This window comes from Lutra lutra, chromosome X, assembly GCF_902655055.1.
Source record: "Lutra lutra chromosome X, mLutLut1.2, whole genome shotgun sequence".
In the NCBI taxonomy this organism is placed as follows: domain Eukaryota; kingdom Metazoa; phylum Chordata; class Mammalia; order Carnivora; family Mustelidae; genus Lutra; species Lutra lutra.
Genome location: NC_062296.1, coordinates 42,310,009 through 42,582,072, shown reverse-complemented (window position 1 = coordinate 42,582,072; position 272,064 = coordinate 42,310,009). Strand labels below are relative to the sequence as shown.

At 39.6% G+C, this 272,064-nt stretch overlaps 7 protein-coding genes and 1 pseudogene across 29 annotated transcripts; 7 read left to right on the top strand and 1 right to left on the bottom strand.

Moving 5' to 3' along the window:
* Nucleotides 1-29,800: 29,800 nt before the first annotated feature.
* TMSB15A (thymosin beta 15A) lies at nt 29,801-32,547 on the bottom strand. Its single transcript, XM_047716498.1, has 3 exons — nt 32,424-32,547; nt 30,900-31,016; nt 29,801-29,932 (listed from the first exon to the last, which is right to left on the bottom strand). The coding sequence occupies exons 2-3, from the start codon at nt 30,997-30,999 to the stop codon at nt 29,826-29,828; spliced, it is 207 nt and encodes a 68-aa protein (XP_047572454.1). The 5' UTR covers nt 31,000-31,016; nt 32,424-32,547; the 3' UTR covers nt 29,801-29,825.
* A 24,942-nt stretch (nt 32,548-57,489) lies between these two features.
* LOC125091464 (nuclear RNA export factor 1-like) lies at nt 57,490-64,596 on the top strand. Its single transcript, XM_047715108.1, is given in 15 exon segments — nt 57,490-57,494; nt 58,029-58,128; nt 58,717-58,800; nt 58,908-59,012; nt 59,125-59,233; nt 59,347-59,396; nt 59,532-59,616; nt 59,734-59,880; nt 60,007-60,098; nt 62,082-62,137; nt 62,658-62,713; nt 62,813-62,931; nt 63,032-63,074; nt 63,840-63,912; nt 64,443-64,596. Coding segments are annotated over 15 exon segments (1,278 nt in total).
* A 618-nt stretch (nt 64,597-65,214) lies between these two features.
* LOC125091463 (aspartate aminotransferase, mitochondrial-like) lies at nt 65,215-77,081 on the top strand (annotated as a pseudogene).
* On the top strand, nt 76,974-213,968 carry GPRASP2 (G protein-coupled receptor associated sorting protein 2). 17 transcript variants are annotated; one of them, XM_047715355.1, is made up of 9 exons: nt 76,979-77,066; nt 77,287-77,345; nt 79,321-79,420; nt 81,197-81,253; nt 87,700-87,740; nt 209,131-209,195; nt 209,762-209,829; nt 210,171-210,242; nt 210,760-213,968. In XM_047715355.1, the coding sequence occupies exon 9, from the start codon at nt 211,050-211,052 to the stop codon at nt 213,624-213,626; it is 2,577 nt and encodes an 858-aa protein (XP_047571311.1). In that variant the 5' UTR covers nt 76,979-77,066; nt 77,287-77,345; nt 79,321-79,420; nt 81,197-81,253; nt 87,700-87,740; nt 209,131-209,195; nt 209,762-209,829; nt 210,171-210,242; nt 210,760-211,049; the 3' UTR covers nt 213,627-213,968. The 17 variants fall into 17 exon arrangements, with proteins under 17 accessions (XP_047571323.1, XP_047571329.1, XP_047571311.1 ...); XM_047715357.1 differs by lacking the exon at nt 209,131-209,195 and adding an exon at nt 114,277-114,341; XM_047715360.1 differs by lacking the exons at nt 79,321-79,420; nt 209,131-209,195 and adding an exon at nt 114,277-114,341.
* Nucleotides 79,607-81,660, top strand: ARMCX5 (armadillo repeat containing X-linked 5; the record flags this gene model as incomplete). The annotated part of the gene is given in 3 exon segments (XM_047715374.1): nt 79,607-79,766; nt 79,769-79,835; nt 79,837-81,660. Coding segments are annotated over 3 exon segments (1,683 nt in total), but the record flags the coding sequence as incomplete, so codon positions are not given.
* Nucleotides 115,850-120,555, top strand: GPRASP1 (G protein-coupled receptor associated sorting protein 1). The gene has a single exon (XM_047715354.1). It carries the CDS (start codon nt 116,028-116,030, stop codon nt 120,210-120,212), a length of 4,185 nt encoding a protein of 1,394 aa, XP_047571310.1. The 5' UTR covers nt 115,850-116,027; the 3' UTR covers nt 120,213-120,555.
* LOC125091645 (nucleoplasmin-2-like) lies at nt 172,699-173,721 on the top strand. Its single transcript, XM_047715375.1, has one exon. The coding sequence runs from the start codon at nt 172,777-172,779 to the stop codon at nt 173,266-173,268; it is 492 nt and encodes a 163-aa protein (XP_047571331.1). The 5' UTR covers nt 172,699-172,776; the 3' UTR covers nt 173,269-173,721.
* An 11,099-nt stretch (nt 213,969-225,067) lies between the features above and the next one.
* GPRASP3 (G protein-coupled receptor associated sorting protein family member 3) lies at nt 225,068-230,844 on the top strand. 7 transcript variants are annotated; one of them, XM_047716681.1, is made up of 5 exons: nt 225,068-225,692; nt 225,772-225,827; nt 226,740-226,839; nt 227,236-227,311; nt 228,017-230,844. In XM_047716681.1, the coding sequence occupies exon 5, from the start codon at nt 228,350-228,352 to the stop codon at nt 230,003-230,005; it is 1,656 nt and encodes a 551-aa protein (XP_047572637.1). In that variant the 5' UTR covers nt 225,068-225,692; nt 225,772-225,827; nt 226,740-226,839; nt 227,236-227,311; nt 228,017-228,349; the 3' UTR covers nt 230,006-230,844. The 7 variants fall into 7 exon arrangements, with proteins under 7 accessions (XP_047572637.1, XP_047572635.1, XP_047572638.1 ...); XM_047716679.1 differs by lacking the exon at nt 225,772-225,827; XM_047716682.1 differs by lacking the exon at nt 225,772-225,827 and having other exon boundaries at nt 227,221-227,311.
* Nucleotides 230,845-272,064: the final 41,220 nt, after the last annotated feature.

Sequence of the window (272,064 nt, the reverse complement as noted above, 5' to 3'; positions counted from 1 at the left end):
TGCTTGAATGACAAATGGAATTAAATTTGTTGGACATGTAGGTCTTACCCAAATGGGATAAAATGCTAGAGCGTTGGCTGCTGGAACTGGGTTTGTGCTTTTGAAATCTGCTGGTGAACACGTTTTGTGCTTAACTGATTGATAAATTTGCCATCTAAAGAATTCTGTTGTAACAACTCACAATTGGTTTATATTTAGTCTTCAGTAGAGGTTAAGGTATTTCTAAGAGTACAAGATTCTGTTAAGTGTAATTAAGACTGATGGAAAGGAGAAAAGCAACTCTGTATGTAAAAAGTAGGAGATATGTAAAAAGAGAGAAAAACAGACCCAAGGCCACTGTCGGAGCTAAATCCATTCGTAAAAGAATGGAAGGGGAGACTGATCACCTCCCATTAGCCAGGGATACCCAAAGGGGAGGATGTCCAACCTGTTTGAATCTGAAGAGTGCCTGACTGTGTGAATGTGTCTGTATGGCTCCACCACTTCCGCTACAGAGTCTGAGTGGGCTGCACCCTGAGTCTCTCGGGGCATCATATGGCATATCGGTTATCTACTCCATGGAGTAGCATGGTCCAGAGTTTATACGGACAGACCTTAGCTAAGACGCTCCTAAGTTCCCGCGAGGACAGCATCTGAAAGATCCCCCTCCCTTTGTCTGCGACATCATTCACAATGGGAGGGAAACTTAGTAAACTCATTATCTGCATACTTAAAAAATAAGACACTGGTATAGAAAAGCTGGTTTTCTCTCTGTTTAAAAAGACAAAGTTTTCTTAAGTTAATTGATCTGTTCTGGTTTTCTCTTTGCCTGCCCAGAAAATTCAGTTTCTATGTTTTGTTTTATCAGGTGTTTAACATCCCTAATTATATTTAGGCATGTGTTTTAAAACTTTCTAAGGTTTTAGCAATTGTTGACAAGATTTAAACCAATGATAAACCTTGGGTTACATTTGGGAAAATGCTATGCATTTCCTAAAGTTTTAATATGTTGATAGATCATCACTTGATATTGTGATTATGGAAATGTTACGTGTCACAGAAGTAACCTGATTTTCTTGCCAGTTACATTGTAAATTCTCATCTCACCAGCTCTTTTATCTATTGTCTATTCTGACGTCTATTCTGAGTTTTTGTCATTTGTAATTGTTTTAATTCTCTTGTAAGATAAATTCCGTCTTAAAGAAAATTCATATGGGAGACTTTCAGGACAAATACAGGTCTTTGATATGTTGAAATCCTGGAACTGAAATGGGTAAGAATTTACAGAAGTAAAAGCTGCATTCGGACTAAACCAGAATTATTAACATGGGACTAGGTGAACTGAAAGATTGTAATGTTGTATCTCTTGATGTTTTGTCTTATTTTAAACATTAATGGTTCTTTAATGTTTGCTCTTTCAGACTAGGGAAACTTTTTCTTAAGTTATCTGTAACTTACAGAGATAAAAATGTAGTCATTTGTAAACAAATCAAGGTTTTCAACTCTTTCTCTCTATCTGAACCCTCTGAAACCAAAAGGTCTCAGCAAGTATTCTTTCTTCCATGGCAATCAGTCATTTGCATAAGTTCAATAAGAATCTGTTCTCCTTGTAACAGGACACCATTGGAAACACTGGTTACTTTACCATGGCTTTGACTGGAATGTCATATTTGAAAAGACTCAGATATGACTAGACAGCTTAAAGGAACTAAGGTGGACTTTATAAAACCTTTGTAAAGCCCTTTGGAACTGTTGGCCTGATACCTTGCTTACAGTGTTCCCAGCAGCCTCACCAGGTGAGTAAAGGATGTTACTTCTTGGCAGGTGCAGGAACCTCAAGATTCTTTGGGGGGCTCAGGAAGAGGAATTCACCCAAATCGACAGGTATTGCAGGCATGTCTGATGGGAAGTATGTAGCTTGGCTTCTGACCTGGAGAGGCTATCATAAGTTCAACCTAGAGATTCCTTATGAGAAGTTCCAGCAAAACAGATTCTAAAAGATTTATATGATCCCTCACTGTTCTTGCTGAGCTTATGTAAATAATTAGGCCAAGCTTGTTAAAACTGGACTTGTTTTTCAAATAAATTAGTCCTGATTTGGCTATCTCTGAAAATGAGGGTTATTTTAGAGAGAAAAATTATGTTTTAATAACACACCTTTATGGATGTTAAATTCTAGATTTGATTGTCTTTAAATGTTTGTTTACTTAAGCTAGACAACTTGAGGTAAACTTCAGGGAAGTTGCACGATGGCTCATTTAGAAGATCTTACTTTGCCAGCCAGTCAGCCCCAGATATAGGAAAATTCAGAAAGTTGAAGGATTTGAAGGGAAGAATCTGAATGAGTTAGTGGGAATAGCAGAAAAGGTGTTTAACAACAGGGATGCACAAGAGGATGAGAAACAGACAAAAAACTGGTTAAGGTTTTGGCATTACATGAGGTGGGGAGGAGACGGGTAGGGGATAGTAAATGGAAGGAAAAGCCTAAGCACAGAGAAGGTAGGCAAGAAGACTTAGATTCAGATCAGTGTGCTTACTGTAAGTAAGGAAAAAGAACATTGGGCCAGGGAGTGCCCTAAAAGGAAGACAGCAATGCTTGCCACCAGAGACTGAAGGGGCCATGGTACAGAGCCCCTCCCCAAACCTTGGGTAAAAATTGAAGTGGAGGAGAAATCAGTTGATTTTTTTGGTGGACACGGGAGCCCAATTTTCATCATTACTTAAACCTATGGGAAAACTATCTGGAGAGGAAGTTTGGGTACAAGGAGCAAAAGGCACAGAGAGACATAAATGGACAACAGAAAGGACTTTAAATTTGGCCTCAGGAGTAGTTAAACATTGATTTTAGGTCCTCTCTAATGCCCCATATAACTCAATGGGAAGAGATCTCCTCCACAAGTTAAGAGCTGGCATTCAGTTCTCAGAAGAAGGCATGACTGTAACCTTGAGACAACCCACTATACAAGTGCTTATGGCAGCAGTAGATGAATACCTCCTTTATGAGCCAGTCTCAAAACCAGAGGAGACAAAGGGGGGGAGCCTTCTCCAAATCCTACAGGATGAGTTTCCCGAGGTCTGGGCAGAAGGGAAGCCCCCTGGCTTGGCCAAGGAACAACCTCCAGTGGTGGTACAATTAAAGGCAACAGCTACGGCTGTTTACATTCGGCAGTACCCCCTTCCCTGGGAAGCAAAAGGAAGGGATCAGAAAACACATTAACCTCCTCCGAGGAGACGGGATCCTAGTTCCTTGCAAATCTCTATGGAACACACCTTTGCTGCCCATCAAAAAGGCTGAGACTGGGGAGTACTGACCTGTCTAGGACTTGTGGGAAGTTAATAAACGGGTTGAAGATATCCACCTGATGGTGCCTAACCCCTATACCCTACTCTCCCTCCTGGGCCCCAGAAGAACTGTGTATACCATCTTAGATCTCAAGGATGCATTTTTTCTGCATGTCTTTAGCAAAGGAATTCTCAGCACCTTTTGCTTTTGAGTGGTCCGACCCACAAGAAGGATTCCAAGGCCAGCTCACCTGGACAAGACTTCCCCAAGGGTTCAAGAATTCGCCCACTATCTTCGACGAGGCCCTACATGAGGATTTGCGTGAGTACAGAACCTCCAACCCAGGAGTCACTCTGTTACAGTACGTTGATGACTTGCTAGTAGCCGCTGAGGACTATGAGTTATGTTTGCAGGGGACGAGAGGTCTCTTACAGACTCTGCAAGAAAAAGGGTATCGGGTGTCAGCGAAGAAAGCACAGCTCTGTCAGAGCCATGCCACTTATCTAGGCTTTGATCTCCACGAGGGAGTGCGTTCACTGTCTGAGTCCAGGAAACAGGTGATCACCCGATACCCCCGACCCACCACATCCCGACAAGTGAGGGAGTTTCTTGGGACGGTGGGCTACTGTAGGCTGTGGATACCGCAATTTGCGGAGATTGTCCGACCTCTCTACGAACTGGCAAAAGGAGGGCTCACTATGATAGAGTGGACAGCTGAGGCAGAAGGAGCATTTCGGGAATTACAAACAGCCTTACTGAGTGCACCAGCATTGGCCATCCCAGATGTTACCAAGCCCTTCCACTTCTATGTGGATGAAAAAACAGGGGTGGCCAAAGGAGTTTTAACTCAGACTCTGGGGCCTTGGCGAAGGCCAGTGGCCTATATTGGCAAGAAACTAGATCCAGTAGCGGCTGGGTTCCCCCCATGCCTTTGCATAATTACTGCCATGGCCCTCCTGGTCAAGGATGCAAGTAAATTGACTTTGGGTCAAAATCTCATCTTGACCACCACCCACGCTATCGAGGACCTTCTCCAGACTCCACCCAACTGATGGATGATGAACACCCGAGTGACAGGGTATCAGGCCCTTATCCTCAACGAACCAAGAGTGACCTTCCAGCCCCCAGTGGTGCTAAATCCAGCCACACTGCTGCCAGAGGAGCTGGCTGACCATCCACACGACTGTGGAGAGGTCCTAACCCAAGTCACAGGAATAAGGTCGGATCTCAGAGACATTCCCCTCCTGGATGCCAAGATGACTCTGTTCACAGATGGGAGTAGCTACATGGTCAATGGAAAGAGGTATGCAGGGGCTGTGGTGGTTTCTCCTGAGCAGAACCTCTGGACAGCAGCCCTGCCACATGGAACTTTGGCACAAAAAGCGGAACTGATTGCACTCACTAAGGCACTGCAGATGGCCAAAGGTAAAACCGCCAACATCTATACGGACAGCAGGTATGCCTTTGCTATTCTCCATATACATGGGGCTATTTATAAAGAAAGGGGCCTATTAGCAGCAAAAGGAAAAGGAATTAAAACAGAGGAGAAATATTGGCTCTCCTCCAGGCTATTTGGGACCCAAAAGAGGTGGCTGTTATGCATTGCACGGACGCCAAAAGCGGACTGATCTGATTTCAAAAGGAAACCAATTAGCAGATCGAGCCACAAAGCAAGCAGCCCGAGAAACAGTGCAAGAGCTGGTTACACTCCCGGCTCTAGCCCTACCAGAAAAACTGGACTATTCAGAGGAAGCTTAAAGTATTTACAAAAATGGTCTAAATTAGACTATGAAGGGACTGGGCTAAGACTAAAAGAGGAAAGTTAATTCTTCCTCGAAGACTAGGTAAGAAGTTAGTAGACCAGATACATCAGGGTACTCATTTGGGGTCACACAAACTCAAGGAACTTAAAGGCAAGCAGTTCCAGCTTTCTAAATTAGGGCGTATTGTTCAGGATATAGTTGATAGATGTGCTCAATGCCAGGCAGTTAATGTGGGAGGAACTAGAATGGGAAGAGGGAAAAGAGAAAGAGGTAAGGAACCAGGAATTTATTGGGAAATAGATTTTACAGAAATGAAACCCGTAAAATATGGGCACAAGTATATGTTAGTTTTTGTAGATACCTTTTCAGGCTGGGTAGAGGCTTTTTCCACCAAACATGAGACAGCAGGAGTGGTAGGCAAAAAAAGCTACTAGAAGAAATAATTCCTAGGTTTGAGCTGCCTCTTGCGATTGGGTCAGACAATGGCCCTGCATTTGTGAGTTCTGTCTCACAGGCATTGGCCAAGGTCGTGGGCACTAATTGGAAACTATATCGTGCCTATCGGCCCTAGAGTTCCGGACAAGAAGAGAGAATGAACCGGACTCTTAAAGAGACCTTGACAAAACTAATTCTGGAGACTGGCGGTGGATGGGTGGATCTCCTTCCTTTCACCCTCCTCAGGGCATGATGTACACCCTATTTAAACAAGGTAACCCCATTTGAAATAATGTTTGGAAGACACCCCCCACCCCCGTCCTTGGCTACAAGAGGTTGTTCTAGCAGAAATGACTGATCAGTCTGTACTCCAGTCACTGCAGGCATTACAGTCTGTCTTAAAAAAAGCCCATGCAGGGATCCGGACTGCCCACACTGGGACGGAGACGGAGGTGGAACCACATCCTTACCAACCTGGGGACTTGGTTTGGATACGTCGCTATCAAGTGGGGAACTTGGAGCCTCACTGGAAGGGACCGTTTACTGTTATCCTGACCACCCCCACAGCAGTAAAAGTAGAAGGCATCAGGGCCTGGATTCACGTGGGTCACGTCAAATGAGCCGAGGACGAAGACGCCCCCCAGAGGTGGAAGCCACAGCCAATGGACCCCGCTGACCATGGACTAAAGCTAAGACTCAAAAGACTATGAGTTTATTGTTGCTCCTATTGTTACCTGTTTATGTAAAGTATAGGTAGGAAATTAGATGAAGGAAATTAGGAAAAAATGGAAAAGGTTCTATGAAGCGGTAAATGGCTAACTCATCAGCCGACTGTGCACTAGTGTCATTTGTACAAAAGAAAACTAGAGCGATAAAAATGTTAGCCTTACAGGCTCAATATAACCCCTTACAACCAGAGAACATAGAACTGGCTGAAAAGTCAAGGATTTGACTAATCTCCAAAGAAAAGGGGGGAGTGTAAGGGCCTGGTTGGCCAGAGGGAGTCATTTTGTCTTTATGTAGTGAGCTTAGATTGACCCTATGCAGTAAACTTAGTTTGACCCTGCCCCTCCCAGAGGAACTTACTTGCAAAGCCTAGATACAAGGGCGGGTCAGGCCAGGTGAAGACATCCAATCAGTTGGGCATGCATATATCTACTAGGGTAAATTGAAATTCAATTGGCCACCCGTGTGTTACCTAGCAGTTTTTTTTTTTTTCCTGTGTGTGGCAGACTTAGCATGACTGTGCAGTTTTCTCTGTGTATTGCAATCTCATTGGCCACCTGTGTATAGCCCGGTTAAACTACCTCTATAAAAGTTAGTCTGTGAGGCTGGGAGGGGTCGCCTCTTTGCAAGAGATGGCCCTGACCAGTCAGTTTGATTCTCGATGCTTGGTGCGAAATAAAGCTTTGCTTGACCTTCACTTTGTATCAGTCTCACTCCTTTGATTACGGACCCTAACACAGATAACTCTAAGAGCACTCATGTTGCTCACTCTTTACTCATTGTTTACTCTTTCACTCTACTGGCCAGTTGCCAAAGTGATATGCAGACCCCTGAGTTGACCCCTTTTTAAATTTTGGAAAAATACATATATTTTTAAAAAGATATGTATACATTACGGTATTCCATCCCACTCTTTTATCCTGACTTAATTTTTAATACATTAACCTTTTTTTCCATAAAACAAGACTATAATTTGGCCAAATTCTCATCCAAATCCTTGGCTTGTTAGTGCCTATAGTGAAGTGGGGATATTTTGCACAGCATGTGGATTTTGAGAAAGGAAGTTATAGAAGGAAGCTTTCTGGCTGAGGGAAACTCCACTCCACTCTCCAGGTCCAAAAGGATATGAGGGATCTTGGCCAAAACAACAAAAATCAACTTGATTTCTCTTCTTAAAAATCAGATTTCTACTTGGTTTGTTTCTAAGAAAAAGAATACCTATAATGACACCAATTTACTTCCTCACAAAAAATGCATTGTTTTAAAAGACTTCCCCTAATGATGCCTGAAATTCTATTAGTATTAAAATCATATAAGTTGAGGACAAGGGGAGATGGAGAGGAGAAGGGAGTTGAGGGAAATTGGAAGGGGAGGTGAACCATGAGAGACTATGGACTCTGAAAAACGATCTGAGAATTTTGAAGGGGTGGGGGATGGGAGGTTGGGGGCACCAGGTGGTGGGTATTGTAGAGGGCACGTATTGCATGGAGCACTGGGTGTGGTGCAAAAATAATGAATATTGTTATGCTGAAAAAATAAAAAAATTAAAAAAAAAATTTAAAAATTAAAAAAAAACCTTGAAAAAAAATCATATAAGTTGAACTTTCTTTTCTAAATAGACTATATTTTATAGAGAGGTTCCAGGTTCACAGCAAAACTAAGCAGAAAGTACAGTAATTTTCCATATGGCCTGGGCCCCACATATGCATAGCTTCCCCCATTATCAACATTCCCCATCAGAGTGGTACATTTGTTACAACTGATAAACCTGCATGGGTACATTATCACCCAGAGTCCACAGTTTACATTAGGGTTTAGTCTTAGTGTTGTACACTGTTTCTGGACAAATGTACAACATGTATCCACCAGTATAATATCATACAGAATAGTTTTACAACCCTAAAAATTTTCTGTGCTCTGCCCATGTATTTTCCCCTTCTGCCTAGCCCCAGACAGCCATTTATCTTTTAATAGTTTTGCCTTTTCCAGAAGATCATATAGTTGGAATTACCCAGTAAGTTATCTTTTCAGAGTGCTTTCATTCACTTAATAATAGGCATTTAAGTTTTCTCTATTTCTTTTCATAGCTGGATAGCTCATTACTTTTTAGCTCTGAATAATATGCCCTTGTCCAGGTACATTACAGTTTATTTATCCATTCATCTACTGAAGGACATCATGGTTGCTTTCAAGTCTTGGCTTTATGAATAAAGCTTCTAGAAATATTTTTGTGCAGCTTTTTGTGTAGCATTAACTTTGGGTAAATACGATGGAGGGTGACTCCTGGATCATATGGCAAGAAACTGCCAAATTGTCATCCCAAATGGCTCTGCTATTTTAATTTTTTTTTTAATTTTTTAATTTCAAATTTCACTTCTTTATTTCTGGTATATAAGAAAGGAATTCACTTTTGTATATTAACTTTATCCTATAGCCTTGCTATAATCACTTATAAATTGCAGGAATTTATTGACTCTTTCAGATTTTCTACATAGAATATCATGTTATCTGCAAACAAAGACAGTTTTATGTCTTCATTCCCAATTTATATACTCTATTTCCTTCTCCTGGTGCATTAGCTGGAGGCTCCAGTACAATAATAAGAGTGGGTAACCTTGTCTTGTTCTTTGTCTTAGATGAAAAATACTTAGCTTTTCACTGTTGAATATGATGTTAGCTGGGGATGTGTCAGACGTGACTTTTATTATGTTGAGGTTCAATCCTTCTTTACCTAATTTGTTGAGAATTTTTATCTTGAAAATATTTTAATTTTGTCTTTTTCCGCATTTACTGAGATGATTGTGGTTTTTATTCCTTCATTTTGTTAATACGGTATATCACATATTGATTTTTGTGTATTTTGACCCATGCTTGCATTACAGGGATAAATCCTACTTTATCATGTCGTATTATACTTTTAAAGTGCTGTTGAATATTTTGTTGAGGATTTTTGCATCTAGGCTTACCACAAATATTGGCCTGTAATTTTCTTTTACTACAGTGTCCTTCCATATCTTTGATATCAGGGTAATGTTGACCTTGTAAAATGATTCTATATTTCTTCAAGTTTTTGGAAGAATTTGAGAAAGATTGGCATTAATTTTTCTTCAATTGTTTGGTACAGTTATCTGTAAAGCCAGCTGGTTCTGGGTTTTTCTTGGTTGGGAGATTTTTTAAAAAATATTTTATTTATTTATTTGACAGAGAGACACAGCGAGAGAGGAAACACAAGCAGGGGGAGTGGGAGAGGGAGAGAAGCAGGCTTCCCACTGAGCAGGGAGCCCTGATGTGGGGCTCGATCCCAGGACCCTGGGGCTGTGACCTGAGCCAAAGGCAGATGCTTAATGACTGAGCCACCCAGGCACAATTTGGTTGGGGGATTTTTAAAAATTCTTTATTTAAATTCAACTTAATTAACATATACTTTTTTATTAGTTTCAGGGATAGAATTTTGATTACTGATTCAATCACTTTATTCATTATTGACCTGTTCAGATTTTCTATTTCTTCATGGTTCAGTCTTGGTAGGTTTTAGGTTTCTAGGAATTTTTCAATTTCTAGATTATACAATTTGTTGACATATAATTATTCATAAAATCCTTTGGATTTCTGCAATATTAATTTTATAGTCTCATCTTTTGTTGCTGATTTTATGAGTCTTCTTTTTTCTAAGTCTAGCTAAATATTTGTCAATTTTGTTTATCTTTTCAAAAAATCAGCTCTTAGTTTTAGTGATCTTTTCTATTGTTTTTCTTTTTATATACTACTCTATTTTGTTTACATTTTTAGAGAGAGAGTGAGTGGCAGAGGGGCAGAGAAAGAGAATCTTAAGCAGGCTGTAAGTGTGATACAGAGCTAAATCTCACAACCATGAGATTTTGACCTGAACCAAAACATCGAATCAGATGTTTAAATGACTAAGGCACCTAGGTGCCCCTCTATTGTTTTTCTATTGTCTATTTCATTTATTTCTGCTCTTATCTGTTATTTTCCTTCCCTCTACTAACTATGGGTTCAGTTTGTCCTTTTTCTAGTTCCTTGAGGTGTAAAATAAGGGTTTATTTATTAGTAAGAAAGGATCATGTTTTGAAGCAGAAGATCCAGGTCACTTTGTACATAGAATTTTGTTATGTTCAATAAACCTGGTTGGAGGAAAGCTTGGCTTTTCTCTGGATTCTTAAAAAAAAGTAAGGAGAATAAAAAACAGCCTTTATATGGGTTATATCTGCCAATATTTATTCTATTAATTATTAAAGCTAGATTTAAAAAATGTTTTTGTCAATTCTTTTCTTTTTTTAGTTAATTTTGTTTTTTCAGTGCTCCAAGATTGATTGTTTATGCACCACACCCAGTGCTCTATGCAATACGTGCCATGCCCTCCTTAATACCCACCACCAGGCTCACCCAACCGCCCACCATCTCCCCTCCAAAACCCTCAGTGTGTTTCTCAGAGTCCACAGCCTCTCATGCTTTATCTCTCCCTCTGATTTCCCAGTGTTTTTGTTAATTCTTTTAAAAATTACCATAAAATACCAAGTACATCATATAAACATAAAGTTAAAATTTACATGAAAAATATGAGGAAATGCACAATTTTTATGTACTTAAAAATTTTTACATATCTCTCCTAATAGAAATTCCTATGTCTTCTTTGCACTAAATCCCTAGCCATATTATATGTAATATATCTATGAAATTTCTCACCTTGTGGAGAATGAGATTTAAAATGGTAAATACATTTATTATGTAAATAGTTTACACCTTTCAGATCCTTCAAAAAGCTAACTTAGAGAGGTCTCAGAACTGTCCAATTATTAACTTATTATTTCACAAATCAATTATGGGACAAACTCATTATTTCCTTTTGAGCAAATTGTACTACAGATACATTAAATTTGATAATACTTAGTTCATGTAAAAAAAGATATTTTAAAAATCAACAGACCATCACAAGTTCAAAAAATGAAATAGATAAAACTTTACTGGGGGGGCACCTGGGTGGCTCAGTTGATTAAGCGTCTGCCTTCCATTCAGGTCATGATCCCAGATCCTGGGATAGAGCCCAAATCAGGATCTCTGCTCAGTGGGGAGTCTGCTTCTCCCTTTCCTTCTGCCTTCCACTCCCCCTGCTTGTGCTCTCCCTCTCTCTGCCAAATACATAAATAAAATCTCTTTAAAAAAATGATACTGGGCTACAGTTCTTATTATGAAAACTTTAGGTGACTAAAAATAGCTTTAGTTTCTGATGCTCAGATCCTTCTGAGTACAGCTTATGTGCAGCTACTGTTCTTGGTGGTGGACTATTTGCACTCAGACACAATGTGGTTGGCAGCTCCCTGTACTTCAGCTCTTTGGAACCTGGACAGCTATTGGCCCCCTTGAAGACAACAATCAAAAGCTTTTGTAATGAGCCAACTGAGGAGCCTTTTCTGGGATGCACCGAAAAATACCATTAAGGAAAAAGTTCATTATATATCTGGCCTTTCATAAAATAGTGATCTTAGGATGTATCTGTCTCAATGGCATATATTTTTCTTCTACTCTGGGGTTTTAGAGGCATTTTCATTAGATCCCCTATTGTTATGCATAAAAATTTTAACAGGAAGTTCAGGTATTGTGGAAAAACCTTTTCAGTACCTTGGAAAAGTGTAACAGTGGCTGGCGACAGGGTAGGATCTATTTATAGGCCTTGTATTCAAATGATGTATTGAATAAACTCAACATCTAACTAGATAAAATGCAGTGCAACAAAGCCTGCCAATAAACCACACCATATTAAATGTGATTGGATAGTCTTCTTATCTGGCATGAACCAATTAGAAGACAAGGAATAACCAGATTGCTAGAAGCTTCCTGTGGCTTTCATTAAAGGCACTTTGAACAGACTGCTACCTACAGTACCAAAACAATGTAGAGATATAACTGACTCTACATATGGTTTGGGAGCTTCATTGCATTACTGCTCTGCAAGAATCTTCTCCCAGACCTGTACTATAAAGCCCTTTCCTTTGGAATGCACTTTTCTTTCCTATCTCTTTACAAAGCTGCCTATCCGTATGTTAAGCCCATGAGAATGGGAACATGTGTTTCCTCAATTGTCCACGTAACTCAACTGAATTATCCCAATAACCCTTTGTGGAATAAACTCTTTTTAGCCTCATTTTAAATGAGGAAGGAGAAGACAAAGAGAAACTAAGTAACCTGTCCAAAGATAACACTGCTAATACATGGAAAATCATTGATTCAAATCCAGGTTGGTCTGAGTCCAAAGCCCAAGCACGTGAACACTACCTCTGCCATATTCTCTGTGTGGTGATGTTGTCTTCAATGCATGGCTACCCAGACAGTCTGAGGTGATCCCACATTTACAACAAGCCTTTCCATAGCCTGATCTTTTCTTCAAAGGGTTTATGATTAGCTCAGAGGTATAAAAGCAAAAACCTCAAGCCAATCTTTCCACAAAGGTGTTTTCTTGGGCAATCACTGAAAAAGTTTGTTCAAGCAGTAGTTAACAAGTTCAACACTTCCTGTGTGCAATTCTGTATTGAAATAGCTGTATCAAACATATGCAAAGTCATTCCATGATTCATAACTGCATCCAATATACTGTGGGGGGAAGGTGGAAAGCAGAGAGTGGGAAAAGATTTCATGTTGGAATAAAACAGCTATTAATTGATGACCCACATACAGTTCTCTACATTTAAACATTGCTGCAGAAACCTGAATGTTGTTCCCATATGTAGAATACATAGTTATACACCAGAGGAATTGGTGACCCCATCAATCATTACTTTTGCCTCTAATTAGTTACCACATAGTTATGTCACTACTCTTTCCTGGCTCTTTAGAGATGTTGCCTCACCATTTCATATTACTGGCAAGAACAAAATATTCAGTGAAATAATAAAGGTGAAGACTTAGTTATTATTATTATTGAAAAGGACAATTTCTTAAACATTGGTAGTCCATGTGACACCTATTAAACAGAAGATATAATGAACCAGAACTTACCCTACTTCCAATCTTGGGAGTTTATTGCACTCTCTTTCCCTAACACCCTTATAGATTACACTTCTATTTTAACGATGTTGTTCAAACCAGGCATTGCTAAACTAATAAGAGTCACCACTGACTAAAAGACAGCTATGCCAGGCACTCTGCTAAACACAATTTAGGAAATATGTCCATTACCTTTCATGACATTCCTGTGAAGTAAATAGTATTATTATCTTCATTTTTATGGAAGAAGAAACTGAAACACAAAAGATCATTAGTGTCCTAAGACTATACAGATGGGAAGTTGGAAAGCCAATAATATAATATATTTCAAAGTGTTCAAGAATCCAGGGAAAAGGGAGGCAAAATGATAGAAGAGTAGAACACCTCATTACATCTGGTACCCTGAATTTAGCTAGATAACCATCAAATCATTCTGAACACCTATGAAGTCAAGCTGAGATGCAAGAAAAGAGTTTCTGAAATTCCACAAAAAGAAAAGCGACCACTTTTTGCATGGTGGGAGGTATGGAGAAGTAAATCTGAGAGGCAGTATATCAGAAGATAAACATCAGGGGGAGGAGCCTCCATAAGACAGCTACCCAAAAGTGATATAGCCCAAGAGCACAAAGTCAGAACTTTTAGAAGTCTGCTCCAGTAAGAGACAGCCCTGCCTAAAAGGTGCTCAGGTGGTGAAGCAGGGCTTCAATCCTAGGCAGGACAGTGTGGCCTTAGGATCCCTGGGGTCATAGAAAGAAGGGGGGTGGTGCCTGAGCTGACAGAGTTCCCAAGCACTGGAGTGGGGAAACTGGCTGTGGTCAGCAAGCCCCAGGAGTGGGCTCTCAGCTCAGTTTGTCATAAACCTCAAACCTCGGACTATGGGGCGACCGCTCTCCATGCAAGGACCCTGCAAAGGGCAAAAATGTGGCAACCCTCCACATTGCCCCAGGAGGAGCAGTGGGGGTGTGCACACAATCTGGCAACTGCTCTTCATGCAGAAGCCCTGCAAGCAGCAGGCCTACAGTGACCCTCTTCCCTCCACAGAGAGGGTTGGCACCGGTGCACACACTGTAAGAGTCTGCAGAGTTTGGTGCACATGAAAGTGAAGGCTGCTTTTCCCTGAGGGTTTACTGAAAAGAGGGGGCCATGATCTTTCAGCTCCAGGGCTCTTGGACTTCGGGGCGTGGCCAATTTTATTTTCATCCTCTGAAGCGGCAGGGAACAAAAGCCACATAGAACAACCTGAAGCAGCTTACACTGAGCCTGGCCCCCTGGCAAGGTGTGATGCAATTCCACCCAGGGAAAGACACCTGAAGATCAACACAGCAGGCCCATCCCCCAGAAGACCAGCTGGAACATCAGGGGAATACCAAGTTTACCAAGCACATGGAACTGCAAAAGTCCAGTGCTAGGGGAAAATAATATATAGAATTCAAGTTTATTTCCCCCCCCCATGATTTGTTTATCTTTCAGTTTTAAATGTCCTTTTCTTTTTTTTTTCCTTTTCAACTAGTTTCTTATTTTATTAACTCTTTGTTCTCAAGTCTATTTTTAATTCCATGTTTACATTTACTTTATAGATATAGTCTCCATTTTGGCTTCCTTTCACTGTATTCAATTTTATTTTTGTATATATAAGTTTTGCTTTCTTTATAGTTGTGGGATTTATTGTCTTCTAACAAACAGACAAAAATACACCCGGACCAAGTGGATCGCCCTGTTTTGTCCACCTGGGAGATTGTATTCTCTCCTTCCCGCTTTTTCTTCTTTTTCTTCTCTTTTTTGGTTTCTGACCTTTTCAGATTTGTCTAGTGTGTATTTTGCTTAGGTCGTGGTTGATATTTTTTTATTTTATTCCCTCATTCATCCATTCTTCTCTGGGCAAAATCACTAGAAGGAGGAATTCACAACAAAGGAAAAAACCAGATGTAATACCCTCTACCACAGATCTAATCGATATGGACATAAGTAAAATGTCAGAGTTGGAATTCAGGATAATGACTATAAAAATACTAGCTGGGCTAAAAAAAGCATAAAAGACACTAGAGGATGTCCTAGCAAAGAAATAAAAACTAATCAGGCTGAAATTAGGAATGCTTTAACTGAGATACAGTCTAACATGGATGCCCTAACAGCTAGGGTAAATGAGGCAGAAGAGTCAGTGACATGGAGGACAATATGATGGGATGAAAGAAAGCTGAAGAAGAGAAAGAAAAACAACTAATGGGCCATGAGGGGAGGCTTTGAGAAATCACTGATACCATAAAGCAAAACAATATTAGAATTATTGGGGTCCTAGAGGAAGAAGAAAGAGAGAGCAGGACAGAAGGTATATTTGAGCAAATCACAGCTGAGAACTTCCCTAATCTGGGAAAGGAAATAGGCATTCAAGTCCTGGAGGTAGAGAGGAACCCCCCCCCCCAAAAATCAGCAAAAATAGATCAACACCCCAACATATAATAGTGAAGCTTGCAAATTTCAGAGATAACAAGAAAATACTGAAAGCAGCTCAAGACAAGAACTCCTTAATGTACAGTGGTAGAAACATGAGACTGGCAGCGGACTTATCCACAGACCTGGCAGGCCAGAAAGGGCTGGCGTGATATATTCAGGGTAACAAATGAGAAAAACATGCAGCCACGAATACACGATCCAGCAAGGATGTCAATCAAAATGGAAGGAAAGATAAAGAGCTTCCAGGACAAACAGAAACCAAAGGAGCTTGTGACCACTAAATAAGCCCTGGAAGAGATAGTAAAGGGAACTCTTTGAGTGGAAGGAAAAAAAAAAAGTAAACATGAGTCCAGGGCTGGATGGCTTCTGAGAGGAATTCTACCATTTAAAGAACTAATACCCATTCTTCTGAAGTTGTTTCAAAAAAATAGAAATGGAAAGAAAAGTTCCAAACTCTTTCTATGAGGCCACCATTACCAGGCAAAGACCCAATCAAAAGGAGAATGACAGACCAATATCCCTGGTGAACATGGGTGCCAAAATTCTCACCAAGATACTAGCCCATAAGATCCAAGAGAACATTAAAAGGATTGTTCACCACGATCAAGTGGGATTTATTCCTGGGCTGCAAGGGTGGTTCAACATTCCCAAATAAATCAATGCGATAGATCATGTTAATACAATAGGGAACAAGACCCATGTGATCCTCTCAACTGATACAGAAAAAACATTTGATAACATATAGCATCCTTTCTTGATTAAAACTCTCCACAGTGTAAGGATAGAGGGAACATAGGTCAATATCACGAAAGCCATCTGAGCAAAGTCCACAGTGAATATCATTCTCAATGGGGAAAAACTGAGAGCTTTTCCACTAAGGTCAGGAACATGACAGGGATGCCCACTGTCACCACTGTTCTTCAACATATACTGGAAGCCCTAGCTCAGCAATCAGACAACAACAAGAAATAAAAGGCACCCAAATTGGCACAGAAGAAGTCAAACTCTCACTCTTTGCAGATGACATGATACCCCATGTGGAAAACCCAAAAACCTCCACCCCAAAATTGCTAGAACTCATACAGCAATTCAGCAACATGGTGGGATACAAAATCAGTGCACAGAAATCAGTTGCATTTCCATACATCAACAATGAGACAGAAGAAAGAGAAATTAAGGAATCAATCCCATTTACAATTGCACCAAAACCCATAAGATACTTAGGAATAAACCTAAACAAATAGGTATAAGGTCTGTACCCTAAAAACTACAGAAACTTAAGAAGGAAATTGAGGAAGACACAAAGAAATGGAAAAATGTTCCATGACCATGAATTGGAAGAATAAATACTATTAAAAGGTCTATGCTACCCAGAGCAATCTACACATTCAGTGAAATCCTTATCAAAATTCCATCAACATTCTTCACAGACCTGGAACAAATAATACTAAATCTTGTTATGGAACCAGAGAAGACTTCAAATAGCCAGAGGAATGTTGAAAAAGAAAACCAGGGGCGCCTTGGTGGCTCAGTGGATTAACCCTCTGCCTTAGGTTCAGGTCATGATCTCGGGGTCCTGGGATCAAGCCCCACATCCAGCTCTCTGCGCAGCAGGGAGCCTGCTTCCCCCTCTCTCTCTACCTGCCTCTCTGTCAGCTTGTGATCTCTCTCCTTCTCAGTTAAATAAATAAATAAAATCTTTTAAAAAAAGGAAAAGGAAAAGGAAACCAAAGCTGGTGTCATCACAGTTCTGGACTTTAAGCCATATTACAAATCTGTTATTCTAAAAACAGTAGGGTACTGGCACAAAAACAGGCACATAGATCAAATAAGTGGAATAGAGGCTCCAGAAATGGACCCTCAACTCTATGGTCAACTAATCTTCAACAAAGCAAGAAATAATATCTAATGGAAAAAGGACATTCTCTTCAATAAATGGTGCTAGGAAAATTAGACCGCCACATGTAGAAGAATTAAACTGGACCATTTTCTTACACCATACACAAAGATAAACTCAAAAAGGATGAAAGACCTCACTGTTGGAGAGGAATCCATCATAATCCTAGAAGAGAACACAGGCAACAACATCTGTGACCTAGGCTGCAACAACTTCTTGCTAGACACATCTCCAAAGGCAAGGGAAACAAAAGCAAAAATTAACTCTTGGGACTTCATCCAGTTTAAAAACTTCTGCACAGCAAAGGAAACAGTCAACAAAACCAAAAAGCAACCACAGAATGGGAGAAGATATTTGCAAATGACATATTAGATAAGGGGGTAGTATCCAGAATCTATAAAGAACTTATCAAACTCAACACCCCAAAACCAAATAATCCAGTCATGAAATGGGCAGAAGATATAAGCAGACATTTCTCCAAAGAAGACATACAAATGGTTAACAGACATGAAAAAAATGTTCCACAGCACTAGCCATCAGGGAAATATAAATCAAAACCACAATGAGATACACTTCACAGCAGCCAGAATGGCTCAAATTAACAACTCAGGAAACAACAAATGTTGGTTAGGATGTAGAGAAAGGGGAACCCTCTTACACTGTTGGGGGAAATGCAAGCTGGTATAACCACTCTGGAAAACAGTATGGAGTTTCCTCAAGAAGTTAAAAATAGAGCTATCCTATGATCCAGCAATTTCACTACTAAATATTTACCCCAAATATTCAAATGTAGTTATATGAAGGGGCTCCTGGCATCAATGTTCATAACATGTGTGTCCATAATAGCCAAACTGTGAAAGAGCTGAAATGTCCACTGACAGATGAATGGATAAAGAAGATGTGGTATGTGTATACAATGGAATATTCCTCAGCCATCAGAAAGGATAAATACTTACCATTTACATAGACATGGATGGATCTGGATGGTATGAGTGAAATAATCAGAGAAAGACAATTATCATATGGTTTAACTCATATGTGGAGTATAAGAAACAGCACAGAAGATCATAGGGGAAGGGAGGGAAAACTGAATGGGAAGTCATCAGAGAGGAAAAAAAACACGTGAGACTCTTAACTCTAGGAAACAAACTGAGGGTTGCTGGAGTGGAGGTGAGTAGGGGATGTGGTAATCGGTGAGGGGCATTAAAGAGGACACATAATGTGATGAGCACTGTGTGTTATTCTCAACTGATGAGTTATTGACCCTACATCTGAAACTATTGATGTACTATATTTTGGCTAATAGAAGTTAAAAAAAAAAAGAGTCCAGTGGCAAGATATTCTTATTAGGTATGAATGTGCATTTATTAAATTTTAGGATATTCATAAAACTCATGTACCTGTGCCATTTCATAAGGGTATTAAGTCATGACACTAATTGAGATGTTTGATCTTTTGCAAAGGTGGAGCAGGAATGAAATTTTTCAACTGACTTTTCTCTCTTGATTAACTTCCAGCATATTTTTGCAGCATATATTATTTCTTTAAGACATTTTCCCTTTTCTATATTCTTGGTAGCTAAGGCCATGTCTCTCTGTGTACACTAATAAGATAAATGTGCAAAACCACTGTTCTAGTAATTCAGCTACTTTTGCAATGGATGTGGATGAGAAGACATCCTGTGGAAGTAGCTATTGATTACAAAGGTTAACTACAGTAGAGGAGCTAAGCTTCAATCTGTCAAATGTACTATGCACAGATACAGCCTGAGCTGAGTCTGAGGAAAAGAGACTCTGGGTTCCAATTGTTGCTCTAATGCAGTCTCTAGGATTAGAGAAAACTAAACTTAGACTGTCATGTGCATGAAAAGATGACTACTGTATTAGGGTGAATTATGTTCAGGTCACTGGAAGAGTCAAGAGTCAAGAAAAAGCATTTACATTCATGGGCAGTTCTCTTCTAAGGAAACCTGCTTTAGATTGGGAAACATGGGGCTCTGAAGCAGGTGGAAAAACTCAGTGCTTGATTCAGAAGACAAAACTACATCATTCCCCACCCCCATGAAAGCAAGAGATGAAAGGAAGAAATGTTCATACTTTTTGTTCATTGGTAATAATAATAGTAATGATAATAATAAATAATACAGCTCCTTTCTATTATCTCCCACATCTATCCCTGCCTCCACTATTTCTCTGTTTACCAATTGCTTATCCTCCTGCAATTCAGGTCCAACCTTTGTGAAAATAAGTCTGAATTCAAAACCTACTCTATACAAACCTGTGATGGTTGAAACATGTGCAATATACATCTTCCCTTCTATGACTTACTAAACAGAGTTTATTATTTTTTAACTTTATTTCCCATCTCCAACAATGGTACTCTGTCCATGGACCATTCAAGGTCAGTACACCTTGAAAAAGCAGAAGAATACTAGATAGCACAGGGACCTGCAATGGCTGAATACATACATCTAAGATGTGTGGCTCCCTCTTTTTAACTCTCTTTTCTTAAGCTCTTCACACATTTTTAGTCACAGTCACTCATTTGCATTCTTATCTTATTCCTTCTATGAACCTGTAAGTCCCTGAAGGACATAATTCTCTCTTCCTTGTCTCGCATATTCCCTACACAGATCCTTAGACTTAGCAGGCTCTTGACAAATCCTAGCTGAATTGAAGAAATGCTTTTTCCTTTCCCAAGCATCTATCCTAGCCGTTTCAAAAGCATTTTCTATGGTGAACCATTTTTCTAAAGCAGTGATTCTTAAACTTGTTTATGCATCAGAATCATCTGGGAGGGATGTTAAAACAAAGTACTAGGCCATTCCCCCAGGTTATAACTTAGTAGGTCTAAGATGAGGCCTGAAATTTGTATTTCTTAGTTCCTTGGTGAGGCTGATGCTGCTGATTCAGATACCACAATTGGAGAACAAGTGATTTCAAGTAAATGTCCAACAGACTAATTACTCTATCAAGACATCACTCCTCTCAAGACATCAATAATATTTACACACATCCAGGAAACAAAGATCATACATGAGAGAGATCCAAAGACAGATATTGGAAATAAGACACTAAGTCAGACAGCATAAAAGTAGAGAAGCAGTCATATATACACCCTCAACTTTTCAAGACTGTAACATAAGAACATCCCTTGGCCTAAATGAATCTGAATCTCTGGGAGCTAGGCCCAGGAATACTCACTACTCACTAAAGGTGATTCTCAGTCTCATGACTCAGGGACCACACTTTAAAAGTTCCACTGTATGTAATCACAAATAATTACCAAACTCCTGAATAAAGTTCATATATTGTCCTAAGTTACCTTCTTTTCCTAAGTGGATCCTTCTCCTGTATGACCTAAAAAACGACTCGTTTCCTCTGAGTCTCAGTTTCTTCACTTGGCAAGTGCAGCTCCACCATGCAGCATGCACTAGTACTGCTCTAGGTCCTGCTATCAAGTAGCCTTTTTTTTCTTTCCCGTAAAAGTAACTACACCAGTGAGAACTTAGTAATGTTTATTTTTCCATTTTTCCAGGTTTATTGAGATATAACTGACATATAACATTGTGTAAGTTTAAAGTTTACAACACAGTCATTTGACATATCTCTATATGGTGAAATAATTATTACAATAAGGTTAGTTAACACATTAACACCTCACATCTCACATACTTTTTTTATGGTAAGAACTTTTTTAAAATAAGATTTTATTTATTTATTTATTTATTTATTTATTTATTTATTTATTTATTTGACACACACAGAGAGAGAGAGAGACCACAAGAAGGGGGAGCGGCAGGCAGAGAGAAAGGGAGAAGCAGGCTCTCCGCTGAGCAGGGAGCCTGATGCAGGACTTGATTCCAGGACCCTGGGATCATGACCTGAGCCAAAGGCAGATGCTTAACCAAGAGCCACCCAGTTGCCCCTAATGTGAGAACTTTTAAGATCTGCATATTAAGCAACTTTCAAATATACAATACAGTATTGTTAACTAGAGTCACCATACATCCTCAAAACTCTTTCAGTTTATAAGTGAATGTTTGTATCCTTTGACCACCTTTTCCCCCCTCATATCACCTACCCCCATGCCCTGGCAACCACCAATATGCTCTCTTTCTATGAGTTTGGAGTTTTTTAGATTCCACATATAAGTGAGATTGTACATTATTAGCCTTTCTCCGTGACTTATTTCACTTAACATAATGCCCTAAGGTTCATCCCTATTGTCACAAATGGCAATATTTTATTTTGCATGTGTGTGTGTGTGTACACACACACACACATATACACACACACATATCTCTCACATTTTATATTCTATCTATTAGATATAGATATAGATATAGATGATATAGATATAGATTTAGATATAGAAAATGTGCTGTTCATCTGTCAACAGACACTTAGGTTGTTTTCATGTCTCGGCCACTGTAAATAATGTTATAATAAACAGGAGGATGCAGGAAGCTCCTCGAAGTTGTGATTTATTTCCTCTGGATATATACTCAGGAATGGAATTGCTGGATCTTATGGTAGTTCTACTTTTAATTTGGGGGGAAACCTCCACACTGTTTTCCATAGTAACTGTGTCAATTTACATTCTTTTCAATGTGAACAAGGGTTCCCTTTTCTTCACATCCTCCACAAGTCTTGTAATCTTTTGTCATTTTTTTAATGTTCAGTTAGCTAACATATAGTACACTATTAATTTTTGATGTAGTGTTCAAAATTCATTAATTGTGTATAACACTCAGTGCTCATCACAACTTCTCTTTTTGATAATAGCCATTTTAATAGGTGTGAAGTGATTTCTTATTGTGATTTTGATTTGCATTTCCCTAAAAATTAGTGATGTTGATCACCTTTTTATGTATTTGTTAGCCATTCAAATATCTTCCTTGGAAAAATGTCAATTTAGCTCCTTTGCCCATTTTAATCAGAATTGCCTTTATGCTATTAAGTTGTAATTTCTTCATATATTTTGGATATTAACCCCTTATCAGATATGTATTTGCAAATACTTTTCCAATGTTATAGATTGCCTTTTCATTTTATTAATTTTTCTTTTGCTGTGCAGAAGTATTTTTAGTTTGATGTGCCCTACTTGTTCACTTTTGCTTTTATTACTTGTGTCTAGATTACATATCCATGGAATTATTGCAAAGGCCAAAGCAAGAAGATTTTTCTTATATTTTATTCTAGCAGTTTTACAGTTTCATATTTTACATTTAAGGTTTAATTAATTTCAAGTTATGTTTGTGAGTAGTATACAATATGGGTAAAATTTTATCCTTTTACATAGAATTATAGATTTTCCCAATGTTATTTATTGAAGAGACTATTCCCAGTTTAGTATTCTTGGTTTCCTTGCCAAATATAGTTGACATATACATGGGTTTGATTCTTGGATATCATTCTGTTCCATTGTTCTATGTGTCTGTATTTATGTCAATACTGTGTTGATTACATAGCTTTATAATATAGTTTGATATCAGGAAGCGTGATGTCTCCAGATTTGTTCTTTCTCAGGATTGCTTTGGCTATTTGGGGTCTTTTATGGTTCCATACAAATTTTAGGATTTTTTTTCCTATTTCTATGAAAAATGGCATTGGAATATTGATACAAATTGAACTGAATCTGTAGATGGCTTTGGGTAGTATGGGTATTTTAAGAATATTAATGCATACAATCCATGAACAAAGGGTAAGCAACTGCTTTTGACTTGGGTCATGATGCTGGAGTCCTGGGACTGAGCACCACATCAGACTCTGCTCAGTGAGGGAGTCTGCTTCTCCCTCTCCCTCTGGCCCTCCCCCTGCTTGTGCTCTCTCTCTCTCTCTCTCATTCTTTCTCTTTCTCAAATTAATAACCAAAATCTTTTAAAAAATAAAGTATTAAATATATAGATCTTTCACTTTCTGGGCTAAATTTATTCTTAAGTATTTTCCAGTTTTTGATGCTATTGTAAATGGGATTATTTTATTTATTTTTCAGGTATTTTACTGTTAGTGTATAGAAACATAACTGACTTTTTCATGTTGATTTTGCATCCATAAAGTACTCAACTTGTTGATTAGGGTTTTTTTTTAAGATTTATTTATTTGTTTATTTATTTATTTGACAGGTAGAGATCACAAGTAGGCAGAGAGGCAGGCAGAGAGAGAGAGAGAGGTGGAAGTAGGCTCCCTGCCGAGCAGAGAGCCTGACGCGGGGCTCAGTCCCAGGACCCTGGGATCATGACCTGAGCCGAAGGCAGAGGCTTTAACCCACTGAGCCACCCAAGCGCCCCTGTTGATTAGTTTTAACAGGTTTTTTGGGTGGATTTTTTAGGGTTTTCTGTGTAGAAGTTCATGTCTTCTGTAAATAGGACAATTTTACTACTTTCTTCCCAAATTTTTTTATTTAATCATTTTTTAAATTTATTTTCAGCATAACAGTATTCATTGTTTTTGTACCACACCCAGTGCTCCATGCAGTCCGTGCCCTCTCTAATACCCACCACCTGGTTCCCCCAACCTCCTACCCCCCCCTCTTCAAACCCTTCAGATTGTTTTTCAGAGTCCATAGTCTCCCATTGTTCACCTCCCCTTCCAATTTCCCCCAACTCCCTTTCCCTAACTCCCCATGTCCTCCATGCTATTTGTTATGCTCCACAAATAAGTGAAACCATATGATAATTGACTCTCTTTGCTTGACTTATTTCACTCAGCATAATCTCTTCCAGTCCCGTCCATGTTGCTACAAAAGTTGGGTATTCATCCTTTCTGATGGAGGCATAATACTCCATAGTGTACATGGACCACATATTCCTTATCCATTCGTCCATTGAAGGGCATCTTGGTTCTTTCCACAGTTTGGCAACCGTGGCCATTGCTGCTATAAACATTGGGGTCCAGATGGCCCTTCTTTTCACTACATCTGTATCTTTGGGGTAAATACCCAGTAGTGCAATGGCAGGGTCATAGGGAAGTTCTATTTTTAATTTCTTGAGGAATCTCCACACTGTTCTTTAAATGGGTTTTTTTGTTTTTGTTTTTGTTTTTTTGCCTGACTTCTCTGGGTAGGACTTCCTGTACTATGTTGAATAGAAGTGGTGAGAGTGGACACATTGTCTTATTCCTGATCATAGAGGACAAACTTTCACCATTGAATCTGATACTATGTGGGCTTGACACATGTAGCCTTTATTACATTGAGGTACTTTCTCTATACCCAATTTGTTGAGAGATTTTGTCATGAATAAATGTTCAATTTTGTCTGATGCTTTTTTGTGTATTTATTGTAATGATTATTTTTATCTTTCATTCTATCGATGTGATCCATTAAATTATTCATTTGCATATGATGAATCATCCTTACATCCCAGGAATGAATCCCCTTGATCATGGTGCATGATCCTTTTACTGTGCTAGTTCCTTGAGGCATAAAGTTAGGTTGTTTATTTGAGATTATTGCTTCTTCTTGATGCATGTCTTTATCATTATAAACTTTCCTCTTTGAACTGCTTTGGCTGTATTCCGTAAGCTTTTGTATGTTGTGTTTCCATTTTCACTTGTCTTAAATAGTTTAGTTCTTTTTTAAATTTTTTTGATCCATTAGTTGTTCAGTAATGTAATGTTTAATTTCCATGCATTTGTGAATTTTACAGGTTTACTTCTGTTATAGATTTCTAGTTTCACTCCATTGTGATTGCAAAAACTAAATAATATCTATCTTTTTTAAATTTGTTGAGACTTGTTTTGTGACCAAACATATGATCTAACCTAGAAAATGTTCCATGTGCACTTGAGAAGAATGTGTATTCTGTGGCTGTTAGATGGAATGTTCTGTATATGTCTTTTAGGTCCATTTGGCTCAGCATGGAGCCCAACAAGGGACTCAATCTCATGACCCTGAGATCATGACCTGTTCCAAGATGAAGAGTCAGATACTCAACTGACTGAGCCACCCAGGAACCCCAATGCATTGTTTTTCTTGTGTTATTTTGTCTGTCTGTGTGTTCCTGTAGTGGACTAAACTTTTTAAAAAGGATTATTCTGAATTCTTTTCAGACAATTCATATTCTTTATAGTGAGTTATAGAAGTGTTATTAGTTTCTTCTTTTGGTAGTACTTATACATAATTCTGTTATTCTTAATTCTTTGCATTGGTATCTGCATGATTGGGTAAGCTATCTCCTCTTCCAGACTTTATAGGTTCACTTTGCCAGAGAAAGACCTCAACCAGTCAGCTCAGCTTTAGGGTACTGGATGGGTCAGCAGATAGCATCAGTTGGAGAATGTCATCAAAAAGATGTGACCACCAACTGACCCATGAGCTGGACCCAGGCATTCAGAGGTGTCTCATCTCCTCCCCTGTCCTTGGAATGCGGGCTTTACTTATATTTCCCATTCTCAGAGGCCACTCCAAGCACATGGTCTTGAGATTATGATGTCATGTCGAGAACACCCACATGATATATGTGACTGAACCCAGTTAGGGCTTCTTTACAAACTTTTAAGATTTGGCTGACACATGTAGGGATCCATTTCTTACTGACAACCAAGAGAAGCCCCATATGTAAGTTCCCTTTGCTTATTAAAACTTTGCTTATTAAAACTCCCTACTAACTTGGAGTGGCCTGTCTTTTTCTTCAGTCTCTCTCTACCCTCTGTGAATGGGGGGCTGGTTTAAAATTACACCAGGGAAATTCCTGGGAGGAATTACATGCAACAGGATCCATAAGCAGGTATGTCTTGCTAACAAAGTCCTCTTTTTGGGTGAGGCCACTGCTCATGCTCTGAGGCCAGGGGGATGACACAGGCTGGACTCCATATTTACGTAGGCCTACTGGCTGGGTTCCAGATACAAGAAATTCCACTAGACAGGCTGCCTGGTCAGATGGCACTTCTGGTAGTATTCTGCAGCCACATGGGGACACTACCTGGGCTCTGCAATTACTTTGGTTTAGGTAAACTCACAGGATGTGCTGCCTGATAGGACAGTGCCATGGGGTTGGACTCTACAATTGGGAAGGACTGCAAACTATATTCCATAATCATTCCTGGCCAGATAAGATCTGTTTATCCAGTTACGCTTTCCGACCAGTTGGTGTCACTGGCAGGACTCTGTTTAGGAATGGCCACAGGCAGGTCTTCATGGTCAGACGGAACCTCTGTCTGTTGAGCAAGGCTGCTGGCTGGGCTTCCTGCCTGTTTAAGGCTGTAAACTATGTTCAACAATCAGGCAAGGCTGTAAGCTAGGTTCTGCTGCAGGGCAGGGCTGTAGGCCTGGCTGTGCAGCTAGGCAGTACCAAATGATGTGATCTAAGACTACCCAGGGTCACTGTTCACACTCCTTGATTATGTGAGGCCAAAGGCTATATTTAATGATTTATATTTCACAATTGGGCAAGATTGCCGACTTGAATCCATGCCCAAGCAGAACTGTAGGATGGGCTCCACTTCTCTCCAGGTTCTCGGTCCAGATGTCCTACTCTATGGGACTAGAGGATATACTTATTGGTTGGGTGGGCCCGTGAATTTGCTGTCTTGGCCTGTGAATTTGCTTTCCTACACAGGCAAAGCCATAGAAGGGGCTCAACAGCACATATGGCTCATTAGCTGGAGACCCAAGTTAGGCAAAACTATCAACTAACTTCCATGGCCAGACACATGGCCACAAGCTCAACTTTGCACATGAGCAAAACCAATGGCTAAGATCTCTGCTCAGGCACCACTGCAGACAGGAATGTTGTCTGCCTAGACTGAGCACTAGTTGTAAGTCCTGCTCACCTTCTGTCTCTGTCTGTTGTCTGGTGGTCAAGACCTGGAGACTTCCACAGTGATCCCTGTGAAATGAGACCCAAGTGGGCCTCCTAGGAAGTGTCCCCACTACACTGGGAAAGCTCTCTTCTTCCCATTGGAGAAACCATAAGCTGAGGGGGTACTTCTAAGTGCAGTGCTTTACCATCCTGAGGGAGGAACAATACAATAATGGTGTTAGTGCTCTTCTTTTATAGTCCTTGGTCTTTATGATCCTGGTGAGGCTTCAGCCTCAGCCCCAAGTCCTGGGATTTTCACAATGGTGTCTTGTCTATGGATGGTTAGTCTTCTTGTGAGGGGCACTGAAGTCAGGAACAACCTATGTCACCATCCTGATGATAACCCTCCTCCAGATTTGCAATAAATTAATTCAGTACCCTAGATTTCAATGTTCATAATGGCTTATTAGAAAAAATCTCCCCCTATTTGGACAGCCAAGTGAATCTAGTGACTATCTTCATATTATATATTTAAAAATACAGGGTAAAACTAATCTAGATGGGCAAATATTTTTCTCATCTTGTGTCTGTAGGAGTATTCACTTAGCAACTATAAGTCTTTGTATTTCTCATCTGCTCCCATTCAGTTTAGCACTTACACTGCCCAGAGTGGAATCAATACCTTAATGTAAAGAATGGTTACCAGATGAAACTGAACAATGGAAGTAATTGTCTACCCCAGCTCACCCGACAACATTCATGTTTTCCTTTAGACTCTTTGAAATGGGCCTAATCTTGTGCTGGATTAGTACACAAATGTAGAAGTTATTGAATTTATCATGGACTTACAACACGTTTCTCAAATTTGCAAGTGGCAATACTGAAAAGAGAGCAAATGTGTTGGATGACAGAATATGGATTCAAAGAGATCTGATAATGAGCAAATTTGGGCACATCAACAAACAGTATGGTTCCTCATACATGTACCTTAGATCCAAAGGATCTGAGAATTGTCACGTGGAAAAGACAGAGGTACAGGAACAGACACACAACAGCTGACTTCAAATATTGGAACAGGTATTACTATGTTGTGTGAGCCTCCAGTAGACAGTCCTAGGACTATTGGACAGAAGTTATAAGAAGGCAGATTTGGGCACAGTATAATAATCAGGTCATTGCAAGGGGTTGAATAACTCTACTGGATGATTGTTTTAGTCAGGAGGTAAGGCGTTGGTGATCAACATGGTTGCTTCCAAGTCTTAAATCCTGTAGTTACACTAAGCCCCATGACTGTGCTATCCCACTGACAATTGATCAGAGTTGTCCCACATACTCTTTTGCTTATGGAAGTTTATGCTCTGGCAAAGAAAACAGCTTCCACTTCCTGTGGTTATTTAAATATGTAATCCATCAGAAAGGGGTAATGTAATACTTGAGGTTTCAAATAGGTATGAAGAGAATAATATTTTTGTAGTAAAAGACATGGGTATTAAGAGACTATAGCTTGGATGGTTAAACACCCAAATGTTAACAATTCTAATTGTTGGGATGTTAGGGATTGCTCTTTACAATTTGAAAGTTGATAAAAGTATTGTTTAAGGTAAGTAATGGAATACAGAATGGAATACACACACACACACACACACACACACACACACACACACATACACACACTTTGTGCTCACCATGACACCAAAAATAATTGGTTCAGAAGACAGTAAATTCTGTTCCAGACAAAAATGAGAGCAGAGATTCAGTGTTGCAGATCATTAGCAGGTATTAGATGTCTGAATTTGTGTTCAATAGATGTGATGTGCTTAGCAGATGTATGCTAGCATGTGCCTCTTTCCCCTTTCTCCCATCAAACCCCAGTGTCAGGGGTCTCCTTCTATTAAGTTGAAAAGCACATTACAGAAAGTGAGAGAGCCCAGTTTAAACATCCCAGCTCTTATTTGCCTTAGATCACTTCAGACCCTGTGTTTTCATTTTCTCACTTCCAAGAAAAGGAAGCTAGTGCATGTTACCTCCTCTCCCGAGGTTCTCATAGGAGAACCATGATTCCAACTCTAAGTCAGAATTCCCAAGTCAGAATCCACTGGACGTGGACAAAGGAGAGACTTTTCCCTATGACTAATCTCCTAAAGTGGCTTTCTTTAAACCATTTTGTTTGGCTAAAATGAGTACCTTTGGTGCACTTTCATTCCTTAGAAGACCACCAAGAATGGGCCACCAGAGTCTCAACACAATGACTATACTTATTATTTTATCACTACATTAGAAATGAAAATAAACTGAGAAGTTACAAATGCATGCCACTTCATGAATATCGTCGAACAGCAGATTCATCCACTGTAGAAAGTTAAAAGTAGCTTAACTTTTGGGGATGCAAGGAATACACAAACAAAGGTCATAAATGGTAAGATTATTGACAGCACCTTTCAGATGGCATGTATGTATCAATGGAAAATTTTTAAAAGGGAATATTGGCTGGGATACAGGTGGGAAGAAATCAGAAGATGCCTAAAATCTCTACAAACATGTAGGCTTTTATAAAACAAGCCCCAAACTGAGATATTTAAGCAATGTTGAAATTTGGTGTAGGAAGGAGATCCCCATTTTATGACGTTGAACACACTCTTTCTCTTGTTGGATAGCTGAGGGGGGGGAAGAAACACATAAAAAAAAAAAAAAAACATTAAGAAGGCATATTCCTATGAGTAAGTTCAGTTTTCTTCCAAGCGTTATTTGCCAAGTTATTGAAGCCTGCCATATCTGCTTTAAATTAAGAAGACTAAGGCACTAACCACAAATCCCCAGTTGAGTGTTTGTGTTGCATGTGCACACATGTTAACCACCAGAACATTTATGAGAACATACATCAACCACATGTTTTTTTTTTCATATGAGAGGCAGATTTACACTAATGCCATTTTTTTGCATAGATTATTCTGAGACTGAAGAGGAAGTGAAGCATTTTCCTCAGATTTATCTATCACTACATAATTAGGAAGTTATACCCTTTCAGGTACTTCTGACTTAACCGTATTATCAAATAACACTGACTTGACAAAACGTGCCCCTCAGGTTTGTGAATATGCTTGGAGTTTTTCTATCAGGCTGTAATTCCCAAGGGCAAATCTGATCCTTTGGAGTCTGGGAACTTTGAGTGCCCCCCACATCTAAACTTTTTCTCTACCTTATCTTGTCAATCAGGTAGAAAAAGCCAATACTGCAGCTTGTGTGGTTCTTTAGGAATGAAATCATGGACCCAACCTGCTAGATGCAGAAAATGCCTAATAACCATAAAGTGGATGACACTAAGACTTTTCTAGTCCTTAGTCTAATATTCCAAGATTAGTTATAATGAGATTTTTAGTAGTTTTCCAACAAGAAACTAGATTTTTATTTTCCCATTACTTCTTGGGTCTGTCATGTGAGAACCACTTATATAACTGAAGTAAGAAAACAACTATTTGATATTTTTAACTGTTGCATTAAATACAATGGTACTCTAATTATTGCTTAGTCAGTGGCAAAATTTACTGGAATAGTTTATTTACTGAGCCTATAAATGTTCACCATTGTTTTTCTCCATTAGAAACCCCCAGTCCCATGACTTACTCTCCTGTGAAGGGAGAGTATTTTTTTCTTCAGTATTGGTTTTCTTCAGTTTTGACCTGTCAAACTTCTTCACTTCAGACAAGTCTGACTTATCACTCATCTTGACTAAAAGAAAGACTGAAAAAAGTTTTAACTTAAAATCAGCAGAACTAATGTCATACTAAGGAATCACAGCCAATAATTCTCATATTTAATACCAATGCGTATCTTATCTGCTGATTTTCAACAAGAAAACAGCACACATCTTAGAAAAGTCATGTTTTTATTAGAATACTTTGAATTACACATCACTACCCCATTTCCGATAAGCAGTAAAAGCCTGAATCAGGATGCACTAGAAACCCAGATGCTCTAAAATCCAGAGTCAGTATGTCTGACTCTTTTACATCAGAGCTGAGGTCAAATGGAGGTGACAGAAGCAAAGAAGAGATAGAGATAGAAGAAAAATAAGGACTGTGTTTAACCAACTAATGATTTTGTAACAAGACGCAGCACTTATTTGAGCAAATTTATATTGCATTCAATTAATTTGGGACATTTTTCTTGGAGAGTAAGAAGCAGCGTAAAAGAAAGGGTTAAAAAAAAGGGTGGCATAAGTTGCACTAGTTTCTTTCCATTTTATCTGCCCAAAGATAGATTCAGGAGCCACAATAAAAGAGGGAGAGGATTTAATGCAGTTATAACTAATTACATGTCTCATATTAGCTCCTTTTGGCACTGGTTTGTAAATGCTGGTAGAAGACACAGCTAATTAGGATCAGACCAAAGACTTCAGCTGAGGGATAAACCAAATAGAGTTGATTTTTACTTCATCATGTTTTCTCTGCATAAGTAGAGGTTAGGAGATGAGGTGCCCTGTGACCATTCTGGATTTATCTGAGCAGAGACAACTGAAGACCCCAGAGACCAGAAAACAAAGCTGTCCAGTTCGTGCCTGGTCCCATTCTGGTCAAGTTAAGACACGTCTAGTGCCCGGAGTAGAATGGAGAGGCCCCCAAACAGCCAGAAGTCCCGAGTATGCCTCCCTTCCATCGTCACCCCAAGACCTTCAGATGAGCGACCAGTCGCCCATCTCCAGAGGTAGGAAAGCAGGGACTAACAAATAAATTAAAAAGGGCTGGGCGCATGGGCCACTTTGTCAGGAGCACTTCGCTTACATTTTAAAATAACCATCATCTTTGTTGGGCGCACAGCCCACTTTTTGGCCACAGGAAGGGAGAACGCAAAGGGCCAGCTCCAGAGGGTCCAAACCTGGCAGCACCCATATTCCTCTAAGTCTCGGGAGTGCAGCCACTGCAGACAGGCCGCCCCCTCCGGCCTTCCAAGGACCCACCCTGGGAGGACTCCGCAACGCACAGAGGCGGCGCCGCAAAAGACAAAGGCGCGGACTCTCTAGGAGGCGCAGTTAGAAAACCCCAGTCCCGACTCAACCCCACCAGTTCCCAAGAGACCGACCCCTTCAGCCCTGCAGCTGCTGCGCCCTCCCCATAGTCTTCCGGCTCCGCCGGGACGGCAGGTCCTCACCTGATGGCTTGAAGACGGTTGAAAGGAGGACGGCTGGACCAACGCCACTCCACACACTGGACGAGGTTAACCTTCCTGCGTGGCACCCTGCAGTTATAAGTCGCGGAGCCGACCCCGCTCCGGACCCCGCCCCAACCACTTCTGATTGGCTGAGGGATCCCAGGCCCTCCTCCTCGCTGCCCCCAACTCCCCCTCTCACCCGGCTTTCCTCTTGTAGGCTTGAGTCCACTGTCTCCCCTCTATTCAGGACCTCTCTCCTGCATCAGTGTCTTGATGACGTCATACTGGAGCCACTTCCCCAGACACTGTCTAATCCTTCTCTGATTCCCCGAGGGATCACCTGCCTGCTTCCCCAGTCTCTCCCACTATTTTCTTGCTAAGGATCCACTTCCCTCCTTCCCAAGTTCACTCACTCTTCCAATATAATTGGGTCCTCTACAATAAGCAAGCGCTTCTTTCTTGCCCAGTTAGGTTCCAACGTCTGGAACCGGGTTTTATAGCCATAGAGTCTAAGTACTCTGTGATAACCAAACAATGGTTTAGATATAATGCGCAGTGGTGTATGTTCAAATCCTTGGCCAGGTCGTGGAGGAGGGGAGCTCCTTGAGAGGGTGGGCAGTTCAGTCATTCACCCCCACGGCTGAACTTTTCTGTCACAGTGGTACTCTCCTATGTAAAAGTCCTATTTTCAATTTTCTCAGCCACTGAACGTGGTAGTAGTCAGTTTAGGGTAATCACAGGAGGATCTACTGAGGCTATTCATCATTTATCTCCCAATCCCTAGCACTTTGCTTGGCCCACAGAAGACATTAAATACCTGTCTATAGATTGAAGTAATACATCTGTGATAGAGCGGAAATTTGGGACAGCAGCACCCACCCAGTGTCCATGTTGTGGGAGGAAAGTGAGGATCCAGTAGTTACTTGAAAGGACTAAATGTTCAAAGTCATTTTCTGGATACTCACACAGAACCTTACAGCTTTAAGGTAAGATGGAGATAGGACGATGTTTTTAGCTTGTATCCAATATTTGCCATATGGTTCATGTATGGTGGTAAAGATACTCTGCATAGATCAGCATCCACTCTGTCCATGAGGATTTCTCAAGCCCTTCTCACTTCTCTCCATTCATTCCTTTTTCTGTGTTCTTGTGACACTTCGTGTTAATTTGAGAGTTTTGTATGTTTGTTGAAGAAATTTTTAAAGCAGAAAGCCACCCTCATTCAACAAATAATATTTATTCAGTGCCTACAATGTCCCAGACACTAAATATAATAAACACCAATGTTTCCATGACTCAGGTTTGAATGTTTTTAACATTTTGGTTTATTTACTTTTTTTAAAGAATAAAAATAGTACAGAAAAACTGAGGTTCCCTTGAACCTTACCTTGTGTCCATTTACTCTCCCACTTCCCCAGAGGTGGTCCAATCTTGAATGTGAAGTGCAGTTTCTAGACTATTTTTCTATCATTACTGATTTATGCAATCTCTGTTTCTAAGAATGACAGAGTACATTGTGTGGTCCAGTGCTCCATGTGTAAGACTGAATTTCTACATTACTTGGGGTCAACAGGAAGTTCCAGACACCCAACCACCCCACCATAGCCCAAAATTCAAAATCTGCCTTGAATCTATCAGAATTCACCTAATAATGATGTTTATCTTCATTTATGCCAGTTACCACAAGAACCCTGAGATTCCCCATGACACCCCTCAGATCCTTCATTTTAACCTCCATAAAGCTGTGACCACATCCCTTCCCTAGTTTATTTCTCACACCCCTTCCCTATTCCTAAAACAAAATGCACCCTCAGTAATCCCCCTATATCCTCAACCTCTTCTCTAAATGTGTCCTTTATTGTCTTCCCCTACAGAAACCAGGCTCTCCCTCTGAGGACTCTGTGTCCCCTGAAGCCCACTCAAGAGAAGTATATGATTTTTCTCTCACACCACCACTGTACCACAGAACCTGAAGGTTGAATAAATGTCTTTCTTCCTTCTCATTGTTGCCTTAGGCAATTCCTCTCTCACATCTTTAAAAACTGCTGGCTTTTGGCAGCTTATCACCAACTAGCCTTTATTGTTGTCATCTACCAAACTTCAGTTTCCCATCTCTCCTTATATTTTGAAGATTTTAGCTCCTGGAATGTGGTCACTCTCAATGAAGTAGTACTGTCCTAATTCCTGGTGAGCTCAAGAACAACCATTCTGACACACTGACTCCCTCGGTTCCTTGAACATTTCTCCTTTATGACATTGTCTTTAACCCCATCTCAGCTACTCACTCACATGGTCATACCCTGGGCCCTGTCATAGCTATTTTAGCAACTTCTCCATAATCTCAATTTCAAACATTCCTCTTTCTAACTATCACCTCCTTTCTTTTCAGCTCACTCAGAATCCCACCTTCTTTCAAACTCACCAAAATCTGCAACCCATAGATCTTATCAGATTTCATCATCCCTTGCTCCCTTATTGATTTTTCTCCCCTCCTTCCCCAGCTTAAATGTTATGTTCAGTCTTCATTAACACTTGTTTACATGTACCCTGTACTCTTCTACCCCTCTCTCACTTTGTATTGTTTCCTTGGAAAAATCATAACCATGACTAAACCAAATACACCCCAAGGAGCTTGAACCCACACAGCTAAACCTAGCTGGAGGAAAATGCACAACCACATGAATAACTTTAACTTGACTAACATGAACTTCAACCAGGCCCTTAATGCTGCCAGTAAATTACTCAATTACTCAATAGCCCTACTCTCCCTTAACTTTCCAAATGTTTTAAGTTATGATTTCATACTTTCTCTCTCCTCAAACTCCCAACACCACTTCCCCATCCCAACTTTTCTGTTACTTTATATTTTACTAGAAAATTGTAGGTATCAAAAGTGAACTTTCACTGACTTCTACCACCACATCACTTCACCTATCCACACCTGCATCTGTATACATAGACTTCTTGTTGATACCTTTATTAGTCAGAGTTCTCCAGAGAAAGAGAACCAATAGGATAGATAGGTAGATGACAGATAGGTAGGGGATTTATTATGAGGGATTGACTTATGTGATTATGAAGGCTGAGAAGTTCCACGATCTACTAAATGAAAGCTAGAGGCCCAGCAAAGCCAGTGTTGAACTTCTGGTCAAATTCTGAAAGCCCAAAAACCCAGGGCCAGAGGGTGGCTGTGGGAGGTAGAGAGCAGGCAATGGTATAAGTCCCAGTCCAGTTTCAAAGACCTGAGAACCAGGAGTACCAATGACAAGGGCAGGAGAAGAAGAATGTCTTAGCTTAAGCAGAGAGAATAAATTTGACCTTTCTCTGCATTTTTTTCTATTTGAACCCTCAACAGATTGGATGAAGCCCACTAACATTGGTGAGGGCAATTATTTTTACTCAGTCTACTGATCAAAATTCTAATCTCTACTAAAAACACCCTTGCAGACACACCCAGAAATAATATTTTACCACTTATCTGGGTGTCCCTAAGCCCAGTCAAGTTGACACATAAAATTAACCATCACAGAAATTATCTTATATTAATTAGCCAAAAAGTCTTTAATATGAATGAAATAGAGAAGGATATGTTTGAAAGAATGCTAAAAAATATCAAGGAACTTTAAAATTTGCTAGTATATATAGAAAGCTATTAAATTTTAAATGCTTTTTAGAAATAATAAAACAGTTGTGTCCTAAAATTGACTAAAAACATTTTTGGATTATTTGGGTTGTCAAAATATAAAAAGAAAACCAAAAAATATATTTTAAAATCTCAAGAGGAATTAAACTAACCTACCATAAGTAAAATAAATTTTTGCAAACTGGATTTCAGAGAACTATGTCATTAAATTAATAAGGAAATAAGTCAATATATGACATGAGACAAGTCAAATATTTAAATGACTGGAGAGAGAATATCATTTCAAAAAGACTGTAAAGATCTGTAGTACATATTACCCTATTAAACATTAAGCCAAGGACTTGTGTAAGTCAGGGTTCTCCAGAGAAACAGAACCAGTAGGATATATTTATTTCAAAGAGTTTTATTTATTTACATTTATTTCAAGGAACTGTCTTATGTAACTGTGGGGACTGGCGAGTCTGAAGTCCACAGAGCAGGCCAGCAGGCGCATGCAGGAATTAATGCTGCAGTCTTACAACAGAATTTCTTCTTCCTCTGGGAAACCTGAGTTTTTGCCCTTAAGAACTTTCAGAAAAAAAAAAGTAGGGCACCTGAGTGGCTCAGTTAGTTGAGTATCTTACTTGGTTTTGGCCCAGGTCCACCTAGGGATCATGGGATTGAGCCCAACTTTTAGCAACCCACCCTTCCTGCTGCTGAGCCCCCTGTTGGGCTCTATGTTCAGCCGAGAGTCTTCTTGCTTGGGATTCTTTCTCTCCCTTTGTGCCTACCCACCCCCCCACATAATCACATGCTGTCTCTTACTCTCTAAAAGTAAATAGATAAATACTTAAAAAAAAAACTTTTAGTAGATTGGATGAGGCCCACCTACACTATTGAGAATAATCTTTGTTTAAAGTCACCTGATTTCAGATGTTAACCACATCTACAAATACCTCTACACCAATGTATAGATGGATGTTTAATAAATGAATACTATATGAATATTATATGAATACTATAGCCTAGCCCAGTTAACATATCACAGTAACTAAAACGCTTTCATCAAGAACCCTCTCTGGAAGACTAAGTAAATTCCTTTAGAAACTTTTACTCTAACAATCTTAAGTCTGCTCTAATGATTTTTCAATATACAGATTGCCACACACCGTTCTTTCTGTTCAATAAAAATTTATTGAATATCTACAATGTGGTACATACTATTGGAGTGCCTGTCCCCAAGAAACTCCATAAATTTGAGCTTTTGCAGTTAATAAGTTTATTTGATCTATTATTACCACTTACTACCTTTAACCAAATGTGTCAGCATTCAAAGGATGCACTGAAAAAATTTCACCAATAAGATTTGATAAGTTGCTTGTCTATCAACATATCTCTTGGATGTCAGCATTAGGGGTCCCTTTACGATCTCAAAAGTTTTCTCTACTGTGCGGATTGTAAATTTAAGAATGACTTCATTATTATATGAACACAATGAAGCCATAACATCCCCTCTATATCCTGGCTTTTATATGATTTATATTCCTTATTTTTCAAGTCTATACTGCTCTGTTTTTACCGACCATTTCTTATTTATTTATTCACTTTTACTACACTAGTTGGTCTTTGCTAAAAATCATGAAGTGAGACCAAAATAAGGATGTTTGCTGCATAGAAGCTGGAGTGTAATGGGGTTGATGCAGCCTCATTTTGTTGGCCATTTGCAGTGGCATTTTCTTTATGGTCTGTGTAAGTGAAGTTGCACCTTAAGGTAAAACTATGATTGTTGGGGTATCACAATTGCTGACCTGAAGTTATATGTAACAAATTGCAGCCACTCTCTTTCCACATAATTTTAGTCCTGGTAGCCATATCATCTTTGTTCCTACAGCTGTGATCCAAACTAAGGCTCATTATCAAGCCACATTTGTTGCTGGTCCTCACTTAATCTTGGCTTAGTTAATCGAGCTTTTGCCTTCCAGTTATACGGAATTGGCTCAATCTTTCTTACCCATATTTCTTCCCATTCCATTGCTCTTAGGACCAAACACTTTCATGACCAAGTTTCCTCCTGTTTCTTGCCAGTAATCCCAAGTCTAATCTCTTATTTCTGGACTATAGTTCCCTAGTATTAGATCTCCCTGTATTTCACTGCCTACTTTTCTGTATCTTCATCTTCTAACCGAAGCCAATGTCTACTGGAGGTGTACTTTATCTGCTGATCAGAATCCATTATTGGCTCCTCAAAAAACTGACTCTGCTACTCAACCTTTCTTTATAGACTATGTTAAAGAATCTCCCTTGATTGCCTGCTACATCCATACAATTGCCTTAACATAAATTAATATCAGCTGCTATTTCTATATATACAAGTAGAAGGCAGAGGCAATCTTGAAAAAGATATATCTTTGTTGGTATCTTTAAATTTGGCATATTATTTTATGGAAGAAATGTATGTGCTTCTCAAGTAAATTATGTGGTAAAAGGTGAGCATCCCGTCTTCTAACCCCTCTGATGTCACCCCTTGAAAAAATGAGTTAATAGTTTACAAGCAGGGGTTTATAATTTCACATACATCTTATTATCACCTGAGGGGTTTTAAAAAATACTGATACCTGATCTCTACTGAGTGGTCTGCTGCTAAATGTTTAATAACTATTCTGTAGAAGAGGCTGATACAAAGCCTTTGTTGATTTTTGTGGTATAAATAATCCCACAATGGCCTATTTTATTTTGTTTTTCCTTTTCCTTTTCTTTTTTCTTTTAATCTATTTTTTATTTAAATTCAATTAGTTAACATATTCTGTATTATTAGTCTCAGGGGTTGTCAGTGATTCATCAGTCTCATATAACACTCAGTGCTCATTACCCCATCCCCTCACCCTCCTCCCTTCCAACAACCCTGTTTGCTTCCTATGATTAAGAGTCTCTTATGGTTTGTTTCCCTCTCCGATCTCATCTTGTTTTATTTTTTCCTCTATTCCCTCATGATCCTCTGTCTTGTTCCTTAAATTCCACACATGAGTGAGATCATATGATAATTGTCTTTCTCTGACCTATTTCACTTAGCATAATACCCTCTAGTTCCATCCTCATCATTGCAAATGGCAAGATTTCATTTTTTTTGATGCCTGGGTAGTATTTCAGTGTGTGTGTGTGTGTGTGTGTGTGGGTGTGTGTGTGTGTTATACAGCATCTTCTTTTTTTTTCGGTTTTTAAATTTTATTTTTTTATAAACATATATTTTTATCCCCAGGGGTACAGGTCTGCGAATCGCCAGGTTTACACACTTCACAGCACTCACCATAGCACATACCCTCCCCAATATCCATAACCTCACCCCCCCTCTCCCAACCCCCTCCCCCCATCAACCCTCAGTTTGTTTTGTGAGATTAAGAGTCACTTATGGTTTGTCTCCCTCCCAATCCCATCTTGTTTCATTTATTCTTCTCCTACCCCCTTAACCCCCCATGTTGCATCTCCTCTCCCTCATATCAGGGAGATCATATGATAGTTGTCTTTCTCCGATTGACTTATTTTGCTAAGCATGATACCCTCTAGTTCCATCCACGTCGTCGCAAATGGCAAGATTTCATTTCTTTTGATGGCTGCATAGTATTCCATTGTGTATATATACCACATCTTCTTTATCCATTCGTCTGTTGATGGACATCTAGGTTCTTTCCATAGTTTGGCTATTGTAGACATTGCTGCTATAAACATTCGGGTGCACGTGCCCCTTCATGTGCACTAGAGAAGAATGTATATTCTGTTGCTTTGGGATGAAAAGTTCTGAATATATCTGTGATGTCCATCTGGTCCAGTGTGTCATTTAAGGCCTTTATTTCCTTGTTGATCTTTTGCTTGGATGATCTGTCTATTTCAGTGAGGGGAGTGTTAAAGTCCCCTACTATTATTGTATTATTGTCGATGTGTTTCTTTGATTTTGTTGTTAATTGGTTTATATAGTTGGCTGCTCCCACGTTAGGGGCATAGATATTTAAAATTTTTAGATCTTCTTGTCGGACAGTTCCTTTGAGTATGATATAGTGTCCTTCCTCATCTCTTATTATAGTCTTTGGCTTAAAATCTAATTGATCTGATATAAGGATTGCCACTCCTGCTTTCTGCTGATGTCCATTAGCATGGTAAATTCTTTTCCACCCCCTCACTTTAAACCTGGAGGTGTCTTTGGGTTTAAGATGAGTTTCTTATAGGCAACATATAGATGGGTTTTGTTTTTTTATCCATTCTGATACCCTGTGTCTTTTGATTGGGGCATTTAGCCCATTAACATTCAGGGTAAGTATTGAGAAATATGAATTTAGTGCCATTGTATTGCCTATAAGGTGACTGTTATTGTATATTGTCTCTGTTTCTTTCTGATCTACTACTTTTAGGGTCTCTCTTTGCTTAGAGGACCCCTTTCAATATTTGCTGTAGAGCTGGTTTGGTATTTGCAAATTCTTTCAGTTTTTGTTTGTCCTGGAAGCTTTAATCTCTCCTTCTATTTTCAATGATAGCCTAGCTGGATATAGTATTCTTGGCTGCATGTTTTTCTCATTTAGTACTCTGAATATATCATGCCAGCTCTTTCTGGCCGGCCAGGTCTCTGTGGATAAGTCTGCTGCCAATCTAATATTTTTACCATTGTACGTTACAGACTTCTTTTCCCGGGCTGCTTTCAGGATCTCTTCTTTGTCACTAAGACTTGTAAATTTTACTATTAGGTGACGGGGTGTGGACCTATTCTTATTGATTTTGAGGGGGGTTCTCTGAACCTCCTGGATTTTGATGCTTGTTCCCTTTGCCATATTGGGGAAATTCTCTCCAATAATTCTCTCCAATATACCTTCTGCTCCCCTCTCTGTTTCCTTCTCTTCTGGAATCCCAATTATTCTAATGTTGTTTCATCTTATGGTGTCACTTATCTCTCGAATTCTCCCCTCGTGGTCCAGTAGCTGTTTGTCCCTCTTTTGCTCAGCTTCTTTATTCTCTGTCATTTGGTCTTCTATATCGCTAATTCTTTCTTCTGCCTCATTTATCCTAGCAGTGAGAGCCTCCATTTTTGATTGCACCTCATTAATAGCTTTTTTGATTTCAACTTGGTTAGATTTTAGTTCTTTTATTTCTCCAGAAAGGGCTTTTATATCTCCCGAGAGGGTTGCTTTAATATCTTCCATGCCTTTTTCAAGCCCGGCTAGAACCTTGAGAATCATCATTCTGAACTCTAGATCTGACATATTACCAATGTCTGTATTGATTAGGTCCCTAGCCTTTGGTACTGCTTCTTGTTCTTTTTTTTGTTGTGAATTTTTCCGCCTCGTCATTTTGTCCAGATAAGAGTATATGAAGGAGCAAGTAAAATACTAAAAGGGTGGCAACAACCCCAGGAAAATATGCTTTAGCCAAATCAGAAGAGATCCCAAATCGTGAGGGGGGAGAAAGGGGATAAAAAGGGGTTCAGAAAGAAAAAAAAAGAAACTATTAAAAAAAGAAAGCCGATAAAAAATATAAAAAGGAAATATATATATATATATATATATATATATATATATATTAGATAAACTATTTAAAAAACGTTAAAAAGAAAACGGTAAAAGTTAAAAAAATTTAGCAGAAGAAGAGAAAAAAAAATTGAAAAAGAAAAAAAAAATTAAATTAACTGCAAGGCTAAAGAATCATGGGGAGAAAGCCATGAGTTCTGTGCTTTGCTTTCTTCTCCTCTGGGATTCCGCCGCTCTCCTTGGTATTGAAACTGCACTCCTTGGTAGGTGAACTTGGTCCTGGCTGGGTTTCTCATTGATCTTCTGGCGGAGGGGTTGTAGTGATTCTCAATCGTCTTTGCCCCAGGCGGAGTTGCACCACCCTTACCCTGGGCCGGGCTGAGTAATCCGCTCGGGTTTGCTGGGTTTGCTTTCGGGAGCTTTTGTTCCCTGAGCGCTTTCCATAGAGTTCCAGAGGACGGGAATGAAGATGGCAGCCTCCCGGTCTCCGGCCCAGAGGAGCCGAGAGCCCGGGGCTCCACTCCTCAGTGCGCCCTCAGAGAACAGCGCCCAATGACTCCCGTCACCCTGGCCTCCGGCCGCGCTCTGAGCTGACTGAGCCTGCGACCGGTTCAAGGTAACCCCGAGTTTAGAGCTTACTCCTCGGCTCTGTCTATGTAGCCGGCTTCCCTGTTCTAATACCGGCAAGCCTGCGACACTCAGACACCCCCGATCCTTCTGTGACCCTGTGGGACCTGAGGCCGCGCTGACACCGCCTGGGCTTCACCCCAGTTAAGCCTCTGGAGCGATGTCCCTCAGCGGAACAGACTTTTAAAAGTCCTGATTTTGTGCTCCGTTGCTCCGCCACTCGCTGGGAGCCGGCCCCTCCCCCCGCGGTCTATCTTCCAGTCGCTTTGGATTCACTTCTCCGCCAGTCCTACCTTTCAGATAGTGGTTGATTTTCTGTTTCTAGAATTGCTGTTCCTCTTCTCTTCAATCTCCCGTTGGATTTGTAGGTGTTTGCAATCTTTAGATAAGCTATTTAGCTGATCTCCCGCTACCTGAAGTAGTCTCAGCCTGCTACTTCTCCGCCATCTTGACTCCTCCCATCAGCATCTTCTTCTTTAACCATTCATCTGCTGATGGGCATCTGGGATCTTTCCATAGTTTGGCTACTGAGGACACATTGCTGCTATAAATATTGGGGTGCAGTTATCTGATGACCAATTTTAACCTATTGATGTGAAATAGTAAATTCAACCAGCTGGTAAAATTCCTGAAATTTTTCTAACCAGATCTCATGAGCCAATAGGAGTTGACTTCATTGGACCACTGCCTCTACTTCAATCCTATCTCACAATAATTGAATCAGAATCTCTGGGGATAGGCACAAGGTAAATTTGTCTCACACAGAGCTTTTGTAAAGTAGTGTTTGACCCCAAGGTTTTTAACTAAACTCTACTATTTCATAGTAGTGTAACTTTGGGAAACTACAACACCTTTCTTCATCAGCAACATAGGAATATTAATTGTACTTACTTCCTAGGATAATTATGAGGATTAAAAGAATTTGTGTATGACACTTAGAGCAGTGTCTCGTATGTTAGTTATTCTTATTCTCTCTTAATTCAGTTTCTTCACCTTAGCTGAGCTTCTTTGAGAGGATTGTCCAAACTTGACTCTGGCTGTCATTTTTAATGTTAATCTTTGACTGACTGGTTATCCAAAGCAACCCAGGAACTCTGTGTAAGAAATAATTTAAGATGATCTTAGATTAAGAATCTAGACTGAGAACAAATAAGAATTTTAATTAAAAGTACACTTAAAAGTCATAGAACATTGCATTTCATTCCTTATCCTAGCTTGGGGTGGAAGGGGGTAGTGAACATTTGATCGGCTAGAAACATTTCCTATTCACCAATATTGTGAACCTAAATTAAAAATGCTAATGACAGGAGCAACTGGATGGCTCAGTCAGTTAAGCGTCTGCCTTCAGCTCAGGTCATGACCCTGGGTCTCTGCGATTGAGTCCCACATTGGGCTCTCTGCTCAGTGGGGAATCTGCATCTCCCTCTTTCTCTGATACTCTCTTCCTCTCTCTCTGTGTCAAATAAATAAATATTATTTTTAAAATGCTAATGATACACTCCTCAAAAGATGCTTTACTCCATGGATCAGGTACAGTTGTAGACTTTGATGGATAATGAAGGCATAAATGAATATGTTGAAATGAATTTCTGAAGGATAGATTACAGTTTCATATTCACTGTCCATATGATCTAAAAGCTTAATATCTTAAAAAACCCTATTTACTCAAAGTTTTAGAGCCCAAATTGACCTTTGAGATTATTCTTTAATTACTTAAAAGAGAAGGACTTTTTACTAATTACATCTCAGGTATAAGCAAGTTTTGAATGAACTTGCCCATGAGCCCATGGAATTTTCTCAAATATTCTTTGGCTCTCAGGTTTTTAATGAATTTTTAAAATTTGCTAAAAGTTTCTGCCAATTAGAGTCTAAACAAGAGGAGACTTAGTTAACAGGAAAATAAAGAAAAAAATAATACAAGTTTATTTTCTAAATAACATCATTAGACCAGCTTGGAAATGCCTTCCTACAACAACAAAACTTATAAAATTTATGTAGTTTCTTTAAATAGGTGATTCACATTCCCAATTACTTTGTAGATGACTTAACAGAGTAACAATTAAGCTCTCATCCTTGGACATTTTACTCTGTGGCTCACAAATCAGAACTTTCATCTTCTTAAAAGTATTTTAAATTACAAAATTTATGTGAAATATCAGGGAGAGAAAGGAAAAAAACCAACTTTTTTCCAAATTCTTATTTCACACAGGTTACTGTGGGTAATAATTTGCATATGCTCTTACATGAAGCCTCATTGCAACCATCGAAGTTAGGTTCTGCAATTCATTAAAGTCTTAGGATTAATACCTCATGAAAGCATTTTTACATACTTCAATCTGACTCCAAAACTCTTGGCTAAGGTTATTAGACCCATGCTGCTTATGAGAATGTAGGCAGGCGAGAATTCTACCACTGAACCACCAATGCGCTTATGAGAATGTAGGATAAAAAAAAAGAAAATGCAGGATGAATGCAGTATTTCTATAAGGACATTATGTGTTTACGTACCTGCCTTGTGCATGCTTTTGTGAACTCCACCAAGAGTAGAAATCACATCTTAGTCATTTTTATATCTGTCACCAAACTATTATCCCCCAAACATAAAAAAGGCCCATTAAAGTTCTGTTGACTGAACTAGTGGCATCAAAGAAAAGTGTTGGGTCTGGAATAACTAGAACCATTTTGACATTACTATATTATTATATAATTATAAGATCTATCAGCTTTCCAAAAACTGGCTTTTCAAAACCCATACCAAATTAAGCATAACTTAATATACTATACCATCTCAGAACTTAGTGGATGCAAAATAAGTGTTAGTTTTTTTATGGTGTGTATTTTACACTTAAAACACATCTTAATCCAGATAAGATTTCATTTCAAATATTCAATAGCCATATGTGACTAGTGGCTATCTTATTGGAAAGTGTAGTTCTGTATTATTTGGTGTATGTTAAATTTTTCATAACATTTTTATTAACAAAATTCAGAAAATAAGGGCTTGTGTATGATGAATTCCTAGAAATATATCTGCATGTTTGGAGATCTGTAAATCATATAAAATTTAAGTGAGGGAGTATTTTTCAAACATAATTTATATTATGAAATTTAAATACAATAAACTTTTAAAATTTAAAAGCAAATAAAAATATAAAGAAACCAATTGTGATTACTCCCCTACTCAGCAATATCAGCAGTTTTGTACATGTATTTGACTACACACTCAGACACACACAAATATAGTAGTATGTGTTTTCTGTCCTATATAAGACTGGAGGACATGAAAGAGAAAAAGGATCTATGTCCTGTAAAAAGAAATAGGTCTGGTTTTCACCCTAGTACTCTCTCTATGCAGACTCACACTTACCATTTATTCTGCTGAATACTTTTCTTAACCAGCCTCCAGAGAAATCAAGACACTATTTTCCTTGACATTGCCAAAGTTCCTCAGAGGTCAAAGAATGGGGGAAGGGAGGGAAGGAGTTCATCAGTGAAATGCAAAAAAGAGAGATATTTGTTTCCAAGGTCTTAGTAACTATCACTCCAATTCTTCTTCGCCAAAAGCCGTTGTCCTTGAACTTGTGAAACAACAAACCATACCAGTTGGGTGGCCTGTCTGATAGTATACAGATGGCCCATGCAATCAAGATTCTAAACCTCTCCAAAAGTAAGTTTAGAAGAGAAAGTCAGATCAAAATTGGGTTGAGAGTGTGTGGTAGTGCTCATCAGAGTGACAAGAGAGGTCATCCAAGGTCAGAACTGCTGATTGGGTGTTTGAAATCTCATTTGGGGTCCAGACCACAGAGATAGACTGTCCTCATTACTCCCCCACAGTTACTACTTGATCCATGACTCTGGTTGTGGGCCAGAGTCTTCCCACCAGACAGTGTGGGAAATACCTACACTGGCCAGACCACCACTTTCTGTTCCTTTTTCTTATAGAAGCAGCTTGTATGAGTACTTCAAGGGTAGCAAGAATGTGAATTAGTTCAAGGACCCCTGTGTATGTGTGAGTGTGTGATAGGCAAGAAGAGTGAGAAAAGAGGGTTTGAAGCTGTCAATCATAGGGCTTGGGGTGTCTCCACCCCTGACCTTTGATTGCTTCTCCTCCCTGCCTTGGGCTGGCAGATTCAGCTGCTGAAGCAGATAAAACATGACATTATGGGATCCCTCTGTGTGCTGTGCAAAACTTAGCATGACCTCAGTTCCTTCATGGTAGGTATGTGGCTGCAGATGGTGAGTACCTGCTTCCTCCCTCAGGCAGCCCCGGAAAGCCACAGGTGGGTAGAGGGTGGTGATTTAGGTGGTGATTGAGCACTTGTGCTTTTCCCTTTCAGGAGATTGTCTTCTGCTTCTCTATCAATAGAGTGTTCAAGGAAGGTGAATGTGCATAGAGCTCCCTCCCCTGATGTCCCACTGCTCCCTCCCCCACTGGCTGGGAGCCCTCTGAGAACCCTCCCAGAATCTCTGATCCCTTCCCTTCTCTTCCTATTCCCGTTGTGTTTTTCAGTCCCTACTTTACCCTCCAAGAAAGACCTATGTCATTTTTAAACCATAAATCCAATTAAAATTCAGAAATACTTTCTATAGTTCCAAAAGAAAAAAATTAAAATGTAAGAAGTAGAAGAACATATATGCAAATAATATTGCAGACTTTGTACTAATATGCCTATACATGAAGGACTTTGGCTAATCAGGAGTGAGATAGACAAAGATATCAACAGTTAATTTAATTAAAAAGCAAAATGATTGTTCAGTAAATGTCCACAGAGGCTAAACCACATTGTCCAAAGAAGTGAAAATCCAGAGATGTATGAATGAGTGAAAAATCCAATTTGCAGAAAATTCTTTATGTGATTGCAAAATTTAAAAAGAATATGTACGTATGCATATATATGTGTGTGTATATATATATCACATGAACCATTGAATATATACGTATATATATGTGTGTGTGCATATATATATATATATATATATATATATATATATAATACCTAACAAATATTTTAAGATAAGTAAACACCTATTTTACACATCTAGAAAATGTGCACCAATCTATTTTCAGTGAGTACCTACGGGTCATGGTTGAGGAGATAATATAGATGAAAGATACAGGATGATTTTATTTCCTAAGTACATATTTAATATTGTTTAATATTTTGTGAGTAGGCAAAATTGTTGAGGGAAACACTTAAAAATACAGCTTGACAGTTTATCTACGTATGTGTATATGTTTTTGTCCTAATGCTTCCCTAACCCTAATGTTTAAACATTATTAAGTGCTTATTTCTTTTCAGCTTATCAGAAGTTGGATATCCTCTCTCAGGGCATAGAAACCCAGGAAGAGACTGCTGCAAGAAGGATGAAAAATACCAGAAAGTTCTGGTTGATGCACTAGAGTCCAGGCCCCTGTCTCCCTTCCCTCCTTTTACTAAGTCTTCTGGACAGACCTTCAGTGCTACAATTCTGGCCCTGACCACCAGGGGGAATGTTTCTACATAACTTCCCCCTCACAGGCAAGGAAAAGGCATGATTTTTTTTTTCTACTCTCATTCCAGTATCCTACCAAACTCCGTTTGCTATATCCTTTATAAATTACTGGTCAGACTCTAGTATGACCTCTCTGATATGGAATGGAGTTTTTTCCAGCCATGTGACTATTTTCAGATCTTTAACTTTGCTCCTTCTTAAGTAAATCTGATATATTGCTGAGAGAGCTTATTAAAGCTATGCATGGTGGGATCATGCCCATTCTATAAAGCTCAGTTCCAGTGTCTACATGCCCACATAATGTCTGAATTACTCCAGACAATTTTCTACACTTTCTTAAGCCTTAGCAACTTCAAAGGGGGCAAAGAGTGGCAATTCTACAGATAAGAGTCTCCTTGTGAGAAATTCATGAAGGAACACAATGTAATGCAGCCAACACAGAGCCTGGCCACAGCTGACCCTCAGAGTTCTCTGCTTTGCAGCTACAAATTTCTGTGATCCAGTCCTCTTAATTCTACTTAATGCCTCTGTGGAGATCACTTGGTTGGAAATAGTTCCTTGAGTGTTAGGCTGGTAGCCAACTGGGGTGGGGGGCAGTAAGAACAGTAAGTTAAGTCTCTGGCTGCCAGGAATCGCTTCTCTATGCCCTTGGGGAAGGAATTTCCTGTAAGAACTCCATCTTACTTGTGTGGCCTTGATAAGGATTTAGGGCCTGCTCCTACTTTCCTCAAGAGCTGTAATCAGATCTGCCACAAACTCCCAGCTCCACACCCCACAGATTCTCTTCACAAACACCCTTTGAGGACAGTGGGGACAGGGCACTCCTTCAAGTCACACCATAGGTGAGCTGGTCAACATGAGGCAGAGGATTTTAGGCCCCCTTCTCAATCCTAAGCCACAGGACACCCAGCTAAGCCCTCTTTAGATGGCCTGGCAGGAGAGTAGCAAAGGCCCAGGCTCTTTTTTACACTTTTGAAGAAATGGGTTGAGTGGGCCCTAACATACCCATCTTGGTTCCATGTGAAAACCTCCCCTCCTGTGGTGATGCTGAGATAGCTATGCTGTAACTAAGCTGAGATGTTCCTTTTGGTTGAGTGGAAGTCCTGAGTCATGTGATCCTCTCTGGTCCAGGATTTGAGGCCTGAGGAGGATCACTTCGAGAGAAGTATTGGAAATTAACATTCTTGGAATGCATACTAGAGGAAGGGGAGAGACACAGAACCCACTATTACCCTTGAATTTTCACATTAACCATTCAGGGTATATTGTATTATCCCCACCAAGGTTTCTCCAGGCTTGGCTTATGGCCCATATATGATATATTCTGGAACGTTACATGCATTGTAATATGCAGTGTTTTATTGTCAATTAAGGAAGTTTTGCTACTCATGTTGTTTAAATCTTCTTTATCTAACTGATTTTTTGTCTATTCTGTCACTCAGTGAAGTGTATGAAAATTTCCCACTGGGACTGTGAATTTGTCCATTTTGCCCTTTAATTCTGTCATTTTTTTTTACTATGTATATTTTCTCCATTTATTTCTATCAGTTTTTGCTATGTATATTTGGGCTCCATATTAAAAGGTGCATACAAATTTAAAACTATTTTATTAAAACTGAGGGTTGCTGGGGGGTGGGGGGTGGGGATAGGGTGGCTGGGTTATGGACATTGGGGAGGGTATATGGTTTGGTGAGTGCTGTGAAATGTGTAAGCCTGATGATTCACAGACCTGTACCCCTGGGGCAAATAATACATTATATGTTAATAAAAACTATTTTATTAATATTTTTGTTGAATTTAGCATTTTATCATTTGTAATCTCTTTTCTCTAGTAATGTTTTTACTTGAGGTATATTTTTTTCCTCTTATGAATTGTCATACCAGCTTTGAGACTCTGTTTAAGTGGTATATCTTATGCCATCTTTTTTTTCAAATTTTCTATATACTTACATTTTACATATGTCCCTTTAAAGGAGCATTTGATTGAATATTTTTTTAAATCTGATGCTTTTTAAAGTTTTTAATTACTTGAGAGAGAGTGGGAGGAGGGGCGGAGGAAGAGAGAGAATCTCAAGCAGTCTTCCCACTGAGCCAGGAACCTGACTCGGGGTTTGATCTCATGACCCTGAGATCATGACCTGAGCCAAAATCAAGAGTGGGACACTTAATTTACTGAGCTACCCAGGCACCCCTAAGCTAGGTTTATGATCTCTGATTTTTAATTAGAAACCTTCAGGCCATTGACATATAATGTAATTCCAGCTATAATTTAGTTTAAATTATCTTATTGTTTACCCTATATTTATTTTCCTTTCTAGTTTCCTTTTCCTCTATTTCAGAGTGTTTAATACTATTATTTTTGATTTTTCAATTTTTACCCATTTCACTTGGAAGTTTAACATTCTTTTGTCATTTTTGTAGTGTTTACTCTTCAGGTTACAACATATACTTTTGCTTTATCACAGTTTAACATAAATCAGTTCTTTTGCATTTCATTGGATAACACTCATATCTTTCATAGTTCAATTCTATTAATGCCTCCTGATTTATTGATATGCATTTTAATTATATTATATAATATATTTATAATATAATTATATAAAAATTTTTCAAAGAAATTATCACTATATTATACAGTCAATATTCATTTAGATTTTCCTCCATATTTTGAAATTTCATTATTCTTCATTCTTCTTGCATCTATATGCCTTCATCTCAGATCATATTTTTTGACTTGAACATAAATCTTTAGTATGAGTTGGCTGATGACAGATTTGCTTAGCTTTTGTTTGCATTAAAATGTCTACTTTTAACTTCCATTTCCAAAAGATAAGTTTTTTATAGACACAAAATTCTTTTTTTTTAAAGATTTTATTTATTTATTTGACAGAGAGAGATTACAAGCAGGCAGAGAGGCAGGCAGAGAGAGAGGAGGAAGCAGGCTCCCCGCTGAGCAGAGAGCCCAATGCGGGGCTCGATCCCAGGACCCTGAGATCATGACCTGAGCCGAAGGCAGCGGCTTAACCCACTGAGCCACCCAGGCGCCCCTATAGACACAAAATTCTAAGTATGCAGTTATTTTACTTCAACTCTATGAAGATAGAATTTCACTTTCTTTAAGCCAGCATTATTTCTGTTTAAACATTATATGTCAGTCTTAATTATGCTCATTTTAAGATAATCTGTTGTTTGTCTCTGTCTTCTTTAAATATTTTCTCTTTATTTGTGTTTCAACAGCTTTATTGTGATGGACCTGGGTTTGGTTTTCCTCATACCTCACTATGGTTGGCATACATACATACTGCTTCCTACATCTGTGACTTAATGTCTTATGTTACTTTTCAAAATTTCTTGAACATTCTATCTTGAAATACTATTCTGCACTGTTCTTTCTCCTTTATGGGTCTCCAATTAAACATGTTTAATATATTTACTGAATACCTTTTAAATTTGTTCCATCTCTTTCTATATCCTTCATCATTTTGTCTCTCCATACTTCATTCTGGATATTTTTTTTCAGACCCTTCATTTATTTCTCTGACTCTCCTTTCAGTGTGTCTCTTACACTGCTAATACTATAATTGTTCTTAATTCCGGGTATTGTGTTTTTGAGTTTTTGAGTTTTCATTCTTTTTTTATATTTTCAAATTCTTGGCCAAATTTTCAATTTTTTATATTTTCTTGACAATTATAGTCATTATTTTATTATTTTATTTTTTTAATCTTTTTTAAAATTTATTTTCAGCATAACAGTATTCATTGTTTTTGTACCACACCCAGTGCTCCATGCAATCTGTGCCCTCTCTAATACCCACCACCTGGTTCCCCCAACCTCCCACCCCCCCACCTCTTCAAACCCTTCAGATTGTTTTTCAGAGTCCATAGTCTCCCATTGTTCACCTCCCCTTCCAATTTCCCCCAACTCCCTTCTCCTAACTCCCCATGATTATTTTAAAGTTTATGTCTAATAATGCCATTATCTGGATTTCATGTGGATTTTTTAAATGTCTTTTTTTGTTCCTTGATTTTTAATCATATTATCTTATCTCCTTTTTTGAGATTTTATTTATTTATTTGACAGATAGATCACAAGTAGGCAGAGAGGCAGGCAGAGAGAGGAAGGGAATCAGGCTCCCTGCTGAGCAGAGAGCCTGATGCAGGGCTTGATCCCAGGATCCTAGGATCATGATCTGAGCCAAAGGCAGAGGCTTAACCCACTGAGCCACCCAGACACCCCTATTTTATCTCTTTTTAAACTAGTTATTCTAATTTTTTTTTTCAGGGAACTATATGTAATACACTGCGGATTTATTTACTTCAGTCCTAGAACGAAGTTATTGTTCTTCATGAAAAATTTTTTTCATTTGTTTGTTTTTCCTGATAAACTGTCAGACAGCAACAAACAACCCCAAATACGTTTAATCCCATTGGTGGTTGAGATTATCAGTCTGGACTTCAGTCCCTTAGAGGACTGATCTAGTTTCAATTTGCCCTTACTTGCCTTCTATAGTTCTTGGAGGTCCCTACTTAAACCTGAGTGGTTTGCTAGGATCTCCTCTCCCTGGAAGCCCCACTTTCAACATTTATATACTTAACCTTATGACTCTGTAGAAAATCTGCCACAAATTTGCCAGCATTTAAGCATTTTATGTGTCTCCTTAGGAATCATCAATTGCTGCTCAAAGAGAAGTAGCCTCAAACATTGGGATTGCCTTCTGGATTTTCTTTTACCCTCTGATCTTTGCTCCATAGCATCTTATAGCATGACAAGCTCTTTGATGCCTTCAAATAGTATTTTATTTTAAATGATTTTTTTACACTTTTCTAGTTGTTCTAAGTTGGAAGTTTGGTTCAAATTAGCTCATCTGTAAGTGCTGGAAACAAAACTCTAAATTTATTTCTTTTTTCATGCTTAGTTTGGCATAGTCCTTATAATCACTATCTTCTGCACTGTGCTTTCTCTAATGTCTGGAAGATAAGGTAACAAGAACAGGAAAACACATGTAATATGCTTTCCATTAAGTTTTCCAGATGGATGTGTCTGGCCAGCATGGAGTCAGTACCTCAGATAATTTTCTTCTTTTATTATATTACAAGCACACATCATCATCTTATCCCCCTATTTTTGACTATTTGCTCCTTTTTCTGAGGCCCTCAGGTCAGTCACTCTCATATTTCAACCATTCCACTGACAATAGATTCTGGATCCCCACTCCACTATATCTTCCTGTTTTAAATAAATACATATATTTATTAGAGGCAATGTTATTCTGAATGTAAATTTAAAAGATAATTGTCTAATCAGAATGCAAACTCTTTAAATTTGAGGTGGACTGGTGAGTAAATAGACTCCTTCTCTCACTGTTGATTAGCATGCAAAGAGGTGTAAAATATATATATATATGTCACTTATAAAAATTTCTTAAAATTGGTAATATTCCTGTTTTGACCAAAATAATCTACTTATGGGAATTATTACATGGAAAACAATAAAATATATAGAATGTGTATATAATCTTTTTCATATTAGCTTATTGTAGCAAAACCTTGGATTTGTTAAAATTTGAAACTGTAGGGCGTCTGGGTGGCTGAGTGGGTTGGGCCTCTGCCTTCGGCTCAGGTCATGATCTCAGGGTCCTGGGACCGAGTCCCGTATCCAGCTCTCTGCTTGGAGGGGAGCCTGCTTCCTCCTCTCTCTCTCTGCCTACTTGTGATCTCTCTCTCTGTCAAATAAATAAGCAAAATCTTTTAAAAATTTTTGAAACTGTACTAGTAGGTTAATGTTTGTGACAATTAAGATTTTAACTGAAATGGGGGCACCTGGGTGGCTCAGTGGGTTAAGCCGCTGCCTTCGGCTCAGGTCATGATCTCAGAGTCCTGGGATCGAGCCCCGCATCCGGCTTTCTGCTCGGCAGGGAGCCTGCTTCCTCCTCTCTCTCTGCCTGCCTCTCTGCCTACTTGTGATCTCTCTGTCAAATAAATAAATAAAAATCTTTTAAAAAGAGATTTTAACTGAAATGATAATCTAATGTACAAGTTATATGAAAATCAGAAATTATTATTTCTACATTTTTAAAATATAAAAAAGGTATGTTTCAAATTAATGTAATTTATTTTTTCCTGAGCTTCCAGCTCAATGAAATTAAGCCCTCAGTTCTTGCTCTGGTGAATAAGTTACATTAGTTTTAATTTCTACAATGTCTTTAAAGAAAAAGCATAGTAATTTGACAAATAATAAAAATCTATTAAATATTTCTGAACATGCAATGGCATAAAAATTTTGTTAAATAAAAAGTGCTGGTTAAAGAGATTTTTTGCTGATGATCATATTTTATATATATCTATATATAAATGCAGATATCTATATCTGCATAAATGCATAATATATCCCAATAACATACAAACATAAAATACCAAATATATTCACATATCTTTTCCCCTCATTTGTTTGTTAAAGAAACTGTCATTGCATCTTAATGCTGAAACAAGAATTTAAAAGTCTTTTTTTTAAAAGAGTTTATTTATTTATTTGACAGACAGAGATCACAAGGAGGCAGAGAGGCAGGCAGAGAGTGAGAGGGAAACAGGCTCCCCAATGAGCAGAGAGCTTGATGCGGGGCTCGATCCCAGGACCCTGAGATCATGACCTGAGCCGAAGGCAGAGACTTTAACCCACTGAGCCACCCAGGCACCCCAAGAACTTAAAAGTCTTGATCAGACACAGGTTTGATCCTTTTGACAAGACTTCTTCATAGACAGTGCCTATAACATAACACATGATGTCTGATGTGTGTGTGTGTGTGTGTGTGTGTGTGTGTGTGTGTGTGATATTTACCAGCCATTTATCACCATTGTGTAGGTTCCTTACTTAAGAGTTTTAAAATGATGATGCTCAAATTCTATCATGCCTTCTTATATTAGCTAGAATACACTTATAAAAAGAAACTCCATCATCAATAAATTTGCTATCTTTATATACACCTTATACAGAAAAAAGAATAAATATTTGATTCTTCTTCTTTATTTATAAATTTTCATGAAACTAAGTTGATTTACTGACCTTCTCCAAATGTCAACAACAAGGTTTCTTTTTGTTGCTCTTATCATGATGAACTCACCTTTTAACATTTTGATGGGCTTCAAGTCCTCTATAGCAAAAGACTGACAAGTTTTGACTTATGCTTTAAAATATCACTTTGCCGGCTGAGTTAAAAATAGTGAGGGAGCATGGGTGAAAACAGAGGGACCAGTTAGAAGGCAATATAATACAGAAGACTGATGTTGGTAACAACCAGGTTAGTAGCGATAGAGGGGGTAAGAAGTAACTAGACTGGACATATTTTGAGGGCAAACCAAGAGAATTTTTTGATAAGTTTGGTGTGAGGTATGAGAGAAAGAGAGTACTCTAGGCTAATTCCAAGTTTTGGACACTAAGCACATGGAATTTCTGGTTGAAATACTTTAATTTCACTTCCATGTGCCATACAACGAAAATATCAGAAGTTGCGAGTAACAGGACTTTTCTGACAGCGGGTCACACTGTGAAAGTAACCACTTCCCAAAGGAGTTAATCCAAGGCCTGTTCATAATTAGTGCATCATGGAGTGACCAGGAATGAATAGATCTTTACTCATAAGCATGCTCTGAGACAATGTGGAGTAATTAATATACAATGTGCAACACACAAACTTAGAGAAACTTAAATGTTAAAACCCAAGAAAATCTGGTTCCTAACCATCTAATTGCCTTAATCCTCCCTCCCCCCAAACCACTAGTATTACTACCAACTGGTACATTGTGTCAGCTGAATTCCTCTGAATAGTAAAATATAGATACCCCTAGTGACCCTACTTTGGGAGAGATAATTGCAACAATCTTATTTCTGTAGATTCCAGAAAAAAATTTCCAAATTTTGTCACATAATGAATTAGATATGTTGTGGTGGCAAGTGTGGGGTCCAAAAAAGAAAAACTAAAGGAGTGAATAGTGTGAAATATTAAAAAAAAACAACAACAACACATGTTTGGGATCCTGTAAATTTGAATTCCATTAAAATTTATTTCTAAAGTAAAAAAAAGTTTATATCCATACCCAAGGCCATGATATCTGATAAAGTAGACTTTGAAACAAAGAAAATTAGAGGCATAGAGGATATTACAAAATGGTAGAAGGATAAATCCATCAGCAAAGACCAAACAATCTTTAATGTGTACACATCAAAACAACTGAATTTCAAAGTACATGAAGTAAAAACTGATGAGATTGAAAGGAGAAATGACCATATCCACACTTATTGTTGGGGTCTCAACACCTGTTTTCAGGAAGTAATAGAATTACTAGAGAAAAAATCATCAGCAATATTGAAGAGCTGAATAATGCAATCAATACAGTAGCATAATCTACATGACATATACCAGAATACTCTGCCCAACAACAACAGAGTATATATTTTTTCAAGTTCCCATGCAACTTCATCAAGATAGACCATCTTCTGGGCCATTAAACAAACCTCAACAAATGTAAAAGAGTATGTTCTCTGACTATATGGAATCAAACTATATATCAACAACAGAAAGCAAACAGAAAAGTAAACACTTGGAAATTGTAGTTGACATCTATCATTCCAGTTCATTGTTCAGATCCTTGTTTTAAAACCTAGAGGTTAGGGGCACCTGTGTGGCTCAGTGGGTTAAGGCCTCTGCCTTCAGCTCAGATAGTGGGCCCAGGGTCCTGGGATCGGGCCCCGCATCGGGCTTTCTGCTCGGGGGTGAGCCTGCTTCCTCCTCCTCTCTCTCTGCCTGCCTCTCTACCTACTTGTGATCTCTCTGTCAAATTTTAAAAAAATTTAAAAAAAAAACCTAGAAGTTAGAAATAATGGTCTCCTGAGCTGAAGGACATTTTGTCGTGGACCAGCACGAGAAGTCCCAGGGAAGACCAAGAGAGAATAGTGGGAAATTAAGAAAAACAAGAGTCAGAAAGCTCGGATCGGGAGGTCTCCATGGGCTGATGACCCAGTGGAGCCCCAACATACATGAGAGACTTTATTTTATAGTTCAATAACAAGAATGTTTATCAAGGAGTTCAAGGTCAGAGGACCACAATTCACACCTCATGACCTTGCTTAAAAAAAAATGAGTTTACTTAAGCATATTTACAGAGGATCTCAAGGACCATGTCAGCTTGACCCAGAGTGCTTATGTAAGCCTAATCAAATAGTGAGTGAACTGCTGGGATTGAGGGAGATAGTCCTTGGCAAAACTCCCTTGACTGCAAGGACCGTGACAGCTTGTAGCCAATTCCCCACAACATGTCAGGCTGAACAAAAGAAAACTCATTCCAGATACTTCAGAATATTGTTGAGAGCAAGATTAGAAGGAGAGGTACAGTTTAGAAGGCTGTTACATCAGTCTCACCTGACATTAAAGCTTGTACTATACTAAAAAAGAAAGTACAGCTTGCTGATGTTAATGAAATCAGCTTCATAGTTTATTGGACTTGGGAGGTGAGAGAGAGGTTGCCTTCCAGGTTGTGGTGAAGTTGTTAGATTAAAGAGGTCTGAAAGAAGGCAAGATTCAGATGTCTTTCTAGTGTATAACTCATGAATGTTCATACTTCTGTTCTTTATGAATACCACTCTATTTTCTAAATGGTTCTACATAGTTACCTTCTACTTCATGATTTCCTCCCTGATTATGCCATCTGTCAAATAAAGCTCCCATATCTAGACAGGTAGAGAAATTTGCTTTGTGGGGTTTGTATGATTATTCTATCCAGGTAGGTTAACACTTCACTTGCCCTACCATGCTGTTAGACCAAGATGAGGTATATAGTATGAGACCACTGATGTGTCTTCAAATTTGTATGGTTTTTTTTTCTTAATTTTGAAATTAATTTCATTTTAAATTTATTTTTATTTAAAATAAAAATGATGGTAGCTCTCCTTAAAAAATAAAGGCAAAGATTCTTCCTGGGGTAATTTTGGCAAAGGGAATCTTCATTATGAACATGTGGAAATGAGCTTCATCCTTCCCATCTTCAGGAGGACAATGGAAAGATGGCAATGAGGTGTCCCCAATAAGACTCCCAAATAAGATAGTAAGTGATCAGGCAGCCTAATTTACAACAATCACCCCCTGTGACTCTGAAATATTTTTGTTCTCCATAGTATTTTTCTTCTCTCACTGAAAGTGAAAAGTGATAGAACTGGAATAACAACTGAGCAATTCTAATTGTAGGCCTGGCATTATTGAGGTGAGAGTATATAGAAAGTTTTGTAGCATTTCTATATATTTATGGACACTCCCTTCTACCAACAACTTCTCCACAACACTCTCTCTACTTTCCAATCCAACAAAGCAGTGTGAAATGGCATAATGAATTCCAAGACAGAACATTTCAAGAGAGGGATATGGAGAACAGACAGGATGGAAGCTCAGGGGGCTGGTTCAGGATCACAGTAAGTATCCTGACCAAAAAATAGGGAATGCACAGGAGAGGCAGATCAACGGGAGTTGTGTTGGTCTTATATAGAGATGCTAGGAACTTTGTTGAGGACAAAAGGAGTTAACATCTTTGATCATCTAAGGGTATGTTCACACAAACAATTCAGAAGGAACAGGTTGACTGAAGGGAGGTCACAGGAAGTTGACTAAAGGCAAAGGGGAAACTACTGCCAAGGATATGGAGCAACTCCTCACCAGATGCTACAGTTTGGCTCAAGCTGAGTGAGGAGGTATATACTCTCCAAATTCCTTGTCAGAGGAACACGTAGGGTTTTCAATACATAGGATTCCTGGAACCTTATTAAAGGAAAATCATTCTAAATATCTAAATTTGATTATTTGGGAGTTAAATATTCAAATAGGGAGAATGGAAAATTAGAAAAATCCATGTCTGGTAAAAGAAAAAGTTAAAATCATGTCAATAGTCCCGAGATTGGAAACCTTTTAAAACTCAGTGGAAGGTTGGAATAGAACACCAATTTGGGTCTATTCTACAGTCTATGCCATGTTGTCTCCCTTCTTTCCCTTAGATTCATCCTTAGATTTCATATGGAATAAAGTATAACAAGAAATGGCTAATAAATTCAATCCAAAGCCATTGCAGTGTCCCCTTTACTATGGTCAATGTAAGAGAGGATGGTGAAGCCAGATCAGTGGGCACAGGGAAGAGGGGGAGATAGCTCAGCAGGGGCCACTGACCTCTGACACTTGCTGTTGCCTTCAATCCCTGTAGTTCCATTACTTTAAAGACCAAGCCCAGTTCTTTATTCAGGATGTTAGTGCTGCCTCTGCATTGAATGATACCAACTACAAGATTTGTGATGAGAAAAATCAAAAGGTATGTGTTGAGGATATTACCCATGCCCAGTTCCAGTGAAAAAAGACGGGCCAGTGGCCAGTCATCTTAAAATGAGAGTTTTTAGTGCTTACCCCACCTCTCCTTCTTATAGCTATCTATGCATGTAAATCCCTCTGCTGTACCCTACTCTATACAGAATAAATTGGAGCCAGAAGAAATGGAGCAGCTAAAGGTAATGAAGACTCAAGGTCAATTGTATGCCATACCCAGACCTACCTCTTCTTCCCCCAGCTCCCAATTTCCCTATCACCATGACAGACTCACAGTGGCTCTTCACTGTGTTTCTCTGCAGCTGACCATGAGCAAATGCTGTATATCTCCCATAAAGCTCTTGACCTCCATAAACTCCACTTTGACCCAGGTGCAACTGATAGCAAATAACTGCTATTCTAGGGGTCTGCCTGGAAGGGAGACTGAAGAATGGTAATGAGGGAAAGGTTGGTGCTGGCCCTGGATCCCTCTCAGTCTTCTGATGCCTCCTCTCATCTTTTTGAAAAGTTGATGGACCATGATATAGATATAATCCTGAATTGAAGAAACTACATGGCTGCCACCCTGCAGATAATCAAAGAGAATTTCCCCGAGGTGAAGCCTTATGTCCACTTCTGGTATTATGGTACAGAGTGGAACACAGGGTGTAGAGGGAAGATTTGTCTCTGAGGCCATGGATAGTAACTGTCACTCTAAGTTCTTCCCCAAAAACTTTTGTCCTTGAACTTGTGCAAGAACAAACTTTACCAGCTGGATGGCTTGTCTGACATTCTACAGATGGTCCCCACAGTAAATATCCTGAACCTCTCCAAAAATGAGTTGGGAAGAGAGAACCAGATTAAAGTTGGGGTTGACAGTGGGTGGTAGTGCTCATCAGTGATGAGAGGAGTCAGGAGAAGATACCAGAGCAGAAGGAGGGACCAGGTGTCTATTCCTGGGACATTTTTCTAGTTTCTTTCCCATATTTTTCAGGTACCATCAGTCTGGGAGTTAGGCAAGATGAAAGGGCTGAAGCTTGAAGAGCTGTGGCTAAAAGAGAACCCTCTGTGTGGCATCTTCCCAAACCAGTCTGTAGTAACTTCTGTCACCCCTCCTGGGGAACTTTGTAACTTGGGAGCATGAATTACCCCCTCTAGGAGGGGGTCCCCTCTCTCCTCTCTCTGTGTCCCTTACCTGTGCTTAGAGGTCTTTTCCTTCCAATGACCTGCTCACTTGTTCTTCTGATCTGGGCTGTTTCCCCACTCTGCACCCAACTGTCTCTAGCATTTCTTCCCATGAGAATGCCCCAGGAAGCACGGGGCAGAAGTGATCACCTTGAGCCAGATGCAAATACCTGAAATGACAAGGGTCCTCCAGCCCATGGCCTCATGCTGAGACAGGCCTTCCTACTCCCTGTTGAGATGGGGCTTCCCTCCTCACCCCAAGAGGAGAAACAAATGGGTCCCCTCTCTAATTCTAGGCTGCCTGCCCCATGCTGAGGGCCAAGGTCCTGGGGGTGGGTGGGGAGGCTCTTCCTCAAGGTCCTGTTCCTCTGGCCCAATGTTAGGAACTGGGCCTTCCTTGGGAGAAACCAGGGTTGCCTGAATCGGGGAGCCAGAAATGGGTGACTGCCAGTGGGCAGAGGGCTTTCTGAAGCAGTAATGGAAGGTAGAGGGCAGAGGTCCTTGAGGAGAGAGGACAGGCCTCTCAGATGCACTTCTTCCTCTCTTCCCTCCACATATCACATCATCCTGACTGGTCCTTCAGAGAAGCCTTGGGCAGCCTGACATGACAATAATCCTTCAGGCTAGGAACTGACTGAGAGAAGCACAGGTGCATTGGGGCCATTAGGAGGGAAGGTGGTGATCATAAGAGGGTTCCCCACACCCTCAGCTCCATTCTGACCTGGGGCTTCATCCTCTACTCCTGGGGAATGTCTCCTGCTCCCACGGCTGCCTTGTTCCCCATCCCCATCTCAGACTGAGCTCACACAGGTGACAAAGTTTCAGCTAGCACCAGTAGACCCCCAGCCCAACACTACATGTTTTCCATTCCTTCCTTGTGTGCCAGGGCCAACCAGGGCAGATGAAGGAAAGGGCTGCAGCCAGGGAGCCGTTTTCTCCTTCTCTCTTCTTCCCTGACTCCCACCACCAGGGTAGAGCTTCTTTCCCTTCCATTTGCTTTATTTTCTCTTCCTTCTTTGTCTCTGCTCCCTATGTCTCTCTTACATCTCCCCTCTTACCTTCACTCCCTCTTCTGTCTTCATCCACATCCCTCTCCCTCCCTGCCTCTTAGGTCTTGCCTCACTTACCTCCCTGCCCCAATATTCTGGGCCATCCCTGGGGGGTATCATGGTCCTGCAGAATGCTGCACCCCTAGGAGGTAGCAGAGCACAAGTTTTCCACCCCATTCCCTTTTCTTTCTGGAGCCTTTAGTGGATACTTGGAGGAAGGAAGGGAGGTGGGGAGGGGAAGGCAGCCCTGGAGCCTGGGATTCTGGTGGCACTGAAGAAGGGAGTCAGGGCAGTCTAGGTGGGAATTACCCAGGAAGAAGGAAAGACGGAGAACTTTTACAACCTAAACTGCAATTTATTTCTTTCTATTTTTGGTCTTGAACAGTGCCATCAAGGATTGCTTCTCCACATTGTTATGTCTTGTAGGTGCCTACATTCATCATTGTCTCCTCCTATTAACATTGATGACCTCCACACCAGCCCTGAAGCTTTTGGGGACTTATACAGGTTATATTTTTGTATCTGACCCTTAGCCCATTGAGGTATATAGAATCCTGACAAGAGCATGACTGTTCTTCCTGGAAAATGTATACACACACACACACACACACACACACACACACACACACACACAGTCATTTACCTATTTACCCAAAGTTGCATATAATAATGGAGATTTACAGGATCGTATGTTGAAGACTCCTACTGTAGTCTTGCTGATAGAATTTTGGGAGCCATTTCACGCATGACCTCCTTCTCTTTTCCCCCCTGTGCCTATACATGCCCTTTTTCACCAGTTGCAACCTCCGTGGTCTCCACTTCTGATTTCCTCTTCCCTTCTTCAGGATGGCCAGGTGTTACCAACAAGAACTGTAATTTGCATTGAAGCCTCCAATGCCCTGTAAGGTGAGGATGAACCAAGCATGATTTGGGATGTTGCAAGGGAGTCTTTGTCTACCACATAATTTCAAGGTGTCTTTTGATTCCAGGAAAGCTGTAAAGGATCTGAGATTCTTAAGAATTTAATCCTTCAATTCCTGCTTCAGTAAGTACCCTTGGGACCATAAGGCTCAACAGGGCTGGAATGGTCCATCCAAGCATAGCTCTGCTCATGGGTTGAGGGGAGCTTTCAAGTCCCCATGGGGGCCCAAACTACAGAGATAGCCTATTTACTATCTTTGTTCCTCTTCATGTGTTACTTGATCTATGACTCAGGAGACTGATAGGATCTTCTCAGTGCTTACCACAATGAGGGGTGCTTTTCCCTGACCATTCCCTTCAACCTTGAATATGCAACCTTGTGAGTATCAGAGCTCAGACTCTGTTCCTGGGCCATGTGTCTCCCCAGCAAATACAGATCAGCTTCTGGAAACATCTACACTGCCTAACCACCACCTCCCTTTCCTCTTATTTCCCCCTAGAAACAGTTTGGAAGAATACTTCAAGGACAGCAGGGATATTAAGAAGGTCAAGAACCCTGGTAAATGTTAAAAGCAAGAAGATCAGCATGGAAAAAGGGGCATGAAGAGAACATACACAGAGGCCAAGGGCCTGAGGTTTCTTTCTGTTTCCCCCACAAACCTGCAGGTTCAGCTGCTAAAACATGCAAAATATGACATTGTTGACTGCCTCAATATGTTGCCTAAAACTCAGCATGGCCTTAACTCCTATGTGGTAGACCTGAGCATCCAGATGGTGAACAGGTGTTTCCTCCCTTGGGCAGACCAAGAAATTCAGAATGGGTAAGAGGTTCAGAAGGATACCGAGAGCCTTAGTAACTGTTCTTGCCTTTCAGGAAACAATGCTCTGTTTTTATGTCAATGGGGTTTTTAAGGAAGGTACGGATCTATAGAGTCCCCTCCCCAGATATCTCACTATATCCTTCCCCTGACTGGACTACCTCCCAATTTTCCCAGCTTTCCAAGTTACTCCTTCCCCTCCCCTCCCCTCCCCTCCCTTCCCCTCCCCTCCCTTTCCTTTCCCTTCCCTTCCCTTCCCTCCCCTTCTCCCCTCCCCTCCCCTTCTCCCCTCCCCTTCCCTTCCTTCCCCTTCCCTCCACTTTTCTCCCCTCCCCTCCCCTCCCCTCCCCTCTCCTTCCCTTCCAATTTTTTCCCTTCCCTTTTGATTCCTTTGTGTTCTCCCATCCCCACCTTGCCCCCAGACTATCCTGGTCTGACACACATCCATGCCTTTCTGACTCAACACAGCTCACATGTTAGAGGCACAGGCTGTGGCATTTTATAGCTCTCATCTCAGTTCCTTACTTGGTGACCTTGAGCTGATTATCTAATTTTCAGTTTCCTCACTTGCAAAACAGGCTAGTAATATGCTTATCTTGGGCTGCTTTAAAAAATGAATGAAGTGAACATGAATTTGTCAAAGGATCTGATACATGTTGGGGGTCCTACCCCTGGGAGTTGATTATCCCTACTGTTACCCTCTCAGTCCTTGAAACACCCTCCTATCTCCAGTGAAAAACTGTCCCTGTCTGGTTCCCATCAGGGTACTGCAAGACTATCAAGTAAGTCCCTGAAAGGGGAATACTGCTTGTGTGAAAAATATATACAACTCTAAGGGGATATTGCTGTTTGTTCTCATTGAAGTAGAAAGAAATTCTCAAGGTTCTGTCCATGCTTTCACCCTGACCTTCATCTTGACTTCTGATAGCAATTCCAGGTAAGTGCTGTGTTGTATGTACAACATGGAACAAACACCCATCCCAGTCTGAGGACAATGTTGTAGGAATCTAGTGGTACAGCCTAGAAGTTTCCTCAGTGGAAAGCCAACAGGTAGACCTAAGGAGAGGTCTAGGATCGTGGTTAAGAGTGTGGACTCTGGAGTCAGAACACCAGATTCTTTCCTAGACCTCAACACTCACTAGCTAGCTGAGTGAACTTGGCCAAATTATAATACCTCAGTGACTCACTGTCTTACTTTGAAAATGAGGATTGAAGTATCCATTCCTTGTGTCTCTGTAAAAGGTAAATACATTAGAATTAAATCTATAAATCTAGTGAAGCTGGTAGACAATCCCTCCAAAAATGATCTCTGTGGGCGGGCCAGAGGTACCAGCCAAGGAATCCAGAGATCAGGCACAGCAGGGATATGAAAGGAATCTGCTTGCTGAGTGGCAATGGGAGCAAGAGGGTTGTTGGGGGTAGGGTTGTCCATTTCTCCAGTTATCTAAGGGTTCAACTTTTCTCTAGTCTATGCATTGTGAATGATGAACTGATTGTGGGGAATGCCAGGACCAAAGAAACTCAGAATGCCATCTCCATTCCAGTTCCCTCACCCTCTGCGAGCTGCATGCCTATCTTCTCCCAGAAACAGCAGGAAATGATGCAGGCTTTCTCTGCTTAGTCTAGGACAAACCTCCAGTGGTCTTAGAAGTGAGTCTTTAGATTCTCTAGGGATAGGAGAGAGCTGGGAGGAATAAAGGAGTGAAGGAATTAATAATCGGAACTTATAGTTAATTTGTACAAAATAACTATTTGGATGTTGTGCTTCCAAAAAAGTAAGCTCATGAAAAATATATATTGATTTATTGTGATATATGTAAATAATTTAAAAACAATATAATGTTCAGATGATATGAGCATGTATATATAAAATCCTAAGGAAACTATGAAAAAACTATTAGAATTAATAAACAAATTCAACATTGTTAATGGATACAAAATCAATATACACAAATAAATTTTAATACCATACACTAGTAATGAACTGCCAGAAAATGAAATTAAGTAAATAATTCCATTTATAATAATGTTAAAAAATAACATACTTAGGAAACAGACCCATAAATACAGAGAACAAATGGATGGTTACCAGAAGGGAGGAGGGAGGGGAGGTGGTCAAAATGGGTGAAGGGGAGTGGGAGGTACAGGCTTCCCACTGTGGAATGAATAAGTCACAGGGCTAAAAGGTACAGCATAGGAAATATGGTCAATGTATTATAATAGCATTGTATAGGGACAGATGGTAGCTACAGTTATGGTGAGTATAGTATAATGTATAGACTTGTCAAAGCACTATGTTGTACACCTGAAACTACTATAATATTGTGCATCAATAATACGTCAATAAAAAAATTAAATAACATACTTAGGAATCAAATTTAACAAAAGAAATATAAAATGTATACTCCAAAATCTGCAAAACATTGTTGAAGTAAATTTTAAGATTTTTTTCTAAAATCTTAGATTAATCTTAGATTAATTTCTAAATAAGTAGAAAGAATCCCATGCCCCTAAATCAGAAGACTTAATATTGTTAAGATGGCAATATACCCCAAAATAATATACAGATTCAGCACAATCCATATCAAAATCCCAGCTTGTTTCTTTTATAAATTGATGAGTTAATCCTAAAATTCATATGAAAATGCAATGGACCCAGAATAGATAAAATGTTCTTGAAGAACAAAGGTGGAAGACTCATAATTCCATAAAAAACTTACTACTAAGCTAAAGTTATCAATACTACATGGAACTGACTTAAAGATATCATATAGATTAATTAATAGAATTAAAGTTCATACACACACACACACGCACATGCACACACACACACACACCCTCACCTTTATGGACAATTTATTTTCAACCAGAGTGCTAAAAATATTCAGTGTAAAGAATAGTCTTTTCAACAACTAGCTAAGGAACAACTGGACCTCCACTCACAAAAGAATCAGTGTGTACCCCATCTCACACCATATACAAACATAAATTACTATAAAAATCTTTTGAAAGATGTCTGTGCCTGCTGCTCCTTCCTGTAGCTACCCTCTGCTTTCTCACCACCCACCACAGCCCTCCTGCACTCCAGCTGCATCCTGTCTCGTGTTGCCACTATTTTCCACCCAGGCCTCACTGCTATGACTCCTACCAGAGCCAGATCCTGCTGGATCCATGTGGGCATGTGGAGATGGGGCCCCCAGAGCCCATCCTGGGAGTTACAGAAGCCTTTAAGAGAGACACCAACAGCAAAATAAATAAATAAATAAATAAAGATAAATAAAAATTGGAATATGGTGCCTACCCAGATGATATGGAAAGCCTTATGTGCTCCCTAGTATCCAGAAGGCAAAGATCAAAATTGCTGCAAAAAAATGTAGACAAAGAATACCTGCCCATCATGGGAGTTGCTGAATTTTGCAAGGCATTTGTATAACTAGCCCTGGATGAGAACAATGAAGTCTTGAAAAGTAGCAGGTATGTCACTAAGCAGGCCATTTCTGGAACCAGGACCTTGAGAATTAGAGACAGTTTACTGCAAGGTTTTTTAAGTTCAGCCGAGATGTCTTTCTGCCCAAACCATCCTAGGGAAATCATACACCTATCTTCAGGGACGCTGGCATGCAGTTGCATGGTTATTGATACTAAGACCCCAAGACGTGCAGCTGTGACTTCATAAGCACTCTAGAGGACATTTAAAAAATGCTACAGCAAAATGTTCTTCTGCATGTCTGTGCCCATAATCCCACAGGAATGGACTTTTACCCTGAGCAATGGAAGGAAATAGCAACTGTGGTGAAGAAAAACAATATCTTTGTATTCTTTGGCATGGCCTACCAAGGCTTTGCCAGTGGTGATGGCAACAAGGATGCCTGGGATACATGCCACTTCATCTTCATTGAACAGGGCATTAATGTTTGTCTCTGCCAATCCTATGCGAAGAACACAGGCTTATACAGTGAGCATGTGGGAACCTTCACTGTGGTCTGTAAAGATACTGATGAAGCCAAAAGAGTGGAGTCACAGTTGAAGATCTTGACCTCTCCCATGTATCCCAACCCTCCAGTCAGTGGGATTTGGATTGCATTGATCATTCTGACCAGCCCTGACATGTGAAAACAATGGTTGCAGGAAGTAACAGGCATGGGCTACCACATCACTAGCATGTGGACTCAGCTGGTCTCCAGCCTCAAGAAGGAGGGCTTCCTCCACTTCTGCCAGCACATCACTGACCAGATTGGCATGTTTCGTTTCACAGGACTAAAGCCTGAACAGGTGGAGAGGGTGACCAAGGAGTTCTCCACCTACATGACAAAGGATGGCCACATCTCTGTGGCAGGGGTCACCTTGGACAACGTGGACTATCTTGGCCATGCCATTCACCAGGTCACCAAAGTAATTTCCCTGGTGAAAAGAAACACAGACAACCTTCCTGTCTACAGCATCTGCTGTTGTGAGATTCACATTGAGGGAGAAGGAGGGTTGATGGTTGTGAGCAGGTCATTTCTTTCAACCACAGTAATTAACACTCAACCATTGAATCTGTTTATCAGAAAAGAACCTGTAGTGAAATAGGGCAGAGGCATCTGTGGCTGATGCTTGAAACTCTGTCTCTCAAAACCAAACTCCTGCTCATCTTTAACTCCAGCTGTTCCAAAAGAGTTTACATGTACAAGAAAGACATAGCCTCCCCCCAAAAATAGCCCTGTCAATCATGCCATTGTAACCAATATTTCAGAAGCCTTAACTGAAGCACCTTATGGTGTTGGGGCACCTCTGCTGATCCGGCATGAAAACATTACCTACAAGAGTCTCTGTGAGAGGAATATTGAAAAAGAAAGCCAAAGTTGGTGGCATCACAATTCTGGACTTCAAGCTCTATTACAAAGCTGTCATCATCAAGACAGTATGGTCCTCGCACAAAAACAGACACATAGATCAATGGAACACAATAGAGAGTCCAGAAATAGACCTTCAACTCTATGGTCAACTAATCTTTGACAAAGCAGGAAAGAATGTCCAATGGAAAAAAGACAGCCTCTTCAACAAATGGTGTTGGGAAAATTGGACAGCCACATGCAGAAAAATGAAACTGGACCACTTCCTTACACCACAACAAAAATAGATTCAAAATGGATGAAGAACCTCAATGTGAGAAAGGAATCCATCAAAATCCTTGAGGAGAACACAGTGAGCAACCTCTTTGACCTCAGCCACAGCAACTCCTTCCTAGGAACGTTGCCAAAGAAAAGGGAAGCAAGGGCAAAAATGAACAATTGGGACTTCATCAAGATCAAAAGCTTTTGCACAGTAAAGGAAACAGTTAACAAAACCAAAAGACAACTGAAAGAATGGGAGAAGATATTTGCAAACGACATACCAGATAAAGGGCTAGTATCCAAAATCTATAAAGAGCTTATCAAACTCAACACCCAAAGAACAAATAATCCAATCAAGAAATAGAGGACATGAACAGACATTTCTGCACAGAAGACATCCAGATGGCCAATAGACACGTGAAAAAGCGGCATGGGGGAAATACAAATCAAAACCACAATGAGATGCCACCTCACACCAGTCAGAATGGCTAAAATTAACAACTCGGGAAACAACAGATGCTGGTGAGGATGCAGAGAAAGGGGAACTGTCCTACACTGTTGGTGGGAATGCAAGCTGGTGCAACCACTCTGGAAAACAGCATGGAGGTTCCCCAAAAAGTTGAAAATAGAACTACCCATTTGCATGTCTTCTTTAAAGAAATGTCTGTTCATGTCTTCTGCCCATTTCTTGACGGAATTATTTATTCTTTGGGTGTAGAGTTTGATAAGTTCTTTTTAGATTTTGGATGCCAACCCTTTCTCTGATAAAACATTTGTAAAAATCTTCCATTCTGTAGGTTGTCTTTTAGTTTTTTTGACTGTTTCCTTTGCTGTGCAAAAGCTTTTAACTTGATGAATCCCAATAGCTCACTTTTGCCTTTGTTTCCCTTGCTTTTGGAGACATGTCTAACTAGAAGTTACTGTGGCTAAAGTTGAAGAGGTTGCTGCCTTTGTTCTTTTCGAGGATTGTGATGGATTCCTGTCTTAGATTAGTTCTTTCATCCATTTTAAGTCTATTTTTGAATATGGTGTAAGAAAATGGTTCACTCTTCTGCATGTGGCTGTCCAATTTTCCCAAAGTCATTTGTTGAAGAGACTTTTTTCCCATTGGGTATTCTTCCCTGCTTTTGATAATTAGTTGACTATAGGTTTGAGAGTCCATTCTGGACTCTATTCTGTTCCATTGTTCTATGTGTCTTTTTATTTATTTATTTTTTAGATTTCTTTTCAGCATAACAGTATTCATTGTTTTTGCACCACAGCCAGTGCTCCATGTAATCCGTGCCCTCCCTAATACCCACCACCTGGTTCCCCCAACCTCCCACCCGCCGCCCCTTCAAAACCCTCAGGTTGTTTTTCAGAGTCCATAGTCTCTCATGGTTCACCTCCCCTTCCAATTTCCCTCAACTCCCTTCTCCTCTCCATCTCCCCTTGTCTTCCATGCTATTTGTTATGCTCCACAAATAAGTGAAACCATAGGATAATTGACTCTCTCTGCTTGACTTATTTCACTCAGCATAATCTCTTCCAGTCCTGTCCATGTTGCTACAAAAGTTGGGTATTCATCCTTTCTGATGGAGGCATAATACTCCATAGTATATATGGACCACATCTTCCTTATCCATTCGTCCATTGAAGGGTATCTTGGTTCTTTCCACAGTTTGGCGACCATGGCCATTGCTGCTATAAACATTGGGGTACAGATGGCCCTTCTTTTCACTACATCTGTATCTTTGGGGTAAATACCCAGTAGTGCAATGGCAGGGTCATAGGGAAGGTCTATTTTTAATTTCTTGAGGAATCTCCACACTGTTCTCCAAAGTGGCTGCACCAACTTGCATTCCCACCAACAGTGTAAGAGGGTTCCCCTTTCTCCACATTCTCTCCAACACAATGTTGTTTCCTGTCTTGCTAATTTTGGCCATTCTAACTGGTATAAGGTGGTATCTCAATGTGGTTTTAATTTGAATCTCCCTGATGGCTAGTGATGATGAACATTTTTTCATGTGTCTGATAGCCATTTGTATGTCTTCATTGGAGAAGTGTCTGTTCATATCTTCTGCCCATTTTTTATATGATTGTCTGTTTTGTGTGTGTTGAGTTTGAGGAGTTCTTTATAGATCCTGGATATCAACTTTTTTTCTGTACTGTCATTTGCAAATATCTTCTCCCATTCTGTGGGTTGCCTCTTTGTTTTGTTGACTGTTTCCTTTGCTGTGCAGAAGCTTTTGATCTAGGTATCTTATGGGATTTTTTTAAGATTTTTTTACTTATTTGACAGACAGAGATCACAAGTAGGCGGAGAGGCAGGCAGAGAGAGAGAGAGAGAGAAACGGGCTCCCCGCTGAACAGGGAGCCTGATGCGGGGCTCAATTCCAGGACACTGAGATCATGACCTGAGCTGAAGGCAGAGGCTTAACCCACTGAGCCACCTCGGTGCCCCTCTTATGGTTTTTGATGTAATTGTAAATGTGATTGTTTTCTTAGTTTCTCTTTAAGTTACTTCATTATTAGTGTATAAGAATGCAATATATTTATCTACATTGATTTAGTATCCTGCAACTTTACCGAATTCATTTTCAGTTCTAGTAGTTTTTTGGTGAAGTCTTTAGTATTTTCTATATATATTATTATGTCATCTGAAAATAGTGTAAGTTTTACCACTTTCTCAAAATTTGGATGCCTTTTAATTTCTTTTTGTTGTCTGATTGCTGTGGCTAGGACTTCCAGTACTATACTGAATAAAAGTGGAAAGAGTGGACACCCGTGTCTTGCTCCTGACCTTAGCAGGAAGGTTCTCAGTATTTTCCCATTGACTATGATGTTGAGGTATGTTCCTTTAAACCTACTTTGCTGAGGGTTTTTAATCATGAATGGATGTTGTACTTTGTCAAGTACTTTTTCTGAATCTATTGAAATGATCATATGTTTTTTATCCTTTTTCATATTGATATGTATCACATTGATTGCTTTGTGAATATTGACCCATGATTGCTTCCAAGGAATAAATCTTACTTGATTGTGATGAATGCTTTTTTTCATGTACTGTTGAACTCAGTTCGCTAGGATTTTGTTGAGGATTTTTGCATATATGTTCATCAGACATATGTATATTAATCAGACATAATGACCTGTATTTCTCTTTTGTGGTGTCTTCATCTGGTTTTGATATCAGGGTAATACTGGCCTCATAAAATGAATTTGGAAGTTTTCCTTTCTCCTCCATTTTTTTGGGGGAATATTTTGAGAGAATAGGTATTAATTCTTCCTTAAATGTTCTGTAGAATTTGCCTTTGAAGCCATCTGTTCCTGGGGTTTTTTGTTGTTGTTGTTGGGAGTTTTTGATTACTGATTCAATTTCCTTGCTGGTAATTTCTATGTTCAATTTTCTATTTCTTTTTTTGTTTGTTTGTTTCATTTTTTAAAATAATTTCTTTTCAGTGTTCTAGAATTCATTGTTTATGCACCACACCCAGTGCTCCATGCAATACCTGCCCTCCATAATACCCACCACCAGGCTCACCCAACCCCTACCCTTCTCCCCTCCAAAACCCTCAGTTGTTTCTCAGAATCCAGTCTCTCATGGTTTGTCTCTCCCTCCAGTTTCCCCCAACTCACTTCTCCTCTTCCTCTCCCCATGTCCTCCGTGTTATTCATTATGCTCCACAAATAAGTGAAACCATATGATAATTGTCTCTGCTTGACTTATTTCACTTAGCACAATCTTTTCCAGTCCCATCCATGTTGATACAAAAGTTGGGTATTCGTCCTTTCTGATAGAGGCATAATACTTCATGGCACATATGGACCATATCTTCTTTATCCATTTGTCCATTGAAAGGCATCTTGGTTCTTTCCACAGTTTGGTGACTGTGGCCATTGCTGCTATGAACATTGGGGTACAGATGGCCCTTATTTTCACTACATCTGTATCTGAAATTTCATGGTCATAGGGAAGATCTATTTTTAATTTCTTAAGGAACCTCCACACTGTTTTTCAAAGTGGCTGCACTGACTTGCATTCCCACCAACAGTGTAAGAGGGTTCCCCTTTCTTCACATCCTCTCCAACAAATAATCTTCAAGAAAAGCAGGAAAAAATATACAGTGGAAAAAAAAAACAGTCTCTTCAATAAATGGTGCATTTATTTTTTTCATAATGTTCTCTTACAAACTTTTATATTTCTGTGTTGGCTGTTATTTCTCCTCTTTCAGTTGTGATTTTATTTGGGTACACTGTCTCTCTTTTGTGTTAAATATTGCAATATTTTTATTTCAATTCTAGTTAGCATACATGGTAAAATTGGTTTTAGGTGTAGAGTTTAGTGATTTATCACTTATGTGTCATATCCAGTGCTCATCACAAGTGACTCCTTTTTTAAATTTTTTTATTTTTTTTATAAACATATAATGTATTATTAGCCCCAGGGGTACAGGTCTGTGAATCGCCAGGTTTACAGACTTCATAGCACTCACCATAGCACATACCCTCCCAAATGTCCATAACCCCACTACCCTCTCCCTACCCCCTCCCCCCCAGCCACCCTCAGTTTGTTTGTGACACTGAGAGTCTCTTTTGGTTTGTCTCCCTCCCAATCCCATCTTGTTTCATTTATTCTTTTCCAATCCCCCAACCCCCCCCCCATTGCATCTCCACTTCCTCATATCAGGGAGATAATATGATAGTTGTCTTTCTCCGACTGACTTATTTTGCTAAGCATAATACCCTCTAGTTCATCCACGTCAACAAGTGACTTCTTTTTTACCCATCATCTGTTTAGGCCTTCTGCTGCCCACCCCCCTACATCAGCCCTCAGTTTGTTCTCTATAGTTAAGAGTCTCTTACAGTTTGTTTCCCTCTTTTTTAAACTTCCCCTATGTTCATCTGATTTGTTTATTAAATTTCAGAAATGAGGGACATTATGTGGTATTTGTCTTTCTCTAACAGACTTATTTCACTTAGCATAATACGTTCTAGCTCCATCCACTTTGTTGCAAATGGCAAGTGTTCATTTTTTATGGCAGAATAATATTCCATTGTGTATATATATCACTTCTTCTTTATCTGTTCATCAGTCAATGGATATTGGGCTTTTCCATGATTTGGCTATTGTCGATAATGCTGCTATAAGCATCAGGATGCATGTGCACCTTCAAATCAGAATTTTTTTGTGTGTTTGGATAAATACCTAGTAGTGCAATTGCTGGGTTATAGGATAGTTCTATTTTTAACATTTTGAGGAACCTCCACACTGTTTTCCAGAGTGGCTGCACCAGTTTGCATTCCCACTGACAATGTAAGAGAGTTCCCCTTTCTCTGCATCCTGGCCAACATCTGTTGTTCCCTGTATTGTTAATTTTAGCCTTTCTGACAAGTGGGAGGTGGTATCTTATCTGATGATGAATGATGTTGAGCATCTTTTCATATGTCTGTTAGCCATCTGTATGTCTCCTTTGGCAAAATGTCTATTCATGTCTTTTGCCCATTTCTTAACTGGATAATTTATTTTTTGGGGTGTTGAATTTGATAAGTTCTTTATAGATTTTGCACACTAACCCTTTATCATATATGTCATTTTCAAATATCTTCTCCCATTCCATAGGTTACCTTTTAGTTTTATTGATTATTTCCTTTGCTGTGCAGAAGCCTTTTATCTTGATGAAGTCCCAACAGTTCATGTTTGCTTTTGTTTCCCTTGCCTCCTGAAACCTGTATAGTAAGAAGCTGCTGTTGCAGAGGTTAGAGTAGTTGCTGCCAACCCATGGCAGCATGGGTTGCTGCCATTTTCTCCTCTAGGATTTTGATGGTTTACTGTCCCATATTTAGCTCTTTCATCCATATTGAATTTGTTTTTGTGTATTCTGTAAGAGGTCCAGTTTCATTCTTCTGCATGTTGCTGTCCAGTTTTTCCAACACCTATTGTTAAAGAGACTATCTTTTCTCAATTGGATATTCTTTCCTGTTTTCTGGAAGGTTAGTTGGCCATATAGTTGTGGGTCTAATTCTGGGTTCTCTATTCTGTTTCATTGATCTATGTGTCTGTTTTTGTGCTAGTACCATACTGTTTTGATGACTACAGCACTGTATTATTGCTTGAAATCTAGAATTGTGATGCCTCTAGTATTGCTTATCTTTTTCAAGAAAAGGGTATTCAGAGTCTTTTGTGATTCTGTACAAATTTTTGAATGGTTTGTTTTAGCTCTCTGAAAAATGCTGGTGGTATTTTGATAGGATTGTGTTAAATGTGTAGATTGCTTTGGTAGACTAGGCATTTTAATAATATTTGTTCTTGCAATCCATTAGCATGGAATATTTTTCCATTTTTTGTGTGTGTCCTCTTCAACTCAATTTCTTTCATCAGTATTCTATAGTTTTCAGAGTACAGATCTTTTACCTCTTTGGTTAATTTTTTTCTTTTTTTTAGTTTATGGATTTTGGTGTAATTATAATGTAATCAATTCCTTGATTTCTCTTTCTGCTGCTTCATTATTGGTGTATTCAAATGCAACAGATTTCTGTATGTCCATTTTATTTTTCTTAAGGTTTTATTTATTTATTTGTCAGAGAGAGAGAGTGAGCACAAGCAGGGGGAGCAGCAGATAGAGGAAGAAGCAGATTCCCAACTGAGCAGGGAACCCCATGCGGGACTCGATCTCAGGACTCTGGGGTCATGACCTGCACCAAAGGCAACTGAGCCACCCAGGCATCCCCATTAGGATAGATTCTTAAAGGATAATTGCTGGTCAATGGTTACGTGCATTTGCATTTTGATAAACATTGCCAAATAACCTTCACAGAGGGTGAAACAATTTATATTCCAACTGGTAACATATAGGAATGCCAGTTTTCTCACCTCTTCTCCAATATGCTTTGTTTCCAAATTTTCTTTCTTTGTCAATATGATAGAAGAGAAACAATTTATCACTGTAAGTATAACTTGCATTTACATTATCAGTGAAATGAAATATTGTCTTATATACTTATAAAACATTGACTTGTCTTTTTAATGAACAGTCAGTTCATTTATTTTTCCATTGGATTGTTGGTCATTATCTTTACTTTACAAATTCATAGGCGTTTGCTATATATTCGGGAACTTAGTAAGGCATAATTATAAACATCAATAGAGGAGAAAAAAAGAGTAACAAACCACCAAATCCAAATTATATGTATCCACTAAATATTATTACAGTATGAGATATTAAGATACCCTATGTTTCTTTCTAAAATATATTTTAGTAAACTATTTCTTCCTTCCTCCATGGAAAAATTACATATAAAACATCTCCTGTGTGACAGACTCTAGACTAAGTCCTGGGGTTATAGACATCAAAGACAAAGACACACTTATAAACAGATATTGGTCTACAACCATCAGAAGATACCATGGTATCCTCATGACTCAGTGGCCCTCACCTCCTTCAACTATTAACTGACTACTCTTTCTTTCATGTGTGACACTGAGGATACAGTGGTGAACCAAGACTGAGAAAGGGGCTCTTCCTTCGTGGAACTTACAGTATAATTCAAATTCCCTCCTGATACTACTTGGAATGGAAATTCAAAGAATTTTATATATTCAGGGAGAAAGAGCAAATACGTTCATTAGGCAGGTGGGAGAAAAGGAGCTAGGTTCTGTCTTGAGAAGTACATTGGTAGTATCCCTTTACCTTAGAGAGGAGTGTGGAAGAGAAGCTAGAACCTCTCCTAACTAGCTCCTGACACCTGGGTGTGAGGTGACAGAGAGGACTGCATGCCCCGGTCTGGATCCTTACAGAAACAGGCCCTTTTTCTTGGGCAACTGTAGGGGTCTGGAAATGATACAATGTAAGCGAGAAAAAAAGGCAGTGTGGCAGAAAGACATGGCACAGGCCAGTAGTTTGTTTCTTCGGGTTAGAGGGTGAGATCTGCTTTCTTTTAGAAGGCAGTGGTGAGGCCTCCGTGGGAGCCCCTTCCTACCTTCTTCTCTTCCATGGCCCATGAAGAGTGAAAAAACTTGGGAAGGCCACTATAGATCCTCCAGCACAAGTGGTTTACAGGTACAAAGTTATGTAACTATTAAACCTCTTTCATGACTGCAGAGTTGTTTTCCTCATGCACATGCTCAGGACCATGCATATTTAGGTCCAGGGAATATTGTGGACATCAGGAGGGGAGGCAGGGCTTGAGAATGGCATATGTACACACAGGGGTAGATTGGTATTAATATGTTTCTCTTATCCATCACTAATTCCCCTATATCTTTCTCCCAGCTTACCTTCAACTATTTCAGTGCAAGAAATATTGTAGGCAATAACATGAGAGCCGTAGAGGAGAGGAACAATAAAAGACTAAGATATTTGACATGGATCAGCAAGTCAGACCAGGGTGGTTTTCCAGACACCAAGCCCACCGTAGCCCATTTTGTGCAGAGAATTTAGTGCTTGGAGCAGCAGCTTGGAGGGTCTTCTCTCATAGAAGGACACAACTTTTGGAATAGATTAGAATGTACCCTCTTCTCTCAGTCTTGAGCTCCCCCACCTTCCCCGCCACGCTCTTATTCCTTCCCCAAGCCCCCTAGTTATGTAGGCCTAGGACTTTGGCGAAATCAATGCATAAACACAACCCTGCGGTATCCTTCCGCATGCTCGGCCTGGCGTGGAGTCAGCAATGAAACCGCCCCAAATCCGCATGCGTTTCAGTTCAAGAAGAAAAAAATATATAGGCTTGGTTGGGGGAGAACCTAAAAGAGGGCAAGTAATGCTGAGACCCTTTGCTACTGGTCTGCTTCTCTCTGTATTGCGCTTCTTTCTCTAGGTTCAGATGTCGCCCCAGCCCTTACCAAGATGAGAAAAGGCTAGGGTTGAGCTCACCGACAGAGGGCGGGGTGGTGCTGTGCAAAGCTTGGTATCACTCCGCTTTCGTGAGGCCGGATCCTCTTACACCGCTCTCTAGCTCCTCCCTCTGCAGATTTGGGTACAGGGGACGTGGCAAAGCAGAGTCTGCGGAAGAAAAGGTAGCAGTTAATTAGTCACTAGGCGTGGGTCTCGGAGGAGCTTTGGGGATGGGAGGAAGGGAGTACCAAAAAGTGGCAATTGTTTGCCAGTTAAGGCCCTTAATCTGACAAAGCAGGTTTCGCGTCCTAAATCCCAGGTGCCGGGCCAATCCCCAAACACAGTCGCCGCCATTGTCTCGTGTTCTCGTGTCCATCTGACTGTCCGTCCCTCTTTCTGTAGGGCACGGCACCCCTTGAGGCAAGGAAATAAGAAAACTGTCTCTGATCCAAGCAGAGCAGGTCAGTGAGAAGGCGGGCATCGCTTGGGAGTGTGGATATGGGTATCAGAGAGGAATGTGGGATACGTAATCTGGTCGTGGGGCGCGGGCGGTGAGAGGGAGAGGGGGACACGGTTAATTTGAGTGGTACGCAACTATAAATTTAAAATGATATTGCTAGCTTGATTTCCAGACACTAATCACCTCCGACCGTGTTTGGGAAGGTAAAGGAGTATAACGGCGGCTTCTAGCGCAGAAATGGCGGTTTATGTAATAGGAGGAGGGGCTGCTGCTGTTGGTGAGAGCAGTTGTCAGGGAACCCCTGGGAGAGAGTGTAAAAGGGAAGTTGTGTTTGATAATCAAAGTCCTGGATTAGAAAATGTTCTCCTGTCCTACTAGTCTGACCATTAATAACCGAGTCTCTCCCATTGTGTTTTCGTTTGGTCCTTAGGTGTGTATCATGCATTTATATATTTCGGTCTGTTCCTAAATTTTCGGTACAGCATGTTTTTGTAAAGATCTGTAGAAGGCTGTGGACCTCAAAGGGAGGGGATAAGAAAAGGAAACTTGGCCTGATTTTTGCAGAGTGGGCAGTGCTTGGAGTTGGTAGATGGCTAAGACTCAAACAGGCAGGATTCTGGGGAAAACTCTAGATTCCCTTTGTGCATGCTTTCCAGACAGCCCTCCGTTACTCCTGTTGTATTGCAGAAAATGTTAGGCTTTTGGGAGAGGAAGGAGGCATAAAATCTTAGATGAAATTTGGAGATAATACTTTTCATTGATTTCCAGCCAGCTTCCATGGCTTGTCTGAGCATTCCATCTCTACCACCACCACCACTATCTTGCGGGGATGTTTGAGTTGGCTGTGCAGGAGAATTAGCAGACTTTTGGGATGGAGCAGAGGAACTTGGAGGGAGAAGGAGAAAGAAAGGGCCATAGAAAATTTTGGCAAACAGGTACCTATTTCCAGAAAGGGTCAGTGTCCCAGGTGCTGATCTCTACCAAGGACTCAGTCTCCATTGTCTCCTGTGACTTTATTTATTTATTTATCTCTGCATTTGTGACACCCTGGGTATAGACCCATCCCCAGGTCTGTGGAACTCTCAGTTGTTATGAAAGTTTGCAACTTGAACCCAAGTTCAAGTAACCCAACTTGAACCTGGTAAACAATGAAAAAGAGAAACATGCCCTGTGTCTGTTAGAATTGGTGTGAGGGTAGGTGGACAGGAGAAGATTGAGACTTGGAAATTCTATTCTCTTTTGTTTTGCCAGTTTACAAATCCCTCTTTGGTCCCCTGCTAATTTAGTTGGGAATCTTTGAATGCTTCGGGAGTATAGAAGGGTAACACTTGTTTTTCTGATTTCCAACTTGCTTTTCTTATTCTTATGCTTCACCCAGGCCAATTTTAAACTAGAGAAATGCAAGGACAGTCACTGAACAGTAAACTGGTGGGCAGCAAGGAGACAGAGGATCAGTCCTGAATTAGGGTAATGGTGGTATGGGACAGAAGGAGGGAAACACCAGACAGACTATAAATAGAGGGATCAAGGACCAAGGTCTTTCTACCAAGAGGTCAGTTTCCATATCCTGTTTATTTGTCCATAGATCTGCCTGTAGGTTTGCTGTAGGGCTTGTCAACATTGGAATCAAGGAGAAGAAAATTACTCCAGATCACTGAGTTTGGTATGAGTATGGAGACTTCCCCAGTAGACATATAAGATGAAGTAGGAGTCCAGCAGGGATAAAGAGCCAGACCAGGGATTCCTCAGTCTCTCTCACCTCCATTAAGCTTTCCCACTCTCCATATTCCTGTTTTGTGTCTGGAAAGAAGATTAGTAGCACCTGCGGTTTTGTAGAGAGTGTGAAATGAGGAGAGAGTTTGATTATTATCTACCTCTCCCACTTAGGACTGAATGTTCATACTCTCCTGTCTCTCTGTACTAATCAACATAAATTGGAAGCGTCTCAAAGCCCCATTTCCTTCCTCCACCCCTAGGTCCAACTTCAGTGGCAGATCTGGTGTCCTTGGAGTGGCTGAAGACCACCACCCTCCACAGGGCTGCGCTCAGGCACACAGCCATTCTTCCCTTACCTGAGTGAGCTTCCTCTGCACGTTGTTTATATCATTGGCAGAGCCTGTAGTTGGAAAGGGGGCCGAGTGACGAATGGACTTTGTATGAAAACACCAACCTGGGACAGAACTTCAGTCAAGGTTGAGACGGGGTTGGGGTATATAACTTGGCCTTGCCTTTAACTTGGATCATGACTGGCTCTGAGGCTAAGGCAGGAGCAGAGCAGGAGCTGGAGCTGCCCTAAAAGCTCGAATCAGTGGCCCTGCCAACACTAGAGCCAAGGCTAAGATCCAGGCCAAGGCAGTGGCTGAGGCAGAACTGAAAACAGGACCAGTGACCCAGGCCAAGGCTGGGGATGGAGCAGTGGCCAGGACACAGTGACCTACACTGAGGCCGTGGCTATGACAAGGAATGTGGGCAAGATGGAAGCTATGACAGAATGGAGTCATGTCTGAGACTAAGGCAAAATCCATGGCAGAACCTGGTACAGTGCCCCAAAGCAAGTCAAAGGTGATGCCTATGGCCAGGGTCAGTGCAGTGACCAAATATGAAGTCAAGGCTCGTGCTGGAAGTGAAGCCAATATCAGGTCCTTTGCCAAGGCTGATGATAAAGCCAATATTGAGTCCAGGCCCCAGAGAAAGAGAGAGGACGGCATCAAATTCAGGGCTGGGGCTGAGGACAGAGCTGGTATTGTAACCGAGTCCATTGATAAGGATGAAGAAAATGTCTGCTCCTGGTTCTGGACCGGAGAAGAACCTAGTGTAGGATCCTGGTTCTGGCCTGAAGAGGAGACCCCTTCTCAAGTTTATAAGCCTCCACCTAAGATCCAGGAAAAGGCCAAGCCCATTCCCAAACCAGAACTCACTATAAAACAAAAAGCAGCAGCATGGTCAAGAGCCAGGTATAGTGTCCTAGTCCCAATAGAAGGAGGGGAGCCATCCTTGCCTCCAGAAGGGAATTGGACTCTGGTTGAGACCTTGATTGAAACTCCTCTGGGGATTCGGCCTCTGACCAAGATCCCGCCCTATAATGGGCCTTACTTCCAAACCTTAGCTGAGATCAAAAAACAGGTTAAGTATAGGGAAAAGTATGGGCCCAATCCAAGAGCCTGCCGCTGTAAATCACGTGACTTTAGTTTAGAGCCTAAAGAATTTGATAAACTCGTTGCCCTACTTAAGTTAACTAAGGATCCTTTTATTCATGAAATAGCTACTATGATAATGGGCATCAGTCCGGCTTATCCATTTACCCAAGATATAATTCATGATGTAGGTATTACTGTTATGATTGAAAACTTGGTCAATAATCCCAATGTTACAGAACACCCTAGAGCTTTAAATATGGTAGATGACAACTCTGAGTCTTCTGAAGAACCAAAACCAGCAGAGTCGTACATACATTTAGTTTGTAGGGACATAATCTCTTACCCATTGAACTCCCCCGTGCAACTGGCTGGACTAAAATTATTAGTGCACCTAAGTGTGAAATTTGAGGATCACCATATAATTGCTAATTACATTCCAGATTTTCTTACCTTGTTAAACAAGGGAAGTGTCAAAACCAAGTTTTATGTTTTAAAAGTGTTCTTGCGCTTGTCCAAAAATCAAGCCAATACAAGAGAACTGATTAGTGCCAAAGTACTATCATCATTGGTTGCGCCCTTTAACAAGAATGAGTCAAAGGCCAATATTCTTAATATCATTGAAATATTTGAGAATATAAATTTCCAATTCAAAAAGAAGGCGAAGCTGTTTACCAAGGAAGAGTTCACTAAATCTGAGCTTATTTCCATATTCCAGGAAGCAAAAGAGTTTGGTCAGAAACTCCAAGACTTAGCAGATCACAGTGATCCTGAGGTGAGAGATAAAGTTATACGATTAATACTGAAACTCTGAATGGTTGTATGTTCTTACAAAATTGTGAACAATTTTTTTTTGGTGTTGTAATATGAAGCCATGCATATTTTAACTGTAAGTTCATCTAAGTTCAATATTTATGTTATTTGTATTGATTGAAGGAGGCAACTTTATGGATACCAAGTGATCTTGAGAACTTGAATGTTCATTTTTATTGTGCTATATAAATGGAGATATTTTTAGTATTTTTGCAACATTACCTGATAATTAACCTATTCATTCTGAGTAAGCTATATTTCTGTGCTTTATATTGACATAAATGTATGCGTTTGAGACTTTATTTACATGTTAATAAAGTTGCATGCTCAAACTGGTGAAAACATTGTCCTAGTTTTTCAGTTGAATGAAGTCTAGTCAGAAGGATAAAGCACAATCACCACAAAGATGATAAAGAGTACTGTCTGTATGTAGGAGGGTACAAACAAAACAAGTTTGCATAGATAGATCTTCTAGTTTCAACATGTTCAAGGAATGGAATCACTCTACACAAGAAGACAGGACTGTGCTACTAGATGACATCTGGGCAGATCTGGGGAAAGGGGCGAGGACACAGACCTAGAAGAAAGGGAACACAGATTCTTTCTTTCCAGTCTGAGTCCCTGAACTTGGGTTTACCCTTTAACACAGGATTTCTCATCAGGATATCTTGAAGCTTTTTAACTCCCAGGAGGATTCCTGGTTCTCACCCCTACTCAGTAAAGCCATGGAAATATGGTTCTGAAAGGACCCAGCCCCACCATGCCCTCAAAATCTAGGTACCCCATCAAGGGACCAGGTTTACTGCTTCATTCCCTGTAGTCCTGGGCCTCAGAGGAAGGTCTTCCTGGATCTAATTATAGAAGCTGCTTCATGAATAATCTCATTTGTCCTACCTTGGTGTCTGTTTACTCTCATCCTTGCTTTTGTTTGCTGGCCAATGCTTTGGGCTTGATAATTTGCACCTATCTTTGGTGGTAGGTAGCTTGGAGCTGAGCAAGCTGAGCAAGCTGAGCTCAGTGAGATAGCTGCAGGGCTCCGAAGTCCTTAAGGGTGTGTAGTTAAGAATAAATTAATTCCCCTAATTCCGTTATCCTATCTGTGCAGTTTACGGAGCTAAAGCCATGTGGTCTATACCTCTTCAGGTCCTCCTGTTTATACTTAACGAAAGCTATGTTCTGGCTAGGGGTTACTGACATAGAATTCCAGGGTATAGATTGGTATCTGGGGTTACCTTTGCCTCCTTTGCTGTTATTGGCCCTTTCCTTTACTGCCAAGAATTGGGAAATACAGATATTAGGATCAATGTATAAATACTAGTCTTTCTTTTGAACTTCCTCTTGCTCCTAATTTATGTATTTGGGGAAAGGCCTAAACTGAAAAATCTCAATAAGGTTTCATGTATTCCTAGTTTTAGAAGCCATGCCTAGTTTAATTTCTATTAAGGTCAGTTCTAAACCTATCTTTTATATATCTAGGAGTTAAAATGAAGGACAGCTGGCCACACATGTGCACTAAAGGGTGAAAAAAGTAGGAATTTTGCAATGTGCAGTTACTACTTAGATGATTTTTGAAGTTCTTTGTAATTTTTTTATAAGTAGGCTTTGTGCCTGGTGTGGAGCCCAATACAGGGCTTGAACTCAGGACCCTGAGTTCAAGACCTAAACTGAGATCAGATGCTCAACCTACTGAGCCACCCAGGTGCCTGTTTATAATTTGTTTTTTAGTCCCTTGGAATTCCAGCCATGTGTACTAATTTCAGAGTTGGGTCTTCCCAATACAATTAGATCAGACCCTTTGGAAATACTCTGTGCCTCATGCCCTATGGAGCACACAGTCAGCTATGGAATTTTCCATTGGCTAAAGAGAAGAATGAGTGTGGGGTATGCAGGTATTTGTGTCAAAGTAAGAAGCTGATGGTCTCCCTTAGGTGGGAATTATGGGAGACAGTTATTTCCAAATTGTTCCTGGGGTGTGCTTGAAGTCAAAACCCTGTTGCTCATTCCTTGTTTCACTCCTTTCCTGGAAAAATAATTTCCAGGAAATTATAATAAAAGTATCAATAATACAATAATAAAAGTATCAGAGTTGATCTGATATTACTCCTCTTAAAATGTTGCTGCCTGGGAGTGAAAATCAGGATGGATTTCTCATCTTTCCTGTCATGAAGTAAAGCAAGTAATCTACAGCACACCTGGACTGTTAGCACACACTGTTAGTGGGAACTTCATTAGAATGACAACTGTGACGTTTCTCTGCCCTCATCCTTGCTCCCTCTTATTTTTCCATCTTCCCTTTCTCTTTGAAAGGTTGCCTTACCAAAAAGGGCTGTGTCCTACTTTTCTTTTCCATAATATAAGTTTTCATGTGTGCAGTGAAATACATACCCAATTTCTAATTAGGTGGGATATTTTAGCAAATTCTTGGATTTATTTTTAGGAACACTGTTGTCTGGAATTCTAAGTCACATTCGTCTGTATCAAATTTGTCAGTAACAAAGATTCTTTTATTCCCCAGGTTTACAGGGATATTACTGATATATAACATATGTAAATTTAAGTTACATAACAATCATGGTTTGATATACATATATATTGTGAGATGATTACCACTATAAGGTTAGTTAACACCACCATTCCATCACATGAATACCATATTTTTGTGGTGATAATATTTAGGATTTACTCTCTTAAAAATTTTTATATGTGTAATACAGTATTATTACTTATAGTCACCATACTGTACATCAGATCACCAGAACTTACTCATCTTATAGGTGGAAATTTGTACCCTTTGACAAACATCTCCCCATCTCATCCATCCCCAGCCCCTGGCAACCACCATTGCTACTCTATATTTCTGTGAGTTGTTTTGTTAGATTCCACATATAAGTAAGAATATTTTGTATTTGTCTTTCTCTGTCTGGCTTATTTCACATGGCATAATGCCCTCAAGGTCCATTGTTAGGGTCCCTAAAGAGAGGATTTCCAGTTTTGTGGCTGAATAATATTATTTTGTATATACACTACATTTACATTATCCATTCATCTGTCAATGGACAGTTAAGTTGTTTCCATGTCTTGGCAATTTGAATAAGGCTACAGTAAACATGGAGGTAAAGATCTCTTTGAGAAAATGATTTTATTTCTTTCAGATATATATCTAGAAGTGGGATTGCTAGATATGTGGTAGTTATATTTTTATTTTTTAAAAGATTTTATTTATTTGACACAGAGAGAGATCACAAGTAGGCAGAGAGGCAGACAGAGAGAGAGGGGAAAGTAGGCTCCTCGCTGTGCAGAGAGCCCAATGTGGGGCTTGATCCCAGGACCCTGAGAACATGACCTGAGCCAAAGGCAGAGGCTTAACTCACTGAGCCACCCAGGTGCCCCTATATTTTTAATTCTTCAAGGAACTTCCATACTGTTTTCTATAGTGGTTAAAGAAATTTACCTTACCACCAAGTGCACAGGGGTTTATTACTACAAATCTCCCTCTTAGACAAGCTGATACATCCTATAAATTTTGGTATGTCATGTTTCCTCTTTCATTGTTTGAAGATTTTTTTAAATTTACTTTTTGATTTTATTTTTGATCCATTGGTTGTTCAGGAGCATGTTGCTTAATTTCCACTTATTTGTGAATTTTCAGGTTTTCCTCCTGTTATCTTCAGCTTTTTAAAAATATTTTGTTTATTTATTTTGACAGAAAGAGAGAGAGGGAGAGAGCACAAGCAGGGGGAGAAGCAGGCTCCCAGCTGAGCAGAGAGCCCGATGTGGGGTCTATCCCAGGATCCCGGGATCATGACCTGAGCCAAAGGCAGATAATGAACTGAGTCACCCAGATGCCCCTATCTTCAGCTTAAGGAATTGAAGCTTTTGGGATGCCTGGGTGGCTCAGTCCATTAAGCATCTGCCTTTGGCTCAGGTCATGATTCTAGTGTCCTTGTTCAGCAGGGAGCCTGCTTCTCCCTCTCCTTGTTGCTCCCTCTTCTTGTGCATGCTCTCTCTCTCTGACAAATAAATGAAGTTTTTTTTTTTTTTTTAAAGAATTGAATCCCTTAAGAACTTAAAGAACTGAGTGATGAATCCTCCTTTCATTATTTCTTGTAAGGTAGATCTAGTGGTGATGAACTGCCTCAGCTTTTGTATTTTTGGTAAATTATTTATCTCTCATTTGTGAAAGACAACTTTGTTGAGTAATGTGTTCTTGGTTCGCATTTTTTTTTTCCTTTCAGCACTTTGAATATATCACCCCACTCTCTCTTAGCCTGCAAGATTTCTACTGAGAAATCCATTGATAGTATTATGGAGGTTCCCTTGTAAGTTATAGTCTTCTTATCTTTGCCGCTTTTAAGATTTTCTTTGTGCCTCTGGCAGTGACAAAGTGTGCTTGATTTTTAGACAGTTTTGTTATAATGTGTCTTAGCAAAGCTTGTTTTAGGTTGAAATTTGGGGCTGGCCTATGACCTTCATGAACTTCTATGTCCAAATCTCTCCCAAATTTGCTAAGTTCTTAGTCATTATTTCTTTAAATAAGCTTTCTTCTCCTTTCTCCCACTCTTCTTCTGGGACTCCAGTAATGCAGGGATTTTTTAAAAATAATATCCCCTAATTTATGTAGTATTTCTTCACCCTATTTCATTATTCTTTCTTTTTGCTTTTTACTGAAAGATTTCAAGTGACATTCAGATACCTTCCTATTTACTAATTCTGCTTGGTTGAGTCTGCTGTTGAAGCTCTCTTTTGAATTCTTCAGTTCATTCAGTGTCTTCTAGAATTTCTGCCTTTTTAAAAATGGTTTCTGTATCTTTATTGAACTTCTCATTTTGTTTTTCCCTAATTTCATTTACTTGTCTGTGTTTTCATGTAGTTCACTGAATTTAAGAGAATTATTCTGAATTCTTTGTCAGACAGTTCATATATCCATTTCTGTAGAGTCAGTCATTGGAGTTTTATCAGTTTCCTTTGGTAAAGTTGTGTTTCCTTGATTATTCATGATCCCTGTGGCCTTGTTTCAGTGCCTGTACATTTGAAGAATTAGAACCTCTTCTAGTCTTTATAGATTGCTTCTGCAGACAAAACCCATCATTAAACAACTCATCCACAGATTCAGGGTGGGCTATCCAGTGGTGTCCATGGTGGACTCTCTGCTGGACTCTGAGTGGGCAGGTCTGGTATCTGGGTAAGCAAGTGGGCAAGCCTCATGCTTGTGTACATGGGGATCCACCTGGTGCCTGGGTCCAAGGAGGCAGGCCTGGAACCTAGGTTCACTGGGACCTAATAGGCACCAGGGACCACTGGAGTTGGCCTGATGTCTCAGTCCACAGGGACCAGTTGTGTACTAGGGGAAGCTGTGAGCCTGGTCACAGGAGCAAACCTGAAGGCAAGGGCCATTGTGACTGCTCTGGTGCTGGGGAAGGCCAGGCACCGGGAGCTATCCTTGAGGCTGGAGCACAGAGGCTGGCCTGGTGCTGGGATAGGCTAAGAGCCTGGGTCCATAGGAACTGCCCTAGAGTTTAGGTCTGCAGGGACTAGTCTGGCACTGGAGTGGGCTGGAGGACTAGGGCTGCAGGAGCTAGCCTGGTGCTGGGGTGTATCAAAAGCCTGGGTCGGCAATACCCAGCCTGATGTTGGGTTCAGCTGGGAGCCTGAATTCATAGTAGCTGATTAGTAGCCTGAGGTGACAGGAACCATCTGGGGCTGTGGGATTTGGCAAGAATGAGGATATACTGAAAGCCTGGGCCACAGAGCCATTCATGGCCTTAGGAAACAGCCAGCTCTCTCGTAAGCCGGGAACCTAGGTGTGCAGAAGCCTGCTATGAATATGGACCCACAGATGCCACCTCAGACCACTGGGGCTGGTTTTTGCCAGGGTAAGCCAGAAGCTTGGGTTCATAAGAACCCTCTGGGATCCTGGTGCTACAGAAGCCACCTGAAGCCACAGGAGTTGGCAGACACATGGATGAGTCAGAGGCTGGGGTTTGTGGGAGCCTGCCAGGAGTCTGGTGCTCTGGAAGCTGTCTGGAACCATGGCAGTCACTTGGGCATGCTGGAGCTGATAGTACTGAGGTGAGCCAGGAGCCTGGTTTTACAGGAGCTGATTGAGGGCCTGGTATCATTGGAAATGCCTAAAGTTGTGGATCTGGAAGGCACTGCAGTTAGCTGGGGGCCTGGGTTTGTGGGAGACTGCACAGAGCCACTTAGGGCCATAAGAGTTGACCTTGTGCTAGGACAGTTTGGCTCTGGAGTCTGGTGAAATTGGACACTCACTTCACTCTCCATTTCTCATGGGAAGGGTATCTCCCCATGCTGGGCTACTGGGTTTGGGGGGAAAGGTGATGGAGTTAATGTGAATCTATTTTCCTACCCTCCTCAATACATCTTTTCTTATTTCTGTGCTTCACCCAGGTGCTGTCATCCCTCAACTGGAATCCTTGGCTCTTTTGAAGGTATTTTTGTGCATGGATAGTTATTCAAATTAGTATTTCTGAGGTAGTTGAGCACTAGGAAGCCCTATACATCTGTGTTGCTGACATCACTCCCTACTTTATTATTTTTATTCATTTTATCTAGAGCATGGTTAGGGGAAGAAGATATTTACTTGGACCCTCAAACCTCTAATAGTATAATATCTTAATACATTTTACTTTCAAAAAATTAAACATCATAAATTAAGACCTCTTTGAATGCAACTCCAATCCCAGCCTCTTCCTAGAAGCAACACATATTTGTCAGTTTCTAGAACTTTTCTATACATTGCCTACATACAAAGATATATAAATGTCCTGAGGATTTTTTAAAGTATTAAATTTTATCATAGTATATGTATTATTCTTTAACATTTTTTCAATAGTTTGGTTTAGAGATTTTTCTGTATAAGTATGTATCTATGTCTTTCTTCTTAGTGCTGTATTGAATTTCATGTATTACAATATCATTTTTGTTTCTGTGGGTGATTCTAAGTAGACTTCTGGGTCATAGGTACTTTTTTTTTAAAGATTTTATTTATTTATTTGACAGATCACAAGTAGGCAGAGAGACAGGCAGAGAGAGAGGAGGAAGCAGGCTCCCCACTGAGCAGAGAGCCCCACGTGGGGCTCGATCCCAGGACCCTGGGATCATGACCTGAGCTGAAGGCAGAGGCTTAACCCACCGAGCCACCCAGGCGCCCCGGTACTTTTCATTTTAATAAACATTTGAAATCTCCTTAGAAAGGGATTATATTATCTTACCCACTGACTATCAGTATATGAGAGTCCCTGGTTCCCTACACCCACTAACAGTTCTGATTATTTACATATTTAAACATAACTGCCCAATCTGATAGATGCAAAATGGTATCACTTTGTTTTAATTAAAATTTTACTAATATTAAAGAAAATATATAAGTTCCGTTAACTCACAGAAAAGAATCAGATGAGGAATATGAGTTTCCCCTTTAAGAAAATACAATTCAGGGGCACCTGGGTGGCTCAGTTAAGCACTCGACTCTTGATTTTAGCTCAGGTCATGGTCACAGGGATCATGGGATTGAGCCTTGCATTGGGCTCTGTGCTCAATGTGGAGTCTGCTCCAGATTCTCCCTCTCCCTCTGCCCTTCCTCTCTCTCTCTCTTTCTCTGTCCCCTGCTCTCTCAAATAAATAAATAAAATCTAAAAAAAAAGAAAAATACAACTCAATTTCTAAGCAGCTAAGTGCTTCATAGTAGCTTTTTGGGGGCTGTGGAAAAGTCTGAAAAGAAAATTTTTTTTGCACAAACTTAAGATTCACAGATCCCTGGTATGCAAAGAAAAGATAAGAATTCTCATAGTGCTAATAAATTTGAGAGTTTACTATTATGAGTTATAAGATGCTTTGTTATTTTGTTTCAAATATGTGGAGATACTATTCAGATAATTATATAAATTAATATAAATCATCAATAATTTGTATGATAAATGATTTCTCAGTAAGATTATCAAACTTTTCTAAAGAGAAGGGACACAAGGGGAAGTTAGTAATTTATTTGTACGTAGGGCAGAATAGAAGGAGGGGTGAAGCTTAAAAGCTGACAGTAGTCAAAGATCAAAAAATGGAGCCAGCCTTTTTATTACACAGACTATAATTTTTTTTTTTTTTTTTTACCAGTCAAGTAGAAGCTTATACAGATAAGTTTCTATTGTGATTGAAGCAAAATGTCAATTTTGGTCGATCAAATTTCTCTGAAATACGTACTTTTGTTCTGGCATTTTTTTTTAAGATTTTATTTATTTATTTGACAGAGAGAGATCACAAGTAGGCAGAGAGGCAGGCAGAGAGAGAGGAAGGAAAGCAGGCTCCCTGGTGAGCAGAGAGCCTGATGTGGGACTCTATCCCAGGACCCTGAGATCATGACCTGAGCCGAAGGCAGAGGCTTAACCCACTGAGCCACCCAGGCGCCTGTGTTCTGGCATCTTTGTCCCCAAAACTAAATGTATCAGAATATCCTGGAGTTGCAAGGATTCAATAAATCAATTGCATGGATATCTTGAGTAACTTATGTATTGGCTTTACTACATTGATACCAGGGTTTAATGATTAATATGATGAATATAACATAATATTAATATATTGAATACTGAATTAATATAATGAATACTGTTTTCCAAAGTATTTTCCTCCAGCACTTTTTAGAACAAAGCTACTACGCTTACTCAGTTTGGCTTTAAACATAGTAACATATTTCAAATGATGCCATCACTAAAGTAAAAAGACTACTCATAGCATAGGAGAAAGTATTTGCAAATTATGTATATGATATGGGTCTAGTACCCAGAATATAAAATATAAAATATAAATATTATATTAATAATATTAATTTATATTTATTAATATAAATATAAAATATAACTCTTTCCACTCAATACAAAGACAAATAAAATGATTACAGAATAGTCAAAGGATTTGAATAGATATTTCTCCAAAGAAGATATTCAAATAATCAATAATGGTTCAAATCAAAACTGCAGTGATATCAATTCACAGCCACTAAATAGTTATAATTCTTTAAAAAGTGAGTAATAGCAAGTGTTAGCAAGGATTTAGAGAAACTGGAGCCCTTGTACATTTGGTGGGAATGTAAAAAAGTATAGCCACTGTGCAAAGCAATTTGGTATTTTCTGTACCATTTTGATTTACTTCTTGTTTTTTTCTGTATGTTTTAGTTTTTTTTTTCCTTAGTGACTACTCTGTCAATTATAATTAATATCTTAAGTCTATAAAACCCCAGTTTGTACAAGTATCAACTTAGTTTCAGTAGTATACAAAACTGCTCCTTTACAACTCTGGTTCCCTCTTTATGTTATTATTGTTACAAATTAGATCTTTATACATTACATATTTATTAATGCAGATCTTTAATTATAGTTTTATGCATTTGGCTTTTAAAATGCACTAGAAAAAAACAAGAAATGATGAACCAAAAATGCAATAATATTGGCTTTAAAAAAATTACTTGACTGTTTTAGAGCAGTTTCAGTTAGTAACTGTACTTTGTTGAGCAGAAAGTACAGAAAGCTCAGACATACTACTTCTCTCCCACCCCTCTTTCCCCACATGGTTTCTCATAGTATTAGTATCTTACATTAGTGTGATACATTTGTTATAGTTGATGAATGAATATTGCTACATTTTTGTTAACTAAAGTCTCTAGTTTACATTAGCATTCACTTTTTGTATTATACATTTCTGTTTCTTAACATTGTGGTAATATATACATAACATAAAATTTGCCATTTTAACCAATTTTATATTTACAATTCATTGGCATTAAGTACATCCACTTGTGGTTCAACCATCACCACTGTCCATCTCCAGAACATTTTTTGTCATCCCAAACTGAAACTCTCTATCCATTAAACAATAACTTCCCAGTCTTTACTACCCACTCCTAGTCAGCCACTTACAGCACTTTTCTATTTTCTGTCTCTAGAAAGTTGCCAACTCTAAATACATCACAGAAGTGAAATCATACAATATTTATAACTTGGTGTCTGGCTGTTTCACATCGTGTTTTCGAAGTTCATACTTGTGTCAAAATTTCATTTCTTTGTAAGACTGAATGATATTTCAAAATTCCATTCATCTCTGTGTATATTTTGGTTGTTTGCACACTTTGACAGTCGTGAATATGCTGCTAAGAACACTGGTTATACCACTATCTGAGTCCCTGGTTTCAGTTGGTTTGGATACATACCTAGAAGTGGAATTGTTATATCATATGTTAATTCTGTGTTTAATTTTTTGAGGAACCACCATACTCTTTTCCAAAGCAGCTGTACCATTTTACATTCCTACCAGCAATATACATGGGTTTCAAGTTCTCCACATCCCTGCCAACATTTGTTGTTTTCAGTGGTTTGATAATACCTGTCTTAATGTGTGTGAAGTGGTATCTCATGGTTGCTTTGTATGTCCATGATGACTTATGATTTGATCATCCTTTCATGTTCTTATTGGGCACTTGTATATTTTCTTTGAAAAATTCCTATTTAGGGGTTTGGCCCTTAAAAAATAAGCCCTTAAAATAGGATTGTTTGGTCTTTCTGTTGCCATTGTTGGGTTTTAGGAGTTCTTTATAAATTTTTGGTATTAACCCCTTACCATATTTATGATTCAGAAGTTTTTTTCTCCCACTCTGTGTGGGTTGTGTTTTTTACTCTCTTCAGAGGGTCTTTTGATGTGCCAAAGATTTTAATTTTGATGAAGTCCAATTGATCTATTTTTTTCTTAAGATTTTCTTGTCATATCGAAAGAATCATTGCCAAACCCAATGTCATGAAGTTTTTCCCTATGTTTTCCTCTAAAAGTTTTAAAGCTTTAGCTCTTAAGTTTGTCTTTGATCAATTTTGAGTTAATTTTTATATATTGTATAAGGTAAGGGTCCAGATTTATTCTTTTGCATATGATTTCCAGTTTTCCCAACACCATTCTTGAAAAGAATATCTCTTCTCCATTGAATGGACTTGATACTCGTGCCAGGAATTATTTGGCCATATATACAGGGGTTGATTTCTGGCATCTCTAGTCTGTTTTACCAGTTTATATATCTGTTTTTATGCCAGTACCAAACTGTTTAGATTACTGAAGTCTTATAGGAGACTCTGTGTGATATTATGGTTTATAAGAAATATATATTTGGTCTTTATCCATGATTCCTGGCTCATGGCTCCCAAAAGCCCTTGGAATTTCCTGAGTGATAAGAGCAATGGGGGCATTTTTTTTTAATTCTGTTATGTTAATCGCCATACAGTACATCATTAGTTTTTGACATGGTGTTCCATGATTCATTGTTTGCATATACTACCCAGTGCTCCATACAATATGTGCTCTCCTTAATACCTGTCATCGGGCTAACCCATTCCCCCACCCCTCCCCTCTAAAACCCTGTTTGTTTCTCAGAGTCCAAAGTCTTTTAGGGTTCATCTACCCCTCTGATTCCTCCCCTTCATTTTTTTCCTTCCCTCTCCTAATATCTTCCATGCTATTCCTTATGTCCCACAAATAAGTGAAACCATATGATAATTTACTTTCTCTGCTTGATTTATTTCACTTAGCATAATCTCCTCCAGTCCTATCCATGTTGATGAAAAAGTTGGGTATTCATCCTTTCCAATGGCTCAGTAATATTCAGTTGTGTATATGGACCCCATCTTCTTTATCCATTCTTATGTTGAAGGGCCTCTTGGCTCTTTCCACAGTTTGGCGATTGTGGCCATTGCTGCTATGAACATTGGGGTACAGATGGCCCTTCTTTTCACTACATCTGTACTTTTGGGGTAAATACCCAATAGTGCAATTGCTGGGTCTTATGGTAGCTCTATTTTTAACTTTTTGAGGAGCCCCCACCCTGTTTTCCAAAGTGTCTGTATCAACTTGCACTCCCACCAACAATGTAAAGGGTCCTCTTTTCTCCACAACGTCTTCAACATTTGTTGCTTCTTACCTTGTCAGTTTTTGCCATTCTAACTGGTATAAGGTGGTATCTCAATGTGGTTTGGATTTGAATTTCCCTGATGGCTAGTGATGATGAAGATTTTCTCAGGTGTCTGTTAGCCATTTTTATGTCTTTTGACAAGTGTCTGTTCATGTCTTCTGTCCATTTTTTGACTTCATTATTTGTTTTTGGAGTGTTGAGTTTGAGAAGTTCTTTATAGATCTTGGATACCCTTTGTCTGTAATGTCATTTGCAAATTTCTTCTCCCATTCTGTGGGTGTGAGACAGGAGCCCATCAAAATCCTAGAGGAGAACATAGGAAGTAACCTCTTCCACATCTATTTTAGCAACTTTTTTCAAGACAAATCTCCAAAGGCAAGGGAAACAAAAGCGAAAATGAACTTCTGTGACTTCATCAAGATAAAAGGCTTCTGCATGGCAAAGGAAACAGTCAACAAAGCAACGGGGGGAATTTTTTGTCATAATATTTGGTCTCTTGTCCTCAGTTCCTGAAATCTACTTTAGAGCCATTAACATGAAATGGGTGTCATATTCATATTCATAACAAGTACCTTTTTACCACAAATAGGGTTATGTTAATGAGGTGACTTTTGGAAAGCACCTAAGGATGGGGGCTGATTTCCAAAGGAACCAGCCATGTGATTAGAGGGTTGGAACGTTCAGTCCAACTCTCTACCGCCTTGTCCCACCCCCTACTTCCTAGAAGGGGAGGCGCCTGGAAGTTGAAGCAATCTCCAGTGGCCAATAATTTAATCAATCATACCTACATAATAAAACTTCCATAAATACTCAGAGGGACAGGGTTCAGAAAGCTTCTGCATTGGTGAACACATGAAGATTCTGGGAGACTGGAGTGCTGGGAGAGAGCATGGAAGCTCTGTATACGTTCCCCATACTTCGCCCTATGCATTTCTTTCGTCTAGCTATTCCTGAGTTTTATATATATACATACACACACACACACACACACACACATATATATGTATTTACGAATGGTAATTCAATAAATGTTTCTGTGAGTTCTGTGAATTGCCATAGCAAATTAATCAAACTTAAGGAGGGGGTCATTGAAACCTCCCATCTATAGTCTGTCAGTGGGAAGCAGAAATGGTAATCTGTATTTGAGACTGTAATTCAGAGGTGGGCGGGGGGAGTGCAGTCCTGCAAGACTGAGAGCTTAACCTATGGGATCTCATACTATTTCCAGGTTGATAGTATCAGAATTGAGTTTAATTATAGGACGCCCTGCTGGTATCTAAGCATCTCTTAGTGGTTTTGGAACCGCTTCCACACACACACATTGAAATTGTGCCAGAATACCTTTATTTTGAAATTAGGAAGAGTGAATTCCAACTTTTTTTTCTTTCTCAAGATCATTTTGTTAATTTTGGATCCCATGAGATTCTATATGAATTTGAGATAGTTTTTTCTATTTTTGCAGAATATATCATTGGGATTTTTAAAAAGATTTTATTTATTTGTTTGTTTATTTATTTTAGAGGGAGCAAGAGTGCCCCCCAACAACAGGGGGAGGGGCATAGGGGGAAGAGAAGAGACAAGCAGAATCCACGCTAAGTGCAGGGTCAAACTCAGGGCTTGATTTTACAACTGAGATCATGACCTGAGCCTAAATCAAGAGTTGGACTTTTAAATAACTGAGCCACCCAGGCACCTCTATCATTGGGATTTTGATAGGGATTGCAGTGAATCTTACAGGTCACTTTGGGTAGTACTGACATCTTAACAATATATAATCTTTACAGTTGATGAGCACAAGATGTGTTTCCATATTTATGTCTTTATATTTCTTTCAGCAGTGTTTTTTAGATTTCAGTGTACAGTCTTTGGCCTACTTCATTGTCTTCTTAAGAATTATATTCTTTTGATGCTATTGTAAATGAAATGGCTTTCTTAATTTCTTTTTTTAGATTGTGCATTTTCTTAATTTCTTTTTTTAGATTGTGCATTGTTATTGTATAGAAATGCAACACATTTTGTGTGTTGATTTTGAATCCTGAAGTTTTGCTGAATTTGTTTATCAGTTCTAAGATTTTTTTGCAGAATCTTTGGGGTTGTCTACATATATGCCATGCCATTTTTGAGCACAGATCATTTTATTTCTTCCATTACAATTTAGATGTCTTTTGTTTCTTTATTTTGCATTATTGTTACAGCTGAAACCTCCAATACTACATTGAATAGAAGTGGAGAATGTGAACATCCTGTCTTATTCTCTATCCTAGGGAAAATCTTTCAGTCTTTCACTATTGAATATGATCTTTAGACATGGGCTTTTCATTTATGGCCTTTATTGTGTTGAGGAAGTTTCCTTCTATTCCTGGGTTGTTGACTGTTTTGATGAAAGGGTGTTGAATTTTGTCAAGTACTATTTCTACATGAATTGAGATGATTTGTTTTTTGCCTTCATTTTGTTAATGTGTTGTGTTGCAATATGATGGATTTTTTAAATTTTTATTTTATTTTTTCAGTGTTCCAAGATTCATTTTTTATGTACCACATGCAGTGCTCCATGCATTTTGTGCCCTCCTTAATACCCACCACCAGGCTCACCCATCCCCCCACACCCCTCCCTTCCAAAACCCTCAGTTTGTTTCTCAGAGTCCACACAGTCTCTCATGCTTCATCTCCCCCACTGATTTCCCCCAATTCACTTTTCCTTTCCTTCTCCTAATGTCCTCCATGTTATTCCTTATGCTCCACAAGTAAGTGTTGATTTTTGTATGTTGAATCATCCTTAAATTCCAGAAGTGAACCCCAGTTGGCCATGGTATAGAATTCATTACATATACTATTGAATTTACTTTTTTAGCATTTGTTGGAGAATTTTGCATCAGCATTATAAAACATATTTGACTGTAATTTTCTTTTCTTGCCATATCTTTGTCTGATTTTGTTACCAGGGTAATGCAGACCTATTGGAATGTTAGGAAGTGCTCCCTTCTCCATTTTTTAGGAAAAACTTGGGAAGACTTACTGTAATTCTCCTTTTATTGTTAATTCAGTAGTGAAGGTATCTGGCGTAGGGTGATTTTATTTATTTATTTTTTTTTTGGAAGGAGGAGGTTTTTGATTACTTATTTAATCTTTTCACTAAACATAGGTTTATGCATATTTTCCACTTTTTCATGATTCAGTCTTGATAGGTTGCGTTTGTTTTTTTGTTTGAGTGTGTTCATTTCCCCTAGATTACCAATTTGCTTTGTATACATTTGTTCATAGTATCCCTTTATAATGCTTTTTATTTCTGTGAAATTGGTAAGGTTTCCATTTTTATTTTTGATATCATTTTGATATTGATATTTTTGATATTTGAGTCTTTTCTTTTTTTTTCTTAGTCAATCTAGCTATAGGTTTGTGAAGTTTGTTGATCTTTTGAAGAAATAAGTTTTGGTTTCATTGAATTTCTCTATTGTTCTTCCATTCTCTGTGTTTATTACTTTCTCCATCTATTGGCTCTGGGTTTCATTTGGTATTTCTCTAATTTCTTAAGGTATATGGCTTAGTTGTTGGTTTGAGATCTTTCTTCTATCTTAAATGTAAGTAATTGGAACTATAGCATTGCTTTTGCTGCATCCCATAGGTATTGGTATGTTTTGTTTTAACTTTCATTTCCTCAGTTATTTTCTAATTTCCTTTGTGATTTCTTCTTTGGCCTGTTGGTTGTTGAAGAGTGTATTACTTAATTTTCACATATTTATGAAGTTCCCAATTTTTCTTCTATTATTGATCTTTAGTTTCAGTCCATTGTGATCAGAAATGTTATTTTGTATGATTTCCTCTTTTTAAAAAAATATTAAGACTTGTTTTGTGGTCTAACATATGGTATATTCTGGAGAATGTTCCATGTGTACTTGGGAAAAATGTGTATTCTGCTATCATTGGATGGCATGTTTTGTATATGTCTATTAGATCCAGTTAGTCTATAGTGTTATTCAAGTCCTCTATTTCTTTGTTGATCTTCTGTCTTGTTTTCTAACCATTATTGAAAATGGGGTTACTGATGTCTTTAACTATTAGTATAGAACTCTCCATTTCTCCTGTCAATTCTGTGGTTTTTAAATATATTTTTGAACTCAGAGTTTTGTGCATATGTTCGTAATTGTCACATCCTCTTAGTGAATCAGCCCTTTATTGTCAATATATAATGTTATTTCTTCTAACAATTTTTTTTAAGATTTTATTTATTTATTTGACAGTTGGAGATTACAAGTAGGCAGAGAGGCAAGCAGAGAGAGGGGGTGGGAAGCAGACTCCCTGCTGACCAGAGAGCCCGATGCGGGGCTCGATCCCAGGACCCTGAGATCATGACCTGAGCCGAAGACAGAGGCTTAACCCACTGAGCCACCCAGGCGCCCCTCTTCTAACAGTTTTTTTTTTTAAGATTTTATTTATTTATTTGACAGACAGAGATCACAGGTAGGCAGAGAGGCAGGCAGAGAGAGAGGAGGAAGCAGGCTCCCCGCTGAGCGGAGAGCCCGATGCGGGGCTCGATCCCAGGACCCTGAGATCACGACCTGAGCTGAAGGCAGAGGCTTTAACCCACTGAGCCACCCAGGCGCCCCTCTTCTAACAGTTTTTGATGGAGTTTCTTCTTATTGCTCCTATAACAAATTACTACAAATATGGCTTTATTATCTTAGTGTTCTGTAAGTCAAAAAGTCCAAAATTCGTCTAACTGGGCTAGAGTGAAGGTATCAGCAGGATTGGTTCCTTCTGGAGGTTGTGAGAGGAGAATCCATTTCCTTGCCTTTTTTGAGCTTTTATAGCCTTCCTGCATTCCTTGGCTGATGGCCCTTTCCTTGCATCACTCTAACCTTTGATTCCATGGCCCCATTTCTGTCTTCTCTCTTTGACCTTCTTGTCTCCCTCTTTTAAGGACCCTGTACTTACATTGGTCCATTTGCATAATCCAGGATAATTAATATTCCCATATCAAGAGCCTTAATTTAATTACACTAGCAAAAGTAGCTTTTTACCATGTAAGGTAACATACTGATAGGTTCCAGGGATCAGGACATTGACATATTTGTGGGGGGAGGTTATTATTTAACCTACCACACTACTTATAGTAAAGGCAGTAGTCATAGAAACAGTAAAGCCAGTTCCAGATGGGTAAATAAATGCTGTGGTAAAGCAGGCTACTCATATACTTAGGGTTTGGGGCATTATATAGACATCTTTGACAGACTTATATCCAGTCATCACCATGTCACCATCCATGAAATCATAAAAGGATATGTTATAATAAGTAAAAACAGATGAGTGTCAAATTTCCATAACAAAGTGAAACTTGACCACTTTAAGTTTCACCTCACAGTGAACTATAAAACAACTTGGAAATGTGTCCTTTGGTGGAGTTCCTGGAAATATGATAGGGGTTCATTTTAACACTCTCTTTTCCATGATAATCCACTGTTATGGGCTGAATTGTCCCAAATTCATATGTTGAAGCCCTAACCTCTGGCATCTCAGAATATGATTATATTTGGATACAGGGCATTCAAAGAGGTGATTAAGTTAAAATGAGACTATTGGCCTGGGCCCTAACCCAATTCTACAAGTGCCCTTATAACACGTGCAAATTTGAACACACAGAGAGACACCAAACATGCGTGCATACAGAGGAAAGACCATATGAGGACATAGCAATAAAGTGGCCATTGAAAGCCAAGAAAGAGGTCTCAGGAGAAACCAAACCTGCTGACACCTTGATCTTGGACTACCAGGTTCCAAAACTGCGAAAAAGTAAATTTTTGTTGTTTAAGCCACCCATTCTGTAGTATTTTATTATGGTACCCCCGGCAAAACTATACAGCATCAAATTTTCATTTATTGGCTCAGCATCTTATATCAGCTTGAGAAAAAAGAAGCCCCATCTTTGTGGTAAATGTAGGGTATTAAGGAGGGCATGTATTGCATGGAGCACTGGGTGTGGTGCATAAACAATGAATCTTGGAACACTGTAAAAATAAAATAAAACTTAAAAAATGTATAGAATTTTGTGGAAGCTTCTTTAAAATTCTAAACTGTATAAATCTTAGCAAACCTACAGCTTTTTTTCAGTATTATGTTCCAGTGGGTACTGTACACATTAGCTTTCACCTGCTTCAGATGACAGAATAGTGGGGAAAATCACTGTGTGGGACACTTTCACCTTCACCAACACAAAATAATATCTCCCTACAAAATAGTCTAACGAATTTTAATAGGGTGCTTCTAAGTCTGGTCAATGACAGAGGTATAAAGCATAATAACTCTGTCCAGATTTTAAATTATGATGTAAACTGATCCTAACCAACAACAGAAAAACACCTTAGGGTTTCAGAGGCATCTATATATTTAGCAAATATTTATTGAGCAATCTATTATGTGGCAGGCACTATTTCTAGTTGTTGGGAATATATAGAATAGAATACTCATGGAGCTTACATTTAAGAATGGAGGGAAATAGACAATAAAGTCAATATATAAAATACGTACTATAATATTTAATAGTGATAAATGCTATGGAGAAAAATAAAAAAAGTATGGGGACAAAGGATAGTCAAAGGGGGAATACAGTTTTAGATTGGATAATCAAAGAAGTTCACTCTGAGTAGGTACCTGAATGAAATGAGGGAATAGGCCATGAAGCTATCTTAGGGAAAAGCATTATAGGCAGTGGGAACAAAAAATGCAGAACTTCTTGGGTAGGGATATGCTTCGTTTGTTCAAGAAAGAGCAAGGAGGCCAGTGTGGCTCCAATGGAGCAAGCAAAGGGAGAATGGTTGAACGTGAGTTTAGAGTTGTGGCTGGGGGCCAGATCTTATGAGATATTGTAGACCATGGAAAGAAGTATGGGTACTATTCTAAAGGTTATGGAGAGTCATTAGAGGATTTTGGCAAGGAGATCAGCATGACCTGACTTATATTTTTAAGGGATAAACCTGGCTACTGTAAATAGAATGGACCCTAGGGAAACAGGAATGAAAATGGAGAAAAATTTGGAGGTAGGAAGCAATCAGTGATCTAGATAAAAGATGATAGTGGCTTGGACTAAGGTGTTGGCTGTTGATATGGTGATAAGTGTGCAGCTTTGACATATATTTTGGAGGTAGAACCAATGGATGTTGTGGATGAATTGAATATAAAGAAAGAGAAAAAGAGGATTCAATAATGATTCTGAAGCTGAACAACTGAGTAATCATTTATTAAGATGGCTGAAGACTGGGAGGAGCAGGTTTTAAGGGGAATCTGAAGAGCTCAGGTTAGAACATGTTGAATTTGAGATGCCTTTTATATATACACATAGAGATAAAAAGTAGGCAGTTGGATATAAGAGTCTGGGATTTTTGAGAGAGATCCAGATTAGAGATAGGTATTTATTTATTTATTTATTTGAGAGAGAGACAGTGAGAGAGAGCATGAGCGAGGAGAAGGTCAGAGGGAGAAGCAGACTCCCCATGGAGCTGGGAGCCTGATGCGGGACTCAATCCCGGGACCCCGGGATCATGACCTGAGCCGAAGGCAGTTGTCCAACCAACTGAGCCACCCAGGCGTCCCTAGAGATAGATATTTGAGACTCATCAAGGTATAGATGGTATTTAATGCCATGAGACTTGATGAGATCACTAAGGAATATAGATAGTGTATGTAGTAAGGGAAGAAGTTCAAATATTGAGCCTTGGGACATTTCAATATTGAGATATAGGAGATGACAATGAACTAGCAAAAGCAACAACAAAAAAGGAAGCTAAGAATGTGCAGTCAGAAGTAGTCAGTAAAGTAGGAGATAAACCAGGAGATTATGGTGTCTTGGAAGCTAAGTCAAGATATTTCAAGAAGGGAGTTTTCAACTTTGCCCAAACTACTGATAGGTAAGGGGACCAAATACCCCTATTTTCCCAGGACCATCCTGGTTTATGTCTTTTGTACAGGAATAACTTGTTAACAACAGCCTTTTTTACTCTCAGGAATGATTTGATTTGAATGATAAATTATATGGTCACTAGGGTGGTAGAAAAAGATGAGGATTGAGAATTGATTATTGGATTTACCAACAAAGAGATCATTAGCAGTCTTGACAGGCAGTTTCAATAGAGCAGTGAAACTTCATTGGATGTTGGCGATAAAAGAATAGAGTGATATCAAGAAAAAGGGAGGAAACAGTGTCATATGGTAACTATAGACCACTGTTTTGAGGAATTTTGTGCAAAAGAAATGGGGTAGGAGATAGTACAGCATGTTTGGATGTTGACGGGGTTGCTTCACTAGAGGGAAAATTTTTAAAAATATTTATTTATTTATTTATTTATTTATTTATTTATTTATCAGAGAGAGAGAGGGTGTGTGCATGCATAAGCAGAGGGAGTGGCAGGCAGAAGGAGAAGCAGGCTCCCCATGGAGCAAGAAGCCCCAATAACGGGACTCAGTCCCAGGATCCTGGGATCATGACCTGAGCTGAAGTCAGATGCTTAACCAGCTGACCCACCCAGCATCCCTTGAGAGGGAAACTTTTATGATAAAGGAAAGAAAGAAGAAAATTTTGGGATAATGACCATGTGTAGAAGAGATGGGACATCATCCAATGGACACATGGAAAGTCTGACTTTAGATAGGAGCATGGCCAGTTCATTCAGAGAACATTAGGGTGGTAGGAGTTTGTAGAAGTTCTATTTATATTGCTTTTGTTTGTTCAATGGAATAAGCAAGGTCATCAGCTGAGATAGGAAGTCATTGGGGTCTGAGGAGAGAAGAGAAGGTGTGATTTTTTTTTATTAAGGTGAAACATATGTGACAAGATTTTCCATTTCAACCATTTTTAAGTGAACAATTAAGTGGCATTAATTGCATTCACAGTTATACATCCATTACCACTATCTATTTCAAAATTTTTTTATCATCTGTTTTGGGTTAAATTTTGTCTTCCAAAAATGTTAGAATCCTAACATACACAAAAATCAATTCAGGATGTATTAAAGACTTTAAACATGTGACCTGCAACCGTAAAACTCCTAGACAAAAGCACAGGAGAAAGGCTTCTTTATAGTGTTCTTGGAAGTGATTTCTTGGCTATAACACCAAAACCACATGCAACAAAAGCAAGAAAAGACAAATGACACTACATCAAACTAAAAAGCTTATGCACTGTAAAGGAATTAACAAAATGAAAAGACAAACTGCAGAATGAGGGAAAATGTTGGCAAACCATATATCTAGGGGGCTAATACCTAAAATATATAAGGAATTCCCACAGCTCAATAGCAAAAAAAAAAAAAGGCAAAAGGCTTGAATAGACATTTCTCTACCCTTTTACACTGTTGGTGGGAATGCAAAGTGCTGCAGCCACTCTGGAAAACAGTATGGAGGTTCCTCAAAAAGTTAAAAACTAGAGCTACCCAGCAATTGCACTACTAGGTATTTATCCAAAAGATACAATCATAGTGATTCAAAGGGGTCCATGCACCACTAATGTTTATAGCAGCAATGTCCACAATAGCCAAAATATGAAAAGAGCCCAGATGTCCATCGACAGATGAATGGATAAAGAATATGTGATGTGTACACACACACACACACACACGGGGGGGGGGAATATTACACAGCCATCAAAAAGAATGAAATCTTGCCACTTGCAGTGTTGTGGACAGATCTAGAGAGTATTATGCTAAGCAAAATAAGTCAGAGAAAGACAAATACCATATGATTTCACTCATATGTAGGCTTTAAGGAACAAAACAGATAAATATAGGGGAAGGGAAGGAAAAATAAAATAAGATGAAAATTGTGAGGGAGGCAAACCATAAGACATGCTGAATTATAGGAAACAAACTGAAGGTTGCTGGAGCGGAGGTAGGTGGGGTAAGGGATAAGTGGGTGATGAGCATTAAAGAGGGCAGGCAATGTAATGAGCACTGGGTGTTTTATGCAACTGATGAATCACTAAATTCTACCCCTGAAACTAATCATACAATATATGTCAACTAAATTGAATTTAAATAAAGAATTTTAAAAATTTAAAAAAGACATACAAATGGCAGACATTTATATGAATAGGTGCCCAACATCACTAACCACCAGGGAAATGCAAATCAAAACCAAAATGAGATATTACTTCATACTTGTTAGGATGGCAATTATTTAAAAAAAAGCTACAAGTGTTAATTAGCAAGGATTTGAAGAAATTAGAATGCTTACACATCGGGGCGCCTGGGTGGCTCAGTGGGTTAAGCCGCTGCCTTCGGCTCAGGTCATGATCTCGGAGTCCTGGGATCGAGTCCCACATCGGGCTCTCTGCTCAGCAGGGAGCCTGCTTCCCTCTCTGTCTCTGTCTCTCTCTCTGCCTGCCTCTCTGTCTACTTGTGATCTCTCTGTGTCAAATAAATAAATAAAATCTTTAAAAAAAAAATGAATGCTTACACATCATTGGTGGCAATGTAAAATGGTACAGTCATATAGAATACAGTATGGAGGTTTGTAAAACATATGTATATATATAAAATATCTCTACTATATCACCTAGCAATTTCACATCTGGGTATACATCCCCAAAAAAATTGAAATCAGGATCTCAAAAAGATTTCTGTTCTCTCTTATTTATTACAACATTATTCACAATACCCAAGATATGGAAATAACCCAAATGTCCATTGACAAATGGATAATAAGAAAATATGATATACCTAGAATTGAATATTATTCAGCCTTAAAAGAGAAGGAAATCCTGCCATTTGCAACAACATGGATGAACCTGTAGGACATTATGCTAAGTGAAATAAGGCAGTCACAGAAGGACGAATACCACATGATTTCACATTATGACTGTGATAGTTTACACATATATGTGATATCTAAAATTGTCAAACTCCTAGATACAGAGAATAGAGTGGTGGTTACCAGGGGTTGGGGGGAGGCAGAAATGGGGAGTGGTTGAGGATGTGTAAAGCTTCAGTTGTGCAAGATGGATATGTACTAGAGAATGGTATAACATAATGCCTATAATTAACAATACAGTATTGTGTACTTAAAATTTAGTTAAAAAGGTACATTTTGTGTTATGTGTTCTTACAACTACAATAACAACAACAGCAATATTGGGGCACAAGTAAACTTTTGGAGGAGATAAATATGTTATTTGTGAGATGATTTCATGAGTGTATGCATATGTTCAAACTAATCAAATTATGTATATTAAATATATGCAGTTTTTAATATGTGAATTATAGTTCAATAAAGCTGTTTTAAAAAGTCATCTTAAGGTCATCAAGTTTTCTCCTATGTTATCTTATAGGAGTTTTATAGTTTTCCTTTTTATAGTTAGCTTTGTGATCCATTTTGAATTAATTTTGGAAGGGTGTGAGGTCTATGTCTAAATTCAGTTTCTTGCATGTGTATGTTCATTTCTTGCAGCACCATCTGTTGAAAAGACTATCTTTGCTCCATTATATGCCTTTGGCCCTTTGTCAAAGATTGACTATATGTCTGTACATTTCTGGATTTTCTATTCTGTTGCATTGATCTATTTGTCCAATCTTTCTGTCAATATCACACCATCTTGATCACTGTAACTTTATAATAAGTCTTGAAGTCAGGTAATATCAGTCCTCTGACTCGTTCTTCTTCAATATTGAGTTAGGTATTTTGGGTCTTTTGCCTCTTCACATAAACCTTAGTATCAGCTTGTCAATATCCATAAAATAACTTTCTGGGATTTGACTAGGATTGCATTGAATCTATAGACCAGGTTGGGAAGGACTGACATCTTGATAATATTGAGTCTTCCTATCCATGAACATGGAATATCTCTCCATTTAGTTAGTTCTTCTGAGATTTCATTCATTAGAATTTTGTAGTTTTCCACATGTAGATCTTGTACATACTTGTTAGATTTATACCTATGTACTTCATTTTTTGGGGTGCTAATATAAAAGGTATTTAATTTCAAGCTTCACTTGTTCATTGCTGGTATACAGGAAAGCATTGACTTTTGTATATTAACCCTGTCCTCTAACCTTGCTAGTACCACTTATTACTTCCAAGAGTGTTTTTGTCTATTCTTTCAGGTTTTCTATATAGACAGTCATGTCACCTGCAAATAAAGGCAGTTTTATTTCTTTTTCCCAATTTGTATTCCTTTTGTATTCTCTCTTGGTCTTAATGCATTAACTGGGAATTCCAATACAGTGTTGGAAAGGAGTGGTGAGAGAGGATATCCTTGGCTTTTTCCTGATCTTAATAGTAAATCTAAATTTCTCACTATTAAATATGATGTTAGCTATAGGGTTTTTGTAGATATTCTTTATCAAGTCAAGGATGTTTTGCTCCATTCCTGGTCTGCTGAGACAACTTTATTCTTCTGCATGTGGATATCTGCCGCACCCGCACCAGCGACTGTGCAGCATGGCAAGCAAATCGCTTCAATGGCTGCTAGTCCAGGGGTACGTGCCTGAAGTGGCTAAGCCCTCTGGTATTGGGTCGCAGAAGCTCCCAAGAAGCTGTGTTCCACTCCTGGGGACCTGCTGGGCCGCATTTAGCACCTGGGTGTTTCTTATCACCATTGCTTTAGGCTTATTGTTTCTTGGCAATCGCTCTCAAATAACAGAACTGTTACAAATAAAGACTCTGATCTAGGTCAAGCTTTAATCATTATGCTTAAGAATTCTTCGGGGTCTTTTGGGGAAATTTTAGACGCCTTACAAAAGTTAGAACTAGGAAGACTTACAAGAAATAGGAATAAGAGATCCACACAAAGTGAAACTAAAAGTAAACACGATAAGGATGAAGATTATTATAAACATTTAGGATTAAAAGTACGTCGGGAAAATCACACATTGCAAGTAAAGATTGAGGGAAAATGATGGACGCCTGGCACGTATACAGGTCCTTATAAATTGCAACCCACTAATGCACTAATTCCTTACACAGGAATATATGATTCAAGCCTCACGCGGTGGGTTACTCATAAGGGAAGGAAAGTAAAATATAGTTCCCTAAATAGATGGACAAAGGTACAATTAATCAATATCCGTTAGGTCGGTTCGCCCCGCTGAAGGGACTAAATAGGCAATAGGAAACTAGTCAAAACCGCATGTCCAGCAAGTATAACCTCAGGCTGAATAGCTATTGTTTAGGCTAACTTTAGGCTAATACGTAACCAAATGTTAGGCTATTCTGAGTAAGAAACATCATATTTGATCCTGTGCCAATGTTCCATGTACAATGCATATAAAAATTGATATTCACCGCAATAAATCGCAGCAGCTGATACATGCCTTGAGTGTGCCTCTCTGTCTGTCACGCCGAATCCACCCCATACCTGCTTATCCAAGGATCCCCCCGCAGACTCACCGCTGACAGTCCGCGGCAGATATCCAGTTGTCCCAGTTTGTGAACAGTATTTTCAATAAATGGTGATTGAATTCTAGTCAATTGAATGGGAGTAGAAATGTTGAAAGCATTTCTTGACCAAGGATTTTAAGAAGTGTGTGGATTACCTCTACTCTTTTTTCCCCCCTTTTTGCTGTCTGGAAGCAGATGTCAATGATACCTTGTGCTAGGCAATAAATGATGGTTAGGTAATAAGAAACATAACAAAATGTACTATGGACTTATATATATTTTTTCTATTTTAAAAAGTAATTTGACATTTAGTTAACTGTTAGTATTTGCTTACATTGTGGAAATTCAGGATTGCTTATCCCTTCAAAACTAATAACCTAACCTTACCAGCCCCTATAATTCTAGAAATCCTCAAGGGGTATTTCCCATGTCCTGAATTTTGGTGGTTTTACATGATTTTTCCAGGTGTTGTTGCCACATTAAGCTTTACTGTCAGAAACACTTAAGTCCCTTCAATGCTCCCTCTAATTTTCTCATCCCAGAGTCCTCATGATGTCATGAGTACTGAGTACTACTCTTAACTTTAAATCCCTGCTGTAGAGGAATATATTTTCCTCTTTATTTTACACTTTATAAATGGGATCTGCACACCAGAGTGTTACAGAATGGATGTTCTTTCTGGGACAACCTTTTTGTTTGTTTGTTTTTTGTTTTGTTTTACCTGCCTTTGTTGTGGCAAACATATAGTTGAGGGTGTCTGCTAAACCAGGCAAAGATAGAAGTTCTAATCCCAGTGTGGGACCTAGCTATTAAAATAGCTATATTCCCCTTATGACAAGGCTCTGTTTCTGGACTGAGGCCATTGTGCTTACCTGTTTTCTCTCAAGATAAATTCTCTTAAGGCAGAACCCACTTAATATGTAACTTGAAAATATTCTTGGGTCAGGCCTCCCCACAAGTTTTCTAGATGTGCCTTGTCTCAAGTAGTGGACACAGGCTGAGATCTTTCCTGAGGCTCATAAGGCTCTTGAGACAATTCCATCAGTTCACAAGACCCCAACACAGCTTGGTCCTAATGCAAGGGACTTGAGTTCCTGTGTAAAGCTCCTGAAATTCAGGGATAGGAGAATGGATAAATTCTAAGAATGCATTGAGAATTTGGCTCAATCGTAGACAAAAGGGAGATCCCAGAAGGAAAGTTTGCCTGAGGCACATGAAAGACAGAAGACATAAATGGGCAAAAAAATAGGTCCATGACTCTGATGATTGAGAGAGACAAAATGAAATCATTTGACCTGCACGTGTAAGGAATATACTAGTTTGAAAGTTCACATGTGCATACGTGGAAGGTGGGGTGTAGGGCTGGGGCAAAGCTGCTTCTGTATCCCTGGTTTAATACATGGAGGATTATTTCATTCTAAAGTTGTTCCATAGGTCCCAATCATATGGTGGGGGGTGGGAGGGAGAACAAGCCTAAAACACTTCCTTTATGAGAATCTGGGGATGGGGAGCCTAGGGTTCCACAAGTGTACCCCTAATGGCTAATTTAAGGCATAAGAGTGGGAATTAAGGCTGGGAAGGAAAAAGTAGGATGAGTCAAGGGCTCAGTTATTTAGGTTAACTGGGGCATTTTGAAAGGTAACTTAATGGATGGAGGTGGCTGAGTTCCTTATCTGGTTGTTTTGCTAAGAGGTGGATCATATATCAACCCATTTGTCTATTCAAGATGGGTGTCTTTTTTTTAAAGTTTTTATTTTAATTCCAATTAGTTAACATACAGTGTTATATTAGTTTCAGGTGTATAGTTTAGAGATTCAAGAATACCATACACCACCCATGTATGGTGTCTCATGGATCTCATGTGGATTAAGGAGTGCTCATCACAAGTGCACTCATTAGTCCACATCTCTAACCCATCTTCCTACCTACCTACCTTCCCTCTGGTAACCATCAGTTTTTTTCTCTGTAATTAAGTTTGTCTTTCTCTTTCTATTTTCTTTGCTCATTTGTTTTGTTTCTAAAAATCCACTTATGACTGTAATTATATGGTATTTCTTTCTCTCAGTTATTTTGCTTAACATTATACTCTCTATCTCCATCCATGTCATTGCAAATGGCAAGATTTCAATCTTTTTATGGCTCACTAATATTACATTGTATATTATACCACATCTTCTCTATCCATTCATCAACTGATGGATGCTTGGGCTACTTCCATATTTTGGCTATTGTAAATAATGCTGCTATAAACGTAGGGGTGCATGTATCCCTACAAATTGGTGTTTTTGTATTCTCTGGGTAAATACCCAGTAGTGAGATTGCTGGATTGTAGGGTAGCTCTATTTTTAATTTTTTTTTTAAAGATTTTATTTATTTATTTGACAGACAGAGATCACAAGTAGGTAGAGAGGCAGGCAGAGAGAGAGGAAGGGAAGCAGGCTCCCTGCTGAGCAGAGAGCCCGATGCGGGACTCGATCCCAGGACCTTGAGATCATGACCTGAGCCGAAGGCAGCGGCTTAACCCACTGAGCCACCCAGGCGCCCCTATTTTTAATTTTTTGAGAAAACTCCGTACTGTTTTCCACAGTGGCTGTGCAAAGTCATATTTCTGCCAACAATACCGAGGGTTCCTTTTTCTTCACATCCTCACCAACACTTGCTGTTTCTTCTGTTGTTGATTTTAGCCATTTCACAGGGGTGAGGTGATATCTCCTTGTAGTTTTGATTTACATTTCCCTGATGATGAGTGATGTTGAGCATTTTTTCATGTGTCTGTGGGCCATCTGGATGTCTTTTTGGGGAAATGTCTGTTATCCTGAGCACACTATGAAGGCACACACACAGTTTATGTCTTTCCATAATGTCAGTTCTGTTCAGAGATCAGTTGGGCAGAGCCTTTGGTGGCAATTGCCTTCTTTAAGTGGTCAGACATAGAGAGAGGTCATGTCTGAAGAATCTGACATTTTGCTGCAAAAATCCTCCCTTTTTTTAAAGGAATTTAATCGGTCTTGGGCCCCTGCAGACCTCCTCTGGTTCTGTTTGTTATTAGTTCTGGGGTGTCAGCTGATGCTGATCCCAACAATATCCCCTGGATGCAGTATCTTTAACTACTTGTGTCATTGCTTGACACAGGCCCCTGCTTGACACAGGCTCCTACTTAACATGAGAGACTCCATTTTGATCTCTACATATATTCATGTCTTCTGCCCATTTTTTAATTGAATTATTTGGTTTTTGGAAGTTGAGTGATATCAATTCTTTATATATTTTGAATACTAACCCATTATTAGATATATCATTTACAAATGTCTTTTCCCATTCTGTTTTGTTGATTGTTTCCTTTGCTGTGCAGAACCTTTTATGTTGATGTAGTCCCAATAGTTTGCTTTTCCTTTTGTTTCCCTTGCTGCAGGAGACCTAGCTAGAAAAAAATTGTTATGGCTAGGTCAAACAAGTTTGTACCAGTGTTCCCTTCTAGGATTTTTATGGTTTTGGGTCTCACATTTAGTTCTTTAATCCATTTTGCACTTATTTATATATATGATGCAAGAAAGTGGTCCAGTTTCTATCTTTTGCATGTTACTGTCCAGTTTTCCCAACACTATTTGTTGGAAACACTTTTTCCCACTGAATAATTTTACCTCCTCTGTTGAAGATTAATTGGCTATATAGTTATGGGTTTATTTCTGAGTTTTCTATTCTGTTCTATTGCTCTATGTGTCTATTTGTGTGCCAGTACCATACTCTTTTGACTACTACAGCCTTGTAATATAACTTGAAGTCCAGAATTATGATGTCACCAGCTTTGCTTTTCCTTTTGAAGGTTGCTTTGGATATTTGCAGTTTTTTGTGGTTACATATAAATTTTAGAATTCTTTGTTCTCGTTCTGTGAAAAATGCTGTTGTATTTTGGTAAGGATTGTATTAGATGTGTAGATTGCTTTGGGTAGTATAGGCATTTTAACAATATTTGTTCTTCCAAGCCATGAGCATGGAATTTCTTTCCATTTCTTTGTGTTGTCTTCAGTTTCTTTCTTCAGTGTTTTATTTTCAGAGTACAGGGCTTTCACATCTTTAGTTAGGTTTATTCCTAGGTATCTTATTACTTTGGTGCAATTGTAAATGGGATTGTTTTCATAATTTCTCTTTGTTATGCTTCATTATTGCTGTATAGTAATGCAAGATTTCCATACATCGATTTTGTATCCTTTGACTTTACTGAATTTGTTTATCAGTCTAATAGTTCTTGGTGGACTCTTTAGAGTTTTCTATATAGTATGGTGGATGTCTTTTGAAGTGGATGCCTTGGCAGTCAAAAGATCAATGGCAAGTACATAACATTACAGAAATTTAGATTTCAGAAGCTAGTCAGTGTTAGACAGATGCTAGTAGAGATACTGGGGCGTGAATCTATAGCTGTTCCAATCAGACCAGAATTCATTTTAGAAGAAAGTAAATAGACTATTACTTGGCACCACAAAGACATAGATCAACATCCTGTTTCAAATCTTTACATAGTCTCTGATATTAAAGATGACACTTAAGTTATCTGATATATACACATTAAGTGCTAATACATATAGAGCTTAAAATAGGACTTTTCTCAGTTTAATAAATATTAAACAGCAATGGGGTCTGTTCTGTAAATGGATTAAGAACAACTTGTCCAACAAAATTTCAAAGTCTCACAGTGTACTCTTTCAGTTTGTGGTAGGTCCACTCCCCTGTTAGTAAATATCTTGGGATCAATACTGGATCACCTTGAGAATTACCAGACAACGTTATGCTGGTATGACCATAAAATTCTAGGATAAAAATTTGAGTAAGAAAGAGACTACAAGTAAATGTAACCTCCACAGGAACAGAGATTTCATTCACTTGTGTTTCTACTGTATCTCCAGTGCCTAGGATAAAGAAGGTACTCTTAGGTATTTCTTGAATGAATGAAAGGCACCAGAGAATTTAAGACAGTGAAAGAACAGTTCAAGGAGGCAAGGAGATTCACACATACCCACAGGTCCCAGCAGAGCTCAGACTCCCTTCTTCAAGCCTGGTATTCAACCAAGAGTGTATGCTGTGGAACAAAGAAAAAATGATCCACAGTTCCATTAAAGCCATTTAAACAGCGCAGAAAAAGCAGCCCTTCTCTGATAATTGACATCCATTGTCAGTCCAGATATTGTATAGAATCATCTCCAGATGGTTCTTTATCACTTAAATATTGCACAGTTGTAATAAGTATTTAAATATAAATGAAACCTAAAGGAAAATATGTGAACATTCATGGTAAGAATATAGTTCCTTTTCATCATCAAAACCATCAGTGATTTTCAGCAAATGGGGACTTTGTCTAAGACGAACCTAAAAGGCCATTGCAAAAGTCTCTTTTCTTTAGAAAACAGAGACAGGGGATTGCTGGAGAAGGTGGTTATAGGGGTAAGAGATGAGCCCCCAAATTGATCTTCCCAGGGGTTTAGGGCCAAGTAAAGTAAATCAAGGGGAATGGAATTTCAAGAAAAGATGGTGAGTAAATTTAGTTCCTACTGTTGCTGTAACACATTACCACATTCTTGGCGGCTTAAAATAACACAAATGTATTAGCTTACAGCCTTGGATGTTGGGAACACAAAACGGACCTCACTGGTCTGAATTGAAGGTGATGGTCAGGCTTCATTTCTCTAAGGGATCCCAGGCAGAATCTGCTTCCTTGCCTATTCCATCTTCTGGATCATTGAGGGACCTTTATTCCGCCTATCATAGTGAAAGTGCCAGCACTTCACTGGGGCCCCAGCAGGTTCATGTTCAACCACAGTCGTGCTTAAACGCGTTGCTCTGTTTGCCCCGGGGATCACAGAAAGGAAGGGCTCAAGACTAGAGGACGGATGTAGGGGTAAAGGAATGAGAAGATTCAAGAACCCGCAAGCTCTGTCCTGGGGAAGTAGGTACATGATGGGGCCTTCTTCCAAAGAATGGCTGGGGAAACTAGACAGGCTTGTATGGCAGGTGGCTGAGATCCAAGCTGGTTCTAATCCCCGCCACATCTCCACATGGCCAAAGATCATGAGAGCTTGGATGTGACTGTGAGAGAAGACTTAATAGGACAGTTGAAGAGGAGCTAGGAGCCGCCCGACCCCTGGCCATGGGGGCAACAGACAGGAAAGAGCCTAGGACCCATTGCGGGTCCTGACAAGGAAAATAAGGCCCTCCTTGGGCAACTGTGGGGACTGCAAAATGGCAAAGCATGCTACCAGTTTAAAGGAGCAGGGAAACAGCAGCGTGGCAGAAAGAATGGGCGCAGAGCAGGGGTTGGTTTTCTCAGGGTCGAGGTGTAGGTCTGCCTTCCTTTAGAAAAGGAGCGGTGGTGAGGCCTCCGTGGGGGTCCTCCCCGCCCTCCTCCCTTCCGTGGCCCCGCGAAGCAATGAAGGAAGAAAGTGAGAGTGCCATCCACCCCAGAACCTCTGGGGCAGTCGGGCCTTAGGCCGCCTCTCTCCTCGCAGCCTGCTGTCCTGACAGCCCCTGGCCCACCCGCCTCCAATTAGGATGGTGGACGGAAGTGGGGACAGGGAGGCGGACAGACACTGAACAGCCTGGGGGTTCTCACACACCGAGGGGTGGTTGATATCCATCCGCCGCTGTCGGCCGCATACCTTCCCTCCCCGCCGCCCCGACCTCTGGACCCCAGCCCCCACCGCCAACCGTCCCCCGGTCCCATAGATTGCAGTGTCAGCAACGAGGGGGTGGTCGCCCGGGGAGGTCTGCAGAGGCGGGCTGCCGTGAGCCCGCCCCTTAGGCTCGGGCTCCTCCTGGCCCCGCCCCCTCTGGGTCGGAACTAGGGTGGGCCGGGGAGGGGGCGTCGATCTCGTTCGCGCCGTATCCCTCCGCCCCCCTTCCCGACACCCTCGCCGCGAGCGTTTCGTGCCGCATCCTGCGCAGCCCCTGCCCAGTTTGGTGCAGCAGCGCGGGGGGCGGGACGCCTCTTTGCGATTCTGGCCGCACGCAAGGCGGTGGGAATCCGAGTGAAGAGCTCCGAGAGGAGGGGGAGGCCGACGACTTGCACCTTGAGCCTGTGAGGGCAAGTGGGGGTGTTGTGGGGGGAGGCGGGGGACCCCCACTGTCGCCCGGCTTACAGGCTGCCCGGACCCCAGACCCTGACAGCCTGGCAAGGAGGAGGCGACCCTGTCGTAGCTGGTCCCTGAGAGAGGTGCGCAACGCCGCGGGACCCCTGGCGAGGAGAGGCGGCGACTGGCTTGGGTCGGGTCCGGGGCACGGGGGCTGGCCGGAGAGGCTCCCTCGGATCCTTTGGAGGCGAACTGCGCCCGCCACTCCGCGGCCAGCTTTCCAGGCGCCCTCGACCCGCCGTCGACGGTGTCTGTGCGAGCAGAGAGCTGTGGCTGCGGGGGCGAAGGGGGGGGGCTCTGCTGCAGAAGAAATGGCAGAGCGGGAGCTGGGGTGTGGAGTGCCCAGGCAGGCCACCGCGTTGGGGGGGCGGAGCGGCCCGGAGCTCTATCCCCAGCTGGCGGGAGTGGATGCCCCTTGGCGTTGGCTGCTTCGGGCCCTGATTCTGGAAAGGGGCCTGTTGGGCCCCGCACCGTGGGTGCTATCCTTTCTACAGGTGCCTGGTTGATTCCAAAGCCTTCTCTCTGCGTGTTAGCTCTGGTGGTTTCCTCCTGCAGGTTGCATCTGTAGAGGAGAGGCTTGAGAAAAAGGAGGAGCGAGACAATGGCCTGGATTTCTGGAGGTGTGTGGCACTGGCGAGGGGCGGGGTGGTTCGGGAAATGGGCAGCAGCCATTGAGTGGAAACCACCCGAATGGGGTGACTGGTGGGACCAGGACAGGTCAGGCATCCAGGAATACCTTCCAAAATTCCCCTTTGTATTAGCTTTCTAAGCACTTTTCTTGCCTTACTCCTTCTTCTCCACCCAAAATTCCTGCTAAAATTGGGCTAGAACGTGAGGGTGAGACACACACAAGTCATAATTACAAGTGGCACTGCACATACTGTTTTCTGGAATATGTTGTGTTCTTTCCCCCATTTCTGTAGTACAAGGGAATGTGAACACCTAGTGGTTAATTCTCATAATTGGAGAGAAGAGTAATGGGAAGAGTGTCATGTGAAGAGTTGTTATCCAGAACTGTGAAACAGAGGGCCTAAATTAAATGTGAATATTTTATCAACAGGACCCTAAATGTTAGAAGATAATATTGATACTCTTATTTTTGGTGTTGGTCAGTTCACCAAGCACTCAGTTGCTACCATTATTTCTTGAATGTTTTACCTTTGTGTCTGTCCATAGACTTGCTTGAAGGCTGCTCATTTCTGTAAGGAAGGAGAGAGGAGGAGACTGGTTCAGATCTCTGGAGGTTTCTGTGAAGGTGGGTAAATCAGGGGAGCACTTTAGAGTAAGATCATGGCAAGTGTCTTTGATCCACGTGGGTCTGGGACCTCCTCCACCTCTCCTGTTTGCTGCCAGATTTACACACTGCCACAGCATCCCTTGTCCTTTTCTTGCAGGAGATACTAGGAATTTTGGGGTAGTTGTGAATTGGCTCTGAAGGGAAGTAGAAGACCTGAGACCAGGGACAAGGAGACAGGAAACAGACAAATGGAACTCTTATGGTAAGAGATACTTGCATCAGAGGTCAATGTGCCCTCTTACATATCTAGCAGTCAGGCTCCATTTTCTCCTTTATTTTTACTTATTCCTAGGATATCCTCCAAGTTGCTTTAGGGTTTGACAACACTGGAATCAAGGGAAGGAGGGGGAAATCAGACCACATCCATATAGGTTGGTATGAGAGTAGGTACAACTTTGGGTGGGGAAGTGGAAATCAACACTGGCCTAAGAGCTATTAGGGTACTTTGGGGGCTCCTAAACCTCTCCCATTGCTAACACTTACCAGTTTCATACCTGTTTTGTATCAGGCAAAGTAACACGGCAAACTCTGGGGTAAAACATGGGTGAAATAAGGATGACAGAAGACTTTCTAACTAGTCCCAACTGTCCTGCTAAATATTCAAAGTCCAGTCTCTGTGTGAATCTCTGCACAGAACAACACAATTAGAAGAGATTCAAAGCCCATGTCATTCTCTTTCCATAGATCCACCTCCAGTGGCAGCTCTGGTGGTGTTGGAATTGCTGCTGATCACTACCCTCAACAGGTCTGCACCCAGCCGGGAACATCCATCATCCCCCAGCTTGGTTGTGCCTCTTCTGCACTTTGTCTGTGATATTGACTGAGGCTAGGCTTCAGAAGGAGGTTGACTGACTGATGGACTAGTGATTGATTCTAACCTTTGTTTCCAACTATACCACCTGAATCACTGAAAGATCAGAGTGTGAAGATACAGAACTGTGAGAGATCTGTGGTAGAGGCTGAGACTGGGGTGGGGTTACTTAACTAGGCCTCTTCTGTAACTTGTACCATGACTGGAGCTGAGATTGAACCTGCTGCCCAGGCAAAGCCTGAAAAGAAGGCTGGAGAAGAGGTTGGGGGTGGGGCTGAAAGAGAGAATGAAATCCCATTGGTGGTCAGACCTAAGGTTAGGACCCAGGCACAGGTAATTCCTGGGGTAAGGCCTAAATCTGATGCCATGGTAGTAGGTGGTGCAAGGCCCAAAGCTGAACCCATGGGAGTAGGTAAAATGCATCCGAAGCCCGAGGCCAAGGCAATCCCTGGGTCAAGGCTCTCAGATAAAGCCCATTCTAGGGCCCAAACTGAGTTTGATAGTAAAGCAATGTTGAAGACAGGGGGAGTGTCCCAGACCAATACCATAGCCTGGCCACTGGTCAGTACTGAGTCTGCATCAGCTGCTAAATCTAAGACGTTATCTATGGATAGGGAACTGATCAGTGTGGATACTGAGTCCTTTTCTGGCACCAAGGTCAAGTACCAATCAGGAAAACAGCCTTTGTTTGGGTCAGAGGAGAAGACCAATGTTGGGTCCTGGTGGTGCCCCAGGCCTACATCCAAACAAGAGATCTCTCAGAAGTATGATTTCAGTTGGGCGGACAGATCCTCTATGAGTTCCTGGTTCTGGAGTGGAGAAGAGGTCAGTACAAAGTTTCATCCTAGAGGCAGGGTAAAGGCCAGTGCCAGATCCAGGCACATAGCTAGAGAAGAGGCCATGTTTAGGCCCACTATCAATCAGGAGTACTATATCTTGTCTAGTTCTGGCTCTGAGGATGAATCTTTTAAGACATCCTGGCTCTGGGCCAGAGAAAAGACTAGTACCTGGTCCAGGCCCAAGGAAGAAATCAATAACAGGTCCAGGTTTAGGTCCAAGAAAGAAATCTCTGAGTCCAGTTCTGGATCTGAATGTGAAGACAATGTGAAGTCCTGGTTCTGGGCTAAGGAGGAAGCCAAATCCAGGTCCAAACCCAGAATCAGGAAAGGGGCCAATGTCAGGGCGAGGCACAGGGTCAAGCAAGAAGCTTCCATTGATTTTGTTTCTGGATCTATAGATGTAGTCAAAAAAGAGTCCTGGTTCTGGCCTAGAGAAAAGACTGATAACTTGTCAAAGCCCAAGTCCAAGAAAGAGGCCAGGACCAGAATAACGGCAAAGGAAAAGGTGAAAACTAAGGCCAGAGCCAGGGCCAAGGAAGAAGCCAGGTCTGAGGAGGAGTTCCTCCTTGGGAACTGGTTCTGGGCTACAGAAGAGTCCAGTGTAGTTGATGGGTCCAGTGTCAAGTACAGTTCTCAAGGGGAGGATGAGTCAGTTGTTGGCAGTTGGTTCTGGACTGAAGAAGAAGCCAGTATGAGGACTGATGCCAGCAGTAAATCCAGACCAAGGGCTGAGGAAGAGTCTGCTGGTAATTCCATGCTTGGTTCTGGGGAAAAGATCAGTGTGGAAACTGGGGCTGAGGCTACCTTCAAATCTGTGGTAGCATATGATAAAGGAAAGGTCACTGCTGGTTCCTGCTTCTGGGCAAGTGAAGAAATCAACCTAGAGGCTGAGGAAGAGACCATTTTTGGGCCCTGGTTTTGGGTCAGTGATGAGACCAGTGTAGAAGCTGATGTTAGAGCCAGCTGTGCATCCAGGCCAAGGTCTGAGGAAGAAGAGGTCATTGGTCCCTGGTTCTGGGATAGAAAAGAGGTCGATACAGAGGCTGAGTTTGGAGAAGACGCCAGTCCAGAAGATGAAGAAGAGACAATATTCGGGGAGTGGTTTTGGGCTGGAAACCAGGCCCAGATAGATTCTGGGGTTAAAATCAGTTGTGACACCATGCCAGGAGCTGAGGAGGAGCCCATTATTGGGTCATGGTTCTGGGATGGAGTAGAAGCTTATGTGGGAACTGAGGTCAGCAACAAGTCTAGTCTGAAGGACAAGGAAGAGGTTATTCTGTCACCTTGGTTTGGGACCACAGAAGAGGTCAGTATGCAGTATGGAGCTGGTGCCAGATGTAAATTTATGGCAGGGGCTGAAGAGATGAATAATGAGTCTTGCTTCTGGGATGAAGACGATCCCTGCATGTATACTGCCAATGGAGGCAGCTGGAAGTTAAGGCCAGAGCAGGAACAGGACACTGTTGATTCATCATTCTTGTCCAGAAAATACACAAGCCCAGAGATCATTATAGGGCCCTGGTTATGGGCTACAGAAGAGGTCACTATAGATGATGGGACTGGAGAAGAAGCCAAGGCACTAATGGAGGAGGAGACCATGATCACATCCTGGTTCTGGAAAGGAGATAAAACCAGTAGAGAGACTACAGACAGAGAAGAATCCAGGCCAGATGCTGAGGAGGAGGACATTATTGATTCTTGGTTCTGGGCTGGGGAAGAGGACAGGCTCAAGATAGCAGCTGAGGCTAGAGAAAAGGACAGGCTGGCAGCTGAGAAGGAAGCTATTGTTGGGTCCTGGTTCTGGGCCAGGGAAGAGATCATTAGGAAGGAGACTGGCTTTTGTAACAATTCCAGTCCAGAGGCCGAAGAGGAGGAAGCCACTGTTGGGTCTTGGTTCTGGGCTGAAGAAGAGGCCAATTTGGAGGCAGGAACCAGTTTTGAGTCCATGCCAGTGACTGAGGAAGAGGAAATCATTGTTGGGTCCTGGTTTGGGGCTGAAGAAGAAAACAGTACAGAGGTTGGGCCTCAGGCAGTAGAAGAGAGCAGGTCAAACACTGAAGAAGAAATCATTTTTGGATCCTGGTTCTATGCTGCAAAGGAAGTCAGTGCAGAAGCAGAGAAATGCTGTGCATCTCAGCCAGAGGATGATGAGGAGGTAATTGTTGAGTCCTGGTTCTGGTCTGAAGAGAAGGACATTAATGAGACTGGAACTGTGGTTACCTGTGAGTCCAGGCCAGAAAACAAGGAAGGGACAGTTGTTGGGTCTTGGTTTGGAGCTAAAGATGAGGCCAATAACAGGACTGGGTATAGGACCAACTATGAGACCAGGACAGTAGCTGAGGATGATGAAGCCATAGTGGGGTCCTGGTTCTGGGCAGGAGATGAGTCCCATTTTGAATCAAATCCTAGGCCTGTGTTCAGGGCCATTCACAAGTCTGAGTGTTCATCTGAGCAGGAGCCTGATGCCTCACGCCGGCCCCAGAGCTGGGAAGAGGTCACCATTCAATTCAAGCCTGGTCCATGGGGTAGGGTTGGCTTCCCATCTCCAATCCCCTTTAGATTTCCAAAAGAGGCAGCATGTTTGTTCTCTGAAATGTTTGGAGAAAAGCCCAAGCACATGGAACTTAACACAGAAGGGGAAGAGCAGGAATCTTTGCTTCAGCCTGATCAGCCTGAACCTGAGTTCCCATTTCAATATGATCCATCCTATAGGTCAGTCAGGGAAATTCGGGAGCATCTTAGAACCCGAGAGAGTGCGGAGCCTGAGAGTTGGTCCTGCAGCTGCATACAATGTGAGCTCAAAATTGGTTCTGAAGAGTTTGAAGAACTCCTTTTATTAATGGACAAAATCCGAGATCCTTTTATTCATGAAATATCTAAAATCGCAATGGGTATGAGAAGTGCTTCTCAATTTACCCGAGATTTCATTCGGGATTCAGGTGTTGTCTCGCTTATTGAAACCCTGCTCAATTATCCTTCCTCCCGAGTTAGGACAAGTTTTTTGGAAAATATGATTCGCTTGGCTCCACCTTATCCAAATCTAAACATGATTCAGACATATGTGTGTCAGGTGTGTGAAGAAACCCTTGCTTACAGCTTAGATTCCCCTGAACAGCTATCTGGAATAAGGATGGTTAGACATCTCACTACAACTACTGACTACCACACACTAGTTGCCAAGTATATGTCTGGATTTCTCTCCTTGTTAGCTATGGGCAATACCAAAACAAGGTTTCATGTTCTGAAAATGCTAATGAATTTGTCTGAAAATCCTGTCATGACAAAAGAACTACTCAGTGCTGAAGCAATGTCAGAATTTATGAGCCTTTTTAAAAGGAAAGAGACGAATGACAATATTCAAGTTGTTCTAGCAATGTTTGAGAATATTGGTAACAATATCAAAAAGGAGTCAGTGTTATTCACTGATGATGATTTCAGTCTTGAGCCACTTATTTCTGCATTCCATGAAGTTGAGGAATTTGCTAAGGAACTGCAAAGCAAAACAGATGGTCAAAAGGACCCTGAGGCAGACCAAGAAAATTAGTATGATTAATCACTTGCCTCTGCCCTTATGTTCCTAAGTTAACAATTCCTTGAATAATGTTTTGATTTACATAGTTGGTTCTGTGTTGTAATGTACATCTTTGTTGCCAACACTGACTTTGCCCAACTCTGTATGAGCTGAATCATTATTCTGATGCCAAATGAATATTAGAATTGAAAACACATTTGTTAATATTTTCATTTTTGTCCAGATTGTGACACTTAGTATTTAAGCCAAAGTGAACTGAGCCATCAAAAGTAAGCCAGTTACCCTTACGATTATTCTAGTGTATTGAGGTCTATTTGAGGAGTATTTGTGTTTTCAATAAAGTTGTGTTAAAGTTGTCAGAAGTCACCCTTCTTGAACTTAAAATATAGATGCAAATCTAACACAGAAACACACTTAGGTAATTAATGCATAAATAATATGCTCCTTGAAAAAGTTTTTTCTAATAACTTGAAATGCAGAGGTTACCATGGGCTGCTACTCAGGGCACGCCTCAGAGAAAAAGGACCCAATTAAGTTGGGCTCTGGAACTTTTGAAAAAGACTGGGTGGTATGAAGAAAAGCATGGAGTTGAGAAAGGTGTTTCCATGGGAATGAGTTATCCAGTCAGCCTGGAGTGGTTAAAGGATATAGAGGATGAGGTAAGTTTTGAAGAGCTGAGAAGTTGCATTTTGCAGCTCAAAGTATGGGGGTTTCTTTGATACTGCCTAAAAATTAAAAGAATAAGAGGAAAGTAGGCAATAACTGAGTCAGGAAAACCATTTTTTTCAGGGTGGTGCCCATGGAAGATGTTACAGTGATACCATACAGCCACTAAAAGTGATGATGTAAGATTTTTAAATTGAATTAAGAAAATCTCTCATGCTTTATTTGGTGAAATAAGCAAGATTGGTATACAAGGAATCTATAACTCCATTATGAAAGTAAATGTGTGTGAGCAGACCAAGTTTATGCAAGCTTATATTTGATGATGGGGAAAAATCTGTAATAACATAAAACATATCAAAGGAATAAGTAATTCTAAGAGACTACAATTTCAAAAAAAAAAAAAACTGGCTTGCTGAATAAAAATACGTAAGTTAAAGGGAATAAACTTTAAAATTGCCAGAGCTCCTGAATCATACCACAGGCTTTTCACATTCAAAAAGGTAATATATATTCAGACAGGAGTAAAAGGCATACAGTTGTTTTGGATGGAGGATAGAGGATGAAGGTGAGTGCAGGTTAAGGGGAAATATACAAAGTTGTTTGTCGTTTGTTTGTTTGTTTTTCAGGAAGATAACCAGACATGTTGACCCTGTTATTTTTTTGCTTGTCTAAGAATGCAAAGTGTTTTGGTTTTTTCTTACCTGACTCTGGTATTCAAGGTTTATGGAAGCAAGGCAAAGTGGCAGTTTTGCTTGCCTTCAGAAACCACAAGCATTAACAGGGATGGTCCTGGTAGTGGGCATTGGAGTTTAAATGCTTGTTTTGCTTATCAATATTTTTCAAGGTCGATTGTTGTCTGTGTGTGTGTTTGTGTGTTAATATGTTGCCTGAGTATCATACAGAATAATAAAAATCAGTTCGTCTCCAAACTCCTCATCGAATATTCCTCACCAGTGCTCCTAACAGAGCAGGGCCCAGGTCTAGCGCTAGGGCTGGAAGCTCTGGCTCCAAATCCAGCCTTCCTTCAGCTCTCTATCTTCACCAGGGACCAAAGCTTCAGATTCTTCTAGCAAGCATCTCCACTTCAGGGGCAGAAGATTCTGCCTTCCATGCTGCAGGCCTGCAGCAGGCAAGCTGACTGCATGGTCACGTGAGGCTGGTGGTGGCTCACGTGACCAGGTTCTCTCCTGGGCAAACACAGAGGTGTGCAGCACGGAAAAGGGGCAGGAAGGACATACACTTGACGAATGAGACACTGCTGTGGGAGGAGCGGTAATGCGTTGTGGTGGGTGGGTGGGTGTCTCCACATGCTGAGCTAACCTGGAAAGGAATGTCTTGGGCCATCAGAATTAACAGCATTTGTTGGTAGAGGGCAGAGCCCCTCGGCCTATTGCCAGCGTCTTAGCCGGGGTCAGTCTTTTTCCTGAGATCTCAAGAGGCAGGCAGTGATCCTGAGGGAGGCAGACGTGGAGAGAAGCAGCGGTTGCTGTTGGAGGAAGTGGGTGCGAGGCCGAGAAATGGCATCTGTGGGAGTTGGTGGCTGAGACTATGTGTGGGTGCAGGGAGTGCCCCCGACCCTCCTCTCTATTCTCTCCTTCCTTTTGAATATCCCTGCCCCACTCCCAGCCTCCCTGCCCAGCTCTGTGTGACACTGTTTCTATTTGTGGGTGTGGGAGGTGGACACACGGAGGAAGTTGGCTTCAGGGGTGCCCAGAGAGAAGAAACAGTGAAATGGCCATTTCTGCACACCAGTGGCGTTTTTCTGAAAAGGCAGGGATGGGAACTGATAGGGTATGTGACCTACATTACCACTCCCTTTGTCTCACCTAGTTGGCACTCTTTGTTGTCTGTCTTTCAAACGGTGGGGATGGCTAAGCTCAATACTGGGGGGAGAGTTGGAGTGGGGGATGAGGGGTGGACAAGACTGACTTACTCCAAAGGTTCCAGCTGCTTGGAGATGCAAGAGAGGAATTAAGCTCAATCTCGCCAGCTCTATGAGAGGCAACACACTTAAGAGGAAGGACCCTAGATGCTTTGGGCCCTTCACATAGGATTTCTCATTGGTATTACAGCAAGCTTCTCAACTCCCAGGAGGATCCCTGGATCTCATCTCAGGCAGCAGCATTCTGGGTGTCTGCCCTGGATATGAGGTTCTGAAAGGGCCTAGTCCCAATGTACCCCCCCCACACACACAAACATAGCTCCCTCCCATATAAGGATACAAGGGTCACTGGTCTACCTGCCATATCTGAGGTCCTTTCCTTTTCAGTCTTGAACCTTGAAGGTCTTTCTAGGAACCACCTACAGAAAATGGTTTATGGATGGTCTCACAGGTTACCCTCTGGGGACCTTTACTTGTTTTTATTTCCTGGCCAAAGCTTTAGACTTCATGATTTATGGTGATCCACTGTGGCACTGCCTTATTTGTGTTGATCCCTTTTGGTCAGAGCCCACTGTGAAATAGCCATAGGATATCAACCTCTTTTTTTTTTTTTTTTTAAGGAAAATATAGTTAGGAAAATAAATTTTACTAATCCCTCTAATCTATTTGCATATTTTACAGACTTGAAGCCAGTTGATACATAGATGCCTTTCTCATTTTTTACAGCTGAATAACACTTCCTTGTGTCACTACTGTAATTTGTTCAGTCACACTATATGTGGATATTTATTTCCAATATTTTGCTGTTATAATTAGTGCTGGACAGATAACCTCATGCAAATATATTTTTGTATGGTTAGAGGTCTGTTTTCAGGGTAGATTCCTAGAAATGGGGATAGTGGATCCTAAAAGTGGGGATGGATGATATGCATGTGCAGTGTAGTTTTATTAGGTATTCTCAAATATCCCTCTAAAGGAGTATTACACATTTGGACACTCACCAGCAATTAGGAGAGTTCCTGTTTTGCTACAACCTTGTCAATCAACTTATCCTTTTGATATTTGTAGACTATCTAGGGATGTCACCTCTCTCATTTCTAATGTTAGTAATTGGGTCTTCCCTTTTGTCTTCTTTATCCTTCTGACTAATAAATTACTAATAATAAATTACTAATTAATTAGTATATCTATTAATTACTAATAAATTACTAATAATAAAATCCCACCAAGGGCCAGCCATGCAAGCAGACCTTTATAAGGCTAGCAAATTCAGGTCTGTCATGTTAACTCTTCTACACATATGGTAAATGGTGTTGGAATAATTACCTAGGCATTTGGGAAAACAAAGTTAGACCTTGATACACATAAGCAAATTCCAGGAAAACTGGGTATCTTAAATATTTTTTTTTGTATCTTAAATATTTTAAAAGGAATGGGTGAGTGAAGAGGAAGAAACACTCATTTATCTAGAATGAATTTGGCTTGTGTTTTGTAGAGGAAAATGGACATGGTTTCTTTCCACATAATACCAGTATCATTTATTAAATAATCTGCCTCTACTCCAACCATTCCTAATGTTTCTTTTGTAGTGTATGGAATTGGTTTTGTATGTTTCTGAGGTAAATGCTCCCTGGTGTTAGAAATATACAGGATTGTTTATTGCAGCTTATAATAAGCATTGTGGGTTATCTGGAATGTTATATCCATTATTCACATCTGTGATCAGACTACTCCAGTTAATTTTTATCATACCTTATCTTTAATATAATAGCATTATATTGATTGGGGCTGAGAGGTACTGAAATTCTCATATAACTCCTTTGAAACTCTTGGAATTTCAAAATGGAAAATATTTTGGTCAGGTCAAAGAATATGTCTCTATGTTGCCAAAGCCATCTCGTTGTCTTTCATGAAGGCTTTCATGATGGTGCTCATTACCTAGATGACTTTTTAAAGAATCCACAATATCTCTACCTCAACCATACCAGCTCAGAAGTTTAATTTCCTCATACAAAAAAATAGCATCCATTCATATATGGTGAGCTCATAATTAATAAAATCACAAGGCTTATATAGAATCCAGAGTGTCAGTTTACTAATTTGTACAGGGTAATAGCAACATCAAAGGAAAAGAAATAATATCCACTGGATTCTCCTACTGTATGTACACCTATAGGAAATTAAAATCAAAATCAGAAGGTCAATTAAATTGAATTTAAAAGTAAATACTTTTCATATTTAAATGTGTGAAAGTTTGTTTTAAGGTTGGAAGGTAAGATTACTTTTATTTTAAATTTTAAATTTTATTATTTAAATTTAATTTATTAAATTTATTAATAATTATTAATTATGATTATTAATAATATTTAAAAGATGATTTATAAATCATAAATTTATAAATTATGAAACTATATTATAAATTAATATTACTTATAATTATTTAAATTAATAATTTAATTTATTAGATTTAATTTGAATTTTAAATTAATTTATTTTATTTTTCAAAATTTATCCTCCTTCATTGAGATATAATTGACAAAAACATTGTGCAAGTTTAAGGTGAACATGTGATTATTCAATATACATATATATTGTGAAATGATTAACACAAGTAGGTTAGTTGACATCCATCACCTCCTGTAGTTATCTTGTGTGTGTGTGTGTGTGTGTGTGTGTGTGCGCACGCACAAACTTCAATTTACAATACAGTTAACTCCAGTCATCAGGCTGTACATTAGATACCCAGGACTGACTCATCTTATAACTGCAAGTTATTAACTCTTTGAACTCCCATCTCCCCATTTCTCACACTTACCTGGCAACTACCTATTTTGTTTCTATGAGTTTGACTTTATTTAGATTCCATACATAAGTGAGAACATATAGTATTTGTCTTTGATTTATTTCACTTAGCATAATGTCAAGTTCCAGCTATGTTGTCTCAAATGCCAGGATTTTCTTTTGTCTCATGGCTGAATAATATTCCATTTTAAAAGTATTACATTTTCTTTATTAATTTATCCATCAGTGCATAATTAGGTAGTTTCTATGTCTTGGCTCTTATGAACAATACTGCAAAGGAACATGGGGGTGCAGATATCTTTTTGAGATAGTGATTTCCTTTCCTTAGAAAATATACCCAGAAGTTGGACTTTGAGTCCTATGGTAGTTCTATTTTTAATTTTTTGAAAAGCATCCACACAGTTTTCCACAGTGGCTGTTCCAATTTACATTCCCAGCAACAGTGCAGAAGAGTTTCTTTTCTTCACATTCTTGGCAACAGGTGTTATCTCTTGCTTTTTGATAATAGCCATTCTAACAGGTGTGAAGTGAGATCTCATTGTGGTTTTGATTTGCATTTGCCTGATGATTAGTGGTGTTGATCATCTTTTCAAGCACCTGTTAGCCATTTGTATATCTTCTGAAGAAAATAGTCTATTCAGGTCCTTTGCCCATTTTAAAATCAGATGATGATGATTTTATTCAGTTGTATGATTTTCTTATGTATTTTTGATATTGACCCCTTTCAGATATTTGGTTTGCCAATATTATCTCCCATTCTGTAGGTTGCAGTTTCATTTTATTGATCATTTATTTTGCTGTGCAGAAGCTTTTTAGTTTGATGTAGTCCTACTTGTCTATTTTTGCTTTTGTTCCTTCTGACTTCAGCATCATATAAAAAAAAAAGTTGTTTTTTTTTTTTTTTTTAAGACCAGTGCCATGGAGCTTTTTGCCCTTTGTTTTCTTCTAGGAGGAAGTATCAGGTATGACATTTAAGTCTTTAATCCATTTTGAGTTCATTTTTGTGAATGGTATAAGATAGGGGTCAACTTTCATTTGTTTGCATGTGAATGTCCAGTTTTCCCAGCAGTTTATTGAAGGCAATGTCTTTTCTCCACTGAGTATTCTTGGCACTCTTGTCAACTGTTAGCTTACCATATATTTGTGAGATTATTCTTGGGCTCTCAGTTCTGTTCCATTTTTCTATTCGTATGATTTTATGATAATACCTTAGTGTTTTAAGTATATATCTTTGTAATAAAGTTTGAAATCAGGAAGTGTGATGTCTCCAGCTTTGTTCTTCTTTCTCAAGATGGCTTAGGCTATGTGAAGTCATCTGTGGTTTCACACAAATTTTAGGATTTTTTTTCTATTTCTGTTAAAATTCCAGTGGAATTTTGATAGGGATTATATTTAATCTATAGATTACTTTGGGTAGTGTTGACATTTTAACAATACTAATTCTGATCAATGAACGGAACATTTTTCTATTTGTTTCTTCAATTTCTCTTATCAATATTTTCTAGTATTTGGTGTACATATCTTTCACCTGCTAAAATTTATCCCTAAGTATTTTATTGTTATTGATGCTATTGTAACTTGGGATTGCTTTCTTTATTTCTTTTTCAGATACTTTGTTGTTAGTATAGAGAGTCACAACTGGGGTCACCTGGGTGGCTCAGTCAGTTAAGCATCTGCCTTTTAGCTTGGGTCATGATCCCAGGGTTACAGAATCAAGTCCCACATCAGACTCCTTGCTCAGCGGGAAGCCTGCTTCTCCCTCTCCCTTTGTCTCTTGCCTCTCTCCCAGGCTTGTGCTCTCTATCTCTCTTAAATAATAAATAAAATGTTTAAGAAAAAAAGAAGTACAACGAATTTTTTCAGTGTTGATTGTATATTCTAAAACTTTAGTGAATTTGTTCCAACAGTTTTTGGTTGAGTCTTTAGGATATTTTTATTTTTATTATTTCTAAGTAGGCTCCATGCTGGGGCCCAAACTCACAACCCTGAGATCAAGACCTGAGCTGAGATCAAGAGTTGAATGCTTTACTGACTGAGCCACACAGGTGTCCCAGGATTTTTTGAATATAAGGTTATTTTAAATGCAAACACAAATAAGTGTACTTATTCCTTTCCAAATTAGATGCCTTTTCTTTCTTTTTTAAAATTGACACACAGTGTTACTTACATTAATTTCAGGTGTACAACATAATGATTCAACATCTCTGTATGTTATGCTATGCTCACAAGTACAGCTACTATTTGTCACCATACAAAGCTATTACAATACCATTGACCATATTTCCTATCCTGTACATTTTATCCTTGTCACCTATGCCTTCCACAACTGGAAGCCTATACCTCACGCTCCCCTTTGCCCATATTACCCCTTCCCCCTGGCAACCATCAGTTTGTATTTATGGGTCTGTTTCTGCTTTTTGTTTTTGTTTATTCATTCATTTTTAGATTCCATAGATAAGCAAAGTCATATGGTATTTGTCTTTGCCTTACTATACTTAGCATAATGCCATGTAGGTCCATCCATGTTGTTGCAAATGTCAGGATCTTATTTTTTATGGCTTAGTATTCCATTGTATACATATACTACATTTTCTTTATCCATTCACCTATTGATGGATACTTGGGTTGCTTCCATGTTGGCTATTGTAAATAATGCTGTGATAAACATAGGGGTGCACATATCTTTTCAAGTTAATGTTTTTGTTTTCATTGGGGAAATGTCCAATAGTAGAATTACTGGATCATAAGGTAATTCTATTTTTAATTTCTTGAGGAGCCTCCATACTGTTTTCAACAGTGGCTGTGCCAATTTACATCCTACTAACAGTGAACAATGGTTCCTTTTTCTCCACATCTTCACCAGCATTTGTTATTTCTTATCTTTTTTATTCTAGTCATTTTGACAGGTGTAAAGTGATATCTCATTGTGGTTTTGATTTGCTTTTCTCCAGTGAGTAGTGATGGTAAACATCTATTCATATATCTGTTTTCCATATGCATGTCTTCTTTGGAAAATGTGTATTCAGGTCCTCTGCTCATTTTTAATTGAATTATTTGTGGGGTTTTTTGGTGTTGAGTTGTAGAAGTTCTTTATATATTTTGGATATTAACTCTTTATTGGGTATAACATTTGTAAATATCTTCTCCCATTCAGTAGGTTGTGCTTTTGTTTTGTTGATGGATTCCTTCACTGGGCAAAAGCTTTTTATCTTGGTAGTCCCAATAGTTTATTTTTGCTTTTGTTTCCCTTGCTTGAGGAGACATATCTTGGAAAATGCTGGTAAGGCCAATATCAAATTACTGCCTATGTTTTCTTTTAGGAGTTTTATATTTTCAATCTCACATTTAGGTATTTAATCTATTTTGAGGTTATTTTTGTAAATGGAATAAGAAAGTGGTCCAGTTTCATTTTTTTGCATGTAGCTTCCCAGTTTTCCCAGAACCTTTTATTAAGGAGATTGCCTTTTCCCCATTGTACATTCTTGCCTTTTTTGTTATAGAATAATTGACCATATAAGCATGAGTTTATTTCTGGGCTCTCTGTTGTGTTCCATTGATTTCTGTGTCTGTTTTTATTCCAGTACCATAGTATTTTGATTACTTAGCTTTCTAGTATATCTTGAAATCTGTGATTGTGATACCTCCAGTTTTGTTCCTCTTTCTTAAGATTGCCTTGGCTATTTGGAGTCTTTTTTTCACACAAACTTTAGTATTATTTGTTCCAGTTCTGTGAAAAATGCAGTTGGTATTTTGATAGGGATTGCACTGAATCTGCAGATTGCTTTGGGTAGTGTAGACATTTTAACAATATTAATTTTTCCAATCCATGAGCATGGAATAATTTTCCATTTGTTTATGCCATCTTGAATTTCTGTCATCAGTATTTTACTTTTTGCAGAGGACAGGTCTTTCACCTTCCTGGTTAAGTTTATTCCTAGGTATTGTATTGTATTGTATTGTATTGTATTGTATTGTATCGTATCGTACTGTATTGTATTTTGGTGCAATTGTAAATGGAATTGTTTTCTTAATTTCTCTTTCTGCTACTTTGTTATTAGTATATGGAAATGCAACCATTTAGTGTGTATTTATTTTGTACCCCATGACTTTACTGAATTCGTTGATTACTTCTTTTTTTTTTAAAGATTTTATTTATTTATTTTACAGAGATCACAGGTAGGCAGAGAGGCAGGCAGGGAGAGAGGAAGGGAAACAGGCTCCCTGCTGAGCAGAGAGCCCGATGCCGGGCCCAGTGCTCAATCCCAGGACCCTGGGATCATGACCTGAGCCGAAGGCAGAGGCTTTAACCCACTGAGCCACCCAGGCGCCCCTCATTAATTACTTCTAATAGTTTTTTTTTTTTTTTTTGTGGAGTCCTTAGAGTTTTCCATGTATAGTATCATGTCATCTGCAAATACTGACAGTTTTATTTCTTCTTTACCAGTTTAGACACCTTTTATTTCTTTTTCTTTTGTGCGTGCTATGACTAGTATTTTCATTACTTTGTTGAATTAAAGTAGTGAAGATGTACATCCTTGTCTTTTTACCTGGTGTTAGAGGAAAAACCCTCAGTTTTTCACCATTGAGTATGATGTTAGCTATGGGTCTGTCATATATGGCCTTTATTATGTTGATGTATGTTCCCTCTAAATTCAGTTTGTTGAGAGTTTTTATCATGCATGGATGTTGATTTTTGTGAAATACTTTTTCTGCATCTATTGGGATGATCATATGATTTTTAAATATTTATTTAACAGAAAGAGATCATAAGTAGGCAGAGAGGTAGGCAGAGAGAGAGTGGGGGAAGCAGGTTCCCTGCTGAACAGAGAGCCTGATGCGGAGCTTGATCCCAGGGCCCTGGATCATGATCTGAGCCGAAGGCAGAGGCTTAACCCACTGAGCCACCCAGGCGCCCCTAATCATACGATTTTTATCCTTCTTTTTTAATGTGGTGTATCACATTGGTTTGCAAATATTGATCCAACCTTGCATTCCCAGAATAAATCCCATTGGGTTGTAGTGAATGATACTTTTTTTTTTTTTTGAGAGAGAGAGAGAGAGCATGGGTGGGATGGGGGAGGGGCAGAGGGAGAGAATCCCAAGCAGGCTCCACACCCAGCATGGAACTTGATGTGGGGCTCCATCTCACGACCCTGAGATCATAACCTGAGCCAAAATCAAGAGTCAGACTCTTAACCAACTGAGCCACCCAGGTGTCCCAGTGAATGATCCTTTTAATGTAATGGTGAATGTGGTTTCCTAATATTTTGTTGAGGATTTTTATGGATACCTTTTATTTCTTTTCTTGCCTATTTTCTCTGGTTGGGACTTTAGTGCTTTGTTGAATAAGACTAGTGAAAGTGGGCACCCTTGTCTTATTCCTGTTCTAGAGGAAGAACTTTCCATTTTTCACCATTTTGTATAATGTTAGCTATGAGATATATATATATATATATATATATATATATATATATATATAGCCTGTACTGTACCCAGTCCCTTGATATTTTATCATGAAAAGCTGTTGAATTTTAGAAAAAAAATTTTCTTCATCTACTTAAATTATATGATTTTTATCCTTCATTCTGTTAAGGTGGTGTATCTCATTGATTTGCACATGGCAAAACATCCTTTCACCTCAGGATTAAATCCCACTTGATTATGCCGTCTAGTTTTTTAGATGTGCTGTTGAATTCAATTTGCTAGTATTTTGTTGAGAATATTTGCATGTATATTCATCAGGGATATTGGCCTGTAATTTTATTTTCTTGTAGTGTCATTCTCTGGCTTTGGTATAAAGGTGATGCTGACCTCATAAAATGAGCTTGGGAGTGTTTGCTTCCCCAAGTTTTTGAGGGATTGCATTAATTCTTCCTTAAACATTTGGTAAATTCACCAGTGAAGTGGCACCTGGGTGGCTCATTCGTTAACATCTGCCTTCGGCTCAGGTCAGGATTGCAGGGTCCTAGGATCAAGCCCTGCATCAGTCTCCCTGCTTGGAGGGAAGCCTACTTCTTCCTCTCCCACTCCTCCTGCTTGTGTTCTCTCTCTCTTTCTCTCTCTCTCTCTCTCTCTCTCTCTCTCTCTCTCTTGCTGTCAAATAAATAAATAAAATCTTTAAAAAAATTTCACCAGTGAATTCATTTGGTACTGGGTTCTCCTTGGTTGAAAGGTGTCAGACTACTGATTCAGTCTCCTTACTTATTACTGGTCTGTTCACATCTGTTCACAGACCAATATTATTATTGGTCATGTTCTATTTCTTCATGATTCAGTCTTGGTAAGTTGTATGTTTGTAGGAATTATGTGTTTCTTCTAAGTCACTCAATTTGTTGGCTTATGATTATTCATAGTGATATCTTATGGTCCTTTGTATTTCTGTGGTATCACTTGTAATGTCTTTTCTTTCACTTATACTTTTATTTATTGAGTCTACTCTCTTTTTTTCTTGGTTAGCCTAGACAAACGTTTGTCAGTTTTGTTCATCCTTCAGAAAAACCTAATTCTTATTCTTCTTGATATTTTCTCTTGTTTTCCTTTTTCATTTCATATATTTCTGCTTAATTTTTTTTATTATTTGCTCCTTTCAGCTAATTTTGGGCTTAATTTGTTCTTTTTCTAGTTCTATGAGATATGTTAGGTTGTTTATTTGAGGTCTTTCTTTTTTCTTAAAATTGGCATTAATAGCTATAAACCCCAGTCTTAGAAATACTTTTGTTGCATCCCATAAGTTTTAGTACGTTGTGCTTCTATTTTCATTGATGTCAAAGTTTTTTTAATTTCTTTTTTTTTAATTTCTTCTTTGAGTCATTATTTATTTGGGAGTGTGTTTAATGTCCATGTGTTTGTGAATTTTCCAATTATACTTCTGTTATTGATTTCTAGTTTCATACAGTTGTAGAAAAAGATTATTGGTATAATTTCAGTCATTTTGGATTTGTTAAGACTTCTTTTATAGTCTAACATGTCCACTTATGAAGAATGTGTATTTTGCTGCTGTTGAATAGAATATTCTTTATGTGTCTGTTAGGCACATTTTCTCTTACAGTGCTGTCAAATCTGCTTTTTTGCTTTTTGATTTTCTCTTTGGATGATATATCCATAATTAAGATGGTATTGATGTCATCTACTATTATTGTGTTCCTTCTCCTTTGAGTTCTGTTAGCATTTGCTTTATGTATTTAGGTGCTCCAATGTTGGTACATAAATATTTGCAACAATTACATCTTCTTTATTAATTGACCACTTTATCATTATATAATGATTTTATTTGTCTCTTGTGACCACTTTTAACTTAAAGCTTATTTTATCTTATACAGGCATCTCCTGCTGTCTGAAATTGGTGTTATGCCTCTTCACTTATACAAAAGACCTACATTAGTAAAGTAAGAGATGTTTTTCATAAAAGTGAAAATCCTCTTCAGATTTCTTTCCATTAGTGAAAACAGATACTAATGTAGTTCTTTCATAAAAGCAAAATGGCTAGCACAAAAAATAGATACATAAATCAATAGAACAGACAACAGAACACAGAAATAAGCCCACAACTGTAAATTCAGTCTTTGACAAAGGAGGAAAAATATGCAATGGGGAAAAAGGGTCTCTTTAAACAAATTGTGTTGGGAAAAATGGACAGCAACAGGCAAAAGAATGAAATTGAACCACTTTCTTACATCATACACAAATATAAACTTGATATAAACTCAAAAATGGATGATAGACCTAAATGTGAGACAGGAAGCCATTACAATTCTGGAAGAGAGTTCAGGCAATAATTCCTCTGACATCAGCTATAGCAACACTTTTCTAGCTATGTCTCCTGAGTCAAGGGAAATAAAAGTAAAAATAAATTATTGGGACTACATTGAAATAAAAGCTTCTGTACAGTGAAGGAAACAATCAACAAAAACTAAAGGAGCAACCTACTGAATGGGAGAAGATATTGGCAAATAGCATATCCAATAAAAAGTTAGTCTCCAAAATATATAAATAATTTATACAACTTAACACCCAAAAAACAAGTAATCCAATTTAAAAAGGGACAGAAAACATAAACAGACCTTTCTGCAAAGAAGACATACAGATGGCCAACAGACACATGAAAAAATGCTCAACATCACGCATCGTCAGAGAAATGCAAATCAAACTACAATGGTATATCATCTCACACCAGTTAGAATGGCTGAAATTAAAAACACAAGAAACAACAGATGTTGGTGAGGTTGTGGAGAAAAAGGAGCACTCTTGCGATGTTGGGAATGCACAGTGGTGCGGACACTGTGGAAAACAGTATGGAGGTTTTCCAAGAAGTTAAAAATAGAACCTCCCTCTTGATCCAGTATTTGCACTATTGGGTGCAAAATATAGAAACACTAATTCAAAGAGATACATGCACCCCTATTTTTATTTTATTCAAAGATTTTATTTACTTATATGAGAAAGAGGGGGCAGGGGGAGGAGCAGAGGGAGAGGGACAAGCAGATTCTTCACTGAGTGTGGTGCCAGATGTGGGGCTCAATCTCAGGCCCTTGAGATCATGACCTGAGCCAAAACCAAGAGTCAGATGCTTAACCAACTGAGCCACCCAGGCACCCCCTCACACGCTCCTATGTTTATACCTGCATTATTTACAATAGCCAAAGTATGGAAGTTGCTCAAGTTTTCATCAATATATGAAGTATAATGAAGATGTGACATACATATGTATATATACATCTACATGCAATGGAATATTATTCAACCATAAAAAAAGAAATATTGCCATTTGCAACAACATGGACGGAACTAGAGAGTAAAATTCTAAGCAAAATAAGTCAGTCAAAGTAGAATACATCAATGAAACTAGAAGCTGGTTTTTTGGAAGAAACAATAAGATCAATAAACCAATGGCCAAACTAATCCAAAAGAAAAGCGAGAGAGGATCCAAATTAATAAAAATATGAATGAAAAGGGAGAGATCACGACTAACACCAAGGAAACAGAAATAATCATTAGAAAATATTATCACCAGTTATATGCCAATAAGTTAAGCAACATAGACAAAATGGATGCATTCCTGGAAACCTATAAACTCTCAAAACTGAATCAGGAAGAAATTGACAACCTGAATAGGCCAATATCTAGTAACAAGATTGAAGTATTGATCAAAAATTTCCCAAAAAACAAGAGCCCAGGACCTGACAGATTCCCTGGGAGAATTCTACCAAACTCTCAAAGAAGAAATAATACCTATTCTCCTGAAACTGTTTCAAAAAATTGAAGCAGAAGGAAAACTTCCAGACTCTTTTAATGAAGCCAGCATTATCCTGATCCCCAAACCAGGCAAAGACCCCACCAAAAAGGAGAATTTCAGACCAATATCCCTGATGAATATGGATGCTAAGCCTCTCAACAAATCCTAGCTAATAGGATCCAACAGTACATTAAAAAGATTATCCACCATGCCCAGGTGGGATTTATACATGGGATGCCAGTGTGGTTCAACATTTGCAAATCAAACAATGTGATAGAACAAATCAATGAGAGAAGAGAGAAGAACCACATGGTCCTCTCAATTGATGAAGAAAAAGCATTGGACAAGATACAGCATCCTTTCCTGATTAAAAAGCTTCAAAGTACAGGGATAGAGGGAACATTCCTCAACTTCATAAAATCTATGAAAAACCCACAGTGAATATCATCCTCAATGGGGAAAAACTTGCAGCCTTCCCGCTGAGATCAGGAACACGACAAGGATGCCCACTCTCACCACTCTTGTTCAACATAGTATTAGAAGTCCTAGCAACAGCAATCAGACAACAAAGAGAAATAAAAGGTATTCAAATTGGCAGTGAAGAAGTCAAACTCTCTCTCTTCACAGATGACATGATACTTTATATGGGAAACCCAAAAGACTCCACCCCAGAACTACTAGAACTCATGCTGCAATTCAGTAATGTGGCAGGATACAAAATTAATGTACAGAAATCATTTGCTTTATTATACACTAACAATGAAAATACAGAAAAGGACATTAGAGAATCAATTCCATTTACTATAGCACCAAGAACCATAAGATACCTGAGAATACACCTAACCAAAGAGGTAAAGGATCTGTACTTGAGGAACTACAAAACACTCATGAAAGAAATTGAAGAAAACACAAAAAGATGGAAGACCATTCGGTGCTCTTGGATCAGAAGAATAAACATTGTTAAAATGTCTGTACTGCCTAGAGCAATCTATACTTTCAATGCCATTCTGATCAAAATCCACCAGCATTTTTCAAAGATCTGGATCAAACAATCCTAAAATTTGTATGGAATCAGAAGAGACCCCGAATCGCTAAGGAAATGTTGAAAAAGAAAAACAAAACTGGGGCCATCATGTTGCCTAATTTCAAGCTTTACGACAAAGCTGTGATCACTAAGACAGATTCTGGCACAAAAACAGACACAGACCAGTGAAACAGAGTAGAAAGCCCAGATATGGACCCTCAACTCTATGGTCAACTAATCTTCGACAAAGCAGGAAAAAATACACAGTGGAAAAAAGACAGTTTCTTTAATAAATGGTGCTGGGAAAATTAGACAGCTATGTGTAGAAGAATGAAACTTGACCATTCTCTTACACTATACACAAAGGTAAACTTGCAATGGATAAAAGAACTCAATGTGAGGCAGGAATCCGTCAGAATCCTAGAGGAGAACATAGGTAGTAACCACTTCGACACCAGCCACAGCAACTTCTTTCAAGATATGTCTCCAAAGGCAAAGGAAACAAAAGCGAAAATGAACTTTTGGGACTTCCTCAAGATCAAAAGCTTCTGCACAGCAAAGGAAACAGTCAACAAAACAAAGAGGTAACCCATGGAATGGGAGAAGATATTCGCAAATGACAGTACATACAAAGGGCTGATATCCAAGATCTTTAAAGAACTCCTCAAACTCAACACACACAAAACACATAATTATGTCAAAAAATGGGCAGAAGACATGAACAGACACTTCTCCAAAGAAGACATACAAATAGCTAACAGATACATGAAAAAATGTTCATCATCACTAGCCAGCAGGGAGATTCAAATCAAAACCACATTGAGTACCACCTTACACCAGTTAGAATGGCCAAAATTAACAAGACAGTAAACAACATGTGTTGGAGAGGATGTGAAGAAAGGGGAGCCCTCTTGCACTGTTGGTGGGAATGCAAGTTGGTGCATCCACTTTGGAAAACAGTGTGGAGATTCCTTAAGAAATAAAAAATAGAGCTATCCTATGACCCTGCAATTGCACTACTGGGTATTTATCCCAAAGGTACAGATGTAGTGAAAAGAAGGGCCTTCTGTACACCAATGTTCATAGCAGCAATGGCCACAGTCACCAAACTGTGGAAAGAACCAATATGTCCTTCAATGGATGAATGGATAAAGAAGATATGGTCCATATATACAATGGAGTATTATGCCTCCATCAGAAAGGATGAATACCCAACTTTTGTATCAACATGGATGGGACTGGAAGAGATCATGCTGAGTGAAATAAGTCAAGCAGAAAGATTCAATTATCATATGGTTTTGCTTATTTGTGGAGCTAAGGAATAACAGGGAGGACATGGGGAGATGGAGAAGATAAGTGAGTTGGGGGAAATAGGAAGGGGAGATGATCCATGAGAGACTGTGGACTCTGAGAAACAAACTGAGGGTTTTGAAGAGAAGGGGATGGGAGGTTAGGTGAGCCTGGTGGTGGGTATTATGGAGGGCATGTATTGCATGGAGCACTGGATGTGATGCATAAACAATGAATTCTGGAACACTGAAAAGAAATTTAACAAATTTAAAATTAAAATAAATCAGTCAGAACAGACAAATACCATATGATTCCATACATGTGTGGAATTTAAGAAACAAAACAAATGTGCAAAAGAAGAGAGACAAACCAATCATATGCTATTTGTCAAGAAGGAGACTCTGAACTATGAAGAACAAACTGAGTGCAGGTGGGTGGTGGGGATGTTGAAATAGGTGATGGGGATTAAATAGTACACTTATGATGATGACAGTGAGTAATGTATAGAATTATTGAATCACTGTATTATATACCTGAAATTAATATAGCACTGTATGTTAACTACACAGGAATTAAAATTAAAAACTTAATTGAAAAATAGCAAAGTTGAAGAGGAGGGGCAAGATGGAGGATGAGTAGGAGACCCTATTTCATCCAGTTCCCTGAATTTAGTTAGATATATACCAGAGCACTCTGTATGCCCATGAAATCAGCCTGAGATGTAAGATTATACACTCTGGATCTCAGTGGGGGCAGAGGATCATCAGTGGAGAGGGTACACCTTGCCTAGATCATGGTTGATATTTTCAGCTTTACATCCCCTCAATTACCTCTCACCAGAATAACCAGGAGGTGGAATCCCCAACAGAGGAAAAGTTCAGAGACTGTGACCTCTGCCACAGAACTAATGGATATGGATATAAGCCAGATGTTGGAAATAGAATTCAGGGAAACAGTTATGCAGACAATGGCTAGGTTGGAGAAAAGCATTAATGGTAACATAGATCCTCTAATGGCAGAAGTGAATGCTGATCTGGCAGAATTTAACAATGATACCAATGAGATCCAATCTAATCTAGATACTCTAACAGCTAGGATAAGTGAGGCAAAAAACAAATTAGTGATCTAGAAGACAAACTGACAGAAAAGAAGGATCAGGAGGGGGCCTGGAACAAACAGCTTCGAATCCATGAGAACAGAATTACAGAAAGAAATGATGCCATGAAACGTTCCAGTGTCAGAATTATTGGGACCCCTGAGGAGGTGGAGAGAGAGAGGACTAGAAGATATAGTTGAGCAAACCCTATCTGAGAATTTCCCTAACCTGGCAAATGAAACAAGTGTTCATGTCCTAGAGGCAGAGAGGACACCCCCCCCCCCAGGATAAATGAGGGTAAAGAGACCTACCAGTCTGATTGTGAGACTCATGAACCGTAAAATGAGAGAAAATATCTTAAGGGCAGCTACGGGGAAGAGATTCCTTACCTACAGAGGGAGGAACATGAGAATAACATCAGACCTATCCACAAAAACCTAAGGAAGCCAGACAGGGCTGGGAAGACATATTCGGCACTAAATGAGAAGAACATGCAACTAATAATATTTTATCTGGCAAGGCTCTCATTTACAATGTATGGAGAGATAAAGAGCTTCCAAGACCGGCAAAGACTAAAAGAATATATGACTACCAAGCCATCCCTACAAGAAATATTAAGGGGGGGGTTGGGGGGAAGAAAGACACCAAGAGTGGTATAGAACAGAAATTTACAGAGACTATCAATAGAAACAAGGACTTCACAGGAAACATGATGACAATAAAAACTTATCTTTCAATAATCACTCTCAACATAAATGGCCTAAATGCTCCCATAAAATGGCAAAGGGTCACAGATTAGATAAAAAGATAGGACGCATTCATATGCTGTCTACAAGAGACTCATTTTGTACCTAAAGATACATCCAGACTGAAAGTGAAGGGATGGAGAACCATCTTTCATGCCAATGGGCCTCAAAAAGAAAGTCTAATATCAGACAAATTAGATTTTAAGCTAAAGACTATAGTCAGAGATACAGAAGGGCACTATATCATTCTTAAAGGGTCTATCCAACAGGAAGATCTAACCATTGTAAATATCTATGCCCCCAACATGGGAGCAGCCAATTACATAATCCAACAGTTTATCAAAATAGACATATTGATAAGAATACATTAATTGTAGGGGATCTTAACACACCATGCTCGGCAACAGACAGATGTCTAAGCAGAAAATCAACAATGAAACAAGAGCTTTGAATGAAACACGGGACGAGATGGACTTCATAGATATATACAGAACATTCCACCCTAATTCAACAGAATACTCATTCTTCTCGAACTTGCATAGAACTTTCTCCAGAATAGACCACATAGTGGGCTACAAATCAGGTCTCAACTGATACCCAAAGACTGAGATTATTCCCTGCATATTCTCAGACGACAATGCTTTGAAACTGTAACTCAATCACAAGAAAAAGTTTGGAAGAATTTCAAACACTTGGAAGCCAAAGACCATCCTGCTGAAGAATGTTTGGGTCAACCAGGAAATCAAAGAAGAACTTAAACAATTCATGGAAACCAATGAGAACAAGGACACATTGATCCAAAACCTATGGGATATGGCAAAGACGTTCATAAGGGGGAAATACATAGCTATCCAAGTCTCACTTTAAAAAAATAGAAAGATACTGAATAAACAAACTCTCTTTACACCTTAAAGAACTGGAGAATCAACAACAAATTAAGCCTACCCCATGCATGAGAAGGGAAATAATTACAATTAGAGCAGAGGTCAATGAGTTAGAAACCAGAGATACAATAAAATAAATCAATGAAATTAGAAGCTGGTTCTTTGAAAGAATTAATAAGATCGATAAACCACTGGCCAGACTAATCAAAAAAAAAAAAAAGAGGAAGAACCCAAATTAATAAAATCATGTATGGAAAGGGAGAGATCACGACTAACACCAAGGAAATAGAAATAATCATCAGAAATTATTATCAACAGTTATATGCCAATAAGTTAAGCAACTTAAAAAAATGGATGCATTCCTGGAAACTATAAATTTCCAAGACTGAAACAGGAAGAAATTAACAACCTCAATAGATCAATAACTAGTAATGAGATTGAAGCAGTGATCAAAAACCTCCTAAAAAACAAGAGTCCAGGACCTGATGTATTCCCTGGGGAATTCTACCAAACATTCAAAGAAGAAATAATACCTCTTCTCCTGAAGCTGTTTCAAAAAATAGAAACAGGGGGCGCCTGGGTGGCTCCGTGGGTTAAAGCCTCTGCCTTCGGCTCAGGTCATGATCCCAGGGTCCTGGGATTGAGTCCCACATTGGGCTCTCTGCTCAGCTGGGAGCCTGCTTCTCTCTCTCTCTCTCTCTCTCTCTCTCTCTGCCTGCCTCTCTGCCTACTTGTGATCTCTGTCAAATAAATAAATAAAACTTAAAAAAAATAGAAACAGAAGGAAAACTTTCAGACTCTTTCTATGGAAGCAGCATTACCTTGATCCCCAAACCAGGCAAAGACCCCACCAAAAAGGAGAATTTCAGACCAATATCCCTGATGAATATGGATGCTAAGATTCTCAACAAGATCGTAGCTAATAGGATCCAACAGTACATTAAAAAGATTATTCACTGGGGCGCCTGGGTGGCTCAGTGGGTTAAAGCCTCTGCCTTTGGCTCAGGTCATGATCCCAGGGTCCTGAGATTGAGCCCCACATTGGGCTCTCTGCCAGAGAGCCTGCTTCCTCCTCCTCTCTCTCTCTGCCCGCCTCTCTGCCTACTTGTGATCTCTGTCTGTCAAATAAATAAATAAAATCTTTAAAAAATAAAAGATTATCCACCATGACCAGGTGGGATTTATCCATGGGATGCAAGTGTGGTTCGCCATTCTCAAATCAATCAATGTAATAGAACAAATTAATAAGAGAAGAGAGAAGAACCACATGGTCCTCTAAATTGATGCACAAAAAGCATTTGAAAAAATACAGCATCCTTTCCTGATTTAAACTCTTCAGAGTACAGGGATAGAGAAAACATTCCTCAACTTAATAAACTCCATCTATGAAAAACCCACAGCGAATATCATTCTCAATGGGGAGAAGCTGTGAGCCTTTCCACTGAGATCAGGAATGTGACGAGGATGCCCACTGTCGCCACTAATTTTCAACATAGTACTAGAGGTCCTAGCAACAGCAATCAGACAACAAAAGGAAGTAAATGTATCCAAGTTGGCAAAAAAGAACCCAAGCTCTTTCTCTTCACAGATGACATGATACTTTATGTGAAAAACCCAAAATACTTCACCCTCAAATTACTAGAACTCAAACAGCAATTCAGTACTGTAGCAGGATACAAAAACAATGCATATAAATCAGGTGCTTTCTTATACACTAACAATGACACTGTAGAAAGGGAAATTAGAGAATTGATTCCATTTATAATGTCACCCAAAACCTTAAGATGCCTTGGAATAAACCTAACCAAAGAGGTAAATGGTCTATACTTGAGGAACTACAGAACACTCAGTAAAGAAGTTGAAAAGGACCAAAAAAGATGGGAAAAATGTTCCATGCTCATGGACCAGAAGAATAAACATTGTTAAAATGTTTATGCTGCCCAGAGCAATCTATACTATTAACACCATCCCAATCAAAATACCATTGGCATTTTTCAAAGTGCTAGAACAAACAATCCTAAAATTTGTACCAGAAAAGACCCTAAATTGCTAAGAAAATGTTGAAAAAGAAAAACAAAGCAGAGGGCATCACATTGCCTGATTTCAAGCTTTATTACAAAGCTGTTATCACTAAGACAGCATGGTACTAGCACAAAAACAGACACATAGACTAATGGAACAGAGTATAGAGCCCAGATATGGACCCTCAACTCAATGGTTAAATAATCTTTGACAAAGCAGGAAAAAATATGCAGTGGAAAAAGGACAGTCTCTTCAATAAATGATGCTGGGAAACTTGGAAAGCTACTTACAGCAGAATGAAACTCGGTCGTTCTCTAACACCATACACAAAGTTAAACTCAAAATGGATGAAAGACCTCAATGTGAGACAGTAGTCCATCAAAATCCTAGAGGAGAACATAGGCAGTAACCTCTTCGATATCAGCCACAGCAACTTCTTTCAAGAAACGTCTTGGAAGACAAAGGAAACAAAAGTGAAAATGAACTTTTGGGACTTCATCAAGATAAAAAGCTTTTGCACAGTAAAGGAAACAGTCAACAAAGAATGAGAGAATATATTTGCAAATGACACTACAAACGGCTGATATCCAAGATCTATACAGAACTCCCCAAACTCAACACCAAAAATATAGATAATCAAGTAAAAAAATGGGCAGAAGACATGAACCAACACTTCTCCAAAGAAGACACACAAATGGTTAGCAGAAAAATGTTCATCATTAGCCATCAGGGAAATTCAAATTAAAACCACATTGAGATACAACCTTATACCAGTTAGAATGGCCAAAATTAACAAGACAATAAACAAGTGTTGGAGAGGATGTGAAGAAAGAGGAACCCTCTTACACTGTTGGTGGGAATGCAAATTGGTGTAGCCACTTAGGAAAACAGTGTGAAGATTCGTTAAGAAATTAAAAATAGAGCTACCATATGACCCTTCAATTGCACTACTGGGTATTTACCCCAAAGATACAGATGTAGTGAAAAGAAGAGCCACACACACCCATATGTTCATAGCAGCAATGTCCACAATTGCCAAACTGTGGATGAAGCCAAGATGTCCTTCAACAGATGAATGGATAAAGAATTGTGGTCCATATATACAATGGAATCTACTCAGCCACAGAAATGATGAATACCCAACTTTTTTTTTTTTATCAACATGGATGGGACTGGAGGAGATGATGCTGAGTGAAGTAAGTCAAGCAGAGAAAGTCAGTTATCATATGGTTTCACTTTGTTGTGGAACATAAGGAATAACATGGAGGACATTAGAAGAAGGAAGGGAAAAGTGAGAAGTGAGAGTGGGAAATTGGGGGTGGGGAAACAAACCATGAGAAAATGTGGACTCTGAGAAACAAACTGAGGCTTTTATAGAGGAGGTTGGTGGGGGGATGGGTGAGCCAGGTGGTGGGTATTAAGGAGGGCATGTATTGCATGGTACACTGGGTGTTATACATAAAAAATGAATCTTGGAACACTACTTCAGAAACTAATGATGTACTGTATGGTGACTAACATAATAAGAAAAATAGCAAAGTAGGGGCACTTGGGTGGCTCAGTTGGTTAAGCATCTGCCTTCAGCTTAGGTCATGATTCTCAGGTCCTGGGATTAAACCCCACATTGGGCTCCCTGCTCAATGGGGAGTCTGCTTCTCCCTCTCTCTGCCCCCCCCCAACTTGTGCACTGGCTCTCTCTCTGTATCTCTCTCAAATAAGTAAATAACATTAAAAAAAAGAAGCAAGGTGGCATAATGCAAACATTTAGAAAGCAGGAAATACTCTTTGCTTTATGCCATTTCAGCTTGCAAAAGGTTTCCTAGGAACTCCCTACTTTCACACAGCAGGAGAAACCTGTACACATATAGGCACCCCTATTTTGTTGTTGTTGTTTCCCATTTGCTTGGAATGTCTTTTCCATCCACATCAATGTATGTATGTTCTCAAAGCTAAAGTGAGTTGCTCATAGGTGTCATATCACTGCATCTTATTTTTTTAATCCACTCATCATCTGTATGTGTTTTGATTGGAGAATTTGATCCATTTATGTTTAAAATAGTATTGCTAAAGACTGACTTTTGCCATTTTGTTCATTGTTTTTCTATCTTGTTGTAGTCCATGTTGTCTTACATATGTTTGACTTTTAATCAAATGAGAGTTGAAAGTGTTTTATACACCACCATCACATTAGAGAATCTGACTTTGACTCTTTATCTATCTTCAACAATGGATTTTACTCATTCATATATTTTTACATTATTTTTAAATTTATTTTTATTTTGTTAAATTTTGGGGGCTAAGCCAGATGCCTAACAAGAGGCTTGAACGCACAACCCTGAGATCAAGAGTTGCATGCTCTACCAAGTGAGCCTGCCTGGCACCCCTCTTTTTACATTATTAATTGGTGTCCTGTCTTTTCAGCTTGACAAATCCTCTTTAGCATTTCCTGCAAGGCTGGTCTAGTGCTGACAAACTCCCTCATATTTTGTTTGTTTGGGAAAGTCTTAACTCTCTTTCATAACTGAAGGACAGATTTTCTGGATATAGTATCTTGTTTGAATTTTTTTTCCTCCAGTATTTTTTAAAAGATTTTATTTATTTATTTGACAGACAGAGATCACAAGTAGGCAGAGAGGCAGGCAGAGAGATGGGGGGAGGCAGGCTCCCTGCTGAGCAGAGAGCCCAATGCGGGGCTCGATCCCACAACCCTGGGATCATGACCTGAGCCAAAGGCAGGGGCTTTAACCCACTGAGCCACCCAGGCACCCCTCCTCCAGTATTTTGAATATCACTTCCTATTCTCTCTTGGCCTGCAAGGTTTAGTGGCAAAATCCAGATAGCCTTAAAAATCATGATTCTTTTATCCTTATGTTGGTGTCTGTGTAATTGAAGAAGTAGTCTCCTCTTCTCGCCTTTACAGATTCAATTTACCCAGGGAAGATGTTTTTCACCCAGCCTATTTTGGGTTTCTGGCTATATCATGTATAGTTTTCATGAGCAGACAGGGCTCGCTATCAGGGTCTCTAGTTGGACAGGTTAATTTCCCATGAAATTAGTTTTCATAACTAATTTCTAAAGTTGGTGGAATGGTGGCCAGTGGCTGTGCTTCATGGTCATTTGAGCCTGCTCACTGGGCTCCATGTTCACACAGGGCTGCTGTCAGGGATACCTGGTTTGGCATGCCTGGTAGCTAGGTTCCATGGCCAGGTAGGCCCAGAGCCTCAGCTTTGGGTTCCACAATTAGAGCAGGTTTCAGGTTGTGCTCTACAATCAGGAAGAGATGCACACTTTGCCTTGTAGTTTGCTAGAGCAATTGGTAGACTCTCCAATAGGGCAGGCTGCTGGCTATGCTCTGCTGTTGGGTTAGGTAGCTCCCCAGGATCCCTAATCTGGTGTAGCCACCAGCTATACTCTGTAGTTGAATGAGATTGTAGGATGTGCTCTGAGGTTGGGTAAGGTTTCTTTGTACTCTCCCTAGTCAGGTGGGGCCACAGTCTATACTTTGTGATTGGGAAAAATTGGTGGTTAGGCTCCTTATCTGGGTGAGGTAGCAGCCTGTGTTCACCAGTTGGGCAGGCTGGACTTCATGGCTGAGCAGGATTGCTACCCTGACATCATGGATGGGTGAAGCTGCAAGCTGCTTCACAGTTAGGTGGAGGTGCTAGTTGCATTACCTGCTGAGGTACTGCTATAAGTTGTATTGAGGTTCCCTCATCAGGACGGGGAGGCAGAGACTATTCTCTGCAGTTGAGCAGAGTTACTTACTTGGCTTCTTCCCCAAGAAGGCCCAAAGGTTGTGGTCCACAGTTCCCCAGGACCGCTGGCCAGACTTCCTGATTGGGCAGAGCTGGAGGCTCCGCCTAACAATTTAGCAGGGAAGTAGCTTTTGTTTTCAGCTTGGGTGAGGCCAAAGACTGTGTTCCATGGTTTATGACATCATAGTTTGGGTTCTTTTGTCAAGGGGGGGCCTGATGCTATGGTCTGCTATTTATTTGTTTACTTTGTATGTATTTTATTTGCAATTAGACAAGGATATTGGCTTGGCTTCCTGAATGTTTGGAGTCATGGACTGTGCCCTGAGGTTGCCTGGAATTGCTGTTTGGGCTCCCAGCTCAGGAAAGGCTGGAGGCTATGCTTCAAGTTTGGGCAGGGCTGCTGACTTACTTCCCTGCCTGAGTTTGCCATAGGATGGCTCCACAGTTGCCTGTGATCTTTAGCCAGGCTCCGTGGTTGAGCAGGGCTGGAGGATGTGATCAGCAGTTGGACAGGGTTGCTGGCTTGCCACCCTCTCCAGGCAAAGTCATAAGATAGACTCCATGGGAAAGCCTGTTGGCTGAAGACTAGGTAGAACTAGGTAGAACTGCTGACTGAGCTCCCTGTCCACTTGGGTCCACTGGCTTGGTTCTGTAGATGGCTGGACTCTCTGCACGGGAGCCACTGCCAATAGGAAAACACTCTGCCATGATCCACATACTGGTTGCTGTGGGCCTCCTTCCTTTTCCTCTCTAGCCTATTTCCTGTGGTTCAGCCTCACTGGTTTCCTCAGTGATCCACATGAAGTAAGACTGAATTGAGACTCCCAGAAATCATCCAAGAATGCTTGGAAGCTGGATGTCCACCTTGAGCTCTCCTTTTCCCACTGGAATAACCATACATCCAGGGAAACCGTCTCAGGATACTCTGCTGGCTTGGAGGAGAGACAGTGTAGTGAAAGTGAAACTGCTCCTCTAACCCTTTCAATGTGCTTTTCCCCAGTTTTTATGATCCATGAGAATACTGCAGCCTCACCCCTAGAATCTGGAATATCCAGAAGTGTCTTGTCTTTGGATAATTGCTAGTTAGCCTTTCTGTGGGAGTCTGAATCTTCAGTCTACCTGTTACTCCATCTTGCTGTCATTCTGGTATAATCATTCTTAAATGATGCTACCCAAAGTGCCATTCTGAAATAGAAAAAAAAAAAAGGAATTTATTACCAAGACTTGAATGGACTATATGAAAGCACACATTATTTTTGTAGCAAAAATTTCTTAATGAGAGTAGCTATGTGCACATTTCCATTTTGATGAAAGCTGTCTTTGCAGACTGGTAACATAACTTGCCACCTATGGACAAACAGCCCATATATTCACTCTATTAGGAACATTGCCATGGAATATTTCATTATGGGACATTTGGACAAAATTCTGATTCCTTCAGAAGAAAGAAAGCAAGTAACTCCATTTAAAAGTCCACTGACTCTGATATTCTGGATTTATTAATTAGAAAGCTTGTTACCAATATATGGAATAAAGTAAAGAATTTAAATACAGAAATCATTGAAAATACAGGCTCATTGCAGAAACAGTAAATAAAGGTAACATTTTCTTTTCTGTTCTGTTTAATTTTTATTCAAGCTTTTATTTAAATTCCAGTTAGTTAACATACAGTGTAATATTAATTTCAGGTGTAGAATTTCATCACTTACATACAACACCCAGTGCTCATCACAAATGCCCTCCTTGGGGCACCTGGGTGGCTCAGTGGGTTAAGCCGCTGCCTTCGGCTCAGGTCATGATCTCAGGATCCTGGGATCGAGCCCCACATCGGGCTCTCTGCTTGGCAAGCAGCCTGCTTCCTCCTCTCTCTCTCTGCCTGTCTCTCTGCCTACTTATGATCTCTCTGTCAAATAAATAAATAAAAAATATTAAAAAAAAGAAACAAATGCCCTCCTTAATACCCATCACAAATTTAACCCACCCCTCCACCCACCTCCCCTCCAGTAACCTTCAGTTTGTTCGCTATAACTGAGTTTGTTTGCCCCCACCATGTTCATCAGTTTTGTTTCTTAAATCTCACACATGAGTGAGCCAAAAACTGGCTGAAAATATTTTCAAAAGACACATCCAATAAAGGACTGGTACCCAAGATATACAAATAAATCTAAAAACTCAAACAACAAGATAACAACCAACCAAATATAAAAATGGGCCAAGGAAGATGTGGTCCATATACACTATGGAGTATTATGCCTCCATCAGAAAGGATGAATACCCAACATTTCTAGCAACATGGACAGGACTGGAAGAGATTATAATGAGTGAAATAAGTCAAGCAGAGAGAGTCAATTATCATACGGTTTCACTTATTTGTGGAGCATAACATAGCATGGAGGACAAGGGGAGATGGAGAGGAGAAGGGAGTTGAGGGAAATTGGAAGGGGAGGTGAACCATGAGAGACTATGGACTCTGAAAAACAATCTGAGGGTTTTGAAGGGGTGGGGGGTGGGAGGTTGGGGGAACCAGGTGGTGGGTATTAGAGAGGGCACGGATTGCATGGAGCACTGGCTGTGGTGCAAAAACAATGAATACTGTTACACTGAAAAGAAATTTTTAAAAAATGGGCCAAGGACCTTAAGAGACACCTCACCAAATATATATACACATGGAAAATAAGCATAAGACACAATGCTCAACATTATATATCATAAGAGAAATGCAATTTAAAACAACTCACTTATTTGTGGAGCATAACAAATAACATGGAGGACAAGGGGAGTTAGAGAGGAGAAGGGAGTTGTGGGAAATTGGAAGGGGAGGTGAACCATGAGAGACTATGGACTCTGAAAAACAATCTGAGGAGTTTGAAGCGGCAGGGGGTGGGAGGTTGGGGGAGCCAGGTGGTGGGTATTAGAGAGGGCACAGATTGCATGGAGCACTGGGTGTGGTGCAAAAACAAGGAATACTGTTATGCTGAAAAAAATAATCTGCAAAGAAAAAAATATTATAAAATGAATAATCCATTTGGGGGTCAATTCCATGTGCTTGATAATGGCATGCCATTTGTCAGTGGGTAATTCCTTACCTTCTGTGTTGTTTTCTTCTGAATAAATTGCAAATCATAAATATATATATATATATATATATATATATATATATATGAATAATGGGGCACCTGGGTGGCTCAGTGGGTTAAAGCCTCTGTCTTCAGCTCAGTTTACGATCCCAGGGTCCTGGGATCGGGCGCCACTCGGGCTTTCTGCTCAGCAAGGGAGACTGCTTTCCCCCCTCTCTCTGCCTGCCTCTCTGCCTACTTGTGATCTCTGTCTGTCAAATAAATAAATAAAACCTTTAAAAAAATAAAATAAAACAACTATGAGATTCCACTACCTACCTATCAGGAATGGCCAAAGTTAAGAACACTGATAAAAACCAAATGCTGGCAATGATGTGGAGCAACAGGAACTCCCATTCATTATTAGGGGAGATGCAAAATGGTACAGGCACTTTGAAAGGCAGTTTAGCAGTTTCTTACAAATTAAACAACATACTCTTACCGTAAGGTCTAGCAATTATACTAATTAGTATCTACCCAAAGGAGGTGAAACATGTGTCCACACAAAAACCTGCCCAATTGGGGCGCCTGGGTGGCTCAGTGGGTTAAGCCGCTGCCTTCGGCTCAGGTCATGATCTCAGGGTCCTGGGATCGAGTCCCACATCGGGCTCTCTGCTCAGCAAGAAGCCTGCTTCCCTCTCTCTCTCTCTCTCTCTGCCTTCCTCTCCGTCTACTTGTGATCTCTCTCTGTCAAATAAATAAATTTTAAAAAAATCTTAAAAAAAAAAAAAACCTGCCCAAGATTATTTATACAGCTTCATTCATAAGTGCCAAAACTTGGAAGCAACCAAGATGTACTTCAGCAGGTGAATGGATAAACTGATAAATTCAGACAATGGGAATTATCAGCACTAAAAAGAAATCTATTAAGAGATGAAAAGAGGGGCACCTGGATGGCTCAGTGGGTTAAAGCCTCTGCCTTCAGCTCAGGTCATGATCCCAGGGTCCTGGGATCAAGCTTTGCATCAGGCTCTCTGCTCTGCAGGGAACCTACTTCTGCTGCTTTCTCTGCCTGCCTCTCTGCCTACTTGTGATCTCTGTCTGTCAAATAAGTAAATGAAATCTTAAAAAAAAAAGAGAGAGATGAAAATACATTAAGGGAGCTTAAGAGCATGTTATGAAGTGAAAGAAACCAATCTGAAAAATCTACACAAATGATTCCAACTATATGACATTCTAGAAATGGCAAAACTATGGAGACAATAAAAAGATCAGTGGGATAAGGGGGAGGAAGGGATTAGGGGCATGGAGTTTTGTCAGTGTTCTTAACTGGCCATTCCTAGTATAGGTAGGCAGTGGAATCTCATAGTTCTTTTAAATTACCTGGGATAAGGGGGAGGAAGGGATTAATAGGCAGAACACAGAGGCATTTTAGGGTAGTAAAACTACTCTGTGATACTGTAATAGTGGATATATGTCAATATATGTTTATTATCCAAACCCATAAAATATACAACATCAAGAGTGAACTTTAATGTAAACTATGGACTTTGGGTGATAATGATGTCAGTGTAGGTTCATCAGTTATATGTACCTCTCTGATAGGGAATGTTGATAATAGGATAGACTATGCATGTGTGGGTGCAGGGGGGAATATAGGAAATCTCTGCACCTTCTGACCAGTTTTGCTTTGAACCTAGAACTGCTATAAAAATGCAGTCTGTTTTTTAAAAATTATTTATTATTGGCATGGTAAAGGGTCTCCTACATATGACAACAAAAGGAAGAATATAAAAGGGATTAATTAAAATATTTTGCTCCATTAAAAAGTGTCCATCAATGTACATCAAGCTGTTAATAATCTAATGTAGTATATAAAATCTCTTATAAATCTGTAAACACTACTACCTCCAAAAATTTTATAAAGGATTTTAAAAGCCATATCACTCATTCAAAAATATAATGGCCAGTAAATACATGAAATTGTGAGATATCAGTACTCACCATTCACTGGTCCAATTGAAAAGACATTTTGAAATTATAATACCTGATACTTATCAGCCTTATAAGGGGGCTTTTTAGGCAATACATTTTCCCAATTGCCTACCCTTCCCATCAAATTTTAATACCTGAGATATATTGAGGTCATATAGTAATTCTGTGTTTAACTTACTAAGGAATGTCCAGACTGGTTTCCACAGTGACTGTACCATTTTACACTCACAGCAGAAATGCATGGAAGTTCCAGTTTCTCCACATTCTCACCAATACTCATTAAATTCCATTTTTTGAAATTATTAGTATAGGCATTCAAATTTGTATGAAGTGATGCCTCATTGTGGCTTTCATTTGCATTTCCCTAATGACTACAGGTTGATCATCTTTTAATATGCTTGTTGGACATTTTTATATTTATTTGAAGAAATGTATATTTAAACATTTTGCCCATTTTTAAAATTTGTTTTATTTTTTTATAAACATATAATGTATTTTTAGCCCCAGGGGTACAGGTCTGTGAATCGCCAGGTTTACACACTTCACAGCACTCAGCATAGCACATACCCTCCCCAATGTCCATAACCCCACCGCCCTCTCCTGACCCCCCTCCTCCCAGCAACCCTCAGTTTGTTTTGTGACATTAAGAGTCTCTTATGGTTTGACTCCTGATCCCATCTTGTTTCATTCATCTTGTTTCATTATTCTTTTCCTCCTCCCAAGCCCCCCACGTTACATCTTCACTTCCTCATATCAGGGAGATCATATGATAGTTGTCTTTCTCTGATTGACTTATTTTGCTAAGCATAATACCATTTTGCCCATTTTTAACTGGGTTAGTTAATTTGCTTTTGAGCTGTAAACTTTATTTATTCTGGATACTGGACATTTATCAATACATAACTTGCAAATATTTTCTCCCAACTATGAGTTGTTTTGTTTTCTTGATAATGTCTTTTGATGCACAAAGGTTTTTAATTTTGATTAATTCCAATTTATTTGTTTTTCTTTTGAAGCTTCTGCTTTTCACATTATAGCTAAGAAACCATTGACAAATACAAGGTCATGAAGATTTATCCTTATGATTTCTTCCAATAGTTCTAATCATTTTACTTCTCATATTTGGGTCACAGATCCATTTTTTAAAGTTTTAATTTATTTGAGAGAGACAGGGCATGAGTGGGAGGGCAGAGGGAGAGAGAACCTCAAAAAGACTCCATGCTGAACACAGAGCCCACTTGGGGCTTGATCCTACAACCCTAAGATCTTGACCTGAGCTGAAACCAAGAGTCAGATGTGCAATCACAATCTGTGGGGCCACCCAGGTGCCCCACAGATCCTTTTTGAATTACTTTTGTGCCTCATATGTGTAAGGGTTCAAATTCATCATTTTCCATATGAATATTCAGTTGTTTTAGCATCACTTTTTTTTTTTTTAAAGAATGGTTTATCGATTCCATTTTTGTCTAGCATCACTTTTTGAATAGACTGTTCTTACTCCATTGAATGGTCTTGGCACTGTTCATAAAAATGAAGTGGCCATAGATGTGTAGGTTTACTTCTGGATACTCAGTTATATTCCACTGATCTATATGTCTATTCTGATGCTAGTTCCACACTGTTTTAATTCTGTAGCTTTGTTGTAGGTTTTGAAATTGGGAAGTGTAAGACTTCCTACTTTGTTCTTTTTCAGGGTTGTTTTAGCTGTCTGGGGACACTTGACATTGCATGAGATTTTGAGGCTCAGCTTTTCCATCTCTTTTTAAAAAGGCCATTGGGGGGCACCTGGGTGGCTCAGTGGGTTAAGCCTCTGCCTTCAGCTCAGGTCATGATCTCAGGGTCCTGGGATCAAGCCCTGCATCGGGCTCTCTGCTCCGCAGTGAGCCTGCTTTCCTCTCTCTCTCTGCCTGCTTGTGATCTCTGTCTGTCAAATAAATAATTTTTTTTCAAAAAGCCATTGGGATTTTCTTAGAGATAACGTTGAATCTGTAGATCATTAGGGGAGTATTGCCAATTTAACATTAGTAAGTCTTCTAATCATAAACATGGGAAAGCTTGCATTTGTTTAGGTCTCCTTTATTTTTTTTCTACAATTTTTTTAAATAATTTCTTCTTTTTATTCTTTATTTTTTACTTTTATTTATTTATTTATTTATTATATTTTTTTCAGTGTTCCAAAATTCAAGTTTTCTGAATACAAATCTTGCCTCTCCTTTAAATTAATTTCTAAAGGTTTTATTGTTTTAGTTCCTATTATAAATGAAAATATTCTCTCAATTTCTTTTCCAAATTCTTCTTTGTAGATGTGTAGAAACATGACTATTCTTTTTATGTTAATCATATGCCCTCTAACTTAGGTGATTTGGTTTATTGCCTCTAGTAGCTTTCTTGTCGGTTCTTTGGACATTTTTTTAAAAGATTTTATTTATTTATTTGACAGACAGAGATCACAAGTAGGCAGAGAGGCAGGCAGAAAGCGGGGGGTGGCGAGGGGGGCAAGCAGGCTCCCCGCCGAACAGAGATCCCGATTTGGGGCTCTTCCCAGGACCCTGGGATCATGACCCCAGCCGAAGGCAGAGGCTTTAACCCACTGAGCCACTCAGGCGCCCCTCTTTGGACATTTTTATGTGTAGAATCATTCATCAGCAAATGGAGATATTTTGCTCTTCCTTTCCAATTTGTATGCCTTTTATTCCTTTTTCTTGCTTAATTGCTCTGGATAGACATTCCAAAACAATATTGAATTTAAGTGAGGAAAGTGGACATCTTTCTTTTGTTTTTGATCTTAGGGGGAAAGCCATCAGTTTTTTATCCTTAAGTATAATGTTAGCTGTTGGTTGTTCATAAATGCCCTTATCATGTGAGGAAGTTCTCTTCAATTCCTAGTTTGTTGAATATATTTATCATGATACTGTGTTGGGGTTTTGTCAAATTTTTTTTCTATTAATTTAGAAGATCATGTTATAATTTACCTTCATTCTCTTAATGTGATTCATTGCATTGGTTGATTTTATTTTTAAGGTATAATTTACATATAAAAAGTTATACATATTGAATATCCATAACTTGACAAGTTTGGAGATGTTTATACAGCTATGAAACCATCACCACTAACTATGCCATAAATATGACCATCAACAACAAAAATTTCTTTCAATTATCATTATTATTATTATTATTAGTGATAAAAATACTTAATGTAATATCTACCCTCCTAGCAAAATTTTAAGTATATAATATTGTATTGTTCACTATAGGAACTATGCTGTTCACTAGATCACTAGAGTTTATTCATCTTGTATAACTGAAACTTTGTACCCTGTGACTGTTACCTCCCCATTTCCTCTTCCCCTTAGCCTCCGAAAGCCACTATTCCACTCACTGCTTCTGTGAGTTTGACTGTTTAAGATTCCTCATAGCAGTGGCATCATGTAGTATTTATCCTCTTCTATCTGACTAATTTTACTTAGTTCCAGGTTCATCCTGTAGCAAACAGCAGGATTTCTTTATTTTAAGGCCATATAATATTATAATGTTTGTATATTCATTTTCTTTTTACATTCATTCACTAGTGGACATCCAGTCTGCTTCCCTGACTGGGCTACTGTGAATAAAACTGTAGTGATAATGGCAGATTTCTTTGAGATCCTGATTTCAATTCCTTTGGACACGTACCAAGAAGTGGGATTATTGGATCATGTAGCAGATCTGTTTTTTATTTTTTGAGGAACCTCCACACTTTTGCCTACTGGCTGCACCAATTTACATTCCCATCAACAGTTCTCCAAATCCTTGCCAACGTTTATCTTTTGTTTTGTTTTTAATAATAGCCATCCTAGCAGGTGTGAGGTGATATCTCTTTGAAATTTTGATTTGCATTTCCCCTATGATTAGTGATGTAGAGCACCTTTTATGTACCTATTAGTAATTTCTATGTCTCCTTGGAGAAATGTCTATTCAAGTCATTAGCCCAGTTTTTAATTGGATTGTTTGTGTGGTTTTTTAAAATTACTGATTCAATATCCTTGCTAATATTTGGTCTGTTCAAATTTTCAATTTCTTCCTCCTTCATGTTTGGTAGGTTATACATTTCTAAGAATTTACCCATTTCTTCTACATTGTCTAGCTTATTGGCTATAGTTTTTTTTCAGATTTTATTTAATTAATTAATTTATGTATTATTTATTTATTTATTTGACAGAAAGTGCAAGTAGGCAGAGAGGCAGGCAGAGAGAGAGGAGGAGGAGGAGGAGGAGGGGAAGCAGGCTCCCTGCTGAGCAGAGAGCCTGATGCGGGGCTCAATCCCAGGACCCTGGGATCATGACCTGAGCTGAAGGCAGAGGCCTTAACCCACTGGGCCACCCAGGTGCCCTATAGTTTTTTTTTTTAAGATTTTATTTATTTATTTGACATACAGAGATCACAGGTAAGCAGAGAGGCAGGCAGAGAGAGGAAGGGAAGCAGGCTCCCTGCTGAGCAGAGAGCCCGATGTGGGGCTCGATCCCAGGACCCATGGATCATGACCTGAGCCGAAGGCAGAGGCTTTAACCCACTGAGCCACCCAGGTGCCCTATAGTTTTTTTTATAACATTCTCTTTTAATTGTTTTTATGTCTATGGTGTTTGTTGTTGTGACTTTTTTATTTGAGTCCTTTCTCTCTCCTTCTCTGTCTCTCTTTTGGTGAGTTAGACTAAAGGTTTATCAATTTTTTTGATCTTTTCATCAACTCCTGGTTTAATTGATATTATCTATTGTTGGCTTTGTTTGTTTGTTCAGTTTCTATGTCATTTGTTTCAGCTGTGATCTTTATTATTTCCTTCCTTCTGCTGGTTTTGGGTTTTGTTAATGGTTTTCTGGAGAGTGTTCCACATGCACCTGAAAATAATATGTATTCTGCTGTTTTAAGATGGAATGTTCTGAATATATCTCTAAAACCAATTTGGTCTATTGTGTCATGCAAATCTACTGTTTCCTTGTTGATTTTCTGTTTTCATGATCTTTCCATTGATGGACTTGTGGTGTTAAAGTCTTCTATTATTTTTCTTATTCATCAGTTCCTTTATCTTTGTTATTAACTGTTTCATATATGTAGGTGCTCTTGTACTGGGTGCATAAATATTTCTGATTGTTATATTTTCTTTCTGGATTGTCACATTTATTGTTTTATACTGCCCTTTTCATCCCTTGTTACAGTTTATGTTAAAGTCTGTATTGTCCAATATAAGTATTGCTTCTCTGGCTCTACTGGACATCCTTTTGCATGATAGATGTTTTTCCATCCCCTCACTTTCAATCTGCAGATGTCATTAGGTCTGAAATGAGTCTCTTGTAGGCATCATATAAATGCATTTTGGTTTTTGTTGCTTTTGGTTCTTTTTTAACTTTTTCTTTAAATTCAATTTAATTAACATATACTGTATTATTAGTTTCAGAGGTAGAATTTAGTAATTTCATCAGTCACATACGAAACCCAGTGCTCATTGCTTCAAGTGTCCTCCATAATGCCCATCACCCAATTGCCCCATCCCCTATCCGCCTGACCTCCAGCAACCCTCAGTATTTTTCCTAGAGTTAAGACTCTCCTATGATCTGCCTCCTTCTATGTTTTCATCTTATTTTCTTTTTCCTTCCTTTCCCCTGTGTTCATCTGTGTTATTTCTTAAATTCCACATGAGTGAAATCATATGGTATTTGTCCTTCTATGACTTATTTATTTCACTTAGCATATACCCTACAGTTTCATCCTTTCTGATGGCTTTGTAATATTCTATTGTATATATGAATCACATCTTCTTTACCATTCATCCATTGAAGGACATCTTGGATCCTTCAACAGTTTTGCTATTATAGACAGTGCTGCTATGAACATTGGGATGTATGTGCCCTCTCTTTTCACTAAATCTGTATCTTTGGGTTAAATACTTAGTAGTGCAATTGCTGGGTTGTAGGGTAGCTCTATTTTTAACATTTTGAGGAACCTCCATACTGTTTTCCAGAGTGGCTGTACAAGCTTGCATTCCCACCAACAATGTAAGAGGGTTATCCTTTCTCCACATCCTTGCCAACACTTGTTGTTCCTTGTATTGTTAATTTTAGCCATTCTAACTGGTGTAAGGTGTTACCTCATTGTGATTTTGATTTGTATTTCCCTGATGACAAGTGATGTGTAACATTTTTTCATGTTTCTGTTGGCCATTTGTATATCCTCTTTGGAGAAGTGTCTGTTCATGTCTTCTGCCCGTTTCTTGACAGGATTATTTGTTATTTGGGTGTTGACTTTGATAAGTTCCTTATAGATCTTGGATACCAGCCCTTTATCTGATTTGTCATTTGCAAATATCTTCTCCCATTCTGTGTGTTACTGTTAGTATTGTTGACCGTTTTCTTTGCTGTGCAAAAGCTTTTGATCTTGATGAAGTCTCAATAGTTCATTTTTGCTTTTGTTTCCCTTGCCTTAAAGACGTATCTTACAAGAAATTACTGTGGCCAGTGTCAAAGAGGTTACCGCCTGTGTTCTCCTCTAGGATTTTGATGGATTCCTGTCTCACATTTAGGTCCTTCAACCATTTTGAATTATTTTTGTGTATGGTATAAGAAAATGGTCTGTATGTGGCTTCTGTATGTGGCTGCTCAGTTTCCCCAATACCATTTGTTGAAGAGACTGTCTCTTTTCCATGGGGTCTTCTTCCTCTTTTGTCAAACATCAGTTAGCCATGGAGTTGATGGTCCATTTCTGGGATATCTTTTGTGTTCCATTAATCTATGTGTCTGTTTTTGTGCTAGAACTTTGCTGTCTTTATGATCACAGCTTTGAAATATAGCTTGAAGTCAGTCTGTTACTGGTTTTTTTTATTTATTTCTTTTTATTAACATATAATGTATTATTAGCCCCAGGGGTACAGGTCTGTGAAGCGCCAGGTTCACACACTTCACAGCACTCACCATGGCACATACTCTCCCCAATGTACATGACCCCCCACCCTCTCCCTACCCTCCTCCCCCTGGCAACCCTCAGTTTGTTTTGTGAGATTAAGAGTCTCTCATAGTTTGTCTCCCTCCTGATCCCATCTTGTTTCATTTATTCTTTTCCTACCCCCCAAACCCCCCATGTGTTGTACCCGAGTTTTTGCATCTGAGACCACCAAGGAGCCAACACCGATGCAATCACATGAGGGTTTATTTAACAAGCTTAAGCTTGGGCCCAAGTATACCCAACACTGTGGAGTAGGAACTTTGACCCCGAGCTTAGTTAAGGCCGGGCTATTTATGGGTTCCTGGTACTAAAGCAGGGTGGGGGTCTCTGGAACCAAAACAGGGTGGGGGTTCTTGTTACTAAAGCAGGGTGGGGGTCCTTAGAACTAAAGTAAAGTAGGGGAAAGTTCAACCCTTGGGCACAGGGGTCTGAGATGGCTGCTGGAGCTAAGATGGCTGTACTTATGCTAAGGCTAAACCTGAGGTGGGATAGCCTTAATTTTTCTCGGCCTCCACACATGTTGCTTCTCGATTTCCTCATATCAGGGAGATCATATGATAGTTGTCTTTCTCCAATTGACTTATTTCGCTAAGCATCATACCCTCTAGCTCCATCCACGTCATTGCAAATGGCAAGATTTCATGTCTTTTGATGGCTGCATAGTATTCCGTTGTATATATATATATACCTCATCTTCTTTATCCATTCGTCTGTTGGTGGACATCTAGGTTCTTTCCATAGTTTGGTTATTGTGGACATTGCTGCTATAAACATTTGGGTGCACGTGCCCCTTTGGATCACCACATTTGTATCTTTAGAGTAAATACCCTGTTACTGGTTTTTGATTTATGGTTACCATTCAACTTGTATATAAAATTTGTTTATAGCAATCATATTAAATTGATGGTTGCTTAAAGTCAAACCCATTCTTTACTCCTCTCCTCATGCATGTTTTAGATGTGGTGTCATATTTTACATCTTTTCATTGTGAATCACTGGACTGATTTTTATAAATATATTTATTGCTTTTTCATTTCCTACTTTTCATATCCTTAATTATGGTCTTCCCTTTCGACTCACAGAGCCCACTTTAAAATTTCCCATGGTCATGAGCTCCTTTAGTTTTTGTTCATTTGAGAAACATGTTATCTCTCCTTCTTTTCTAAATGATGGCATTATTGTCTAGAGTATTTTTGCCTGCAGATTTTTCTCTTTCAGCATTTTGAATATATCAGGCCACTGTTTTCTGGCCTGCAACGTTTCTGCTGAAAAATCAGCTCATATACTTATGGGGTTTTCCTTGTATTAATTATTTTCTTTTCTCTTGCTACTTTTAAATATTTTTTATTTTTTTAATCATTTTTTAAATTTATTTTCAGCATAACAGTATTCATTTTTTTGTACCACACCCAGTGCTCCATGCAATCCATGCCACACTTTTGCCTTTTTAATTACTACGTGTCTTGGTGTGGACTTCTTGGGTTGGAGTTATGGGGGCATCCCATGCCTCTTGGATCTGGATATTTGTTTCCTTCTCCAGGTCAGGGAAGTTTTTAGCTATTATTTCTTCAAATATATTTTCTGTCCCCTTTATCTCTGTTTTTATTCTGGGATCCCTATATAAGAATGTTGTCATTCTTGATGGTGCCACTGAGTTCCCTAAGTCTATTTTCATTTTGCATATTTTTTTTCTCACACAAGCTCAGATTTGTTAGTTTCCATTACTGTCTTCCAGGTTTTAAGCCATTCATCTGCTTCCTCTAGCCTTCTATTTGTTCCATCTAGTGTAGTTTTTATTTCATTTATTGAGTTATCTCTCATTTTTTTCTTTGTTAAGGGTCTTGCTCATGTCCTTTACACTTTTTTCAAGTCCAGTGAGTATCTTAATGATAGTTACTTTAAATTATCTTTCAGGGGGTGCCTGGGTGGCTCAGTGGGTTAAGCCTCTGCCTTTGGCTCAGGTCATGATCTCAGGGTCCTGGGATCGAGCCCCACGTCAGGCTCTCTACTCCATGGGGAGCCTGCTTCCCCCCCCCTCTCAACCTGCCTCTCTACCTATTTATGATTTCTCTCTCTCTCTCTCTCTCTCTCTCTCTCTCTGTCAAATAAATAAATAAATCAAATCTTTATAAATTAGCTTTCAGGCATATTACTTATCTCTGTGGTGCTTAGGTCTCTTGGTGTGGTTTGGTTCTCTTCTTTCATTTGGGCCATATGCCTCTTTCACTTCATTTTTTCTAACTTTCCATGTCTGTTTCTGCGTGTTTCAAAAGTTAGCTGTGTCTCCTGCTCTCTATGCAGTGGGCATGGCACCCAGTTTTCACATGGTCTATTGGTCATTTTCCAAAGGGATGCACATCACTATAGACACTGGGACCATCTGATACTGCTCTGCAAAGCACGTGCAGGTGGGGGCATGGTGCCTGTAAGCTGTGCATGCTGGTCCTCTTCCACAGGGAATTTGCAGCTGCTTTAGAAACTGTGGTGACCGGGGCTTGTCTGAAATGCATATATAGATAGGGGATACAGTGTTTAGGATATGTGCTGCTGAAATGAGCACAAGGGGTACAGTTTTAATAAGGTGTGTGTGTGTGTCCTCTCCAGGAGGTGACCAACTGCTGCCACTGGGACCGAGGCCCTACAAAGCATGCAGGTTGGGAGATGTGGGTGAGGAGACAGTATTAGCAAGATTTATTCTGGTCTTCTGTGGAAGGGGACCCACAGTGCCAGGACTGATGCAAGCATGACTGGAAAGGGCAGATCTGTGGAAGAATGGTTGTTGCAGCTTGGTGTAAGCAAATTAGGTATTGTCAGTGTTGTGCTTGGAGCTCTGTGTTTATGCTGAAGAGCAGAGATGGAAATGGTGTCTGCCAGCTGCTTTATTCCTGAAGGAATATCCCTGTGATTCCTGATGCTGTAGGATAGGCTCTTAGATGAGCAAATAACTTTCCCTCCTACATGCCCCAGGCATTTCTATGCTCTATCTCTGCTGGATATTTGTAATGCTATCTCTTTAATGGAGGGGACTCAGATTCTTAACACCCTCCAGGCCCTCCCAGAACTGAGTATGCTGATTTTTAAAATTCTAGGCTTTTAGTCTTGCTGGTTGTAAGAACTTCTGAAATTCTGCCCATCTAGTTTTCAAAGCCAAATGTTGTCTGGGATTCATCTTCTCTTTCCAGGCTCCCTGGTGTAATAGTCTGTTTCTCATGCTTCTCTGTTTCCCTGGGGTACTTTGCCAGCATAGACAACCAGGGCCCTCTTAGCTCCCTACTGTGTTTCCACCCTTCCTACACTCTTCAGTATGGCTTCTTTACCTTTAGTTGTAGAGTTTGTTCTGCCAGTCTTTGTGTCATTTTCTAGGTTAGTTAAGTTGATGTGAGTGTCCTCTAGTTGTATCCATGGGACACGGTGAGTTTATGGCCCTCTTACTCTGTTCTTCCCAGCCTCCACCAAAGCAGTTATTGACAGGTAAGTAATTACTATTGTGATTTTATTCATTGTTTTTTGTCTGTTTTATTGTTCTATTTTCCTCTTTTTTTCATATGCTGCTTTCCACTGTGACTTATTTTTTCTGTAATGATATAATTTGGTAAATTTCTTTTTATATCTTTGTATCTATAATAGGTTTTTTTCTTTGTGGTTGTCATGAAGTTTGCATAAAAATTTTTATAGTTGTAGTAGTCTATTCTGAGGTGAAAACTTAACTTCCATCTCATATAAAAACTCTACTCCTACTTTGTTGTTGTTATTGATGTCTGAATTTGCTTCTTTTTAAATTTTGACTCCATTTACAAATTTTGTGGGTTATATTTACTCTTTGTATTTAATTTAACATTTATACTAGCATTAAAATGATTTATACATCATCACAGTATTACTTTTTTTGTATTGTTCTATTCATTTACCTTTACCAGTGAGAATTATACTTTCATATGTTTGTGTGTTACTCTTTAGAATTATTTTGTTTCAACTTGAGGGACTCTCATTATTACTTCTTGTATGGTAGGTTTTGTGTTGGTGACCTTTCTGTTTTGTTTGTCTGGGAAATTTTTTATCTTTCCATTTTTTTTAAATCTTTCCATTTTTAAAAGACACTTTTGCCACTATATTATTCTTGTTTTGATGTATTTTTCTTTCTGCACTTTAACTGTATCATATTACTCTTTCCTTGCCTGCAAGTTTCTGCTGAGAAATCCATTTATAGTCTCAGGGATTGCTATGTATATGATGAGTCACTTTTCTCTTGCTTCTTTCAAAATTATTTATCTTTGATTCTTGATAATTTAATCATAACATTTCTCAGTATTGGCCTCTTTAGATTTAACTTATTTGAGATCCTTTATGCTTCCTGAATCATAATGTCTATTTCCCTCTCCAGATTTGGGGGATTTGCAGGCTTTATTTCTTTAAAAAATCTTTCTTCCTCTTTTTTTCTTTCTTTTCTTCTGGGACTCCCATTATACATAAATTGTTCACTATATTTTGTTCTCTGAGCCTTATAGGCTTTCTTCACTGTTGTTCATTTTTTTGTTTGTGGTTATTGTTCCTCTGACTGGGTAATTTCAAATGAATAGAACTACCCTATGATGCAGCAATTGCACTACTAGGTATTTACCCCAAAGATACAGATTTAGTAAAAAGAAGGGGCACATGCACCCCAATGTTTATAGCAACAATGTACACAATGGCCAAACTGTGGAAGGAGCTGAGATGTCCTTCAACATATGAATAGATGAAGAAGATATGGTTCATATATACAATGGAATATTACTCGGCCATTAGAAAGGTTGAATACCTACCATTTGTATCAACATGGATGGAACTGTAGAGTATTATGCTAAGTGAAATAGGTCAAGCAGAGAAAGACAATTATCATATGGTTTCACTCATATGTGGAATATAAGGAATAGTGCAGAGGACCATAGGAGAGGGAGGAAAAACTGAATGGGAAGAAATCAGAGAGGGAGACAAACAATGAGAGACTCTGGACTCTGGGAAACAAAACAAGGTTTACAGAAGGGAGGGGTTGGAGGATGGGTTAACTGGATGAAGGGCATTAAGGAGGGCATGTGAGGTGATGAAGACTGGATGTTATAAGCAACTAATGAATTGCTGAACACTACATCAAAAACTGTTGTACTATATGTTGGCTAATTGAACATAATTAAAAATTTAAAATAAAAAATTTAAAAAAAAATGACCAATATTTAAGCTTGCTGGGGTTTTTATTCTGCTTCATCAAATCTTATGTTGAAACTCAGTATGGGATTTTTCAGTATAATCCATGTATTCATCAGCCCAAAATTCATTTGGTTCTCTTTTTTATGGTTTCTGTTTGTTGAATTTCCCATTTTGTTTATGTATTGTTTTCCTGATTTCTTTTGGTTATCTGTGTTCTCTTAAAGCTTACTAAGCTCCTTTAATATGGTTATTTTGAATTCTTTGTCAAGAAATTAGTATTTCTCCATTTCTTTAGGGTCAGTTACTAGAGATTTATCTCATTCATTATGTTCCCTGATCCTTCATGATCCTTGTATTTTTCTGTGCATTTTTAACTAGTCACCTCTTCTGATCTTTACAAAGCAGCTTTGGTAGGTAAAGGCCTTAACCAATCTCCCAGACAGACATTCTATGTGAGCCAGCTGGTGAGGTGCAAGGGCAGGTGAGCTCAGTGCTGGGAACTCCAGGAGGTGGTACATTGTGGGGGTCCCTGGGCATGCAGAAATTTTGACAGTTGGGTGTACTGTCACAGACTATGGGCCAGCTATTGAGATCTGCATGCTGATTGAGAGTCCCTACCTCTTTTTCTTGTTGTTGGTTTTAACTACCCTCAGGGTATCTAGCCATGCTCATTCACTTCATGTTCCAGGTGATGTGAAAAAAAAAAAAAATGGGTTTCTCGTGTGTGCTCTGAAATGGTAGGAATGTCAGACACCCACTTTTCTCTTTTTCCCATTATGGAAGTTGGGCCAAGCAGTCTCAGCACTGCATTGAGCCACTTGAGGGAGGGGCAGTTAAAGTGAAACTTTTCTTCTTACTCTTTTCAATGTGCCTATTTTGTTGTTTCTTGGCTCTACCAGAGTAATGTAGCCTCTCACCCAGATTTAAGAGTTCTTATGAAAGTATTTTATTTGATGGATGGTTATTAAATTGATGTTTCTTGGCAGGGAAATGTGGACTGGGATCTTCAATTCTGCAACCTTCTAGACACCACTCTCCTTGATTTTAATATATTAAACGACACTTGTATTCCTAGAATAAGTCCTATTTCTCATTGCATGTAACCTTTTCTTTAAATATTTTATTTGTTTATTTGATAGAGAGAGAGAGATCACAAATAGGCAGAGAGGCAGGAGGAGAGAAAGAGAGGAAGCAGGCTCCCCACTGAGCAGAGAGCCTGATGCGGGGCTCAATGCGGGGCTTGATCCCAGGACCCTGAGCTGAAGGTAGAGGCTTTTTTTTTCTTAAGATTTTATTTATCCATTGGACAGACAGTAGTAGTAGACACAAGTAGGCAGAGAGGCAGGCAGAGAGAGAGGAAGGGAAGCAGGCTCCCCGCTGAGCAGAGAGCCCAACGCAGGGCTCGATCCCAGGACCTTGGGATCATGACCTGAGCCGAAGGCAGAGGCTTAACCCACTGAACCACCCAGGTGCCCCTGCATGTAACCTTTTAATATGCTGTTGGGTTAATTTCTCAGATTTTCTTTGAGAATGTTTGCATACATATTCATAAAGGATGTTGATTTGTACTTCCTGTAGTGGTGTCCTTGTATTTGGTATCAGGTTAATTTGCATTCATAGAATGAGTTAGGATGTTCTTTTGTATTCTTTCATGATGTGACGAGTCAGGTGTGGCACAAGAGGGAACATAGAAGAATCTCAGGATAATAAAGTTTGTTATAGTCACAGATCCTAGAGAGACAGAGTCACTGCATGTCATGAAGGGCCACATGGAAGCAGCACCAAGGAAACAAGTTCCAATAAGTGGTTGAGGATCATAGAGAGAGCTTGAGTTCCAATGGACCATTGTCTTTATTGGGGATTAGGGTGGAGTACAAGCAGAGAAGACATTAGGGGATTTCAATAGTAAGTTTGAATGTCACTAGATCAGTCAGAGGAGAAGAAGGGAAATTCAAGGCAAGAGCCAGCTTTTATCACACTGGTGCCTCTGGTCACCTGGACAAGATGCACACAGCCACTTCATGGGGATGTTGATGCAGCAGAGCAAGAAGAAATTTTAAAATTTACAAAACATAAGTTTTACACTCTCTTCCTTTTTTTAATTTTTATTTTTTTAATTTTTTTATTATTTTTTAATTATATATATTTTTATTTTTATTTATTTTTTTAATCATTTTTTAAATTTATTTTCAGCATAACAGTATTCATTGTTTTTGTACCACACCCAGTGTTCCATGCAATCCGTGCCCTCTCTAATACCCACCACCTGGTTCCCCCAACCTCCCAACCCCCCACCTCTTCAAACCCTTCAGATTGTTTTTCAGAGTCCATAGTCTCTCATTGTTCACCTCCCCTTCCAATTTCCCCCAACTCCCTTCTCCTCACTCCCCATGTCCTCCATGCTATTTGTTATGCTCCACAAATAAGTGAAACCATATGATAATTGACTCTCTCTGCTTCACTTATTTCACTCAGCATAATCTCTTCCAGTCCTGTCCATGTTGCTACAAAAGTTGGGTATTCATCCTTTCTGATGGAGGCATAATACTCCATAGTGTATATGGACCACATCTTCCTTATCCATTCATCCGTTGAAGTGCATCTTGGTTCTTTCCACAGTTTGGCAACCGTGGCCATTGCTGCTATAAACATTGGGGTACAGATGACCCTTCTTTTCACTACATCTGTATCTTTGGGGTAAATACCCAGTGGTGCAATTGTAGGGTCATAGGGAAGCTCTATTTTTAATTTCTTGAGGAATCTCCACACTGTTCTCCAAAGAGGCTGCACCAACTTGCATTCCCAGCAACAGTGTAAGAGGGTTCCCCTTTCTCCACATCCCCTCCAACACATGTTGTTTCCTGTCTTGCTAATTTTGGCCATTCTAACTGATATAAGGTGATATCTCAATGTGGTTTTAATTTGAATCTCCCTGATGGCTAGTGATGATGAACATTTTTTCATGTGTCTGATAGCCATTTGTATGTCTTCATTGGAGAAGTGTCTGTTCATATCTTCTGCCCATTTTTTGATATGATTATCTGTTTTGTGTGTGTTGAGCTTGAGGAGTTCTTTATAGATCCTGGATATCAACCTTTTGTCTGTACTGTCATTTGCAAATATCTTCTCCCATTCTGTGGGTTGCCTCTGTTTTCTTGACTGTTTCCTTTGCTGTGCAGAAGCTTTTGATTTTGATGAAGTCCCAAAAGTTTATTTTGGCTTTTGTTTCCTTTGCCTTTGGAGACATATCTTGAAAGAAGTTGCTGTGGCTGATATCGAAGAGATTACTGCCTATGTTCTCCTCTAGGATTCCTGTCTCACGTTGAGGTCTTTTATCCATTTTGAGTTTATCTTTGTGTAAGGTGTAAGAGAATGGTCGAGTTTCATTCTTCTACATATAGCTGCCCAGTTTTCCCAACACCATTTATTGAAGAGACTGTCTTTTTTCCACTGTATACTTTTTCCTGTTTTGTCGAAGATTAACTGACCATAGAGTTGAGGGTCCATACTGGGCTCTCTACTCTGTTCCACTGGTCTATGTGTCTGTTTTTATGCCAGTACCATGCTGTCTTGGTGACCACAGCTTTGTAGTAAAGCTTGAAATCAGGTAACGTGATGCCCCCAGTTTTATTTTTGTTTTTCAACATTTCCTTAGCGATTCGGGGTCTCTTCTGCTTCCATACAAATTTTAGGATTATTTTCTCCAGCTCTTTGAAAAATACCAGTGGAATTTTGATCAGAATGGCATTAAAAGTATAGATTGCTCTAGGCAGTATAGACATTTTAACAATGTTTATACTTTCGACCCAAGAGCATGGAATGGTCTTCCATCTTTTTGTGTCTTCTTCAATTTCTTTCATGAGTGTTCTGTAGTTTCTCGAGTACAGATCCTTTACCTCTTTGGTTAGATTTATTCCCAGGTATCTTATGGTTCTTGTTGCTATAGTAAATGGAATCGCTTCTCTAATTTCCCTTTCTGTATTTTCATTGTTAGTATATAAGAAAGCCACTGATTTCTGTACATTGACTTTGTATCCTGCCACGTTACTGGATTGCTGTATGAGTTCTAGTAGTTTGGGGGTGGAGTCTTTTGGGTTTTCCATATAAAGAATCATGTCATCTATGAAAAGAGAGAGTTTGACTTCTTCATTGCCAATTTGGATACCTTTTATTTCTCTTTGTTGTCTGATTGCTGTTGCTAGGACTTCTAGTACTATGTTGAACAAGAGTGGTGAGAGTGGGCATCCTTGTCGTGTTCCTGATCTCAATGGGAAGGCTGCAAGCTTTTTCCCATTGAGGATAATATTTGCTGTGGGTTTTTCATAGATAGTTTTGATGAAGTTCAGGAATGTTCCCTCTATCCCTATACTTTGAAGCGTTTTAATCAGGAACGGATGCTGGATTTTGTCCAATGCTTTTTCTGCATCAATTGAGAGGACCATGTGGTTCTTCTCTCTTCTCTTATTGATTTGTTCTATCACATTGATTGATTTGCAAATGTTGAACCATCCTTGTAGCCCAGGAATGAATCCCACCTGGTCATGGTGGATAATCTTTTTAAAGTGCTGTTGGATCCTGTTTGCTAGGATCTTGTTGAGAATCTTAGCATCTATATTCATCAGTGATATTGGTCTGAAATTCTCCTTTCTGGTAGGGTCTTTGCCTGGTTTGGGTATCAGGGTAAAATGCTGGCTTCATAGAAAGAGTCTGGAAGTTTTCCTTCTGCTTCAATTTTTTGAAACAGCTTCAGGACAATAGGTGTTATTTCTTCTTTGAAAGTTTGGTAGAATTCCCCAGGGAATCCATCAGGTCCTGGGCTCTTGTTTTTTTGGGAGGTTTTTGATCACTGCTTCAATCTCGTTACTAGATATTGGTCTATTTAGGTTGTCAATTTCTTCCTGGTTCAATGTTGTGAGTTTATAGTTTTCCAGGAATGCATCCATTTCATCTAGGTTGCTTAGCTTATTGGCATATAACTGTTGATAATAACTTCTGATGATTGTTTCTACTTCCTGGTGTTAGTTGTGATCTCTCCCTCTTCATTCATAATTTTATTAATTTGGGCTTTCTCTCTTTTCTTTTGGATTAGTGTGGCCAATGGTTTATTGATCTTATTGATTCTTTCAAAAAACCAGCTTCTAGTTTCCTAGATACGTTCTACTGTATCTCTGGTTTCTACCTCATTGATCTCAGCTCTAATCTTGATTATTTCCCTTCTTACGTGTGGAGTTGGTTTGATTTGTTGTTGATTCTCCAGTTCTTTAAGGTGTAGAGACAGCTGGTGCTTCTCAAGAAGAGACCACATCCTGGGTCACAAATCAGGACTCAACAGATACCAAAAGACTGAGATTATTCCCTGCATATTCTCAGATCACAGTGCTTTGAAACTGGAACTCAATGACAAGGAAAAGTTCAGAAGGAACTCAAACACCTGGAAGCTAAAGACCACCTTGCTTAAGAATGCTTGGATCTACCCGGAGTTCAAAGAAGAAGTTAAACAATTCATGGAAACCAATGAGAATGAAGACACTTCGGTCCAAAACCTATGGGATACAGCAAAGGCGGTCCTAAGGGGGAAATACATAGCCATCCAAGCCTCCCTCAAAAAAAATTGAAAAATCCAGAACACACCAGCTGTCTCTACACCTTTCCACTCTCTTCTAATTATTGGAATACTTCCAGATAAATTTGTGTTAGTTCTTCTTTAAATATTTGGTATAATTCACCAATAAAGCCATCTGCTCTTGGACTTTTCTGTTAGTGGGTTTTTGATTATTGATTCCATCTCTTTATTCTGTCTCATCAGGTTTTGTGTTTCTTGAAACAATGTGGGTACTTTGTGTGTTTCTAGGGTGTTGTCTAGTGCATCTAGATAATCTAATTTGTTGGTGTACAATTTTTCATATTATTCTTTGACAATCCTTTATATTTCTGTAATGTCATTACTAATGTCCCACTTTAATTTCTGATTTGAGTATTTGAGTCTATTCTTTCTTTTTCTTTCTGGGGAAGTCTAGCTAATGTTTGTCAATTTTGTTAATCTTTTCCAACAAATCAGCCTTTGATTTCATTTGAACTCTCCATTGTTTTTTCTATTTTCTGTTTCTTTTATCTCTTTTCTAATCTTTATTATTTCTTTTTTTCTCTTAGCTTTTGGTTTGATTTCCTCTTCCTTTTCTTTTAGCAACTTTGGGTGTAAAATTAGATCTTTGATTTGAGATTTCTTTCTCAATGTAGGCATATACATATATAATTTTCCCTCTCAAAACTATTTTTTCCCTATCCCATAAATTTTGGTATGTAACATTTTCATTTTTATTCCTCTCAAGGTATTTTCTAATTTTCCATGTGATTTCATCTTTGACCCATTTTGTTTTAGAGTGTCTTATGTAATTTCCATATATTTGTGGTATTTCCACTTTAAATTGTGTTAATACTTTCAAGTTCCATTCCACTGTGGTCAGAGAATATACATTCTATATCAGTCTTTTGACATTTATGACTCTTCTTTTGGCTTAACTTATATTTATCCTGGAGAATACACCATGTGTACTTGAGAAGAATGTCCTGCTTTTTTCAGGGAATTATTTTATACATATAGTTATTTCTAGCTTATACTGTTGTTTTACTCTTTTATTTCCATATTGACTTTCTGTCTAGTTTCTCTATCTATTATAGAAACTGGGATGTGTTAAAGTCTGCAACTATTATTGTAGAACTCTCTATCTCTACTTTCCATTTGGTTAGTTTTTGCTTCATGTATTCTAAGGCTCTGTTGTTAGCTGCAAATGTGTTTATATTTGTTACAATCTTATTGATGGATTGAAACTTTTATCAATATATAATGTCTTCATTATTCTGGTAGCAATATTTGACAAAGCTTATATTGTCTGATATTAGTGTAGTCACCTCCACCTTCATTTGGTAGCTATTTTCATGAAGCATTTTTTTTTCCATTCTTTCATTTTCCACATAATTGTACCTTTGTATCTAAAGTGAGTGTCTTGATAGACTTCCAGAGAAGATTGCAGATGAGGACTCTAAGCTCACTTTGGATACATCCAGATAACACTCATATCAGTGTAAAGAACCCAGAAAATGACCTCAATAGTGAATAGAGTAGAACAAACTCTACACAGCTAAATATAGAGAAAAGCTACATCAAAAAAGGTTGGAAGGGTGGAGACACATTTGGCAGCTAAACAGAACCACCAGACTCTTCAATAGAGGGAGGGACATTGTTGGTGTGTAGAGGGGAGGGAGAAAGTCTCTCACACTGAGGATCTCACAAGGGAAGAATGAATCCCCATAAACATTTGACTTTGAAAACCAAAGGGGCTGAATTTCACAAGTTCTTACAACCAGAGAGACAAAATTATGGAACTTTAAAAATCTGTGCATTCAGCTCTGGCAGAACCAGGAGGGAGGGAAGAAACTGAGTCACTGCTCTTAAAGAGATAACACTACAAACAGCCCTGTGGAGATTGAGCATACAACCAGCAGTTTGAAAATCACATTGCATATATGAAAGGGAAATTTGTTGACTAATCTAAGAGCACGTGCTAGAGGTGCAGGGATTATTGGGAGATGTCTCCAGGAGCAAAGTAGCTGACCTGGGACATTTTTCTCCCCTACCCACCAGCCTAAGCCCACCTCCTGGTGTCAACACTGGCTACCTAACTTGCTAACAGTGCACTCTGCCAATGTGTTCCTCTGCGGGCACATCGCCTCCAGCTAGGCCTCTGCTCCTGATGCCCTCCTACAGTGGACCCACCCAAATCTTGGTAACATTGTTGCCCCATCACCGCATTCCCCTACTGACACACCACATCTAGCCAGAGCTGGATTCCAAGTCTCCTCCCACAGAAGACTAATATAAGCCTTGGTAATAGAGTGTGTTCCATTCTCCCCACCCCTACATGCTTTCCCAGATCTGCCCTCACCAGTTAGACCTGGGTTTCAGGTCTTCTTTCAAAGCAGATCAGTGCAAATCTTGCTAAAACCATGTATTCTGTGCACTTCTGCAGATCCACCCCCTACAATGGCCAGAGCCTATCCAAACCAGTGCCATAGGCCTGGCAGTGTGCAAGCAGCCCTGAGAGAAGCCAGCATCACTGCAAAGTGACTCCTGCCCCAGGGAGCAGGGAAGATAGCTAAACATACCAGTCAAACTGCAGCCCCAGAAGTGGGCTGGGGGCAATGAGAGGGTCTGAATGTAGGCACTACCTGCAATAAAAACTTCTCAGGGGACAAACAGGGAAAATACCCCATAGGCTAGTGCTATTGCATACCTGGAAAATGCCTGGTGTGACCTACCTCAAGCCCAAGATGGCCCCAGATTGGCCTTAAGAGCCCAAGAAACAACCGTTATCCACAACAGACAATGAGAGACATTGCAGACAACTGGACTAAGGGAAAAGTAGCTAAACCACAAGAGCAGGGTGTATACAAAACACATAGGAGACAACCCTAAAATACCAGGTTCTGGTGAACAGGGAACATTGTACTACAGAGCAGTACAGGACATATTCTTCATAAGACCACAGTTTTTAAGAACAGGAGACATAGCTGACTTTCATAAAACACAGAAAAAGACTCAGAAAGGTAAACAAAATAGGGAGACAGAGGAAATTATCCAGAATGAAAGAACAGGACAAGATCACAGCAAGAGACTTAAATGAATCAGAGGTAAGTAATGCCTGATACAGAATTCAAAGCATTTACCATAAAGATACTGGACTTGAGAAAACAGTGGAGGACCTTGGGAGCCCTTTACAAAGAGATAGAAAACATTTAAAAAATCATTAATGAGAGATAAAGAATTAAATAAATGAAACTATAACTATAATACCTGGAATAAATAGCAGAATAAAAGAAGCAGAGGGATGGACCAGCAACCTGGAGGACAGATTAATGGAAAGCAATCAAACTGAGCAGGTGAGAGAAAAAAAATACAAAATGAGAATTGACTTAGGGAATTCAGTGACACCATCGAGCATAATAAAATTCATGTTATAGGGATCCCAGAAGGGAAATGAGAGAAAATGGGGCAGAAAGTTTATTTGAAGAATTGGTACCTGAAAACTTCTAAAATCTACAGAAAGAAACAGACATCCAGATGCAGAAAGCACAGTGATACCCCAATAAAATCAACCCAAGGATGTCCACACCAAGACACATAATAATTAAAACAGCAAAAAGTTGTGATAAAGAGAGAATTTTAAAAGCAGGAGGTGAGAACAGTTACTGCAGGGGAAACCCCATAAGGCTATAAGCTGATTTTTCAGTAGGAAGTTTGCAGGCCAGAAGGAACTTGCATGATATATTTAAGGTGCTGGAAGGAAAAGAAAAAGCTGAACCAAGAATACTCTATCCATCAAGGCTATCATTCAGAATAGAAGGAGAAATAAAGAGTTTTCCAGATGAACAAAAGTTAAAGGAATTTATGACCACTAAATCACCCCTGCAAGAAATATTATAGGAGACTCATTGAGTGGAGTGGAAAGACCATAAGTAAGATTAAGAAAAGTAGGAGGAAACAAGAAAGCAATAAAAGTGAATATACCTATAAAAGTTAGTCAAGGTACTCACAAAATAAACAATGTAAATTATGACACCATATAACTAAAATGTGTGTGTGGGGGGAGAAATAAAGAATGGTTTTAAAATTAAGCAACTATCAACTTAATATAGACTGCTATATCCAGGAGATGTTATATATAAACTGAATGATAACCACAAATCAAAAACCTATAACAGATATTCAAGAAATAAAGAAAAAGGAATCTGAATATATCACTAAAGAAAGCTGAGAAACCATGAGAGATCAAGAGAAGAAAGGAGGCGCGAGCCTCCTAACAGCCTGCAGTGGGCGACGGCACTCAGCCGCCTGGACCCCGGCTCCCGCCACCCGCGGCATGAACCTCAGCAGCACGAGCAGCGCGGCCGGCCGAGAGAGGGCCCAGGGCCATGCTCTGGGGCTGTGAGCTAAACCAGGAGAAGCGGACTTGCACGGTCAAAGCCCAGAAGGAGGGGAAGCAGGACTGTAAGCTGCTGCTCAGTACGATATGCTTGGGGGAGAAAGCCAAAGAAGAGATGAACCTCGTGGAAATCCTGCCGCCAGCCTGCCAGGAAGACAAGAAGACCAAGCCCATCACCATTGCCTCGCTTCAGGCCTCCGTGCTACCCATGGTCGTCCTCATGGGATTGGAGCTTTCTCCTCCAGTCACTTTCCAGCTGCGGGCTGGCTCTGGGCCTGTGTTCCTCAGTGGCCAGGAACGTTACAACCTACCCTGGGAAGAAGAGGAGGAGGAGGAGGAAGAGGAAGGTGACAGTGAGGAGGTTGATGACGACGACGATGATGATGATGCAGATGTGTCCCTAGAGGAGGACACCCCTGTTAAACAAGTCAAGAGGCCGGCGTCCCAGAAGCAGACAAGCGTTGCCAAGATCCAGTCGTAAAGACAAGAGTCCTGTGAAAAAGGCCAAACCCACATTCAAACCTAAAAAACCTGGATCCAAGAAATGAGGGGCCAGGAGGGTCCTGGCTGCAGTGACCGAGGGAGAGCCAGCTAGAGCACCATGCAGGCTGGCCCTCCTTCCTCAGCACGTTCTGCAGGTTCCCCCCGCACCACCACCAGCCTCTCTCCATCTGAGTCTGCATGGGATGGAGCTATTAGGGGCAACACAAGAGACCCTCAGCCCAACGCAAGTTTCAGCAGGACCCGGAGGGAAACTCCAACCTCAGGGCCACAATAAAGTTTGCTTTGCCAGGAAAAAAAAAAAAAAAGAAGAAGAAAGGAAAAGAGAACTACTAAAACAACTATAAGACAAGTTACAAAATGGCAGTAACTACATACCTATCAATAATTAGTTAGAATGTAGATGGAGTAAATGCTTCAATCAAAAGACATATGGTGATGGAATGGAAAAAAGAAAGAAAAAAAAAGACCCATCTGTATTCTGACAATAAGAGACACATTTCAGACTTAAAGACACATGCAGACTGAAAATGAGGAAATGGAATAGCATTTATCATGTAAATGGATGTGAAAAGAAATCCAGGGTAGCAATAATTAATATCAGAGAAAGTAGACTTTAAAACAAAGCCTGTGAGTGTGAACAAAGAAGGACACTATATAATCTTAAAGAGAATAATCCAATAGGAATATATAACAATTGTAAATACTTAATGCACCCAACATGCAAACACCCATATACAGAGAACACTTAACACAAAAATAAAGGAACTAATCAACAGTAATACAATAGTAGTAGGGGACTTTACCACCTCCCTTATCTCAAGACAGATCATCCAAACAAAATAAGGGAACAGTGACTTTGAATCTCACTTTGGACCAGATGGATCTAACAGTTCTATTCAGAATATTCCTTTCTGAAAGAGTAGGATACGCATTTGTTTTACTTGAAAAGTGCACATGGAACATTGTCCAGAATAGGTCAGATATTAGGTCACAGATCAAGTCTCAACAAATTGAAAAAGATCAAAGTCATGCCATGCATCATTTCAGACTACAATGCTGTGAAACTAAAAATCAGTTACAACAAAACAAAAACAAAATCTGGAAAGAGCACAAACACAGGGAGGTTAAATAACACACTACTAAACAATGAATGGATCACTAAGAAACCAAAGAAGAAATAAAAAAAAAAAAGTACTTGGAGACAAGTGAAAATGAAAATACAATGATCCAAAATCTTTGGGATGCAGCAAAAGCAATTCTAAGTGTGAAGTTTATAGCTAGACAAGCCTACCTCAAGACTCAAGAAAAATCTCAACACTTTACACCTAAAGAAGCTAGAAAAAGAATAAACTAAATACAGAATCAGCAGAAGGAAGAAAATAATAAAGATTAGGGCAGAAATAAACAAAATGGAAACTAAAAAAATAAGAATAAAAATATAACAGATCAGTGGAAGCAGGTTCTTTGCAAAAATCAACAAAATTGATAAACCTCTAGCCAGACTCATCAACAAAGAAGGAGAGAGGGAGGGAGAGAGGGAGAGAGGGAGAGAGAGAGAAGACTCAAAGAAAATCACTAATCAAAGAGAAATAACAACTGACACCAGAGAAATACAAAGGGTTATGAGAATATTATGAAAAATTCTATGCCAACAAATTGGACAACCTAGAATGATATAAAGCATTTGTTCTTTTTTTTTCATTAGTCTCCAGTAGTTCTTTTTCAGGTATCATTTTTTGGATACCTTTTTTTCTTTTCTTTTTATTTATATATATATGTCTTTTTTTTTGTTTTTTGTTTCCTTTCATTGTTTTTGATTATATATAATATGTAATGTATAATTTGTTATATATTTTGATAAATTATCATATAATATAATATTTTATACACACACACGCACATTTTTCTTTCTTATTTTCTTTCTATTTTGGGCTATAATTTATTTTAAAAAGCAGACCAAAACATCCCCAGGATCTATTTTTTTGTTTTGTTCTGTTTGTTTTTCTTATTTTGTTTCATTACTGGATTTTTTTTTCTGTTTTTTCCCCTGTTGTTGTTATTGTTATTTTTTTCTCTTTCTTTCTTCTATTATTTTCTAGACAAATTCTAAGATGGAGAAATTCATCCCAGAAGAAAGAACAAGAGGTAGTATTCACTGCCAGAGGTTTAATCAATACAGATATAAGTAAGTGAACTAGAATTTAAAACAGCAATTATAAGATGCTAGCTTGGCTTGAAAAAAAGCATAGAAGACACTAGAGAATCCCTTACTATACTGATAAAAACTAAAATCTAGTCACGCTGAAATTTAAAAAAATGTATTACCAAGATACAGTCTCAAATGAAGGCTATAAAAATGAGGATGAACTAGGCAAAAGAGTGAGTCAGTGATATAGGAGATAAAATGATGGAAAATAAGGAAGCTGAAAAAAAGACAGAAAGCTATTGGATCACAAAGGGAAAATTAGAGAACTCAGTAATTCCATAAAGCAAAATTATACCTGATAATAGGGATACCAGAAGATGAGTGGGAGAGAGGGCAGAAGGTTTAGTTGAATAAGTTATACCTGTGAACTTCCCTAATCTGAGGAAGGAAATAGGCATTAAAGCCTAGGGGGGCACAAGGAGCCCCCCCAAATCAATAAAAATATGTCAGCACCTCAACATATAACACTTAAGCTTGCAAATTTCAAAGATAAAAGAGAAAATCCTGAAAGTAGCTCAGGAAAAGAGGACTTTAACCTACAAGGGTAGAAACATAAGGCTTGCAACAGACCTGTGCACAGAGAAGTGGCAGGCCTGAAAGGACTAGCATAATATATTAAATGTGCTAAATGGGAAAATATGCAACCAAGAATACTGTATCCAGAAACACTGTCATTCAGAATAGAAGGAGAGTTAAAGAGTTTCCAGGACAAACAAAAACTAAAGAAATTCATGAGCACTAAGTGAGTATTGCAAGAAATATTAAAGGGGATCCTTTGAGCACAGAGAGAGCCCAAAAGTAACAGACCAGAAAGGAAAAGGGACAGTATACAAAAGCAACAAATTTACAGATAATAAATGTCACTAAATTAATATTTTTCAATAATCACTCTGAATGGAAATGTACTATATACTCCAATCAAAACACAGGGTATCAGAATGGATTTAAAAAAAGACCCATTGATATACTGCTTATAAGAGACTCATTAGAGACACAAAGACACCTGCAGATTGAAAGTGAGATGGTGAATAGCTATTTATCATTCTAATGGACATCAAAAGAAAGCCAGAGTACCTATCCTTATACCAGACAAACTACATTTTAAACCAAAGACTATAATAAGAGATGAAGAAGGGCACTATATCATAATAAAAGGGTCTATTCAACAAGAAGATCTAACAATTGTAATATTTATGTCCATAACTTGGGAGCAGCCCATATATGAACCAATTAATAACAAAGTTTAAGAAACTCATTGATAATAACATAATGATAGTAGAGGAACTTAACAACCAACTCACAGCAATGGACAGATCATCAAAGCAGAAAATCAACAAAGGAACAATCCTTCTGAATGACATTCTGGACTGGAAGTACTTCACAAATATATTCAGAACATTTCATCCTAAAGGGGCAGAATACAGATTCTTCTCAAGTGCACATGGAACATTCTCCAGAACAGATCACATACTGGGTCAAAAATCAGGTCTCACCATGTACAAAAAGACTGAAATTACACCATAGATATATTCAGACCACCGTGCTTTAAAACTTGAAGTCAGCCACAAGAAAAAATGTGGAAGGACCACAAAACGTGGTGATTAAAGAGCTCCCTACTGAAGAATGAATGGTTCAACCAGGAAATTAAAGATGAAATGAAAAATACATAGAAGCAAATGAAAATGAAAATATGAAAGTTCAGAACCTTTGAGGTGTAGCAAGAGTCGTCCTAAGAGGGAAGTATACAGCAATACAGGTCTTCCTCAAGAAACAAAAAGTCTCAAAGACACAAACTAACCTTGCACCTAAAGGAATTGGAAAAAGAACAGCAAATAAAATCCTAAATCCAGCAAGAGAAGAGAAATAATAAAGATTAGAGCAGAAATCAATGATAAACAAGTTTTTAAAAGTAGAAAGATAAACAAAACTAGGAACAAGTTCTTTGAAAGAATTAACAAAATTGATAAACCCCTTATAAACCCAACTACAAGAGAATATTATGAGCAATTACATGCCAACAAATTTGGCAATCTGGAAGAAATGGATGCATTCCTAGAAACATATAACCTACCAAAACTGTAACATGAAGAAATAGAAAACTTGAACAGACCCATACCCACCAAAGAAATTGAACCAGTAATCAAAAATCTCCCCAAAACAAGAGTCCAGAGCTGGATGGCCACCTAGCAGAATTCTACCAAACATTTAAGAACTAATACCTCTTCTCCTGAAACTGTTCCAAAAAATAGAAATGAAAGTAAAACTTCCAAACCCATTCTATGAAGCCAGTATTACCTTAATACCAAAACCAGACAAAAACCCCACTAGGAAAGAGAATTACAGACCAATATCCCAGGTGAACATGGATGCAGAAATTCTTACAAAGATACTAGCTAATGGGATCCAACAGTACATTAAAAGGATTATTCACTACGACCAAGTGAGATTTATTCCTGGGCTGCGAGGATGGTTCAACATCTACAAATCCATGTAATATAGCCCATAAATAGAAGAAAGATCAAGAGCCATATGATCTTCTCAATAGATGCAGAAAAAGCATTTGACAAAATACAACATCCTTTCTTAATAAAAACTCTCCACCATGTAGGGATAGATGGAACATACCTCACTGTCATAAAAGCCATACATGAAAAACCCATAGCAAATATCATCCTTAATGGGGAAAAATTAGAGCTTTTCCCCTAAGGACAGGAATGTGAAAGGGATGTCCACTCTCACCACTGTTGTTTAGCATAGCACTGGAATTCCTAGCCTCAGCAATAAGACAACAAAAAGAAATAAAAGACAACCAAATTGGCCAAGAAGAAGTCACACTTTCACTCTTCATGGAAGACCTGATACTATATATAGATAACCCTAAAGACTCCATCAAAAAAAATTGCCAGAGCTTATACAAGAATTCAACAAAGTTGCAGGATATAAAATCAATGCCTAGAAGTCAGTTGCATTCTATACACTAATGATAAGATAGAAGAAGGAGAAATCAAGGAATCAATCCCATTTAAAACTGAACCAAAAACCATAAGATACTAAATAATAAACCTAACCAAAGATGTAAATGATCTATATTCTGAAAACTATAGAACACTCATGAAAGAAATTGAGGAAGACACAAAGAAATAGAAAAAAAAAGTTTCATGCTCATGGATTGGAAGAAAAAATATTGTTAAAATATCTATGGACCCCTCTTACACTGTTGGTGGGAATGCAAGTTGGTGCAGCCACTTTGGAAAACAGTGTGGAGATTACTCAATAGATTAAAAATAAAGCTATCCTATGACCCTGCAATTGCACTACTGGGTATTTACCCCAAAGATGCAGATGTAGTGAAAAGAAGGGCCATCTGTACCCCAATGTTCATAGCAGCAATGACCACAGTTGCCAAACTGTGGAAAGAGCCAAGATGCCCTTTGACAGATGAATGGATGAAGAAAATACAGTCCATATATACAATGGAGTATTATGCCTCCATCAGAAAGGATGAATACCCAACTTTTGTATCAGTATGGATGGGACTGGAGGAGATTATGCTGAGTGAAATAAGTCAAGCAGACAGAGTCAATTATCATATGGTTTCACTTACTTGTGGAGCATAAGGAATGACACAGATGACATTGGGAGAAGGAGAGGAGAAGTGAGTTGGGGGAAATCAGAGGGAGAGATGAAGCATGAGAGACTGGGGGCTCTGAGAAATAAACTGAGGGTTTAAGAGGGGAGGGGAGTGGGGGATTGGGTGAGCCTGGTAGTGGGTATTAAGGAGGGCACCTATTGTGTGGAGCACAGGGTATGGTGTATAAACAATGAATCTTGGAACACTGAAAAAATATATATAATTTTTAAAAATGTCTGTACTACCCAAAGCAATCTACACATTCAATATAATTCCTACCAAAATACCATAAGCATTATTCAGAGCTGTAACAAACAATTCTAAAATTTGTATAAAACCATAAAAGACCCCAAATAGCCAAAGGAATGTTTAAAAAGAAAACCAAACCAGGAGGCATCACAGTTCCGGACTTAAGCTGCATTACAAGCTGTATTGCAAATTTGTAATAATCAAAACAGTATGCTACTGGCACAAAAACAGACACATAGATCACAGGAACAGAATAGAGATTCCAGAAATGGACCCTCAACTCTTTGCTTAACTCATGCTTGAAAAAGCAGGAAAGAAGATCCCATGGAAAAGAGACAGTTTCTTCAACAAATGGTATTGGGGAAACAACAACCATACGCAGAAGAATGAAACCAGACCACCTTTACACCATACACAGAAATAATTCAAAATGCATGAAAGACCTAAATGTGAGACAGGAATCCATCTAAATCCTAGAGGAGAACACAGGCAGCAACCTCTGATGTTGGCTGCAGCAACTTCATGCTAGACAAGTCTAGCAAAGCAAGAGACAAGAGAAACAAAAGCAACAATGAACTATTGAGACTTCATCAAGATAAAAAGCTTTTGCACAGCATAAGAAACAATCAACAAAACTAAAAGGCAACCTACAGAATAGGAGAAGATATTTATGAATGTCTTATCAGATAAAGGGCTACTATCCAAAATCTATACAGAACTTATCAAACTCAACACACGAAAAACAAACAATCCATTTAAGAAATAGAAGATATGAACAGACATTTCTCCAAAGAAGACATCCAGATGGCCAACAGACACATGAAAAAATGCTCCATTTGCAAATATCTTCTCCATTCCGTGGGTTGCCTCTTTGTTTTTTTAACTGTTTCCTTTGCTGTGCAGAAGCTTTTGATCTTGAGGAAGTCCCAAAAGTTCATCTTCGCTTTTGTTTCCTTTGCCTTTGGAGACATATCTTGAAAGAAGTTGCTGTGGCTGATATCGAAGAGATTACTGCCTATGTTCTCCTCTAGGATTCTGATGGATTCCTGTCTCACGTTGAGGTCTTTTATCCATTTTGAGTTTATCTTTATGTACGGTGTAAGAGAATGGTCGAGTTTCATTCTTCTACATATAGCTGTCCAGTTTTCCCAACACCATTTATTGAAGAGACTGTCTTTTTTCCACTGTATACTTTTTCCTGTTTTGTCGAAGATTAACTGACCATAGAGTTGAGGGTCCATACTGGGCTCTCTACTCTGTTCCACTGGTCTATGTGTCTGTTTTTATGCCAGTACCATGCTGTCTTGGTGATCACGGCTTGGTAGTAAAGCTTGAAATCAGGTAACATGATGCCCCCAGTTTTATTTTTGTTTTTCAACATTTCCTTGGTGATTCGGGGTCTCTTCTGATTCCATACAAATTTTAGGATTATTTTCTCCAGCTCTTTGAAAAATACTGGTGGAATTTTGATTGGAATTTTGATTGGAATTAAAAGTATAGATTGCTCTAGGCAGTATAGACATTTTAACAATGTTTATTCTTCCGATCCAAGAGCATGGAATGGTCTTCCATCTTTTTGTGTCTTCTTCAGTTTCTTTCATGAGTGTTCTGTAGTTCCTCGAGTACAGTTCCTTTGCCTATTTGGTTAGGTTTATTCCCAGGTATCTTATGGTTCTTGGTGCTATAGTAAATGGAATCGCTTCTCTAATTTCCCTTTCTGTATTTTCATTGTTAGTGTATAAGAAAGCCACTGATTTCTGTACATTGACTTTGTATCCTGCCACGTTACTGAATTGCTGTATGAGTTCTAGTAGTTTGGGGGTGGAGTCTTTTGGGTTTTCCATATAAAGAATCATGTCATCTATGAAAAGAGAGAGTTTGACTTCTTCATTGCCAATTTGGATACCTTTTATTTCTCTTTGTTGTCTGATTGCTGTTGCTAGGACTTCTAATACTATGTTGAACAAGAGTGGTGAGAGTGGGCATCCTTGTTGTGTTCCTGATCTCAACGGGAAGGCTGCAAGCTTTTTCCCATTGAGGATAATATTTGCTGTGGGTTTTTCATAGATAGTTTTGATGAAGTTCAGGAATGTTCCCTCTATCCCTATACTTTGAAGCGTTTTAATCAGGAACGGATGCTGGATTTTGTCCAATGCTTTTTCTGCATCAATTGAGAGGACCATGTGGTTCTTCTCTCTTCTCTTATTGATTTGTTCTTTCACATTGATTGATTTGCAAATGTTGAACCATCCTTGTAGCCCAGGAATGAATCCCACCTGGTCATGGTGGATAATCTTTTTAAAGTGCTGTTGGATCCTGTTTGCTAGGATCTTGTTGAGAATCTTAGCATCTATATTCATCAGTGATATTGGTCTGAAATTCTCCTTTCTGGTAGGGTCTTTGCCTGGTTTGGGTATCAGGGTAATGCTGGCTTCATAGAAAGAGTCTGGAAGTTTTCCTTCTGCTTCAATTTTTTGAAACAGCTTCAGGACAATAGGTGTTATTTCTTCTTTGGAAGTTTGGTAGAATTCCCCAGGGAATCCATCAGGTCCTGGGCTCTTGTTTTTATCTATAAAGAACTCCTGAAATTCAACACACACAAAACAGACAATCATATCAAAAAATAGGCAGAAGATATGAACAGACACTTCTCCAATGAAGACATACCAATAGCTATCAGACACATGAAAAAATGTTCATCATCACTGGCCATCAGGGAGATTCAAATTAAAACCACATTGAGATACCACCTTACACCAGTTAGAATGGCCAAAATTAGCAAGACAGGAAACAACATGTGTTGGAGTGGATGTGGAGAAAGGGGAACCCTCTTACACTGTTGGTGGGAATGCAAGTTGGTGCAGCCACTTTGGAAAACAGTGTGGAGATTCCTCAAGAAATTAGAAATAGAGCTTGCCTATTACCCCGCAATTGCACTACTGGGTATTTACCCCAAAGATACAGATGTAGTAAAAAGAAGGGCCATCTGTACCCCAATGTTTATAGCAACAATGGCCACGGTCGCCAGTCTGTGGAAAGAACCAAGATGCCCTTCAATGGACAAATGGATAAGGACGATGTGGTCCATATACACTATGGAGTATTATGCCTCCATCAGAAAGGATGAATACCCAACTTTTGTAGCAACATGGACGGGACTGGAAGAGATTATGCTGAGTGAAATAAGTCAAGCAGAGAGAGTCAATTATCATATGGTTTCACTTATTTGTGGAGCATAACAAATAGCATGGAGGACATGGGGAAATGGAGAGGAGAAGGGGGTTGAGGGAAATTGGAAGGGGAGGTGAACCATGAGAGACTATGGACTCTGAAAAACAATCTAAGGGTTTTGAAGGGGTGGGGGGTGAGAGGTTGGGGGATCCAGGTGGTGGGTATTTGAGAGGGCACGGATTGCATGGAGCACTGGGTGTGGTGCAAAATAATGAATACTGTTACACTGAAAAATAAAAAAATTTAAAAAATTGCTCCACATCCCTCAACATCAGGGAAATATGAATCAAAACCTCAGTGAGATACCACCTCACACCAGCCAGAGTGGCTATAATTAACAAGTTAGGAAACAACAAATGTTGCCAAGGATGTGGAGAAAGGAAAACCCTCTTTCAGTTTTGGCGGAAGTGCAAACTGGTGCAGCCACTCGGGAAAACAGTATGGAGGTTCCTCAAAAAGTTTAAAATAGAGCTACCCTATGATCCAGGAATTGTGCTACTAGGTATTTATCCAAAGGATGCAAGCATAGTGACTCGAAGGGGCACATGCATCCTAACGTTTGTAGCCACAATGTCCACATAACTAAAATATGGAAGGATCCAAGATGTCCATTTACAGATAAATGGATAAATGAGATATGGTATATATATATATATATATATATATATATATATATATATATACACACAATGGCATATTACTCAGCCATTAAAAAAATTAAAATCCTTTCATTTGCAATAACATGGATGGAACTAGAGTGTATTATGCTAAGTGAAATAAGTCAGTCAGAAAAAGACAAATACCATATGATTTCAGTCATATGTAGAATTTAAGAAACAACAGAGATGAACATATGGGAAAGGAAGGAAAAATAAATTAAGATGAATACAGAGAGGAAGTAAACTCATAAGTGACACTTAACTCTAGGAAACAAACTAGGTTGTTGGAGTGGAGGTGGGTGGGTAGATGGGGCAATTGAGTGATGGCCATTAAGGAAGGCACATAAAGTAATGGGCATTGGATATTGTATGCAACTGATGAATCACTAAATTCTACCCTTGAAACTAATAATACACTATATGTTAACTGAATTGAATTTAAATAAAGATATTTTTATGGCTAAAATTAACAAGTCAGGAAATGACAGATGCTGGTGAGGATGTGGAGAAAGGGGAATCCTCCTACACTATTGGTGGGAATGCAAACTGGTGCAACCAGTCCGGAAAACAGCATGGAGGTTCCTCAAAAAGTTGAAAATAGAGCTACCCTATGACCCAGCAATCACACTACTGGGTATTTACCCTAAGGATACAAACGTAGTGATCTGAAGGGGCAAGTGCACCTCAATGTCTAGAGCAGCAATGTCCGCAATAGCCAAACTATGGAAAGAACCTAGATGTCCATCAATAGATGAATGGATAAAGAAGATGTGGTATATATATACAATGAAATACTATGCAGCCATCAAAAGAAATGAAATCTTGCCATTTGTGATGACGTGAATGGAACTAGAGGATATTATGCTTAGCGAAATAAGTCAATCGGAGAAAGACAACTATCATATAATCTCCCTGATATGAGGAAGTTGAGAGGCAACGTGGAGGGTTTGAGGGGTAGGAAAAGAATAACCCTCTTACACTGTTGGTGGGAATGCAAGTTGGTGCAGCCACTTTGGAGAACAGTGTGGAGATTCCTCAAGAAATTAGAAATAGAGCTTCCCTATGACCCTGCAATGGCACTACTGTGTATTTACCCCAAAGATACAGATGTAGTGAAAAGAAGGGCCATCTGTATCCCAATGTTTATAGCAGCAATGGCCACGGTCGCCAAACTGTGGAAAGAACCAAGATGCCCTTCAATGGACGAATGGATAAGGAAGATGTGGTCTATATATGCTATGGAGTATCATGCCTCTATCAGAAAGGATGAATACCCAACTTTTGTAGCAACATGGACAGGACTGGAAGAGATTATGCTGAGTGAAATAAGTCAAGCAGAGAAAGTCAATTATCCTATGGTTTCACTTATTTGTGGAGCATAACAAATACCATGGAGGACATGGGGAGATGGAGAGGAGAAGGGGGTTGAGGGAAATTGGAAGGGGAGGTGAACCCTGAGAGACTATGGACTCTGAAAAACAACCTGAGGGTCTTGAAGGGGTGGGGGTTGGGAGGTTGGGAGAACAAGGTGGTGGGTATTAGGGAGGGCACATATTGCATGGAGCACTGGGTGTGGTGCAAAAAACAATGAATACTGTTATGCTGAAAATAAATTTAAAAAAAAGAATAAATGAAATAGGATGGGATCAGGAGGGAGACAAACTATAAGAGACTCTTAATCTCACAAAACAAACTGAGAGTTGCCAGGGGAGGGGGTTAGGGAGAGTGTGGTGGGGTTATAACATTGGGGAAGGTATGTGCTATGGTGAGTGTTGTGAAGTGTGTAAACCTGGTGATTCACAGATCTGCTCCCCTGGGGCTAATAATACATTATATGTTAATTAAAAATTAAAAATTAAAAAAATATATTTTTAAAAAGTGGTGGTGTCAGAATTCCAGATTTCATGTTTTACCACAAACCTGTGGTAATCAAAGCAGGATGGTACTGTCATAGAAATAGGCACATAGATTAATGGAACAGAATTGAAAGTCCATAAAATAAACATATAGTTATGTTTTCAATTAATCTTTGTCAAATGAGGCAAGAATATACAATCAGAAAAAGACAGTCTCTTCAACAAATGGTGTTGGAAAGACTGGACAGCTATATGCAAAAGAATGAACTGAAGCATTTTCTTACAGAATATGTAAAAATAAATTCAAAATGGAGGGGAGGGTGTGGGGATTGGGGGAGCCTGGTGGTAGGTATTATGGAGGGCAAATATTGCATGGATCACTGGGTGTGGTGCATAAACAAAAATCTTGGAACACTGAAAAAAATAAAATTAAAAAAAGAGATTAAAAAAAGACCAAAATGGATTAAGTGCCTAAATGTGAGATCTCTAGAGGAGAGCACAAACAGCAATTTCTCTGATATTGGCCATAGCAACATTTTCCCACATGTATCTCCTGTGGCCAAAATAGCAAAAGCAAAAATAAACTATTGGGACTGCATCAAAATTAAAAGCTTCTGCACAGCAAAGGAAACAGTCAACAAAATTCAAAAACCTACTGAATGGGATAAGGTACTTGCAAATGACATATCCAATGAAGACATAGTACCCAAAATATATAAAGAACTTATACAACTCAAAACCAAATAAAAACAAATAATCCAATTAAAAAAGGGCAGAAGACGTGAATAGACATTTCTCCAAAGACATACAGATGACTGTCACATGAAAAGACGCTCAACATCTTTCATCATCAAGGAAATGCAAATCAGAACCACAGTGAGACAGTTCAATGAGACCTGTCAGAATGGCTAAAAAACAAAAACAAAAACAAAACAAAACAAAAACATTAGAAACGACCAGGGTTGCAAGCCTGTAGATACAAAGACCCTTTCATTCAAGGTTTGTGAGAATGCAAACTGGTATAGTCATTGTGGAAAACAGCATGGAGATTCCTCAAAAATTAGATAAAAGTACCTTATGATCCAGTAATTCCACTGTTGGGTATTTATACAAAGAATACAAAAATACTAATTTGATATGTGCACCACTGCTTATTGCAGCATTATTTAAAAATAGCCAAGGTATGGAAGCAACCTGTGTTTATTCAGAGATAAAAGTATAAAGAAGAAATGGTATACATATACAATGAATTATTACTCAGTCATAATAAAGAATGAAATCCTGACATTTGTAACAACATGGATGGACCATGAGAGTACAATGCTAAGCAAGATAAGTCAGAGAAAGACAAATACCATATGATTTCACTCATATGTGGAATTTAAGATACAAAATAAATATCCTAAGAGACACTCCAAAAAATAGACTTTTAATCATAGTAATAAACTGATAGTTACAGGATGTTAGGTTGGTGGGGGGTTAGGTGAAATAGGTGAATGGGATTAAGAGTATGCTCATCCTGATAAGTGCTGACTAATATATAAAATTTTTGAATCACTATATTATACACCTGAAACTAATATAACACTGTATGTTACCTATAATGGAATTAAAATTAAGTGAATCTCTTGTAGGCAGCATATAGTTGGATCATGACTTCATTTTAAAATCCATTTTTCCATTCTCTGCTTTTTGATTGAAGAGTTTAATCCACTTATATTGAAAGTAATTATTTTTGGGGGGGAGCACAATTTTTTTAATACAGTAATACAATTTTGCTACAGAAAATATTCAGCAATTATTCTTCCCCCCCTTTTTTTGTTAACAATATGTAATAGGTATCATTCCTTGTCAACTTATACAGCTGGGACTCATCCTTTTAAAACAAATTCATAGACTACCAGAGGAAACTTCTAATATTGAAAGTAATTATTAAGGATGAATGACTTACTTCTTTTTTTAAAGATTTTATTTATTTATTTTGTCAGAGAGAGATCACAAGTAGGCAGAGAGACAGGCAGAGAGAGAAGGGGAAGCAGGCTCCCCACTGAGCAGAGAGCCCAATGCGGGGCCCGATTCCAGGACCCTGAAACCATGACCTGAGCTGAAGGCAGAGGCTTTAACCCACTGAGCAACCCAGGTGCCCCTGAATGACTTACTTCTATACTTTGCTATTTGTTTTCTATATGTCATGTCTTTTTTTTGTTCTTCACTTCCTCCATTACTGCTTTCTTTTGCACTTGATTTTTTTTTCCTGGTGAAACATTTTGATTCAACTTTCATTTTCTTTTCTATATGTTTTTTAGTTGTTTTCTTATTTGTTAATTTGGGGATTACAACTAATATCCTAAATTTATAAAAACCTATTTTGAATTAATACCTACTTTCAGTAATATATAAAGTTTCTATTCCTATGACTTCAATCCCCCATCTTGTTATAGCTACATAATAATTGTATACATGTGTGCCCTGTCCATTAACATAGTCTTATATTTATTGTTTTATCTATCTGTATTTTAAATCAAAACAAGAATTAAACTAATAGTATGCTAATACTTGCTTTTCATGTTTACCTATGTACTTACCTTTACCCATATTCCTTATTTCTTCTGAAGACATCATGTTACTGTCTAGTGTCCTTTCATTTCATCTTGAAGTACTACTCCCTTTAGCATTTCCTTTAGGGTAAATCTACAGGAAATGTTTGTATCTATCTGGAAATATCTTAATGCCTTTTTTTTAATCTTTGAGATATATATTTGCTATATATATAATTCTTATTTGACAGTTTTTTCTTTCAGCAATTTAAATATGCCATCCAAATGCCTTCTGGATTCCATATTTCTCATGAGAAATTGACCTTTTTAAAAATATTTTATTTATTATTTGACAGGGAGAGACACAGCGAGAGAGGGAACACAAGCAGGGGGGTGGGAAAGAGAGAAGCAGACTTCTGGCTGAGCAGGGAACCTGATGTGGGGCTTGATTCCAGGACCCTGGGATCATGACCTGAGCCAAAGGCAGATGCTTAATGACTGAGCCATCCAGGCACCCCGAAAAATTGACCTTTTCCCACTGAGAATCCCTTATTTGTCATAGGTTGTTACTCTCCTGATACTTACAAGATTCTCCTTGCCTTTAGTTTTTGACAGTTTGATTACAGTATGGCTAGTGTGGCTATCTTTATTTTTCAAACTTGAAATTCATTGAGCTACTTAAATATATAGATTTATTTCATATATCAAAATTTTGAAATTTTTAAACAATTATTTATTTAAATATTATTCCTGCTTCCTTTTCTCTTTTCATCCTATGACTCCCATTATTTATATGTTGGTGTACTTTATGTTTCTCCAGAGGTATCTTAGGCTGTGTTCATTTTTCTCCATTCTTTTTACTTTTCGTTCCTCAAACTGAATAATCTCAATTGACCTATTTTTAAGTTTGCTGATTTTTTCTTCTAACTGCTCAAATCTGCTTTCAAACCCTCCTAATGAATTTCTCATTCCAAGTATTGTTATTTATCTACAGAAATTTTGTTTCTTTTTTATGGTTTCTATCTCTTTATTGGTATTCTCTATTTCTTTTTTTTTAATTTTAAAGAGATTTTATTTATTTATTTAGAGAGGGAGAGTGTGCATGCTGGAAAAAAAACATGAACAGAGCAGAGGGGCAGAGGGAGAGGGAAAAGCAGACTCCTTACTGAGCAGAGAGCCTTATGTGGGGCTTGATCCCAGGACCCTGGGATCATGACCTGAGCCAAAGACAGATACTTAACTGACTGGGCCACCCAGGTGCCCCAATATTCTCTATTTCTACAGACATTGTTCTCCAGATTTTGGTTGCCTTTTTTTCATGGTTTCCTTTAACTTCTTCCACATACTCAGGATATTTGCTTTAAAGTCTTTATTAAGTCCAGTGTTTGGGCTTACTCAGGAACTGTTTCTACTTTTTGTTTCTCCTTGTGAATGGGCCAGACTTTCTTATTCCTTTACATGCTTCATTTTCTGTTGAAAACTAGACATATGGAATATTGTAATATGATTACTCTGTAAATCGGGTTTTCTTTCCTCTCCATGGTTTTTTGTTGCTATAAAACAAAATTGTGTGTTGTAACTTTTTGTTTGTTTAGTGACTTTTCTAAATGATTTTGTAAAGACTGTATTCTTTGTCATTTTTGGTCTCTGAAATCTCTGTTCTGTTATCTTAGGGTTCAGCTAGGAATTTGACATATATTTCCTTAAATATCTATAGCCAAAAAATTGAAAAGACACTCTCCCAGTTTTTGCTATGTTGTGGTACCCCTTCAATGCTTAGATCTGCAGTTTACTTTTGTCTTTCTTCCTTTACTTCCTGCCCACATGACTCAAAGGTCAACAGGAGCTAAAGTCTTAGGATCTTTCCAGTATTTTCTCAGCATGTGCCTCTACCTGAATATATGTGTGGCTTTCTGACTTTTTTGTTTTCTCTGGGTGCTTTCAAAAGCCCTAATTCTCCCATGTATCTCCTTCCCTAGCCTTTTCCTTCCCACACTTCTTGGTCTGTATATTGTTTGTCCCACGTGGTTGCAGCAGTATGTTTATCTATAAATGATTTAAACAAGTGCTGCCTGATAAGACACTTCTTTAAGAAAATTCCATGGCAGGTTAAAAAAAAAAGTCAACTCCTCAGATAATGCCTCTGGAAACCTTCAGAGAGGTGAAATATCAAAAACACATTTCTTTTAGAATAAGGTCTGTGTTGCCCCTCTGGATCAAGTATGGTAAACCAGTAACAGAGGCAGCCATCCCCATGGATGCCTATGAACTAGGTAGTGTATGATGGTAGGTGTAAGTTAAAAGGCTACAACACTGTTGTTGAAAGTTAGCAGTTTTTTTCCTCATTAAATGTTCCCTTCATTATTCTAAGTTTTTTTTCTTTCTTAGATTACAGTTTTCTAAAACATTTGATTTTGACAGTTTTGACACATTAATTTCTTCTTGTGGTAAAGAACAGAGTTTTGGAGTTTCTTACTCCACCATTTTCAGTGATATCACAACCATGATAATTTTTTTTCTTTTCAAAGATTTTTATTTATTTATTTGACAGAGAGAGATCACAAGTAGACAGAGAGGCAGGCAGAGAGAGAGAGAGGGAAGCAGGCTTCTTGCTGAACAGAGAGCCCGATGCGGGACTCGATCCCAGGACCCTGAGATCATGACCTGAGCCAAAGGCAGCGACTTAACCCACTGAGCCACCCAGGCGCCCCACAACCATGATAAATTTTTTATCAAGCCAACTCACGCACAAATTAAAAGTTTCATGTCATTCTATTTGGGTGACCTAATAAATATCATGTAGACAATTTTGAGGTTGGAATCAAAGTTGTGAGCCTAGGTGCATTGCTCAAACAAACAAATCCCTGGAGGAAAGCTACCTTTACCTTAGGCCTTAAAGAATTACAATAGATGTATTTTCAAGGAAAATATGTACTTCGCAGTCAAAAATCACAAAAGACACATGGGGAAATTAGATTCAAGACCTAGTCATCTAAGAATCAAGACTCTCAGGAACTTCAGAGTTCGGAATTTTCAAACATGGAGTATTAAATATACTTAATAGGTTTCTAGAACAAAAGAAATGAAATTATCAATTAAGTGCCAAAAAAATCCTAAATAGATTAGAAAATAAATACAAATTGATATTCTGCAAAGTACAGTGAATACCAATTGAAATTGTTATTTTATAGCATATTAAATTGACATGAAGAGAAAATGCATTAATGGAATTTATGTTTGATTAAATTTTTCTGCAGTTAGCAATAAGAGATAGAATATTTCATATAGAAGGAAGAGAAGGAATTAGAGGCAACATTTGAAGAGACAATGATTGAGAATATTTCAGAATTGATTAAAAATATAGAAGCAGAAAAAAATTTATAGAAGCCACATCTTTAGAAAGCCCAGTGAATCTAAAGCAACTTAAGGAAAAGATAAACACATCTAAACACATTGTAGTAAAATTGTAGACATTGAACTCATATACACAAAATTAAGAGGAACATAATCAGAGCTAGAGAAAATAAATTGTCTTCAAAGGAATACCATTTATACATGCAGTTGATTCTCAACTACATCAATGGAAGCCAGAATATAATGGAATTAAGACCTCAATGTAAAAGAGACAAACCTGTCAATGTAGAATGCTACTCCCAGAAATTGAGAGGGAAAAAATAGTTACATGGATCTAGCTTTTGGATCTAAGTTTTAGGCTATAGGAAATATAGGGCATAAGATAACAAGTGAAACAGTATCATGACTATTCAGTCAAATTAATAATGTAGGATATTATTCAAAATAATGATCACAATTTCTTCAAAAAGTCAGTGTCTGGGGAAAAAAGTCAAGAGGAGAAACTATTGTAGATTAAATGAAATTCAAGAAATATAACAACAAATGCTTGTGTGATTCTTGATTGGAATCTGGTTTCTAAAACTGCTATAAACCACATTTTGGAACAACTGGGAAAATTTTAATGTAGAGTGGATCAAATATAGGGAATTATAGTTTATCTTACTGCTAGTGATAATGGTAGTTTGGTTATGTAGGAGAATGTTCTTTTTAAAAATTATTTTATTAACATATAATGTATTATTTGCCCCAGGGGTATAGGTCTGTGAATCATCAGACTTACACATTTCACAGCACTCACCATAGCACATACCCTTCCCAGTGTCCATAACCCAACTACCCTCTCCCTACCCCCCCAACCCCCAGCAACCCTCAGTTTGTTTTGTGAGATTAAGAGTCTCTTATGTTTTGTCTTCCTCCTGGTCCCATTTTGTTTCACTTTTTCCTTCCCTGTCCCCCAAAGTCCCCCACTTTGTCTCTCAAATTCCTCATATCAGGGAGATCATATGATCTGATTGACTTATTTCTCCGATTGACTTTTTCTCTGATTGACTTATTTCACTCATCATAATACCCTCTAGTTCCATCCATGTCACTGCAAAAGGCAAGATTTCATTTCTTTTGATGGCTGCATAGTATTTCACTGTATGTATATACCACATCTTCTTTATCCATTCATCTGTTGATGAACATCTAGATTCTTTCCATAGTTTGGCTATTGTGGACATTGCTGCTATAAACATTGAGGTGCACACGCCCCTTCAAAGCACTACATTTTTATCTTTAGGGTAAATACCCAGTAATGTGATTGCTGGGTCATAGGGTAGCTCTATTTTCAACTTTTCGAGGAACCTCCATACTGTTTTGCAGAGTGGCTGCACCAGCTTGCATTCCCACCAACAGTGTAGGACAGTTCCCCTTTCTCTGCATCCTCACCAGCATCTGTTGTTTCCTGACTTGTTAATTTTAGCCATTCTGACTGATGTGAAGTGGTATCTCATTGTGGTTTTGATTTGTATTTTCCTGATGCCAAGGGATATGGAGTACTTTTTCATGTGTCTGTTGGCCATCTAGATGTCTTCTTTGCAGAAATGTCTGTTCATGTCCTCTGCCCATTTCTTGATTGGATTATTTGTTCTTTGGGTGTTGAGTTTGATAAGTTCTTTATAGATTTTGGATACTAGCCCTTTGTCTGATATGTCATTTGCAAATATCTTCTCCCATTCTGTCAATTGTCTTTTGGTTTTATTGACTGTTTCCTTTGCTGTGCAAAAGCTTTTGATCTTGATGAAGTCCCAATAGTTCATTTTTGCTCTTGCTTCCCTTGCCTTTGGTGATGTTTCTAGGAAGAAGTTGCTGTGGCTGAGGTTGAAGAGGTTGCTGCCTGTGTTCTCCTCAAGTATCTTGATGGATTCCTTTCTCACATTGAGGTCTTTCATCCATTTTGAGTCTATTTTTGTGTGTGGTGTAAGGAAATGGTCCAGTTTTATTCTTCTGCATGTGTACAGCCTTCTTTTTTGTAGGAATTAACAAGCTACCTCTAAAATTTATAAGGAAATTCAAGGGATCCAGAATTGCCAAAACAAATTTTAAAAAGAATGAAGTTGGAAGATCCACTATTAAATTTCAGTACTTACTATAAAACTACAGTAATCAAGACTCTGTGTGTGTCTTGACACACACATAAAGATATATATATATATATATATATATATATATATATGAGATATATACATATATATGAGATACAGGTATGTATGTATCAATATTGAGATGCAATATATATGTATATATACACATATGAGATGTATGTATGTAAGTATCAATATTGAGATGTGATATATATGTATATATACATGTATGAGGTGTGTGTGTGTGTGTATATATATATATATATATATACACATATATACCTCAATACTAAATAGAATTGAAAGTCCAGAAATAAATCATCACATTTATTTAGTTTTGAAAATGGTACTGGGACAACTGAGTAGGTGCATATAAAAGAAATAATTTTGACCCTCACCTCACATCATATATAAAAATTTGAAGTTGAGCAAAAACTTACATATAAGACCTAAAACTATAAAACCCTTAAAGGAAAAAATAGGTATAATGCTATGTGACCTTGGATTAGGCAATAGTTTGTCAAATATAATACCAAAAATACAACAAACAGAAGAATAGGAAAACTGGATATCATCAAACTTAGAAACTTTTGTGCTTCAAAAGACATAATCAAATAAGTGAAAAGTGAACCCGCAGAATGTTATGTTTTACAAATCATGTATTTGGTAAGGGGCATGGATCTAGAATGTATAAAGAATGTTCCAATTCAATAAGGACAACTCAATAAAAAAGAGATAAATAACCCAATTATAAAATGGTGAAAGGATTTGGTTAGATGTTTCTCCAATGAAGATATTAAAATGGCCAATAATCACATGAAAAGATGCTCAACATGATCAGCCATCAGGAAAATGCAAACCAAAAATATAAGTAGATGCTATTTCATATCCACTTGGATGACTATGATATAAAAGACAGTTAATAGTAATTACTGGCAAGGATATGGAGATATTGGAATCCTCATGCATTGCTGGTGGGAATGTAAAATGGTGCAGTTGCTTTGGTAAACGTCTGATAATTCTTCAAATGGTGACCATATGTTCCAGCAATTCCACTCTTAGGAATACATCCAAGAGAAATGGAAATGGAAATGAATACAAATATCCATGTAAAATGTCCACAAATGTTTGTAGCAGCATTGCTCATAGTACTGCTCATACAGGCATAGTAGCCAGTAAATGGAAACAATACAAATGCCCATTTAACTGATAAATTGGTAAATAAAATATGGTATATTCATATAATGGGATAATGTTTAGTAACAAAGCAATGAAATAGTGGTACATGTTATAACATGATAAGTGAAAAAGACAGCAACAAAGGACCACCAATTTTATGATTCCATTTATATGATCCACCCAGAACAGACCAAAGCAGATTAGTTGTTGCCTCTGGTTTGGGAACGGGGCAATGGAGTCTGACAACTAAGAGCTAAGGATAGATTCTTGGGGTAATGAAAATATTACAAAGTGATTTTGATGAATTTACAACTCTTTGAATATACTAAAAGTTATTGAATTGTACACCTTAAATTGGTGAATTGTATGGCATATGAATTGTATCTCAATAAAGCTGTTGTAAAATACTATAAACAAGTAAAAATAGCATATAATGGAAACACTAGTTAGAATATAGGTGCAATTTATAGACTAGTTTTCAGATTTTACAAAGAAATAGTACAAATCAGTGGAGTGAATAACACAATGGAAAACTGGTGGTGCGTATTAAGGAGGGCACATATTGCATGGAGTACTGGGTGTGGTGCATAAATAATGAATCTTAGAACACTGAAAAAATTAAATTTAATTTAAAAAAAGAAAACTAAGTAAGCAAATAGTAAATAGTTCAGTTCACAGGAAGTTAACTGAATTTGCAATACTCAATGACAAGATTTGAGACCGTTTTTTGTTATTAGTGTTCACTAAGATTTCCTGCTGTTTAATTTTCCAAACACTTAGACCTGTACTTCCCCCACTCATTTTTTTTAAAGGTTTTACTTATTTATTTGACAGAGAGAGACACAGTGAGAGAGGGAGTGGGAGAGGGAGAAGCAGGCTTCCCGCCAAGGAGGGAGCCCGATGCGGGGCTCGATCCCAGGACCCTGAATCATGACCTGAGCTAAAGGCAGATGCTCAACGACTGAGCCACCCAGGTGCCCCCACCACTCATTTTTATTACAGCTTTGGCCACATACCTTGCTTTAATCAATAAAATGGAACAGAAAGATTTTTGTCAATTCTGGGGAGAAACTCTTGGGGGGCACTTTTCATAGTCATTATGATTTCTCATGATCTGTCTTCCTATTCCATGGTATCCAGTAATGTTCCATATAGTGACTATTTCATCAGTTTATTTTTAAAGTTTTTATTTAAATTCCAGTTAGTTAACATACAGTGTAATATTAGTTTCAGGTATACAACATAGTGATTCAACACTACCATATAACAGCCGGTATTCATCACAAGTGCACTCCTTTTTTTTTTTTTTTAAAGATTTTATTTATTTATTTGACAGACAGAGATCACAAGTAGGCAGAGAGGCAGGCAGAGAGAGAGGAGGAAGCAGTCTCCCCGCTGAGCAGAGAGCCCGATGCGGGGCTCGATCCCAGGACCCTGGAATCATGACCTGAGCTGAAGGCAGAGGCTTTAACCCACTGAGCCACCCAGGCGCCCACAAGTGCACTCCTTAATCCCTGTCACTTATTTAACCCATCCCCTCACCCACCTCCCCTCTGGTAACCATCAGTTTGTTCTTTAGAGTTGACAGTGTGTTTCTTTGTTTGCCTATCTCTTTCCCCACCATGATCATTTGTTTTGCTTCTTAAGTTTCACATATGAGTGAAATGATATAGTATTTGTCTTTCTCTGACTGACTTATTTTGCCTAGCATAATAGTCTCTAGCTCCATCCATGTTGTTGCAAATGCCAAGATTTCATTCTTTTAAACTTCTCAAACTCACCACCCAAAAAACAGATATCAAGTCAAAAAAATTGGGAGAATAAATGAACAAACACTTGTCCAATGAAGACATACAAATGGCTAACAGGCACATGAAAAAATATTCATCATCATTAATCATCAGGGAAATCCAAATCAAACCACATTGGGATACCACATTATACCAGTTAGAATGGCCAAAATTAATAAGACATTAAACAACATGTGTTGGAAGGATGTGGAGAAAGGAGAACTCTCTTACACTGTTGGTGGGAATGCAAGTTGGTGCATCCACTTTGGAAAACAGTGTGGAGATTCCTTAAGAAATTAAAAATACAGCTACTTTATGACCCAGAAATTGCACTACTGGGTATTTACCCCAAAGATGTAGATGTAGGGAAAAGAAGGGCCATATGTACCCCCATCGTTCATAGCAGAAGTGGCCACAGTCGCCAAACTGTGGAAAGAGTTGAGATTCATTTCAACAGATGAATGGACAAAGAAGATGTGGTCCATATATACAATGGAATATTACTCAGCCATCAGAAGGGATGAATACCCAACTTTTGCATCAACATGGATGGGACTGGAAGAGATTATGCTGAGTGAAATAAGTCAAGCAGAGAGTCAATTATCATATGGTTTATCATATGGTTTCACTTACTTGTGGAGCATAAGAAATAACATGGAGGACATTAGGAGAAGGAAGGGAAAAGTGAAGAGAGGGAAAAAAAGAGGAGGAAACAAATCATGAGAGACTGTGGAGTCTGAGAAACAAACTGAGGCTTTTAGAGGGAAGGTTGGTGAGGGGATGGGTGAGCCTGATGGTGGGTATTATGGAGGGCAAGTATTGCATGGAGCACTGGGTCTTCTACATAAACAATGACTCTTGGAACACTACATCAAAAACTAATGAAGAAGAAGTGAGTTGGGGGAAATTGGAGGGGGAGATGAACCATGAGAGACTGTGAAGTCTGAGAAACAAAGTGAGAGTTTGGGAGGGGATGGGGTGTGGGAGGTTGGGTGAGCCTGGTGGTAGGTGTTATGGAGGGCACATATTGCATGGAGCTCTGGGTGTGGTGCATAAACAATGAATTCTGGAACACTAAGGAAGATGTGGTCCATATACACTATGGAGTATTATGCCTCCATCAGAAAGGATGAATACCCAACTTTTGTAGCAACATGGATGGGACTGGAAGAGATTATGCTGAGTGAAATAAGTCAAGCAGAGAGAGTCAATTATCATATGGTTTCACTTATTTGTGGAGCATAACAAATACCATGGAGGACATGGGGAGATGGAGAGGAGAAGGGGGTTGAGGGAAATTGGAAGGGGAGGTGAACCATGAAAGACTATGGACTCTGAAAAACAACCTGAGGGTCTTGAAGGGGCGGGGGCTGGGAGGTTGGGGGAACAAGGTGGTAGGTATTAGGGAGGGCACGTATTGCATGGAGCACTGGGTGTGGTGCAAAAACAATGAATACTGTTATGCTGAAAAGAAATTAAAAAAAAAAGAAATAAAATAAAATAAATAAAAATTTAAAAAAACTAATGATGCACTGTATGGTGATTAACATAACACAATAAAAATATATACATATATACATACAAACAAATTTAAAAAAAAGATTTCACTCTTTTAGATGGTTGAGTAATATTCCATTGTGTGTGTGTAAGTATATATACATACACACACACACATATAACATCTTCTTTATCCATTCATCAGTTGATGAACATTTGGACTCTTTCCATAATTTGGCTATAGTTGATCATGCTGCTATAACCATTGGGGTGCATGTATCTCATTGAATTAGTATTTTTATATTCTTTGGGTAAATAAAAACCTAGTAGTGCAATTTTTGGATCTTAGAGTAGTTCTTTTTTTTTAAGATTTTATTTATTTATTTGACAGAGACAGAGAGAGATCACAAGTAAGCAGAGAAGCAGGCAGCGGTTGGGGGGGGGAGGCAAGGCTCCCTGCCGAGCAGAGAGCCCAATGCGGGGCTTGATCCCAGGACTCTGAGATCACGACCTGAGCTGAAGGCAGAGGCTTAACCCACTGAGCCACCCAGGCACCCCAGATCTTAGATTAGTTCTATTTTTAATTTGTTGAGGGACCTCTGTACTGTTTTCCAAATGTTGGTAAGGATGTGGAGAACTTCATCACTTTAATCTTAGTAAGCAGAGCCCCCAGCCAACGTGTGTTGGGTATGTAGTGTGAACAAGAAATACATTTTTGCTGTTTTAAGTTACTGAAATTCAGGAAATATTTGTTACTGCTACATAATGCATCATGTCCTGATTGATAGGCTCATGCACAATTGTAGAAATACAAATCAAAATAATAGTATTCCAGTTTTTACCCATAATATTGACAAAAATAAAAGTTCATAATAGCCAATGCTGACAAGGTGTTTCTGAAATAGACACTTCCATTTATTGTTGGCATAGCATCTCCTGAGCTTGTCATAATTAACAAATTTTTGATACTCATGTGCTTAAGTAACTATTTTTTCCCTATTATAAACAATTCTGTGATAAACATCCATGTGGTAAATTTCTGTTGCTAAATGGTACATTTCGCTTAGGTATTTTTATTTGTTTCAGTCCAGTTACAGTTTTTGCCCTCTTTCACTCAGCATAATCACCTGGGCAAAAACCAGAATATTTAATACACACCTTGAAAATCTGTGCATTGTGTAGGTGTCTATGTGTGCTGGTACCTGGATTACTTTTCTCACTTTTTCTGTTTCCATTAACACTTTTAGTGCACTTCCTCTGTGGTGTTTTTCTTCCCTACAGACATCCCATAGTTGAAGGGATAACAGGATTGCTGTACTTGTAGCTAAATTGATTTGCACATCCTTAGCTCTTTCCTTACAGAATATTCCTAGGAGTAGGATTTCTAGTTCAACTTCTGTTAAATAACTCTTAGTTGTAAAAAAAAAAAATTACAATTACCTTTTGTCACTTCCTTTATGGGGTCACAGTAACACTTATCCAGTGGTTAATTTGAGTATTTGAACAAGGAAAAGGGGGGCCTCCAGAGACTTAAGAAAAAATAACTATCAGTACATCTTCAAATAACATAAATATAAAAGTATTGTATCCATTTTTCATCTGTCTCTCTTTTGGTTCAATATGTCAATTTCTGACTTTATGGAGACAAAACAGCAATGCTATATTCAGCTGATCATAACCCTCCTACTTATAGCTACTCGTTCTCTCCTCAGTTTTATTTTACTCCTATAAAAATCCCTTCTCTTTTAATCTCATTCATAGGTCCTTCACATCATTTTAATCAAAATATTTTAGGGCTTTCTATGACAACATTTCCCAGTTTCATTAGATGAGGTTAAAAATGGGATACCCATTAACATCCTGCTGACCTACTGTTCAATGGGATAAAATTTTGGAAACATGGTTCATTGATGTTTGCACATTCCTCTCGAAATATTAAGATAAAAGGGGTGCCTGGCTGGCTCAGTTGGTAAAGCATGTGACTCGATCTTGGGGTCATGGGTTCAAGCCGTAAATTGAGCATAGGGCTTACTTTAACATTTTTTAAATATTAAGATAAAAGCTAAATGTGATATCCTTGTTAAGTCCATCATTTATATCACATATAGTATAAAAAAGCCTTCTAGCTACAGCAAGGTCATATTTCTGTAAAAAAAAAAAGTCTCTAAGGAAACACAAAGATAACAGGGGACACAAATCAGGGACATCAGAAAAAAAATTAGCCTCTGACATGTATAGCTACAGCAAACAGTATAATATACACAGTCTAACTTCTCTATCCACATAAACATAAAACCTCACACTAAAGGCCTATTTATATTAGTTTCCTTAACTCATATTGTCTCTTAACCAAACTTTCGAGGCATACCAAAAGCCAAAAAAACAAAAACAAAGACAAAAACACTCTATCAAGAAACAGAGCAAAAACCAGATTTAGATATGGTAGAAATTTTGGAATTTTCATACCAAGATTGTAAAACAACTATGGTTAATATGCTAAGTGCTCTAATGGGAAAAGTAGAAAATATTCAAAAATGGATGGGTAATATAAGCACAGAGATAGAAACCCTAAGAAAAATTCAGAAGTTAATGCTAGAAATAAAAAACAGCGTGAAAGAAGTGAAAACTGTCTTTGTTGGGTTCTTCAGTAGACTGTACATGGCTGACAATAGAATCAATGTCCTTCAGAAAATGTCAGTAGAATCTTCCAAAAGAGAATACAAACAGATAAAGGAGTGAAAAAGACTGAACAGAATATCCATGAGCTAGGGGACAATTACAAAAGAGGTAATAAACATGCATTAGAAATACCAGAACAAGAGAAAAGAAAGGAACAGAGGAACTATTTGAAGTAATAGTGGTGGAGAACTTCCCAAAATTAATGGCACAGTCCAAACCACAGGTATAGGAAGCTTAGAACACATAAATCAGGATAAAACCCAGAAAATACATACTTGTGCATATCATATTCAAGTGGAAGAATATCTGGGAACCGGGGTGGCTTAGTCAGTTAAGCATCTGACTATTTATGCTCAGGTCCCAATCTTAGGGTCATGGGGTTGAGCCTCACATGAGGCTCTGCACTAGGTATAGAGCCTGCTTAAGATTCTCCCTCTCCCTCTACTCCTCCTCCCCCACTAGGGCAGAATATCAAAGACAAAGAGAAAATATTGAAAAAATTCCAGAGAAACCGATCACATTACCAATAGAGGAGCAGGGTAAGAATTTCATCAGATTTCTCTTCAGAAACCTTGCAAGCAAGAAGAGGGCAGAGTGAAATATTTAAAGTGTTGAAGGAAGAAAAAAAGCAACAACCTAGAATTCTGTATCAAGCAAAATTATTCTTCCAATATGAAGGAAAAATAGGACATTTTCAGACAAAAAAAAGATAGAGAATTTGTCCCCTGTAGACCTGTACTGCAGGGGATTGTAATCAAAATTCTTCAGAAGGAAGGAAAATAGTATAGGTCAGAAACTCAGAAACTCTCTTAGTTTTGAAGAGTATTGGAGAAGGAATAAATTAAGGTAAAATGAACTCCCTTTTTATTCTTAATTGATTTAACAGATAATAAATTGTTCAAACATATCAACAGTATCTGTGGTGATTACAGCTTATTAGATAAGTGAAATGAATGACAGCAATGTTACAAGGGATGAGAGGGAGGAATTGGAAATAGTCTATTATAAAGTACATGCACTACCTGTGAAGCAGTATGGTGTTATTTGAAAGTGAACTTGGATATATTGTAAATGTATATTGCAAACCTAGGGCAATGACTAAAACAAAATAAAAACAGAAATATCATTGATATGCTAAGAGAGAAGATGATAAAATGTACAATTTGAAATAGAAAAGGCTGAAACATGAGAGACTATGGACTCTGAAAAACAATCTGAGGGGTTTGAAGCGGCAGGGGGTGGGAGGTTGGGGGAACCAGGTGGTGGGTATTGGAGAGGGCACGGATTGCACGGAGCACTGGGTGTGGTGCAAAAACAAGGAATACTGTTATGCTGAAAAAAATAAAATAAAAAAAAGGAAAAAAGAAAAGGCTGAAAAAGAGGAAAAAGAAAGAAAAGGCAACATAGAAAACAGTAACAAATATGTAGTTATTAATCCAATTATATCAATGATCACTTTAAACATCAATGGTCTAAATGCACCAATTGAAAGAGATTGTCAGGGTAAGTTGAAAAAATAAGATCCTATTTACATGTAGTCTAAACGAAACACACTTTAAATATAAAGATATGGATAGATTAAAAATAAAGGGATGGAGAAAGAAATACCATGCTAACATTAAACAAATGAAAGCTGGAGTAATTCTATTAATTTCAGACAAAGCAGAATTCAGAGCATGAAACATTACCAGGATAGGGGGGTATTACATAGTGACAAGAAGCTCAATTCTCAGAGAAGACATAACAATATTTACTGCATATGCACCTAACAACGGAGTGCAGAAATACATGAGGCAAAACTGATAGAACTGCAAGGAAAAATAGACAAATCCACTATTACAGATGAAGACTTCAATACCCCTGTATCAGTAATTGACAGATTCAGTAGGTACAAAATCAATAAAAACTAGTTCAAATTGAACAGCACCATCAATAAAAAGGATCTAATTAACATTTATAAAATACTTCATCCAAAACAGCTGAATACACTCTTCTCAAGCTCACATGGACATTCATCAAGGTAGACCATATCCTAGGACATAAAACACCTTAAAATTTTTTAAAAGAATAGATATCAAACTATGCTCTCAGATCACAATAGAATTAAACTAGAAATCAATTACAGAAAAATAACTGGAAAACCCTAAAATACCTGGAGATTAACCAACACACTTCTGAATAACATCCAGGTTAAAGAACTCTCAAGGGAAACTAAAATATTTTGAAAAAATTTTTATGAAAATATAATTTGTCAAAATTGTGGGATGTAGCAAAACAGTGTTTAGAGAGAAATTTATAGCACTGAATGAATATATTTTTAAAAAATAAAAGATCTAAACATCAATTATCGAAACTTCCACCTTAGGCAACTAAAGAAAGAAGAGCAAATTAAAGCCAAAGTAATCAGAAGAAAAAAATACTAAAACTTAGAGCAGAAATCAATGATATGAAAATAGGAAGCCAATGGAGAAATTCAGTAAAGCAAAAAAAGTTGCTTCTCTAAAAGATTAATAACATTTGTAAGTCACTAGGCAATTTAAGTAAAAAGGGAAAAACACAAATTGCTAATACCAGAAATGTTTATACAGACATTAAGAGGATAATAAAGGAATAGTATGAGCAACCTTATCCAAACATTGAAAGCATAGAAGAAGTGCAACGATTCCTTAAAAGACATAATTTATCAAAACTAGAAGGGCCATCTGTACCCCAATGTTTATAGCAGCAATGGCCACAGTTGCCAAACTGTGGAAAGAACCAAGATGCCCTTCAGTGCACGAATGGATAAGGAACATGTGGTCTATATACACTATGGAGTATTATGCCTCCATCAGAAAGGATGAATACCCAACTTTTGTAGCAACATGGACAGGACTGGAAGAGATTATGCTGAGTGAAATAAGTCAAGCAGAGAGAGTCAATTATCATATGGTTTCACTTATTTGTGGAACATAACAAATAGCATGGAGGACATGGGGAGTTAGGAGAAGGGAGTTGGGGGAAATTGGAAGGGGAGGTGAACAATGAGAGACTATGGACTCTGAAAAACAATCTGAAGGGTTTGAAGAGGTGGGGGGTTGGGAGGTTGGGGGAACCAGGTGGTGGGTATTAGAGAGGGCACGGACTGCATGGAGCACTGGGTGTGGTACAAAAACAATGAATACTGTTATGCTGAAAATAAATTAAAAAATAAATAAATAAATAAATAAATAGGATAAAAAAAAAAAACTAACACAAGTATAAATAGGTAATCTGCATAAACCTATAACTATTAAAGAAGTTGAATCAATGCTTAACAACCTTCCAAAAGAAAGAGCACTAGGCTCAGGTTCACTGATGAATCCTACAAAACATTTAAGGAAGTAATCATACCAATTTTATCTAATCTCTCAAAGAAAATAGAAGCTGAGGGACTAATTCCCTCCCAAAATTCTGAGACTGGCATTATCCTAATACTAAAACCAGACAACTATCATTACAAAATGAGAAAACCATAGACCAATATATTTCAGGCAGATAGGTGTAAAGATCCTCACAAAATATTAGCCAATAAACCCCAGCAACGTATAAAAAGAATATACACTACAACCTAATAGAATGTATTTCAAGTATTCAAGACAGTTCAACTTTTGAAAATCAATTAATGTAATCAATCACATCAAAGGTTAAAGAAGAAAAATGATATGATCATGTCAACAGAGCAGAAAAAGCATTTGGCAAAATTCCGCACCCATTCATGATAAAAACTCGGAAAATTAGGAATAGAAGAGAATTCTTTAAACTTAATAAGAAGTATCTACTAGAAATTTACAACTAACATAAGAGTAAGATGCTTTCTGCTAAGATCAGGAACAAGGAAAAGATATCCCCACTCACCATTCTTGTTTAACACAGCACTTGAAGTCCTAATTAATGCAATGAGAGGAAAAAAAGGAAATAAAGGTATACAGATGGGGAAGGAAGAATTAAAACTGTAGTTGTTCACAGATGACATGACTATCTTTGTAGAAAATCTCAAATAATCAACAAAAAAGCCTGAAACTAATGAGCAATGATAGCAATTTTGCAGGATACCCAATTAATATAAAAATTTCAATTTTTTCTCATATACCAGCAATGAAAATTTGGAATTTGAAATTAAAAACACAATATCATCTATGTTAGCACCAAAGTGAAATATTTAGGTATAAATCTACAAAAATATGTACAAAATCTATATGAGGAAAACTGTAAAACACCAATAAAAGAAATCAAAGATCTAAATAAGTGGAAAGATCTTCCATGAGCATGAATAGGGAGGCTCAATATTTTCAATATGTTAGTTCCCAAATTAATCTATAGATTCAATGCAATCCCACTCAAAATCCCTACAAGTTATTTTGAGGGTATCAGCAAACTGATTCTAAGGTTTATATGGAAAGGCAAAAGACCAAGAATAGCAAATACAATACTGAAGGAGAACAAAGGCAGAGGACAGACATTACCCAACTTCAGTAATGTCCATAAAGCTACAGTGATTTAGACAGCATGGTATTGCCAAAAGAAAAGACCAGTAGATCAATACAACAGAAGAAAGAGACCAGAAATAGATCCACACAAATATAATCAACTAGTTGTTGACAAAAGAATAAAGATAATTCAGTGAGAAAACTACACTCTTTTCTATAAATAGAGATGAAACAACTGGTCACCTACATGCAAAAAAAAATGAACCTAGACACAAATCTTAGCTCTTTCAAAAATATTAACTCAAGAGGGATCACAGAGGAAAATATAAAATGAAAACTATAAAACTCCTAGAAGCTGATCAGCTGATCTAGATGACCCTGAGTTTCATGATGACTTTTTAGGTACAATACAAAAAGTGTAATCCATGAATGACTGGTCCCAAGCAAGATGTATGCCACTGTGACAGTTCACATGCATGTTTGTGGGAAGTGGGGCATGGGGCTGGGGACAGAGCTGTAGTTATGATGAATCAGCACAGCTGCTTCTATATCACAGGCTTAACAATTGGAGGTTATTTGATTCTAAGATTTAGATTTCAGGAGCAAGTCAGGGTAACACAGATGCTAGTGCAGGCACTGGATATGGAACCATGGCTGCTGCAATCTGTTAGACTGGAATTCATTATAGGATGAATTAAATATTGCTTAGCAGTTAGACATAGATTAGTATCCTTTAATCTCTTTTTTCCTTGCTTTCTGACTTTAAAGATGAAATTTAACCTATCTGAGCTGGTTTCCTTACCTGTTACATGAAGATAGTTGCAGTATATTTTGATAATATTCCATATTGCCCACTATTGTTGTAAGTTAATGCACATAAAGATCTTAAAATAGGGCCTTTCTCAGTTCAAGAAATGTTAATGAGTAATAGTGACTCTTCTTTTTTTTTAAAAAAGATTTTATGTATTTATTTGACAGAGATCACAAGTAGACAGAGAGGCAGGCAGAGAGAGACAGAGAAGCAGGCTCCCTGCTGAGCAGAGAGCCCAATGTGGGACTCCATCCCAGGACCCTGGGATCATGACCTGAGCCGAAGGCAGAGGCTTTAACCTAAACACTGAGCCACCCAGGTGCCCTCTTTTTTTTTTTTTTTTTAATAATGACTGTTCTTTAAATGAATTCACAATAAATTGTTCAACAAGTATTTAAAAGTCTTACAGCAAAATCTGTCAGCTATTGGTAGACTCAACCCTCTGTGAGAAAGATCTTGGAATAAAAATCTAGAATTATCAGAGAAGTTTGTGTTGGTGTATCTGTAAGCTTTAAGGATAAGAAATTGTGTAAGAAACTATAAGTAAATGTAGCCTCCTCAAGAACAGAGATTTCTTTCATTTGTATTTCTACTGTATCTCCAGTGCCTAGGATAAAGAAGGTATTCATATGTATTTCTGGGATGAATGAAAGGTACCAGAGAATTTAAGAAAGTGCAAGAACAGTTCAAGGAGGCAAGGAGATTCACACACACCCACAGGTCCCAGCAGAGCTCAGACTCCCTTCTTCAAGGCTGGCATTCACCCAAGAGTGTATGCTGTGGAATAAAGAAAAAAAAAAATGATCCACAGTTCAGCTAAAGCCATTTAAACAGCACAGCAAAAGTAGCCCTCCTCTGATAATTGATATCCATTGTCAGTCCAGATATTGTATAAAATCATCTCCAGATGGTTTTTTATCACTTAAATAATGCAGTCATAATAAGTATTTAAATATAAATGAAACCTAAAGGAAAATATGTGAACATTCATGGTAAGAATATAGTTCCTTTTCATCATCAAAACCATCAGTGATTTTCAGCAAATGGGGACTTTGTCTAAGATGAAACTAAAAGGCCAATGCAAAAGCTCTTTTCTTTTTTTTTAAAAGACTTTATTTATTTGACAGAGAGAGATCACAAGTAGACAGAGAGGCAGGCAGAGAGAGAGAGGGGGAAGCAGGCTCCCTGCCGAGCAGAGAGCCCAATGTGGGGCTCGATCCCAGGACCCTGGGGATCATGACCTGAGCTGAAGGCAGAGGCTTTAACCCACTGAGCCACCCAGGTGCCCCAAAAGCTCTTTTCTTTAGAAAACAGAGACAGGGGATTGCTGGAGAGGGTGGTTATAGGGGTAAGAGATGAGCCCCCAAATTGATCTTCCCAGGGGTTTAGGGCCAAGTAAAGTAAATCAAGGGGAATGGAATTTCAAGAAAAGATGGTGAGTAAATTTAGTTCCTACTGTTACTGTAACACATTACCACATTGTTGGCGGCTTAAAATAACACAAATGTATTAGCTTACAGCCTTGGATGTTGGGAACACAAAACGGACCTCACTGGTCTGAATTGAAGGTGATGGTCAGGCTTCATTTCTCTAAGGGATCCCGGGCAGAATCTGCTTCCTTGCCTATTCCAGTTTCTGGATCATTGAGGGACCTTTATTCCGCCTATCATAGTGAAAGTGCCAGCACTTCACTGGGGCCCCAGCAGGTTCATGGTCAACCACAGTCGTGCTTAAACGCGTTGCTCTGTTTGCCCCGGGGATCACAGAAAGGAAGGGCTCAAGACTAGAGGACGGATGTAGGGGTAAAGGAATGAGAAGATTCAAGAACCCGCAAGCTCTGTCCTGGGGAAGTAGGTACATGATGGGGCCTTCTTCCAAAGAATGGCTGGGGAAACTAGACAGGCTTGTATGGCAGGTGGCTGAGATCCAAGCTGGTTCTAATCCCCGCCACATCTCCACACGGCCAAAGATCATGAGAGCTTGGATGTGACTGCGAGAGAAGACTTAATAGGACAGTTGAAGAGGAGCTAGGAGCCGCCGGACCCCTGGCCATGGGGGCAACAGACAGGAAAGAGCCTAGGACCCATTGCGGGTCCTGACAAGGAAAATAAGGCCCTCCTTGGGCAACTGTGGGGACTGCAAAATGGCAAAGCATGCTACCAGTTTAAAGGAGCAGGGAAACAGCAGCGTGGCAGAAAGAATGGGCGCAGAGCAGGGGTTGGTTTTCTCAGGGTCGAGGTGTAGGTCTGCCTTCCTTTAGAAAAGGAGCGGTGGTGAGGCCTCCGTGGGGGGTCCTCCCCGCCCTCCTCCCTTCCGTGGCCCCGCGAAGCAATGAAGGAAGAAAGTGAGAGGGCCATCCACCCCAGAACCTCCGGGACAGTCGAGCCTTAGGCCGCCTCTCTCCTCGCAGCCTGCTGTCCGGACAGCCCCTGGCCCACCCGCCTCCAATTAGGATGGTGGACGGAAGTGGGGACAGGGAGGCGGACAGACACTGAGCAGCCTGGGGGTTCTCACACACCGAGGGGCGGTTGATATCCATCCGCCGCTGTCGGCCGCACACCTTCCCTCCCCGCCGCCCCCGACCTCTGGATCCCAGCCCCCACCGCCAACCGTCCCCCGGTCCCATAGATTGCAGTGTCAGCAACGAGGGGGTGGTCGCCCGGGGAGGTCTGCAGAGGCGGGCTGCCGTGAGCCCGCCCCTTAGGCTCGGGCTCCTCCTGGCCCCGCCCCCTCTGGGTCGGAACTAGGGTGGGCCGGGGAGGGGGCGTCGATCTCGTTCGCGCCGTATCCCTCCGCCCCCCTTCCCGACACCCTCGCCGCGAGCGTTTCGTGCCGCATCCTGCGCAGCCCCTGCCCAGTTTGGTGCAGCAGCGCGGGGGGCGGGACGCCTCTTTGCGATTCTGGCCGCACGCAAGGCGGTGGGAATCCGAGTGAAGAGCTCCGAGAGGAGGGGGAGGCCGACGACTTGCACCTTGAGCCTGTGAGGGCAAGTGGGGGTGTTGTGGGGGGAGGCGGGGGACCCCCACTGTCGCCCGGCTTACAGGCTGCCCGGACCCCAGACCCTGACAGCCTGGCAAGGAGGAGGCGACCCTGTCGTAGCTGGTCCCTGAGAGAGGTGCGCAACGCCGCGGGACCCCTGGCGAGGAGAGGCGGCGACTGGCCTGGGTCGGGTCCGGGGCACGGGGGCTGGCCGGAGAGGCTCCCTCGGATCCTCTGGAGGTGAACTGCGCCCGCCACTCCGCGGCCAGCTTTCCAGGCGCCCTCGACCCGCCGTCGACGGTGTCTGTGCCGGCAGGGAGCTGTGGCGGCGGCGGGGGCGGGGGAAGGCTGCTGCGGAAGAAATGGCGGAGCGGGAGCTTGGGTGGGGGGCACCCAGGGAGGCCACCGGGGCCGGCGGGGGATGCGTCGGAGCTCTGTGCCCAGTTGGCGGGAGCGGGTGGCCGGTGGTGTCGGTGTTTCGGGCCCTGATTCTGGAAAAGGGCCTGTTGGGCCCCGCGCCCTGGGTGCTGTCCCTTCCCACAGGCGCCTTTTTGATGCCAAAGTCTTCTCTCTGGGTGTTAGCTCTGGCGATTTCATCCCGTAGGGTGCATCCATACCGGAAAGGCTTGAGAAAAAGGAAGAGCAGGACAATGGCCTGGATTTCTGGAGGTGTGTGGGGCTGGGGCGGGGGGCGGGGATGGGTATCAGCCATGAGTGGAGACCCAAAAGGGGTGGGGTGACTGCGACCACAACAGGTCAGGCAACCAGGAGTACCTTCTAAAATTCCCCCTTTGTATTAGCTTTCTAAGCACTTCCCTTTCCTTCCTCCCTCACCTCCGCCCAGAATTCCAGGCAGGAAAAGATGGGCTAGGAGGTGAGGGTGAGACGCAAGTCATAATTACAGGTGCCACTGCACAACCTGTTTTCTAGAATATGCGGGAACCCTTCCCCCAATTTATGCTGCGCAAGTCAGTGGGATGTGGTGCACCTAGTGGTGAATCCTTAGAATTGGAGAAAGGAGCGATGTGAAGAGTGTGACGTCAAGAGAAGATGTCTATGCCTGGAACTCTGAAATAGACCTTATGTAAAATGAGAATGTTCTACCAAGAGGACTCTAAATGTTTGAAAAACAAATAATATGTGGACTACCATCCTTGGTGTTTAAGCGTCCACCCAGTGCCCAGGTGCTACCATGGTCTCCTGACCCTCTTGCTTTTTCATCTGTTTGCCCATAGGCCTGCTTTAAAGCTGCTCACTTCTGCGAGGAAGGGAAGGAGGAGGAGACTGGCTCAAATCCCTGCAGGTTTGTATGAAGGACAAAAATTCTGGGGATAGATGCAGAGTAAGATCATAGCAGGTATCTTTGATCCATTTGGGTGTGTTTGATCCATCTGTCCTACTCTGCCAGAATTGCACATTGCCACAGCTTCCCTTGTCCATTTCCTGCAGGAGATATTAGGAACATTGGGGTAGGTTTGGATTGGATTGTGAATGCAAGGAGAAGACCTGGAAGCAGGGACCATGAGACAGGAAAAATTAAACAAATTAGGTCTTTAAAGAGACATTTTTATTTGGGGTTCAGTGTGTCTGTCTGTCAACCAAGCATCAGACTTCATTTTCTCCTGTATGTTTACTTCTTCATAGGACAGCCTGTTCTCTGCTATAGGGCTTAATACCACTGAAACAAAGCAAGGAGGGAGAAATTTCACCGTGCAGGTTGGTATGAGAGTGGGTACAAATTTTGGTGGGGAAGTGGTGATCAACACTGGTCCAGGAGCGATTAGGGTCTAGTCTAGGGGTTCTTCAGACTTTCCCACTTTCTTTTTTTTTCTTTTTTTTAAAGATTTTATTTATTTATTTGACAGAAATCACAAGTAGGCAGAGAGGCAGGCAGAGAGAGAGGAGGAAGCAGGCTCCCTGCTGAGCAGAAAGCCCGATGTGGGGCTCGAACCCAGGACCTGGGATCATGACCTGAGCTGAAGGCAGCGGCTTAACCCACTGAGCCACCCAGGCGCCCCGGACTTTCCCACTTTCTCACTAACCTCACACCTGTTTTGTAGCAGGCAAAGTAACATGGCAACTCTGGGGAGTAATGTGTGAGGTAAAATGAGGGTGACAGACTTTCTGATAGTTCAGTTGTCCCACTAAGCATTCAAGGTTCAGGTTCTGTGAATCTGCATGGGGTGATGCAGTTGGAAGAGATTTAAAGCACCGTATCATTCTCTTTCCGTAGATCCACTTCCAGTGGCAGCTCTGGTGGAGTTGGAATTGCTGCTGATCACCACCCTCAACAGGTCTGCACCCACCATCTCCCAGCTTGGTTGTACCTCTTCTGCACTTTGTGACACTGACTGAGGCTAGGCCTCGGAAGGAGGTTGATTACTGGACTGGTGGTTGACTCTAACATTTGTTTCCAACTATACCACTTGAATCACTGAAAGATCACAGTGTGAAGATAGATTTTAGGTAGAGGCTGAGACCGGGTTGGTGTTACTCGACTGGGCTTCCTCTGTAACTCATACCATGACTGGGGCTGAGATTGAACCTGCTGCCCAAGCAAAGCCTGAAAAGAAGGCTGGAGAAGAGGTTGGGGGTGGGGCTGAAAGAGAGAATGAAGTCCCGTTGGTGGTCAGACCCAAGGTTAGGACCCAGGCACAGGTAATGCCTGGGGCAAGGCCCAAAACCGAGGCAAAGTCTATGCCTGGGACAAGGCCCAAAACTGAATCCCAGGCTGTGGCTGGGGCAAGGCCCAAAACTGAGTCCCAGGCAGTGGCTGGGGCAAGGCCCAAAACAGAGTCCCAGGCAAATGCTGGGGCAAGGCCCAAAACCGAGTCCCAGGCAAATGCTGGGGCAAGGCCCAAAGCTGAAGCGAGGGCAATAGGGGGAGCACGTCCTAAGACTGAGGCCAAGGCAATCCCTGGGGCAAGGCCCAAGGATGAAACCCAAGCTCGGGCCCAGACTGAGTTTGGGGCTGAGGCAATGTCGCAAACAGAAGGTTTGACCCAGACCAATGCTGTAACTTGGCCACTGGTCAGTACTGAATCGGGGTCAGTTGCTAAACCTATGGCCTTGCCTGTGGATAGGGAGCTGGTCAGTGTGGACACTGAGACATTTCCTGGCCCCCAGGTTCAGACAGGAATCCAGCCCTGGTTTGGATCAGGGGAGGAAGCTAATATGGGGTCTTGGTGCTATCCCAGACCCCGGGCCAGAGAGGAGGCCTCTAATGAGTCTGGATTCTGGTCAGCAGATGAGACCTCTACAATGTCTTCTTTCTGGGCTGGAGAAGAGGCCAGTATCAGATCATGGCCCAGGGAAGAGGCCAATACCAGGTCCAGACACAGGGCTAAACATCAGCCTAACCCCAGGTCCAGGCCCAGATCCAAGCAAGATCCCTATATTGATTCTTGGTCTGGGTCTGAAGAGGAGTCTGGCAATCCATTTTGCTTGTGGGCTGGAGAAAACACCAATAACTTGTTCAGGCCCAGAGTTAAGGATGAGGCAAATATGAGGTCCAAGCTCCGGACAAAGAGAGAGGACTTTTTTGAGTCTGAGTCTGAAGATGAGTACTATAAAGAGTCCTGGTTTTTGCCTGGAGAAGAGGCCAATAATAGATTCAGGACCAGAGACAAGGAAGAGCCTAATACTATCTTGAAGCCCAGGGCCCAGAAGGATGTTAATAACAGTGGTAGGGTCAAACAAGAACCCAGGTTTGAAGAGGAAGTCATTATTGGGTCCTGGTTCTGGTCAGAGAATGAGGCGGGTATGGAGGCTGGGGCTTCTGCCATCTGTGAGTCCACACCAGGGGCCGAGGAGGGGGCCATTGGTGGATCCTTGTTCTGGACTGAGGAAAAGTCTAGTTTGGGGGCTGTGGCCAGAGAAGAGCCCAGACCTGAGTCTGAAGAAGAGGCCATATTTGGGTCCTGGTTCTGGGATCGAGATGAGGCCTGCTTTGACCTAAATCCCAGTCCTGTGTACAAGGCCAATTCCAGATTCAGAGATTCAGCTGAGGAGGAACTTAAGGCATCATCCAGGCCCCAAACCTGGGAAGAGGTCACTGTTGAATTCAAACCTGGCTTTTGTCATGGGGTTGGCTTCCCATCCCCAAGATCCTTTAGAATTCCTGAAGAAGCAGCATCTGTATTCTCTGAAATGTTTGAGGGAAAGCCCAAGAATGCAGAATTTACCCCAGAAGGAGAAGACCAGGAATCTTTGCTTCAGTCTGAACAGGTTGAACCTGAATTCCCATTTCAGTATGATCCATCCTACAGGTCAGTCAGGGAAATTCGGGAGCATCTTAAGGCAAGGGAGAGTGCAGAGGCTGAGAGTTGGTCCTGCAGCTGCATACAGTGTGAGCTTAAAATTGGTACTGAAGAGTTTGAAGAACTCCTCCTATTAATGGACAAAATCCGAGATCCTTTTATTCATGAAATATCTAAAATCGCAATGGGTATGAGAAGTGCTTCTCAATTTACCCGAGATTTCATTCGGGATTCAGGTGTTGTCTCACTTATTGAAACCCTGCTCAATTATCCTTCCTCTCGAGTTAGGACAAGTTTTTTGGAAAATATGATTCACATGGCTCCACCTTATCCAAATCTCAACATGATTGAGACATTCATATGTCAAGTGTGTGAGGAAACCCTTGCTCATAGTGTGGGTTCCCCTGAGCAGCTGCTTGGATTAAGGATGCTTAGACATCTCACAATGACTACTGACTACCACACACTGGTTGCCAATTATATGTCTGGATTTCTTTCCTTATTAACCACAGGCAATGCAAGAACAAAGTTCCACGTTCTGAAAATGCTATTGAATTTGTCTGAAAATGCTATTGTGGCAAAAAAACTATTCAGTGCCAAAGCTCTGTCAATATTTGTGGGTCTCTTTAACATAGAAGAGACAAATGATAATATTCAAATTGTTATTAAGATGTTTCAGAATATCAGTAATATTATAAAAAATGGAACTATGTCCTTAATTGATGATGATTTCAATCTTGAGCCGCTTATTTCTGCATTCCATGAATTTGAGAAGCTCGCTAAGGAACTACAAGTCCAAATAGACAATCAAAATGATCCTAAGATGGGACAACAAAGTTAGTATGAATAACCACCTGCCTTTGATCAGCCTTATGTTCCCAAAGAGCCCTGAGTAGTGCTTTGGTTTTCAGAGTCTGGTTTTATGTTGTAACTTATATTTTAATGCTGATGTTAACTTTGTCCAATTCTTGATTTGAGCTGGATCATTTTGTGGATGCCAAATGAATATTAGAGCTGAAAACATATTTGTTGATATTTGGCTTGCTGTCCAGATTGCAATATTTTCAGTATTGAGCTTCTGATGAACTAAGTCACCTGTGTACGCTACCCTGCTATTTGTTGTTTAAATATGTGGTTCTCTATTCAAGTCTGTGTTTTCAATAAAGGTCTATGTGGAAATTGACAGAAGTGACCCTTCAATTTGAAACCGGGTACAGATACATTGTGCACATTTACAAATAGAGATATTAGTATGACAAACACCTTTTTTGAAAAATCCCATATCTGGAGTTTAAGGAGAGATTTCTGCAGGCTGTGGTATTTAAGAAATGTTTCAACAAAGAAGGACCAACTTAAACTGGTCACTAAAGTGTAGGCTAAGACAGACCATTAAGTCATTCTTCAAAGTGAGCTATGGTGATGTGAAGAAAATTGATTAGAAAAGTGCTGCTGTCTCAGCAGCATGGTTTTACCCTTTCTGTCTGAATGAGATAAAATTTAGTGAAGGATGCAGCTGGAATGAGGCAAGCTTGAAAAGCTAAGTCAGCGAGATCTGCACATTTTTCAACTAATACTGTTGTTGCTCCAGTGCCACCTAAAGAGTGAAAGAGTAGAACAGCACACAAATTAAAAGCAGTCAGGAATAAGATTTCCTTCGTGATGATCCTCGTCCAAAGAAAGTAGTAAGGAAATACCATGCAGCATTTGAAAATAATCTATTGGGAGGCACCTGGTGGCTCAGTGGGTTAAAGCCTCTGCCTTCAGCTCAGGTCATGGTCTCAGGGTCCTGGGATCAAGCCCCGCATCAGGCTCTCTGCTTGACGGGGAGCCTGCTTCCTGCCTGCCTCTCTGGCTACTTGTAATCTGTCTAGCAAATAAATAAAATCTTAAAAAATAAAAGTTATTAGCATGTAATGACACTGATGATTTTATGTCTAGTGAAAGAGAAGAGTGATTATGGAAAATTAGATTCCATTTTAAAATCTTGTGTGGAAATAGACCAATTTTTATGTAATTTCAATATGCCTAAGAAGTTTCATACTCACTATCATCTAGAGTAAAGCACAGCATATTAAAAAATTTTTCAGAGAAGCGTTTGGGATATACAAAAATTACTAAGGGTTTTAAAAAATATATGTTTATATCTAGTACCTCAAGTTATAGGTGAACATATTGGAAAGGATACAATTCCATAAAAGATTGAGCTATTAAATGTTAAATGTTTAGAGATAAAAACATTTAGAAAAGTTGGAAAGGAGTGTTTCCCTTTAGAGTGACAATAACATTCCAGAAATAGTGATGATTGCACAGCATTAAGAATATGCTTAATGCCACTGATTTGTACATTTTCAATTGTTAAAATTATTTTAGGTTATGTGTATTTTCCACTATAGTAAGTAAATAGATTACACCATACCTTCAGACAGAAGAGCTGCAGAAGTAAGGAATAGAATTGGTTTGGAGGGAGAATCCAGACTTAACGGGAACATATTTTAATATTTTTAGACATGGTGAAAATGGTATTTCTGTTTTGTCTGAGGATGCTCATTTTTAAAAGTAAAATTATAATTTGTAATTTAGAAATTACGTGAAAGATTTTTTCAACATGAGGAACTAAGAATATGAAGAATGGTTGAAGGAGATGTGCATACGTACACAATGTAATAATATAAACAACATATATATATTAAATTTCACACAGAAAATTAATAAATGTTAGGATGTAATTTCTGGGTTAAAGACAAAACTAGCCGATATTTTAAGGACAACCCATTGTAACCATTGATGTTATCTGTCCACTGAACATAAATCATTTCCGTATCTGTTAGACAAAATATCTACAAGTTAAAATCATCTTCTCAGTGTTGAAGACTTCCTCAATAGAAAGTGAAGCCCACCACTACACTGGAATAATATCCAGTAACCCATGCTGTCCTTAGCCAAGATTTGTATAATTTCTTCTGACTCTGCAACATGTTTTTTTTTTCCACCTGACTCTGGTATTCAAGGTTTATGGAAGCAGGGCAAAGTGGCAGTTTTGCTTGCCTTCAGAAACCACAAGCATTAACAGGGATGGTCCTGGTAGTGGACATTGGAGTTTAAATGCTTGTTTTGCTTATCAGTATTTTTCAAGGTCGATTGTTGTCTGTGTGTGTGTTAATATGTTGCCCAAGTATCATACAGAATAATAAAAATCAGTTCGTCTCCAAACTCCTCATTGAATATTCCTCACCAGCCCTGTGCTCCTAACAGAGCAGGGCCCAGGTCTAGCGCTAGGGCTGGAAGCTCTGGCTCCAAATCCAGCCTTCCTTCAGCTCTCTATCTTCACCAGGGACCAAAGCTTCAGATTCTTCTAGCAAGCATCTCCACTTCAGGGGCAGAAGATTCTGCCTTCCATGCTGCAGGGCTGCAGCAGGCAAGCTGACTGCATGGTCACGTGAGGCTGGTGGTGGCTCACGTGACCAGGCTCTCTTCTGGGCAAACACAGAGGTGTGCAGCACGGAAAAGGGGCAGGAAGGACATACACTTGACGAATGAGACACTGCTGTGGGAGGAGTGGTAATGCGTTGTGGTGGGTGGGTGTGTGTCTCTGCATGCTGAGCTAACCTGGAAAGGAATGTCTTGGGCCATCAGAATTAACAGCATTTGTTGGTAGAGGGCAGAGCCCCTCGGCCTATTGCCAGCGTCTTAGCCGGGGTCAGTCTTTTTCCTGAGATCTCAAGAGGCAGGCAGTGATCCTGAGGGAGGCAGACGTGGAGAGAAGCAGCGGTTGCTGTTGGAGGAAGTGGGTGCCAGACTGGGAAATGGCATCTGTGGGAGTTGGTGTCTGAGACTAGGTGTGGGTGCAGGGAGTGCCCCCAACCCTCCTCTCTGCTCTGTCCTTCCTTTTGAACATCCCTGCCCCACTCCCAGCCTTCCTGCCCAGCTCTGTGTGACACTGTTTCTATTTGTGGGTGTGGGAGGTGGACACGGAGGAAATAGGCTTCAGGGGAGCCTAGAGAGAGAAAATAGTGAAGTGACAATTCCTGAACTCCTGAGGCACTGGATCTGGAAAGCGGTTGTGAGTAGTGCAGGTGCCTAGGGCAGGCTGCCCCAAAATGTTTCATTTTGGTATGTGGATTATTTGGAGCTGAAAATAGTTAAGGCCCAAAAGACTCCGGAGGAAACTTTGACCTCCCTAATTGCCTAAAAATAATTTAGGGTGTGAACCCACTCCAGGAAGAGAGCTACTACCATAGATAACTATAGTATGATATGAACTAGGGGTGGTTTACAGGGAGGAATTTAGCAAAAGTATCTGTTAAAGTTCCTTTCTATGTCCCATGTTTCCTAATGGTCCCACTAACATTTGTTTACGAAACATTAATTCTTTCCTTTTGAATTGCTTTCCTTCCCTTTGAAGTCCCAAATCGCTAACCTTTCTCTTAGTTAGGTATGACAGATTGACTCATTTTGGCTGACCGTCTTGGGAATCTCATGTCTGTGTGGGTTCCCTATATATATGAAGTTATATTTTAATTTCTCCTGTTAATCAGTCTTGTCAATTTAATTCCTACTCCAGCTGGAAGAATCTTAAAACGTAGAGGAAAAATTTTTCTCAACAATAGGAATTATGTGGTCAATTTCCTTCTGTCACCTAGTTGACACTCACTCTCTACTGTCTATATGTCTTCTAGATATTGGGGATGGCTAAGACCAGATCAAAATTGGGAGATGGTGGGGGAAAAGGAGACAGGTTACATCTGCTGTATGTTCCGAAATTCCAGCTTCCAAAAGATCAAAGAGTAGAATGAACCCCAGTCTGAGAAGCTCTAGGGAAGAGGGGGGAACAGACTCAGGAGAAGGAAACCTAGAAGCTTCAGGCCCTTTACATGGAATTTCTCATTGGGATACCACCAAGTTCTTCAGCTCCCAAGAGGATCCTTGGATCTTAGCCCTAGGCAGCAGCTCCTTCCCCTGTAGGAGCACAACAGTTGATACTGGATCTGAGGTTCCCTCCCCCACCACCCACCCCTGTCCTGGGCCTCAGAGGAAGTTCTTTCTGGGAACCACTAACAGAAACCATTTTATGGATGGTCTCACATGTTTCTCTATGTAGACACTTTGTTCTTTTCCTTGTGATTTGTTCTCTGCTCATTTCTTAGGGCTTGTTCCTTTGTTCTCATCCTGGGGCTTGTTCTTTGGTCTCATCCTGGTTTTCAGCCCTTGATAAATCCTTGACATCTTTCTAACTGAATGCCCCCACCATGCATCACTGGATACCAATGCAGTTCAGGAAGGTATTGCCAGGAAAAATGAATTTTCCCAAGCCCTCTCATATCCTTATTTTTATACTCAGTATAGAGTTGAAATCATACCATAATAATACTTGAGGCCCTCCTGTTTACATTTAAAAGCTAGGACTGAGCAGTGAGCACATGGGGTAAAATTACAGAGATTGAGGCCTAGGATTACCTCCTCTTCTCTTATTTCTTGCCTGCTTTGTTACTATCCTCTTAGCCCCCACTTTCCAGAATTCTGGTAATATAAGTATTGGGTCCAACGTTCAGATTATAGTCTTTCTCCTCTCTCTCTCTCTCTCTCTCTCTATATATATATATATATATATATGCATGCACACACACATATTTGAATATATTTTATATTTATGAATTTATTTATAAATATACTATATTAATTAAATATAAATATAAATATTTTATTTATAAATTTATAAATATGTAAATTCACCATACCCATTTATATATATAAGTATATATTTATATATGCAAAAATGTACATGTAGATATATGTAAATATATTTCTATATAAATATATTTATATATTTACACCTATTATATATAATATAATATAATATAAAATATATTTATATACAAATAAAGATTTTATTTATTTATTTGAGAGAGAGCAAGTGAGAGCACGAGCAGAGAGGAGAGGCAGAGTGGAGAGACAGAAGCAGACTCCCCCTGCCCCAAGCAGGGAGCTCAATGTGGGGTTTGATCCCAGGACCCTGGGATCATGACCTGAGCTGAAGGCAGACGCTTAACTGACCCTTTTGATAGACCCCTATATAGGTTCAAGATGTGGGCTGGTCACCAGTAGGACCAACCGTGTGACTAGAGTTGGAACTTTAAGTGAGCTGGAATTGTCGGTGGGGCGGGGGCTGGATTTTGGGTTCAATCATGTGGCCAATGATTTAATGGATAATGTCTATAAGCAAAACCCCAGTGAAAACTCAGGACTCCATGGGGGTTTCTGATTGGTAAAAACATTGATATCCAGGGATGTTGATGTGGCATGAATCCATGGGAAGAGGGTTTGTGTCTATAAGACCATTCCAGACCTTATTCTGTTGTGTATCCTTTATAATAAAACTAGAATTCTAAATATAGAACTTTTAGTGAGTTCTGTGAGTTGTTCTGTAAATTATCAAACCCAAGGAGGTCATGGGAAACCCTGAATTTATAACTGGTCACTCAGAAGTATGAGCGACCTCCATGACTTGTAACTGGCATCTGATCTGAAATGGGGCAGTATTTGGGGGGATTGGGGATTGCACCCTTGGAATCTGATGCTAAGCCCAGGTAGTTGGTGCCAAAAAACTGATGTCAGAACAATGATGTCACGTGTCCCTATTTTTAGCAGCCATCCCTAGATTAGTATAGGTCTCTAATCCAGTGTATCATACATAAACAAGTTAAAATGAGGGAGACAGAGGCCACCAGTATATTATGGGTGAAAAAAGTAGCATGTGTTTTTGTGGCAAGCACCTGCAATTTAAATCATTTTTTTTAATTCTTTTTTTTAAGATTTTATTTGTTTGACAGACAGAGATCACAAGTAGGCAAAGAAGCAGGCAGGGAGAGAGGAGGAAGCAGGCTTGCCACTGAGCAGAGAGCCCAACGCAGGGCTCGATCCCAGGATCCTGGGATCATGACCTGAGCCGAAGGCAGAGGTTTTAACCCACTGAGCCACTTAGGTGCCCCTTAAATCATTTTTAAATTTCTCCTTAATTTCTATATATATATATTTTTCTCATTAGAGCTCCCTCTACCTAGAATTCCTGTTGGGAATACTGCATTTATATTTGAGGTACTTCACATTGTGGCCTGGCTAGATACCTCTAAGTCTCACGCACAACCTGAAGCAGATAAGTAGCCAATTAACACCTGTGGATTTTTTCAATCTCAGCCAAAGGGCAGGGTAAGTGTGGTAGGGGTGTGTGTGTGTGTGTGTCTCCCCAAGTATGAGGGTGATTATCTCTGTTCTGAACACTCCTTGGGTATGACTTGTAGGGGCCAGGATCATCCCTCAGTTTCTTCCTAGGGTGTGGTTGAAATAGAAGCCTCATCACTCATATGGCCCTTTTGTTTCTGTACCTTTTCTAGATAAATATTATGGGCTATTTAAAGTTATAAATATCAGGGCCCATTCAGATGTTACTGGACTTAAAATGTTGTTGCCTGGGGATAAAATTAGAGTAGACTTGTCATCAGTCCAGTCATGAATGAAAGAAAGGTAATTTTTAACAATATGGCTGGACTATTACCACTCACTGGCCCTCTACTCTGCCTTGTTTTAAAAGAGCAACCTTCAATGGAAGCTATAAAATATTCAAGGCCCTGCCCCCTTCCATACAATTCTACCTTTCTATCTCCATCTCCCAATACATTCTCCCAAATCAGAGCCAGGACTAGAATGAGATAAGGACACATTTTAAAGAGGCACTCACTGTCAGATGCCTCACCCTAGTCCAGGCCCTTCTCCATTTTGCCCACACTTAAGCCATATTAGGCTATCTGCTTTTGCCCAACCCAAATACACTTTGCACTTTACTACTTCTGTGCCTTTCCCCACACTGTTCCGTTAATCTTCAGTGCTCTTGCAGTCCTTTCTGTGCTTATGGGAAACATAATCATCCTTTTAGGCTCAGTCTCAAATGCTAGGATTTGAAGTCTTTCTGATACCTTCACCCTTACTCTTTGTACATTGGTAAGAAGTAATTCCTCCATCCTTTGTACTTATACAGTATTTTGTTTGGCCCTATTTTAGCATTTGTTTCTTTATACCATGTCCTGGAGTCTTTTTTATGAGTAAGATAGAACTAGTATAGAAGGACGGGTAGATAGAAGAAGAAATTTGGACACTTGAAGTATGAATCAAACCTCTGACCACAATGCTTGAACATTTTACTACAATAGTAATTATTGTTCGTATTAAGATTTATTGGGTGCTTTACATGAGCCAGATACTCTTCTAAGGGTTCTAAATGTATTAACTTTTTAATCTTTAAAACACTTAGGGAGTAGGTGCTGTTGTTGCCTCTATTCTACAAATGAGGAAGCTGAGGCACAGACTGGTTAAGGAACTTGCCCGAGGTCACTGAACTGATTAGCAGAGGCGCTGAGATTCAAACCTTAGTAGTTGGAATCTAGAGCTGGTATGTGTTACCATTATGCTACATCTATATCCCTCTAGTGCTAATATTCACTAAAAGCTGCCAACATCATCATCACTATCTTAATCATCAGATTTTGTTTCTTATAGTCTGTAACAAAATACTTTATTCATTATAAAGAAACTTAAACCTGAGTGTTATTAGACCTCTTGTCCTTAGCTCCTTCTTTTCTGTGTATCAGCCTACTCCAGTTTTTCCTTCCTTTTCCATTTAATGGTCCATCATGGTCCATAATTTTTACTACTCTCCTACCTCATCCTCTAGTGCCTGGCCTCGCTGCCCTGGCAAAATTTCAGCTCTTGATAAATCCCAAATATTCACCTCTTCTTACACCTGTGTTGCTTAGTGCAGTGCACCTGGGGAAAGTTAACCAATTTTTTCTGACTATTGAGACTATCACTTTATCTTTCTTGACCTCAGTACAGTCCCTTGAATTGAAAGCAGATAATCTCTAATATCTACAGTATGGATATTTCATGGGTGCATTTTCACACAGTGATTTTCTGAACTGAAACTGAGCTCAAGCACTTAATGTGCTTCTGAGCCCCTTAGATAAGTAAAGGCTTGGGTTTTCTGCCTAAGGCTTTCCTTTCAGTATTGAACAGAAGCCAGTCACAGTTGTCAGACCTCTAGCAATCATTAGGCAAGGTGTTCAGAATTTACAGTTTTCCTTTCACGTGCAAACATGAGTTTCTGATGCTGGTTTTAAGAGGTAGGTGCTCACTGACAAACAAAAGTCAGGAACTATTGCTCACTGAAGAGTTGTTTTGTGCCTGAGCATACATGCCATTTAGGATTGTTCTATTATCATAGAACAAGGATCTCAACAAAAACAAACCTAATAAGGAAATTAATATCTACAGATTGGAAGTCCTGAGGCAGAGCAACCATGACGGTTGTTTGATTCAGCTAAGGACTCCACTTTTTTCCATCTCTTTCATTCACATTATCAACTTCTGTCCCAAAGGTAGAGGCTTGAGAGCTCAACAGTTCCAGATGTCAAGCAACTTCCTGAGGAAGAAAAGGTGACAAGCTTTCCTGATGGCCTTTTCTTATGAGTGAGGGCACTTTCTTCAGAAGTCCTGCAGTCTCCTCCTAATGCCTCATTGAGTAATGCCACCCCTCTTCCTGGACCAGAAGGTAACAAGGGGATAGATTACCCCTAGAGTAAGCCAACTCACCCCTGGAACTGGGATCAGCCTCCCTGTGCTACATGACTACAAGGAGGAGGGAGGTGTACTTATGAAAAAATGACATTGTTTTAGAAAGGGGCTATGGTAAGCAATGCAGTATACAAAGTACTGAGGTTACAGTGACAAAGAGCGCAGTGGCAGTATCTTATCAATTATGACCACTAAAAGCAACCATGGAGTTCTCATCTATTCTTTCCTACTTTTCCTAGCCCACCTCATAATATGACTGGATCATAATTTTAAAAGGAACTAGAAAGACCTGATACATACATATATTTCAGAATATCAGATACTTCCTAATTTAGTGTGTACCAGAATCCTGTGAAGTAGTTATAAACAACCTCATAAAAACATTAAGTACCTTTTCCAAAGTGACACAAATAGTAAATGGTAGTCTCTATTCAAGTTTTGGACTGCCTCGCTCCAAAATCTGGCCAAGTCCCAAAGCACTTTAAAAAGTGCTTCCAAGACTCAGGAACTGGCCATTCTGGTCTAAGCAAGCACTTAGTAGTATAGAGCACTGCCTCTTGGTGGTAGTGGTGGTGACAGAGGCGACTTTTTTTTCCCTCCCAGGGTTAAGTCACAGTTACTCAGACCTCACCACCAAGAACTTTGGTTCTGGAAGTCTAAACTCTAATCTGCACTCCAGGTTATGAACTTAGGGGCTGAGATGTCAGGTTCAGGGAGCCATATAAATATTCTATACCCGGGAGGCAAAAGAGCCAATACTTATGGAACAGCTCAGTTTTCAAAGGCAACTTTATTCCCAGATCGAATACATAGTTAAAAGGAAGAGGATAAAAGCTATGTTCACTCATCTTTAGCTATCCCATTGAAATCCATACGCCAGACTTCCAGGTTGATTTAGGACATGAAAAGAGCTTGAAAGTCATTGCTCCTGTACTTCTTCTTTTTTTTTTCTTTTTTTTAAGATTTTACTTATTTATTTGACATAGATCACAAGTAGGCAGAGAGGCAGGCAGAGAGAGAGGAAGGGAAGCAGGCTCCCCACTGAGCAGAGAGACCGATGTGGGACTTGATCCCAGGACCCTGGGATCATGACCTGAGCCGAAGGTAGAGGCTTTAACCCACTGAGCCACCTAGGTGCCCCTGCTCCAGTACTTCTAAACAGGAAAAAAAAAAAGCTGAACAGACTGAGAATCAATGACTTATCTTAGACCTATCAAAGAACTGAGATTATAGGACAAATAATCACCCCAAATTCTGGAGACAAGATGAATCTGGAGAGGTACAACCTAACTCTCCTTACATAGAGCAGAAACTTCTAGAAACATAAACATGTGAGAACACTTAAATGGTAATTTTCACAAATTGCTAGAGACTGAATATGGAATAGTTTGAGAGTGGGAAACCCGTGGGGTGCTGAAGACTTAGAGGTTTAACGGGCTTTACTTCTAGGAAGTCCAGCAGGTTCTCACAAGTGAACATCCCAGAAAAATCCCTTCATGGCTATGGAAGGGGAAAATACACTCTTGTGAATACATCATGAATCATCTCTGTGATAAAGGCCTACTCTCCAGTGAAAAAGCCTTTCCCTGAGCCTTATCCCAGCTGAGGAAAAGGTATTCCTCCTCATCCAGCTCACTCTAGCCTTCCATTCTCACATAAGATAGAGAGAGAAGATAAGAAACACTTGTGAAGGTCATAGCCTAGGGACACAGGCCCACAAAACACTGGAATTTAATCATAAGATTATAGAACATTTCCTCTTCTCCACACATTATCACATTGATAACAAGCCTCCAGTGTTCTAACAGTAGAGTAGAGCTAAAAGAGCTGCAAGAAGTAGACTCTGCAAGGAGTAATTAGGGAAGCCCAGAGTTTTGAGGGGAGATAAAAACAAGGACACTAGAGGAATTTGAAGACCATAGCACTTACAGCTACAGCAAACATCATCTACAGCCCAACTGCTAACCTGCTTAACTTAAAACTTCTCACTAAAGGTCCGCTTATCTTAGGTCCTATCAATGCATTATATCCAGCTTTTAACACAAAATTAAAAGGCATGCTAAAAGGCAAGAAAAAACACGGTTTGAGGACACAAAGCAAGCATCAGAACTAGACTCACAAGTATAATGCAGATTTTCGGAATATCAGATAGGAAATTTAAAATAAGTATGCTTAATATGTTAACAGCTTTGATGGATAAACTAGACAAGTGTATAAGGCAGTGGCTGAGATCCAAGCTGGTTCTAATCCCCGCCACATCTCCACACGGCCAAAGATCATGAGAGCTTGGATGTGACTGTGAGAGAAGACTTAATAGGACAGTTGAAGAGGAGCTAGGAGCCGCCGGACCCCTGGCCATGGGGGCAACAGACAGGAAAGAGCCTAGGACCCATTGCGGGTCCTGACAAGGAAAATAAGGCCCTCCTTGGGCAACTGTGGGGACTGCAAAATGGCAAAGCATGCTACCAGTTTAAAGGAGCAGGGAAACAGCAGCGTGGCAGAAAGAATGGGCGCAGAGCAGGGGTTGGTTTTCTCAGGGTCGAGGTGTAGGTCTGCCTTCCTTTAGAAAAGGAGCGGTGGTGAGGCCTCCGTGGGGGGTCCTCCCCGCCCTCCTCCCTTCCGTGGCCCCGCGAAGCAATGAAGGAAGAAAGTGAGAGGGCCATCCACCCCAGAACCTCCGGGACAGTCGAGCCTTAGGCCGCCTCTCTCCTCGCAGCCTGCTGTCCGGACAGCCCCTGGCCCACCCGCCTCCAATTAGGATGGTGGACGGAAGTGGGGACAGGGAGGCGGACAGACACTGAGCAGCCTGGGGGTTCTCACACACCGAGGGGCGGTTGATATCCATCCGCCGCTGTCGGCCGCACACCTTCCCTCCCCGCCGCCCCCGACCTCTGGATCCCAGCCCCCACCGCCAACCGTCCCCCGGTCCCATAGATTGCAGTGTCAGCAACGAGGGGGTGGTCGCCCGGGGAGGTCTGCAGAGGCGGGCTGCCGTGAGCCCGCCCCTTAGGCTCGGGCTCCTCCTGGCCCCGCCCCCTCTGGGTCGGAACTAGGGTGGGCCGGGGAGGGGGCGTCGATCTCGTTCGCGCCGTATCCCTCCGCCCCCCTTCCCGACACCCTCGCCGCGAGCGTTTCGTGCCGCATCCTGCGCAGCCCCTGCCCAGTTTGGTGCAGCAGCGCGGGGGGCGGGACGCCTCTTTGCGATTCTGGCCGCACGCAAGGCGGTGGGAATCCGAGTGAAGAGCTCCGAGAGGAGGGGGAGGCCGACGACTTGCACCTTGAGCCTGTGAGGGCAAGTGGGGGTGTTGTGGGGGGAGGCGGGGGACCCCCACTGTCGCCCGGCTTACAGGCTGCCCGGACCCCAGACCCTGACAGCCTGGCAAGGAGGAGGCGACCCTGTCGTAGCTGGTCCCTGAGAGAGGTGCGCAACGCCGCGGGACCCCTGGCGAGGAGAGGCGGCGACTGGCCTGGGTCGGGTCCGGGGCACGGGGGCTGGCCGGAGAGGCTCCCTCGGATCCTCTGGAGGTGAACTGCGCCCGCCACTCCGCGGCCAGCTTTCCAGGCGCCCTCGACCCGCCGTCGACGGTGTCTGTGCCGGCAGGGAGCTGTGGCGGCGGCGGGGGCGGGGGAAGGCTGCTGCGGAAGAAATGGCGGAGCGGGAGCTAGGGTGTGGAGTGCCCAGGGAGGCTGCGGGCGCGGGGGTGGGGGGGGCAGGGTGGGTGCGTCGGAGCTCTGTGCCCAGCTGGCGCGAGCGGGCGGCCGGTGGCGTCGCTGCTTCGGGCCCAGATTCTGGAAAAGGGCCTGTTGGGCCCCGCGCCCTGGGTGCTGTCTCTTCCCGCAGGCGCCTGGTTGATGCCAAATGCTTTCTGTGTGGTGGGTCTGACGCATTTAGCAAAAGAGCGGTTGAGTGGGTAGGTTATGAAGACATCAAAATGAAGTGTTTATCCACTTTATAATATTCCCTTCCATATTTATATCTTGCACCTAAGTAAACGCAAGGAAATGACAGGGTGAGGAGTAGATCACCTTTCACAGGAAGGGTCCATGTAAAGAAATAGTGTAGTATTAATACACCTTTCTCCTTCAGGATCCTTTTTCTCAACATCGCAGCCCCCTTTAATATGTTGAGGTGTGGGAATGGTGGGTCAAAATAGAGGGGAATATTTTCTGAAGGGTCATTGTAGACCCTATGATGTTTAAACTTATTTCCTGATTCTTCAAAGGTGATGTTAGGACCTGAACTCTGGGTATCTGTCTGTTAACCTGGTATTTTCCTGGCACTGTCAATATATTCTCTTGATGTTTTGGTGAGTGCTCATCCTCCTTTTTGCAGGACGGGACTCTTCTCCAGCTAAGGACTGTTATTTGGTGGGAAGGGTAGAAGTTCCTGAGGACCCCTACTGTGTGGGCTGGCTGGCATAGGTGGTAATGAGGTAGGGTCTTTGTATGCATGGGGAAAGGGTAGGGGCATGCAAAGATGGTATTGAAATAATAGTCATTAATATTTTTACTGAGTGCCTTCTAAATACAGTTGCCTACATTCCACTGTCCACTCTTCCATCTTATAATTTGTCCCAGGAAAGAGGTGTGGTTTCTTCTGGGAAAATGACAGGATTAAAAACTGGGAGGAAGTATAATTAGAAAAGCTGCAGGTTTTGGGGGAATGGATGCAGAAACATCTGGTAGGCGCAGACAGGTGGGAGACATTTAACATGGCCTCAAATAAACAAAAGTATTTGTTATAACTCTTGTGATGGGTGTTGGGATAGCTTAATCTCCTGTTTTCTCTCTTTTGCTTTTTATTTATTCTTAAGTTTATTTCTTTATAGGTTCCCGTAGAAAGCTGTAGGTAGTTTTTCACTTTGAATTAAGCAAGAGGACGAAAACTATTCATTTGGGTCCAAGGTGAGTGTGAGCATGAGCAGCCGTATTTATTGGGGATGGAAATGGGCTACTGGCAAGTAGGTAAGACCAGATCATATCTTGGAGCCATGGTCTTCCAACTCTCCAGACACTTCTATCCTCACGTTTGTATAGGAAATGGGGATAAATTAAGCCAGGATTGTGCCTAGAGGGTAATTGATAGATGATCAGGAAATGGGGTGGGAAGCCATGAGGACAAAGCAGACCAGAAACATTATATAACCAAAGTTCTAGATTTGAAAAGGCATATATTGGGTTTAGAATTCAGAACACATGTCTGTCTACCAAATACTCAAAATTCCAGCGCTCCTGTATTTTTGTCCGTAGGTCTGCCTGTGTATTGGCTATAGAACTTTTCATTCCTAGAAGTAATGAAGGGGGAACAAATTGCACTAGATGAGTATAGGTTGGTGTGAGGCCTACCTTGGTAGACCTATAGACTGTAGTGGTGTATACCAAAGGAGCTGGATGTTTTTTAGCCTTTCTCACTTTCAGCAAGCTTTTCCATCTGCTTCTATGTGATATAGAGAAAAGAGTGTGTTAGTGCTTGAGCAGTACATTGTTGGGCATTAGTGGGAGTGTGGAAGGGATAAAATAAGATAACAGAGTTTTCTACTATTCTACTTCTGTCATGTAATCCATCTCTATTTTCATGTCTTGTGTGGCTGTCTGCATGGAGAAACACAGTTGGAAGAGACTTAAAGCTTATTTTCTTCTTCCACCTCCGGTCCATCTGCAGTGGTGGCTATAGTGGCCTTGGAGTGACAGATCATCACCTTCAACAGGTCTGTACTCAGAAACCATCATCTTCACTCAGGCTGAATTCCTCTGCTTGTCTCTGTATCACTGACAGAGGCTATGTGTTTTGGAAGGGGACTGTGTGACTGTTGAGCTAATGAGTAACTCTTGCTACAAAGTTTACGTCTGACCCAGTGAAAGAGTGTTAAGGCATTGACCTGGGACACATTGAGAACCAAGGCCAAGATTTTATAGGGCTATCTATATAACTGGTCTTCAACCATGACTGGGGCTAAGAATGAGAGTAGAAACAAAGCCAAAACTCAAAAAAGGGCTGGTGTACAAGCTGAAGCGAAGAGGGAGTCTACTGGCATAGTCAGAGCTGTAGTCAAGACCCAGGACAAAGCAACAGCCAAGGCAGGGTCTCAAGCTGATGCAGCAACAACGACGACGAATGCAAGGTCTAAGAACAGGATTGTTACTGAGATAAAGGAAAGAGCCCTGGGAGATTTCAGTCCCAAAGCTGAAGACGGGGTCACTAGAGTATCTGGGATGTCTTCTGTGGCTGAGGTTAATGCTGAGTCCAGGTCCACATGTAAAGATAAGGCTGGTATTGATACCTGGTTTTGGGCTGGGGAAGAGGCCAGTGTTGGTTCCTGGTTTTGGAATGGAGAAGAGACTAGTAATTGTTCTAGTGCTAAGGATGAAGGTAAAGCTGGTATAGGTCCACCAATCTGTGCTGAAAAGTTAGAACCTGTGGCTGGGGCCAGCTACAAATCTAGGCAAGGGACTGAGGAGGAGGAGGAAGAAAATGTTATTGGGAACTGGTTTTGGGATGGAGATGAAACCAGTTTTGATCCTAATCCTAGACCTGTGAGCAGGATAGTTAGGCCCCAGCCTGTGGATGAAATTAATGAAAAAAATAGGCCCAAGGACTGGTCTGAGGTAACTATCTGGCCCAAAGCTCCTGCTGTAACTCCAGCAGTGTTAGGCTTTAGATCCCAAGTCCCATTTGAGACAAAGCCTCCTTCATATATTGTCCTGGCCTCAGCTGAGGAAAATACCCCTTCTTTGCCTGTGGAAACAACATGCCCTTCTAGGAGCACTACTTCATGCTCACAGCCTGTCCCTGAGTACCCATTTGGTTCTGGCCCTTGCATCCAGACTATAGAGGAGATTAGACGCCAAATCAGGATCAGGGAAGTGAATGGGATTAAGCCTTTTGCTTGCCCTTGCAAAATGGAATGCTACATGGATTCTGAGGAATTTGAAAAACTTGTTACCTTACTTAAGTCAACTACTGATCCTCTTATTCATAAAATAGCTCAAATTGCAATGGGGATCATTAATGTTCATCCCTTTGCCCAAGAGTTTATTAATGAGGTGGGTGTAGTGACGCTTATTGAAAGCTTGCTCAGTTTTCCTTCCTCTGAAATAAGAAAGAAGGCCGTAATTACTCTGAATCCTCCTTCTGGGGATGAGAGACAACGCAAGATTGAATTACATGTTAAGCATATGTGTAAGGAAACCATGTCTTTTCCCTTGAACTCACCCGGACAGCAATCTGGATTAAAGATACTAGGACAACTGACGGCTGATTCTAACCATCACCACATTGTTGCCAATTGCTTTGCAGAGCTTTTCCATTTGCTATCCTTGGGAAATCGTAAAACCAGAAATCTTGTTTTAAAAGTACTTTTGAATATGTCTGAAAATCCAGCTGCAGCCAGAGATATGATCAATACAAAGGCCTTAGCAGCATTAAAACTCATCTTTAACCAGAAAGAGGCAAAAGCCAATCTCGTTAGTGCTGTGGCCATATTTATTAACATAAAGGAGCATATCAGAAAGGGTTCAGTTGTAGTTGTCGATCACATGAGTTACAATACACTGATGGCCATTTTCCGTGAAGTTAAAGTAATTATTGAAAGAATGTAAAATGAGCCAGAAATAAAAGTGAATGCTTTGAACAATCTAATAGGCTGTGTATTCCTAAAGAGCCTTACATAATGTTTTGAATGTTACCAGTGTGTACATTATAAAATCACATCTTTAACATGACATTACCTGCAACAGTCTCTAGGTTTGAGCTAGACCATTTTTGAAATATCAAATGAGTATTGCATTGTAAGCTGAAAACATCTGTTGATTTTAATCTTGTGTAGATGGGCAACTTTTTAACATTTTACTTAAGATAGTGAACCAGTTCATCTTAAATAGGGTAAACTTGTTCATTATTATTTGCTTGGATCTATTTCTAATGGCAAAAAAAAAAGAAAATGTCATTGAAATTTGTAATTGCAGAAATAAAGCATATGCACACAAAAAGATAATAGGACTCACATATATCCATACATATACAGACGAATTGCTGAATGTGCTCTCAACATGTAAAGAAGGCAGGAGTTGCTGTAGGCTGTTTAATGTAAGAGGAATTAGTGTTTTCCCCTTATTCAGCCTTTATCAGATAACTCATGGTAGGAATTACAACTGCTGGTGTAAACTGAAGAGAATGTGTGAAAATACTAGGTTATATGCTTTGAGATTTTTCAGTAGTTATGAAACTAAAACAAGATCATACTGTAAATTATTTGTAACTTTCTCCCCCCTGACTATATATTTTGGGCATCTTTCCATATCAATAAATGTGCTTCTATAACATATTTTTAATCACTTAATGTTTCTTCTGTGTGAATAATTAGTGCATAGTGCCCTAATATTTCATTGCATGTCCCTCTTTTTTTAAAGAATTATTTTATTTTTGATACGGAGAGAGAGCGAGCTCACAAGCAGGGGGAATGACAGGCAGAGGGAGAGAGAGACACCGGCTCCCCACTGAGCAGGGAGCCCGATGTGGGACCTGATCCCAGGACCCTGGGATCATGACCTGAGTTGAAGGCGGACACTTAACTGACTGAGCCACCCAAGTGCCCCATGCATGTTCCTCTTAATAATATGCACACATTTAGTTTTTTGGAAAAACAAGAGTAGTATTCTGCAACTTGTCTCATCTTTATAATTATCTTTCCAACTTAGTATTATGCAGATCTACCACAAGCTTTTTATTTAATAGCTTTATTGATATACAATTGACATACATTAATCCTTATATATTTAAAGTATATAATTTGGGAGCACCTGGGTGACTCATTTGGTTAAGCCTCCAGCTCTTGATTTCAGCTCAGGTCATGATCTCAGGATTGGTGAGGTTGAGCCCTGCATCAGACTCTGCACTGAGTGTGGAGCCTGTTTAAGATTCTCTCTCCTTCTTTCTCTGCCCCTCCCTGCTCATGCTCTCTGTCTCTACATTAAAAAGAAATCTTTACAGTATACCATTTAATACATTTTGATGTATGTATACATATGTGAAACTATCATCACAGTCAAGATACTGAACATACCCTTCATGACCCCCAGAGTTTCTTCATACCCCTTTTTATCGCTACCGCATTTCCCTATGTCTCCCTGTCTCCAGGCAACCACTAATCTGTTTTTTGACAATATACAATTGTTTTCATTTTCTGAAATTTTTATATAAATGGAGCCATACAGTATATATTTAGGGGAGTGGGTCAGGGGTGTGTGGCTTCTTTCACTCGGCATAATTATTTGAGACCCATCCATGTTGTTATGTGTATCAGTAGTTCATTGCTTTTTTATTTCCAAGTAGTCTCTATGATTATATCACAGTTCATCCATTGACCTGTGATGGAGATTTGGGGTGTTTCCAGATTTGGGCTATTACAAATAAAGGCTGCTATGAGCATTTGTATACAACTGTTTCTGTGGACATGTGCTTTGCTTTTCTCTTGGGTAAATACTTAGGAGTGGAATGCCTAGAGCATATGGTAGGTACATTTAACTTTTACATTTTCCAAAGTGGTTGTACTATTTTACATTCCTGCAGCAGTGTGTGAGAATTCTGATTTCTTCATATGCTTTTTAATACTTCATGTGGTCGGTCTTCTTAATTTTAGCTGTATCTCATTGTAGTTCTTTTTAAGTATGGTTAATATACAATGATGTATTAGTTTTAGGTATATAACATAGTGATTCAACATTTATATGTGTTACAAAGTGATCACTATGATAAGTCTAGCTACCATCTGTCACCATATGAAGTGGTTACATTATTAACTCTATTCTCTATGTTGTGCATTATATCCTTGTGTCTTAATTTATAACTGAAAGTTTGTACCATTTAATCCCCTTTCCCTATTTTGCCAATTCCCTTCCTACCCCCTTCCCTCTGGCAACCACCAGATTATTCTCTGTATCTATGAGCCTGTTAATGTTTTTGCTCATTTGTTTTTTAGGTTCACATATAAATGATACCATATAGTATTTCACTTTTTCTGTCTGAATTATTTCACTTAACAAAATACTCTCTATGTCCATCCATGTTGTCACGAATGGCGAGATTTCATTCTTTTGTATGACTGAGTAAAATATGACTGAGTAAAATAATCCATTGTATGTATACCATATCTTTATTCATCTATCAATGGACACTTAGGTTGCTTTCATATCATGGCTACTGTAAATAATGCTGCAATGAACACAGAAGTGTATATATCTTTTTGAGTTACTGTTGTCATTTTCCTCAGATAAATACCCAAAAGAGGAATTGCTGGATTGAATGATAATTCTATTTTCAATTTTTTGAAAAATCTCTATACTGTTTTCCATAGTGGCTGCACCATTTTATATCCCCATCAGCAGTGCAACAGGGTTCCCTTTTCTCCACATCTTCACCAATATGTGTTATTTCTTTTTGATACTAGGCATTCTGACTGGTGTAAACTGATGTTGTGGTTTTTTAAAAAAATTTATTTTTTTTAGTGTTCTAAGATTCATTGTTTATGCACCATACCCAGTGCTCCATGCAATACATGCCCTCCTTAATACCCACCACCAGGCTCACCTAACCCCCCCACCCTCCTCCCCTCCAAAACCCTCAGTTTGTTTCCCAGAGTCCGCAGTCTCTCATGGTATGTCTCCCACTTTAATGCTGTGGTTTTGATTTGCATTGCCCCAAAGAACAGTAATGTTGAGCAACTTCTCATGTTGGCCATCTGTATGTCTTCTTTGGAGAAATATCTATTCAGGTCCTCTGCCTATTTTTTGATTGGATTGTGTTTTATTTTTTTATATGTTGTATGAGTTGTATGAGTTTATATATATACATTATATGTATATATATGAGTATGTGTGTGTGTGTGTATTTGGGATATTAACCCCTTACCAGTTTTATCATTTGAGACATCTTTTCCCATTCAGTACGTTGCCTTTTCATTTTGCTGATGGCTTCCTTTGCTGTGCGAAAGCTTTTGTTTTGGGGGCGCCTGGGTGGCTAAGTGGGTAAGCCTCTGCCTTCGGCTCAGGTCATGATCCCAGGGTCCTGGAATGGAGCCCCATATCGGGCTCTCTGCTCAGCAGGGAGCCTGCTTCCTCCTCTCTCTCTGCCTGCCTCTCTGCCTACTTGTGATCTGTCTGCCAAATAAATAAATAAAATCTTTTTAAAAAAAGCTTTGTTTGATATAGTCCCATTAATTTAATTTTGCTTTCCTTGCTTGAGGAGATAGGTCCAAGAAAATATTGTTCAGACTGATACCCAAGACTTCACTGCCTCTGTTTTCTTTCTCATCATAGTTCTAATTTGCATTTCTCTAATGAGAAATGATGTTGAACATCTTTTCATATGTATATTTGCTATCCATATATCTTGGGTGACGTTCATGTAAATGTTTTACTCTTTAAAAAAACAAACTGGGTGGTTCATTTTGATTGTTGATTTGTAAAAGTTGTTTTTATATAGGCTGGATACAAGTCTATTATCAGATATATGTTTTACAAATAGTTTCTCCCCATCTATGGATTATTTTTTTTTAACTCTTAAAAAATGACTTTTGGGGGCACCTGGGTGGCTCACTGGGTTAAGCCTCTGCCTTCACCTTAGGTCATGATCTTAGGGTCCTGGGATCGAGCCCCACTTCAGGCTTTCTGCTCAGCAGAGAGCCTGCTTCCCCCCTCTCTCTGCCTGCCTCTCTGCTTTCTTGTGATCTCTCTATGTCAAATAAATAAATAAAATCTTTTAAAAAAATGACTTTTGAAGAATAGAAGTTTTAAATTTTGATAAAGAGCAGTTCTTTTACCAGTTGTATTTTGCTGTTATCTATGAGAAACCATTGCCTAACCAAGGTCGCAAAGATTTTATCTTATATTCTAAAAGTTTTATAGCTCTAGGTTTCACATTTGGGTCTGGTCTATTTTGAGATTTTGTATATGGTCCAAGTTTTAAGTCAAAGTTCATTTTTTGGCATAGCGATATCCAATTGTTGCAGCATCACTTGCTTAAAAGACTTCTTTCTTCCTTGAGTTGTCTTTGTTGCATCTTTGTCAAAAAAATCAGTTGTCCCTCTGTGTATGGATCTGTTTCTGGACTCTGTTCTGTTCCATAGATCTACTTGTGTATCTTGATTGCAATGCCACACTGTCTTGATTTCTGTAGTTTTATAATGTCTTAAAATCAGGCGATGTGAGTCCTTTAAGTTTGTTATTTTTCAAAGTCATTTTGGTTATTTTTACTTTCACTTTTAGATATAAATTTTGAATCTGCTGATCCATTTCTACAAAAATTCCAGCCAAGACTTTTGATTGAGATAGTTTTAAATCAATAGATTAAATAGAACTAACATCTTAACAGTGTTGAATCATCTGACCCATAAACAAAATATATCTACTTATTTTGGTTTCCTTTAATTTCTCTCAGCAGCATTTTGTACTTATGCAACACACTTTTTGGTATATTCTTTCATATTCAAATTTTTCTGTGAAAAGTGACGTATCCCCATTTATATCTTTATGCCTCTTTGAATATTTCTGTATGAGAGATTCCTTGAAGTGGAACGCCTTTGTCAAAGATCGTGAATGAAATGCTCTCCAGCCAAACACCACCAGGAATATGCCTGTATTTGAACAAGCGTGGTTGCAAAGAGAAAGAACATGTCCCATGGCAAATCATGTGATACTTCAATAAGAGGGTTTTATAAATGAATTATCACAGGATTAGGACTTGTGTTGGTGACTTAGAGGAGGATTTGAGGAAGTGTGGCTTTGCTGTAGTTTGAAAGTTGTCAGGAAGCATGAGTACTTGAAGCATGATCTGCTATCTAAATAAATCTTACTTTACAAATGGGGAAGACTAGGCCAGGGTTACAGTTGTGATAGGTAAAGAAGCAGAAGTCACTCATATTAGCCAGAATAAGGGGGCGGTGTTTGGTTATTTTTGTGATTTGGACGATGTATCCCAGTTGTTGTTTTTTTAAGTTTTTTTAAGTTGTTTTTTTTATTTCTTTTTGTTTTCTGATTGCTGAGGATAGGAGTTCTAGTACTCTCACAACAGGGGTAAGAGTGGACATCCTTATCCTGTTCTGACCTTAGGGGAAAAGCTCTCATTTTCCCCCCATGAGCTAAATTCAAGGGGCCAGATGAAATGAGATCCCCTACTCTTCCACCACATTGTCTCCCTCTACCTTTAAAATACTTTTTATTGGGGCGCCTGGGTAGCTCAGTGGGTTAAGCCGCTGCCTTCGGCTCAGGTCATGATCTCAGGGTCCTGGGATCGAGTCCCGCATCGGGCTCTCTGCTCAGCAGGGAGCCTGCTTCCCTTCCTCTCTCTCTGCCTGCCTCTCTGCCTACTTGTGATCTCTGTCTGTCAAATAAATAAATAAAATCTTAAAAAAAAATACTTTTTATTGAAGTGTAATTAACATAGTGTTATATTAGTTTCAGGTGTACAGTATAATGATTCAATAATTTTATACATTACTCAGTGCTCATCATGATAAGTGTACTCTTACCCCCCTTTATCCATTTCACCCATCACCACTATCCCCCCTCTCCTCTGGCAACCACGAGCTTGTTCTCTGTATTTAAGACTTTTTTTTCTTCCTTTTTTTGATTTGTTTCATTCCTTAAATTCTACATTTGAGTGAAATCATATGGTATTTTTCATTCCTTGACATATTTTAGAGCTTTCCACAAGTACTTAACTGGGGTGTAGGGAGTAGAGTAGCAAGTCTCCCCTTCCCACATGGACGATTAACAATTTCTGGAGAAGAAAAAAATACCTCAGGATTTTTATACTCTGTTTTATTTTGGGTAACAAGACCATGACAACCAAGTTTAGTTTGTTAAATGAGGTGTTCAACATACACAAACAGTTTGCATGTTTCTGCTGTTCTCTCCTTTAAGGAAACCTTGGCAATGACTATTGAGGGGAACATGGCACCTCTAGGAGATAAGTAGCCAGAGCTTCTTTCAGACATTTGCTGACAGGGTACATAACTCTTGAGAGTAGTTGTCCAGAGTAAGCTAAGGTGGCCCCATGAACTTTTAAAGCAAAACCTGCAGGTTGATTTACTGAAGACTTTTATAAACTCATGATTAATTATGATGCTGTTCTGAAGCTTATCTAAGAATGACCAATCTCTTTAAGTACATAAAATACAATTAATTATATAATCTTTACATAGCTGTGACTGGAAAGCAGTTTTGCTCACTGCAAAGCTTGTGCTTGTTTCATTAATAATACCTATTCTTTCCTGAGCTTTACTTGTGTGTACATATCACATGCTAGTCTACTGATTGTAGCTGTTGCCTGAGTGTGGGTCCATAACACAATTCAGGACAAAATTCGGTAAAATAATATCAGCATAGCTAAACTCTTCACACTTCTCTTTTCAATTTAGTTCACAGAGTGTAAAGCGATATGATTTTTCTGGTTGTCAGTCGGTGGTACTTGTGAGGGCCTGAATCTGAAGATCACTGGGGAAGAGTGGCAATGAGGGGGGCATAAGTAAGATAGGGAAAGTGATATATACATATATGTACTCGACTCCCTTCTCACTAGGTGATGGGGTCCATCCTCACATCTCTAGAATTAACCCAACAGAATACATAGGTGTGATTCAATTGTCACATTCATAATATGGAATATTATGTAAACTTTAAAATGTTATAAAAATGACAGAGAGAGGTTTCTTTTTCTTTTGCCCCTCAGAGTAGCAAAGACTGATAATATTGATAATTTCTGGCAAGTATATGAAGAAAGAGATATTCATGCTCCATAGATTGAGTGGATATATTTTAGAAGTCAGTTGGCCAGTATGTCAACATTTGTAAATATCCATGAGAAGAAATGCAGCCCCTGACATCTAGGAGCTGGCCTGGCACTCACAGCAAGGCCTTGGTATTCTCTTACTGGATATAAACAACTTCACAGAACATTAATATCAGATAAAGTCACTCTATGACTGTGATGTCTCAAGAGTAAAACAACAAAAAAGGAAAGGAGGAAATCAAACTTTCAGTCTTCACAGATGATATGACACTCTGTATAGAAAACCCTAAAGACTCTACCCCAAAATTGCTAGAACTCCTACAGGAATTCAGCAACATGGCAGAATATAAAATCAATGCAAGGAACTCAGTTGCATTTCTTTTTTTTTAATGTCTTTTTTTTTTGGTCCTGCTTGTTTATATTTTTATTTTTTATGATTTAGTCCCTCTGATGTGTTTATTTTTTCTTAAATTCAATTAATTAACATTTAATGTATTATTTGTTTCAGGAGTACAGGTCTGTGATTCATCAGTTTTATACCCAGTGCTCATTGCAACACATACCCTCCCCAATGTCCATCACCCCGTTACCCCACCCCCCACCCCCCTCGTCCAGCAACCCATAAGAGATTCTTAATCTCAGTTGCATTTCTATTTACTAACAATGAGGCAGAAGAAAGAGAAAATAAGGAATCAAACCCATTTACAATTGCATCGAAAACCATAAGATACCTAGGAATAAACCTAACCAAATGGTCTGTACTCTAAAAACTACAGAACACCTATGAAAGAAATTGAGGAAGACACAAAAAGTTGGAAAGGGGTGCATGGGTGGCTCAGTTTGTTAAGTGACTCCCTTTGGTTCAGGTCATGTTCCTGGAGTCCCAGGATCAAGTCCCACATCAGGCTCTCTGCTGAGTGGGGAGTCTGCTTCTCCCTCTGACCCTCCTCCTTCTCATGCTGTCTCCCTCTCTCCCTCTCTCATTTTCTTTCTCAAATAAATGAATTAAAAAAGGTGGAAAAACATTCTATGCTTATGGATTGGGAGAATAAATATCGTTAAAATGTCTATGCTAGGGGCTCCTGGGTGGCTCAGTGGGTTAAGCCTCTGCCTTTGGCTCAGGTTATGATCTCAGCGTCCTGGGATCGAGCCCTGCATTGGGCTCTCTGCTCAGCGGGGAGGCCTCTCTGCCTACTTGTGATCTCTCTGTCAAATAAATAAATAAAATCTTAAAAAAAAATGTCTATGCTACCCAGAGCAATCTACACATTCAATGCCATCCCTAGAAAAAACTAGAAGTGGATGAAAGATCTAAATGTGAGACAGGAATCCATCAAAATCCTGGAGGAGAACTGGGCAGCAACCTCTTTGACATTGGCTGCAACAATTTCTTGCTAGACATGTCTCCAAAGGCAAAGGAAGCAAATGCAAAAATGAATTATTGGGACTTCATCAAGATAAAAAGCTTCTGCACAGCAAAGGAAACAGTCAAGAAAAGTAAAAGGCAACCTTTGGAATGGGAGCACATATTTGCAAATGACATATCAGATAAAAGGCTAGTATCTAAGATCTATAATGAACTTATCACATTCTACACCTCCCCCAAACCAAACAATCTAATCAAGAAATGAGCAGAAGACACGAACAGACATTTCTCCAAAGACATATAAATGGCCAAGAGACAACATGAAAAAATGCTCAACATCACTTGGCATGAGGGAAATACAAATCAAAACCACAAGGAGATACCACCTAACACCAGTCAGAATGGCTAAAATTAACAAATCAGGAAACAAATTTGTCAAGGATGTGGAGGAAGAGGAACCCTTTTGTACTGTTGATGGGAATGCACGCTGTAACAGTTCATTTCTTGGTACTGGTGTACCATACCATCTTGATGATTGCAGCTTTGTAATATAGCTTGAAGTCTGACATTGTGATGCCACCAGCTTTGCTTTTCTTTTTCAACATTCCTCTGGCTATTTGGAATCTTCTCTGGTTCCATAACAAATGTTAGGATTATTTGTTCCAGGTCTGTGAAGAATGTTGATGGAATTTTTTTTCTTATATTCTTTTTTTTATGATTGATTGATTTTCAGCATAACAGTATTCATTGTTTTTGTACCACACCCAGTGCTCCATGCAATCCGTGCCCTCTCTAATACCCACCACCTGGTTCCCCCAACCTCCCACCCCCCGCCACTTCAAACCCCTCAGATTGTTTTTCAGAGTCCATAGTCTCTCATGGTGATGGAATTTTGATAAAGATTTCATTGAATGTGTAGATTGCTCTGGGTAGTGTGGACATTTTAACAATATTTATTCTTCCAATCCATGAGTATGAAATGTTTTTCCATCTTTTTGTGTTTTCCTTAGTTTCTTTCCTAGGTGTTCTGTAGCTTTTAGAATACAGATCCTATGCCTCTTTAGTTAGGTTTTTCCCCAGGTATCTTATGGTTTTGGTGCAATTGTAAATTATCTCACTTAAGAATATGAAGAAATAATCTTTTTTTTTTTCAGAACCATCTTGATTCTATATAATGAAATTATGATATGGGATTGGTTATCTCCCTTCACAAACATCAAAATGTAAGTGCACATGAACTGTCTTTTACAATGATCCCCATGGAAAGCCATACACTTATGCTATGATTTGAAACATTGGAACTGCCCTCAGAACCAGTTTCTGAGTCACACAAGGACACCAGGACCATTATTGTATGCCTGTGGCTATACACTGAATATTTCTTTTCTCTGAATCAGAGCTTCCCATTCTTTATCATGTTATGGTACACATAGAAAATGATATTTGTGCTGGGATAAACAGAACCATCTGTTTTCCATTAAAGACATCACTACCAGTTATTCTAACGCCCCATTCCCTACTCCAATCACTTCAATCACTGAGGGTAGAAGTATCTCTGGCACACCTGTAACCCATTCCCAGTATACCAGGTGGGATACTTTCCCCTCAAACAGTGGTTTTCAAACCACTTCTTCATTACCTGAAAATGCCTCAGAAGGCACTGCAGAGGTTCAGGTGGTGGGCGATTGGGTTGGATCTGTATGTGTGCGCCATACATATAGCAGCTGCACTTTGGGGTTATGATTAAGAATGTGTTTGGGAAAGGGTTTCCCCAGTTAAATTTTTTTGTAATCACTTCTATAGATATCCATCCATCTGGCTTTTAAAGGAAACTGGCATCTGATGGTTGAATTGCCTTTCTGCATATTTGTAACACTGACAGTGTTAGTGTCTACTATGTTTTTTCAGTAGTAATTTCTTTCATGTTCACCAAAAGATTCCCCAGTGTTTAGGCTATACATAATTTGCCAAAGGCTCTATATAATATGTTCAAATACATAGTCTGAGAAGTTACATAAATTCCACTTTTGCTTAAGTATGTCACACACAAGGCCGAAGAATAATGTAGTAGGGATTTATTTATTTGTAAGAGCAGAGCAAGAGAGAGCACAGGCTGGGTGGAGGAGCAGAGGGAGTGGGAGAAGCAGACTCCCCTCTGAACAAGGAACCCAATGTGGGCCTCAGTCCCTGGGCCCCAGGATCATGTCCTGAGCCGAAGGCAGTTGCCTAACTGACTGGGCCACCCAGACACCCCAAGTAGGAGTTTTGAATACAAATATAAAATTCATTATTTTCTGCATTTTTAATGCCATCCTTTTCATTTCTCTTGCCTTATTTTCTTTCAGTCAAAACCAGAGTCCTGGACTGTACACACACTCATTTGTGCAGGTGTTTTTCTATGAAAGTTTCTAGATGTAGAATTTGAAGGTATGAAAAAAAATATTTTTCATTTTTGTTGAAGGTATAGAATAGTTATTCTCAAACCTGGTTGCATTATAATCATATAGACAGCTTTTAGAAAATACTAATGCTCAAGTTCCTGCTCCCAGAACTCCTGATTTAATTGGTCTAGAGAGGAACCTGGGCTTTGATAATTTTTAAAAAGATCCCTGGGTGATTCTAATGTGCAGTCAAATTTGAAAATTACTGTTGCTGAGAATCTGGCAATTTCATATACTATTGGAGGTAGAAGGGGATGATTTGGCATAATTCCTTTTAGTGGTCATTTGGCAATGTCTATTAAAATATAACTGATCATAATTTTGAATGATAAATTAATAAACATATATCCAACAAATATTTACAAAAATGAACAAAGACATGTATAAATATGTTAATTGCAACATTATTTATAACTAAAAAAACTAGAAATATTCCAAATATCCAAAAATAGATTAGTTAAATAATTTACAGTATTCCCACAACATTAAATTTGTGCATCATTTAAAAATATCAGAGAGGGGGCGCCTGGGTGGCTCAGTGGGTTAAGCCGCTGCCTTCGGCTCAGGTCATGATCCCAGGTCCTGGGTTCAAGCCCCACATCGGGCTTTCTGCTCAGCAGGGAGCCTGCTTCCTCCTCTCTCTGCCTGCCTCTCTGCCTACTTGTGATTTCTCTCTGTCAAATAAATAAATAAAATCTTTAAAAAAAAATAAATAAAAATATCAGAGAGATCTGTATTTATTAAAGCATGATCTTATTTTTTTTACTTTTTTTTTTAATTTTCAGCATAACAGTATTCATTGTTTTTGCACCACACCCAGTGCTCCATGCAATCCGTGGCCTCTCCAATACCCACCACCTGTTTCTCCCAACCTCCCAGCCCCCGCCGCTTCAAACCCCTCAGATTGTTTAACAGAGTCCATAGTCTCTCATGGTTCACCTCCCCTTCCAATTTCCCTCAACTCCCTTCTCCTCTCCATCTCCCCTTGTCCTCCATGCTATTTGTTATGCTCCACAAATAAGTGAAGCCATATGATAATTGACTCTCTCTGTTTGACTTATTTCACTCAGCATAATCTCTTCCAGTCCCGTCCATGTTGCTACAAAAGTTGGGTATTCATCCTTTCTGATGGAGGCATAGTACTCCATAGTGTATATGGACCGAAGGAATTTTTTTAAAGCTTATTTCTTCTATGGTCATTTTCTTGGTTGTATAGATGAGACACCTAAGTTACTGTAAGATGAAATTTTTTTTTCTGGTAAAGAATACTTTTAATATTCAAAGTCATGCATTTTGGAGCTTGTAGAACTAGAGTTTGGACTCTCTCCAGAGCCCATACTACTAACCAGTGTACTTTAGAACAAGAAAAATACATTTCTTGAACTATCTGAGCTCATTGTTGTTGATGTTAGGCCAGTGCCATATCACTGTGGGTGGAAACTAGGCTTCAGTAAGCATTTTGCCACATATAGAGGTATTTATTTAATAAAAACAAAAAGGGAGTAATTATAAAGACAGGGAAAAAAAGGTAACAATCATTTCAGTTACTATACTACAACTTACTGTTAAGACAATTCCTTGGGGGGCACCTGGGTGGCTCAGTAGGTTAAAGCCTCTGCCTTCGGCTCGGGTCATGGTCCCAGGGTCCTGGGATCGAGCCCCACATCGGGCTCTCTGCTCAGCAGGGAGCCTGCTTCCTCCTCTCTCTCTCTCTTTGCTTGCCTCTCTGCCTACTTGTGATCTCTATCTGTAAAATAAACAAATAAAATCTTTAAAAAAAAAAGAAGAGAGAGGGATAATAAAGTATTACAGTTCATCCAACCATAATTAAAAAAAAAAAAAAGACAATTCCTTGGACTTCCAGGGTGAATTATTTTCACTATAAGGAAATCAAGGTACTTTTATGGATGGGAATCACACTTTTCTATGTCCTAGGCTTTATTGTTTGGGAGGCAGGGCTTTCAGACCATCTTTGGCAGGTGAGATCATATGAGATATGGTGACTTACCCATAGTCATCTAAAGTTAGTGGACTAGGTATGGCACTGGGGATAGGTATGTCTTCTGTTTTGCACCTAGTTTCCTGTTCATCAAATACAGCATTAACCTGTTTTATGTTTAGTAAATCACTTTTCAAAGGCTCAGAAGATGTTTAATTATCAGAGGTTATCTGCCCTCCAGGCAATATAAGAAGGAAAAGGAAATGGGATATTGATTTTCTTATCCAGTCCCCAGCTGTACTGAGAGATTAGAAGGAAAATTTCCTGGAATTATCCAACATGTCCTCCTTTCTGTCAACATGTGTGTGAGACTTACATTATTGCTGTCTATATTTGTAGATTATTCATTCTCACTGATGTATAGTATATAGTATAGTATATAGTATATATATACTATAGTATAGTATAGTATTACACTGTTTGGATATTTCTCAATAAATGTATCCATTGTTGGGATTTGGGTATTTTCTAGTCTTTATCTTATAAATTATGACACTGTGAATGTCATGTACATAATCTTTTGGCCAGATACATCTTTACATTTCTTTTGGGCCTGTAACTACCATAGACCAAGGGGTGGCATTTCTGAGTCATAAGGTATATGTTTGTTCAGCTCAGTAAATACTGCAAATCCATTTTTCCAAGTAGTTCTTCCAATTTATATTTCTATCAGCAATGTATGAGAATTCCACTGCTCTTCATTTTCCCTAACACTTATTGTATTTTCCATCTTTTTATTTCTTATTCTGATGGGCATGTGATAGTATCTTATTGTGGTTTTAATTTTACTTTCTGTTTTAATTTTTCTTTAAACATTCTCTGTAGCATTGTTTCTTTTAATCTAAAGAACGTTCTTTCTTTTTATTTAAATTTTGATTTTATTTGCTTAAGGTGGGACCTTTGACTGCTGGAGTTTTCATTCTAGATTTTGCTGATTGTATCCCTGATTGATGTTGTACTTTATGGCCCTCTGATCCTTCCTGTTTCCTTTAAGTTGGCTATTAGCATTAAAGGCTTGATCTAATACAGCTTTTTTTTTTTTTTTGCAGGAGTAGCTCATATGCAGTGGTAAACACACTTCCTATAGTGTTAAAACAGGAGGTTCAATGTGTCTGCTTGTCTCTCCTATGTGGAGATTGATCACTTGGTTCAGGTGTTGTTAGCCTGATCTATCCATTATAAAATTTCTCATATTTAGGAGAAGGAAAGGAAAAGTGAATTGGGGGAAATCAGAGGGGGAGACAAAGCATGAGAGACTGTGGACTCTGAGAAACAAACTGAGGATTTTGGAAGGGAGGGAGTTTGGGGTATGGTTGAGCCTGGAGGTGGGCATTAAGGAGGGCACATATTGCATGGAGCACTGGGTGTGGTGCATAAACAATGAATCTTGGAACACTGAAAAAATTAAAAAACATTTCTCGTATGCTTTTCATCTGAAGTTTTCACAGCCTCCGAAAAACATTTCTTAGATCTGCATTCCATTAGAAGTTGAAAAAATGATGATGTTCTAATTCTACAATTTCTCCATTTATAGGCTGGAAGTTTTTTGTAAAGGCAACTCCCCTGTCCTATATTAACTTTTGGGCTTCCCTGAAGTATGGCACACATAGGATGGGAAGGATGAATGCTTTTTTTTTTTTTTTTTTTTTATAACGTGCACTTTTCAAACTATCAGTTGTTTCCATAGGATCCTGCAAAAGTGAGCAGTGAGTTTGTTTTGGGTTTTGCTTTTCTTTTGGAATGTCATCAAAATTCATAGTTGTTTGTATATTTGATGTGTTTTAGTTCATCATATTCATTATTTTATTGGATGTCAAATTCTTTTATCTTAGCCCTGTGGAAGCCTCTTCAGGTTAATTTTTGGGTCTTTCACATGTGATCAGGTATGAGAGTTCAGTCCAGATTCATCTGGTACAGTCCCTATCTACCTCAGAATCAGCCACTTCCGCAAGGAAATCTGATTCCTTTCAGTGGGAAATGTTTTTAGAGCATTCAGTCTGGGAACTAGAGTTGCACATTGCTACTGGAATGGTTATTGTTTCTTGTCCTTTTCAGTGCACAGAGCCAGTAAGTATGTATTATAATTTTTATGACAATGTACCTCGTCTCCTTCCACCCTGGGCTGCTTCTCCAGCCCCTTATGATCACTATGATCAGTTTTTAGCCTTCCAGTTTTTAAAAGTATAAGCAAATATAATATGCATATTAATTTCCTCCCCATTCACAATTAAAAGGTGGCATATTCTTTTTTATTTAATTTAAAATCAGTTAATTAACATAATGTATTATTAGTTTCAGAGATAGAGGTCAGTGATTCATCCATCTTATATAATACCCAGTCCTCATTACATCTCATACCCTCCTTAATGTTCATCATCCAGTTATGCCATCCTCCACCCCCCTCCCTCTAGCAACCCTCAGCCTGTTTCCTATGATTAAGAGTCTCTTATGGTTTGTCTCCTCTGATTTCTTCTTGTTTTATTTATTCCTCCCTTCTCCTGTTTTGTTTCTTAAATTCCACATATGAGTGAGATAATATGATAATTATCTTACTCTGATTGACTTATTTCACTTAGAATAATACCCTCTAGTCCCATCTACATTGTTGCGAATGGCAGTAAATTTTTCGGATGACTGAGTAGTATTCTGTATTCTGTGAGATATATATATATATATATATATATATATATATATATATATTTTATAATTTTATTGAAAGTTTATAATTTTATTTAAATTTAATTTATTAAATAATTAAATTTACTTAAATAAATGTATATAATTTATTAAATTTAAATAGACACATGTAGCTAGAGGTTACCATATCGGACAGCAACAATGCTACACATTTTTATGCACCTTTCATTTTTCATTTAAAATATCCCAGAGGTCACTCCATAGCAGTACAAAGAGGGAGTCCTCATGTTTTATACCTGCATAGTACTCTAAGATATAGATATACTTTATATTATTCAACCAGTCCCCTATGGTAGACATCTTTCTTGTTTCTAGCCTTTTTCTGTAATGAAATTTTTCTTCCTAGATGGCCTTGTCCTCATGTCTTTTTGCATTGTACCTTTGGAAGAGATTCTTAGAAGATTTCAAGAGTAAATTCATATGTAACTTTATTAAGTAGTACCAAACCCCTCCACAGGTTTTGTCCAATTTTATGTTACCTCAAGAAATGTGTGAAAATGCTATTTCCTCAAATATTATTTAAGAGGAATACAGAGGGGAGGTGAACATCATGTGGTAAATCTATGAAAACCATGTCACTAAATCAGGAGAGTTAATATTTGGTTTGGTGGTCCTCGTCCTGTGTTTATCTTTGAGAACTTGCTCTCTAGCTCTCTTTTCTGTTTCTTCTGGATCTGGATCCAAATCCTCCAGAGGAGGAGAAGAGAGCACAGGAGGTCTTACATGAAGCAGAAACTCAGTGTCACTTCAGAAGGACCTCTCAGATAATTAAATAGAAGGAACCATCCTCCTAAAAATAAGGCTGACTTAAAATCAGTTCAGAAATTTACTACTCTGGGGTTTACTGGCTGGCTCAGTCAGTGAAGCATGTCACTCTTGATCACATGTGTGCACCCAACTCTGGGTTGGGAATTTGAGCCCTATGTTGGGTGTAGAGATTACTAAAAAATAAAATATTTAAAAATAAAACAATTTACCATTCTGATGTATTGAAGGGAAAATGGAGAAAGTCAAACTTATAACTTTCTTAGAAAAACCAAGACTAAAACCACACAAAGATTGCCTTGTCCTTCCCTCCCTACAAGGTTTGGTTAGCAGCAGGTACGAGCCTATTAGTGCTGTGCAAGAAGATGGAGGTGTAAGTTATAAGGCTCCTTACAGTCCCTTAGTTTCCCCCTACTCAGCTGTGTCATTATCTGTTCAGGTTCTGAGTCTCTAGGACTGAAGGGGAAGCTTGAACTAAATATGCATGGCACTGGGTTCTGTTTCATCATGGGTGGGCACTAACATAAATGTTGTTCCCTGTGGGAATTTCAACTTATACAGTTCTAGAGATTAAGAGACAGAAAATGTGGGATGCAGATATGGAATTGGACTCACAGTGCCAGGCATACAGTAAATACTGAATACACATTAATATGTAAATGAGATATAAATGCAGGAATAGCAGGAAAGGAAACTATGCATACATTCTCTCAGTCCTTTCATAAACATGAATTATTCAACAGAGTTGTCATCACTCAGTACTTTTTTTTTTCACAAATTGCTTTGAGGGAAAAAAAAAACAAACCTGTTTCTGTTTAACTTTTCATTGTGAAAAAAAGAACCCAAAGAAAATGGAGAAAGATGCCACATGGTGATCAAAGTCAGAACTGAAAGTCAGTTAGGAATAACCTTATGAAAACTACCCAAATGTCCATAGACTGATGAATGGGTAAAAAGATGTGGTATATAACAAATAGCATGGAGGACATGGGGAGTTAGGAGAAGGGAGTTGGGGGAAATAGGAAGGGGAGGTGAACAATGAGAGACTATGGACTCTGAAAAACAATCTGAAGGGTTTGAAGAGGTGGGGGGGTGGGAGGTTGGGGGAACCAGGTGGTGGGTATTAGAGAGGGCACGGATTGTATGGAGCACTGGGTGTGGTACAAAAACAATGAATACTGTTATGCTGAAAATAAATTTAAAAAATGATAAAAAAAGATGTGGTATAAAGGGAGGCAAGATAGAGGAGTAGGGGGCCTCATTTCATCTGCGCCCTTGAATTCAGCTAGATACATATCAAATTATTCTGAACACATATGAATTCAACTTGAGATGTAAAAAAGAATCGCTGAATTCTACAAATAGAAAACAACTACTTTTTGCAAGGTAGGAGGTGCAGAGAAATGAACCTCAGGGGATAGATAATGGAAGATAAATGGCAGATGGAGGGAGACTCTGTAAGCTGGCTACCAAAAAGTCATATAGCCAATGACCACAAAATCAGAAGTCTTAGAAGTCCAGTCTAAAGTCCAGTGGGAGATGTCCCTGCCTGAAAGGTGCACAGGTGATGAAGTGGGGCAGAATCCTAGGTGGGAGAGTGTGGTCTCAGGATCCCTGTGGTCACAGAAAGAATGGGGGTGCCTGAGCCAGCAGAGTCCCCAAGCATTGGAGCAGAGAAACTGGCTATGGTCAGTGAGCTCGGGAATGGGCTATCAGCTCGGTTTGCCATAAACCATGAACCTCTGCCCAATTGGGTGACCATTCCCCATATGGAGGCTCTGCAAGGAGCAGGCAAACTGTGACCCCTGCCCATCCCCCAGGAGAATCAGTGTCAGTGTGCACCTCAGGAGTCTACTGAGTTGGGCACACACAAAATGAAGATTGCTTTGTGTCTTCACTTTTGAAGATTGAGGGGGCCTCAATCTTTCACCTTCTGGGCTGGAGATTGGGGGCCACCATTTTTATTTTAATCCTCTGAAAGCCTTTGGGGAACAAAACCCACATAGACCAACCTGAAGCAGCTTACACTGAGTCCAGCATCCTGGCAAGGGGTGAGGTAACTCTGCTGGGGCAAACACACCTGAGAATCAGTGCAGCAGCCCCACCTGCTCTCCTCCCTCCCCCTGCCCCCCCCCCCCCCCGAAGACCAGCTGGAACAGCAGGTGAATACTAAGTTTACGGAGCATACAGAACTGCAAAACTCCAGCACTAGGAGAAAACAGTATATAGAATTTGAGGTTTTTTTCTCATGACCCTTTTATCTTTCAGTTTAAAATTTTCCTTTTCAACTAGTTTCTTATTTTACTAACTCTTTGTTTTTAAGTCTTTTTTTAACTTTCATTTTTACATTTACATTTTATAAATATATTCATTTTTTGTTTCCTTTCACTGTATTCAATTTTACTTTTGTATATATATGTTTTGCTTTTCTCATAATTTTGAGATTTAGTATCTTCTTTTTTTAAAGATCTATTTATTTGATAGAAAGAGAGAGAGTGCACAAGCAGGGGGAGCAGGAGAGGGAGAAGCAGGCTCCCTGCTGAGCAGTGAGCCCAATGTGGGGCTTGATCCCAGGACCCTGAGATCATGAACTGGACCAAAGTCAGATTCTTAACCAACGAAGCCACCCAGGTACCCCATGATTTAGTGTCTTCTAGCAAAGATCACAGGACACCCAGGACCAAGTGGATCACCCTGTTTTGTCTACCTGGGAGATTTTTTTCTTTCTTTTTTAACAATGTTTCTCCTTTTCTTTTCTTTTTTGGTTTCTGATCTCTTTGGATTTGTCTAGTGTTTATTTCACTTGGATCATGGTTGATTTTTTTTTTTTTTTGTATTTTTTCACTAGTTCATCCATTCTTCTTTGGGCAAAATGATTAAAAGGAGGAATTCAAAACAACAGAATGAACCAGAGGTAACACTCTCTGAAACAGATCTAATTGATATTTACATAAGTAAAATGTCAGAGCTGGAATTTCTGATAGCAATTATAAAGTTAATAGCTGGACTTGGAAAAAGCACAAAAGATGCTAGAGAAACTCTTAGTGCAGAAATAAAATCTAATGAAGCCAAAATTAAAAATGCTTTACATGAGATGCACTCCAAATTGGATGCAGTAACGATCAGGGTAAATGAGGCAGAAGAGAAAGACAGTGACATAGAAGACAAGATGATGGTAAGGAAGGAAGCTGAGGAAGAGAGAGAAAAACCACTAATGGACATAGAGGGGAGGATTCAAGAAATCAGCAATGCCACAAAGTGAAACAATATTGGAATTATTGGGGTTTCAGGGGAAGAAGAAAGAGAGGGAAATAATGTATATTTGAGCAAATCATAGATGAAAACTTCCCTAATCTGGGGAAGGAAAGGCATTCAAGTCCAGGAGGTAGAGAGAACCCCCCTCAAAATCAATAAAAATAGATCAACACCCTGACATATAATAGTGAGGTTTCTAAATTCCAGAGATAAAGAGAAAATCCTGAAAGCAGCTCAAGACAAGAACTCCTTAACCTACAAGGGTAGGACCATTAGACTGTCAGTATATCTATCCACAGAGACCTGGCAGGACAGAAAGGATGGCATGATATATTTAGCATAGTAAATGAGAAAAACATGCAGCCAAGAATACTTTATCCATCAAGGCTGTCATAAAGAATTGAAAGAGAAATAAAGAGTTTCCAGGACAAAGGGAAACTAAAAGAATATGTGATCACTAGACCAGCCCTGCAAGAAATATTTACAGGGATCTTGTAAGTGGAGAGACAACCCAAAAGTAACAGACCAGAAAGAAACACAATCTACCAAAACAGAGACTCTAGAGGGATTGCAATGGCACTAAATTCATATTTTCAATAGTTATTCTGAATATAAATGCGATAAAACTCAAATCAAAAGACACAGCATATCAGGTTGGATAAAAAAGCAAGAACCATCCATATGCTGTCTACAAGAGACTCATTTTAGACATAAAGACACCTCCAGATTGAAAGTGAGGGTATGGAGAATAATTTATCATGCTAACGGACCTCAAAAGAAAGCTGGGGTAGCAATCCTCATATCAGACAAATTAGATTTTTAAACCAAAGACTGTAGTGAGTGATGGAGAGGGACACTGTATCATATTTAAGGGCCTACCCAACAAGAAGATCTAACAATTATAAATATTTATGATCCTAACTTGAGGCAACCAATTATAATATCAACCAATTTATAACAAAATTAAAGAAACATGTTGATACTAATACAGTAATAGTAGAGGACTTCAACACCCCATCCACAGCAATGGACAGGTCATGTAAACAGAGACTCAACAAGGGAACAAGGGCTTTGAATGACCCACTGGATCAGATGGACTTCACAGATATATACAGAGTATTCCATCCTAAAGCAACAGAATACACATTCTTCTCAAGTACACTTGAAACATACTCCAGAATAGATCATTGTGTGTCACAAATCAGGTCTAAACCAGTATCAAAAGATTGGGGTTATTCCCTGATATTTTCAGTGCTTTGGAATAGTAACTCAATCACAAGAAGAAATTTGGAAGGAACTCTTGGAACTCTTGGAACACTTGGAAAAGAAAGAGAAATTAAACAATTGATCACACTTACAATTGCCCCAAACCCATAAAGTACCTAGGAATAAACCTAACCAAAGAGGTAGAAGATCTGTATGCTGCAACTACAGAACACTTATGAAAGAAATTGAAGAAGCACAAAGAAATGGAAAAACATTCCATGCTCATAGAGTGGAAGAACAAATATTGTTAAAATGTCTATACTACCCAAAGCAATCTATACATTCAATGCAATCCCTTTCAAAATAACACGAGCATTTTTCACAGAGCTAGATGAAATTACCCTAAAATTCATATGGAACCAGTAAATACCCTGAATAGCCAACATAATGTTGAAAAAGAAAACCAAAGTGGGAGGCATCACAATTCTGGACTTTAACATTTTTTTTAAAGATTTTTTTTTTATTTGACAGAGAGATCACAAGCAGGCAGAGAGGCAGGCAGAGAGAGAGGAGGAAGCAGTCTCCCCGAGAGAGCAGAGAGCCCGATGCGGGGCTCGATCCCAGGACTCCGAGATCATGACGTGAGCCGAAGGCAGCGGCTTAACCCACTGAGCCACCCAGGCGCCCCAACATTACAAAGTTATTACAAAGCTCTAGTTATTATTACAAAGCTCTAGTTATTATTACAAAGCTCTAATCATCAAGACGGTATACTGGCATGAAAACAGACAGAATAAAGAATCTAGAAATGGACCCACAACTGGATAGTCAACTAATCTTCAACAAAGCAGGGATGATTGTTTAATGGATAAAAAACAGTCTCTTCAACAACTGGTGTTGGGAAAATTGGAAAGCCACATGCAGAAGCATGAAACTGGACCACTTTCTTACTCCATACACAAAAATAAACTCAGAATGGATGAGAGGCCTAAATGTAAAGACAGGAAACCATCAAAATCCCAGAGGAGAACACAGGCAGCAACATTTTTGACCTTGGGCACAGCAACTTCTTACTAGATACATCTCCAGAAGCAAGGGAAACATAAATAACTATTGGGACCTCATCAAAATAAAAAGCTTCTACGCAATGAAGGAAACAATCAACAAAACTAAAAGGCAACAGATGGAATGGGAAAAGATATTTGCAAATGATATATTGGATAAAGGGTTGGTATCCAAAATCTATAAATAACTTATCAAACTCAACACCCAAAGAACAAATAATCCAATCAAGAAATGGGCAGAGGAGATAAATAGACATTTCTGCAAAGAAGACATCCAAATGGCCAACAGACACATGAAAAAGTGCACCACATCACTCAGCATCAGGGAAATACAAATCAAAACCACAATGAGATATCATCTCACACCAGTCAGAATGGCTAAAATTAACAAGTCAGGAAACAACAGGGATTGGCGAGGATGTGGAGAAAGGGGAACCATCCTACCCTGTTGATGGGAATGCAAGCTGGTGCAGCCACTCTGGAAAACAGCATGGAGGTTCCTCAAAAAGTTGAAAATTGAGCTACCCTACGACCCAGCAATTGCACTACTGGTTATTTACCCTAAAGATACAAATGTAGTGATTTAAGGGGCACGTGCACCTCAATGTTTATAGCAGCAATGTCCACAATAGCCAAACTATGGAAAGAACCTAAATGTTCATCAACAGATGAATGGATAAATAAGATGTGGTGTATATATACAATGAACTACTATGCAGCCATCAAAAGAAATGAAAGCTTGCCATTTGCAATGATGTGGATGGAACTAGAGGGTATTATGCTGAGCGAAATAAGTCAATCAGAGAAAGACAATTATCATATGATCTCCCTGATATGAGGAATTTGAGAGACAAAGCATGGGACTTGGGGGGTAGGGAAGGAAAAATGAAACAAGATGGGATCAGGAGGGAGACAAACGATAAGAGACTCTTAATCTCACAAAACAAACTGAGGGTTGCCAGGGGAAGGGGGTTAGGGAGAGGGTAGTTGGGTGATGGACATTGGAGAGGGTATGTGCTGTAGGAGTGCTGGGAAATGTGTAAGCCTGATGATTCATAGACCTGTACCCCTGGGGCTAATAATACATTTTATATTAATAAAAATTTTTTTTTAAAATAATCCAGTTAAGAAATGGGCAGAAGGGATGAATAGACACTTTTCCAAAGTAGATATCCAGATGGCTAACAGACACATGAAAAGACACTCAACATCTCTCGTCAGGGAAATACAAATCAAAACCACAATGAGACACCACCTCACATCCGTCAGAACAACTAAAATTAACTCAGGAAACGAGGTGTTGGAGAGGATGTGAAAAAGGTGAACCCTCGTGAAGTGTTGGTGGGAATGCAAACTGGTGAGCTACTCTGGAAAATAGTATGGAGAGTCCTCAAAAAGTTGAAAATAGAACCACCCTACAACTCAGCAATTGTACTAGTAGGTATTTATCCAAAGGATACAAAAATGCTGATTTGAAGGGGCACATGCACGCCATGTTTATAGCAGTACTATCAACTGTAGCCAAGTTATGGAAAGACCCCAAATGTCAATCGACTGATGAATGGAAGAGATGGTGTGTGTGTGTGTGTGTGTGTGTGTGTGTGTGTGTGTGTGTATAAATGGAATATTGCTCAGTCATCAAAAAGAATGAAATTTTGCCATGTGCAACACATGGATAAAACTAGAGTGTATTATTCTAAGGTAAATAAGAGTCATAAAAATACAAATATCACTTAGTGTGGAATTTAAGAAACAAAACAAATGAACATAAGGGAAGGGAAAGAAAAATAAGATAAGAACGTAGAGGGATGCAAACCATGAGAGACTCTTAACTGTAGAGGACAAACTGAGGGTTGCTGGAGGGGAGATTGGTGGGATAAATGGGTGATGAGCATTAAGGACGGCCTTGGATGAACACTGTGTGTTGTATGTGAGTGATGAAACTGGTTTCACTCCTGAAACCAGTCCCGCACTATATGTAAACTAGCTGGAAATTAAATGAAGCAAATTCCATCCATCTCTGGGTGGTGCCATGGAGCCAAGATCCAAACTTCCATCTGTGTCTTCCCTTGCCGAGCCTCCAGATCTGAGACTCTCAGAGCTGACATCCTGACATGGCTACCTGGTGGCATCCACCTCCATTTTTCCTTTTAGGAAAAGGAGTATGTTTTGCAAAGGCTAACAAATGTCTAGAAATGGTTTGTTAAATATGATACCAGTTCTGTTCAGAAATCTCTTTTTGTATTTAAAAGCAGTTCCATTTGCTGTTGACCCCAGATCTTCATCCTTGTTCCTTGATTTCTCTCTTCCCTCATCAGTGTAGGTTGACCTGACTGTGGAGTTTCCCTCCCAGTGGCCAAGGCATTCAGCCTCCGCACTCCAGGCTGTCCAGTCCTTCTCCCACCCCCTGTCTGTCATCCCCTGTCTATGACACAGGGCACAGCTGTCCAGCCCTGCCCTGACGCCCCAACATCTCTGTCACCTGTCTGCCCTGTGTTGCCGGTTGCCAGCCTTTGCTGACTGCCAAGGCATATTACCACCACTTGGTGTTTCATCTGGATTTAGACTCCCACATAAAATGTTTTTCCAGTCTTCTTGTAGACCTATTAGGTTTTTTTTTTTTTTGGACAGAATTAGAATCATTCTGTACATGGGTTCAAAAGCTGAAATTTCAGAAAGGGTATTGTACTTTTTTGGTTCCTTGACTACGTGTTTGTAGAGACATTCGAATGAGATGGTGCGTTGGTGCCACCTCCTGACAGAAGCCTGAACTGCAGCTTGAACATCAGGGAGCAGGAAGGTGGGAGCAAGGGGCCGCCCCCAAAGCCACAAGACAGAGCTTGCTGGAAGTTTGGGAGGAAAAGCAGCGCACCCAAGGTCCAGGGATACAGACTAACTCCTTCTATGCTCAAGAGGAAGATGTATGTGAGGAGAAGAAAAAGATTATCTTCATTTTTATTTTTTGAGACCTCTAGATAAGTAGCTAGAGACCTGTATTAGCAGAAAGGGATCCATTCTGCTTACCATCTTTGCAAGCCACCTTTGCTTTTTTTTTTTTAAAGATTTTTATTTATTTATTTGACAGAGAGAGATCACAAGTAGGCAGAGAGGCAGGCAGAGAGAGAGAGGAGGAAGCAGGCTCCCTGCTGAGCAGAGAGCCCGATGCGGGGCTCGATCCCAGGACCCTGAGATCATGACCTGAGCCGAAGGCAGCGGCTTAACCCACTGAGCCACCCAGGCTCCCCTGCTTTTTTTTTTTTTTAAGATTTTATTTATTTATTTGACAGACAGAGATCACAAGTAGGCAGAGAGGCAGGCAGAGAGAGAGAGAGGACGAGGAAGCAGGCTCCCTGCTGAGCAGAGAGCCCTATGTGGGACTCAATCCTAGGACCCTGAGATCCTGACCTGTGCCCAAGGCAGAGGCTTAACCCACTGAACCACCCAGGCGCCCACCTTTGCTCTTTTTATGACTATCTTTCCATGTAAATGCATTTCTAAGATGGCATTTTAAATTACAGCAAATTTTTCTCTTTATTATTATTATTTTTTTGTATCCTCTGGTGTTTCATCTTATGGAAGTCACAAAATCTGATTCATCAGTATCCTAGTGATAAAAATTGTGTTTTTATCTTTACCATTTTTTTCTATTACAAACAATAGTATACTTAGAAACTTTGCTCATATATATGTATCTTTGTAGACATCTCTTTATTAAGTTCCTGAAATTATTCTTTCCAAGCTGTGAAATCTAGGAAATTGTATATTAACACAATATGTCCAGACTATTATTACTAATGCACATTGTTAACAATATGGTATGGGCGTTTCCATTTCTCCACGCTTTGGAAATAACAGGAATCATTGCTAATCCCATAGGCAGTAAATCATCTCTCCTCAGTGTTTTCATTATAATTATTTTTGAATGCTTGACTAGAGTTCCATCCTATGGATGTGACATAACCAATTGTCACGACCCATGTTTTTTGGAATCCAGAGTGTTTCTTATATCCCTTATCATCAACACTGTGTTGATGGCATCTTCTCAGTGTCTATACACTGCTAAAGGACACATTTCAGGGCACAGTTCCCATGGATAGGTGTACTGGAGAGTGGACTGTGTACTCTTTGAGCCCAGCAAACTGTTGTGAGAGAATTCTAGTATGGTAACAACAGAACCTGGTTGGTGAATGAGGGCGTGCGTGTGAATGCTGAAAATGACATTTCCCTCTGTTTCCTTCTGCCCCTTCATGGTGTTGCTTCCCGTTTGGTCTTCCTTCCTAAATCCAAGACCAGAGTGAAACTAAGAAAATATCCGGAAGGCAATCCTTATAACCAATATTTACTGCTATCCTTAACTATGTCCTGAAGATAAACTAACAGGGAAATTGTTGATGCAAAGTGTATGCACCTGTGTAGCCTTTGAGCAGTCCTGCCACACTGACACCTGGAGAGATAGTTACAGTTTAGTACCCGCTCCCCCCAAAGTGGAGTCACAGGAGAAAGGCCACAGAGCAGGGAAGAAAGTAGTAATGCTAAGATCATGTCACACAGACCAGGCCCTGGACACTGTCCTGGACCAACTCTCAAGCCACCACCACAGTTGGAAGATGTGGAAGTAATAAATCACACTTTGCACACAAAAGCAACCTGAGGTGGCATGTGGGGGCGGGGGAAAGATCATTGTTTGGAGGAATACAGGACATAGAAACAGCAGGCCTGAGATAAGGGGACAGTTTTATATAGATTCATTTTTATACCAAACACAAGCATCAAGACTTTTAAAAAAGATTTTTATTTATTTATTTGAGAGAGAGAGTGAGAGAGAAAAAGCATGAGCAGAGGGAGGGGTAAAGGGAAAAACAGGTGCGCTGCTGTGCAGCGAGTCCAATGCAGGGCTAGATCCCAGGCCCCTGGGATCAGGACCTGAGTCAAAGGCAGACGCTTAACCCACTGAGCCACCCAGGCACCCCATGACACTTTTTATTAAAAGGATGGTGTTCACTGTGGTACAACAGGAGACTAGGCCAACATCACTTTGTAACCAACTTTATTGGGATGTAATTTAGACAATAACGTTCACACATTTTAAGGGTACAATTTAATGATTTTAGTAAATGTATGGAGTTGTGCAGTCATCAACACAAGTGAGCTTTAGGCATTTCCATCACTCCCAAAAGTCCCATTATGCTTGAATTCCATTAAATCTTGCACCCGGCTTCAACCTGAGGAACCAGAGATGTGTTTTTCGTCTCTATGGATTTGCCTTTTCTGGACATTTCATTTAAACAGAGTCATACAAAATGTGGTCTTTTGCATATTTGGCTACTTCACATAATATTTTTATGGTTCGTGCATATTGTATCATGTGCCAGTAGTTCATTACTTTTTTTTAAATTAAATTTACTTATTTTTTTTTAATAAGCATATAATGTATTTTTATCCCCAGGGGTACAGGTCTGTGAATCACCAGGTTTACACATTTCACAGCTCTCATCATAGCACATACCCTCCCCAATGTCCATATCCCCACCACCCTCTCCCATCCCCCCATCAACCCTCAGTCTGTTTTTTGAGATTGAGTCTTTTATGGTTTGTCTCCCTTCCAATCCCACCTTCTTTCATTTTTTCTTTTTCTACCCCCCAACCCCCCACATTGCATCTCCACTTCCTCATATCAGGGAGATCATATGATAGTTGTCTTTCTCCGATTGACTTATTTCGCTAAGCATAATACCCTCTAGTTCCATAAACGTCGTTGCAAATGGCAAGATTTCATTTCTTTTGAAGGCTGCATAGTATTCCATTGTGTATATATACCACTTCTTCTTTATCCATTCATCTGTTGATGGACATCTAGGTTCTTTCCATAGTTTGGCTATTGTGGACATTGTTGCTATAAACATTTGGGTGCATGTGCCCTTCAGAGCACCACGTTTGTATCTTTAGGATATATATCCAGTAGTGCAATCACTGGGTCATACGGTAGCTCTATTTTCAGTTTTTTGAGGAACCTCCACACTGTTTTCCAGAGTGGTTGCACCAACTTGCATTCCCACCAACAGTGTAGGAGGGTTCCCCTCTCTCCGCATCCTCGCCAGCATCTGTCATTTCTTGACTTGTTCATTTTAGCCATTCTGACTGGTGTGAGGTGGTATCTCACTGTGGTTTTGATTTGTATTACCCTGATGCCGAGTGATGTGGAGCATTTTTTCATGTGTCTGTTGGCCATCTGGATGTCTTCTTTGCAGAAATGTCTGTTCATGTCCTCTGCCCATTTCTTGATTGGATTATTTGTTCTTTGGGTGTTGAGTTTGCTAAGCTCTTTATAGATTTTGGATACTAGCCTTTATCTGATATGTCGTTTGCAAATATCTTCTCCCATTCTGTCAGTTGTCTTTTGGTTTTGTTAACTGTTTCCTTTGCTGTGCAAAAGTTTTTGATCTTGATGAAATCCCAATAGTTCATTTTTGCCCTTGCTTCTGTTGTCTTTGGTACTGTTCCTAGGAAGAAGTTGCTGCAGTTGAGGTCAAAGAGGTTGCTGCCTGTGTTCTCCTCAAGGATTTTAATGGATTCCCTTCTCACATTGAGGTCCTTCATCCATTTTGAGTCTATTTTCGTGTGTGGTGTAAGGAAATAGTCCAATTTCATTTTTCTGCATGTGGCTGTCCAATTTTCCCAGCACCATTTGTTGAAGAGGCTGTCTTTTTTCCATTGGACATTCCTTCCTGCTCTGTTGAAGATTAGTTGACCATAGAGTTGAGGGTCTATTTCTGGACTCTCTATTCTGTTCCATTGATCTATGTGTCTGTTTTTGTGCCAGTACCATACTGTCTTGATGATGACAGCTTTGTAATAGAGCCTGAAGTTTGGAATTGTGATGCCACCAACTTTGGCTTTCTTTTTCAATATTCCTTTGGCTATTCGAGGTCTTTCCTGGTTCCATATAAGTTTTAGGATTGTTTGTTCTATTTCTTTGAAAAAATGGATGGGATTTTGATAGGGATTGCATTAAATGTGTAGATTGCTTTAGGTAGAATAGACATTTTCACAGTATTTGTTCTTCCAATCCATGAGCATGGAACATTTTTCCATTTCTTTGTGTTTTCCTCAATTTCTTTCATGAGTACTTTATAGTTTTCTGAGTATAGATTCTTTGCCTCTTTGGTTAGGTTTATTCCTAGGTATCTTATGGTTTTGGGTGCAATTGTAAATGGGACTGACTCCTTAATTCCTCTTTCTTCTGTCTTGTTGTTAGTGTAAAGAAATGAAACTGATTTCTGTGCATTGATTTTATATCCTGACACTTTTTACTGAATTCCTGTACAAGTTCTAGCAGTTTTGGAGTGGAGCCTTTTGGGTTTTCCACATATAGTATCATATCATCTGCAAAGAGTGATAGTTTGACTTCTTCTTTGCCGATTTGGATGCCTTTAATTTCTTTTTGTTGTCTGATTGCTGAGGCTAGGACTTCTAGTACTATGTTGAACAGCAGTCGTGATAAGGGACATCCTTGCCATGTTCCTGACCTTAGCGAAAAACTTTCAGTTTTTCTCCATGGAGAATGATATTTGCAGTGGGTTTTTCGTAGATGGCTTTGATAATATTGAGGTATGTGCCCTCTATCCCTACATTTTGAAGAGTTTTAATCAGGAAGGGATGCTGCACTTTGTCAAATGCTTTTTCAGCATCTATTGAGAGTATCATATGGTTCTTATTCTTTCTTTTATTAATGTATTGTATCACATCGATTGATTTGCTGATGTTGAACCAACCTTGCAGCCCTGGAATAAATCCCACTTGGTCGTGGTGAATATAATCCTTTTAATGTACTGTTGGATCCTATTGGCCAGTATTTTGGTGAGAATTTTTGCATCTGTGTTCATCAAGGATATTGGTCTGTAGTTTTCTTTTTTGATGGGATCCTTGTCTGGTTTTGGGATCAAGGTGATGCTGGCCTCATAAAATGAGTTTGAAAGTTTTCCTTCCATTTCTATTTTTTTGGAACAGTTTCAGGAGAATAGGAATTAGTTCTTCTTCAAATGTTTGGTAGAATTCCCCTGGGAAGCTGTCTGGCCCTGGACTTTTGTTTGTTTGGAGATTTTTGATGACTGTTTCAATCTCCTTACTGGTTATGGGTCTGTTCAGGTTTTCTATTTCTTCCTGGTTCAGTTGTGGTAGTTTATATGTCTTTAGAAATGTATCCATTAAAAAAAAATGTATCCATTTCTTCCAGATTGTCGAATTTGTTGGCGTAGAGTTGCTCAGAGTATGTTCTTATAATTGTTTGTATTTCTTTGGTGTTCGTTGTGATCTCTCCTCTTTCATTCATGATTTTATTTATTTGGGTCCTTTCTCTTTTCTTTTGGATAAGTCTGGCCAGGGGTTTGTCAATCTTATTAATTCTTTCAAAGAACCAGCTCCTAGTTTTGTTGATTTGTTCTCTTGTTTTTTTAGTTTCTATTTCATTGATTTCTGCTCTGATCTTTATGATTTCTCTTCTCCTGCTGGGTTTAGGCTTTCTTTCTTGTTCTTTCTCCAGCTCCTTTAAGTGTAGGATTAGGTTGTGTATTTGAGACCTTTCTTGTTTCTTGAGAAAGGCTTGTACAGCTATGTATTTTCCTCTCAGGACTGCCTTTGTTGTGTCCCACAGATTTTGAACCATTGTGTTTTCATTATCATTTGTTTCCATGAATTTTTTTCAATTCTTCTTTAATTTCCTGGTTGACCATTCTTTAGAAGGATGCTGTTTAGTCTCCATGCATTTGGTTCTTTGGATTCTTTGGGTTCTTTCCAAATTTCCTCTTGTGATTGAGTTCTAGCTTCAGAGCAATGTGGTCTGAAAATATGCAGGGAATAATCCCAATCTTTTGATACCTGTTGAGACCTGATTTATGTCCCAGGATGTGATCTATTCTGGAGAATGTTCCATGTGCACTAGAGAAGAATGTATATTCTGTTACTTTGGGATGGAATGTTCTGAATATATCTGTGATGTTCATCTGGTCCAGTGTGTCATTTAAGGCCTTTATTTCCTTGTTGATCTTTTGCTTGGATGATCTGTCCATTTCAGTGAGGGGAGTGTTAAAGTCCCCTATTATTATTGTATTATTGTCGATGTATTTATTTGATTTTGTTATTAATTGGTTTATATAGTTGGTTGCTCCCATGTTAGGGGCATAGATATTTAAAATTGTTAGGTCTTGTTGGGCAGACCCTTTCAGTATGATATAGTGTCCTTCCTCATCTCTTATTATAGTCTTTGGCTTAAAATCTAATTCATCTGATATAAGGATTGCCACCCCAGCTTTCTTCTGATGTCCGTTAGCATGGTACATTGTTTTCCACCCCCTCTCGTTAAATCTGGAGGTGTCTTCAGGTCTAAAATGTGTTTCTTGTAGACAGCATATTGATGGGTTTTGTTTTTTTATCCATTCTGATACCCTGTGTCTTTTGATTGGGGCTTTTAGCCCATTTACATTCAGGGTAACTATTGAGAGATATGAATTTAGTGCCACTGTATTGCCTGTAGGGTGACTCTTACTGTATATTGTCTCTGTTTCTTTCTGATCTACTACTTTTAGGGTCTCTCTTTGCTTAGAGGATCCCTTTCAATATTTCCTGTAGAGCTGGTTTGGTGTTTGCAAATTCTTTCAGTTTTTGTTTTCCTGGATGCTTTTTATCTCTCCTATTTTCAATGATAGCCTAGCTGGATATAGTATTCTTGGCTGTGTGTTTTTCTCGTTTAGTGCTCTGAATATATTATGCCAGCTCTTTCTGGCCTGCCAGGTCTCTGTGGATAGGTCTGCTGCCAATCTAATGTTTTACCCTGGTATGTTACAGACTTCTTTTCTCGTGTTGCTTTCAGGATTTTCTCTTTGTCGCTAAGACTTGTAAATTTTACTATCAGGTGACGAGGTATGGACCTATTTTTCTTGATTTTGAGGGGCGTTCGTAGCATCTCCTGGATTTTGATGTTTGTTCCCTTTGCCATATTAGGGAAATTCTCTACAATAATTCTCTCCAATATACCTTCTGCTCCCCTCTCTCTTTCTTTTTCTTCTGGAATCCCAATTATTCTAATGTTGTGTTGTCATATGGTGTCACTTATCTCTCGAATTCTTTCCTTGTGGTCCAGTATTTGTTTGTCTCTCTTTTGCTCAGCTTCTTTATTCTCTGTCACTTGGTCTTCTATGTCATTAATTCTTTCTTCTGCCTCATTTATCATAGCAGTCAGAGCCTCCATTTTGGACTACACCTCATTAATAGCTTTTTTGATTTCAACTTGGTTAGATTTTAGTTCTTTTATTTCGCCAGAAAGGGCTTTTATCTCTCCGGAGAGGGTTTCTCTAATATCTTCTATGCCTTTTTTGAGTCTGGCTAGAACCTTGAGAATCGTCATTCTGAACTCTAGATCTGTCATATTAGCTATGTCTGTATTGATTAGGTCCCCAGCCTTCCGTATTGCCTCTTGTTCTTTTTTTTTGTGGTGAGTTTTTCCGCCTTGTCATTTTGTCCAGATAAGATTTGCTTTCTCCTCCTCTGGAATTCCACTGTCCTCCTTGGTGAGTGAAGTTGGTCTTGGCTGGGTTTCTTGTTGATATTCTGGGGGAGGGGCCTATTGTAGTGATTCTCAAGTGTCTTTGCCCCAGGCGGAATTGCACTGCCCTTACCAGGGGCCGGGCTAAGTAATCTGCTCTCGGGTTTGCTTTCGGGAGCTTTTGTTCCCGGAGCACTTTCTGTAGAGTTCCGGAGGATGGGAATGAAGATGGAGGCCTCCTAATCTCCGGCCTGGAGGAGCCGAGAGCTCGGGGTCCCACTCCTCAGTGCGCCCTCGTCTCCCTGGCCTCTGGTTGCGCTTGGAGGAAAGCGCTCAATCGGTCGCACTTGGAGAAAAGCGCCTAGTCGCTTCTGTCTCCGTTACCTCCGGCTGCGATCTGAGCTCATCCAGCCTGTGACCGGTTCAAGGTAAGCCTGAGCTGAGAACTCACTCCTCGGCTTTGTCGCTGTAGCCGGCTTCCCCGCTCTAATACCTGCGAGCTCTGTGACACTCAGACACCCCTTGTCCTTCTGTGACCCCACGTGGGCTTCCCCCCGGTTTAGCCTTTGGAGCGATGTCCCTCCGTGGAGCAGACTTTTAAAAGTCCCGATTTTGTGCTCCGTTGCTCCGCCGCTTGCCGGGAGCTGGCCCCTCCCCCTGCGGTCTATCTTCCTGGCACTTTGGATTCCGTTCCCCGCAGGTCCTACCTTTCAGAAAGTGAACGATTTTCTGTTTCTAGAATTGTTGCTCTTCTTTTCTTCGATTTCCCGTTGGATTTGTAGTGTTCACAATGGTTAGATAAGCTATCTAGCTGATCTCCTGCTACCTGATGTTGTCTCAGCCTGCTACTTCTCGGCCATCTTGACTCCTCCTCAGTTCATTACTTTTTTTGAATGAATAATATTCTACTGCATGGATATACCACATTTTGCTTATCTATTCATCTTCTGGTAATCATTTGGGTTGTTTTCTACTTTTTAGCTATTATGAATGATGATGATATGTACATTTGTTCACAAGCTTTTATGTTGACATGTGTTTTTATTTCTCTTAGGTATGTACCTAGGAGTGGAATTAGGGGTTTTCTGAAAAAACAACAACAACAACAAAAAAACAAAAACAAAAACAAAACACACAGTGTTGCACAGCCCTTCTTGTCACAGCCTAACTGGGAGGACATGATACCCACATAATGTCACTGGAGATGTTGATATTCATTGCTGGGTTAAGCTGATGTTTGCTGAATTTCTCTCTTCTCCGTTTGCCTACTCTATTCTTAAGCAGTGAAGCATTACGTTTGCCCTGCCCTATATACACATAGAGGGAAAGCGGGGGAGGAGAGAGCGGAGAGAGAGAGAGAGAGAGACAGAGAGATAGAGAGTGACTGAGATTGATTGATTATGAGGAACTAGCTCGTGACATTATGGAAAATAAGAAGTCCCATGATTTGGCATCTATTTAGATTGAGACCCCGGGAAGCTGATGATGTAGTTCTAGTCTAAGGCCTAAGGCCTGAGAAACCAAGCACAGATTGTGTGAGTCCCAGTCTGAAGGCAGGAGAAAACCAATGTCCAGCTCAGTGAGTCAGGAAGAGAGAGCAAATCCCCCCTTCTTCCACCTTTTTGTTCTATTTTGGCCCTCAACAGAATGGATGATGCCCATTCACATTGGGGAGGGTGATCTGGTTTGCTCAATCCATATAACCAATACTTTACTGCTATCCTTAACTATGTCCTGAAGATAAACTAACAGGGAAATTGTTGGTGCAAAGGGGGCACCATTCAAATGTTAATTGCCTCCAGAAATACCCTCACAGAACACCTAGAAATAATGTTTAACCAGATATCTGGACATCCCATGGCCCAGTCAAGTTGGCACATAAAATAAGACATCATGGAGGGAGCATATCCACATATACTCTTTGGAATTATTAAATGAAGACAACTCGACACCTCTCACCCATCTCTTCATTAATTCAAACATTTACTTAATTAACATGGATGCATGTATGTTTATTATATAGGCTAAGTTATTTCACTGAATGAACACATCCCCAAAGAAAGTCCAGCACTATGACTTCTGTTGTGAAGTATAAGCACTTTGACGTAAGATTCCAGAACATGCAAAGGAGTTCCCTGTCACCACCATTATGTTTCAGTACTGTCTCAGTCCATTCAGGGTGCTATAGCAAAAACCACAGCCTGGATGGCTTGTAATGACAGGAATTATTCTCATAATTCTGGAGGTTTGAAGTCCAAGTTCACAGTGACAGCATGGTTGAATTCTAGTGAAGGCTCTCTTCTGGGTTGCACACTGCCAACTTCTTGCTGTGTTCTCACATGATAGAAGGGACAGGCAAGCTCTCTGGGGACTTTTTATTTTTTTATTTTTTTTAAGATTTTATTTATTTATTTGACAGAGAGAGATATCACAAGTAGGCAGAGAGGCAGGCAGAGAGAGAGAGAGGAGGAAGCAGGCTCCCTGCTGAGCAGAGAGCCTGATGTGGGGCTCAATCCCAGGACCCTGGGATCATGACCTGAGCTGAAGGCAGAGGCTTTAAGCCACTGAGCCACACAGGCACCCCGCTCTGGGGACTTTTTAATAAGGGTTCTGCCCTCATGACCTGATCATCTTGCAAAGACCCCATTTCCTAGTACCACCAAGTTGGGGATTATGGTATATGCACTTGTGGAGGGACATAAACATCCACATCATACCAGGCACTACTATATTGTCTAATTATGGTATATTAGAGAAATGTTTTTAGATGAGGCATCTAGCCATGATATAGTATGAAACAACATTATAATTTTAGAGGATTTCACTGCATACTTGGAATCCCTTCAGGGAAAAAAAAAACAAATAAGATAAAGGTTATTGAAAGAACTGTGAAAATTTATTGCTACCACTCAGTAAACCCATTAGCAAAATTCATTATGATGGAGCCAGAGGAAAATGTTTCCTTTGTTTGAAAGCCCATTGTCTATAGCACACCCTTCCCCCATTATCTCACTCTGACTCTATGAAAGGTATTTTAAACTCTAACTTTTAGGTAAATGAGAGCATTGCAGTATAATATTGGTCTAGACACAAGCAAATGAATTCCGTCTTAGGGAAATCTTTGTCTTCATTTGAACCTTCATTTCAACACTCATGATCTAGAAATGTGAGAAAGGTGGTTGTTAACCTTGTTAAGGTTAATTTTGGTGGGAACATGGTGGGGGGAAATGACACAGCCCTACTGGATGAGGGAAAATGTATAAGACTGTGTGTCTCAATGGGACAGAGTACTAGACTAGACAAAGCCAGGTAGAGATGGAACCAATGAGGACAACCAGCCTGGTTACAAAGGCCCTCAGTAGTTTTACTCATCTGAGCCAAGTGCATGGTCAGCAAATTTGGGCACCACTACACTAGTAGGTAATGAAACCAGGGCTCAAACCCAGATCTGCTTCACTCCAATGCAGATACTCCTAACCACTGAGATTTGGTTCTTTCCTCCTCTTTCCTCCTCCTCCCATAAGTGAGGCCAGCACAAGGGAAGGGACTTCCCACATCCAGGGAAAGGGGCTTCTCGTGTGTGTGTAAGGAAGTGAGGAGAGAGGCATATCCTAGGTTACCACAGCAAGTTAAGGCTGAGGCCCTGGTTGGAGTAAGTGAGGTGTGGCTGTCTGCGCCCATACGGTGCACTATCTCACACACCTGGGATTTCTATAGTAGAAAAAGGTTGAAAGCTTGATTTGTGACAAACAAATCAAGCTTTCAACCTTTTTCTACTCAAGCTCAGTTTCGTGCTCAATGTATTACAGAAAGAGTACATCATACTTTTGTCAGTAGAAAGTTAATTTCCTTTCCATCATGGATACTCATCCCTGCACTTTTCCTAACTCCAGAAAAGGGACTGGATCACTGACAGGACAAGGATTGCTTTGTGTCCAGCCACATTTGCTGTGAGAAAGTAATGGATGGTATTTAAACTGGGTCTTGGTAGATCAACAACTTAGGCACATATAAGGCTTTCTTTCAAGATTCCTTATGACTATGTATGAAGTTCACTTAATTTTGGCTTAAATTTATATCCTCTGGAATTTGCATTGCCTATAAGCAAACAGGTCCTTATGTAGACTTTAACTGTAATTTGCTTTAAGATGAAGTTCTCTGAGAAACAAAGAATTGTGTTCTCTGAATGTCTCTGTCAGGTTCTGCCTATCATATTCTTGCAATAGTTAATTCATTGTCAAAGATATTACATAGCTTTCCTTCTTTGTTAGAAAGAGTATTTGTGTGATACAGTTTAGAACAGTAGGAATGAAGACAGAAGAGTTGCTCCAAATAGCCACAGTAAATTAAAATTAGATTTTAAATAGTGTTCAAGGAAAAAACCCCAAAAGTTAACAGTTTGTCAGTTAATGCCACTCCACAGTGGGTTGTGGAGTTGGTGGTTATTTATATTTTCCCCTCCATACTTGAATGTAATTTCCACACTGTCTATATTGAGTGGAGACTCCTCTAACAGTCAGAAACAAAGCCCAGAACAGTATACTCAATGGGAAGGGTAAGGGTTTGGGGGTCAGAAAGATGTGGGTTCCAGTCTGGGTTCTGCCAATGACATAGGTCAGGATGGGGCACTAAGCTCCCCAAGCCCCAGGCCTCCCATCCAGGGACTGGGTACAGGACCTTCCCTCATGGGGTCCTTGTGGACATTTGATGAAATCATAAGGGCAGTGTAGGTCACACAGGTGTTATGGCCTCAGCCACGCCTGGGATGTGAGGCTCAGCTTTCTCATCTGTAAAGAGGGAAACACCATGTGGACCCTAGAGTTATGCCAAGAGATTCTATATTATTATGTAGATTAGAAGCTAAGTCAGTGTCCTATTATGCACACAGTTAATAAGAATATAGAGATTGATTGTAAGTCACCAGAATTTAATAGAGACTTTTGCTTGTTTCTTTAACTTTCCCTCTTTTCCGAGTCCATTTATGTATTTTGGGAATATATTTTCAACAGTATTCCACAAAGTAAATGGTTTAAAACTTTCTAACCCATAATTCTATCTCTAGAAGGTTCCTGTGGTCTTTGCCATGGAATACCGTGTCTGGTAAAAAGAATAGACTCATTTAGGAGTTCTCATGGGATCTTTGAGAGGAGGGAGCATCCACCGACAACCTCCATAGCTTCTCTACAGCATGCGCCCCTGTTGTTCTCCTTGGAACAACCCTGTATTTCCATTGCTCAACTGGCCCATGTCCTGGGCATCCCTCTCAAAAGTGCAAGAGGTTGGGGTATCTGGGTGGCTCAATTGATTAAGCATCTTCCTTCAGCTCAGGTCATGATCCCAGGTTCTTGGGTTCAAGTCCTACTTTGGGTTCCTTGCTCAGAAAGGAGCCTGCTTCTCCCTCTGCCTGCCACTCCCCCTGCTTGTGCTCAGCTTCTCTCTCTCTCTTTCTGACAAATAAATAAATAAAATCTTTTTTAAAAAGTACAAAAGTTGAATTCTGGGACAAAGCTTCAGATAGGACACTTGAAACCTCTAGAGTCTTCAGTGCATTGTATGAGCCACACAGCCTGTGAGACTTTTGGAACTCACTCTTATCAGACTCTGCAAATGAAAAAGTGTATCTGGAAATGGTGACCTCGTGGAGTGACTAGATGATTCAGGATAATCAAGCCATTATCTGTGTCTGAGGAAACTTCCCACAGGTAGTGAGGTTTAAACTGAGACCCGAGGGAGACTACCCAGGGAAACTAACAGGGAAAGAGGGGAGAAGAGAGCTAATCTGAGACCCCAAACAGCTATCATGGTCAGGAAATACTCTAGGACTTGGTTTGTTCCTGAGGAAATTCTGTGTTAAAACCACTACCCGGGGGGCGCCTGGGTGGCTCAGTGGGTTAAAGCCTCTGCCTTCGGCTCAGGTCATGATCCCAGGGTCCTGGGATCAAGCCCTGCGTCGGGCTCTCTGCTCAGCAGGGAGCCTGCTTCCTCCTCTCTCTCTGCCTGCCTCTCTGCCTACCTGTGATCTCTGTCTGTCAAATAAATAAATAAAATCTTTTTTTTATTTTTTAACCTTTTTAACCTGAACCCCTTCTCTCCTTGCTCTGACCCCAGGCCTGTAGTATCCACCAGTGTTCTCAGCGGGTGTGATACTAGCCCAATGTTTTACATCTGTGGAACCCTAGAGAAGAAAACTCCTGAGTAAAGCGGTTTGGCTATGATTTCCGTTTATGTAAAGTTTCACCACTCGCAATGCAAAAGAACATTTGATAGATTTATGTTTCATTTTCTGAAATAATTGTTTTCTTTGGAGAAAATTCAGAAATTGGTCATTGTCATCTAGTGACCAGATCCAGAAGGTTGGCTTGGAGCATTATTTAGCAGGAAGTCTTGGAAGGAGGGAGAGAAGAGCCCCATCCCTGGGAATTTTCTGTAAGTTTATGGGACAAATAAAGCATTAAAGGGTGACTCAGACAGAGCCTGAGGACATTAAACCCTATGTCAGGAAGTTTCCTTCAGCCCCTCCCACCAATGATTCCCAGAAAGCTGCACATATGTGTCTGTGAGAGCGTGAAATACAGAAACATGTATACATACATATACACATGTAGACATGTACACACACACATATACACATACATACATATACAGGTATATGTAGTTGAGATGCCTTCAAGCACCTATTTAAAGACTTTATTTATTTATTTTGAGAGAGAGAGTGTGTGTTCTCAAGCCACAGGAGGGGTAAAGGGAGAGGGAGAAAGAGAATCTCAAGCAGACTCTACACTGAGTGCAGAGCCCTACATGGGGCTTGATCTCATGATCCTGAAATCATGACCTGAGTAGAAATCAAGAGTCAGTTTCTTAACTGACTATGCCACGCAGGCTTTGTAAATATTATTATTATTTTTTCATTTATTCTATAAATATTTATTGACTCCATACTATATATGTCAGACATATTTCAAATATGTTTTCTTTATTTAAAAGTGACTTCGCTTCCAAAAATCATCTCACCGAGTAACTATATAAAACTTAAAAGAGCCAGTGACGGCAAGTGCATTTTAATTTCATCATTATCTATTTTGAAGTTGACTTACAAATGTTACTGGTCACATGTGAATGTGAGACATTTTCTTTTGCTTATTTACTGATACTGAAATGTTCAGCTTATTAGGGACATGTTTATCAACTGAAGTAGATTGATAACCTATTTTAAAGAAATGTCAGGGGTTAGTTACTGAATATTGTCCAACAATTTATAAAACAGGAAAAACTAGTATTTGCACGTTATAGCCAAAAAACTACAGTGCTCCTAGGAATATGTCTTTATGAAGCTATTTGAAAGAAAGAATAGGAAAGCAGATGAGAGCTAGCCACTAGAGATTGGGTTCCTGACTCCACTGTTGCCACCAATTTCACTACCCAAAATTATTTAGAACATGTGTTTGTGTTTATCTGCATTATTTTTGTAATGAAATTCACAGCAAAGAATCTACTGCAATCTTATATAATTTTACCTCATCATTTTTCTGATTTCAAAATTAATGTATTTGTCTGGAGAACAAATGTGGTTCAGAATGAATGTTAATTAGGGAATTTTTTCCCGTGTATTTCCTTCATCCTGATATACAGCAAGATGCCCAACCTTCAAAATTAAATTTGTACTTTGCAGCTATATTTTATTATTATCTTTCAGTATGTTATGTTAGTCACCATACAGTACTTCATTAGTTTTTGTTGTAGTGTTCCATGATTCATTGTTTGTGCATAACACCCAGTGCTCCATGCAGTATGTGCCCCCCGTAATACCCACTACCAGGCTCACCCATCCCTCTCCCCCCCTCCCCTCTAAAACCCTCAGTCTGATTCCCGGAGTCCATATTTGCTCATGTTTTTGTCTCTCTCTCCAATTTCCCCCTCCTCATTTTTCCATTCCTTCTCCTAATGTCCTCCATGCTATTCCTTATGTTCCACAAGTAAGGGAAACCATATGAAAATTGGCTTTCTCTGCTTGACTTATTTCACTCAGCATAATATCCTCCAGTTCCATCCATGTTGATGCAAAAGTTGGGTACTCATCCTTTCTGATGGCTGAGTAATATTCCATTGTATATGTGGACCACATCTTCTTTGTCCATCATCTGTTGAAGGGAATCTCGACTCTTTCCACAGTTTGGCTATTGTGGACATTGCTGCTATGAACATTGGGGTGCATATGGCCTTTCTTTTCACTACATCTGTGTCTTTGGGGTAAATACCCAGCAGTGCAATTGCTGGGTCATAGGGTTAGCTTTATTTTAGTTTATTTTATGACCATCCACACTGCTTTCCAAAGTGGCCGCACCAACTTGCCTTCCCACCAACAGTGTAAGAGGGTTCCCCTTTCTACAAAACCTTCTCCAACACTTGTTGTTTCTTGCCTTGTTAATTTCTGCCATTACAACTGATGTAAGATGGTATCACATGTGGGTTTGACTTGAGTTTTGCTGATGGCTGATGATGATGAACATTTTCTCATGTGTCTGTTAGCCATTTCTATGTCTTCATTGAAGAAGTGTCTCTTCATGTCTTTTGCTCATTTTCTGACTTGGTTATTTGTTTTTTGGGTGTTGAGTTTGAGAAGTTCTTTATAGATCTTGGATATCAGCCCTTTGTAGTGTCATTTGCAAGTATCTTCTTCCATTCTGTGGGTTGCCTCTTTGTTTTGTTGACCGTTTCCTTTGCTGTGCAGAAGCTTTTTATCTTGTTGAACTCCCAAAAGTTCATTTTTTTAAAAAGAGAGAGATCACAAGTAGGCAGAGAGGCAGGCAGAGAGAAAGGGGGAAACAGGCTCCCTGCTGAACAGAGAGCCCGATGCAGGGCTCGATCCCAGGACCCCGAGACCATGACCTGAGCCAAAGGCAGAGGCTTAGCCCACTGAGCCACCCAGGCACCCCCTAAAAGTTCATTTTTGCTTTTGTTTCCCTTGCCTTTGGTACATGTCTTGAAAGAAGTTTCTGTGGCCGATGTAGAAGAGGTTCCTGCCTGTGTTCTCCTCTAGGATTTTGATGGATTCCTGTCTCACATTGAGGTTTTTCATCCATTTTGATTTTATCTTTGTGTATGGTGTAAGAGAATGGTCGAGTTTCATTCTTCTGTATGTGGCTGTCCAGTTTTCCCAGCACCATTTACGGAAGAGACTGTCTTTTTTTTTCCACTGGATATTTTTTTCCTGCTTCGTTGAAGATTATTTGGCCATAGAGTTGTTGAGGGTCCATATCTGGGCTCTCTACTCTGTTTCATTGGTCTGTGTCTGTTTTTGTGCCAGTACCATGCTGTCTTGTTGATCACAACTTTGTAATATAACTTGAAATCAGGCAACATGTTGCCCCCAGCTTTGTTTATCCTTTTCAACATTTCCTTGGCGATTCGGGGTCTTTTCTAGTTCCATACAAATTTTAAGATTGTTTGTCCCAGCACTTTGAAAAATGCCTTTGGTATTTTGATCAGGATCGTGTTGAAAGTATAGATTGCTTTGGGCAGCATAGACATTTTAACAATGTTTAT

Bases quoted from the DNA above. Each gene is read 5' to 3' on its own strand.
- TMSB15A (XM_047716498.1), bottom strand. From the start codon at position 30,999: ATGAGTGATAAGTCAGACTTGTCTGAAGTGAAGAAGTTTGACAGGTCA. The intron at 29,933-30,899 runs GTAAGTCATGGG...CCCCCCCCTCAG, and splicing joins TACTCTCCCTTCACAGGAGA to CTATCCAACAAGAGAAAGAG.
- GPRASP1 (XM_047715354.1), top strand. From the start codon at position 116,028: ATGACTGGAGCTGAGATTGAACCTGCTGCCCAGGCAAAGCCTGAAAAG.
- LOC125091645 (XM_047715375.1), top strand. From the start codon at position 172,777: ATGCTCTGGGGCTGTGAGCTAAACCAGGAGAAGCGGACTTGCACGGTC.
- GPRASP2 (XM_047715373.1), top strand. From the start codon at position 211,050: ATGACTGGGGCTGAGATTGAACCTGCTGCCCAAGCAAAGCCTGAAAAG.
- GPRASP3 (XM_047716679.1), top strand. From the start codon at position 228,350: ATGACTGGGGCTAAGAATGAGAGTAGAAACAAAGCCAAAACTCAAAAA.